At 47.8% G+C, this 288,358-nt stretch overlaps 7 protein-coding genes across 12 annotated transcripts in view; 3 read left to right on the top strand and 4 right to left on the bottom strand.

Annotated features, from left to right (window-relative positions):
* Window positions 1-40,311: 40,311 nt before the first annotated feature.
* Window positions 40,312-43,611, top strand: LOC144159577 (uncharacterized). The gene is made up of 2 exons (XM_077691155.1): window positions 40,312-40,614; window positions 43,199-43,611. The coding sequence occupies exons 1-2, from the start codon at window positions 40,546-40,548 to the stop codon at window positions 43,475-43,477; spliced, it is 348 nt and encodes a 115-aa protein (XP_077547281.1). The 5' UTR covers window positions 40,312-40,545; the 3' UTR covers window positions 43,478-43,611.
* A 2,151-nt stretch (window positions 43,612-45,762) lies between these two features.
* LOC144159575 (RNA-binding protein 5-A-like) lies at window positions 45,763-76,414 on the bottom strand. Of its 5 annotated transcripts, XM_077691150.1 has the most exons (23): window positions 76,223-76,414; window positions 75,907-76,051; window positions 75,702-75,834; window positions 75,265-75,600; window positions 73,176-73,245; window positions 71,380-71,453; window positions 67,546-67,662; window positions 66,598-66,658; window positions 65,814-65,873; window positions 64,855-65,082; window positions 64,515-64,554; window positions 63,194-63,251; window positions 63,066-63,092; window positions 61,853-61,948; window positions 56,859-56,909; window positions 54,362-54,698; window positions 51,400-51,527; window positions 50,463-50,676; window positions 49,462-49,652; window positions 48,768-48,821; window positions 48,271-48,377; window positions 46,648-46,777; window positions 45,763-45,985 (listed from the first exon to the last, which is right to left on the bottom strand). In XM_077691150.1, exons 2-23 carry the CDS (start codon window positions 76,014-76,016, stop codon window positions 45,860-45,862), a joined length of 2,748 nt encoding a protein of 915 aa, XP_077547276.1. In that variant the 5' UTR covers window positions 76,017-76,051; window positions 76,223-76,414; the 3' UTR covers window positions 45,763-45,859. The 5 variants fall into 5 exon arrangements, with proteins under 5 accessions (XP_077547276.1, XP_077547277.1, XP_077547278.1 ...); XM_077691151.1 differs by having other exon boundaries at window positions 75,907-76,414; XM_077691152.1 differs by lacking the exon at window positions 56,859-56,909 and having other exon boundaries at window positions 76,223-76,413.
* Window positions 76,415-76,621: 207 nt separating this feature from the next.
* 140up (RPII140-upstream gene protein) lies at window positions 76,622-86,551 on the top strand. The gene is made up of 7 exons (XM_077691149.1): window positions 76,622-77,060; window positions 77,574-77,733; window positions 79,280-79,368; window positions 80,791-80,858; window positions 81,609-81,687; window positions 83,612-83,713; window positions 86,006-86,551. Exons 1-7 carry the CDS (start codon window positions 76,918-76,920, stop codon window positions 86,076-86,078), a joined length of 714 nt encoding a protein of 237 aa, XP_077547275.1. The 5' UTR covers window positions 76,622-76,917; the 3' UTR covers window positions 86,079-86,551.
* Window positions 86,097-103,927, bottom strand: Twf (twinfilin actin binding protein). 2 transcript variants are annotated; one of them, XM_077691148.1, is made up of 8 exons: window positions 103,611-103,925; window positions 103,191-103,268; window positions 103,026-103,076; window positions 101,642-101,769; window positions 98,183-98,518; window positions 92,267-92,417; window positions 91,118-91,239; window positions 86,097-89,964 (listed from the first exon to the last, which is right to left on the bottom strand). In XM_077691148.1, the coding sequence occupies exons 1-8, from the start codon at window positions 103,633-103,635 to the stop codon at window positions 89,812-89,814; spliced, it is 1,044 nt and encodes a 347-aa protein (XP_077547274.1). In that variant the 5' UTR covers window positions 103,636-103,925; the 3' UTR covers window positions 86,097-89,811. The 2 variants fall into 2 exon arrangements, with proteins under 2 accessions (XP_077547274.1, XP_077547273.1); XM_077691147.1 differs by having other exon boundaries at window positions 103,026-103,268; window positions 103,611-103,927.
* Window positions 103,928-110,066: 6,139 nt separating this feature from the next.
* On the bottom strand, window positions 110,067-148,094 carry LOC144159572 (uncharacterized). Its single transcript, XM_077691146.1, has 8 exons — window positions 147,948-148,094; window positions 133,891-133,941; window positions 132,779-133,795; window positions 124,606-124,789; window positions 121,978-122,040; window positions 119,396-119,683; window positions 115,372-115,562; window positions 110,067-114,665 (listed from the first exon to the last, which is right to left on the bottom strand). Exons 2-8 carry the CDS (start codon window positions 133,896-133,898, stop codon window positions 114,035-114,037), a joined length of 2,382 nt encoding a protein of 793 aa, XP_077547272.1. The 5' UTR covers window positions 133,899-133,941; window positions 147,948-148,094; the 3' UTR covers window positions 110,067-114,034.
* A 5,957-nt stretch (window positions 148,095-154,051) lies between these two features.
* Window positions 154,052-177,335, bottom strand: LOC144160141 (endothelin-converting enzyme 2-like). Its single transcript, XM_077691741.1, has 10 exons — window positions 177,177-177,335; window positions 176,736-177,050; window positions 173,867-174,046; window positions 172,589-172,846; window positions 172,239-172,407; window positions 167,628-167,905; window positions 165,066-165,353; window positions 161,388-161,495; window positions 157,682-157,917; window positions 154,052-154,187 (listed from the first exon to the last, which is right to left on the bottom strand). Exons 1-10 carry the CDS (start codon window positions 177,333-177,335, stop codon window positions 154,052-154,054), a joined length of 2,127 nt encoding a protein of 708 aa, XP_077547867.1.
* A 97,753-nt stretch (window positions 177,336-275,088) lies between these two features.
* The window catches only part of LOC144159571 (salivary peroxidase/catechol oxidase-like), a 39,444-nt gene continuing 26,174 nt past the window's right edge, over window positions 275,089-288,358 (top strand). Inside the window, exons 1-3 of the mRNA XM_077691145.1 lie at window positions 275,089-275,226; window positions 286,202-286,356; window positions 287,485-287,626. Coding sequence (XP_077547271.1) covers window positions 275,219-275,226; window positions 286,202-286,356; window positions 287,485-287,626 — 305 coding nt within the window. The 5' untranslated portion in view covers window positions 275,089-275,218. The remainder of the gene's footprint in view (window positions 275,227-286,201; window positions 286,357-287,484; window positions 287,627-288,358) is intronic.

Raw genomic sequence — 288,358 nt, 5'->3', positions numbered from 1 at the left:
TGCGGGCGTCTTCGTCTTTTGTCCTTGTCGATTGTATTGGTACGTACCGAATTCCCCAGCTTACCTCTTTATTCCTCTACAGTAGAATCTCGATAAACTGAAATCGCTTAAATGAAATTGCCGCTTAAACGGAACAGTAGCGTCTAAGTTGGTTGGTTTTGTATTCAGATAACGTAAAAAAAAAGCTACCGGTAATCGGAACTAAAATTTCCGCGTCGCCGTGTAAACGGAACCCGAAATGAAACTTCTTGTGAAACCAATTGGCATGAAAATCAGCTTTTTACGTTTCCGGCTGTTTCGTTATTGTTTTTTGCCTTCTTCCGTGTTTTTTTTTAACCTCGTTGGCCTCGTAAGCCTCGCCTCTCGTTAGTGGCCAGCCGTGTTTGCGCAACGAATGCAACATCTCAGTTCTTGTTCAAGTCGTTCGGTCTCAATTCAAGACGCCGAGGTTACAGGGCTCAGCTCCTGCCGCCTAATTCGTGCCATCGTGGTGCTATTAGCACTGCATTACTGCGTTGCCGTCTTCTAAATTCAGTGGCTCGTAAGCACTCGGGAAGTTGAGGCCTCTAGCCTCCGGGCTCAAAAATAATTAATGCATTTTGTAGTGCACAGCGACTCATTGTTGCCAAATCAACTTTGTGAATGCTGAACCTAACCTCTTGTAGTATTCTTGCTTCCTGAAAAACTATCAGCGACATTCACCTCCTAGTGCTTGGAGTTCCATGACAAGGTAAAGAGTTTGTACGCGCATAAATTTGCCCTTTAACACATCTATCTCAGTAAACGGAACTCCTGTTACACGGAACTAATTTTTGTCGGTCCCCTGAAGTTCTGTTTATCTAGAGTCTATTGTATATCATTTGGCGATAATTTTACATGCGACGGATGGCAAAAACGAAACGCCATGTACCGCGTACAATCGAATGTAGGTCGACCTATACACGTGTTACAGCGAAGCGTTCTATGTCACACTGTTCCGTCAGCGAACGCCGAAAACGCACTGCAGGAAATCCAATTAGTTGATGGTGATGAAAACTCAAAACGTTTTGAGAACATCATTCGTGTCCACCCAGCTTTCCTTTAGGGTATCAAGAAAAGAAAATGGACGCGTATCTGCTCCTTTCGTTGCAAATGCCGACGAAAGACGATAGTCGACTGGCGCCCCTGCCAAGTAAATGCCTCCCTTCTCTTTCCCACTCCCCTCTAATGCTGCTCCTCTTCCGTCTCGCTCCTCCCAGGATAACACGCTAGAGGTTTGCTCAAGTCAATTTAAATTTACCGCGTGCCACTGCTCCAAGTCGGGTGCCTCGATGCCAGCGCTGCCATACGGCGGAGACGCGCGTGAATTGAGGCACCCTACTACAACATTTATAGAACCGCGTTTCCCTAATCCCCGAGCGTTCCAAGCGGAACGTGGATATCATCTAGTGGAACCTTTCGTTGCTGTTGCCGTTTGATTTCTTAAATGCCGCCAGGTAGCGCTGAAAACAGCAGGCGACGGTTTTCTGCAGTTGATGTAGTATTTCATTTGCTATCGCAAAAACCAAGCATCCATGATTTTTTATCAAAGGAGCGCTGCAAATACCACTCATGTATTGATTTGCTGTCTTATATTTGCGACGTAATCTCGTGTTCTTGTTCAACAATGTTGACAAGTACCAACATTGACACCGGAGTTGGACGTTTAGATTTGGCTGTGAGTATAAAAGACCATTGCTCAGCTTTCGTTTCCCTTTGGCCGTGTGGCTGGATCGAGTAACAGACAGACAGAAAGACAGACACACAGACAAACAGACAGACAGACAGACAGAGAGACCAAAATTCCTGCGTTTAAGTAGCCCAAGAAAGACTATCGTCCTTAAAAATGTCAAAGACCTTTTCTAAAAGAAAAATGATGGAGCGTAAATTTTACAATCAATCAATCATACTTCATTCACGTTTTTTTTTTGGTACAGGGGTCGCAAAAAAACTGAGGGGGCTAGAAAAAACCAGTCCAAACGACCGCTTGACAAGCCTCGCCACGGCTCTGACTCACAGGTCATTGGCATTGCACTACAAACTCGAACAATAAAATAAGAACAGCTGGTAACTTCATAACAACAGTTACCCACGTAAATAAAAATTGACACTTCTACATACGAATGAAAACGTTATAGGACTATGCAAAAGTTCGTATATAACAGTTCATGTACAAAAGTTCATGAACAAAAGTTCATATACGAACCGTATACAAATGTTTATATAGAAAATATGATCCTAAATTAATTTTTTTTAAGGGCAGAACATAACCTTATGTGAAGTTCTTCGTGCTTAGACCATTCAGGCGGTTCGGCAAAATGTATTTCAACATAGCAAAACCATGGTTTGCTCTGCATTGCGGCAGTCTAAAAGTAGGGGTTGTTCTGTTCGCATACGTTGTTTAATAGGGAAGAAACAATGCAATTTTATTGAGGAATTGATCCAGCTTTCGTATTGTTTTTTAAGAAATTCTCAAATTTGTAGTTAAACGTTGTGTTTGCGGAGAGAGCTTTCATATATAGTGGAGCAATCGAAGCGCCTTATGATACGTTAGCAAAGGCACGGGGGTCTTCTTCTGCAGAATTTGAAGTTATTTAATATTAGTTATAGTGCTTTTCCCCAAACAAGAACACAGTATCTTAAATAGGAGTAAAAGAAGGCATAGTAAAGGGCTAGTTTATTTTTAACGGGTAGAGTATACCTGCTGCGCCATAGAATGCCGACGAATCTATAGAAAGCACAATACACGTTTTACCAATATGGAAGTCCCAATACAGTTTTGGCGTAAAGACGATGCCTAGTGATATAAATGAATCAACGTACTGAATAACGGTATCAGACATAGTATTGGCGTACCTTATGCGTGAAATATTATACCCTTATTTTTCTCTTTGTTGGTGCTTAACGAATTTACGTGGGACCACAAGACTACCTTTGTTTGCGGTGGTGGTTAGGTGTAATATCGTTCGAGGAGAAAAATAGGCTGGTGTCGTCCGCATAAATAACTTATTTTGCCAGCTCGATTATGTTACATACGTCATTTATATAGACTTTGAACAACAAAGGCTCCAGTACACTGACCTGGGGTATACCATATCTGATTTGAGCGTGATCAGAAGAGCAGTAGTTAATAGTGGCGCATTGGAATTGAGAGCCTGGATATGATTTAATAAGATTAAGAGCATGCTCACAAACACCATATTGTTCGAGTTTATCAAAAAAGAACGCCGTCATTCAGCGTATTAAACGGTTTGCTAAAGCCGACAAATACGCCCAGAGTTTGCAGGCGTAGTTCAAAATTGTTCACTATGTATTCTTTCGGGTCCAGTAAGGCGTGTTCGGTTGATCTGTCATCAGTAAACCCACACTGACAGTCGTTTATTACACAATGTTTTCGAAAAAGAGTTTTGGAGACGGCGATGAAGTATTCTTTCCAAGCGTTTGTATAAAAAATTTACACCATCTTCCCGCGAGAGGAACCATGGGGTAGATGCGACGCATCGGGGGTTGCCGTTGCGTTTCCTTTATGTTAGCGATGTCAGCGTGTGGATTGCTGTTGTTGTGTATCCTATTTACGCAGCATGTTCACCCCCGATGCGTAGCATCTACCCCATGGTTCCCCTCGCCGGAAGATGGTGTAACCGAGCGCAAGCTGCGCGCTAACGCACAGCTGGCACGGCGACGGGAGCGAGCGCAGCCGAGCGCAAGCTGCGCGCTGACCGCGCTGACGCACAGATGGCGCTGCGGTGAGAGCGGCGGAGCGCGCAGCTGCCGCGGCGAGGAGAATGGGGGAGGGATGCGGACTACGTCACGACAACGCGGCACAAGGCGAGTTAAAGAGATGCGTTGCATCTAAAAATGGGAGGATAGAACGAACTCAAGAAAAGCTGAGTGATACGATGAACGCTTTTGGCTCAGTTAGGTGATTTGGTTCGGGTCACTCAGCATTTCTTGGGTTCGTAGCGTGGTCGTAGGCTTTGGACTTTGACTTTGATTCAGTTTGCATGGGGGAAAGCTTCGGCTCAACCAGCTTTTTAGTTAACAAAGGACCTGTGATTTTTATATAAATTCCACAAGATTAGAAACATTTATTAAAGCATTCACGGCCTACAAGTGTAAACGGATTCGGCAACGCTCAAGCGAACCAGTCCTACCTACCACAGCTGAGTGGACAAGCGCTTAAACTTTGAAAAACGAAAGCGAACGAAACAAAAACGACGGCAACGCAAGACGAGAACGCTCAAACAACTTATTTATTGCGAGACGTGACGCAGATATATATACAGTTGGCGTAAAAAAATAAAAAAATATCCCGGGCCATCTCCACTAACGTGAAACCTGGGGAGGGGCGAAGCATGCAGTGTATGAGGGTATTCTTGGTTCCTTGGCGTTTTTGCAAACGGAGATGAAACCGTTTGGGGGGGGGAGGGGGGGTACAGGTATACAGCTTTGCTGTAAACGTCTCTCGTCTTTGAAGCACGAAGTTCTCTATCACGAGGCGTAAACGAGTGTCTCTGTGGTTTTATAGTATGTGTTACGTTCTAGCGCGAGGCGTAAAGAGTTTCCCGGTGTTTTAGTACCGTGACTACACCAGACGAATGACGACAACGACGACAACGACGACGACGACGACAGGAGACGCCAACAGCCCCAGCTCCTAAGGGCTTCGCCCCTAAAAGTAAAGTTGATACACCTCTCGTCCACGTTCGTTTTTCAAGTTTTCAGCGCTTATCCCACATTCACTCAGTTATGCAGCACCAAGTAGCCCCCACTGATGCGTTATTCCCACCTACCTGTCACCGCGAAATCCATCACTGCTGAGACGCAAAAGCCTCCGCCCCCCGCCCTCCTTTTTTTTTTTTTTTTTGCTCTCCTTCCACCTTCGCCAGGGTTTTGCATAAAGCATCGTATCGCCTATGAACGACCAAGCGCACGAGACGAGTTCATCGGCGGAAACGCCACATTCAACACAATTTTAAAACGTGTTGCCGACTTCTTAGGTTAGGTTAGGTATAACTTTATTGATGCCTGCAAAACGACGGTTTTTACGCGCCTCGACGTGGGCCTGGCGTCGCCCTAGGGTTTGCTGTTACTCTGCAGAGCGCCAACGCATCCCGTTGCCAGGTCGCCTAATCTGTGCTTTTCGAGCGCAACCAGGGCCTGTCGGACGGCCCAAAGTTTAATAAAGCCTTTCGTTGTTCAGGACTTTGTCGAGAGTCTAGGAAGGGTTCCTGCAGAGTGGGTTGCAATCTTACTGGGAGAAGTCTGATAGTTAATACTCGTGTTCGGCCCAGAGTCAAGAAATTAAGGCATACACATCGGTATCTAGATGCGGTTGCTCACCGAGATCATCGTACGCGCTGCCCACCTTTTTCCAGCCCACATTTTCAACAGTTCTCACCAATGAAGGCGTTGCCTGCCACGCCAAGGAGCGCCGTCTAGAAAAGGAGAAGCGTGCGTTCGTTCACCCCTTAAATGAGCAGGCATTGTGTCACTGGGGCTGAACGCAGACACACCTCCTTCGGGGTTCACATGCGCAAGGTTGAATCACTGAGCACATGCGCCTTTTTTTCCAGAAATCGGCGACATCGTTACGGATGTCGTTACCGAGCGTGAGCAGAGGGAGAAGGCGGGGAGAAAGCACGTGTTGCATGAGTGGGTCGACGGCGAGCAAAACACACACGAGGGCGGTCTGAGATATCGGGGTTTTTTTCTCTTCGCGGCGTAAACGGCTTCAAGGTGAACGCACCAACGCGCCCGGAGGTCGCACCGACGCTGTTCGCGGCGGCTTCGATGGTGACCTGGAGCTGTCGACATATTGCAGCCCCAGCCGCATTCGTCTATAGCTCCGGAAAAGAAAACTGCGTGCGCGGAATGCGGGTCTCGTGTTGGCAGGTACATCATGGGCAAACACAATCAATCAATCAATCAATCAATCAATCAATCAATCAATGAATCAATCAATCAATCAATCAATCAATCAATCAATCAATCAATCAATCAATCGATCGATCGATCAATCAATCAATCAATAATCAATCAATCAGTCAGTCAATCAAGGCGAGTCATATGCAGCTGCAAGTTAAACAGGTGTACGTTCTCCCGGTTATACCCGCCCAACCCGAGTCTTAACGGGGAAAAAAAAACGCGGTTCCAGACCAACTCAATCGTGGAGAGAGAAAGGGAACGGAACTATTGAATAATAATTATAATTCCCTCAGTGGCTAAAACGTTGCGCTGCTGAGCCCAAGGACGCGGGTTCGATTCCCGACCGCGGCAGCCTCTTTTCAGATGGAGGCAATAAGAAAAAAACGCCCGTGTGTCGAGATTTCGGCGCCGGTTAAACACCCCCACGTGGTCAAAACTAATCCGGAGGCCTCCACCCCCACCGCGCGCCGCATAGCCCATGCGCAGCTCCGATGCGTCAAACCCCCAAATTTTTAAATAATTCTAATTTACAGGTAACGGATTATTCCAAATTGAAGTTGCTCGGCTTGAAAGTCCAGGCACGTGTGTGGCTATAAGCGCTATAAGGAAGCTTCTTTCTGCGTGACAAGAATAAAAGCAAAAGATTAAGGCGCACTTTAGTAATCAGTGTGTGCTGAAGTGGTGTATATTTGATGAGGAGCTTTGCCACTTCGCCCGAACTCTTAGGTTCGATTCCCGTTGACGGTGGCCGTGTGCCTCTCCGAACCGCAATGTATCTTTAATCTTTATCTCGTTCCTGCAAAATTAAAGACGGCCTGCAGTAATTATAAAGTTTTCGTTGTGGCTCTTTACGACATAAAAACGGGCGTTACGCTTTACGCAGTGAGCGCATCCGATGAAGGTTATATACGACGCTAATTGCCACGTTTTGCAGTAAGCTTTTCTACTCGCCTATTTGAAGTATCGGCCACGAGGCCACGCACTATATAGCGACAGACCTCAACATTGCTCCTCCAGGAACATTTATCTTTGGTGATTGATTGCGAAACTATTATCCCAAAAGACTGAGCGTGCTTAGACTAGGACACTTTCGCCTCTGTGACACATTTTCAGTGCGCGCTGGATACGAATCGCTGCAGTTATAGGTGCACAGAACTAAATAGTGGGGTTCATTCCCGTGTTTTCTTCTGTCCTTGCTGTTATCAGGATAGCAGCAACCAGGAAAATCATTTTCTGTATTTTTCACAGGTGAACGTCTTGTTGAGCATCTCGAACGGCAGCGTAGTGGACAAAGACACGAGGTAAAGAAGACGACAGGACGACGCTGTCGTGTCTGTGTCCACTACGCTGCCGTTCGAGATGCAGGGACTCACCTGTCAACATCCCTATAGGACTTACTGCTCCATGACCCACGGGCTTCCCTTACAAAAATGCTTTTTTACATTCTGTAGACGTTCTGTTGACATCCTACCAACTTTATTGCTATCCTACGTACTCTTACATTCTATTGACAGTCGTCTGTAAAAAGTCTACTGAATGTATGTTGACACCCGTCTGTTGACTGTTGTATGTAGAAAGTCTACTTAATTCACGTTGACATTTGTCTGTTGACGGTTGTATATAGAAAGTCTACCTCATTTTTGTTGACATTTGTCTGTTGACGAGCTTCTGTAGGATGACCACTACAAGTGTTTTGACACGCTTTGTCTCAAGTTGAATTTAACGCAAACATCTTTTTCCTTCGTCCTGGAGTCCGATTTCAATTAATTCATATTGGTTTTTGCTAAATACCAGGACAGGTTCACAATATTTGGGGACAAACTATTTACTTGACTTTAACCAAATTACGTTACTTTGTTTGAATCAGGTTTTAAACACACACACACACAAACACACGCGCGCCCGAGCGCCTGCACGCACGCACGCACGCACGTACGCACACAGACACACATACTCTCTCTCTCTCTCACACACACACACACACACGTATCTTTCTCTCTCCCTCTCTCTCTGCATGTATCTTCACACTTGTGCAGCCCGAGAAAAAAAAAAGTAGCAAAAGGGAGCAACTTTCACTGTTCGTACCTCGAGCCGTGCAGTTTCTCCCTCGGAACAACCAGTTCGTCCCTCAGCCGCACGGGTTGGTACTTCACGACCCGCTCGCTTTCACTCTTCACGGTGATCAACATGACTATTCAGCGGTTCCGAACAAGCGCCAGCCAGCGGCATCAACCACGCGCAACCGCTCGTCACTGTGTTTTGATTTGCGCAAGCTAAGTGCCATGCATGGTTGAAAGGAACGAATTATGCCAGTAAATATTTCGCGACAGACTACTGGACGTGTCTCCAACAACGGCGATAATCTAAAATCGCCTGCTATGCCCACCTAATACGGCCGGCGCAGATGTTTTGGTCGCTCTCGGCCAACCGCCAGCGGCGCCCCTCCCTCTTTGCGTACCTCCGGGAGAAACGCGTCAATCACCGGAGGCAGCCGAAACGCGGCGCGCAACCCATTCCAGATTTCCGTTTTGTTTAGTTACAGCTTGCAACAATAAAGTAAACATGAAGATATGTGCAATTGCTTACGTTCCAGTGTTTCGCGGTATTATATTTTGGAAATAATAACGCGTAGTTTTGTAAACATGCAATGAGAGGCGCGCCTCACCGCGACATCGGCATCCCGCGGCTGGCGGGTATATATACATGAAGTGCACTGCTAGCATTTGTGCGGTGTCGGTGTCGGTGTCCTTCTTGCAAGCGCTTGTGGTTTTTCGGATGTAGTACGTTTGTGAGCTGGGGTGTTTGTTGTGTTGTGTTTCCGAAAGTGCGCGTGTGGATGTGTGGCTCCGCAAAATGTGAACCCTCGCAGACGAGGTTCCCGAGGCCTAATCTGTTTCTGCTTTCTTTTTTTTTTTTTTTTTTTTTGCTCCCACTAAACGATCTTTTAAAGGGCAATAATGACGACGTTCTATTAAGCTGTATTGACACCACGGTCTAGGAATGGCCGGCTTTTCTCACTGCATCACGTTTCGAATATCCTGTCAGAAACGCTTCGGTTAGCAACAGCGATTGAGTATAAAGTCTACAAAAAACTTTCTGTAGAAAGTCTACAGAAACGTTTCAGTTCAAACACGGTGGCCAATGGTTGACAAAAAGTTGGTAGGCTGTTGCTAGGAAGTCTATAAACAGTAAGTAGACAGTCTACTCAATGTTGGTAGCTTTTGTCGACTTTTGTCAACAAACATTGAACTCAATGTTGGTAAAAATTTTTATGAGGGTTACAAGACATCATGCACCAATACCAAAAGCTTTACAAATGCATACCAATGTTCACAACGACCTAGTTTGCTTATTAGATGCGGAGCATCTCATGCTCGAAGCTGTGTCCCTCCCTCCCTTGTCATCCACTGTCCTCACTCTACTGCGCATGCGCGTCTCTTCAGCCCCGTCAGCGTTCGGGCTGACGTCAGCGCAGTCCACTATAAATAAAAGAAATAGGCGGCGCCCGGTTTCGATCCCACGACTCTCTGGCCGCAACGGGAGGCACGTGGCGCTCTTCCCACTGCGCTACAAACCGAGACGGGAGCATGTGCTACGAACGCGCCTTATGTCCTTCACTCATTCAAACTACGTCAAGAAGCTACTGATACAACGAAGGAACGCGAAGCTGAACGTCAACGGAAACGACGAACTGAAAACTAATGGGAACTTCAGTCGCCCCCATGGCTGCTTCGCATACTGCTCAGGGTTCCCCTACGTGAAGATGGTGTAATTTTTTTAGAGATATGTCACTTCTGTTCTGAAATAAACAAAATAAAACTCCCCCAAATGCCGATCATTTTGCAGAACGTCTTGTTAGCAGGGGTGAGGCACGGAGAGGCAATCTCGCATCTCCAACTCAGCTACCGTGTGTGCGTAATATGAAGGGTTGACGCTGCCCACTTAGGGGATTGGCAAGGATAGGCATCTTCGTGAGGCTAATGCACCAGCCTTACAATACCATGATTTGGAAACAAAGAAATTTTGGATGAAGGAAAGAGCGTACGATCAAATATGACAAATGGTGGAAGGTCGCATGATACGAGAGTTTGGAAGAAAGAGCAAATCCTTTTTTGTACAGCTCGAAAAAAATCCTGGGCCACCTCTACTAATGTGAAACCTGGGGAGGGGTGAAGCATGCAGTGTATAAGTGTATTCTTGGCGCCTTGGGATTTTTGCCAACGGAGATGAAACCGTTGGGGGTAGAATTATGCAGCTTTGCTGTAAAAGTATCTTATCTTTGAAGCACGAAGCTCTCCAGCGCGAGGGGTAAACGAGTGTCTTGGTGCTTTTTTTTTTAGTACGTGTTACGAAGCATTCCAGCGCGAGGCCAAAACGACTGTCCCGCTGTTTCTTTTTTTTTTTTCATTACGCGTTACGTTTTAGCGCGAGGCGTAAATGACCTTCCTGGTGTTTTAGTACCGTGACTACATGAGACGACGATTACGATGACGACGACAGGAGACGCCAACAGCCTCAGGCCCTAAGGGGCTACGCTCCTAATAAACTCTGGAAGAGCAGCTAGCAGTCTAGGCGCCTGGTCTTTGAAACGCATGCGTTGACGGCTGTAACCACGTGTTTCAGCTGATTTGCGGTACTGAAAGATCAAAACTACGCACGCATGTAATATTACAATAGCAGTGTTTATAGCACTGTCAATGGTGCATGAAAGCTCGTGGAGGCGCGGTCTCACGACCGCAACTGGTTCGCCCCCAGGCCATTCGCAACGCACAGGCGCGCTCTTCGGCGGCCAGGGACACACAACTGGTATCCACTTGTTTACAAGTTCAGCGGCCCGTTGAACGCACGTGCTCCGTATTTCGTCGGACCTTGCCGCATCAAGGGAAGGCTGCGCGCCGTTTGTTGTCACTCCGCCGGGTCGTTTCCGGTCGTGCAGGGAGGCCTGGGGTCGGGTGGTCGAAGCCTAACGGCAGCGAAGACGATGTCCCAACAACGCACAAAATGCTCGCGTGTCCTCCAACCCCGAAGCCGCTTCGCTCGGAGCACGTCAAGACGTTATCTAGCTGTCCTCCTTGTATTTGACCGTCTGAAAGGTGGGGCAGCTTAGAAGGTAACTAAGGTATAAGCTTGGGCGTGTTGGTATAGCATTCTCGGAACAGTGCAAAGGGACGAGGACGAGGCGTATACACGGGACACAGCGCAGACTAACAACAGATATTTATTGCACAAAATTACTTAAATGCAGAATTCTGTCGCAACAAAAGAGAAAGAGGGAAGATGAAAGAAACACAGAAATTTCAAGCCATCACTGCAGCTCACGTGCTGTCACCAGATAAAAAGGCAATTTCTTTGTCGGTTAACAACACCGAAGGGTAGCTGACACACTTGTCTTTGTTATAATATATCTCGTACGCTTCAACGATCTAATTGTCTAATTGATTGTAGGGTTTAACGCGCCGACGCAACGCAGGCGATGAGGCGCGCCGTAGTGGAGGGCTCCGGATTAATTTTGACCACCTGGGGATCTTTAACGTGCGCCGAAATCTCGTACACACGGGCGTTTTTGTTTTTCGCCTCCATCAGAAAAGCGGCCGCCGCGGCCGGGAATCGAACCCGCGACCTCGTGCTCAGCAGCACAACGCCTTAGCCACTGAGCCACCGCGGCGGGTTGCTTCAACGATCTCCCGTGTCAATTGATTGTTACCTTTATAGAGTATGGAGCATTTTTTTTTTTTTTGAGGTCAGGCTAACAACCACAATCTTTACCATGTGCGCCTAGATGTCCGGTATATCCCTTTTTCACGTTATTGCGATGCTCGCGCAATCTGTCATTGACACATCTTCCAGTCTGCCCGATGTACTTTTTCTTGCGTTTGTTCAGCGGTATCGAATTCCCTCTTTCTCTTTTGTTGCGACAGAATTCTGTATTTAAGTAATTTTGTGCAATAAACATCTGTTGTTAGTCTGCGCTGTGTCCCGTCTACGCCTCGTCCTCGTCCCTTTGCGCTGTTCCGAGAAAGCTGAGAAGGGTCGCGCATGCGTCAGTCTCGACGACACCAGGTGAACCACTGTCAGACACGGCTTGTTGTATACAAGGTTTTGTTTCCCCAGCTGTTCATCTTGGCCCCGTATTTCCGTGGGGTGGGAATGACCGCAGGACAAGCGATCCGTTTTAGTGGATCGACTTCGAAGTGTAGCATCAGGCCATGACGGTCGTCGGGCAGCAGTCATTGTGAGCAGCAATGATAAAGCGAAGCTTCAGTGCCTCGCTAATGGAGTCCGAGTCGCAGCAAACGCATTACGGGAAAGCCAACTTTACACAAGCGCCCCATGGAAAAAAAAAAAAAAAACGCTACCCATGGTCGGAGTCTAACCTGGGTGGGTTTCGCGCGTTATGAAGCCTACGTTTATCCGAATGCGCCATTACGACACAGTCGAAGCAGTTTGGTTTTTTTAAGCGAAGCTTTCTTTGCCTTACTAATGGCGACCCCGCAGAACAACAGCCAACTTTCTCTGACGATGGTGAAGTGAAAGATGGTTGAAACGCGCAGCTTTCTCTGGTCGAAGGCGAATGTCTGCAAAGTCCAAAGGCGAAGCCCAAATCCAAATCGTTACGCGGAATATGCCCTTTAAAAGATAAGTTTACACAAAGGCATATCAAGCGTAAGTGCACAGTCAACACTTTATCCCTGACCAATGCCCCCGAGTGGGCACGTTCCAAACACTTCTAGGGCATCATCATCATCATCATCATCAAAGTCCAAACTCAGACGACAACGAACGAATCCTTGGCGAGATTAAACATTGATTCGACTCGGTTTGCGGCGGAATAAAGCTTCGCGTTTTAGCCATCTTTGCCGTTAGACGAAGGGGCTTTGATTTGTCTCTGAGGGGCCCACGGTTATTGCGAAACATGTCCCGTACGATGTTCTGCTCTTTGTGCCTCCCAAACTTTTAATAATATAGCGGGAGTGACGACCGATCGGCATGTCAGCGCCTTGTCACGGTGTTCACCAGCAAAATAGGTGAGGGTTCGCGAACACGCATAGAACTATCTGTTGTGGGACCGTCGTCTGCTCCGCTGTTCTTCTCAGGGCAACACACCCCTTGTTTTTCTTATCTTGCAAGGTCGTTTCGCTACCGCCAAAGGTATCTAAGCAGCTTGGGGCACAAAGTCATTCAGATGCAGTGTCAGGGGGTGTACCACTCTCAACGAAACAGCGTAGCAGACGACACTCGTACAGCAGATAACCGTATGCGCGCGCGTGTACTCTCGCCTATTTCGGTGCTGAACACCGTGATAGGGCGCTGACATGCCGTTTGGTCGTCGCTCCCGCAATGTTATTAAAAATTTGGGAGGCTGTACATGTCATTTCACAGTTAGTAAACTGCTTTACAAGCGAAAGGCGAGTTTCATATCTTTAAGTGGCAACTAGCTGCCTGCCTCGCAATGCTTTGCTTTTGTTTGATTTCTTTTGTTTATGCGCGCAGGCTCCCTCGTTGATGTTTGAACAGGGATGTAGATTACGCCTGATGCTATCTTCTTCTGTTCAGGTTTTGTGGAGGAGGGCAAAGAGGGAAAACTATTGCAACTTGCCCTTTGTTATGTTTACATCTCGTCCTGAAAGTTATTTCCCTCCCGCATGATTAGCGACCGGTTCCAGCGCCAAAGCTCTTAAAAGGGGCTGAGGGTGATAAGTTTGCGGTATGATAACTTGAGCCGTATGTAATAACTTTCTGCTCCTTAGGGTATTTCAATAAATAAGTAAATAAATAAATAAATTGTACTGGAGATAGTAGTCTCCGACACGACGACATACCTTGCGGATGTGCGCCATTCTCCCCTGTGCAACCGACGGGGTATGTGCCGGAGGAAGGACTACTATGCGCCGCATGGTGATGGCAGGCGCAAGGTGCTGGGCGAGAGAAGAAGAGGCACGGTCAGCATTGCGTGGCTCGCTCTAAGAGAACGCACCGAGACAAAACCAACGTTTTCCCACACAAATCCAGACTGTCTCTCATGCTCCCAGAGAGATATAACGAAGAATGCCACAAATGCAAATTAAGAACAGACTTTTTCCACCCAGTCTGGAACTGCCCTATAATTTGGCAACAGAACACCCACCAAACCTCTAGAGAGTCCTGGGATTTAGCACTGTGCAGCTCGGACCTTTCGACACAGCGTGAGCTGCTAGAGAGCCAGGCTGGGAGCCTTTGCTACTGGAGTCCTGGAAATAGGACTTCACCCATAACTCTTTCCACATTCCCTTCTCCCTATTTTCAAATAAAGTTTACTCTCTCTCTCTCTCTTTCCCTCTCTCGGTCTCCGCTGCCTTGCCCGTCTCTGGTCTCTGTTTCTCTTTCCAAGCGTCTTGCTGGTCCCCAGCTATAATCTCCCTTATAAAATGAATAAATAAACACGTCTACCAAAGATATGCGCCACTTGCCCACCGGCTATATCGCCCAGCGGCTGACGGGCAGCCTGAATAACAATCTCACCTTGTGAAACCAGGGGAAAACGAAGTGACAAAAAAAAACAGCAATGGGTGCATACCGTCCTCCTATTTTTGTTTCGCGTCGTGCTTAGTTAGCAGTTTATGGGCTTCGTATTTTGAATAAGAAAGGGCAACGATTGTGCCACACCTATTCTGTTCTGATGACGTTACCCCGGACCGCTTACATTTTAATGCATTGGCGACTGGAATTGTTGATAACTGCCTCTTATTTCCCAGGGCAAAGTGCTGATGCTCATGTTTTTTGAATTCGACGAAAGACGGCGATGGCGGTCGCATGATGTATCATGTACAGCCACAAGTGGACGTTTACGGACCACGAAAATGGCAATCTTGGGTTAGTTCTATTCATGTAGCAGCCCACCAACTGTGGTATGCATGTCAGATGTTGTGTAATTACTTAAATATTGCAAAAATACCGCACGTAATATCCAGGGCTGCCGAGCGGCAGATATTTCGCACAAAATTGCAGCTCTCGTGGTCCGTAAACTTTTACCCTCGACGGTACGTACTATACCCTGCAGCTAATGACGCTTGGAGCCATCCAGAAGTATGAATTGGCGCTGATCCTCCTGAGGCAAACTTGAGAGCAGGAGGCCTGTATAAGGTTTACAAGCTTTACGGGGCGGTAATTTGACTAGGTTCCAAACGTTGGCGACAAGAAAAAATACAGAAAAATAAAACAATTACAACTTTCTTTCGTTTTGGAAATGAATTTCACGATATGTGCAGATTTGGCCGCACAGTCGAAACTTGACTGAGTTGCATTCAGGACTGCGAACACCGCGTTCTGTGCGATCGTGACTTCTGGGACGTGACTTCTGCGCAGCTGACGCCATTTGAGTCCTATTTGGCATTGTACTGATTAGTGTCACTAGATAAGGTGTAACAGTACCGCCACTGGGGTATGCAAGTCAGCTGTGGCGGCCATTTTGGTGTTTATCCGTGTTGCGAGATTGCCGCTTCTGCGCACTCACCGCTAACTTCTGCCGGGTCGTTTGTTGACAACACTGCCGAAGATGCAGCAAAACATCTTCTTCGGACACACTTCTGCTGCTGAAATGCTGCTACACGCGTTATCTTTGATTCGCGGTCGAAATGACGTCAGTAGCGCGCAGCCGTAGAGCAGGGAAAACAAGCTTAGTCTACCTCAGTTAACCGACTGAAAATGTACAAGAAACAAAATGGCGTCGCCCGTGAACCGTCGCAGTATAAACAAATGTCACGTGATCCGGACTGCCCAATGATCATGACGGCGGCACGGAACAATATGAGAAAAGAGTGCCGATACTAGTGACACTAGTACTGATCTTGCACAGCTGTATCGTACGTTTCGTGCTGTTCAAGTCCGCCTAGTGCCCGTCGATCAAACCCCCTATCACCTAATTGTCGGCCCCGTCTCAGAGTCCGTTTAAAGCCACTCAGTGCCCTTGATTAGCTCTAAACACACTCTGCCTCCCGGAACCACACGTGGAGTCACGTATCGATGCGATAAAGCGTACGTATCTTGCACGCGTTAGTGGAAGTCGACCGGGAAAAGTTGTTCACAGTTAAAGCGGATAAGAAGGCTGGTGCAGACAGGCACGTAGGCACGCGCATTGCACTCTTGAGCATCAGCAGACCGTTCTCTTGGTAACAGAACGGGCCTTCATGGGTGTTGAAACATCAAGCAAGCAGAGGTCACGAGGCGAGGCACGCGACTCTGAATCCTTGTTGTTGAAGTACGCATACTCATACAGTTTCATACTGATATACTTGTATTAGGGCTGGACGTCGGTTGAAATTTTTACTCGATTAATCGGTTGGGTTTAACAGGTTAATTGATCGATTAATTGATCGACAGGTTAATTGACCATAGCCACAGCCCGCGGCCTACCCGAATAGGATGGTCACCTATTGCTCCACTTTTTAACCCAACTCCCTTCCCCTCTTTTCTTAATAAACGTGTTCAACAACACTCATATTTGCTTCACCGATACGATTCAACCAACCACCGTTAACGAATCATGCATTGATTTGACCTTAGCAAAGAATATCTCTTTGAAGTAATAAAGTGTCTGGTTAAGGGCATTTCACTTGTGTCAGGTTTCACTCTTTTAGAGCTACGTGTGTGAATTCAAGGGACTTCGCATGGGTAATCGTTGTGGGTGTCGTGTACAGCATCGCTTTTCAACCACCTTCACAAGGTGGATTGGCGCGCATTTTTTTCTTACGCAATCACTTGGCGCTTAAACCAACTCCTGGCATCGAGCTCTCTGACTTCCCCTGTTTCTGGCTGGTTCTCTAATCCACCAATCGTACCCCTTATTGTTACTCCCATCATTCTTTTTTCCGTGGATCATTCGGCTCCCCAAAAATTCCTTTGGAAATCCTTAGTAAGACCCCAAATGTTTCTGCCCCATTGGTCATCACCGGAAGTATACACATTGACTATTTACCACTCTGTTGAGTCGCCGGGGATGAGTACCTCTCTTTTTTTTTTTTTTCAGAATACTTGCCGAGCGCAGCCCAGTCCATAGTTATTCTGCGTTTAACTTCTTTTTCTTGGTTTTCATCAGCACTTAAAACCTGGTCAAGGTAGTTACATTCGTCTACCGGTTGCGCTATTTCATTAAAGAAACTGAGGGTGAGTTTCTCTGCATGTCTTGTAAGCACTACTGTTGATTTCTGGGTATTTATCTTTAACTTTAACTTTAATCTTTAACGTTAAACGTGAGTTGAGAGTATCAGCTTACATCGCCACTTGCTGAGGTCTATACTAAAAATCCCATTTATTTTTTAGCTCTCTATTTATCATTCTAATGGCATAATGTTGTTTTATGTCAGTGTACATACTGTACAAATACAATACTGCTCACTGAGCGCACACGACATGTTTCTGTAGTAATACTTTCTGACGTAATATTTATTGCCTCGTTTCTTTTAAGAAAGCCATATTTTTCCCTTACTCCAAAGTTTGGAGTAGCCAGCTTTTTGTCTGTTTGGAGCTAACCTCTAAAAAAATCAACTTTTTTTTTCTCTTTCGTGCAAAATAAGGCGAATAGTAACGTCTTCGTCAAATTTTACGCATTGCTTCACAAGGTTCCATGGGACAGTATTCTTGTTACGCTTCCTTCTTCACTCTTAATAAAAAAAGGTCGTAAAAAGGTAGTAATGGCCGTATTTACTAACTCCTTACGAACCTTACTACCCCGTAGTTTTGTACGTATGCTCTGCCACTAACAGCTGCATCTTTAGTAAATTAACTGAGTGTAGGAAGCAGTATGCACTAGATTAAGGTCGTGCTTATGACTAGGTTGTGCATGGACAGTTAGTAAACGCATGTAGCTCAGAAGAGTGCTATCGCTGGGACTTTACTAGGGGGGGTAGTGGTGCTTACTGCCTGCTTCGGTTAGTAATTCTGACAAGTGCTACTTTTACTACCTCCAGTTACTAAGTACCTAGTGTATACTGGGACAAGTAACTTGTTAGCATTCCATTAGTGAATGCCCCGAACTTTTTTTTAAGAGTGTTGAGTAATCCTCAAAGCATTTTTTTTTGTCTCAAGAAAATAAAGGGGTGGTGCAACACGCGCAAGTGTGGTTTAGCATGTCAGGGTCGGCAAACCGCTCGTGCGCAGCCTTGTTGCCTGTGTAACGCAACTGCTCCGCCGATTGCGTTACACACGCAACACGTATCGAGCAAAGCACCCCTTTCGTAACTTCGCATTCCGGTTAGGCTATCGTTCTGGGACACAGTACGACTCGTGCAAGCCTTTGTTATCTCCCGGATAACGTACGCAACCCCTTACACAGTCCTATCCAAGGCAGAACTCGAAAAAGTAAACATAATCATCCGAAAAGCCTATAAGCAAGCTTTGGGATTACCCACGAGTACCTCCACAGCCCGCCTGCTCAGTCTCGGCCTTCACAACACTGCCGAAGAACTTATCGAGGCCCACCTCGCAAGCCACAAACTGCGATTAGGCTCCTCCACTGCGGGGCGACTGTTGGCTACATATGAATGGCAGGCTCAGGAGAAACAGCAACCGCAGACGCTTCCACCAGAAATCAGAAAGAATGACTACGTCGCCAACCTCCCAAAGAATATGCACCCAGACCATCATGAGGGGAGGAGAAAAGCCAGAGCAGCGGCCCTCGACAAGCGGTATTCCAAAGACTCCTCAGCAGTGTACACTGATGCCGCCCCATACCAGCGTTACCGAGGAGCAGCGGTTGCAGTGGTCACCTCAAGGGATCAACCCCTCACCAGTCTCACAATCAAGACCGGTTCTATCCAGGAAACGGAAGAAGTGGCGATTGCCTTGGCCATAACAGAAACCACCGCGATTACGATAATCACCGATTGTCAAGCGGCATGCAGAAGCTACGCGGCTGGGGCAGTTTCTTCAACTGCACTGCGCCTCCTGAGCAAAACCCCTCCCTCTCGCACGGTCAAAATCGTCTGGACCCCTGCCCACTCCGATCTCCCGGGCAACGACACAGCCCATGCATTGGCCCGCGCTCTCACTAACCGGGCCCCAGAGGAGGAGCAGAGTCCAACGCCGATTGAGACCTTCCAGGAAATAACAGAATATTATAGATTAGGTAGAAGGACCTTACCCCCCGCCCAACGCAGTTTGTCTAAAATGCAGGAAAAGACATTAAGACGAATACAAACGAACACGTTCCCAAATCCAGTTCGATTAAATCATCTATTCCCCACACAATACTCCCCGGAGTGTGCTTTTTGCGGCAATTCAGGCACCCTCTACCACATCGTCTGGGAGTGCGACCGAAACCCCGACCTTCCCCCCATTCCCAACTCTTCCCGTGAGCAGTGGGAGAGCATGTTGTCCAGCTCGAGCCTCGACGACCAGGTGATCTTGGTTGACAGAGCGGGCAGAGCCAGGACAGCCCATGGACTTCCGGACTAGGAAGCCACCCCACAATTTATTTGCTCATTAAAGTTTCTTCTCTCTCTCTCTCGTTCTGGTCAATGGCCGGATACTTACGAAGTTCCACTTCACTTTCCTTTCCTTCTTTTTCTTTTAAAAGCCAAGCATGCCCGCTTGAAGAGATTGGCCAAAATGCCCCCTCCCTCAAAAAAAAAAAAAAAAAAACTCCAGCGTTCGCCGTAATCGAGGCAACACTTGCTCGGAAAGGGAAAGTCATGTCATAGCGTACGCCCCTCCAAGGTGATATCCAATGATTACCACTCTCACAAAAATGAAAGAGGCTCACACTTATAGCAGCAATGATGGAGTAAAGGTCGTTGCGGCAGCGATGAAGCAGAGCGGCTGCAACCGTGGACTTAAACCGTCGTGATGGTCGTGAATGTTGCGTACAGCTTCGCTACCTTCAAGTCTTACGCTTTAGTGTGAGCTTCCTCCATTTTTTCTCTTTTTCTTGTCTCTCCCTCGTTCTTACTCTCACTCTGCCTCCCTTTGACTCAGCGGTAGCAGGGAATAACAGACCTAAACGGAGTTGAAAGGACGAACGCGGAGGCCTCGGCAAAGCCGTTGTACTTATTACAAAGATTTAAAGGAAAAGCTGCTCCAAAATAAAAAGGCCATAGAATGCCTAAGCTGTGGCTGACAACGCCAGTTATTTACGTATTTAGGTTTTGTATACTGCAGAAGTCAAATCCGTAGTCCCTGACAAGAGTGCCGCATAATTGTGCGACGGACGTTACAACGATTGTTATGTTTTCCTCGTCAGTAAATAATTTGTGTCACCGTGTGCAAAGGCCAGGTGAAGAGAAACAACTGCACGAAACAGGCCTTGAACATGAAACCGTTCTCTCCGCAACCTCCGCCACGGTAGCGCGAAAAGTAGTTGTGTAGGGTTTTATGAGACACACATCTATTGCTCAATTGCGCAGAAGAGCAGTGAGAGCTTGCAGTATGGATGCAGGCGTGCCTTGAAACACTTCTCGACGAAGCACTCCTCGGCCTCGTCCACATATACTCATCGTCAAAGCAGTGGACACGGATGTCATCAGTGACTCTGGGATTGGAAAATACCGCAATCCGCATCGCGATTGTTTTTAACATCCTGACCAGCGTTCCGACGCATCGGGACATTTCATGGCTAATTTTCTCGAAAGTTCCTAGTAATATGCATAGTTAGCTTAAGCTGTTAGTGGGGAGTGCAACAAAAATCAGCCTTTTCGTTCAGTGTCACGCTTTGAGACAGGGTTCATCGCACATCAGGTGTAATTACATGGGCTGCGACTTTTGACGAGAAGTTGCGTAAAACCTTCCAAATTTCTGCTTAGTACTCATTGCGGAACTCTCCTTATGGTACAGTCAAGGTAAGAGCTCGCAGTACGCAAAATACTACTCTAATAAACGGTTCTACTAGGTTCATGAGCGATAGAGGTCATGTCCGAAGATGCTGGGCATAGGGAGTAGAAGCAGGTGACAGGTTGTGGTGATGGTGGAAACATTTATTGAGCTGTTCCGTGAGAGTGGTTCAGGGATCCATGATACAACCGGGCGGTCTTCGCTGTGGACGCCGGGAGAGTGGAGTAGAGCAGAATAGTTTATTAAATGCGATGGCGTGAGGCCTGGTTGGGGAGGGAAGGTTGAGAGGGGTTAAGTGTGGCCCACTATGGAAGCCTCGCATGCAGGCGAAACTCCGTAGTAAGCTAAGTGTCTTTTTGGCGCCAGTTCTTGGTCGTATCCAGTCTTCGTAGGAAATAGCGGACACGGGCCGATGGCTGTCGCAAATCGACTCGAGACCCTCGCACTCCCAAAAGAAGCGACGCACCTCAGGAGTCACTTCCCCGGAACATCTGCGGCAATTAATTAGCGGAAGCTGGGCCTCAAGTTGACCGCTGGTCGTCAGGTTCTCCCACAGCGCAGAGAAAGTAGACTACTTGTAGAACCGCAAGTACGTAGCCGACCGTTTTTTTCGGACTCCAAAAATTTGGACACACTGGATAATCCGCGCTTACCCGACGAACAGCCAGTTGTCCCATAGGAGTAATGTATATGAACCACGGATATTTCGGCCAAAGTAAAGCCAAAAGTTCGATTTTTCGGAGAAAAGTTTCCGCGGCAGTGCCCCGGTGCGACTATAGGACGACGCCATTTTGAATGCCAACCACCTGGCTAGCTCCGAATTGGATGGGGATTGGCTTGACTCCCGCCGGGGTTCCAAACATTGATCTTTCGCGACATTTCGAGAGTTTGCTGCAGGGGACAGCGACATAGTGTTGTGCGCGGAGCTAACGGACGACGAGATCGTGCGCAAAGTGACCGCGCGGCCTCAAAGCGACTCTGACTTCGACGAAGACACTCCCGACCGCCCGCAACCGTCAACGCAAGATATTGCCAACGCTTTGGCGGTGTTGTCCAATTTTTATGAAAAAAAAACGCGTCGCTTGCAGAGGTGCAAGCAGACGTTCTCACACGAAGGAGGAATTTAAGTCAACAAACCATTCGCGACTTCTTCAGTCCTGGATAAATGAAATAAAGTTAGTTTTTGCGACTCGCGGATTTTTCCGACTGCTCTTTTATTCGGCCTATTTTTCGTTCCTCTCCAGGTCCGAAAAATGGGTCGGTTACTGTAGTATAGTTAACGGCAACACGACCGTGTGCCGTTTGGCCTTGTCGCTATCATTGTCGTCAAGAGCGCCAGCCGACGTGTTGGTCAAGCACCACACGTACGTATAAACACGCAGCAACTGACGGTCGGTTATTAGTGTGTGCATTTCTCTGTTGGCCGAGGCGGGGATTGGCCTCGTCCGCTGCGCAACAACGCATCGCGCCACGAGGAGGCGAAAGAGCGCGTTTGTGTCCGGCGCGGAGTCGGAGGCCGGGGCGTCGCGACCGGGCAACGAACCCCGTCGGCGGAGTCGCGCAATGCGAACGCGGCGGCCCACACGCCGCCTTCACCGAAGCAGGCCAGGCCGGTGCGAGGCCAAGGACGACATCGACTGAGACCACGAGGGAACAACAACGCCGGCCGGCCGCCGCCGCCGCCAATGAAAGCAGGACACGAAGGATTCCGCAATGTTTTAACGCGTGCTCGCCGACGGAAGGACGGAGCTGTGGACGTGCACGTATGCCGCTGGGCGACTCTACAGGAGTTTCTAGGCTTTTTACCGCAGCTTTGACCCTTTTATGTCTGGCTGGTTTTTCGAACCAGCTAGTGCCTACTATCAAAGACAAATCGATAAGTGCTAGCTAAACGCGGGTGCTGCCATGATTGCTGCGCTTTCGGCGGCCAAGCATCTTGTACGGGTGGGACGGCACTGATGGGATCACAGAGTTTCTTGATGTGATGCGACACTTACAGCCCCCTCCCGCCAAAAATGTTGTGCTACAGGCAGCTGCAAAATAGATAACTAAAACCGCGTCCCTCAAACTTTTGCCCGCGATAGCACTACTTTATGGCGATCCTTACCGGTACGACCCTGCAGCTTGCGCGGATTGAACATAATTCACGTTCCCGCGTTCCTGCTGTTCATCGGGCCATCTAGGGCCATCTGGTCGCAGTCCGCAACCCTCAGTGGTAGTCTCCCGCTCCCGCGCACTGTCATAGTATCGCATAATTACCCGATGTGATCCCAGTAATTGCATATCAATAGCGTTGGTTCATTGGTCGATTGATTTATTCATTAATTCACTTGGTAATAGATACTACAGCCACAGAACTTGCCCACAATGAAACTCCAGGAATGGATGGGTAGTACGAAGACATGGCTTCCTTCGTGCTCTTATCATTTTTATTGCTTCCTTTTTGCGAAAAGGTCCCCAGATGGCGAAAACGTCTGCGGTCTGCGGTACGCAGGCGGTGAAACCGCTATAACCCAGCTATAACCCAGCGCTATAACCGGCGTTATAACCCAGCGCTCCCCGTGCTCACCCCGGCGGCCGCGTCGGCGGGACCCTGCCGTCGGCTTTGTCGTCTGCTTTAGCGACGGTGTTGGGCCTGTTTTGGCGCAGCTTCGCGTCCATTGCGCGCTTATCTCGTATGGCTTGATGAATTGTTCGACAGCACCTCCGGACCAACCCGGACCCGACGAAATGAAGTGGTCGTTCGGCAAAGATACGTTAAGGATTGGTTTGCAGCGCGAGAAAACAAAATGCAGAGACCACATGCAGGCATCTGGCCAGTAAAAAAACGCCACCTTTTGCGCACTGCTCGTCACGAATGGGACTGCGTTTTCTAAATTGCTGAATACCAATTCGGTTGTGTTTTAAGAGGTATTAAAAAAACGAATGGAGCAACTGGTTCTGATAAATGGCGATTGTAAAAGTTCCCTCAGCTTTTTCGCAATTCTCAAACTTACTAAACTAACTATAGTTTACATCGGTATAAATGGGAATCACAAAGCTCACATGCCGAATTGCTTCGGTGCCTGCGCTTGTGTGGCGCGGTGTGTATCCCCAAGCTAGCACATCAGGATGGCTAGGTTCCGCTGTCTCACCCATTCGAAAGGCGCTCCTCTCCGTTTCCTTGCGGCCGACGCGCGGCCGGTCTACAGCGGCGGCATCCGCCGCTCGAGCCCGGCCGTGGGCGACGCTGCTGCGTTCGGGACGGCCACTTGTGCGAGAGCCACTTGTGTGAATTCAAGTGACGTCGCAAGTGGAATTCTTGTGGGGGTCGTTCACAACATCGCTTTCCAACCACCCCCACAGCGTGGATTGGAGCCATTTTTTTTTTTTTTTTGTCCAGCGCACTTCAATAAACTTCGGTTGATTGAAAAAAAGTTTTCCCGTTAAATTGGGATGACGTGTATGTCATCTCCCCAGTGTAATTTATTTATCTCCAACTGCAAATCTTTATCTGCAACTGCAAACAGCAAATCTAGCTCCGACTCGTATTCCGTTTTAGATTTCGCCTTGCCGTTATCTATGGCTGTGATCTATGGGACTCACCCGGTCACATTCCTATGGGAGTTAATACTGCATGACCCAAGGGCTTAAAAATCGTTGCGCATAATACTAAAGGTTTTACATGTCCACAGCAATGATCCTAAAGGCCTAGTCTGCTTCTTTTAAGAAATATACAGCATATCTTTACCGAAATGAAAAAGAAACAAGAAAGGCATTTTAGTTTATCTAATTTTCATCAGATGGGGCTAGCAGTCTACCATGACAGAGTTTAATTTTTGTTTTTATTTCAGTACGGAAGTGACATATTTCTAAAATAAACGAACTAGGCCGTTGTGCACGTTTCTATGTATTTGGAAAACTTTTCTATTAGAGCACGATGGCTTTCGAGCCGATAAGTCACGAAGTAGAAAGTCTCACAGGAATGCTAACAGGTGAGTCCCCCTTGATTGGCCTATTTTCTGCCTCTTCACCGCCGATACTCCAAGCGCTTTTTACTAATATCTAGGGCAGGTCAGTTAATGCTTCCCTCAACGGCAAAATCCAGTGCCCTAGAAAGGGGGACGGCCGCTCTCCCTCACTGGTCTGGGTGGATACTTCGGCGTTCCATTACTGTGTGCTTGATTGTTTTAGATGCGGAGCATCTCATGCTCAGGTCTGTGTTCCTCCCTCCCTCGTTGTCGTTGTCCGCCGTCCGCACTCTACTGCGCATGCGCGTCTCTTCAGCCCCGTCAGCATTTGGGCTGACGTCAGCACAGTCCACTATAAAAAGAAATAGTTAGGCGGCGCCCGGTTTCGATCCCACCGCAACGGCAGGTATACGTGGCGCTCTTCCCACTGCGCTACAAACCGAGCCGGGAGCAAGTGCTACGAACGCGCCTTATGCCCTTCACTCATTCAAACTACGTCAAGAAGCTACTGATACAACGAAGGCACGCGAAGCTGAACGTTAACGGAAACGACGAACTGAAAACTAATGGGAACTTCAGTCGACCCCATGGCTGCTTCGCATACTACTCAAGGAAGATGGTGTAATTTTATTTGTGTCTTCTACATTCCACACCGCATATATATGCTTCCTTCTGCATGGGGAGAGTATTTGCACACATAAAGTGTGCGGTGTGCTCCCCGTCAACAGAGTGAACCTGCAGAAAACTGTCGTTTAATTCAACCGCTCCCCAAAGCGTATTTAGGCCTTCAAACAGCGCGGCTATGCTCACGAACTTAGCCAACTCGCCGTTTGAATGCACGATCAATGCAGTTGTCCAAAGTAATCTGCGGTTTATAGAAACGCTTCAGATGGTACCTTCCAACAAAGCGCCACCAGCTGCTTCAGACAAAGGCACGTGCCCTTTCAGTATCCCCCACCACCACCGGCGCTTTTGTCCTTGCTGCTATCTCCGGCTATAAAATCCCGTCGTCATAGTATGGTCTGTGGTCCGATATAAGTTCCAACAGTGCTCATACTGTAGTGACGGCTTATATGCGGAGTTTCTAATCTTATCTTTACGCTGCTGCGCGTCCCTTATCAGCAGCGTGGGAGAGAGAGAGAGAGAGAGAGAGAGAGAGAGAGAGAGAGAGAGAGAGAGAGAGAGAGAGAGAGAGAAGGAACTTTATTTGAGCCAAAACTTGTAGAAGGAAGGGGGTGACAGGGAGGAAGTCACCTAGCCTTCCCCGTTAGATGGCGGCCATGAGCCCGTGGACCCTAGCGGCATCTTCCGCCAGCTGGACGAGTAGTTGTTGTACGTCGGGGTGAGAGCTGAGCAAGGCGGCCTCCCATTGCTCCTGAGTCCTGATGTTTAATGCTCTATTAGGGGAACGAGGTTTCTGTGGGCATGCCCATATGATGTGTTGTAGGGTGGCTTTGTCTGCACACCACTTGCATCTGTAGGAATTAAGGAATTAAGCCGTAACCCGGAGTAGCTTTGGAGGATGGTAAACACCGCGGTGAGTTGTAAACATTGTCAACGCACATTTCCAGAATAACGTATACATGCATAGAATGCGTGTAGGTTATGTTCTGAGTTTTTCTGGTTCCTTCACAAGCATTTTTCGACGAGAATGACGCATCCTACCCACTGACTTGTTGACGTCAGTTATGACGACGCTGGTGCAAGTCCGCACGGCTAAATTTAGCAGATTGTTAGTATGTCTATCGCGAACAAACTGCGCGCACATGAGCAAAAAGTATTTGATGTTAACCATCACTGGGTGAATATCAACATTTTGAAGGCTGAAATGGTGCTGCAGCGAATACTTGACGAGTGTCTGAGGAGGAGGAGGAGGAGGAGGTGAAGGATAAGGTGAAGGAAGAGCAGAAGAAGAAGATGACGAAGGAGGGGGAGGTGGATTTAAATCGCTGTTCTTATTGCTGTTCTTTTTCTGTGGAAATGAGATTTCACCGGTGAAAACGCACAAAAGCATTAGCCAGATACAGCAACCAGCCAATTGTTCCCTTCCCATACGTATTATAAGTGGACAGTAATTACGGGTTTAAGGGCGAAACTCAGATTGAATACTTTATGCTGCTCGTTTTTTTTATTTTATTTTATTTTTTTTGAATATATAATCTAGCCCGCTTGCCAAAACTGTCGAAGTGCGCATATTTTATTTGCGTTATCCATTACCGAGTTACCATGAGATACACTAGAGTTCCAATATATCAACTGAAATATGAGACGTAAGAACAACGCATCACTTATGCGTATGGAGACTTCCAAACAGCAGAACGGCATTGGAATGTAAGCTTACTACGGGAGAAATTATGCGAAAAAAAGAAGAAAAACAGTCATTCGCAGATACCTGAGCAAATTGCCGTAATCCATCGTGGATGGGCAAAAAGCGTCGTATGTATGCTTTATTGCAGCAGCTGTTTACATATAGTTCTCGATTTCAGTTGCGTTGGCGACATACCTTCGTGTCTCATCGCTCCAAGCTTCGCGTCAAACGTATACCGTGCTTCTATCAAGTGCTTCTATAGTTTTGCAACAACTGACGCTCAACTAGCACGATTCTGCCGCTGATATCACAAGAAAAATATTTTTCCTGCTTTTTTTTTCTTCTGTCGCAGTCGGTGGTATGCGGGCGGAAAAACAACTGTCACGTAACCGGTGGTGTTGCTGCAAGCTAGCAGACACAGCTTGCAGTTAGGCGCCCTGCCTTTTGCAATCCTAGGGCTTAAGTGGACGTCTATCGCACCGTAAACTCGCTGAACTATTTGTTCTGCGTGCTTGCTAAAGCTTTCTTGCTCAAGTTCAGGTATACGGACTAAAGAAGAAACTCGTCAGATATTCATGCATGTTTTCCGGCTCATAGCTGTGGAAAAAAAAAAAAAATGTCACCTTTTTGCCACATAGGGACCGGGCGGCCGTTGTATGGCACCACCATCGTTTCAGCGAACAGCGCCGCCCGTGACGAACCGCTCGTCAGTGGAATGCCGGTGGCGGTCAGCGCAGCGTAGTTGTGCATGGTTTTATTTCGTTGTTAAGCGGTGCGGCTTGCAAAGCGAACGTAACCTCGCGTGCATTTTTCAGAACGGTAAACCTTGAGTGTGGATGTGATGTTTACAAGGCATTCCATGCCATGGGCTCGGCATGCCATAGGCCCATACTCAGTATTTACAAATAGCAGACGACGCTCAATGCGCCAAGCTGGAAGTCAAGCTGGAAGTGAGAGTCCGTTGCTTCATGCAATTTTTTCATGCCTGCATGCAGTTTCGCGAATCGAGGAGTATATTGCCGCTAAATGCTCCCACAAAGCCGGTGTGTGCAACCGATCTAGGAATGCTGCGGCGCTGGCCTTTCGCAGTTGATGACGAAACGGCGCCGACGTCGTGCACAAGCGAAAGACAAAGTTGGAGGGTGTCTTCGAAGATTTACCTCAAAACAGAAATTGTGACGCTTCCGTATCTTCATTACCTACGGCTGAAACGTGTTTAATTTCACAGAAATGCTCTTACTACAGTCATTGGGAATCATTGATAGAATAAATACCGCATGATAGTAGAATGTTATTGCCTGTCGTGGAGAAGCATTGCTTTACAAGAATTGCAATGGTTGCTGGCTAGTTGGTAAATGGTTTTTCAAAAACCTATTCCTGCGTGGCTGAAGGACGTAAGACAAGAGGGTGCCCAAAACCTGTACTCAGCTTCACAACTGAATGCTGCGGTCGGTTTACAAGCTGCTACCTACGCTTGAAAAATCATGCACACCTCCGTCTAACGACGATGATGGTTTATCGCAAAGCTCTATCGTATGGGTTTCCTTGGTTGCCTTCTGGATTTAAACTTTGATTATTTAAGCGTCGAATTTGACCAGCACGCAGTTTGGACTTATGATCGCAGCGTCTTTGACTTTGACCATTTCCCATTCGATTTCGCACGAAGAAAGCTTTGTGTTCAACCACCATAATCATTAGACCGAGGGCTAGATGATTTTGCTGTTTAATTTTGAACTTCCATGCTCCCTCTCCAAATCTAAACTTTTTCCAGGGTGTCGGAAATGTGTCTGTGGTGGAGGACTCGGGCTCATGCACCTATATTTGAGGCAACTAATCGCGCGTTCTTGGTGTCTTCACCAGGCATTACACGATTTTTATAGGTACTCTGTAAAGAATACTTAAGCATTAAAAAACACCGGCTGACGTTAACACTGTCACATTTTTTAACTATCAGTGCCAGCCTTTATTCCACGCAGGGGGTAAAACGGGAAGGGGAGGAGGGATGGTTTGTAGCTTGGGCTGTTGAGTTGGTGAATAACTTTGGCTCTTGATAAAATGACCACCACAAACGTGGGATTTCCACTTCGGCTTTCAGGCTCCCATGCTGTCACAGTGTCGCTCACCAAAACCGAAGGTACAAAGATCACGGTTACAGAAAGTGTAAACTACCGCAACATTTCTACACGGTAATCCATCTCGTATGCAGGTGCCTTTCTATTTAAAGCACCCGTATCGAGGTATCCCAGCGCTAAGGCTGGCGTGGAAACCGTAGTCATTGAAACCAGTGAAGATAATTTAAAGTGGTAGAAAAGAATTCTAATATTGCTAATAGTTGTATTCCTACTCAGATCGCGCGCAGCCAGCCGCAGAGCGCTGCAAAAAGCGCTCGTGTCAATGTAGCCCTTCCCCAACCTTACAAGCATCCAATAATTTTGCGTAGCCGTGAGTGCATTTAAGAAGAAAATAATACTAATAATAGTAGTTTTATTCGTACTCAGAACGGGTGGAGCCAAGCGCAGATCGCTGCAAAAAGCGCTCATGCCATTGCAGCCGATACCCAACTTTAGACGCGTCCGACAAGTTTACGTAGTCATTACTGCATCTAAGAACTCAACACATCTGTTTAGACTTCGTTTCATCTCACATGTCTGCTCACAACGCCACCAAAACATACAAAGCAACGAAGCAAACACGACAAAAACAACAGGAGGATGTGTAGTCCAATGCACCGGCTCATTCCACTGACGAGGGGAGCGCCGAGTGGTGGCGCCACCCGTCCAGCTGCCCGGTCCCTATAGTAAGTTAACTGTTACGATTACCGTATTTTCGCGCGTACAACCCGCCCCTGCATATAATCCACACAACCACTTTCAGCCCGCCGGAAAAGAAAAAAAGAATCCTCACGCATTGCCCGCATATTTAATACAGGAAAGGATGCACCAAAGCTACTGCTCAAGCAACACATCACATACTACGTAGACAAAAAAAGCGTACATTTAGCAAGTAGAATACACTGACTGCAAGGCGAACGTCACAATTCACAAGCAAAATTCTGTTAGAGTGCGCTCGTCCTTGTTTTTTCTTCGTCGTCCTTGTAGGTATTTGCGCAATCACTGCCATGGAAGGCTTAGTCCGTGTTACTGCGTAGGAGCTTCACGGCACAACTCGCATTGCCGTGAAGCTGCACTAAAGAAAAAACCCCGTGTATTATTCGCACCCCTACTTTGCCACTGAAACTTTTGCTTTGGTGCGGGTTATACGCGCGAAAATACGGTACTTGTACGCGCTCTGCAAACGGGCAGACTACAGCTGGAAATAAAATCTCGGCATTGGCACGGCTTCTAGAAGAACGCTTTCGAGCATTTCGACATTCGTTTTTCTTTTCTTTTTCTTTTTTTTTACACACGCGGAAACGGGCACCTGTCCAAAAACGGCCCCATCAAAGTCGTTAGGCATGTTTTTTAACTGGGCTCGACGCCAGCCGACCGAGCCACACGGCTAAGAGGCCCAGGCGTCCAACTTGTACGCAAATGCACGCCGCGAGCAAAGAGCTGCTGCAGATGCCCGGATGAAACGTCCCCCGTTAACGACCCCGCCGAGAGCCTAATTATATGGTTAACAACAGCGGACAAAGTTATCTGCATAGATGCGAAGTACTTTCGCGACGCTTTTACTTTGGCCAGAGTCCGTCAATGCTTTTCTTTGGCTCTTATGAAAAAAGGAAAGTGAAGTCCGGGGGTGTTAAAGATTAGCCCGAGTGCATAAGCGTCCACTTGCATGGATCGAAATCTGGAGTGCGCGTTGGCAGCTCCGGGGAAAACAGGTTGGCCCGGACGGGACGAACAGACGGGAGGTCATGGAACTGAACTAAGCGGAATGATTAGACGAGAACAATAGGGGGTCAACGATTAGATTAGGCTACATTCATTGCCGCGTCGTGGTTAACGTCCCATTATAAGCTGCGGGAATTCTCAATTCCGTAAAATAAGCTGCTCTGATGGACGCATTTTCCGTGACGAGAGCGCGAGTGACGGGAAGTAGCCTATACGTGTATACGCACGTTTAAGTACGCCAAAAATACCCCCCTCATTTTCAATTAACAGGTCTGCGGAACCTTCTCGCATGCGAGAGCTTTAATTACGTCACAAATTGGGCGCAAATCGCACCGCCTTCAGCGTAGAGCTCGTTGTGTGCTTCCCATTGGCTCTCAAAGTCTTAGTGGTGTCCCAGTGAACATTTCGGGGCTGTGATCACCGTGAATGCTAGGTTGGCTGTGAACGTGCCATGATCGCTTGTGGTCGCTCCGCGGTTTCCTCAACTGTGCTCAAATTTAAAGCGAACCTTCCTACAGCGCGTTTTTACCACTGCTTTCATATTTAACCTGACCTTGTGATCTCATGACCACGTGTAGTCGCTCCGCGGTTGCCTGAACTCTGCTAAAATTGAAAGCGAACATTTCTCCAGTGCGTTCGAACTGTGTTTTAACACTTCTTTTATTTTTACCTCGAACTACTGAACTCTGTCTACAGACCTCGTGTTTTTTTTTCTTTTTTTTTCTTTTTTTTCATTTGGGTCATTATTAACCTGACGTAGCATGTTAGGCTATCTGCTGGACAGACCTCGTAAGCATCATTAAACTGCGCTCTCTCTCTCTCTCTCTCTCTCTCTCTCTCTCTCTCTCTCTCTCTCTCTCTCTCTCTCTCTCTCTCTCTCTCTCTCTCGCTCTCGCTCTCTCTCTCTCTCTCCATTGGCTGCGGCGCGTTCCATAACGCGCGCCTCAAAAATAAAACACAAAGAGGAGAGAGCGCGTTGCGACGCAACGCCTGGGCATGTGCAAAGCCACGTTGGAAAGGGGAGAGGGCGACGGCTGTTCCCCTGCCCCAGTTCATTTCCCACAAAGTAGGAAATCGTCGCGACGCACCGAAGCGTACGAAGCGGCCCGCTGGCGCGAAAGAAATTTACCAGCCCTTCCCAAAGAAAGAGAAGCGCGAATGCTTTCTCATATCAAAACATTGTCAGAACCTCCACTAAAAGTGCGCCCAACCTTAGCTGAAAGTGCGTCCAATCGACCGTCAAATCTTCACGGACCCAAATCGCAAACGATCAAGAACGAACACATACGACGATTGTTCGCGCACTAAGCAAACACATCTACGAACGATCTAAATGTCTACCGATACGTGGTTTATGAGATAAGGGTAAAATATTGTACTCCTCCTTCATGATAGACGCGTTGATTGTCTTGTCTAGAACCGTCCATTTTTCGCGATTTTGAGGTAACCGTCTTGACACAATCGGTCCCCGGTTTCGCGCACGCGCCGTGTGTCCGGAGATCTTATCAGAGCTTTTCGGTTGACCAACCCGTCTGTGGGGAAATACATTAGTTTTTGGACAGGACGCCATCAGTCCCACAAAGAAAACTTTAATAGACAACGCCGTTACGCTAAACTCAGCCCACACACTCAGCGACAAGTAATGTTCCGGCATTCACACGTCATTGGAATTACTGAGGTGCCCCACAATTTTTTTTTTTTTTTTTTGCTGCGGTGATGATGATATGAGCTAGGGTCTGGTTTGAGTTGAATACACAATGGCGCGGCAAGTCCGTGCGTAGACAGCCGGCTTCGACCGTGCGAGTGCACATTGTTCGATGGAGCGGTTTGTTGTCCTCCACTTCGAGTGCATGCTCAAACACAGATTTACCTGCATAAAAGTATATCGCCACTTGTAGCGGTATACAATGAATGACTGTTGACGATGGCGTATCTGTACGCTTCATTCGGGAGCACACGACCACTTATCGCCGCTTCTGTTAAGGAACCGAAAGTTGCGAGGATGTCGCGTATATGAGAACGCGAACGCGCGAGCGTTCATTTTGGCCAGGTACCCGCCGCGGTGGCTAAGGCGTTGCGCTGCTGAGCACAAGGTCGCGGGTTCGATTCCTGGCCGCGGCGGCCGCTTTTCTGATGGAGGCGAAAAGCAAAAACGCCCGTGTGTACGAGATTTCGGCGCACGATAAAGATCCCCAGGCGGTCAAAATTAACCCGGAGCCCTCCACTACGGCGCCCCTCATCGCCTGCGTTGCGTCGGCGCGTTAAACCCTACAATCAATCAATCAATCAATCAATCATTTTGGCCACGATCTACGACGGGTCTTGTGTCGAGGTTTTGGAGCGTCGCGAATCCCGGTGAGAGAGGTCACGCGCTTCTCGGACATACCTCTTGAAAACGACTTTCGCAGACGACAGCTACTAATGTGCTAGAGCAATATTCTAGTGTACCAGAATGTTATGCTATAGCTGAGTTCGCGCTATCTAGAGACAACAAACGCTTTCGCATTCATATATATTTTCGTTCAACGTAGCCCATTAGGAAACCGCCCAGGCGGGTTCTTTCTTTGTGGCCATCCGTTTTGCACTGTCGGCAACAATCCGGTCCCCGAAGAAGGACGCCTCCCGGCTTGTACGGTGGGTCCCGCGGTACGCGCTTTGAGAAACTTCTACAGCCCTCCCCCCGTGTCGAATGAATCTTCAACTGCCCTCCCCTAAGCCGAAAGAGCGCGGTCTCTCTTTTCCTAAGCTGGGGCGTCATTGTCCGCCTGCAACAACAGCTCTGGGCTGTTCTTCCAGAAAAGGACTACAGCGGTACTTTTAAGCCACGACGGCTAACAAGGGAAACCAGACACTAACGACGCGGAAGGCGAACTGCGGCTGCCTGCTGTCCGCGGCGCTTCGGTTTCAGAGTTCTAGGAATCCTCACCGCGGCCAAGGCAAAGAAGGGTTAGGTTCTTCGAAAGACTACTTCAAAGCCGCACCGCACGGCTCCCTTCGCAGTGGCCCACCCACGCGGAACCCGAAAACGACGCAGCGGGATGACCAGGGACACGCTCCCTACTCTTTTTTTTTTTCTACTTCAATTATCTTTGACGTTTTCTTTACACAGAATGTTGTGAACGATGGGGACCTAGCTCCCATTGAAGGCAGCCGAAACGGCGGGCCATTACGGCCTATTTCAGGTCGTTCGCTGCCGGGTGGGTACTGGGCGGCGTCTTGGCAGCGCGCTGTACTGATGTGAGAGCTTACAACTGCTCGGGGGTTCAAAAGACGCCGTTTAGGCTTAGCCTACCACAGGGACTGCTTCACAGTTCGATTCAAACTGAATGTTTTTTTTTTTTAACTTTGAAAACCTTGAGAGAGAGGGGTATGATATATAACTGTGAAAGAAGGGATGCAGGAACAGCGCGAGAACGTTTCTTGGCTCCTGGATACGGAGTCAAGAAATGATGTGTAGACGATCAATGGTGCGGATGTTGAGGCGAGAGAGGTCATTGAACTCTGGAAAGACCAACAGGTTACCGGTAAAAGCGCAAAGGCTCATGGGTATGATCGTCTGCTCCTGCCACTTGCGGTTCGAGATCTCGCCTGGCCTACCACGCCGGCGGCTTTCAGGCGTGTGTGTGCGTGTTGTTTATTTGTCACAGAGTGCTCACCTTCAGACGAGCCCCTAGTAGGATTCATCGTTGTTATTCATTGAATGCGCGACGCATGAGCGTTTTTTTTTTTTTTGTTCTGGTGGAAACAGATAAACAACAAAACACGCTCGCATGAAAGCCGCTGGCGTACGGGAGCTCGCTGGTACCGCAAGTTGCGGGGCTGCGCGGGAGCAGTAGAGTTTTAGTATAGCGTTTTAGCTGTGGTGTTAACGTTTGCGCGCCGCAATCGCAAACGGATAGCGCCTCGTTACGCGACGGTTAGCGTGCCCGCTAACGCTATCGGCGCGCTAAAGTGGTGCTTTCCGCTATACTAAAACTCTCTAATTTACCCATGAACTTTTGCGCTTTTTACCGGTCACCTGTAAGAGCTGAAAGAGAGAGAGAGAAAAAAAAAACAGAATTAACTGAGAAACACATATGGGATCGCTAAAATCGAAACGCAGACCCGGTGCTGTGCAAGAAAGCCCCTCTCGCTCTCAAATCAGGTGACAAGCAACGCGTTGGTCAAATACGTCGAGGAAGTTTAAGCAAAGCACAAAAATCAATTTCGCGGGCTGCAAAACTGTAAAGCATTGCGTATTAGACGGTAAATTTCGTGAGTGAAATTATCTTGGTAACTAAGCCAAATTTTTCATGTAAAAAAAAAAAGAAAAGAAACGAAGCCCAAGCGTCAGACGGTTCCCTTCATCTTTTTCGCTCCCTACTTCCATTTCGCAATAGCGCTGTTTATCACACTCGAAAAAAAAAAATGTCCATATTATGAGCATGCGAGTATTAGAACAGAATTTTTGTCGTTCTTGTTTACAATTTAATGCTTTTCGAAAGATCTTCATTTCGTGCACGCACGATTAACCTTGGATAAACGTCCGAAGGTTTAAAATAAACTGGGGGTTTCAGGCACCGAAGCAATTGGGCTATGAAGCGCGCCGTTATCAAGTGCTCCGGATTAATTTGGACCACCAATCTCGACACACGGACATTTTCCCTTTTCGCCTCCACCAGAAAAGCAGACACCGCGGCCGGGATTGAAACCGAGTCCTTAAGCTCAGCAGCACAACGCCACTGAACAACCGCGGAGTGTGACAAAAGGTTTCTGCGAACGATTTTTGTTCCCTTTGCAGAAATATATAGCCCCGAAAAGAATATTCTTGGCTTTCTACATGCTTCAAAATAACACCTTTTCCTAGCCAAAATTCCAAAATTCTGGTGGAAAGCAAAGAACGGCGAGCAATACAGGTTGATGAAAATATCCCCGTTGAGGGCGCATTCGCACTCAGCCTATTAATTCGATATTTGTATGGGCAACACCGATAAAATTCCGAATCAACAGATCCAAAGAGTCCAAAGATCCCAAATTGGACGTCCCGACTCGCCGGATATTTCTCACGCGTGACTATTGTATCTCCTGACCTTTTGCATCTCATGACCAAAGCATTCTCGCGACGCTGGACTAAAAACTGCGCTACCACGCAAGACCTTCACAGTAGAGGGCAGCGCAATGAACGGGCCGAAGCGAAGACGAGACAAACATAAGGACTAAAGACCGGCGACAGCCTGTCCACAAACCGAAACTATAATATAACACACTACGCGGGAACAAACCATGTCTACTACGCTGCCTTCATCTCGCCTCCCATTTCCCATTTCCTCTCCTCCTTCCTCACGCGGTTGGGAATGGAAGGGGGTGGGAGTGTCAAACAGAGAGAGAGAGAGAGAGAGAGAAGGGGGGAGGGGGGGAGGGAGGGGGAGCTATTTGGAGATTTGGTGTCATTAAGCCTTCCCTCAGAGCGCGTGGAAGATGCTTATCTCCAGAAAGGCAAAGCCCACCTAAGTGCACAACTGCGACGGAAGATGTACGGATGTAGGCGTCGTAAGGCGCAAACCTCTGAAACGCAAATTGTGGGAGCGCCGCCATCTTTGCGTACACAGGAAGCGGCTTGCGCTACGGCGCACGTGCATTCGTTCCGACAAAACAGGAAGCCCACGGCGGCGGCGGCGGCGGCGGCGGCGGCTTGCTATGTCTGTCGCCAGTTCACACGGAACACGCCCCTTTTGTCCTCTTACCGCAGACAAAGGCAGTCGGCTTCTCTTTCGATTGCGCTGAAGCCATTTTGCGCTTTTCTCCTCCGCAGTGTTTATCTCTCTGCGCCTGTCCCGCACACGTGACGGTCGTTGTAAACTGCAGAGGCCACGTGGTGACGTTCAGCCTCTGCGCGTGCATGTGCGTGCGGATGCCTCTAAATGATGGCAGCTCGGGAGTAACACCTTCGTCTTCGCCTCGGCCCTCGTGTTACCAGCATGCCCTAGGCGGCGAAGCACGCCGCCATATTTTGCGAAGAAAATGTTTACAGGATTCCTGGATTGCAAGGCTGGAAATAGTGGTTGTGAGACGCCGCTCACCCAAGCCAAGCCCATTAAAGGGACCCTGCAACACTTTCGGTAAACGCTTTCACTCTTTCGTTCGCGTGTGGAAGCACTGCGAAAGCTACAGTTATCGCCAGCACGGAGCGGCACTGCGTGATTTGTTCGCCGCACCAGATACGCATACTATTTCTGCTTTGTTCTTGTGGCTTTATTTTTAAAGTTGCTATCGAAAAGCGTTCACTGCTGCAACTGAAGGAAAACTGGCTAACAGCCGCTACATGGCCTCAGTGACGTAATTCGGGCCGTCAAAGAAAGTCAAGACGGGGAAAGAGAGAAAAATATTTTGAGCGAGTTTCAAAGTTATCTGATGGGCATAGAACAGTAATTTTTGGCTGAGGTACTTTGCGAGCCCATAATCTAAGTACTAGGTGTGTTGGGTGACTACGCTCTGCAAACATTTAGGATTTCAAAAAAAAAAAAAAGTTGAGAAAAGTGCTGCGGGGTCCCTTTAATCTTCTCAACCAGCACCATCTTGTCACTTTTCCTTCATATGGGCTCTGGTAGATACTGCGTACATTTTTCTTCGTCCTCATCTTGTTTTCGCTAATGAACTGCATTCGATAAGACTTCTTTTACCGTAATGACTTTCGGTGAAACCACCGCAATAAAACGTCGTTCATTTGTACACCTAAACCTGGATGTAACGAAGTTGACACGAAAAAAATCGCAATTTTTCGTCACGTGCAGGTCTCGAGTTGAGGCTCTCGTGACAAACGAAATTGAAACGCTGGACACCAGTGAAGGTTAACATCAGTCAAGGAGACATCAGTCAGGGATTAATTTCAGAGTGAAATTAACTGCGAGGTTTGCGCCTGCTGCTTTCGCACGAGCTTAGGCACTACACAGCGTTCCAAAGAAGCGCTGTCTCCTACCCCTGTATTCACACACGTAACACTTTTCCATTTTGACACTTTTCGGTGCCTCAACGAGTTTCAAGAACCGAACTTATATACTGAAAGGGCGCCTTTTTGCGAACTTGAGGCTGGCTCTTTTCCACGCTCAAAATTGTTGACTGTAACGGTCGGCAGTGTTTTTTTCTTCCTCGCCGACGGAGACGGCATTTAAAATTGCGTGCTTGTCTTGAAAAGACAAAACTTTTTTTGTTTTCTGACTGCAGAACTCATCACCGACGAATCGACACCACAGGTAGCAGTGGAGACGCGCGACTACACGCCGACAGGCAGGCCTAGCACCACCAAAGTCTCGAACCGACACCGCACTAACACATGGAAACGCACGGTTTGCGGTGCGGGCGAAACTCGCTAAATTAGTGCATTTCCCAGCCGTTTTTTTTTTGAAGACAAAGTGCAAAAAACACTTTCATTAGCGCAGCGGATTCGTCACATCATCATCACTATCATCATCAGCCTACTCAGGTCCACTTCAGGACGAAGGCCTCTCCCACTGATCTCCAAGCGCTCCTGCACTGCACTTCTCGACTCCACAGTTCAGCCCGAGTTTCTTTATTTCATCCCTCCATCAAGTTAATGGCGTTCCCCTTCTTCTAGAACCATCTCTTGGTATCCACTCTGTTACTTTAATTGTCCCCCGGTTGTCGGTTGGTCTCCCGCATAGCCAGCTCAAGTCAATTTGTTTACTTTATTTGAACTATGATATGGTCAACTCTAGTTTGTTCTCTGATCCAGGTATAGCTCGTTTCCTGTCCTAGCATTATTCGTTCTAAGGCCAGTTGAGCTGACCTAAGTTTGATTTCTAGTTGTTTAGTAAGACGCCACGTTTCAGCTCCGCATGTCATCACCGGCAGTATACGCACTGGTTGTAGATTTTTCTTTTGAGTGACAGAGGGAGCGTACTTTTGGTTGTTTGGGAGTGCTTGCGGAGTGCTCCTCAACCCGTACCTATTCTGCGCCGGATTCGTTGCACAGAGGTCGCCAATACGTGGAGTTCAATGGGGCTGGCAATGAGGAATTGAAAAACTTCGTCAAATGCAGGAATTCGTAACCCAAAAGTTCGTTACATCCAGGTTTAACTCTAATGCTATGCGACTACCATGTGGAAAGCCGAAACAAAGTTGGTACTCAACGTTACGAAGTCGTTACCCAGGTAGAAAACAACATTTGTCGACCAGCCGCTGGACAAACAGCTGGCTCTGATCAAGACGCTGTGCGCCCATTTTTCATGCCTGTTCAACGGTCAACCTCATATTCAAAAAGTTGTACACCTTCACAAGTTGGCCCTCTTGAGGAGAATAATCTATGTCGGATCGAGACATACAAAAGATCTAAAATTGAAATTTTAGATCTTTTGACTACAATGGAATCTTTTAACTGTGTGCCTGATATATCGTTAGACCTCTCTGAATCGGCTGCCACGATTTTATTGAATCTTTTTATTCGTTGAATTATGTGGTTATGTTCATCTTCAACAGTACGGCAGCTTAGGCTCAAGTGCACAAAGCTTCGCGCCGAGTTGGTGCGCCGTATTGCCGGCTAGAGGAGACACTTCTGTTGCGTGGTTCCAGTTCAGCAGTTCTGACCATTGGCTAGTTGCCACCGGTTCTTGCGTTGTCCCTGGCGGTAGGCCTTAACGTCGGCGTGCTGTTTGTTGTTTGGAGTGCCTGTTTTTTTTTTTTTTTTTTTGCATTAATTGTAACATATGGATGAAAAGGGAGTAAACATCTGGTTGCACGGCTTGTGCCAATCCTCTCTCCCCGTCGGCAGATTCAATACTGGCACCGACCCACAAGTTCCAAACTTGTGTTCCAAACAAGTTCCCTTGTCCACCTGATCCGTCCTGTACACCCCGAAGCAAGCCGTGTAGTGTCCTAAAAAAAAAACAACAAAAAAATCCGCTTTGAAGGTCGCTTCCAGTGGTGAGTGGCGCCGAAGAACTTGCGAGCTGCCGCCACCGAAAGGCTCTTTCACCCACCGTGGTCGAAGATTGAACCGGTTACATCACGCATTACAAAACTAAGGGGGCACGACACGTTGGGCAACTTTCCCCTTTCCCCACGTGCCGCGCCTGGGACCTTGACCGGTTAAGGCACAACTTCCGCGCCCCATTTCCGAAACCGAGCGCGTATCGGCGCCGGCGCGAGAGCCAAAACAAACAAGCACCGCTTCCGGTCCAGTGTGTTTTTCGCCGCTTGAACTTGGGTGGAGTTGCTGCTAGCCACATTGCGGCTGCGAATAATTAGCAGAAAAAGAGTGACATCTGAGGCGCGGAAGGTCAGCCAGATGTGCTCGTTTCCGTGGCGTCTCTGCTATCAGAGGCGTGTACAGCTCACAAAGGACAGCCGACAAGCGGGCGGGCGGGGAGTGGAGAGAGAGAGAGAGACAGAGAGAGAGAGAGAGAGAGAGAGAGAGAGAGCGGGAAAAAAGAGAAGGGTGGCGCTGGCTGGAAGAAAAGGGAGAGGCGGCGGCAGCAGACGAGGCGCGCTTGCGACGGCCTCGTCGGCAGACGACCAGTCACCGCTGCCAGATACGAGTGTGCTGGTCGGCCAGCGACGACTGTTACGTAACAGACAGCAAACTGCCGTTGCGTTTTAGAAGGCTACTCTGGCTCAGTCAGTGTGCGCGTACACGCTGCCGACGTCGGACCGGCGAACGCCCTGCTCGTTCGGAGGGTTCACGCGAACCGACTCGGTCGCACCGCTACGAGCAGCTATGGCTCCGGAATCTGTCGTCTGCAGCACTTGCGAAGCTCCGAGTGAAGAAGACGAGACGCCAAAAACGGTGAGTGTGTTTAGGGTGTTTCGTTTAGTGCGCCGCGGCGCGTTTAGCGCGACTACGCTTCGGACTGTCGTGAGTCACCGCCGTCGCCGCCGTGCGCCAAACCAAATGACAGCCGGCGTAGGTTGCGGATGCGGCTAGCGCAGTAAAGCCGGGACGGAAGAATTGGCGCTTTTGCAACCCCTTTTCGCCCTGCCAGACCTAGGCAGACACAGAAACCGAACATTAACCACTCAATGCTCGGTTTTGTGGAAGAAAGACTCCGATTTCTTTGCCTGTCAGTCCAGAGGCGGTGGCCGCGTACGTACTGTACCTTTGCTGCGGCTCACAACATACGCGTCCTGCGCAGTTTCGTTGGGACTGGTTGCATAAGGTCCGGAAGCCGTTTCGGTTACGGTACCACTTCGATCACGCACGTTGAACCTTCGATTTCTATTTGGCTATCATCTTTCTCAAGACGGGCGGGTGGGGCCAGATTTCGTCCTTTCTGTCGGAAGGAACCGGTCCCACTCCTCAAGCCCTTCGTGAAGCGAGTGAACTGGGTTGAGGAGTGCCGGCGAAGGAGTTGCAACATCTCCAGCGTGCGCGCAGAAACTCGTTCGGCCCGTCGTACGGAGATGGGCGGGCTGTCACGACGCTGACAGCGATTTACGAGAAGCGAATGACGAGAGACATGCCGGTGGAATTGTGCTGCCAACGTTTAGTATTGCGTAGGTGCCGCGGCCCGACGAATTGGTGGGCCGCGCCGTGACTTCGTGCGGAACTGAGTGGTAACGGCGTTCTTCAGGCGCTGCGTCGTGTCCGCTGACACGCCCGAATTTGTAGAAATTCAATTACGGGCAGTGTGTGAAACGTCTTGTTGAAGGATCGACCCAAATTGATCGACACATCATCCTACACTAGGCGCAGACTAGTTCTACCGGGACGTCTAATCTGAAAGCTGCCTCATGCCAATCTGTGCAGTGTAGCATAGTTGCTTGAAGTGTGAACAGTAGTATTATATAGTCAAATTGGGCGCAAAATTGTGTTCCAAGATAAGACACCGTGGGGCTGAAAGGAATAATACGACCATGAGCGTCCGCCGTAGGAGTGATCGGATCCGTCTGGTGCCTAGCAAGACGCGAATGCGTTTTCTTGAATGAATTGCATTACTCTTTCTGAGCGCTGCTTTAATCAGCGGCAGGTTACTTGTGCTTCACTGGTCGTGTCCCATTAACCTGCTGTTTACTCGGTGGTTTCGCGCAATCCTCGGCCTAGGCACACTTTCCGATCCTCGGCCTGAGCATGGTTTCGCCCAGTTCGTTAAATCCTTGGTTTATTGTGCTGCCGCGCTCCAAGGGGGATCGCTGTTGGCTTGTAGAAAACGGGTTAGTTGGCGCAGGTCCACGATTCCCAAGCGCCTGTTTGTCTTTGCGCGTTGCACCATATTTTCATGCAAAATGTGGCGCTACAGTTGCGGTTTATACAGCGGTTACGTATCCAGCAAGCGACAAGAAATGATAGGCCGCGTGAATCAGACTTGGGGCATTACATTTGTGCTTCGTAGTACTCATCCAATACACGTGACTTGCAACTAACTTCAAACGAGAGCAATCGTGTTGCACTGGCCGGGTGCAATAACCGTTGGCACGAGTTTCGTGAAAGCAGCGATTGCTGAATGCCGGCCGCGTGTCGCCTTGGAAAAACACCTGTTTATGCCAGCCCACCTTACCGACGAACAAGCCGATAACGTTACCTTCGGAGAATTGCCACGATAGAGCACGATGAATGTTTTTGCTGCGCGAAGAGCCTTGTTTTTTTTCCCCTGGCGTTATGGAATGATATTCACCGGTTCACGCCGTACGACTAGGCGTTGCGGCACCCAGAAATAGACTCCTACCTTCATATATGCTTTTACTGCTGGTGTCACCATTTCGTACGGTACATGCGAGTTGTGTGTCGCAGTTCTCGGGGTGGCCCGTACAACGTTCGTCCGCGGTAATCGCAGCCACACGTACCGTGATAGACGACGCCAAGTAGCCTTCGTGATGCTTAACACTGCCAATTCGGCGTAGATTCTCAGAAAGATAGCTAGCTCGAAGTGGAGAATAAAAAAAAGCCGTTTTATTTTCTATGAGTGATATGCGCAAACGCGCCTTTACTACCGCGTGCACTTCGGTAGCTTCGGAATAACCCAAAGCCTGCCCAACCCGCGCGTTCCCTCAAGATATCGCGATGAAGAGATAACGGACAATTTTTTATCAGAAAGAGAGCCTGCTGCGTTTCTTTTCCGTGAATCGTTGGCACCCTTGCCTTGCGCGGAACAGTCTACGCACTGCGGGGTTTCATGCATATCGTTGACTCGCCCCTGACGCACTCTATTTGAAGCAAGACCGTAGCGTAGACTCGCGCCTTCGCGTTCTTGGTCATGCCGTCCGCGTACGCCGGACGACAATCTCGTTAGAGATGGTTATCTTTAGTTTTCGTACTGTGCTACGCTGCCTCAGAGGCGCGCTTTTTGAAATCTTCTTACTTTGCCTGCCAAATTATAGCTGTTTTTTTTTGTACTCGTAATTGACCCCTGGTTTTTTCTGCTGCCGTTTCGCAGATTGAAGACAGCGATGAAGAGGACGACGCCCTGCTGTCCTGCTGCGACCTGCCCTCCAAGGACTGCTCGGACAGCTTGGACGCCGCCAAGCCGTCCCGCATCGTGGACCTGTTTGACAGTGCCAGCGAGTGCGTTTACGGCCTGTTCTTCGGCGGCTACCGCAGCCTCTTCATGGACAGCTACCAGTTTGAGGACTTTGTCTTCTACTCTCTCTGGATGCTCTGCCTCCACTTCTGCATCAACGAAAAGGTGCCAAATGACACCCGGCACTATACCTGAAAGGGTGCACTTTTGCACCTGGTCTGGAAAAGGTGTCACATTGGTGTCACTCGGGCCTGCCTCCCAACGATGCCAAAGATGACTCCGTTTGAGGTGTGATGGGACACCTGTGATGCGGAGTCAACCCTTCAGCTTCTAGACAGTGTGGATTTGACTGTGGAACTACCTGCCACTGAAACAGTGCTGCTTTGCCGACACCGTTCGCCGTGCATTGAAGGCAATGCTGATGCCGAATGAGAACTTTGTGAGCCAGTGAAACACACATGCCACCAGTAATAACACTTGTTTTAAAGTGTTGTGTTAACAGCCGATCTCTGTTGGAAAGGAACGCTGCTTAACCAGTGTTACATTGAGTGGGCAAAGCAGTGTATTTTGGCACACTATCGATACAAACACTCCTGCTTAGAAATCTGTGCAGTCAGTCAAACCATTTAAACTGCTTGCTGTAGAAATGCTTTACTGCCAATTTTGAGTGTTGTGAGTGGGACAGGGATGTATGTACAAAGTGATGCCATCTGGCCCGGTTCTAGGTTTTCGTTGTGCTGTGAGCTGCACAAATGTGCGCTTGTGTATGCCAGTGAAGCAGCACAAAAAATAAACTTTTCGTAAGCTAAATATGCGTGTGGTGTTGGTAGCCATATATACTAATGTGCCCACACTTTCAGAATCCAACTTTTGTTGAGAACAGTACGGTGGACGTTAACTGCAAGGCCAAGAACAAGAGGACCGTCTTTTGCTACTTTCGAAGCAACCTGACAAGTTTAAGCCCCATAACTAGGAACAAAGTGCAAAAATTTAGTGCTGCAGATGACTATCGCAGAATATTGACAAGAGCTATTAAACTCTTGTCAGTATGCTTGTCTTATCTGCCCAATCAACTATATACAGCATTACAATGCTTCAAAAACTAAAATTTTAAGCGAAGGCTTGTTAAGTCATTTACATATATCCCAAAGCACCAACTCCCAAATCCTACATTGCTTTTTTTTTTTTACAGCAAAGCTGTATATAACTATCCTCAGGCGGTTGGTCGTGTTCATCAGTTTACGTGCCTTGTTGACTCAAAAAAAATTTTCTAATGTAGGTAGCTTAACAAAACTGTTCTGAAATTGGCCAAGACTACTATCGTTGTACAGAGTAAAAGTTAATTACTGTCAATACATGATCTATAGACGGAGTTGGTTGCAGAAAACTGTTGCAACTCGTTTTATCTCCACTATCACGAAAGAACTCGTACAATTATTTGCCACGAAACCAGAGGCTCATCTACTTTTCATGAATACACGGTTCACGGTCAAGTTGCAAATATTACGGAATTCCTGTACACTTGTTTGTCCCTTACAACAGAACTCTAGCCCTTCCAATCGGTATTCTCAATCTCAAGTTACAAACCACCATTTTGTGCACTTGGACTGCGGTCAGCTCTGCTGGTCATCCTTCTTCAGAATGGAAGGGCACTGAATTTCGGCTTCATTATGCTTTCCCCCGTCACGCCACACTTCTGCAAAATTTCATCTAGCAGAAAAATTCCCTCGCAACACCCCCTTCTTCGTGGATTTCATTCCAGCAGTCTGGGATTGGTAACTGGAGCACTAGATGTATTAGAGTTGAACCTCATTATAATGTAGTAGTATCGGGACAGCAAATTAGTTCGTTATATCTGATATTTGTTGTAACAGTAGAGGTAAAAATCTCCTCCAACAAATCGAAAATCTGGCTCACAAAAATACTATGCAGAAATGTATTTTTTAGGCTTTGCATCCACTATAAACAAGGTAACCCTAACCTTTCTCCTTGTTGCATTTCAACCTCAATGAACTGGAACACGAGCACGTGAAACTACCACAGAAAGTTCACTTGACAAGACAGGCCTGCGTCCTTATTTATTTGATGAAGGATGCGATCTTCATCTGGTGGCCACCTCGCAGCACTGAGCAGCATAAAGTTTTCCACAGTGTCCACGAACGAAAGGGCCTTTATACTTCTGGAGTTTCGGAAGACTGGAATTTTTTCCTAGTAGCTTCTCGGACTCCTGGTCAAATATTTCTCCATTATATCTGATATCGCGCACCGCTCTCACAGTTTCAGTTTTGTTACGAAAGAATAAGTGTCATTGAAATAAGGCGTGACCAATCGAAGTTTCTATTTAGTCCGCTACAGCCGATAATTCGCTACATCAGTGTTTTACGAGGTTCAACTGTATAATATGGCTAACAGTTGTCGGCACGAAGGACTTGCAGTTCACATCACTCCCCCACTTTGCCACCACAAAGACTGGACAGCAGTTCTGGAGCCTTCTTTTATTGGCACAGAATCCCTCCCGCCCACTACTACATACACATATAATACATTGACTGCCTGCCCAGGCAGGCAGGCAGCCAGTTAGCTGAGCTCGTTGTAGCGTGCAGCCATGGCCTTTTTTACAGATTCCTTGTACGTGTTGGCAGCGGTTGCTCCGTAGGTGGCCCCCCTCACACCCAAACCGGCACTGGCCACTCTTCTCTGAACCTGTTGAGGCGAGGAGAGAAGGGGACCAAGTTCTTGCAGCACACAAAGAAACTTCCGGTATCGGAATGAATGCGTTCGCACATCAGTTCACTGCTTATGACTGATAAGAACAGTTGGGCTCTCCTGTCGCTTGACAGCCTTCCGATTGGCGGCTGAGGTGCGTTGGGCCTGATCGGACTTATGTAATAACGCTTCAAAAGCCAACTCTTCATACCCACTGCCAAGGGGAAAGATTGGGAACAACAAGTTCCGATAGGGTTCTGAACTATTCAAGAACCTTAAGCATGGCTAGCAATATTGCTTCAGCTATGAAAGCTCTGCCATGATTGTGACATTACTGCAAAATGAGAACACAGGTGCTGTTGCTGCATTTGCCGCAAATGTAATTACACCATATGCCTGGTCTAACCCTATTTTTCGAACACTGAACATTAACGTAAGTCTCTGGACATCACACAGAAACAGGTAAGAACACAGAAGAGTGTACATGTTAACGGAAGACATCACGTGCGTAAAAAATGTCAAGCTCAGCTACGAGAATCGGAAAGCTCTGGCCCCACATGCCGCGCCCAACGAAGCATGCAAACAGCGGTCACAACAGCAGCAACAGACGTGCGAGGGGGAGGGTGGCGGCCAGCCCAGTGGTGGGGGAGGAGACGTACCTCGACGATGTTGGTGGTGCCCGCGTTGGTTTTGCCCAAGCCCTGCCCCTCCGACCAGCCCATGGCCTTGAGCATCTTGTTGCCTATATTGTCCTCGCCGATGCCTTGCTTTGTGGGCTCCTCATAGCTCCTTGGGGGGGCACCACAAGAGAGAGAACCCCGCGTCCGAGTTAGTTCCCTTGTGCCACGCGCACTCTGGCGAGGCCATTCAGAAAGTGAACGTAGTTATTCCTGTGGTAACCAGGAGCCACTCTATGCCCCGTTCAGTGCGGCTGGAGAAATTAGACGGCGTATGCTACAAGACACACTTAGACTAATCATTTGGACCTTCCCGCAAAGGCTAGCATGACTTTCCTATTTTGTCAACAAGCCGTCATGCGATGCGTCATGTGGCGACATATACGCCAAATTACCACTTCTGCGCGTGTTTTATGCAGAAAGTGCAACTTCAATGAATGCTGACAATTACAGATACACATTTCTGATGAGCTGCTTATAGAAGAAACTTCTAAATCGTCGAAGACCAAGGGATCTATACTGGTCCACATTGTCATTCCATAATGAAATCGCTGACAAAGCATATTTTGGTGGGCCTTTCGTTCTTCCTTGCCCATGCCTTTTTTTTTTTTGAAAGGAGCACCGACACTACATTTCCCTTCGTTGCCTCCGTCAGTTACTGGCCCAGCAATCCTGAATCAGCAATTTGAATGCCCGAGCATAGGGGAATTAATCTGAACGCAATGAAAATTATCGTCAGTTGCAGTTTCTGTAGCTTCATGCCCGGGGGGCTAGCACGAGAGAAGTATGGCACCCCATCACCATTTTGTGCGGATGTCAAACACTGCGGAGGCGTTGTTGGGCTGCCACACACCGCCAAAGGTCGTTGCGGCATGTGCCCCGCAACAGTGTCGGCCTCAGCACTCCAATCATCACTCTTTCCAGGTAGGGCCTGACCTATTGAGCTAACAGCAGGGAGTGTGCCTACGGCGGCGGTTTCAAAGCATTCAGAACACCCAAAGGTCTTCAGGACTGGGCTGCCTTATGTGTTTAGGCCTACCATTGGCGGTGGACTTTCAATGGCCACTTTCACTAGCAGCATGGATGACAACTTTTACTGCGATTCTTGGCCACGTGTGAAACTTTGTCTTTGCCAAGAGTTTCATTCCAGCGAGCAGTAAAACCTGTAGCTGCAGCTATTTGCATTAGTTTGCGATGGCTGCCAGTGCCATGCGAACTAATTGAGCGAACTAAGTAGCCATGTCGCCGCTTGCCAAACCACGCAAGTGAAGTGACATCATGAGTTCCTGCCATGCGCCGAGATCCCTCGGCTGTGTCACTTTGTTTTCCTTCATACGGGGGAGGGAATTCACATTGACGCCAACTTTGTGTGTACCGCTTCCCGAGCCATTTCGTCGGCACGATAAATAAGATGAAATTAAAATAAGCTGTTCATACCTCAGCCAGGATGTACTGGCGAGTAAAGGAAGCAAACTGCGTAGCAATATTATCCCCCCGAAAATTGGTACCGGCACCCTTTAAAGCCTACTACAAAGCAAACAGCAAACACCCCGTCAAGAGGGAGCGAGGCTTGGGCGAGAGCAGCAGCAGAAGAGCACAACTCACTGGACGGCGGGCGTAGGCCTCGCCACCTTCTCCCGCAGGGTGCCACCCTGCGGCGGCTCTGGCTGGCCATACTTGAGCCGGCGCTCCCGTGCTCTGTCCCTGTAGGCCTGCAACAACAGTCCACCACCCCAGGAGGAGGAGCTCGCACGGTGTCCTCCACCAACGGCCGATACAACCCCCCTTCCCCTTTTCCAAGTCGAGGATGACACAGGGTTTCTCGACAGCTTTCATCACTACAGGTTTCTTTCTGTATCCTTTTTTGCTTGCGAGGCAATGATCCGTCGTCAACAACAACAACGTGGAACTTTCTACGACATGGCACTGCATGCGCCACTTTGTCACATGTCTGCGGAAACAAGGCTGCCGCAACAAGCCTAAGCGCACGCAACGCAGGCACCACTATCGTGCACCCCCCTCCATCACTGGACTGGCCGGACAGACACAGAAACACACCAGTAAGAAAGGGTGGGGGAGGGGGATTCGCGAAAAGCACTTGCCTGGCCGTCCGCACCACCGCCTCCTTTGGAGAGGCGAAGCGTCTCGAGGTTTTGCTGCACAGAAAAGGAAGTCGCTTGAGGACACCAGTTTGACTCTGTACAGCCTTTTTTGCACACACCAAAGGCACTCGACGCTAACAATGAGAGTGCATAGTACGGATACAGTGCAACCATTTGGAGCACCTACTACTACTTGAGCAGGCTACTAGTAAACCCCAGGCTCCACCCTTTCAAAAGGGGTGCACTGCACTGTGTAGTGCCCCGGCAGATCCCGGCAAGGTGAACATTCAGACACATTCTCCGCTGCCACGCTGCACACAAACACCTATAAGTACCACAGGGCACCCTGTTAAGACCCGTGCGAAAGTCTTCCCTCCCCCCTTTTTGCCACCACTCAAAGCAACCACATACGAATTGTGCAGGAGTGAGTACACCCTGTGACATTTCCTGTCATCACCAAGCACTGATCAGAGACATACACCCAGAGCTTTCCTCCCAAGCTCTCATGGCCTCCCAATCCCTAGAAACCTTCGAACTTAGACCACACCCAAAACATTTTGTGCAGCATCTTTTTGGCCTTGCTAGCAAGCCTGTAAACACATCATGCTGTGAATTTGTTTATAAATGTTAAAAACCCGCTTAAATAGGGAACCTTTGCATGCAGAAACGCGATTTCAAGCTGCCTGCCGTGTACCTTGTGGAGTCCCGACAGTTGGACGTGCTTTGTGAGGACTTCCTTGGAGGGGAACTGTCGCTTGCACAGCAGGCAGGCCAGCTTGGTCCAGTCGAGGAAGCGGCTCTCGTCCCCTTCCGCCTCAGAGTCCGAATCCGAGCCGCCCCCGTACTCCGGCACGAGCATCATCTCCCGCGCCCCGGCCCCGGCCACTGCGGACCACAAGGAGACCATTACTGTAGCTCCAATCCAATCCAACACAATCCAATCCAACACAAACCACATGCTCTATGCCTCAACCAAAGCCAAGGATGATGCCTTCATCCCAAACCGCCCCTCAATCGTTCAGAGGTCAGCAAATTTATCAGCGAGGTGCAACCTACGTCGTTGATGTACAATTATTACACCAACCTGGTTTCACCTTTCCGACTTCAGAAAGCTTACCAACATCATCATCAATAGCCTACATAGGTCCACTGCAGGACTGACCTCCTCTGACCTCTGAGGAGGTCAGACTGACCTCTCCCAGACTGACCTCTCCCAAACACTGACCTCCAACCACTCCTGTCCTGTGGCCCCCCCAGTTTGTCCTTCACCCCCAAATTACCCCCAATTTGGTTCCTCTACCGAGTTATTTAGTTATTGGCCTTCCCCTTCTTCTAGTCCAGTCTCTTGGTATCCACTCTGTTACCCTGCTGGTCCATCTGTCGTCATTTCGTCTCACTACATGGCCTGCCCAATTCCTTTTCTCTTTATTTGAACTATGACACCATCTGCTCAAGATTGTTTTCTGAACCAGGAGGCTTGCTTCCTGTCCCTAAGTGATTCTTTGTTTCATGGCCCTTTGGGCCAACCTAAGCCTAGTTCGGAATTAAAATTATGTCTGCCGCTTTATTTCGAAATTCCTCGTGGTTAACCTACTACCCAAAAAAGGCTGGCTTTCATTAAAGCTAGAGGACAGGCATGCCACAAAGAGGGGTTGTCTGCCCCTTAAAATGAAAGGGCATGAGCCCACTGCCCACCTGCGGCCAGGGGGCTTTCGGGAACGCTGGGCTGCAGCAAGTTGCCGCCGAAGGCGATCCGGTCGACCGTGGTCTGGTGCTTCTCGAGGATGGCGAAGCCCGCGTCGGCCGCCGCCGACTGCCGCTCGTCGGCCAGGCTCTGCGCTGAGGTCACCAAGCCCTGCTTGGCGTTCTCCTTCTTCTGGTTGAGTGTCTTGGCCCAGCGCTCCATGTCCTGCACGTGGCAGCAACAGCGGGGACAGGTGACCCTACAGCAACTATACACAGGTACAACTTAAAAACTACAACGGAAATTGCCCTTGCGCATTATTACTGCAGCCGGTTGTTCCTCTGCATGACGCAAAGAATGCGTGCGTTACTGTGATTTTTTGCACTTGATATGCTTATAAACTACTGCAACGATGACAAACTAGGTGAGAAAAAGAAGCTCCTTTAAAAAATGTGCGTGCGTTGACATCCTCGTTCATCTCTTGGGCGAAGTGATACACTACATGAGATATTGCCGTTTTAAACTTTCACCCAACGTTACACTGGTATGCCGTTCAATCCATTTATTGATTCCTTTATGGCAAAAGAAAACAAAAGCTTGGAAATATTTGATTTGTGCCAGTGATAGGTTAAGCCTGTACATTCAGAGGACTCTGAAGTGAATTTGTCGATTATTTATGGTTGGCTGAACGCAGAAGAACTCAAGTCAAGTACCTACCGGAAATAACGCAAGCCCTAAACTCAAAACGACACATTTATCATTTTTCAAATGAAGAGCAACAGCCCACTCAGTGGCAGCAAAGTAACATTTTTGTAATACTCAACGCAAGTCAAGAAATCATCAACTGCATGTCTAGAAGAGGCTGCCTACGGCGATGGAAGGAACCACAAGCAGTGACCACTCAGACACCCATCTTGGTGTGGATGCCATAAAAATAACAATGCTTGCCTTGGCGATCTTCTTGGCAATCTTGACCTTGTCCTCCTTGTCCTTGGCCTTGCCACCCTTGTTCTTGTCGTTGGCATCGGCAGCCTCAGCCGTTGCTGCCGCTGCCGCGCCGGCTGTGGCAGCAGCCGCTGCAGGCACGCAAAACACACCGGGGCATTCTTGCGACCATCACGCAATGGGCAAACAGAATGACAAACAAAGGCGAAAGGGAACACCGGATCTCACAACTGCTTGCTGCCACAGCTAAAGGTGGGCTGCACTGATGGTGTTTGCAACACAAGAACTCGACTTCGATCCCCCCAAACAATACTCCAATATCTTTTTTCTCAGAAAAATTGCCCAGCGGCTTGCTTAAAGGGAAGCTGAAGCGCTTTCCAAAAAAATTGAGTTAGATTAACAGTTATATAGTTTATTGCGCGCTGATTCCGAATATCACATTGAAATTTATCGTCCATGAGTCCAAGTGGCATTTATCTTGCAAAAAGCGCGGCCTTGTTTGAAAGACGCGCGCTTTTCGTCTTTTGACGCCCCTGATTGGTTGCGCCTGTCATGACGTCAAAGGAGGACACCCTTCGGCCGCGCGGGTTGTCGGAAGCATTGCGAACGACCGCACGGTTGCCTTTGCGGCAATTTAGCTTGCAGTTTAATTTTCGCACATGACTGGAAGTTTGTTTTATAATTTCCCGTGCTGTTGGTTCAATTATCTTGGAGCTTCAATTTGCTTTACACGACAGAGAACCCCAAAGCAGTGACTGTGACGTCGACTAGTGGGTTCCATCAAAATATTTTTGAATTAGGCAACCAGCATAGGGGGGTTTTATACCTTATGGTAATATTAGGTACTGCCTTAACTGTTTCTTATTATACACAAAACCATTTATGCCGAAGATTAATGGGCGTTTTATAAACAATCTACCAGCGAAAAGCACGCACGGGCACTGCGCGAAAAAATAGCGTTCATGCGCTGTAAACGTATATGCGAGACACATCTTGCCGATACACGCATAAACCAACACGCAGACTCTGCTTCCGCATTTCCTTTGTTCGTTGTCGCCCACCCCAGCCTTGTTACTCATCCCCGCACACAGACCCGCACGAGCGCGCCATTTCGGCAGCGGCGCTACGGCGCCTCCGCGATTGCTAGCTGCACTTCGATGAGTGGCGTCTTACTGCTTCACATGCATTTATTCTGAAAACACTGCAGCATACTAGTGCCTGCTCAGCATTATTGGCTGTAGTAGGGCTTGATTTTCGCTTGTGCGTTGCGCATTCTGCTACAATATTACGGCCACCTCGTTATAATTAACAGACCAGTCGGACAAGGCAGTTACGTTGTAGTTACGTTACTTTAGGTAACAATCACCAAACATTTGTGATAATGAATCGTTGGCCTGTTTCAGCATTTCTAGATTTAAGCATTTGCAGCGCTAGTCGGACAGAGGCCGTATATTTTCTCTTCGCTCCTAATATTTTAGTATCATCATTATATATATCACCGACTATCACTGGAGCACACTTGAGGTTCAGTGACAACAAGTGCTTGCCAGGTTATAATATGCAGCCACACGGAATCTTGGGCAAAAAATGAGGCCCCCGCAGTCAACACAAATTATGGCACGGTGGTGGTTCGGAGTGGTCTTTTTTTTTTAATTCCAGACAAACATCACTTTATCGTGACATGTATACTTGTAAAATAAGTAATCTGGTTGTCTTGGTGCTTTTACTTTGTAGGAATACTGTTTACCTCTTAGCCAGGAGAGAACTTCTATCAGGATTGGCCCCTTGTTTTAGTTTCGCCAAAAAATTGTTTTTTTGAACACTGTCCTGAGCCCATAGGGAAAGAAAACCGACGCGTTTAACGAAACAAGTATTTCCTGAACAAATGTGACTTGGTTTCTGGAATGGAACGAAACATCCCCGGCCAAAGTACAGCATTATGCCCCATCCTTCCTAAATCTAGAATCTAATGTGAACATTCACGTCCGTCGCATCAAAAAAAAAAAAAAAAAAAAAAGAGCCGCATTGGAGCGGTTTACAAAGTATTTAACGTAGTGTAGTATATTCTCTGTCATCAAGCACAGCCACCTCGGCTGTCGCTTCCGTATGTTATCAAGCATCCCGGCGTGGCATTATTCTGCTTAGGAATACGGCATGATAACGTATGCCTCGTTTGGCGTTCGTGCATACTTTTTGAACACGAAAATTGTACAAATGAGTGCTATCAACCACAACAACAACAAGTATCATTCACAAGGAAACACGGCGATAAGAGCATGGCCGATGCGGCCGATCCGGCCGGAAGTCCAGGTATGACGTTTTTCAGCCGGTTTTCGCCCGCGCTCCTCGGTCTTCCGGCATCGCGCGGCGAGTGGGGGGCGGGGCATCGGGCCACTTTTGTTTGCTCATTGCGCCGCTTCTATTGTATGTATTGCGAAAATATTTCGTACACATGAACTATTCAATGTGTACTTGCTGCTAGTCAACTTTTCTTTTAATTCTAAAACCGCTTCACCTTCCCTTTAAGTAAGACGCTATTGCATTGCCCTTGGTGACTATGAGGACTGTGAACAATCACCTAGATAATAACTGCTCCACAGATTATACAAGCTATCTTACTTCAAGACACATCAATGCGATACTACTGGCCGTGAGACAGAACCCTGTCACATTGCGCTGCTCAGTGGTGCCTCAGTGGTAAGTTATCAATTCATGATAGAACATCGCAAGCTTGACAGCAGGAAGAAAAGACAACAACATAAGCACTGGCATTGCTGTCCTCTCTTTGTCCCATCGAGCTTCCGATGTTCTATAATTATGAATGGACACCAACTAGACCCATTCTTGACCACTTTGCACGTTACCGTCAACCCCTCATGAGTCACTGCTGAATGTACGTGGCTCAAGACGGAGGTTGTTCGGCGTCAAAAGGGGACAACAAAACTGCAGTAGCGGCCTCCCTCACCTGCAGCCTGATCCCCGGTTGTGGCAACAGCTGCGGCAGCAACGGTGGTTGCAGCGGTGGTGGTAGTTGCAGCAGTGGTGGCCGCCGCCGCAGTGGTGGTGGCCGCGGTGGTCGACGTGGGTGCCGGCAGGTACGTCTGCTTCTCGTTGTTCCAGTACATGTACTGCTGGGCCTCCGGGTTGTAGTAGTAGTGCGAGTTGGCGTCGTAGTACAGGCCTGTTGAGGCGTCGTAGTAGTATCCTGACTTCTCGTCGTAGCGGTATGTGGAGACGTCCGGGATCGGGTAGCGCGGGTAGCTCACGCCATCCACAACCACCGTGCCCAGGCTGGACACAGTCTGCAGGAAGGCACCACCGGCCAACATGCGGTCAAAAAAAAAAAAAAAAAAAAAAAAAAAAAAAAAAAGCAGCGGAAAATACTGAATTTAAGACGGATGATTGATACAGTACAGCCTCAAGCGCAGGAAATCCTCCAAGCCAGCAAAATCAAACGCTGCGGGCACTTGCTACACTCATTATGAATGCCGTCATTGCCTGGAAAGGCTGAACTTCGTTCAACGTTCAACACTACAGCGCTACCATGCTGCCTCAAGAGAGATGGCTGAAGGCAACAGCAGCTTCCCATTACAAACAAACAAGTTTTCTGTCCATTTGAAAAAAAAATTAAAGCCATTCCACTCAACGTGAAAGCTGTCGAATTGTAGAGTAGTGATTCACCAAAATGGGCGGTAGTGCCGTTATCTGCTCACTGCTACCACCCATCACGCTCTTCGCCGCCCTGTCTCACTCTTCTCTTGATGAATGGAACGGAGGTTTGCCCAATGCAATTCAAATTTCCCGCCTTAGCAGTGCTCGCGCGCCCTGCCTGAAACTGCACCAGCAGGAGCTCGTTTTTTTTTTTTTTTTTTGTGCTTGCTTTACCTCCACCACGTGCCGGCGCTGCCGGCACCTTACGGCCCAGTTTGGGATGCGCCATTTTTTTCTTGCACTGCCACTTTTTTTTCACTTAGTATCACAAAAACCAACCCAACGAGCGTTCCTAACTAAATGAACGTGGGCGCTGCCAGTTAATTATGTATATTCTGCCTTAAATGTACCTGCAATTTTCTTTGCTGACAAGTGCCAGCGGTTCACGAGTTTCGAACGGTTATGACTATATAAACCGCTTGGTTTTTGCAGATTCTGTGGCATGCTGCTACGCCAGTACGCCGGGCTCTACTTGGGTCCGTCATTTCGCTGCGCTGCCTGATTCCAGAAGTCGAGCGTTACGCGTTGCAGTGAGCTACGACAACAAGGCGAGCCCCTAAAGTGCTCTGCACTTAAAAGCCAGCTTATAACCCGATATAAGCAGTTACTGCATGATGCAGGATGAGCGCATTTGCAAAGCAGCTCACAATGCAATCTATCCCTGCGAGCAAACAATGCAGATGTATTGCGCTGAGCAGATGCGATGGCACATGCGAAACTGCTTACAAGTGCAGCTTGCATGCATTGCAGCGTTGATAAAGTAATGGCCCCATAAATCAAGACTCCCTTCTACTAAGACTAGCATGTGAGTCAGATGTTAAATCAGCATGGCCCAGAGCATAAGCTCATATGTGCGCGCATTACCAACTTGATGCAGGTACCAGTGCTAACGCGAGTAAAGGTACTGCCAATATTACAGTGTCCAATGTAATGCAGGCACCACAAAAAGGCTGGTTTTTCTGTCTCCTCCAAGCCACTAAACGCTCCAAAGTGACCCATCCCGGCGACCGGTTGTCAGACCTCCGGGTCTTCCTAAGCAGCATGGATGTAGCAGGGTTCAGGGTACTTCAAGCAACAGATGCACTCGCTTGCATTTAATTGAGCACTTTTACTGGGTCACTGAGCTCATCTATATTTCCAATGGCACTATTTTGACGGTGGTCGCCACTTAAAAGAGAATGCGTACAGCTCCGCAACCCACTATTCTGACAACAGCTGCGACACATGCCAGCGCTACCACTTGCTACGTTGCTTTGTGACGGTGGTTGCTACGATATGATTTCAGCCATTTCCAGTGTTTGGCACATAACTTGAGTCATAACGGTCACAGGTCCTCACAAGGGCACTCCTCCCAAAAATCAAGTGGCAGTTACACACTTAGCGTCACGCCACTGTTCCACAGCAGATAAATGCCACATTCAAGAACAAACTACGCAAGGCTGCAAGGCAGGCATTCCGTAAGCCAGGCCGCAAGAGTCACACGAAGCCATCCAAGTCATCGAGGGAAGGTTTGCGGCCAGCTCAGAGTGTCAATAACACTCCTTCCAAACAAACGAAAACCTTTGTACATTCAGTTCAAAGCAAGCCCTCGTACTTTTCTGGTACACGACAGCCACAACAGCAGCCTGAGCAGCCACACAGCCTGAGCGACTCTTTGGTCACCAAACAAACATGCTCGCTGGCGCATGTGTCTGCATGGTAGGTAGCGGGAAGGGGAGGGGTAGGGGAGACACAGTGGAGGACCCACTTACAGCACCAGCCTCGGGGGCAGGGACAGCCTGATCATGTGCTGCTCCGTGATCCTAGGGGGCAGGAGAGGGAGTGGACACGTACAGGGGCGAGTCACACACGTTCCTACCAACGCTACACCCTACCCGCCAATCCCCTGACCGGGGTTTTTTTCCCCCCCAGTGCGCAAATGCAACGCACCCACACCAGAACACACCCTGCTCTCAGAGGCAGCGACAGGCCAAGATGCTTGACAAGTAGAGTACAGATAATCGCTTGATGGAAATTTTTGCCTGACAGCTGGAAAGTGCCGTTATAGCAGGTGGAGGGGCATGCTGCATTGCACGGAGGTAAACACGAGCTCTGCAGGTTTTACAGCAAAGCTGTATACCTCTACCCCTCACCGGTTTCATCGCCGTGGGCAAAAATGACCTCCGTGGGCAAAAACAAGGCCTAAGACGCCGAGCACGTGCTTCAGGCCAATCAGGCAAACAGCCTTGGTACTGCACTTCTTTTTCCTACCCATCCACTACAGACATACAAGCCAAAGTGGGGTGCGCATCGTAGGCATCAGGGCAAGCTGAAATCACGTGGGCACATGTTAATTTTGGAAACAGCAAGGCCTCCCGTCTGGCCCTTTTTATGACTTTTTGGTCTTCTAACAAACGATTACTTCAGCTCGTTCCAAAAAAAAAAAAAAGATCACAGGATGAAACCCAAGCTGGCAAAGAAAGAAGAAAAAAAAAGTGACGAACCGTGGCGGTGCGCTGAAAAATAAAGGACATACAAAAACAATGCCCAACTGGGTTAATTCTGCCTTACAAGGAATCTGTCAGAACAAATAATGTGACTACACTAATTATCCTCCCTCAAAAATGTATACCGTATTTACTCGAATCTACACATGCACCTTTTTTCCGGAAAATAGGTATCAAAACCACATGCGCGTTACAATCGCGTATGACTCAAAACTGCGGCGCTGTATTGCCATCGACATTTCAAGATGGCCGCTTTGACTTCTAAATGCATAGTATGGTCCCTAGAAATATGTGCTAGTCTGCCGTCCGCCGGCCGCGAAGGGGGCTCCTCCGTGATGCATGCAGCGGCGGCGCTGCAGTCAATCGGAGCGCGGTGGCCGGCCGGCGCGATGGGCAGCGGCGGACGGCGCTCTGCCGTGCCGCTGCTGCCTTCGTATTTCTGCCCTGTTTCTGGGCGGGTTCAACCCATTTTAATTGCCCCTTTTCGAACCCTATCCGCTTCTGTCGACAAACCAGATTAGCCAAATAAGTTAATTCTTACCAGTACGAAGAGTTTTAACCGAAGCGTGAAGTGGCAGGAGTACGTTTTCGCGTATTATGAAGGATCGAGTTTCCTAAAAACCGCGGAATGGTGTCGCTACGCTATTTCGATTTCGACACATACTCGGGAGCTTCGAGAACACTGCCGGCACGGCATCGTTTTCCAGCTTAGAAACATCATGCGGGACTTCAGCTACAGCTATACAGCTACAGGAACTTCAGCTACAACCGTCTTTCTTTGCAAGTTTCCCAAGATGTTGTCACGTGTACATGTACGTAAATAAAGCAGCTCGAACCGGTGCCTTCTGACCTTTCACATCGTTGATCTGGAGGCCCTTAAGCGTGCGTCTTCGCGGCCCCCTCAGTTACGTCCAGTCAACTGGGAATCTGTTAAATGTAAATTCCGAATAAAAAAACAAGACGTGTGCACACGCATACGAAGTTTAATCACCTTCAGTCATCAGATACAGTGATTTCTCCATAACTCGAACTCGGATATCTCGAAATACCGGTTAAGTCGAAACCTTTGTTTGCCGTGCATATAACTGCCATAGGCGACATTTTCCACCCTTTGTCTCGAAACGTCCATTCGGGGATCACGGATATCTCGAAATGTTGACAAAGAGGACGCAATGCAACACCCGCTGCAGGCAGCTGATAAGCTCTCGGTTAAAGGTTAGCTCCCATTACCCGCCGAACACCGTCGCGAACGGCCAATTTGCGCGGGGTACGCACTGTGCGCGGCCGATGTCCCGTTAGCGGAGTGCTGTCCGACGCCTACATTGTTGATATAGCTGGGGAAGACGCTTCTGATCATGTGGACGACGACGGGTCTCAAGAAGTGCCAAAAACGGCAGGAACAAGAAAAACATTAGCTTTGCCTGCTTCACAGCAAGATAGAATATAGCGTTGGCGACCAACAGTTGATGCGGCATTGAAAAGCTCGAAAACAGTTTTTTGGGACCAGATGCGAAGGCGAAACAGGCGTGCATCACGCAGTTCTTTTTCCGCAATACCTAAAAAAAAATTTTTTTTTCTGCAAATTATTTTGCCTGTATTCCGGAAGCGTCCCTGTGCATTGGAGCGTTTGTTACCAGGACTAGCTATTATTCCAGTGATCTGGCCATACGTTTTTCGCATTTCGCTTAAAACACTCCGCTTACCTCGAAATTTTCAAAAATTTGGGTACTATGAAACCTCTTTTGCGTGCCTGTAATTTTCGTGAATACCACGATTTGAAACATTCGCCAGCATTGGGTACGTGAAACTGATTTTTAATAACACCCGGCTGCAAATCAGTAACTTCGCTTGCATTCCTCATTGCACAGGTTCTTTTTGGTCACCCACACACTCGGAGGGAATTGCGAGACGCACGCGGGGAAAGCAAAACGGGAGAATATTTGTGTTATGGCCAATCATTATAATCGCGGCTGTTTGAAACCAAGGAGTAAAAATATTGAGGTTGATTTATACTGTCATGACCATATATACCTTGCTTTATCCCCCCTCCCCCCGCACTCTGCCCAAAGTATATAGGAACAAGTTTTTGCTGGCAAAACATTTTACTCAAGCTTTCGCTTTTCTTTTTGTCAGCCTACCAGCCGTCTGCGTGCTTGTCACCGTCAATGACGTTCGGGAATGACCCGGTAGTTTCTATGTGGAACAAACGCAGCTTCTGGTGCCGCAGGGAGCTCTTTTTGAACGGGATTCACTGTCTGAACATTGATGGTTGAGCGCGAAGCTTTCTTGTGAGGGATTCCTTGTCGTCTGAGTTTTGAATTTGACTCATTGAGCTTTCACTTTGACTCGAACGCATTTTGGACTTATGATCGCGTCGGATTTGACATCGACCCTTTGCCATTTGATTTCACGCGAAGAAAGCTTCGTGTTCAACCATCGTTGCGGAGTGGAGGAGTGGATAATTTTTCTGGCTGCACTCCTCTCCAAATCCAAACTGCTTTGACCATGTTGGAAATGCGCATTGAGATAGACGTCGGCTTCTTCAAAACGCGATGGAGCCAGCTTCGATTCTGACAACGGGAAGCGTTTTTTTTCCTCTCATTTTACTCACAAATATCACCGTCATTAGAGACAGTTGGCTTTCCTGCAATGCTTTTTCGAGGCGACATACGGCACCAGTGAGACATAGAAAGCTTCACTTTAATAATGGTTCAAGCGGTGGTAGTGAAACGGCTATGCTGGTTGTTGCGGTTTCATCCTTCGGTCTCACTCGCGAAATTCAGCGGCCGCAAAGAGGCTCCAATTCGCGAAAAACTTGGGGCGAGAAACTAAAAGGTCTTATAGTACTATCGTACCTTCAATTGTGAGCTGATGTACCTCGTACCATTCGATTTCACCGCTCTAAGTGGCCGACAAACCCCGATGCGCGCTCGCGCTCCGCTGCAGTAGCGCGCGGCACAGGCCGGCCGCTCTCGCTCCGGCCGCTCGGGCGCTCCGATTGCTCGCAGCGCCCTCTGCGCAGCGCTGTGCGTGCATCAGCGGCGCGGACACGCCTTCCCATAGAGAAAGCGCGCGGACGGCAGACTAGCACAATTTCTAGGGACCATATGCATAGCCAGCGCTTCGTAGTCGACGCATGTTTGCCTTTGTTGTCCGCGTAGTCTTTTTTTTTTTTTGCGTTCCTCTGCTCTTTTCGCCATGGAATTTCCCACTGCGAAGACACGGCAGGCTCACCGCGATGCTGCGTTCAAGAAGACAGTAATCTTGTGTGCCAAAAGCGATGAAAATCAGGCCATGTCACGTGCGTTCAGTGTTCGGGACACTTGCGTGTGGGACTGGCGCAAACAGAAAGAGGAAATTTTTGCAAACAAGGCGACACGGAAAGGGTTTAGCGGACCAAAGAGGGGCTGATATCCCCAAATAGAAGATTCGCTGGCAAAGTATGTGCAGCAGCAGCAGCAGCAGGCGGCTCAGAGACCCGCAACGACCGAGCTGCCAAGGCAGCGACAGCGCTGCCTCGGACCGTCGTCGTGGTGATTGTCTTGCTACCAATAACCAGCACATTTCATTTCGTGCCACCTTTAGAATAAACCTTGCTTGTTGCAAGTGAGAAAAAGTTGCATTTTTGTGTCCAATTACAACCGAGGGCGTAACGTCTTTTTTCTTCTTCGGACCACAAAAAACCGGTGCGCGTTAGATCCGAGTAAATACGGTATACGGGATATACGTTCCGTATACTCCATAAATACCGTATACAGCGGTATATAATAACCCTGTACCGTATACCCTCTATGTATACTGATTTAGCGGTGCTATTCCTGTGGACGTGCTTTCTCTTCAGTCGTGCTATTTATTACTTCATTATGCTGTACCAACCAGTCAGTCAATGCACTTAAAGTACATACCAGTAGCCTAATAAGCACGATTCACACGAGACCTGCCCAACACCTCAGCTCAACCGACCATGTGGCTGTATTTGGCCACCAAGAAGCAAAGGTGTATCGGGCGGACAAAAGTTGGGGTGGAGGAGCTTTCCGGAATTTAAACAGGCAAACTTTTCTCCGGAGCCAGGCATAGTACACATCATGCTCCGTGATACGGACAAGCTTGCAACAGTTGATGGAGGAGGCACCGACCAGCTGTTTAAACTCCAAAGCCAGCAAGAGAACGGGCATTCCAGAGAAGCGAGAAAGCGGGGTGAGGGGAAAGGAGGGGGACGGAAAGGGTAGGCCGCAAGGGGAGGAGGGCAGATGGATTACCTGGCCTGCCGTGGCCACGATGCCGGTTTCGGGGGGATGGGGGCCGTACGTCACCGGGGCGGCTGCCACATTTGCTGCTTGCACAGCACCCAGCGCCTACGCATCCACACACACTCAGCACACTGGGCGCCACCGCTGCTACGGGCAACACTGCTACACTGCTAAGTCGGCACACTTCAGCGAGGACGTTTCTTTGAAGGCTACTTCGTCCAGCATACAAGAATGTCCGTGACGTTACGCAAGAGCCAACACTAGCCACGGTCTCTGCAATCGACTGCAGCACTGCTCTACCTGTTGGACAATGGAGTACAAAAATCCAACACACTCCTACTGAAGAACACTACTTACACTCCCGGCGAAAGTACACCACACAGACAACAGGTAACGGTTTAAAACAAATCAGGAGGGTCATATTAAGGGGGCGCATGGGTCTTTGATCAAACACTTTATTTTTGCAGTTGTGATGAAGAAAATTTGGGGTTATATGCAGTGCTTCACTCTGTTCGTAGATATAAAATTTGTTTTTGTATAAAACAGATATGTTCAAATTTATTAGGGTTTTTATATTTGATATCTTGACAGCCTTCGTAAAAGCACTGCTGGAGTGATGCAGCTGAACAAGGTACCAGTGAACTGTGCACAAATAAAGGAGTGCTATAAGACTAACAGTGTCATTCTATCTGGTCTATAGCAGAAGGTACGGCCATTTGGAGTTTGGACCTGGAAGGCAAAACCAGTTTCCCACGTTTCAGGCCCAAACTCCAAATGGCCGTAACTTCTGCTACAGACCAGATAGAATGATGATGTTAGTCTTACAGCACTCCTTTATTTGTGCACAGTTCACTGGTACCTTGTTCAGCTGCAACCCTCCAGCAGTGCTTTTACGAAGGCTGTCAAGATATCAAATATAAAAACCCTAATAAATTTAAACATAGTTGTTTTATACAAAAACAAATTTTATATCCACGAACAGAATGAAGAACTGCATATAACCCCAAATTTTCTTCATCATAACTGCAAAAATAAACTTTTTTGGTTTAAAACCAGTGTGCCGCCCCTCAAAGGTGTCAAGACAGACTTCAAAATACGTCGGGTAGATTAGAATATGTCTAGGCTACACAATGCTCCATCACAAGGAGCAAAGCTTATCACAGTCCTGCACCAATCTGCACCTACAGAAAGGAATTTCATAGATGTGCAGGCGAGAACTCACCTGCGGAGCCACGCCAGGAGTTGACGGCTGGAAAAATGAGAATGGCGCAAAGTTAGGACTAACGTTCGGCACTCTGCCCCCTCTCAGAGAAGTCCCCCGAAATGTAAAACCTGATACGGATGACCAACCTGATTTGTCCACTGCGCTGCTGCCAGTGCTGCACTTGCAACGCTTGAGGTGGTAGCACTGCAAGAGGCGTGGGAAAGGAGAGGATTGAGGACAACAATGAGATTGGAAATAGAAGGTCAAATTGCTTAGAAAGGGACTCAAGGAAACAGGCATTAAAAGAAAGGCTGGCACGTCTTCACACATCAACACATCCCCAAAGCTATACCCAGTGCTCAAATGAGGACTTCGAAGAAACTGCTCTCACTTCCATGCGTCCCACACAATTTTATCACTCAGCTTTTTCTGCACATTTCTCTGATCTCAAATCCCTTCAAGCAGTCATTTTTAACAGTAACGATAATTAGCAAACCGTAATTTTTCGTGTCCGCAATTAAAAATACCAAGAAATTGCCGATCGCACGCACATGAGGGCGGGCATCGCGGCGACTGCCCAGCAGTTAACAAAACAAAAGAATGCATAGCGCTCATGTGTGCGTGCCTCGCGATGACTGCCTAGCGTCCCCTCCGTACGTTTGTCAAGCCAAGCATACTTTGGGAGATTGGCCAGGATTGGCCAAAAAGAAACTCCGGCGTTTGCCGTAATCGTGGTAACACTTGCTCGGGACAAGAAAGACACGTCATAGTGTACGCAATGGAGTATACGTTGTTGCGGCAGCGAAGAAGGAGCAAATCAGCTGCAATCATGGACCTAAACCTTCGCGATAGTCGTGAACGCTGCGTATAGCTTCACTACCTTTAGTTAGTGGGAGCTTCCTTTTCTCTCTCTCTCTCTCTTTTTTTTTTGCGGGTACCTGCCACAGATGTCATGAGTGACCACTTGGATCACCACCGTCTAGTACTTGGTGCCAATCCTAATCACGAGTGATCTGTCTGGCGGACCATCCACTTGTTCGTTGTAATTTTTTTATGCCCTTTTGTTACACACTTCCATTTGCATCACAAGGTATTTTTGCATCCACTTGCTACCTTCCCATTTGCACTGGCTTTGCGCCGTGTTTTTGACGAACATGCCTTTGTTTTAGTCTGTGTATTACACATTCACGCTGGCTTGTGGTCAATAATGTTGTCTGCTAAACAGCAAGGGCAGGAGAAGTTGCGACAATATACGACTGCTTTCTGCCAAAATCAAGCTGCCAGTGTACATTTCTTTTGCAGTTAATTCACTAGTTAATACACTACTCTGGTTAATACACTGGTACAATAGTAATACACTTGTGGAAGTTGCCGTGATGCAGAAACCGCTTAGGAAAAAAAAAAAAAAAAATGGAAAAAGAAGAGAGAAATGCCTACGCCACCGCACAAAGATATCAAATGACTCACCTAGAAGTGATCCGTGGCTTTCGGGCATAGGCCACAAGCACTGCACGAAATGTGAAACAGGTCAGGCACATACCTTGCTGGGAACTCCAAAAAAAAAGGCTCAGAGGAGAACCTAATCTCATTGTTTAGTCGCATAAGCACAGCGGCAAATGTCGCAGCCTGCCTTCCGACTCCCCGTGCACCAAGGCACTGCGTAGAGCAGGCTTAACAGAGTGTACTTTTTAACATGCACTTGCCCCTACAAGGACTCGTGGTCCGATAGCAGACAGCTACCCCCAAGCTAGGAACTTTCTCGCAAGAACTCGGATGCGGCGGCGCTGAGCCCCAGAAAGACACTCACCCTGCCGTCCGTCAATGTAGAACTGCCCGCCCAGGCCTAAGAGCAAATCGTCCAGCTGGGCGGCCTCGGCGACCGTGTGCAGCTCGACGTAGCAGAACCCCCGGGAGGTGCCCGTGGTGGGGTCCCGGGCCACCTTGAGGCTCTTGATGGGCGAGTTGGTTGTCTGGCCCAGTACTGCGAGCACCCGCTCCTCCGTCGTGCCCACGTCCAGGTTTCGCAGAAGAAGAGCTAAAGCAGGGAGGGGGGATAGGGCATTCCCGGTTACACAAGTCACACTCTGACTGGAAATTTGGTGAACAGAATGGGTGGGGAAGTGAGATTTGCTTCTTTTCTTTCTTGCTCAGGGCATGCAACTGGGCTGGAAGCTATGGGGCCCATCAAAGAGGATGGGCTAAAGACCTTTGAAAGGTTTGCTCCAGGCTGAAAAAGACAAACACTCCGTGTGCTTGAATATCCATTCGAACAGTTTGACAGTTTGGTTTCGTTGTATTTGCTGTACTCGGCGCTTGACCAACAGCAAGGTTCAAAACACCAATTGGCCTACTCAACCCTTTTACAGCTTTAAACATGCACAATATGGGAGCAGGACCCCAATTACTGCACTGGTTACAAGGGACTCAAGCACAAAGCACAAGGAGATAGATAATGGTAGATAATGGCGTATAATGAGCCGAAGCTAGAACTGGGCTATGAGGAGCTAATTTGGACCATCCGGGGATCTCTAATGTGCGCCAGAACTTCGACATGCATGGACATTTCCACTTTCTACCATTATCTGAAAAGTGGCTGCCACAGCCAGGAATCGAACCTGCGTTATTGGGCTCAGCAGCACAACAACAAAGCACAAGCAAAAAAAATTTAGTGAACAAAACTCGACTTCCAAGGACACTTAGGAAAAACTCGTGCTTCAGAAGTCCTTCTCATTCCCCTAAAAGTCTGGAATCGGGCCGGCAACTTACTGTTAGTTGGCACAGAGCTGATTTCGTCGTATCCGTCCCCAGTGCCAGGAGCCTCTGCCTCTGCAACAAAGACAATGTCAGTGTTGCTTGCAAGAAGCAGGGTGGTGGCGCTACAGCACTCACTACGCGACAGGACTTTGGTTTTTGAAGGAATCACCAGTAATGAAAAAAAAAAACAAAAACAGTTTTCTCAGACTACCAGCTTATTTGGGTTCATGCAACAAACCTCCTATACCCAAAGTCCATATCCCAACCTCCCAAATAACCTTCCACATCTGAAAAGCTCTTCATTTCGCAGTGGCTTGCCATACTGAAAACCAGGTTTGATATTGCAAGGATGTAAGGGCTGTACGCTTCCCTGGTAAAGTGCACCTGCGTGCTATGAAGTGTTCCACGGCACATGACTACGCGTGTTAGTTGAGTCAGTCAATGTCGAAGTGCTACAGTACTCATAGGTCACCGAGCCAACGTGGGCATTAAATTTCACCGCAATGTAGAAAGTCGTCTCCGTGCAGGACTTTGCACACACAAATACCACAAACAGTTTAGGCCATCCCACATTCAGGTACAGCTCACCAGTTACTCTGATGAAAAATAAACCACGTGCTAAAAACATGCTCCAGGCGAAACCAAGTGGAAATGTGGCTAAGCGCCACCTCAGAAGTGCCGACAGACACAGAAGACGGGTAATGAAGAAAAACCCGCTTCTTTCACACTTTCCACAGGGAAGGAAGAGTACACCCCCGAGAGACATGCCCTGCCGCCTTACCGCACGCACACTCACCTTCTCGGGTTGCGCTACACTTGAAGCAGTTGTCCCTACGTCTGAAGTTATTCACACCACACTGGAAAAAGGAAGAAGGCCCGGCGTTGCACGGCAAGCTCGTGTGGTGCGCAAGGCCACCTCAGCAAAGGACATCTCTCCCTCTTTTTCTCCCTCTCTCCGAAGTTGAGAGACGCCTCAGCTAGGTTCCAAGCCGATGGTGCAGTCGTGGCAAGCCCCGCACAAGACCCCAAACCTCTGCAGCATATCCTAAATGAAGCAGCTTGCTGGTTCAGTTAGCTGGCTGCCCAACCCTAGTAGTTAATGTCACATTAGGTTATCACAAAGCACGGTTAGTGCGTGCTTGTATTCTCAGTTTGTTCATTCAGTCACCTCTGTGTGGCTCATGATCCAAGGCCAAATGTCCACAAAGCCGTCTTTTAGTGGCTTTGTGCACAGTCACAGACAATTGAACCACAAACACGAAAATGTAAACAGGCAGTGTCCAAAATTTAACACTTCGTGGAGGACATAAGAGGTGTGCTTCCAAGCCTGATGGCACCTAGGCACTTGCCACTACATATCTCCTGCCGCCATGTACAGGGAATGCTGACGATGATAATGGATTTCAGTGCCTGTCTATTTGCTTCCTTGGCTGCGGCTGCATTCCTCCACTCCCTTACTTGACCTGCGGTATGCTGGAGTAGATTCGCTTATCACTACTGCGAAGTTTCAAAATGTGCTACAGAACACCTTTGTTACGGAATGCTTTAAAGCCGCATGGTCGTGCAACCGTTCTGCCGTTACAGACGCTGACGTCCTGAATGGGATGTCAGGGTCGTCAGTTTCGTATTATTACTTTTCATCACACTATTTGCAATGCTTCCAGGTTTATAGTCTAGGGTTAGCACTTCATTTCGCAACTACCCTCCAAGAAGGCGCCTTCCGACAAACAGCAACGCAACGCACCTTGCTGCAGTTCCAGTCCGAGCGGCCCAGGTGTCGATCCAGGCTGCCGTTGCCCAGTCCGTCCTTGGAGTAGCTGTAGTGCAAGGTGCAGCGATAATCACCCAGCTGGATGACCCCCTGCAACGAAGCAGACAGGCAAGGACCGAGGGGGAGGTTAGCCGTATGGGGTTGTGGCGCGCTCTCGCTCTCTCTCCCAGTCAGACCTCCCGACACAGTGAGTGGCAGCAGCCGACGCCCGCGGTGGTGCAGTAGGGACCGAACACCCGGTCAGAGGGGGACCCCTTGGAGGAGAGGGTGGCGCCTCGGCTCTTGGTTCAGTCTCCAGCAACCAACGTTCCGCCGCCCGCCATCATCGCCTTCCTGGCCTGCCGTTGTCGACCGACCCCTTGGATTGCACCCGACACTGCTCTGAACCAGTTCGCGGCAGTCCTGTGAATACTGGGCTACCAAAAACAGGCACCCGCTGCACAGGCGATGCTGAGAGGACTGCGAAAGTCGTAGCGCGCTAACAACTACAGCAGTTCAAACTGACCGGTGCGAATGTGCTGAACTTTGCTGCCGGAACTGGTTCAAACAGTTCAGGTGAATCCAATGAGTCGTATGTTCCGGTCCGAGCTGATGCTTAGCGCGATGCTACATCAGTACAAGTGCCTAAAGGGCACAATTAGACATCTGGCGCCAAAGCAAGAAGTTTTCCTTCGAGGACAGGGAGGCACCCGGTTAGGAATGATATTGCACATACTGCGAGTTCCCTCTGCATCAAGGGACGCCTAACCCGTCATTTGACATCCCACTTAGAATGCCCACATAAGTTAGCAAATGTCATTTTAGCACACAGCATGCAGTTGCAAGCACTGACAAGGCTGCCAATCGCTGCCAGTGACCACGACGTCAGCATCAGCTCGGACTAGACAGCAGCAGTGTGGGTGTGTTTTGAATCGCTGTGCTATCCAGTCGTTCTACTACTTCAAGTGAATACCATAAAAGCGTGCGAATCCATTTTAAAAGGTGCGGGCAGTTTTCTTAGTATAGCAAACACTGAGACTAACACGAAACACACTGGGGCTCTTTGATTTGCAGTCTTGGACTCACCGTGGTTAGTCCACGGAGGGAATATATATGACAAACGGATGATGGATTGCTTCTCAGGGAGTTTGAAGCAAGTCGGGGACTGATAATTAAAGAGCCCTACTGTGTTTACTATCCTTGTTTAGCTTGCATAAGGGTATAAAAAAAATGGCGTCGTTCAGCTGCATCTTTTCTTCCTCACTACATAAACACCTTTTTTTTTTCTAAGAAAAACCAAGCTCTCAAGGTGACTTTTTTGTAATGTTATTGGCCGAAGTGAGCACATGGTTTGTAAAGCAATGTACCTAGTGTGAGGCAGTTGTGTAGTGATGTGTGTCACATTGCAGCAAAATTATTGAGGCTTCAAGCATATTCCGAAGCGTGTGAAAGAGCAGTTGAGCACTTGTTTCCCACTATTCTAACGTCAAAATAAATAAGCTTCTCTTTTTTGCAGTTTTTTTTTTTCACCCGATGAACCTCTTTCCCTACATCAGACACACGCAGCAACGAGCCAAAATTATAATTTTTTTTTGTATCCACTGTCCACACCTACTGCCAATACCACAAAAGGGAATTGCGCTTATTAGAGCCCATTTCGTTATTTAACATGTAAGAGAAATGTTTAAATTCAAATATGCACTTAGAACATTGGTATTATTTAAAAAGCATATTCATGGCAAGATAGGATCAGCTCTTTGAAAAGCTAATACAACTTTTTTTCTTACAAGCTGCTACTATGGCTGACATATTTTCTCGAAGCAACAGTAGCCCGTTAATCCCAACACTTCACTATCCAAATGCCTGCATGCGTTAAATTTTCAGGGTTGCAAACTTGTCAAACACCTCCGAGATGCACTGGAAAGAGTTCTCCAACACGTCAACAACACTGTGTCCAATTCTTCGTGGTGCCAGCAGACTTTCACGCCATTCCGACGGCCGTCTGCTGCACCCAATACTTGAACGAAGGCTGGCTCAAACAGAGACAAGACATTTATACAAGTGCAAACCTATCTGCCCCCTTCTTTTGCTCCATTTCCGCGTCCAAAGGTGCAGCCCCAAGTGAAATTGAAATTGTTCACTTCCAGCCAACAGCACCAGCCACTCGGGAGCCAAACAGAGCTCCTCCAGTGCATCTCAACGTAAGGTAACATCCCTCCAAGACATTACTGCTTCAACACAGCCCCATTGTTAAGGCACATGAAGACACTTGCAAGCTCAGGAGTTGGTTTCTTTCTACACCACCCTGCCACAAAACCCCCAGTGCAGAGTGCATCGTGGCGGCTCTTCCAGCTGCTTCCATGAAACACTCTGCTCATAAAGTGTCATGGTCAGTTTGTGCATACTGTGGCTGCTGCGCCATCGTTCAACTATGAAGAGAGTTTTGGGATGGGAGACAAGGCAGCATGGGCCGCTGTTTTTACTATGCCGCACCGCAAAATGGGCGAGGGAAGTACGCGCTTTCGAGCTAGGCTGCAGCGGCCACAGTGGGTGCGTGTGTGTGTGTGTGAACAGACAGCCAGGAAGGCTCCGGCTTTCCAATGCAATGCGTACGCAGCTGCAACGCTACAAAAACAATGCTTGCGAGGGCCCATGATTGATGCAGCAATTGGCGCGTACTGATTGGGTAGAGGTGCACTGATTGTGACCCGAATCTTAGAGGCCGTCTGAATTAAGGTTACATTGCAATGCGGGCATGCAGAACCTAACCCCTTTTAAGGGCCCTATTTTTCAGCCTTCCTATCCCCGAGCTTGCAGACCATACGTCAAGAGTAGTGAACACGTGTCACGTCACTACCAAGACTTATTCCACCAGACCTGCTTTTAAGTTCGCTGCATCGATCAAGAGCCAATCCGGGAACGGGCATGCCAGAAGTAGTGCCCAGTGCTTCGACTTCACGTACAGCAGGTGCGATTACTGCAGCCAGAATCCTGTTACCTGACTTTAAGCAGACCGTACTCATCAGTCTGTTCACGTTTAGTTAGGCTGAAGGAACGTACCAGTACAGGCACTGGCTGGCACACGCTCTGGCAATACCTGTGCAACACTGCCTAGAGTAAGCAGCTGTGCTTCTTTCCCGCTAAGACTAGAGCAGTCCATAAGTTTAAAATTTTTTTTTAAAGTCCAGGCAAGCACGCAGGTATTCTCGGGAAAAAAAAAAAAAAAAAAAGAAATACAAGCACACATTGGGCTTTCCTAAAAAATTATGAGATGCACAGGTCATTTCTGAACAAATCTGAGCAGCATCAGGAAATTTATGAAAAAAAAAAAAAAAAATGCACCATGGCATTTTCAAAACAATCGAGATGTATCAGGTCATTTCTGAAAAAATCTGAGCTGTATCGGGACATTTCTGAAAAAATCCACGATGCATCGGGGCATTTCTAAAAATTTGAGATGCATCACAGCATTTCCAAAAAAAATCCGAGATGCATCAGGGCATTTCTGAAAAAATTTAACATTACATTGGGGCATTTTACTTGACTGCTACTGTAGCACGACTGCGCAATCTCACTCAGATGCCAGAGCATTCGGGCCAACTTTTGCCAATGCTGGTACAACCATTGCTAACAAACGCTGGGCGGACCGCCCCTTGTGGCACGCCCGTGCCCGGCACAAGTGCGGCACACAGTTAGGCCCTGTGGTTCCCGGCACCGACACAGAGAAACCGGGAGGGTACAGGTGGTGGGTGCCAAGGAGGAGGAGAAGTTGGCCGCGCTCTGTCCAAGAAGAGGCAGCCGCCGAGTGGCACAACGAGGGGACGACACCTTTGTAAGTTCCTTCCATCGAACCGCTTCGGAGAGATAGCGAAACTCCACAAATGCAAACCCCATGGAGGCACCTACAAAGGGGTGGTCACAAAGCCAAGGGAGCGCACCGTTAGTATGGTCCACAGGCCGCCCCCATCCACACACGCCAGTTGCCCCCCGCCAAACACAACAAACCCCCAGCAGACGACGCAGGCGCCTCCAACCCGGAGAAGAAGAAGATTCGCGTGCGCGCGTTTGGTCCTCCTTCCTCCCAGAGACGCCGACAAGAAGCTACAACCGTCTCCTCGCCACCATCCGAGTCGGCAGACAGCAGGGCAGGCACAGTCGACCGGCAGGCGTGAATATTTAACGCACGCAAACACAGCTTCCTAATAGGTGGTATCCATTGAAAAGTTTAGCTGTCGATTTTTCCTTGCTTGGCAACACTGGAAACGGCCACAGCTTGTGCCACGGCACCCGCACGCCACAGAAGAAAAAACACAGGCGTGCGTCGTCTGCTCCGTTCTAATCCAATTCTCAACGGTGGTGTCAAAAAAGATGTTATTAATCGCGCTCACATTCAACTCGGGGCATTACTTCACGTTCGGTGGGGTAGAGTTCTGAATGTCCAACACATCGTGCGATTAGCACGGACAAGTACCGCCATCCCGCAAAGCTCAACGTAACCAGTGACGGCGCACTCACATGGTTGCCTGCACACGTGCTTCACCAGTGAATACAAGCTATACATTTAGCACTATGCAATTCAAGCTTCGTTGTTCTGCTCCAACACTCCACTCCACAAAAGCAGAATTCTTCCAGGAAAGCTACACGTTACTTGAACACTCCTTTAACTTAATCTTAGTAATTTCAACTAACTCATGTAGACAATGTGTAATAAATCCTTAGGTCGTTGGGACGTCAATCCTGTCTGACGGGAACAGAAGCCCAGAGAGTTTGTGTGCAGTACCACAATTCAGCATTATGTTTATCTAGAATTATGCCGTGGCCAAGCTATGACTGCCAAGGACGGACTCTAGTCAGTAAAGTTACCCGTGCAAATCGACGCTAAACATCCACGCGTGCCGGTTTTAGGCTGGCATGTGCACTCACTGTGAAACTTACCGTGGAAACTACATGACGCTGATACCGTGAATACATTCATGCTCAGCACTGAATACGCCACTACGAACAGCGCAACACTCGCATACTTTCTTCATTCAATCTCAGTTCTCAATGTTTCGAGTTTATTTGCAAATAGCCAAAGTAAACTTCAATGCCTGCCAAAAAACAAAAACTACAGCCCAACATACTAGTTAAATACACAAGTAACTGCAATGCTTTTGGGTACGACACAGAGAAATGCTTCACGTCACAAGGATTAGTTGCCATGACAAACTTTGCATTACTTTCTATATACTTTCTTCCAGTTTACTTAATCAAGCAGTTAATTTCGCACAAACATGATACGTCAAAATTATATGTGAGCAGTAAAAGCATTTGTAGAATTTTCTTTTGTCTCATTAAAGAAGAAAGAAAAAGCCCAGGAGTTAGTTCTGTGACAATTGAAGTACAAATAGGGCTGTACATTAACTGCAGTGAGCTGTGAAATAAGATTACAAAATTTAAGAAAATTCCCAGCACTCGCGCAATTCAGCGATAAAACACATCTGAGCCCTTCACCAGAATGCAGGCCATTCGTGGTCGATATGCGAGTCTGAGTTACAATGCGTTCCCCCATGGCAAAAGAGCAACATATTAACTACCCTGATAAGCATGCAACGTGTAGAAAAGAAAACAAAAGAGATGCCCACCTGTGCCCTTGCGCTTCATGAGCCTGATGTCCTTTGGCTCAAGGCCATAGCGAACCACTTCGTTTCGCAGCTGCGGAGGAAACGAGCACGGAACACCAAATTGCTGAATCTCTAAGATGCTGCCGCGCGAACTGCACAAGAGCAAACAGGCAGATATAAAGATATAATAAGGGCCTCCTATTTGCGGTTGTGCAGTTCGCGAAGCAGTGATTTAAAGCTCAGTAGTATCAAACACTGGTTGCCGTTTAAGCTAGTAACCGTTTCAATCCTTCAGCCAGTTATACTCATATTACTGGGAGGATACTGGGCACAGCCATAAGACTGGTGCCAATTTAATGAAAATATTTTCACTTCAAACAAAAAAATTTGTTCTCCCTGAGGAGGCAAACATGCCAAGCAAACAGGCCATTCTGAATAACAAACACGCAAAAGAACAAAGGCATTGTTTTGGGAGCACTTTATTTTTTCCAAGCACCCAACTTGCATCTGCAAGCAACGACAACTGCATTTTTTTTTTTGCTAAAGCCAGATCTGGTGTTCCCCAGGGCGAAATACTTAGCCCCTCACTTTTCCTTGTCAACATCAACCGTGTTTTTATATAGTAAGATCCCGCAATGACTATTTGGAACATTTTGTGACAATTCACACCTGCAAGCAATCACAACTGTGTCTACTGAAAGAAGATCTGGTATTCCGCAGGGCAACAACCTTAGCCCCTTACCTTTCCTTCCTTGTAAGCATCAACCATGCTCTTAACTATGTCTTGATTTTCTTCAACTGGTTAATGCCATTAAACAATTCTAGTGGGAACCTTGTGCCATCTACTTACACCTGTTCAGGGAGGGCAAATTATTCCCAAATTAAAGCACAGTGGAGCTAACACTGTCATGTAAACACATTATTTGGTCCACCCACTCACCTTAGACTTACGTGACAGTACTTTAAAGAGACAGCCATGCTGACTAACTTGACTTTTTTTTCAACATAAACATGCACCTGCTGCCATTACATCACAAAAATGTGTAAGAACCAATCACTTGGGCACCCGTTTTCTTTACCGCCCAAAATGAAGCTTTTTTTTATCAATCAATTTTATTTGACAATTTTGCACTGAATTGTCAAAGTGAAGCACTGATTTATACCACTCACTTTGACGGCACCAACTATGGATACAATGATACTATGCGCAAATGAAAACAACAAAAATTACTGGTAACTGAATTTTAGGAACTGATGTGCCTAATTTTCCCATCCTAGCATGGCACTTTTTACAGCTACTTTTCAGAAGTACTGCCTCCATTTTCTTTCTTGTGTGTGCACAATTGTCCTAATCTAAATTCCAGTACTCCCTATTAATTTTTTGTTGTTAAGATTCCTATTTTTCAGTTTCTGTATAGTTAGTTATGTAGCTTGCGTTGTTTGTACTTAAATAATGTTTTGTTTCAGAGTCTGTTTTAGGGCCATGATGAATAAACACACAAGTGTTTGCTCTCCTCAAGCAGCGTTTGTTCAATATGTTCATAAAAAAACGAAAACATCAATTTTGAATCAATAAAATGCGAACAAAGACATAACAGGAATACGAAATCTGCAAGCCGACTTTTCTGCACAAGAAAAGCTTTCGGTTTAAGTTCTCTTAATGAAACAGGTATTTAATGTATTGACACAAAAAATGTATTTTCATAACTGCAGTTTTTATTCAATGTTTTTTGTTTTATTAACACCTGTTCAGCTCCATTGTTGTAATTCAATACATGCCAATCAAACAACTTTCACCTGCACTGCAAACAAACTTGTGGTAGCTTTGTGCAGCACAGGTTCCAACTTATCCTACGGTTAAACAACAAAAATTTTTAATTATTATACCCACACCTATACTTTTTTTTTAAAGCTCTGCCCTGCTACTCAGAAGCACTGCAGAATCAGCGTCAAGCTTTATGCAAGTAAACAGTGCTAGTTAACTGACTTGGTGCAACTGAATTCTCACTACAACCCAATTAGTGAATCCTTGGCCCCCGCTAATATGGTCATCTTTCCGTTTTTTTCTATCAAAAGCGCCACGCCACGTCAGCGCAGTCCGACGCCTCACCTCGGGGTCCGTGGTGTCTAGCGGCATGCCGCGAACCATGATGGTGTTGTTTGGTATCTCGTCGCGGCGATCCAGCACCCGATCGCGGTCTCGATCCCGGTCCCTGTCGCGGTCCCGGTCTCGGCCGCCCCGATCTCGGTCCCAGGAGTGGTCGCGGTACGGCCTGTCCCTGTCGCGCTCACGCTCCCGACGCCGCAACCGCTCCCGCTCGGCATCGTCCGCGTAGTCGACGTCCCGTTCCCTCCGCCGGTAGCGGTCCGGGTGATCCTCGATGTCGCGGTAGTCCACGTCGCGCGCGGCCATGTCTCGGGCTGCGAGCTCGCGGCCCATCGGAGACTGTGGCGGGGTAGGGGAGGGGAGAAACGTGCGACCCGAGGTGTTAGCATCGCTGTGCTTCGGCAACGGCCCTAAGCGGCCCCGAAGGAACCGGCACACACGGCAACATCGAAGTCACGCCGATCGTAGTAGTCGCGGTCCAGCCGGTCGCGATCCAGCCGGTCCCGGTCCCGACCGCGGTCGCTGCCGCGGTAATCCCGGTCTCTGCCCCGACTTCGCTCGCTTCTTCTGTCCCTGCAATGAGTTCAAAAACAACATGAACGCGTTCCAACACAAATTATCGCATGCGCTGATCAAACAACCCACCTGTCGCGTTCTCGCTGTCGCTCCTCTCGGGGAGGCGGCAGAGGCAGCGCGGTGCCGTCGTAATCGCCAGGCTCCATCTCGCCGTACTCGCGGAGGAACTCAATGCTCATCGCTGCGGCGGACTCGTGAGCTCCTCCTTAAAGCACTGAAGATGACGGGCCAGGTTTGAGACGATATCATACTGAGATCCGCAAACCACAGGGAACAGAACCCAGCATCGACACCGATGACGCGCCCAACGTTCGTGCGCCCGCCTTCTAGCTAAACCAGCGCCGCTCAGGTCCTTGGTTGCAGAACCCACACCAGCGAGCCTCACCTTGTTGGAAATGCAGTCTCCCTCCCCTGTTCTTGTGCGCCCTTGCTTCAACGAGTGAGAGATGCTGTTTAAAAGCAAGCACGACTGTTTTCAAACGTTGGCGAACGTTTTCCACGCAGGCCACAGGACATCACCAAAATGGCGACCGTGATGCGCAAGCGAGCGAGCTGAAGCAGGAGGCGCACGCGAGCCGAGACTAGCCAAGCAATTGTTCGCGCATTATCTCTATGGTTCGCGCTGTGAATATTTTAAAAACAAGTGGATAAAAATAGCATAAAGCTATTAAACAGAGAGCAAAAAAAAAAAAGAATAAAGAAGATTTGTTTAGCGATTACAGCCTTTTTGTTGGAAATTGTTGGTTACAGATGGATCTCAACTCAAAGCTCAAGGCGCGCTATTTTGCGGTCACTTTTTTGGCTTTTTTGCCGGTAGCACATGGAGAAGGCGAAACTGGCGAAACTCGAAAGAAGCAGTCGCAGGGCAGTGGTTCAGAATAACTTATTTTAAGTGGCTAAAGTTTGTGCACCCAATCGGTGCTGCGCACTGGATTTTATTACGCGTAAATTTGCTCAATGTCGCTGGAACGTTACGTCGCAAAAGGTGCTACCATTGTCGGAGTCGGTGCCATCTGAACTCGCTGCAACTGGGTATTCAAATTTAACTCTACGCCGCCGACGGACAATTACGCCGTCGCGATGCCCTTCGAGGACAACTCGAAGATCAGCGAAGCCCCTCAAGGCCTCCGGAGCGAGATGTTCCGGCCGGAGAGTCACGAGGAAAGCTGGATTTTGAAGAACGAAACCGGAGCGGACCGTCTGAAAATGATGTTTGATATCAGGTACGTCGTAGAAACCCAGAAACCGGTCCATAATGTGTGAGAGTCACAGAATGCTTCATAGCCTCTACGGGTACACCCTTTAGACTTTAAACCCAACATTTTGATTTGATGCTAAATTACGACTTTCGCTGAGCTTCGATTTGCCTATGCGCCACTGTTCCAGCTAGGTTGAAGCATTGGGCCAGGCTGAGCTTTTGTCGGCCCAAGAATTGTCTCTTTGAATAACTGCCATTCGTTCTAGCAAAATTTTACCTCCCTGCGTCTCTACTGCGAAAAAGAAACAATTTGTCGACAGCACTCTAGGCGTCTATAGAAATCTCTACTTACGGGGTGACTGCAAACACTCTTCAAGCACAAGGTTTCGGCACTGTTGTGGAGTTTACTTTTTAACCGCAGGGTTCTGTTTTGGTGGTTTTCCTGCATTTGCGAATTTACCACGAAGCCGTGTATGTAAAGGCGACAACAAGTGGAAGATGCGAAAGTCTTTTTTCCTGGGCCTCCTTTTCCTTGCAGCTGTGGTTTCGGACCAGAGCTGACGTTGGTGAGGGCTGGCTTCACGATCGGAGGTCTCACGGGGCTCCTCGTCGGCGGGTTAAACTACGCCAAGTTGGCCAAAATGAACTACATCCGCAAGAACCAGGGCACCCCTTTCCTCAATCCAAAACAAGCCGCGGTGAGTTTGGAAATGAAGACTGCCTGCACTGGCACGTTCGCGCGTCTTCTACTCGAGTGTCACGTGTGTGTGAAGTATTGTGAGTACTTGACATAGGGTCTATTCGATTCAGCCTGCACCTCTTGAACCAGTTCACGGCGGTGCAAAGCGGGTTCCGCCATCGGCGGAACAGGACCTGCACATTTTTCGTCTGCTTCTGCACCTCCTCGGCAGGGAGTGCAGGCAAAGCCATGAACCCGTCCTGCACCCGTCGGCACCACCGGTGAATCGAACAGCGCGGTTCAGGTGCCGCAAGCTGCACCGCTGAAACGAACGGTGAAGTGCGGCACCGCCTGAACTGGTTCACGAGGTGCAGGTGAAACGAATAGACCCATAGCCATGTAAAACTCCGGTGAGCACAAACAAATGGAGGGATGAAATGAAGTTGTACAGGAGACATGATGCGTGTAGGGTAGACAAGAGGGAGGCAACATGAGTATCATATGAATACTGTGAGCATCAATCTGTACGATGCGCTAGTGCCCACTTCGATGAGACGTGGACAAGTGCCCTTGTACTGTTTGGGCCAATTGTTGTTCTGGTTGATCCTGATAATTAATCGCGCATACCCAATCAGGGGATCGGCCAATCAACAGAGGATGGTTAAAATGAATGGAGTTCTTATCAAATCACGAGACGCCTAGGAAAGATAATTTAGATCTATTGGTTTTGAAAAAAAAGAAACCTGGAAAATCAAAGCGAGGATGACCAATCTCAATCTTAAAGACAATCGTTTTGAATTTTCAATGTAGCGCAGGAGGGCAGAGCATAGATCCCGGCAGCAGAACCCCGTTTCGGATGCCCCGAACGATAGTATAGCCGGCCCTGCTAGGGATATCCCCAAACTGTAAAGCGGCACCTCCAGGGACTGACGTCTCAGTCGGGAAAAACGTCGGCTTCGTCTGCTTCTCACGACAATTATTGTCATCATGCCGTACCCCATCTCTTCCTCATACCCATCCTCATCATCATTTCTGGTGCTGGAGTGTTGGGTTGCCACTCAGAATAAACGCGCCGTTTCTACTGCCTCTGCGACGTCTCTTCTGGGTGATGGCTGCCCGTGACGTTTCCCTGAATACCAACAAACAACCATGTTGAGAACACAATGGATCGGAGGCAGAGCGATCGGACGAGGGCATTTGCACGTCGTGCGTGAAATAGGCTGTTATTGGAGTACGAGAGAATTCAAAAAGTTGAGCATAGCTGGGAGAGGCTTGTGCTTATTCTTTGTACTTTATGGTAATGCTGGGCATAGCTTAAGCTATATGATTTTTAATTCTGCACCTTTTAGACGTCCACTTGGTTTTATTTTGTCTAGTTGTAGTGTTCCCTTGTTGTTGATGTGTGAGAGTGGTTGGATGTTTACAGACAACAAAGTTAAAATTTTAGGGCTAAGTGGTACTAGGACATCTTTTGCCGACTGCGAGGACTTGTGTTTGAGTCTTCCTTTGTCCACGTGTTGTGTACACGACTCAATATTACTGCCCGTTTATCCTTTTTTTACTAGCGCGAGATGCACGACACAATGTTCCTGGAATTCGCAAGAGGTGGCTTCAAGCTGGGCTGGAGAATGGCAGTTTTCTCGACACTTTACATGTGAGTTGAAACAGAAGTCTGGAAGGTTACACATTGGCAAAGCAGGGATACAACAGGTGGTAGCAAATCGTGCGTGGTCGGTGTTTTTAGTTTAAAGGGGCCGTGCAGACAAAACACAACTTTAATTCATTCGAAAGATTGCCTCGTTAGAATCATACTGATACCACTGTTAACGCACACTTCGCTCAAATAAACTACATAATTAAGGAAAAAGGGAATGGCCATGTGACCGACTAGCTCATTTCCCGCAACACAACCTGTGATGTCATATGTGGCAGCTCTGCGATTGGCTGAGGCCGGCAAAAGCAAACCGCAAATTAGACAGGGCTTACAAGCTTGCCAAACAAACTATTTGTGCTTAAAGGCACATTATTTTTGTAGCAGTAAGAATGGTGGGGTAAACAGTGGAAGTTAAGAAAGTACGCATAAACATATAAGTACCGATGCGTACTACTGCTGTTGGTACTGCGCGCACTATGCATGTTTTAGCTGCACAGCACTGCGGCACTTTGGGATTGTCTTGGGCGACACTGGCCGATTGGCGTAAGCGACGGTGTCTTACGTCCCCATGCTAGCCGAGCGAACACCATTTTTCACGAAATGATTATTTTCTACCTTAGTTTAACAAAAACAAGCCGGGTACAAATACGGTCAAAAACAAAGCAAAAGCAGAAAATGGCCCTTCGCAATATGGTGGCACCATCTAGGTTGACTAACGGTAAACGAGGCTTCACAATTGGCTGCAGAGCGGTTCTTGTGATCTAATTGCAGACGTCGTGAAAACACACGATTTGGCGGGAGAATCAAAATTTTAACCTAAATTGATTAATTTCTTAGCGAATAAAGCATCGTTTGCTTTCTGGACAAGTGTGGGGGCACTATAAAACACAAAATCTTTCGAATAAAACAAACTTGTATTTTATCTGCATGGCTCCTTTAAGCAAGGTGGTGGTGTTCTACAAGCTATTGCACCAGACTTTCTTAGAATTTAAATAACAGTATTGTTTTCTGGACTGTTCGTATAGTTTAGGAATTATCGGCTAATTTTTTTCTGCCATCTCACTGTGCAGTCTGGTTTGCATACCATAATTCGTGTTTTCGTTGACAAGATGGGAACCGTCTTACGTGACATGTAACGTGATTGTCTGAAACATTTTGATGCTGATTATGAAACAGTAACCTCTATCTTTTTTGTTCGCTTTGATTTTCTGACTTATTGTTAATATTCCAATAGGGCCACTTGCTCTTGACTTTGAATTTTTGCCCATGTTTGATGCTTTGAAGAACACTGTATTGAAATAAGTGGGCAACACTTTTACCAATGCTTCATCGTTACGATTTTGTTTTTAAACTGGTAATTTGCTGCATGAACAAACGATTGCATGTCCAAAGTTAAGCTTACAATACTTTCTGTTCTTCTAGGACTGGCGTCACAGCAGGTTTCACCTACAGAAACAAGTTTGGCATCGCAGAGCACGTTGCGTCGGGAGGTGAGATAACATGAGATAAAACTTGCGGGAAGCTTTAATAACTTCAGGTAATTTTTTTTTGCTTGAATGCAACAAAAGCACTCGCTGTGAAGGTATACTAGCTTGCTTTGGTCGCTGACGTCTTGTCTGAAGTCCCTGGAAATCAATTACGGTAATCTCGCGTGAAGGCCTGGTTTGGATTTGTGTGGTTTCGTGTGGCTTTTATGTTCGTGTGCCTTTTTTCAAAGACTGATGAGGTTGTTCAGTGAAACTGCCCTAGACCACACTGAGTTCATTAGAAGATAAAAAGTACTACTTTATGTGCAATGTTTGACTACTTGTAGAATGCCTAGTTATTCTATTTTTACCTTCAAGCTATGCGGTAACTCAGATCAGAAAAACATTTTTGGACGCACTTCGAACCCAATACAAAAAAAAAAAATCCTTTACATTACCAAATGTACATTAAACAAACAATGAAGTATTATTTCTTTGTATAAACGTAATCGACAGTCTGTGCAGCTGTTGAGGACATGGCCTTGAGCTAATCAGTATGTTTTAAGAAAAAGAGGAACAGCGCAATGACTATAGACCAAAAAGATGTTGGAAACAGGCCTGGCGCTGTTCTCAAATTCTTGTGGTGGGTTTCAGGTGTCTCTAATTTCAGCGAAGTTTTGGGTATCACCACAGCAGTTTAGTTAGAGGTTCTGAAGCATGAAGAAGTCTTTTTCCTCGTGCCTGTCTTTCCTAACTTGCTCTCATTTTCCACAGCACTCGCAGGCTTCCTGTTCAAAGTCAACATGGGAATCCGGGGGTCCCTTGTAGGAATGGGCCTTGGAGGCCTCTTGGGGTAGGTACCTAAGTAGTACTTGCGTCACCTAAAGGGGGGACACTGCTTTCAAAACAGTTCCTTCTAATTTCTAAGTAAACTCTGTGAAACTTGCCAGTCTTGCCGCTTTTTTTTCTACTGATTTCAAATATGTCATTATTTTTTGAGTCAGTCAATTAGTTCCCAAGATAATAAGTCATTTTTGGAGGAACAATAGACCAGCCAGTATTAGTCATAGAAATGTAATCTTTATATTTTCCAAGGTTATGAACCCTGGTGAGTGCAATAAGAGAATCGGTTTCTTGATGCACCGCTTGGAACTCATTTTACAGCTCATCGAACTTTGGTGGCACCAGTGGCAAGGAACCATTTCAATGCCCATTTCAAACACCAAAGTTCAATGGTGTTCAATGGTGTTTCATAAGCTGAGGGCGCATGCGTGTTCCAGTCCAGTCAATGTACGTCAGTTTTCTCGATCTGGGCCGCGGCGCTTTGTTTCTCTTGAATGTGGCACCCGGCGGCGCCGTGCGCGGTGCACCGAGCGAGCGGCACGATTTCTGGCAGCGGCCGATAGCGTGTGGCATGCGCTTACATGCACTGCACAACGGCGCCGTTCATCTTTGCAACATGTCGTCGGACGCTCCTTTTATCGCCGTCTCACTGACTACAGAAAACTGGCGTTCAAGCAAGTCTGTAATAAAGAACCAGTGATGGTTGTTATGTGACGCACATGCAGTTGATATCAAGCACTGAAAACAACTGAGATGGTTTATTCGCTTCAAAAATTGGCGATACAGCGAAAGGTTTACTACAAGCCGATTAGGCGTGTGCAAACTTGCCGTCATTGTCTATTGCTTCACGAATGCGTGGGGAAAGTGATTCGTAAAGAGGCTTTACAATTTCTGGATGGGAGCGAAGGCATTCCCATTCCTCTGCAATTGCTTCCCGCAGTTCATCAGCCGTGCTGCCACAGTCATTTCTTTTGGCGAGGTGCACTTTCATTCCCAAGACATTCTCGATCGGGTTCAGGTCTGCTCCGCACGGAGGCCACCTCAGCCGAAGCCGCGCATGGTCCTCCAGGAGAACGCTCACCGCTCGTGCCATGTGGACAGGGCTTTGGCCTTGTTGGAAAAGGAAACGCCCGTCCACGAATGGGTCATCCAGGACGTAGGGCAGAAGAGTCGTAGTTATGGCGTCGCAGTGCTTGGGAGCATTGAAAATCTTTATCGTGGACTTGCTTAGCGCCAGTTTTCTGTGCAGCCAATAAGATAGCAATAAAAGGAGCGCCCGACAACATATCGCAAAGATGGGCGGCGCCGTTGTGCCCGTAAGCGCATGCCACACGCTATCGGCCGCTGCCAAAAAATCGTGCTGCTCGCTCGGATCGCTGCACACCGCGCCGCCAGGTGCCCCATTCAAAAGAAACGAAGTGCCGTGGCCGAGATTGAGAAAACTGACGTTCATTGACTGGACTGGAACATGCATGCGCCCTCAGCTATCTCGACAGCAGGCGCTCGGCTAGAAGGCGTCGCGCCGATAGTTCTCGCGCACCGCTCCCATGGTCCAATTTATTTTGTGACCGACAGCACCTGTGGTACTGTTTCAAATGCCAACTTTTCGGAGTAAAAACTGCGCAAACTAAGAAAAAAGTGATACCTAAAAAAGCTTTTTTGGACAATTTGTTGATCCCAAAGACCCATGTGCCCCCTTAATTTTAAACCCAAGCAAAAATTAAGTCAGCTATATTGTGGGCTTCCTTGCATGCAGGCTTCACAAAATTGCATGTACGACGGGCGTATTTGCGGTATTTGGAAAATTAGTGTTGGTGAAAATGGATGTTTTATGCGCAGCCAGACGTCATCTCTGCATTGTGAGCTGCTGGCTCGGCCCTTTCCCCGAGTAAAGTCTTACAATCCTGTTTACGTAAGCGCTGTCACTTTTGCAGATTGATCTCTGGAGCAGTCCTATGTACAGCCACAAAGTTCTCCGGAATGACCGTGCCAGAATTTCGCTACTGGTCGCACCAATACTGGATGCAGGAATACAGGTGGGAGTGGTCATATATGCCGTTCATTGGTCCTTTGTCTTTAGCGCTGTGAATCTTCATTCATCGGAGGTAGGGCACTTATACGAGCACAGCAAAATTAATTTGGAGTAATTAAACTGCATTAGCCATTAGTGCTGCTCTGCTGCAATGGCATAACATGACCCAGTACCGTATTTATCCGAATACAAGGCGAGGGTTTTTTCCATAATCTGTAGTCTCAAAGTCATACCCCACCTGATATTCGAAGCTCAGTTTATATGTATGGCGATTTTTTTTTTACTCTCCAAACTGCATTCTTGCCTTATAATCGTGACCGCCTTATAATCGAATAAATACGGTATTGCCTAAATGATTTGCTTAATTGTCAACAAATGGTGCTCTATGTCAAGAAACATAGCAGCGAGCGAGAAGGTTTGTTTTGAGCGATTAGGTTTTTTGTTACATCAATAAAATCCTGTCTAAAATGTGCTGACTTGCTAAAATACTAGCCTAGGATAGAACTAAGTCACATTTCTTGTTACTGTGAAAGACAGTTTATTTGCTGCGCTTATACTACAGAGATGTAACAACTGGCACATGTTCTTGAGATGTTGACTTTTAAAAGTGCCATACGTGCATCTTTGTTCCGTTTCCCCAATTCTACAGCAACGAAATATTTTGTTCTGCCGTCAGCCAAGCTTTACATCATTTTTGTTCATCCTGTAGTACGATTGAAAATACGGGACTGTTTTCACGATGATGAAAGAAATACTGCTTTACCGTTGTGTCCACTTGGAATTAAACTTTCATCATTACGGCATGTACGATAAAAGAAGCAATTTTGTCATATGAAGCATTCGCGCAAAGACCTCAAAGCATGTTTGACAGAAGACAATCGAGGTTTGAGAAGCTGAGGTTATCTAGCCACCACAATTCCTGTTTTTCCTGGCGTAAAAAATGGTAGCACTTTTGGGACAACGAATAGAAATGTGCAGTGTATTCCCCAGCATGTTTCAGAAATGGGCACCTGAATATGCTGATTATAAAGAACACTGGCTAGGCTTGTGCTTGTATTAACAACGTTTTAACCTTACCTGTGAAGGAAAAGAGGGCAGTTGGCTTGCGGCGTGCCGTTTGCTAGTAAGAAACAGAGAGGCCAGGAATAAACCTACAAGTTTTGAGGCCGGCTTGTTTAACCAGCTGTTTACATCTGCCCTATTGTCATAGCTAAAAAAATAACTAATACCTAAAAGAAATGATCTTATGCCTGCTTTGTGTGTTTATAACACATCCACTGTTACAATGACCTATAGTCGTTAATTCGTTGAAGGCAGGCAAATGTTGTGCTAACTGTGGGTATTTTTTTTTTCTGCCACAACACACTGGCTTTTTTTTTTTAAGCAGGGAACTATATGGCTTTTGAAACAACAATCAACTGAAAAGTGGGTTTTAAAAAGAAGCTCTGAAAGCCAATTTGTAATTTTATTAGGAGAGAAATTCAGATTGTATAAAGTAGCTTGATGTTTAATAGTGCACACACAAAGATAGAAAAATTACATTAGCAATGTAAAGAGGCACACTGGTCTTAAACCAAAAATGTTTATTTTTACATTCTGATTGCAGATATAGAATTTGTTTTTGTGTAAAACGACTAGATTCAAATTTATTCGGATTTTTATACTTGATTTTTTGACAGCTTTAGTAAAAAAAAAGGCTGTTGGAAAGGATACAGCTGAACAAGGTACCAGTGAACTGTGCGCAACTCAAGGAGTGGAATAAGACTAACAGTGTCATTCTGTCTGGCCTGTAGCAGAAGTTACGGCCGATTCAAGTTTGGTCTTAGAAGGTGGGAACCAAAAAAACCGGTTTTGCCTTGCAAGCCCAAACTTCAAACGGTCATAACTTCTGCTACAGGTCTTATTGCACTCCTTGATTTGTGCACAGTTCACTGGTACCTTGTTCAGCTGTATCCTTCTAACAGTTCTTTTACAAAAGCCGTCAAAATATCAAATATAAAAACCCAAATAAATTTGGACATACTGTTCGTTTTATACAAAAACAAATTTTATATCTACAAACAGAATGAAGACCTGCATATGTCCTCCAATTTTTATTGTTCCTGTTAAAATAGGTGTACCCCCTTAATATGTTAAGCTAAACGATTGAATTTAAAGTCGGTTGTTGTTCTCACTGCCCATGTCGCATGTCCGACGAGATTCCCATGTACTGAAAAAAAATCACTACCGTAGTTTTTTAAACTGTTACTGTTCCACTCAATGACGTTTCTTCAATGCTTTGTTTTGACCTTTGCAGCGAGAAAAAGGCCGTGTGGGAAAAGGAGCAGACAGCCAAGCTCTCGTCTAAAAGAGAAGGCGTCGCTAGTTAGGAAGAGAAGAGTCAAAGGCCCCTGTTTAGTTCATCTTTATTAATTAAAAAACGCGCGATCACAATCACTAGTGCCTTGATTGCACTTGCACTTCACAAGCCCCTAGGTTCCTTCTTTGCCCTACAAATACGGTTCAAACTTTCTCCACAGCAAGGTGCATCTGCCTAAACATCACCAGTGGTGCTTTGACTTGTTTGCGCCCAAATGTCAGTAGCCAACAGGTTCATTGTTGCCGTGTAAGAAGTTCAGTTTCAAGAAGACATTGTTTTTGGAGCTGGGCTGTCGAGCCGGAATGCTTGTCTACGAGATCACATACTTTTTTTAGTTTTTTTTCACTCTTGTTTCGATGTACTTAGAAGCTGAAAGAGAGGAGCTGTTATGGTGAGTGTAGTTTAAGCAGACGTGTATAAAAGAGCAATACATGGCAGCCGTACTCGTGTCTTCTACGTTCTTTGTGACCGAGAGAAGAAAAATGCAACTGCACACACAGCGATATGTCTGCAGACCTCGCCTATGACGGGGTGTAACGTTAATGCTCACAGAGTGTTTTGTTTGCTGAAAGCAAAATTATTTTGCCTTTTTCATTTTTTCTGCATGCACACTTCTAGCTGAGGAGCTCACCACTGGGAGATAAAAGGTGGAAATCTTTCCAGCTTTGTAGTAGTCGGATATAAAAAGCAAGATCAGTTGCGCGGCAGTTAATTTTGTTTGCCAGATTCCCAGCGTGTTCACCCCCTAGTGTTAAGTAGGCTTGAACTCTTTCGACCAACTGCAAAGACTACACTTGTTAGTGTATATTCGAAGCAGCACACATCCACACGCAAAATGGCTAAGGGCTGGTTAAAAGAAAAAAACACTCGTTTTAAATTGACACAGCAAGTGGGCTTGACACATCACGATTGACGCTCACAACACTTTTCTAAAGTGAACTCAATGGCCAAAGCAGCATTCACACAGCTGGATCAAGAACAAGCTCTTCAGCCCTTGTAAGCAAACGTGGGCTTTGAACAAAGTTGAAGCAACAGCAGCGAAGTGAGCGATAAAACACAGCTGTCCTACGACATTTTGTGTACGACAGAAACCATTTCACACATTCTGTTCCATCTACACTATTGTTCTTGTTAGCTGGCACAAACTGCAATTTTGCATGTTCTTCAGGTGGCAGTGAGTTGTCAAAATCTACAAGAGGAAAAGACCAAGGCACTGTCTGGGTGGCAGCAGCTTGAGACATAGCCGACGCCTCAGAATCCGTCTAGCCTTATCTCCCTGACAGATTGCTAACTTTGAACTCCCTCACGCCGCCTGAAACAGAGTTACTGGATATAGGCAGTTGCGAAACTCCCCATAGGCCCCATGTATCGAAAGCCGGTCTTCGGTTGCCCCCCTGCGCCAGGGCAAGCACGGGGCAAGTTGACTAGCCTGTCGTCTGTCGGCAGGACGTTGAAGCAGTACTCAAGTGCTTGCGGCTGCTGCCGTAAGTCACAAAAAGAAAAGCCGCAAAAACACGAGTAAATTTTACGTAATTATTGTGTTTTAATTTAAAAAGCAATCTTTATTTTACAGAAGAATTTTGAATAATAATAGTTTAGCGAAGTTCCGTTTTTATCTCCTAGGTGCCGCGCGCGTCGCCTTGCCCCTTAGTTTCCACGGAGTGGGGGGGCTAGCGCCGCCCGGATTCTGAAGTGGAGTTTCGCAACTGTCTATATTGAGTAACTCTGGCCTGAAATGATTAGGTGCTCCGAGTGTGCTTTGTTAGTGAGCATTGGAAGTGAGTGGTGGCTGCTTGCTTGATCTAGGGCCATTGCTTGGATTTCCAACTGAACTTCAATCCGACTCAAGCCGATCCAAACGAGAGTAGCAATTCCACAACATTCTTTGAGTCTGTAGCTGCACTCATTTATATTCAGAGTGCAGCGTAAAGCGATTGCCAATTAGACTGGCAAAAGTGAATCCAACGGGTAAAGGGCAGATTTCACCTTTTTTTTCGATGCTATCCTGCTGCTCTTTTTGGGGAGGAAAGATATTTGCGGGCCCCACAGCCTATATACAAAGCTTTGCAGGACACAGAAGAAACAGTGCCATCGTAAATGGACATTCTTTTTACAGAAACTTAGCTAGAAAGTGTCCGCAGGATCGTGTAGTATTTCTATTGCCTGGGTTTGCATGGCACTGAATATGGACTGTTTTAAGTGCGCAAGGAAAGTATGCCTGTCTGAAACGAGTTTTCTTTTGCATTCATTCAAAGTTTTCTGTGTTTGTATACATAGTCATGCTTGGTAGGCACATGACTTGGGTGTGGCACGATAGCAGGGCCAAGCAACTGTATTGCGTGTAAGCCCATTTCGAAGGCCTCGAATTGCAGTAACCAGTAATCTCCAGGATTGCAAAGTTATTTTATTTTTGTTATCACCTATCTCAGATGCATGTAACCGGCACTTTGCCCATAGAATACTGTATCCGGACATTTATGGCTTTTATGTTCCTTGTGAATGACGAAACACCGGAGTTCTTCAATATATGAAAGTGCAAAAAATACCGTTTGCACTCACACGTTAAGTGATTGCCCTTATCCGCCCTTTCACCCCCCCCCCCCCCCTTTTCTGGGGAATACAGACTTGCCTGCCATCTGTCAACAGTAATTTAAACCAGCAAATGAGACACCGCAATGGTCAACAGACTCGAATGGCTACTAAGGGTTCATAATATAACCTGCTCTTTATGGCCAAGAGAAGTCTACCTGTATAAAAACCTGCAGGAGTGTTTAACTAGCTGTTGCATTTCACACTTTTTCACCGGTAGACTTCCAAAAGACAATGACCAAACCATTATCAAAAAGAAAAATGGGAAGGGGGGAGGGATTGAATTCTGATATGAAGTTTTGCAACTGGCACGTTGTTGAAGAACTCCTGCCAAACTAGGAAACAGTCCGAAACTTTGGCTTCGCTTTGGCCCTCTGCATATCGTATTCGTTCTTGTTGCATACATTGCTAAAAGAATAGAGGAGTTTTTAATACTAAGTAGCACTCGCCGCAAGAATTTCTAAGGGGTCGTCCAGATTTGTACAGATATCCGAGTTAATGCACACACACTAACACTAGGCGGAGAAAAACCGATGATTTTACGTTACAGCAGTTGGTTTTATAAAGGCCCCTCGAAGAACTTTACTCATGATAGCTTGAAACAAGTTTTGGCAGGGTCTTTTCAATACTGTAATCTTGGAAATGACTGCAATGACTAAAGACAAAAGATAAGCGAAGCCTCGCGCTTTTGTGTATACTCTGTTTTACAACTTCGTGCACAGAAAGGCTTGACGACGCTGCATAGAAAAGAACTGCCTCGAAGCGACTGTGCTATCTCTTGCTTTCGAAGGCATACTCCACAGAGAGGGACAATGTTCATCGACAAATCTACCCATTCATTGGTTGCTGCCAACTCCAACCTTTCCTCTACTGCACCAGGTTCGTGAAACACAGCAACACTGTAAGAAAATTGACGGCATCGAGAGAAGCAACACACCGAAACAAGGCGCTGTCATTGCAGGTGGACAGTGTAATGTTGAAGCCAGAGAGAAGGGCGCAAGAATTTTGTCGCAAGTGCAAAAACTTTGAGCCACAAAGGGGGTGCAGAATTTGCACACCCGCACCGATTTCACCGGGGCAGCAAGTCGTCGTGTCCACCCTGTCTTTCTGACGTCGCACGGAAGGAAGGAGTCCATAAATACGGGGCGGCGGCGTCAATTTTCCGGCTGGGTCCGAATGAGGCGTCGGGCGCCGCGGTTGGTCGGACCCTTGGGCTTGGCAAATTTCTGCTTGCAGATGTTCTGCTTGGGGTGCAGCTGGTCGACCAGGAAGGCCTCGTTCAGCTCGCTCGGTTCGTCTATCTCCACCTGGGTTTGAAAGACCGTGCGCATGCGAATCTTCGTGCAAAAACTAAGTCTCCATTTGAGAAACAAACGGAATATGCATGCACATATGAACACGTGGAACATTTCATCATCTAAAAAAAATGAAAAACTGTGCGGTTAAGGGGGGACACTACTCTTAAAACAGCTTTCTTTAATTTTTCAAGTAAACTCTGTGAAACTTGCCAGCCTTGCTGTTTGTTTCTCACTGATTTCAAATATTTCATTATTTTTTCAGTTGGTCAATTAGTTTGCAAGATAATTAGAGATAATTAGCCATTTTTGGTGGAACAATAGACAAAACAGTGTTGGTCACAGAACTGTAATCTCTATGCTCCAATACTATGAACCCTGGTGAATTCAATAATCGAAGCGGTTTTTTGATGCACTGCTTGGAACTAATTCTACAGCTCATCAAACTTTGGTGGCACCAGTGGCAAGGAACAATTTTGAACACTCATTTCAAACAGCAAAGTTTAATGAGCTGTAAAATTAGTTCCAATCAGTGCATCAAAAAACCGCTTCGATTATTGCATTCATCAGTGGGCATCACACGCTTTAAACATTTTTTCACACGTGTGTAAAGTCGGTCCCCTTTCTCTTCCTAGCTGGAAAAAAAAAAAGCAATTAAGAGCCACACAGCTGTAGGGCAAAGCTTGACTGCCGAGTTGATTGCTTGTTGTAACAGCTTGACTGCCAAAAGCTCTCGTCTAGCTTGACCCCTGGACCCCTTTTGGACCCCTGAAGTTCACACAACGGCATGCAACTTCCAGAAAGAATACTTTTATTTTCTGTTTTGTGATTTTCTAAATTTGCCCAGCTAGAACAGGGATGGTGAAAGAACGCAATGACGGCTGCGTGGCACGGGCATCATCACGGTTCGGCACACACTGCGGCGAGGGTACACTTCAGAGCAAAACTCTCGAGCTACTGGTGTCTTCCCTCTTTCGGGTTTTGCAATCACTGCTGCAGGTTATACGTACCAAGTACAACCGGCGCCCGTACGTTCATCTATCTATGTATACGTACACTGCGTAGTTTGGTACGACAGATACACCAGATTTGATACGACAGATACGTACACCCTCCTAGTTTGATACGACCTGCGCTGTCGTCGGAGAAAGTGAAAGCAGCTCACCTTTTTGGTGATGGGCACCCCGACCTGCGTCTCGATGGTCTCCACCAGGGGCAGCTTGCAGCTGGAGTAGAGCATGCGCTCCTTCACGGGGCACTCGCTGCCGGCTATCGAGTAGATGAACACTGCACGCGGAAACAGGGAGCAGTGAGCACTTGCATCTCCCAAGTCTCCTAGTAGCTAGGAAAAAGCTAATCAAGCATAAACGATGCACTGAACATCGTATAGACATTTTTTCATTACAGCGTCAACTGCCAGTGCAGGGAACTGCTGCGTTTGTGATGTATAGCACGCACACGTTTTCGACTGATGCATGTCCCAGCGTAGACGCACACAAATGTAGAGCAGCACACAATAATTGAAGAGCTCAGATCTTGTCAAACGAGTAATCGTATGCAATTATAATTGGTAAACAATTTCAATCAATAAACGAACGACTCCGGGTGACACTGCCCTTGATTGGGGGTGGGATGTTCAAAGGGCAGCGACGTTACCTTTCACAAAGGGCATCCTAAGTACACAAATGCAATGTGGCGCTGTTTGCGGCGTGCAATGCCCCAAGTGCTGGGGGAAAAAGTTAAAGCCGTTCCACTCAACGTGAAAGCTGTCGGAAGTGCAGCGCAGTGATTCACCATAATGGGCTCTAGCGCCGTTATCCGCTCACCGCTACCACCCAATGCAATTTGAATTTCCCACCTTCGCAGTGCTCGTGTGCCCCTTGCCTGAAATTGCACCAGCAGGAGTTCTGTTCTTTTTGTGCTTGCTTTTCCTCCTGCACGTGCCAGCAATGCACTGCCATTTTCTTTCGCTTACTACCGTAAAAACCAACCCAACAAGCATTCCTAACTAAATGAACGCGCGCGCTGCCGGTTAATTACGTGTATTTTGCCTCAAATGTGCCTGCAGTTCTCTTTGTGCTAAATAACCGGGAGGTGTATGATGTATGACAAGTGCCAGTGGTTTGCAAGTTTTGAATGCTTATGACTATATAAACCGCTTGGTTTTCGTAATCTCTGGGTTACACCGCGACTACAGTCGCTACGACGGAATGCCATGTGGCTCTACTTGGGTCTAGCGAGCGAGCTACGACGACAAGGCGAGCCCTAAAGTGCTCTGCACTTAAAAACCGTAAGCAGGGTCCAGTGCTCTCACCGATGCTCTTGAATTTCTCGCCCTGGTGCTTGTGGGGGAAGAGGAAGAGGTGGTAGCGCGGGTGGTCGCGGGGGATCCGCTCCGACAGCGACTCCACCGTGATGTTCTCGCGAACCTCCAGATTGATCTCTTCCCTCGCCGCATCTATGCTCTGGGAAGAAGACAGAGAGCGAGGAGGAGGTTTCACTTACGAGTAACATGCGACATTCCCTTACTGGGATCTGCACCTAATCTCGCTGCACGGGTTTGCACAATGCCAACAAAGAAAGAAGTACTACTATGCACTGAAGAGAAAGAGCCTCGCATAATGTTGAGTCTCTGCTCATTATTCATAATGCCTCTTCTGTTCTACTTGAACTGCGCTTATTTTAACCCTCATTGATTTCGTCTCGCGTAGGGACGTTTTGCAAGCGAGCACTTCTTTGACAAGGTTTGAGGCATCCACGAAATCTCAGATGGCATGTTTACATGCAATACAAAGGGCTCTTTTAGTGCACAGTGATTTCCAAGTAAGGAGACAGTGGTTGCATTGTTTACAACAGAAGGGGAGGTGGCTACCAACTCTCCCTACTTCTAGTCCCGTTTCTCGGTATAGTTACTCTGCTTCCCTCGTAATCCAGCGGTTGCCAGTTCTCCAAATTACATATCCCGCCAAACTTCACCTCTCTCTCTCTTGTTCTTTGGCTGGGATATTGTCCACCTGAGTTTGCTCCCAAATCCAAGATACTCTCTTTTTTTCGAAACAAAGCGACAGCGCATCTGATGGGATGGGAAGAGACGTAATTTTACTGGATTGGGATGCCAAGTTTATGCAAGTGGGCCAAACCCAGCACAACAAAAAAGAAAAATGAGCGGGGAGAAAAAGTAGCAAATACCGCAAAAAAGAAATTAATTTCTAAAAATGCACAGCAAGGGGTAGCAGGACTCGCGTGTCAATTTGACAGATAAAAGAGTCTTCTCTTTTTCAAGAGGCATTACACTAGCAACACTAACACAATCTTCGCCGCAACATACAATGCAAAAGCACACGTACACTACTAGGCGCAAGTGTTTGTCTACTTCCTTTCCCGTCTCGTACGATGCACTATCGCTTTCTTTCAAAGTTATGTATCACAAAGCCCAAGTTTCAACTCTAGTAGATTCCTACCAAGTGCTGCTTCTCTCATTCTCATATAGCAGCAACTCTCAACCACCAGTGTGCCATGGACCCCTTCCAGTTTTGCAAACCATATGGGGGACTCTATGATGGACTATGTCGATCCGCGTCATGATACCAAGCAATTTCAACTTGCAGCTTATTAAGTCGCCCACACATTTTTTCAATGCCTGCCTTTTGTGTCTGATTTATGCTGGTTCTTGTTATACGGGGGTGGAAGTGGGTTTGTGCCTTTTAGAGCAGCTTTGGAGCAGTAAAAGGCTAGTTTTGGAGCAGCTTTTGAAGCGCTAAAAGGTGAACTAAAAGGTGAATCTCAGAGTAGTGCAAGTCTGTTTGGGAGCAGGTTTCAGATTTCTTCCTGAGCCAAACATCATTTGTTTGCAAGTTCTTGTTCCTGGCAAACAAAAAAAAAAGTTCAAATGGATTTTATTCACTACTTGATCAATAAGCCGAACACTTTTTCAACAAACTGAAAAAATTATACATTCTCAGAATTAAAGCACCACAGCTGACAGAGCAGTGACTAAGATGAGAAAATAACTGAAGATCAGTGATGCTTCAACTAGTTACACTACACTAGACTTCAGATGAGTAAGAAAGAATCAAACCCAGTTCCAGGACCCGATGTGAAAATTGCTGAAACGGCAAAGCTGTAGTTCTCTAAATGTCATCGGCAGGAGGATCCCTCCCTCTTTCTCCACTAGTGGGAAGGGGAGGAACCCGGCCCTGCAAGACCACTGCTTCCTTTACGAGAAGGCGGGAACCTGCCCCTACCCATGTGTGACGCTCGACCTACAGCAGACGGACGAAAAGGCTCGACCTACAACAGCTCCACTGCTAAAATAAATGTTCCTATCATTGCAACAGGATTAGAGCCATATGAGAAACAACTGAGCAGACAAGAAATAAGCGAAATGGTCTCTCTTGTATTTAAGATTAAAGCTTTACCTCCAATCTACACCTAACAAGACTCTAGAGATACGAAAAAAGATAAACTAAGACAGGAAGAAATTAAGAGGAAAAGAAACTAAGACAACTCAAGAGATAATTTGAAGTACACCTGACTATATCCCACAGAAACTAAAAATGAATGTTCACATGCTAAGTGAAAAATACCGTACAGCTGCGTGGTGTTTATCCAAATAACAAACATAACTTCATTTTTTTTTTCAGATAAAACAGCGGGCTTACTGGAGGGACAACCCCCCCCCCCCCCCCAAAAAAAAACACAGCTGTACAGCTACACACACCTACCACGATAATTACTTGCAGATAGCTGCTAGCTTACAAAAATCTCCCTTTCGCTTGTGCCACGGCTGCGTCTGTTATCTCTACTGGTTCAACACGGAAGGGCGGCATTTAACCTTTGGAATAATAGCAAGCGCACTTGCGATAAGATAAAAAGCCAAAGTCTCACTGAACGATAGAGCTATTTTATTCTTTGCTTTTGAAAATAAGTGGGGCGACTGCACAACACAGAAATTTGGGCTAGTTGGTGATATGACTTCGACATCGTAAAAAATGCAACAAGACTGGGACACGATAAGAGACAGCTACCGTATTTTTGTGCGTATAACCCGCCCCTGCATATAATCCGCACCCCCACTTTCAGCCCGCCGGAAAAGGAAAAAAAAAATCCTCGCGTGTTGCCCACACATTTGATACAGGAAAGTCTGCACTAAAGCTACTGCTCAAGCAACACATCACATACTATGTAGACAGAAAAAGCATAAATTTAGCAAGAAGAATACATTGATTGCAAGCCAAAAGTCATAATTCAGTAATAAAATCCAGTTGTTAGAGTGCGCTCGTCCTTGTTTTTCTTTCTTGTATGCTTTTCACAATCGCTGCAATGGAAGGCTCAGTCAGTGTTACTGTGTAGGAGCTTCACGGCACAACTTCAATTGCTGTGAAGCTGCACCAAAGGAAAAACCCCACATTTTATCTGCACCCCTACTTGCACCACTGAAATTTTCACATTTTTGGTGCGGGTTATACATGCGAAAATACGATACACAGGACGAGCGCTCGTCCTGTGTAACTGGATCCTCTTGTGTCCCACTCTTGTTGCTGTGTAATTGTATCCTCGTGTCCCACTCTTGTCGCGCTTTTTAACAATGTCAAAGGGACGAGTGCAACAACTGCTCTTGACAATGCGTGCTTCACAGCGCTGCGCGCTGTTCGGTGAAGCTGCATTTAGGGGCACAGTTTGTACACTGCACGCAACTCAAGTTCACTACCAAGTCCCGTGAAACCGTGTCGCCACTAGGAGACCAGGAAGTTGTGGCGTTAGTTACTCGGAGCGTTAGTTCTTTATAGAGTCCGCCGAAGCGCACCACATCTTAAATGATAGCTGAATAAGTCCCTACTGCCCACTGCGCAATGGACTTACACTGAACAGCATCCCACAGTTTCCTCACATTTTGCAGCACCGCTTCAGAGTGGCATTGGCGCAATACTGCCTTCTGCAGCAGGATGGCGCAGGAAAAGGGGATTGGCGCAGCGTGGCGCAAATGGCACAGCACTTCCACCCGTCAAAACAGTTTGCTCTTGCAGCTCAAGATAACGTTTTTCCACATAGCTGGCGTGTTGTGCAGAAAGCCGATGTTAAAATGTGCCACGTGGAGAAATTAAACATACAAGTCATGCAGCGCATCCACCTTTTCGCATTGTCAAAAAAAAGTGTAGAGGAGGGGGGACGGGAGGCCTTTCCAAAGCCCTGAAATTCCCTCGCAGACCTCATTTGAGAACCGCTGTTATGTGAACCAACCTGCATTAACGCTTCCTCTTTGCCCAAAGAAAGAAGAAAACGTGGCACAAACAAGACGTGGACGTAGGGGAAAAGATACGACAGATACAGGCGCGATACAGATGCACGTTTTCTTCTTTCAATTAGCTCGGCAACAAATTTTGTTAAATATTTTTGCCCAGTTTTTAAAGTCAGGCGGGCTATCGCTTCAAGCAGTTGCACTAGCATTTACAAGTAGACAGAGGTAAAGCTAAATAAAAATGGTTAAGAACCTGCATTGAAACAGTGCAAGACTCCTTGTTTACAGGGTTTACGTCTGCTTGCCAGATGCAGTCCTCTTTGACAGTGAAGTTCTCTGCGTCGCTGCATCGTTCGACGCGCAGAAAATGTGCCTCCTTTCTCTCATTTGAGCCAATTAAAAAATCCAGAGCCGTCAATACGGCGAAGTTCAGCTTGCCGGATTATATTGTTCCCCATGGCGAATGCCTGTCTACTAGGCGGCAGCGGCACACTTATCCCGGCAGCGCGGCCAATGGCAGTGCCTCCTGGGCGGAGCTGCGCACCTTCTTAAAAGGGCCATGCAGACAAAACACAAGGTTGGTTCATTTGAAAGACTGCCTCGTTACAATCATACTGACAACACTTTTGACGCACATTTCACTTAAAACAGCTACACAATTAGGGAAAAAATGGAATGGCCACGTGATCCACCAGCTCATTTCCTGCAACAGAACCTATGATTTCATACGCGTCAGCTCTGCCGTGGGCAAAAGCAAACGCAACTTAGGCACGGTTTATAAGCTTGTCGAACGAGCTATTTGCGATTGAATGCAATGCATATTCACTGTACAGCAGTAAGGATGGTGCGGTAAACAGTGGAAGTTTCGAAAAATATCGATGTGCACTGCTGTTGGTACTGTGTGCACTACGCTAGTTTTGGCTGCACAGCAGTTTGCCGCTTTGGAGTTGTCTTACACGACACTGGCTGATTGGTGTAAGTGAAATTACCTTACGTGACCCTGTTCGTCAGTACCTTATATTTCAGGAACCGATTACTTTCTACCGCAAAAAAAACAAGCCAGGTACAAACACGGCCAAAAACAAAGCAACGGCGGATGAGAGTCTACAGCTCTAGAGTTCCTGCATATAGCTCCCGCAGGGAGCTAAGAGTTGCGCGACCTTTTTCCACGCGCCGCCGTGATTGCGACACTCCGGTTATCCATGCCGCGCAGAGAAGCCCCCACTATGGCTGCGCCGCAGCCGCCGACGCGGGCGGCACCGCAGGAATCCAGCGTAGCCGCCGTAAGGCGCCGCCGACCGAAGCGCCCCCACCGCGCGTCGGCCGCCGTCGGAAGCGTGGCGGCGAGGCTCCTTCACTCGCGGCGGGCGGCTTTCCCGCAGCAATCCGGATAACAAAGATGGCGGTCGGTCGCGCAACTCTTAGCTCCCTGCGGGAGCTATATACAGGAACTCTATACGGCTCTGTATGGCAGCACCATCTGGGAAGACTGACGGCAAGCAACGCTGCAGAGCCTAATGACACACTAGAAGTTCGGATGAATACCCGCGAATTGAATTACGAAAATTGCGCTGAATAGACAAATAGAGGAAGAAATACAGACAATGCGCAACTCACAACTCAATGCGCAACTCAGTTGTGAGTTGCGCATTGTCTGTCTTTCTTCCTCTGTTTGTCTATTCAGCGCAATTTTCGTAATTCATAATGCACCAACTAGCCTAACAGCCCATTTTAATGAATACCCGCCCCTGTGACTTTATGGCAGACGTCACCAAAACACATTATTTGGCTGGAGAATCAAAATGTTAAACTGAAATGGTTAACTTCTCAGTGAATACGGCATCGTTTGCTGTCAGACAAGCGCTCAAGGCACTAAAAAACACAAAATCTTTCGAATAAAACAAGCTCTTATTTTCTCTGCACGGCCGCTTTAAGGTGTCGTGCGCTTCCCAGAGCATTCGCCCGAAACAAATGCCGGTGGGCAGACCTCACCAGCTGGACATAGGAGATGGAGGCGCTCTTGAGGTCGAAGAGGGCGGCGACTGCGTCGTCCGAGATGGGGAACTGGAGGCCGCGCAGCGTCTGGTGCCGCACGTCCATGCCCGTGGCGGCGGCCTCCCCCAGGCGGATGTGACGGAGCTCCTTCTCGGCCTGGGTGAGGGGCGCGGGCGACGTCTCATGCTCCCCCGAGGCCAGCACCACCTTGCGCACGCCGTGCAGCCGCATCTCGTCCCGCGTCGTGCCGAACAGCTCGTGCGTGATGTTGCCCCCGCCAAACTCCTTCTTCAGCGTCGCCTTGGTCGACGCGTACAGCATCTTCTGGCGCACCTGGGCAGCAGCGGGATGCGAGGGGAGGCGCTCTATCAAACGGCTACTGACGACGAATATGGGTTTTCATGGCGCAAGACCAACCAAATGCACTCCAACTAACTGAACTGAAACTGCACTCGCACCTGGAAACGCACAGTAGTTTGCAGCACACACACACACACACACACACACACACACACACAAAAAAAGACATGTAGTTTACTCTTGCTACCAGGTGTAGCGTCATGCTGCACAAGCAAAACCACAAGTGGATACTATGTTAGCCACGGGATGGCACCAGCCACTTTGTTCATCATCGTCATCATGATAAATTTTGTTTTTAGGCGATTCTAGACATTTTAGTTGCTGCTGGCTCCTTACAGTAGTGCTAGTATTCATGAAATTAGTTCATTTCTCTGGCCGATTTTTTAGTAAAAGCGCAAAAAATGACGGCTCATAAGTAAGCCGACTTCGTTATATCAAGGTTACCCACCACAACGTTTTGTTACATAAAGGCCACAAACACATGAGCTTCGATGGGGTGGCAACGGGGAATTCAAAAATTTCGCTAAATCCAGGAATGCGTCACATAGAGGCTTGTTATATCCAGGTTTAACTGTATACACATAATATGCGAGACTAAGCTGGTCACTCTATAAATATAAAATAAGGAATTGCAAATAAAATAAGTTGATGCTTTCAACCATGGAATGCATCAACTGAACAAAAAGTGCCAATCACAAGGCACACTTGCAAACACAGCCAGTGGGGGATAGCTAGCTCAACTTGCAAAAAACAAGGAGACCACCTGCATTCCTTATTATTAAGTTGCATACAGCATGTGACTTGTGGCTACAGGGCATGACACTTGACACCTCAAAGGTTTCTCACTAGCATATTGGTCAAGTAGTGGTGTCATTCCTTCTTCTCTGTATTTCACACTTCTTCCTTTCACGCCATTTTTTTTAAATTTCCGTAACAAATGCAAGCTGAACCAGCCACCAAAGTGGTAACTTCGGAAAGAACCCTCACGTATCGTAAAGGGGGACAATCAAACGAGCACTGTGTACGCAGTACACTTTGCCTTCGTGCATACTCAGCAAAACCATGATTCCTATTGCTCATACGACACTTCCAACTTAGGCAGGCCTAACTTCAACTACACACTTAAAGCCACACTGCAGGAGAAAACAATGCAATCGCACATGGTTTGTTAAAAAAAAAAATGCAGGCCAATCCACCCTGTGAAGGTGGTCGGAGAGCGAAGCTGTACACAACACCCACAACGATTACCCATGCGACGTCACCTGCATTCATGCACGTGGCTCTACAAAGAGTGAAACCAGAGACAAGTGAAGTGCAATTAACTACACCCTCTATTACTTTAAAGAGATATTCTTTGCTAAGATCAAGTCAATGCATGATCTATGAATGGTGCTTGGTTGAGTTGTATTGGCAAAGCACATGAGCGGAAACGCTTTTCATACAAAATGAAACGAAACTCAAATCCGGTGTTAGACGATTGCACTTCTCCTCTGTCCTGCCGCCGCTGCCAGAGGTGACGAGATCGGCGGCACAGAGGGAGAAGAAGTGCGATGTCATGCATTGGTGTGATCTTCTTTTATTTTTTATAACTCCTAGCGCATGTGAAAGGCACACACACCGCCGCTACACGTGCCGTGGGCAGAGAGCACAGTGGCACAAGAGGTCGCATGATGCCATCACGCGGCATTCAGCGAGAACGCAGGGGGTAAACCCGAAGATATGCTCGGTGGGTGCACTGTCTGTCTCCCCCGTCGCCATGCAGGCTTGTAGCTCAATTGGTAAGACAATGGGCTCTCGCTCCATTTCTCTATTCATTCCAGGTTCGATTCCTGGCAGTGCCAGTAACTTCTCTTAGTTTTTCGCGGGAGTTTTCTGTTGACGCCAATGGTCGCGACAGAACCTTTGGGGGGTAGAGATACAAAGCTTTGCTTTAAAGGGACAGACAACCGATTTTTGTCGAGTATATATTCTCTATCCCAAATGAAAGGGCATCACTTAAAGCACCTTGACGAGAAACGGTTTTGCTGATAACGCCCTAGAACTTTTTAAACAGAATTTTTTTATCTACGAGCCGTATGTGTCCCTCCCAAAACTAATGCTGGCAACCATGACATAGAGTAGCTCGGCAACATACTTTTATTTGTATGCGAAATAAAAAACGATATTTAAAAACTTGTTTCCAGCTAAAAAAGTTTGAATGGCAGGCTTTCCTGCTCCTTTTTGTGTTTTTTTTAAAGCAACGATCTATTTTGCACGAACGCGCCATCTGTTGGGATAGACGATAGGTAGAATCTGGCCGCACGTTGTGGAGGCGGGAAGTTCGATTCTCCCCGGGCGCGACGTTTCTTTCTTTTTTTTTTTATGCTGCCGTTGGCGTATTTGGAAACTGAAATCAAATATTTTGGCAGAACAAACGCCCCTGACTCAGGCAGAATCGTCAAAGCTCCTTCGCTGGGTCTGTTTACTGAACGCTGCCGTTGATTCTGGGCATGGAGGCTCAGTTAGCCACACTGAGAGGCATGCTGAGAGGCACCCAGCGACGGCGGGCGGCATGTCTTTAAAAATTTCAGAATAATGTTTAGAAATACATATGCAATTTAACCTTGTACAAATACTTGTTTTAAAATGTTTTAAATACGCAAATAAACGTTTCAGCAGTTACAGTAGCTGCTAGGTTTGCAGGTCACGTGACAGGGACACATATTGTAGTGTCAAGTTTCGACACTACGAACCGCCACCCTTCCGATTTCAGGAAGTTTGCTGCCAAATTAAAATTATTTCCGCCAGTTTGTTTAGAAATTGCTTGTGGTTATCGGGCTATATAAAACGCTGGCTTTCATATGAGCTAGAGAACATATACGCGACAAAAATCGGTTGTCCGTCCCTTTAAAAGAAAACATGGCTTGCCTCAGCCTACCACGAAACAATAAGGCCATGCATACACTGAAAGCATCACGCCGAGTTTTGGCAAGGAATGAATGACATTTCTTGGTTTGAGGGAAGATCAGTGGAAGATCAGGATGGAGGAGATCTCAAAGCTTTTTACCAAGCGGCCTGGTGATGCTTCCAGCACAAAATATACATGATGCAACGTACAGGCGAGTCATCGGGTGACCAGCTGATGAAGACCCAGTCGTATCCGTTCGGGCAGGTGGTGTCCAAGCGGTAGAAGAGGTAGCATGGCTGACCCCGCTCCAGCAGTGGCAGCACCAGGGAGTCATAGTCTGCGCAAAAACATGGGTAACATATGTCACAGTGGAACTACGAAAGGACACAGTTGCTGCGTCTGGGTTAGGATGACTTGGGAAATGCTTCGCTCGTCAATGCGGTTGGCTATAAAGTAGAAACACGCTCATGTAAAAAGCCACTGGATGTTCCACTAATGTTTATACTGAGGCGATGTCTTAGCTCTACGTGGTACCAAAGCTTTTGTGCTAAGCAAACATTAGGAAAAAGGAAAACAAAAGGAACAGCTACAACTGAATGCATGTGTGGCATTCCAGCAAATATTTAGACTTACTTTATGCTTTGATACACAGCTGACAAAGTTTGCAAAAGGTCAATAGCTACTTTGTTTCACGGAACATGACAATACCTTGCCAGAAGCATAAGGAAAACAAACTGGAGTGACCATGAGTGAGTTCCACTGTGTTAATTCTCCGACTTTAGTGCAAGCAAAATTACATAGGAATCTTTCACCCATGTATTTATACACATATCACCACATCATAGCCCAAACCTTATCTACAGTGTGTGACATTTACATTGAACTTTAACCAACGGCGTCTTTTTTAACCTCCATTCGTACCCTTTTTCTGCTTAGTTTTTTTTTTTTATCCAAAACATCAAGGAAAGGAATGCGTTAGGAGACCTAAGAAATGGGTTCAAACCGAAAACATGGTGCCTCTGAACACCATCACAAGGCCAGCAGGCAAATTTTGACACAATATTTTTGTCCCAAATATAGACTATGGCTGCATGTGCAAGGGAACAATACAACCTCCAAGAGTAATCAAACAGTGGAATAAAAACGAAATTTGAGGGATGGAGTTCTCGGTTTTGTCTGTTTCAAAAACATCCATTTCATGGTGTGACATTGTTTCCGTCGCCAGGCTTCTGACATTGACAAAAACCAACTCCCCTGCTTGTCACATCTTTGTGAAGGTGTGACATGACATCGCATTCGTCACATCTGTGTCCTCTACCTTCAGCCAACCAGACATGGGTCAAAGTGGGCTTTTTGAAATTCTCAAAGCACAGAATTCCACCCCAGTACTACGGCGCTATCAAATGAAAACAAAGGATTCACAAAAAGTAGGAGATCATCTAGCCTAGTAATAAGCAGAGCTTGCTCTGTCACTTGCTTAGTGCTCAAACTCACTTCAGGCAATCGTGACATTTGCACTGATAAGGGCTGCACATTAGTTTCTCAAATGCCGTGGCCCCAATGTGCGCCCCCAAAATGCGACGACATACATACCTCTTTCCCAATTATCTTTCGGCGGCTTCTCATCGACAAGCGTTAACTGCTCTGTAAGAGAAAAGCCAGAAATATCACTCGCGAACACAAATTGCGAGATAATTAACAAAATCAAAGCATCCACGGTCGTGCAAACACGCGTGTTGCAACAATAGCAGCACTTGCCGTCAACGATTGCGACTTTCAAAACACGAACGCTGCCTTCTCGGCATTTACCGAAGAATTTTCTCAACTCCGCGTTGGCTGAAACGAAAATGGAAAAAGAAATATTAGCCGGAAATACGAACAGACGCCGATCACGCATCACGGACAGCAGTCACTGGTGAAATGACGCGACAATACGGTACTAACTAGCAAACACTGTGACAACACCACAACGTCCAGATGAGAAGCTGTTGGCAAATGTCAACAAGCCAGAGTTTATTAATGATGCCTCGGTGTTGCCTTCGACGCAGTACAAAGCAAGACCGCAATACGGCACGATATCAACCGCGGCACAAAAGGGGTTAATGCCGTCTCGACGTAACACCGGCCCCTGTGGCGAGCAACCAGCTCATTCAAAGACGCACAAAACAACGACCTTACCTTGTATTCCGGTTTGGTGAGACATACTGCTGGCGTGCTAGCGAAGCCGGATTTTTTTGTTATCAACACACCCCGGCGGATACTTGAAGCCCGCCCTCGAGGTCGGCAGCACGTTTCAAATTTGCACACAGGTCAGATGAGGCGCACACAAAGCTACTGACGCTTCATACGGCGACAGCAAGGCGTCAACTAATTACTTCCGCAGTCGTTGCGCAGCGCAGCACTATGACACGGCGCCTAAGCCCCCGATCACGACCAACCGTGCGTAGCCCGACCCCGACCACTGCCCACCTAGCAGGTAAAAGCTACCGCTACCGCGCTCTCGGCTAACCAACACCGCTGTCCTTTGCTATCATCGTCATCACGTAACTTAAACGCGCGAACTACAAAGTTTAGGACCTCCGAGCCGGTTTGTGTCAACGTTTATAGTATTATAAACGTTGGTTTGTGTGGATTGAATGATAGGCAGTAGTAGTAGTAGTAGGAGTAGTCAACGGCGTAGCCAGTAAACAAAAACAAGAAGGGAAGATATTCTGCGCCCCAACAAAGCTTCAGTCATCTTTGGGCTTTTTATGTTTTTACAGACATTTTTATGTTTACGTTATAGCACTACATCGATTCGGTATATCGATCGGGTGGTTTTCTAATACCTTGCCACCCTTCCCCCCGTCTACGCTCCTGGTGGTAGTAGTAGTAGAAAACGTTTATTTGAGCCGCAGAAATGGGAGTGGTTCCCTAGTCCAGGAATCCATGAGAGGAGCAGGAAGCCTTCGCTCTGCAGATAAGGGCATCTGGGATTCAAACGCTCCTAACGTTCGAGTTTGTAAACCGCCATTGCCCACCTTGAAGCCGGTATCCTTTGTGACCGTCACTGCGGTACGGAGCTGGTAACTTTCTAGCCATTTAACACAGATGTCAGCGTGTGCTTTGAAACTCCTGATAAGTGGGTGTTGACGAACGACGACGGGTCACAAAAGATACCGGTGAAAGTGATACTGACAGCTTCGCCGGATTCCAAATAGGCGACCATTTCGATGGCTGTTGGATCCAATGGCCAAGGGAGAGAGAGGAAGAAAGGTTTAATAAACGTTGAAGTATAGGCTAGCAAATGAAAGGCAGGATAAAATTAAACTAAATCGGAACGGAGTAGAGAAAAATCAATAACACGAGAAAAATTTAGTGCCCTTCCACTTTGTGAGAAAGAATGACCTGCGAAGCTGGACGCCATCAACGGAGTTCACGAAACAAGACACGTTTGTTTGTAATTCACGACTGAGCACACTTCCGCGCCAATTCCCTGAATGAAATTTGGAAAGACGCGAGCGCTATCCCGGCGGACAAACGTAGAGCCCTCTCTTTCCCTACCGCGTCATAGGCCTTACCGTTTGCGTAACACGCCTACCCAATCCACTCTACCACTGAGGACACCAGACCGGTCGGATTGGGATGTTTGACGGCCACGTTTAAACCTCAAGTCAACACAGCGGACATGTCATCAGTAAGGGCCTGAAACCTTTAGCTGCGCGTGCCCCTCCCCCTCCCCTTCACTGCCAACCCGTGCACGGATTAACCGGCAACCGGTCATGAGCGGGTGCTTAGCAGTGAAAGACACCGTCGGACATGTCGGACAACGAGTGATATTGGCGTACGTCGGCGTTCCAACCGGGCCAGTTGCTGGTCATCCGGGAAGGATTCGCAGCTACTCGACCAGCTGGAACTTGAGGCGGCAATGGCGGCGGCTTTCCGTTGTTTTCGCCCCCATTCACGCTTCTGTTCGGAATGATGCTTATTCAGTTTCCGCTCTTCTTCCTCCAAGCGAACGACTTGCGCCCGTCCCATAGCGAGTTAACACCTCGAAGGCCTCGACCACTGATCTCCACTAGAGTTGCCTCGACCTTTATTCTAGCGGACATACACGTGGATGTCCCTATCGCTGCCCATCGTAGGCATCTTATTTACTGTGCAACACACCATCCAAGACAACTAAACTGAAGTGGGATGCACATATAAACAGCACATACACAAAAGCATATCGCCAGCTAGGGTTCCTGCTTCGAAAACTTGCATTGGCGCCTTCTAATGTAAAACTGACAGCATATAGATCTCTCATAAGCCCGATCCTCGAGTACGCCAGCATTGTTTGGAACCCCCATCAAAAATATCTTTCCAACAAATTAGAAAACGTCCAACACAAGGCCCTTCGCTTTATCTATTCGAAGTATTCGAGGCATGACAGTGACACTGAGCCGCAGGCGGGCATGCTTACGGACCCTTGCAGCCCGCCGCCGTGTCCGTTCCTTAAAGTTTCTTTTTCTTTTATATCACAACGGTTTAAACATAGATAAAGACAACTATATAAAGCCTCCTAACCATCACTCCCTTCGTACCAACCATAATAAGTGCATCACACCATTCATGTCACGCTGTGACGCTTTTAAATATTCATTCTTCCCGACAGCAGTGGAAGAGTGGAACAAACTGCCACGTGAATGCGTTAACCTTTCCTCTGCAGATTAATTTGTTCGAAATGTAGAAAGATTGTTTTATGAAGAGTAAAAGTTTCCCTTTTTTTTGTTTGTGAGCGCTTCCGAACACACTGATCACTGTAACACCTGCTGATGCCACGATTATGTTTTGTGACCTGGCCATGATTTTGTACAATAGCTTTCATCTTCCAAGTTTTATTTTCACCAGCATCTTGTGATTCTGTTTCATTCGGTATGTGCGATATTGCTTGGTTTGTACCCGCGTGTGTATATTTGCACGCCCACCCTGTATGAGCCTGAGAAAGGCTCACAATATTAAATAAATAAATGAAATAATAAATAAAGAAACCACTCTATAGCGGAGGACATTTTCTCTCACCACCACAACGGATGTCACCGGTAGCGGCATTAAGCCCTAATGTGCGTGCATGCACCCCCTTCACCTCCAGTCCGTGCGTGCCTAAACCAGCAACCGGGGATGGGCGCATAATTAGGCGTGACATACACCGGCGAAGGGAGAGAGAAAGACTGTATATGCGGCCAGACTAAGATCTATTATTATTCTTCCGCCAGAAGAACTATGAACAGCTGGTCAGCGAGGGCCACCAACGTGACAATGTCGCTCGAAATGGCTTTCAAGCTAAAGAAGAATTATGTGCGCACGCCGGCGCTCCAACGGGGCAAGTTGCTTTCAACCGGCATGGACCCGCAGTTGGTGGGCGAGGTGTAATTTGAGGCTGCAACGGCCGCGGCTTATCTGTCTATTCTCGACGGCCGCGGGGGCGGCAGTTTTTGGGCGTTTTTACACCCATTAGAGCTGATGTTGATTCTCCGCAATCATCTGATAACGGCGCTACGGCAGCTGCAAGCCGACTCCGCAACTTATGAACGAGGCATCGGTGGTGGCAAGGGGAGTAATTGTTTTGATAACTGTCGTAAAAGAGGGGTCGGCAGTGGCGAGGAGGACCCATAGAGCGGCGCAGAGTAAATTGGCTTCACCGGAATGAAAACGGGGGGGGGGGGGGGGGGGGGTGCGACATATACTGCCTCGCGTTAAAGTGATCTCCATGGGGCCCCAGGGAAGAAGTCCAATCCCGCTCATAGCGCAATTTTAAGCTCACCTCTCGTTTTCAGAAATTGAACTTACACTGATCTTTCGCGCTACTTATTTTTTCAGCCCCTTGATTTCTTTCAGAAAACAAACTTGCGCCACTCAAGGCCACCTTTTCTGCTTCCTTATCGGCCCGAAAAGTGGAACGGATGGGATGATCTTAAAATTCTGGTGTTTCACATCCACGCGCAAAACAGAAAGCGACTGATCTTGCTGTTTTTTTTTTTTACATTTTTGGACAAAGATGACCGTTCTAAATAAAACAGCGTTGCGTTGAAGATAAAATATCTAAAACGTGTTTTTAGTTGTATGCTGTAAGATGCTTGTAAGACGCGCTCCGCATAACCTGTCACGAACAACGTAGCTTGCAATCACCACCTTCGAGTGCACTGCGGATTTTGCGGAAATCACGCATAGCGCGCTAATATCAAGATGACGCAGAGAAAGACCATCACGCAGCGAATTCCATTTCCCTTTGATTTTCATTCATCTAAGGCCAATGTATGTGAAATGGAAGAAACCAAGGCCAAATACCAAACGAACCTTTCCAAGTAATTGCCGGACGTTTGAACGCGAAGAAAACACGACTGTCAGACAGCTGCCCTGTTTATTCTCGGGTGCGCATGCGCGTGCAGATTTTTATGTTACGGATTGTAACGGCTTAGTGAATGTGAATGGATGAATGCGAACGGTTCTCAAGTTCGTATTACGTGCGTGTGACCCGCGATGTCGTTCCGCAGTGCTGATCACAAACCTGGGGCGGTATTCTCGTATTTGTCCGTTTTGTGTCCGTTCCAAAAGTGTCCATTTTGAGCAAGCCCCGATTGGCTAAAAGCGGAAAGCTAAAAGCGAATAATAAACGCATAAAAGATAATTTAAAATAGGCTTATTCGTTAAAACTGTATTTACAAGAACAGTTGCGCAAAAGTCAACCCAAAGCCCGCCGACAAATTGAAGCACGTCACAATAAAACTGACGAAAAACGGACGTTTCCAAACCAAAAACACGAGAATACCGCCCCTGAAGACGTTGCGCTTGCAGCAACTGCACCGATTCGGGGCGAATTGGCATTATTATTCTTTTGCCTTTGAGTCTTTCTAGATGCGACGCTGAGATGAGCATCTCTTGCCGGCGGCCCTGTCCTGCGTCCGTCGTCGTCGTCGTAGGCGTCCGCGTCCGCACAGCTGCGTCTCTCCTCCGCTCACCCCCTCTCCTCTCTCCGAAAGCGAACACTCTCGCCCAACATCTGCGGGCGCGTGGCGCAGCGCACTCTCACTCCGCCGGTGGGCAGCGCTGCGCGCGGCGCAAGCGCGCTGTGCGCATGGGCAGCGCCCTCTCTCTCCGCGGTCTCCTCTCCTCCGGCCGGTCTCTCAGTCGACGGTCGTCCGCGCTACGCTCTCTCTCTCTCTCTCTCTCTCTCTCTCTCTCTCTCTCTCTCTCTCTCTCTCTCTCTCTCTCTCTCATTACCCGACCATTGCTCACGCAATTCGAGTAATCGACCCAACGGAAACGCACAATGGAACCCCCTTCAGCGTCGCATCACACCAGGGTTCCCGCGAGGGGAGGTGGGCGTACTCTCTGCCGCTAGGCATAGCTGCGTAGTCATCGCCAAGCAAAGAGGACATTTAACGAGGACGTAGTCACCCATCTCTTGCTTCTGTAATTAGCATGTTCATATTCATCACCCACCGCGGTGGCGAAGTGGCTACGGCGTTGAGCCCAAGGTCGTGAGTTCGACCCCAGCCACGGTGGCTGATTTTGTAGCGTGAGCTACACTGGCCGAGGTTGAGCAGTTTCGCGTGGCTTTTGGAGAGCCATGCTGCGCATGCGCGAGGAGCAGTGGCGTCACATGGCGCACAGAACGTTGCTCGCTGCCCGCCGTCTCTAACACACCCCACGCGCCCAGCGTTTTCGCAGACCTCCGTTCTGCATGTGGCGGCCCGGTCCACTTGATGATCATGCGAGGGGTGGCCGGGTGTGCAACCGATGGCTCGTGCGTCGCAGCAACACCGGCGTGCGCCTGTGGAACCAGCTTAGCTCTGGAGCGATTGGTGGCGCTGCGCCGGAGCCGCTTGATAAATAAATATACATGTGTCGCATCATGCGCATACCGTGTGTGTGTCATTGAAGCAGCAGTAAGCATGATAATCAAGCTAATCCTAGACAACCAGAAAAGCTAAGAATAACCTGCTGACACTTCGTATATCCTGGAATAGCCGAGCTAAGCCACTGCTAATTTTTTTATGTGAAGGCGGGAAGCGAAAACGCCCGTGTGTCAAGGTTTGGGCGCGCGTCAAAGATTACCACACAGGTGGTCAAAATCACTCCGGATCCTTCACTATGCGGCACGCCTCACAGACCAGGCCTAGCTCCAGCATACGTACGACCGCAAAATTTGAAAATTTCAGTTTGGCAATTACTCGTGTACCCCTCAGCACATGTGCGTAACCAACGCTACTAAGTCGAGGGCCACAACAGAATCAGTCTCCCAGGGTCGCCGAGCTGTGGTGGTGGTGGGGGCGCATGCTTGTCGCACAGCCCGAATGACTGTGGTTCCTTCCCAGACCCAAATTTACCCAGGTTTATTTCAAACTGATTATCTCATTTTTAATTCTTTGAACAACCCACCGTTAGGTGTGTCGTCTGTAAGCTAGGGACGCTAAATTTTTGGCCTATTGAGTTAACTGTTACTTTCACATAAAAAAAAAACGAAGCGGGAAATGCGTATTGAAAAAATTAGTTCGGCCAGCTATAGTACGATTGGGCGCAAAACTGCACGGAAGTTCATGAAACTGCACCGACAGCAAAACTGACCCGAGGTGAAAGTGGCAGCCGAATCAATGTAAAAAGGCGAACTCGACCGATACAACACGCTTTATTGCATTTTCTGTGGCCACTCGCTTCACAAAACATATTTTAGCGGCCACGTATGTACAGCGCCCATCGTGGGAATTGACGGAAGCGCGCCAGCTGATATGTCGTGAAAGGAGAGGAGAAATTTAGGAGCTTTGGCGTGGACATCTTGTTCCTGGCATGCTGGGGACCGACGAGTGAAAACAACACGGCGAAACGGGGTGTGTGTGTGTGAAGGTGATAGCTTTCTCGGTCCGAACAAAATGGTCTAAAAACATTTAGAAAACCCTTGTTATATCGAAATCCTCGATCGGGACCAAAAACTGGCTTCGTTATAAGCTGCATTTCATTAAAAGCGTGTGTTCGTTGATCTCTGGTATAACAAAGGTTTGCTATATCTTTACGGGAAAGTTCAGTGCGTATACGCGGTATTGACGACTCGTCCTAATTTTCTTTGAAGTGCCCGCCGATTCGTACATTAACCCAGGTGAAATATCCCTCCTAATTCCCATCCACTAACCACCAAGTGGCACTTTCAAACGTAAAACGCACCGAGACTACCTTTATGAAAATGAATTTTTCGTTTCTGTTTACTTTGTGTCTCCTGCATGTTGACTGTGCGGCCTTTCTTTTGACTTTTCCTTTGTGTTACCTCTAGGACATAAGCAGGCTGTGTACTTTTTATAGACTGCTGGACAAACAGCCATGAAGTTTTACCTTTATATGTACTATGGTAAAAACGAAGCTTAAATTTCTATACGAAGATTTTATTTCGGACGAGAAGTATAAAACTTTAAAACTGACTTGCTTTCTTCTCTTTCTGAGTTCCGCAATGCTATTGCCCATGTGTGTACTCAAGGCAAAATGAAGTCAAAAGACTTTGGCCTATTTCCCATGTGTTGCCTTTAGGACATTGGGTGGAAGATAGAACTTGAATTTGCTGTCTTCACCCAGCGTTTGCCAAAATGTCTCGAACTTACGGCTTTTAGCAAGGAGTGTGTGTTTAGGCTATTTCAGCGTTCAACGGCTCTGTAAACTGAATCGAAAAAAGAAAGCATAAAAATGGCAGTGTATTTTGATATTTTGTGTTCCTGTTGTTACTGTGTTGGGATGATTTAGGTTTAGGATTGATTGCCAACAGAGGTTACGGGACTTTTTTTTCTGAATCAGGTAACAGGGGCTTTGTTAAAGGGAACTCTCTGCTTCGTCACCAAACGAAATATGTACAGTTTCACTGCTACACAATGACTTCGGCACGTGACAACAACGTTGAGAGGAGGTGCGAGGAATCACAGAAGCACAAACTCTTCTTTTTCTTCCGTTCTCCACATGGCGGGTGTAACGGATCCGAAACTTCATCGCGATTCTTTTATGTACATGTAAGGGCTGTACACTGTACGGTCATCGAGTCGAGTATAGCCATGCAAACATGTGAGGAGGGGTCTGTAAAGCCGAACTCCCATGTCCGCATGCCACCATGTTCATGGACGCACGAACAGTGCTTCCCATTGAAGACCGCGTGCACGGGCCGTATACCGAACACTCCAGCCCATACCGCTTCGCAAATAACCTCGCCACGCGCACCGAAGTGACATAACCGACACAGTTCGGGTCAGCGCCCTGACCAAACCTATGGGCCGTGGGCATACAAGCTTAATTAAAGTGTAAATAATAACAGGCAGTTTGAATTCTTCCTCGGTAAAGTATCATCCATCAGCATCATCGTCGTCATCATCATATCTACGCCCACTGCAGGGCAAAGGCCCCTCCCATGGATCTCCAAGTATCCCGGTCCTCTGCTTACTGCGACCACTTTATCCCCGCAAACTTCTTTTGATCTCGTCTGCCCACCTAACTTTCTTGCCTTCTCGCTTGCCTTCTCTATAGGGATCCACTCTGTTACCCTTAATGACCAGCGGTTATCTTGCCTTCGCATTACATGCCCTGTCCACGCCCATTTCTTCTTCTTAATTTCTACTAACATATGTCCTTAACACGCGTTTGTTCCCTGGCCCACTCCGCTTTCTTCTTGTCCCTTAATGTTACACCTATCACCTTCCGTTCCCTTGCTCGCTGAGTCGTCCTCCATGTAAGTTGAACCCTTTTAGTGAGCTTCCAAGTTTCTGCCCCGTAGGTGAGTACCGCGGTAAGATGCAGCTGTCATACACTTTCTTCTTCAGGGCCAATGGTCGGTCGTTAAAGTATATGAATCCACAACTGCGTTTCAAATATGCCTGAATCGCTTAGTGCCCCGGCGATTTTCTTCGTTCGTCGACGTCGCCTGACACAACGGAGTGTCACTGAAGCGTTCCTATGTATACAACCACGGCTTACCCGTCACTCGAACCCTCACGCTCCGACGGTTCGCAGCCATCCGCGCTGAACGATAACAGGTGCCGTGTATATCTTTGTTTCGTTTCTCGAGGACACTCCGACGCCTTCCGTGAGCTCCTACACGCTCTGTGTGCGCCTTCGGGCTTCGCCGAGCTTGCAGCGTCACCCCGATCGAAGGCGGCTAGCAACAGCCTGGCCAGCCACTGCTTGTGCTCGACTGGTGGGAGTGCAGCACTGAGCAACACCGAAGAACACCAGTTGAGTGGTCACGTGTCTCGCAAATCTCACTTTTGAGTCAGCCGTGGGCGCGGTTCTTGAAGCTCTTTGTTACAGCACCGAGTAGCGTCAAACACGGAAGAGAACGCTGGTGCCATCTGGTGTACGGCAGCCAACGTGCACCTATAGAAGTGCGCTCATTTATGCGAGGGGGCGTACCATCGCCTTAAAAAAGAATATTATGCTAGATTAACAAACACATTGTAGTGACATTGATTTTTGTACTGGTGAAATATGAATATTAAATTTGAATTCACCGTGGAAATGAGGCAGGGGTGAGCAACGTGTAATTTTGAACGAAGCTTAAACAAGTCGGCACTGAACAGTTAGTCACATAGCGAAGGATTTTACATTGCACATCACCCAACAGTTAAGTCACAAAGCGAAGGTTTTTACATTGCACATCACCCAACAGTTAAGTCACAAAGCGAAGGTTTTTACATTGCACATCACCCGGCTTAGTCATGATGATATGTCCCACACAGCCGTCTGTTTTTAGAAGCGTCAGATAGTCTTGAAATGTCGACGGCGTTGGTAGCCGCGGAGACTGAGTCGGAGGCTCTGAGTCTGTTAATCCGGAGGGTACCACAGAGTCGCCAAGTAAGCACAAAGCGTCCGCGCTTGAAGCCTTCGCTGACGCTGGGGAAGACAGCTGAAGCATCGACGGGTGCTCGTTTCATGGACAGTGCACCCTGAAGTAACTCCCTCACGGATAACTCGAATACTCTTTAATCCTTTTGCGCCTTGCAGCGTCCGCACAATTGAGGAATAGTCGCCGTAACGCCTCGGAGCTCCGTTTTTCCATCACTTCGTCATGCTTGACGAGTCCGTCGACACACGGCGAGGGCAGCGGACGATTGAAAACGGCAAAGCTCTGTACACAGCGAGGACCGACGTGCCGAAACGTGGGTACTGCGGTAGAACGTAAAATGGACGTGTTGGCCACGATGCCCTCGTCGATGCCTCAGCAACAATAGCATACCATATATGCAGATAGGGACCCATCGATGACACATGGAGGCCCCCGGTCTGGAAAGGCTCGAAGGTACTCGAGGAACATGCTCCTGTCCTCTACGAAAGGAAAAGCAGCACTGGTCTTGATCTGAAGGGACGTTCGAGATGTCCACTGCGTTCACTGAAGCGGTAACAGAGCGGTTGGTTGTTGTTCAGCATGATGAAGCAAGCGCCGTTTGCAATTCGTCACAAAGTCGACTTACACACGATTCTGTTGTGAATCCAAACACAGCTGTTTGTTCAGCATGGCTGTTCGCCGTTGTTCGTCAGCGCAGCAGTAGCCGCAGGTTGCATTCCGGGCGAGAAACTGCTCCTGTAACGATTTGCCGCGTCGACAGCGGCTCATGTCCTTAGAACGCCGAAGAGGCCGGTGGCGGGAGCGACTGCAGATTCCTGTGCCATTCCTCCCGGGACGTACACGACTTGACCGGCAGGAAGGAGTCAACAGCGTGGTCGACGGTGCAGCAGTGGCAGTCTTCGCGCCTCAGCGGTTCGTATCCGCTGAGCGAGAACCGCGAAGCGCTGAGCGCGTACCGCTGCAGAGCCGCCCTCCTCCAGGGTCTCCGTGCCGCGCAGCAGGGACAGTTCTTATTCTGCAGCTTGTCCAGCGAGTGGCCCTCGCTGCGTCGCAGGTCCGGGGACAGGTCGACGTAGACGGCCGAGTCCGGGGTGACGTCTTGACTGGCGTCCGCTCCGCATCCGCCTGTCCGGTGGGTCACGCTCAGGTCCAGCCTCAGGGTCTGGGGCGGTCGCAGGGGGCCGCCCGCTCCCCAGGCGAGGTCAAAGCTGTGCGCTGCGCTCTCGGAGCTGCACGTGCTGCTCCCCAGCCGCCGGAAGGAGGCGTTGACGCTGCTGTGGCCGTGCGACCAGGGCGACCCATCGACGGTGCCCGGAGCTGTGGAGCCCGCGAGAGCACGGTGCGAGTCGTCGTCCTCGTCGCTACTGGTGACCTCGCGGCTGCCGCCCGCGGCCGAGCAGAACCTGCGCGCGCAAGAACGACCTGTTGGTATACGGCTGGAATATCTGTCAAGTCACTGGTTCTAGCGTCCTTTAACTTACATTATTCTGTTTATACCACGGTTTTGTTTTGCAAAGCGTCGCTCGCTCCATAAGACGACATTTTATGGGCGAAGTCCCTTAAGGGCTCGGGCTTTCGGCGTCTCCTGTCGTCGTCGTCGTCTCATGTAGTCACGGTACTAAAACACCCGGACACGCGTTTTCCAACACCTCGCACTGGAACGTTCCGTGCTTCAAAGAGACGCTACTGTTACACCAAAGCTGTATATCTCTACCCCCCAACAGTTTTATCTCCATGGGCCAAAACGCCAAGGCGCTAAGAATACACTTATATACTGCACGCTTCGCCCGTCCGCAGGTTTTACGTTGCAGTTTAATATCCGTGGGCGAAAATGCCAAGGGACCAAAAATACACGTATACACTGCATGCGTCGCTCCTCCTCACAGGTTTCACGTTAGTGGAGATGGCCAGGGATTTTCGTCTTTTCGGGGTTGTCCTGGATGACCATCAACCATTCAAAACCAGTTTAGCAAGTTCTTTTTCAAGCATACACAAAAGGTCCACACAAGGACAGCTGATAAACGCGCGATCTCCTAATTTTACAATGACGACAAAGCTGCCGCAAGGCTTAGAGCTCAGCACTTGGAAGCAGCCGGTACGCGCACGCACCTCGAAGTGGACACGCTGCTGGAGACGCACTGGTCGTGGAACAGAAGGGCCGTCCTCTGCAGCGTGGAGTGGCCCAGGAGACCCGCCTTGGCGGGCGACTGGGCGTCGCAGAGGGCCGCTGCTTCTCCTTGGTCTCCACCACCGGAGCGGGTTCCGCCAGGGGGTCTCCCAAATGTGTCCGTGGCGAAGCACTGCGCAAAAGCGACGCAGGCGATCAACGAATTCGGCTGTTAGCTTTAGCTTTCATACACTCCCGTTCCACGTAGAGCGGATCTAGACTAACATTATAGGCTGAATAGCTACACATAAGACTGAATGCTAACTTTATTTGAAGTAAAAGTATCCGCTAGGGACGACTAACATTGCGACGAAGTTTAATTGCGTTGTTGATGTTAGGTGGTGGTGGTTGTGCTTTGGGGGAAAGGGAAAATGAAATGAAGTCTGCTGGGGATATTTTTGAGCTGGAGTTCACCTGCATACGATCCAGTGCGGCGGAGGGGAAGTAGAGGGGAGTGAAAGGATAGAGTAGAGAGAGATAGAGAAAGAGATAAAGAAAGATGAAAGAATAAGATGTTACTAATGTAGCACTCACTGACCGACGGTTTAATTTCTGCAAAATGTCTTAGAAGGATCAGGCAATTGAGTGTTTTAGAATAGGTAGTACTGATGTCGCTGGCTCTCAGACTGGATGATCTTTGTTATGGACCACCAGTTTTCTAGACCACGCATGGTGGGAAAGTCGGCTGAAGGTTTGAGGTTACATGTACTCATGACTGGCCGACGGAAGCGATCGAATCGACTTTGTGTGCATAATACCGGCACCACTCTTTGAAGGAGAAGTCAGTTTTATTGTTTTGACTTGGTCAGTGACCGCAATTTTATTATGAAGGAGAAGTCCATGTGCCTCGACTAAGAATGAGCAACACACGGAGCAAGTGGCTGTCGTTGATTGCGTCCTGTTATGAATGGTGAATTAGTCCGTTGTGGCGGACTAAATGAAGTTCGAGCGACAACTGACTTTGAACACCGGAACTGTTTAAGCTTGAGCTCTGTCCGTGCGGATCGTTAACAGAAAACTCCGCTCGGCGAAGCGGAGTAGGGGGAAAATGCCAGGCCGAGAAGTGCGAGGGAAAGTGGCGAGGAGGCAAGGAGCCGACGAGAAGGTGTGGGGAGTAGAACGCTTTAGTTGGGAGTGCACTCCTTAAAAAAATGAAGGAACCTCACACTAACGTGTAAGACTTGAAGGTAGCGAAGCCGGACGCGACCTTCACGACCATCGCGAAGGTTTAAGTTCACGATTGCAGCCAATTTGCTTCTTTTTCACTGCCGCCACGACCTTCACTCCGTCATTGTTGCTACAAGTGCGAGCTTCCTTCATTCTTTTTGGAAATGACAATCATTGGACATCGCTTTGGAGGGGCGTATGATATATGACGTATATTTCAAATTCCGAGCAAGTGTTGCCACGATTACGGCGGACGCTGGTGTTTTTTTGACCAATCTTGGCGAATCTCCCTAAGTGGGTATGCTTGGCATGGCAAACGTGCGCCGGGAACGCTGGGCGGTCGTTGTAAGGCACGCACGCACGAGCCCTCGGCATTTTTTTTTTTTTTTTGGTTTTGCTAACAGCCGAGCAGTCGCCGCGAGACCCGCGCTTACGTGCGCGCGCTCGGTAACTTCTTGTCATCTTTAACTGCGGACACAAGAACTTGCGATTTGCTGAGCAGCTTCGCTGGTAAAAACGCTTTCTGTTGTCGCAATCGAACGTCGGCCCCTCGCGCTATAAAATCGGCGCCTGACCGACTGTGCTATCATCGCCTTTTCGTTTTTATTACCTGTTGCCGACATTGCACTCGACATCACACAGCCAAGCAATATTGACTGATTAAACATCGCATTCGGGGCACACAGCATTTCCGTTGGGTTCATAGCGCGGGCGTTGGCTTCGGACTTTAGCTGATTTGAAGTGGACTTTGGCTTCGAACATTGACAATTTAGATTTTGTACTTTAGGAGGGTGGATTGTGGACTTTGATTTGACTCAGTTTTTGTGAGCAAAGAAACCATATTTCTCTTAAGAAAGGGACAGACCTAAGAGCCAAGTTAGAACTAGTCAAGACCGACAGTCTCACTGTCTCTTCAGACTTCGCATCTCAAATGCGAAGGTGTCCGAATATTTTGGTTCAAGGCCTCCAGACGTTGCACTTGTTCGATTCCCGGCAGCGGCGGCCGCTTTTCTGACGGAGACGAAAAGCGAAAACGCCCGCGTGTTCGAGATTTCGGCGCACGTTAAAGATCCTCAGGGGGTAAAAAATTATTCCGGAGCCCTCCACTACGGCGCGCCTCATCGCCGGTGTAGCGTCGAAGCGTTAACCCCCCAAATAAATAAATAAATAAATAAATAAATAAATAAATAAATAAATAAATAAATAAATAAATAAATAAATAAATAAATAAATAAATAAATAAATAAATAAATAAATAAATAAATAAATAAATAAATAAATAAATAAATAAACCAACCAACTAACCAACCAACCAACCAACCAATCAACCAACCAACCAACCAATCAAACGTTACACTTGTAACTGCGGCTGGAAAAGCCTGAAACATAGTGGTCTGCTTAGTCCGCACAGTTCTAGGGTAGTAATTTAGGCATAAAGTGGAGCGAATGATCACGAGTTGAAAATCAATTCGAAAAACTAAAAGATGCATGCTGATCCGAGCCGCTCTCCCACTCCTCCCCTTCTAGGTCCCGTTTTTAGCACGCTTCCTGTATTATTTTTTCGCGACGTGAACCAGCCTGCTCTAGTGCGGTCGTTCACACGCTTAGCTGGAACATAAGATTCGACTTTAGCGTAGAATATTCGAAAAATTCTGCTGAAAAACTGTTCAACCGAATTTGGAGGACTTAAGTGCCCCGAAAACGTCATAGAAATGTAGCAGTTGCGGCTCAATTACTTTACGCTAAGACAGGAGGAGGCGATGAGTAGGAAAGGCGTTGCTCCAGCTAAGACGGTGGACGGCTGTACTCAGCTGGTGTCGACTGCTATCCGATTTCACGCTGTAATAAGCACACCTTTGAAAGAGTAGGAACTCGGCTGACTAGCACACTTCGAGAGGCGAAATCGCCAATTTTTCCCTTACCAAACAAGTGATGTTGAAATGGATTGGGCATTACCGCTTGCTATAGATGGAGAGTAGATGGATAAATTTTATCCTTTCGCGAAGTAAATAAGGTCACGTAAAGGGAACCGGGAAAAAGCTGAAGGACAACTTGACTGACTCCAGTTTTCCGGTGCGACAGGCGGAAAGCGGCAATGGCCGATATAGACACAAATATCAGCATAAAAAACGCGTGGTTTATACAGTATATACAATGTAACTATGAACAGTACTAGAAAACACAGTAAACAGGCTTCAGAAAGTTAAACCTTGAAAGACAACAACTAAAGAAGAAAAAATATTGTTTACCGTATTTTCGAGCGTATAAGCCGCACCAAAAATGCGTAAATTTCAGTGGCAAAGTAGGGGTGGGGTTTTTCCTTGAATGCAGCTTCATGGCAATGCGCGTTCTGCCGTGAAGCTCCTATGCAGTAACACTAACTAAGCCTTCCATGGCAGCAATTGTGCAAAACCTACAAGGAAGAAAATCAAGTACGAGCGCACTCTAACAACTAAATTTTATTAGTAAATTGTGACTTTCGCCTTGCAGTCAGTGTATTCTATTGATAAATACACGCTTTTTCGGTCTATATACTATGTGATGTGTTGCTTGAGCAGTAGCTTTGGTGCAGCCTTTCCTGTATCAAATGTGTGGGCAATACGTGAAGATTTTTTTTTCCGGCGGGCTGAAAGGGGGGGGGGGGGTGCCGATTATATGCACGGGTGGGTTATACGCGCGGAAATACCGTATCCTCGTATCAATATTAGGACGTTCCAAAGGAACAGTAGAAATTGTAGAATAGCGATTGGCCCAACAGTGCTAGAAGACCGAGCATTGAGCAAGGAAGTGGAAACGCACCGGCGTGGTCAGGAGAGTGGCCACTGTCGCCGAAGACGTGTGGCAAAGCACCGCGGGCCTAGTCGCCGCGAATGCCAGCGATAATTCAGCGCCGCACTTGGCCGTCTCCGAAGAGAGGGCGTAGATAAACCACAGCCAGGCTGGCTGCGCGGGCTCGCCGGTGCGGTAGGCCGCGTATCCCTGAGTCACGGCCAGCACCAGGCACAGCAGAGTGGCCACCAGGGCGACCGTGAGTGTGCTTCGGGCCAGGGGCCGCGGAAGTCGCCTGGGGACTTCGGCCGCGTCGTCCTGCGAGAGGCACGCGCAAAGGTCAAAGGTAAATGCCAAGGTCAAAGGTAAAGAAACAAACGCTTGCTTCTTGCACTCCCGCAAGTTGAGAATGCCATAGGTTTTGGTTGACTTTATCTTCGTGGTGTAAAGTGGCAGGCACATGGGCGGGAAAAAATGGCGCGTATCTGTTCCTTTCGTCGCGAATGTCGACGCAAGACGATAGTCGACTGGCGCCCCTGCCAAGTGAATGTCTCCTCTTTCCCGCTCAGCCTTCATGCTGTTCCTCTCCCGTATCGCACCTCTCATGATAGCACGCTGGAGGTTTGCTGAAGTCAATTTAAATTTGCCGCGTTCCACTGCTCCAAGTCGGGTGCCTCGATGCCAGCGCTGTTGTACGGCGGAAACTGCGCGTGAATCGAGGCACCCTACTACAACGTTTACAGAACCACGCTGCCCTACTCCACGTGCGTCTCAAGCGGAATGTTGAAACTATCTAGTGAAAATTTTCGTTACTGTTGCCGTTGGATTTCGTGAATGCCGCCAGGATCCATAGAAGCGCGGGCGACGGTTTTCTTTAGTTCATGTAGTATTTCATTTGCTATCACTAAAACCAATCATCCATAAATTTTTTATAAAAGGACACTGCAAGTATTACTTATGTATTGATTTTCTGCTTTATATTTGTGTAATGTCTTCATCTTCCTCAACAGTGTTGACAAGTAGGAACACTGACAACGGCCTTAGACGTTTAGATTTGGCTGTGGGTATGTGAGACTATTGCGCAGCTTCTGTTTTACTTTGGCCGGGTTGCTGAATCGAGTCACAGACACAGACAGGCAGACAGGCAGACAGACAGACAGGCAGACAGATAGACCAAAATTTCTGCGTTAAGTAGCTCAAGAACGACTACCGTCTTTAAAGTATTCGGTTTGCGAGGGGACTAACCACCCCCCTGACCGTTCCGTGCAGCCGTTCGCAAAAATGTGAGACATGCAATGCGAATGCACCTGCGGCGCGTCTTCCTGTCCAGGGGAGGCAGTGAATAGACGTGTCACGCCTCCACCTCATGTTTTGCCGCGCGTGACGTCATCAATGACGTTCCTGCAGTCTGTGCTGCCACTGGCCGCGGCCACCGGCCAGCTAATATTAAGCATGCCTGACTCCAGAGCCCCATCCGGGCGCCTCGTGGCTTCCGGCCCGGTTCCCGGAGCGGGCAAACGCGTGAGGAGACTCGTCGCGCTCCGCGCATGTGTTTCATTTTAACACGAAAGTGTTTTATTCCAGGATACACAAAGATTTCACTGACGTCATATCCGTGTGACGCCAGTACAAGGAAGCAAGTGGCCTGTAAAGGGTGCACCCCTGCACACAGGGTCTTCTTGCGGGAAAGCAACATTTAGTACTAAAGAGTAGGCTACACTTACGATTGTTCGTTTTCGGGTTTTATATTCTAACACGAAAGTGTTTTATGCTTCACTGACTTCATACTTCAGATTTCACTGACGTCATATCCGTCACGGAAATGACGCCAGTGCACCTTTACCGAAGCGACCCACCAACGGGTCATCGCTCACCAAGCACACCCACAAAACAGCCGCCGACCCGCAAATCGTGCTCAGCTGCAGATTTCGCTGCACATTTCCCTTTCGTGTTTTACCGATTCGTATGACAGAGAAATCAACCACATGTTTTGATGGTGCATCTACTTGGCAAATGCATGGTCAATGAAGACACTTCTGTAAACAGTGAATTAATTTGAAGTGAGAAGCCCAAGAGTAACGCAGACTCAACCTTCGTTAGTGCGATAATGTAGGTTTTTAAATTTCGATTGTCAGCTTTCACTTTTTATCCAATCTTCATGTCTTGATGGAGGAGAGTTTAGTATTGCTACTTGGAGACCCCCACCCAAGCCCAATGCTAAAATCCTCATATTATAGGGATTCGTGTTCAATGTAAGAATGTGCGCTGTTACTTGTGGTCTGAGTGGCCGATAAGTGAGGTTTGTTTTCAGTTCATTTGCAGAGCATTCGTCCAAGGTTGTTCGCACACAGAACGTGTTACTACCTATTAGTATGGCATTGCACGAGTACATGCGTGTTCCTCCGCAATCCCACAAAGAGTACGCAGCCTGACAATCTTGATGTACGCGGTGTGCTTTCAAGGATCGCTCTTTAAGAGCTAGACCGTGTCGATATGTGCCCCTGAGCAATCACATACTTAATGCAATGACGTTGACGGCAGAAAGAATATTTGGCTGGTCGTATTTCGGGGCATTCATTTGCCGTAATGAAGTTGTGCGGGCGTGAACGTACCTGCATTTTTGCCAGTGCCGAGCACAGCAGGGAATCTTGTGACTTCAGTGCCGCTCTGCGTAGCTGAAACAAGGAGCAGGAGTTACTCGACGCAACTCCACCGAACTCGGCCGAACTCGACCCACCTGCACCGAACTCAACACTCCGTTCACTCACTCACTCACTCACTCACCCACTCACCCACTCACCCACTCACCCACTCACCCACTCACCCACTCACCCACTCACCCACTCACCCACTCACCCACTCACCCACTCACTCACTCACTCACTCACTCACTCACTCACTCACTCACTCACTCACTCACTCACTCACTCACTCACTCACTCACTCACTCACTCACTCACTCACTCACTCACTCACTCACTCACTCACTCACTCACTCACTCACTCACTCACTCACTCACTCACTCACTCACTCACTCACTCACTCACTCACTCACTCACTCACTCACTCACTCACTCACTCACTCACTCACTCACTCACTCACTCACTCACTCACTCACTCACTCACTCACTCACTCACTCACTCACTCACTCACTCACTCACTCACTCACTCACTCACTCACTCACTCACTCACTCACTCACTCACTCACTCACTCACTCACTCACTCACTCACTCACTCACTCACTCACTCACTCACTCACTCACTCACTCACTCACTCACTCACTCACTCACTCACTCACTCACTCACTCACTCACTCACTCACTCACTCACTCACTCACTCACTCACTCACTCACTCACTCACTCACTCACTCACTCACTCACTCACTCACTCACTCACTCACTCACTCACTCACTCACTCACTCACTCACTCACTCACTCACTCACTCACTCACTCACTCACTCACTCACTCACTCACTCACTCACTCACTCACTCACTCACTCACTCACTCACTCACTCACTCACTCACTCACTCACTCACTCACTCACTCACTCACTCACTCAGATTATTTTCAGCCTACGAACTGCACGATGTTGAAGTACAGAATATGCTTAAGGCCAAACTTTGCAGTACAGAAGGTCTGTGTTCCAAAAAACGAGGACATATAATACAGCGCAAGCGAAAGCTCAGTTTTGTTTTCGCTCATTGGAACGTCGGGAATACAATTGCTGGCAACCGCGCTCTTCGAATGCCAGATTTAATTAATTAAGCGCGGATAACTTAGAGGACGGGCTAACCTTTGACGGCAAGGCCAGCGGAACCGTGGCGTTGAATCCTCAAAAGAAACGTGTATGTGATTTTTGTTTCTTTGGCGGAAATCTAAAGAGCTGCTGTCTCGGATAAGCAGAAAGGGAAGAGCGGGCAGACGTAGGTGGTGCGGGAAGTGGGAGGGGGAGGTGCGGGCTCGTGTTGCAATTCCAGCCTTTAATTAATTCAGCCGTGATACTTCCAACGACAGGCGGTAGATCGATCGGAACTGCGGCGTTGAATCCTCCAAAAACGTCTCTTGCCTGACGCGATTTGGTTCCAACATACAGTAGACTCTCGATAAACGGAACTTCAAGGAACCGAAAAAATTAGTTCCGTTTAACAGGAGTTCCGTTTACTGAGATAGATGTGCGAAATATCAAATTTATGTGCGTACACACTCAATGCCATTTCATGGAACTCTAAGCACTAGAAGGTGAATGTAGCTAATAGTTTTTCTGAAAGCGAGAAAACTACAAGAGGTTTAGGCACAGCATCCACAAAGCTGATTTAGCAACAATGAGTCGCTCTGCACTACAAAATACATCAATTATTTTTGTTTGAGTCCTTGCAACTGCATCTTCACGAAGGCTAGATGCCTCAACCTAGCGAGTGCTTACGAGCCACCGAATTTAGAAGACGGCAACGCGGTAATGAAGCGCGAATAGCACCACAATGGCACAAACGAGGCGGCAGAAGCTGAGCCCTGTAACCTCGGCGTCTTGAATCGAGACCGAACGACTGGAACAAGAACAGCGATGTTGCATTCGTTACGCTAACACGGCTGACTACTAACGAGACGAGGCTTACGAGTACATGAAAGTTCATGCGTACGAATTACTGCGTTTATGTGTGCACTGTGATCGTTCTGTGAATTTTACACCTATGCTTCGTATAATGCATAGGAAATGTAGTAATCACTTTGCTTTGTGCCATTTCTCTATTACCATTGTACTATTATGCTTAAATTTGTGAACAGACGTGTTATTATGTACGCTGTAACCTCTGTCAGGCCACGTTCGCCTTTAGTCTCAGCCTCCCCGTGGTTTTGCCAAGAAATAAAAATCAAATACTCAAATACTCAAACAAGGCTAAAAAAACATGGAGGGAGAACAAAACAAACAAAAACAAAACAGCCGGAATCGTAAAAAGCTGAATCTCATGCCAGTGGGTTTCACAAGAAGTTCCATTTCTGGTTCCGTTTACACGGTGACGCAGAAATTTAAGTTCCGACTACCGAGAGTTTTTTTTTTTTTTACGTTATCTGAATACAAAACCAACCAACTTACAGGATACTGTTCCGCTTAAGCGGCAATTCCGTTTAAGCGATTTCCGTTTATCGAGATTCTACTGTACTCCTGTTTCGGGGATTGAGAAAGGGGTGAACGGGCAGAAAGAGGTCGTGGGATGGGAGCGGAGACTCACCCAGGGAAAAGCGAAGAGCGCGGCGAATATTCCCAGACAGGCCGCGGCCAGCGACGTCAGCCGTGCCAGCTTGAGCAGCTCCGCGTCGACGAGGGGTCCGCCCGCCTGCCACTCGGCCACGATGGGAAGCAGCAGAAGCACGACGCCCATCACGTTGGCGGCCACGGCACGCACAAGCATCGGCCTGCAGCGGACGCCGAGGACGCGGTGGCGTCAACGTGAGCTGCGTCTTTGAATGCCCCCGAAACTCTTGTGGAGGACTGGCGCTGCTACGGGAAGGGTATATGCGCTTCCTAGTCAGCACAGCCTTCCGTCATCTGAGCTTGCTAGGGGGGCTATGTCACACTGGAAACTTACCTAAAGCACATGAAACCACCCGAAATAAAATAAATAACAGCCAAAATGGGCTTAAAATGATGACACAACGCAATTCTAAAAAAATAACGTACGTAAATGCTCACGGCAGCTAGCCCTGCCAGCCCTTTGCTGGCACGTATGGAGAGCCGAAACCAACCTAAAGCGGACAAAATTACCAGAATTAAAAAAAATGTGAACCGACCCAACAGGAAACAATCTGCGGTGTTTAGAAATATTCAACAGAAATAGCTGAAGACAACCTAAAAGGGGCAGAACCACAAAAACGTACTTTAAAAAACAGTAGCTAAAACTGACCTAGGCGTAATGTAACTAAAAGAAGGGGAACAGCGCAAATTTGACAGACACGAGAAGAAGGAGACGACACGCACAGCGCTGACTTACAACAGTTTATTCTTTACCGCTCGGGCACATATATACCACCACGGTTCAAAATACAAGGAAAAGCAAGACTAACACGATAGTGTCTCTTATCACCATTGCTCGTCACACATCACCATTCGCTCTGCGCCACAAAAACACGTGCTGCACTAACCTGGGGTCAAAAAATCGAATTCTTTTTGGGAGAGGGTCAGAGAGGGCATGCTTACGCATTTATCTTTTAGGCGAGCGATTTCGGCAGCTTCAATTATTTCTCTGGTGGTTTTATGCTTATTTTTTGCTATGACCTTTGTTTCAGAAAAAATAGGGCTGCATCCGCTAACGCTACAGTCCCTACAGTGGAGGCCCAGGTGGCCCCTGACTGCCTTGGTTACTTTGTAGTGGTGCTCTTTCAGCCTTTCATTTAAGCACCTTCCTGTTTGCCCTATATATTGTTTACCACAGGACAGCGGAACTGAATATACTACACCTTCTATGCAGTCTACAAACCGATTTTCATGCTTTGTTGAGCAAGACTGCATTGTTCTTGCTGTTTTGTTGACTCTTGAGCACATGCCTGATAATTTATTGGGGGCGGAAAATACTACTTCCACGTTAGCGCGTTTGCCTATTTTTTTTCAAGTTATGTGCAATTCGATGCAAGTAGGGAATCACAGTTATCTTTTTGCTTCTGTTTTGATCTGATACTGGTAGGCTGTCCTGCGTGTTTCTTTTTAATTTTTGTAGGAACGCTTCCGCTACGGTTGATAGCAACTGTTTCGGGTACCCCACTATCTGAAGTCTGTCCAACTGCCTAATAAAACTGTCAGGCATACAGTGAATACATGATTTGTTTAAGGCGTTTTTAAGCACGTGGTAACTATGACATTTTTTTAAGCACGTGGTAACTACCTTAAATCACATTTATAATGCATAAATTACGTGCGTAATAAAAATAGCAATCTTCAATTATGACATACCATTAAAAAACGAAAAAAAAGTGCCAAAAGTATTCAAACTTGGGTTTCGATTTTTGCTACTCATGTGCAGATCCACTACACTACGAGACCAAACGTCTCTTAGCGGTCAAATTGAGTGCCACAAGCACGTGAATACAGCTTCAAACCCTTCCCTAGATGGGGCCGCGTGTCACTTGGCTGTGTTGACTAGAAAACGCCCATACGCCTACGGGAACGCTTTCGGCTGTTCGTGCTGTCCGTGCCAGTATTATCACCACGCGTGGACTTCCCTTTGAAGGGCGCTTCCAAGGAGACACTCTTGTACCGCGGTGAAGGCAGCAAAAGGGCGTTACTGACGGGGAAGACACGCGGGCTGGTAATAACTACCACCGCCCCCATAACCATAATTCGGCATCACCACCATCGTCAGAATCAATATAAACATTATCACAATCAAATCGTTCTTTTAAAGCGAAGCTTCATTTGACCTTCCTCCCGGTTTTACGGGGGCTGCTGTTGCTACTGCTGCTTTCTTGCTGAATTCGGCGCTGGGTTTCATTTTCACCAAGTAACCCTGGCCTCCGCGCAAGGAGCTAGCGGTAGAGGTGAAGCCCCGGGGGCAGTTACGCGAGATAACGTTGACCTCCCCGTACCGTGCCCAAGTGGTCAGACGCGGATATGACTTGCGGGAAGGGGGGGGGGGGGGGCGGAAGCCCCAGTTCTTGTGGGTATCACGTTCCTTGCGCATGCAGTGGGTGGCGTCCTCGCCAGGAAGTTTGAGACGTGGAATGGTTCTCGTTACATTTCGTATTTCTCGAGGCACTTCGTTCACCGTTCTGAACAATCGGCAACTATGGAAAGAACAATAACACTCCAAGAAAATCGCACAACTCAAGTTAATTCAAGTATATGTCTACATGTTCCCCTAAAGGTAGAAATTAAAAACAATTACAAACAAAAATATATTAATACGTAATTTTGACTTAGTAGTGTAACTGATGAAAGTTCATGCGTGCGAATTACTGCGTTTATGTGTACATTGTGATCCCTTTGTGAATTTGAGACCTATGCCTTGTACAATACATAAGAAGTGCGGTAATGACTTTACTTTGTGCTATTTCTCCATTACGATTGTGCTATCATGCTGAAATTTGTGAACAGACGTGTTGTTATGTACGCTGTAAATCGGGTGGCTCAGGCCTCTGTCAGGCCACGTTCGCCTTTAGTCTCAGCCTCCCCTTGGTTTTTGCCAAGAAATAAAAATCAAATCAAATCAAATCAAATTTCAACCCAGGTATGCCACGATGAAAGCTTCACGTTAAATTGATTCCAACCTATAGGGGGGGGGGGGGGGGTGCACCTTTTTCTTTTTTTGAACGGAGCTTCACATCAAACACACCTATGCTGCTGCGGGGGTAGCGAAACAGAGCGGCCAGCAAGGGATCCTTTACAGCATTGGATATTACATGATAATCTATGATAATATTGTCCGGTCAAATATAAGGACGCGGGTTGGATTCCTAGCCACGGCGGCTGCTTTTCTGATGGAGGCAAAAAGCGAAAACGCCCGTGTGTTCGAGATTTAGGTGTACGTTAAAGGGACCCTGCAACACTTTTTTCAACTTTTTTTTTGTAATCTTAAATGCTTGCAGAACGCAGCCACCCAACACACCCAGTACTTAGATTAGGGAGTCGCAAAATACCTCAGCCGAGAATTACTGCTCTATGCCCATCAGATAACTTGGAAACTCGCTCAAAAGACAGTTCTCTCTTTCCTGGTCTTGACGTTCTTCGACCGCCAGAATTACGTCACTAAGGCCATGTAGCGGCTGTTGGCCGGTTTTTCTTTAGTTGCCGCAATGAACGCTTTCGATAGCAACTTCAAAAATAAATCCACAAAAACAAAGCAGAAACGGAAGGCGTATTTGCTACGACGAGCAAATCACGCAGTGGCGCTCCGTGCTGGCGATAACTATAGCTTTCGCAGTGCTTTCAGAAGCGAAGGAAAGAGTGAAAGCGTTCATTGAAAGTGTTTCATGGTCCCTTTAAGGATCCCAGGCGATCAAAATTAATCTGGAGCCCTGCTCAACGGCGCGCCTCATCGCCTGTGTAGCGTCGGCGCGTTAAACCTCATAATCAATCGAATCAAATCAAATCAATCCGGTGGAATCTGTAAAGTGCGCCAGCGTTGAGTAATACTATTACGTTTGTGAAACTGCCTGCCACTTTTCTTAGAACCTGCAACCCTCTTAGGGTGTGGTTAATAAACGCGCTCACTGCTTGGAATACAGTCAAACCCGTTTATAGCGAACTGCAATGTGCACCGCGATTAGTTCGATATATCCAATAGTTCGATATAGCCAAACGAGCCTATAACGAGCTCATTATTATCAGTTCGCAATCCTCGAAAGCCCCCGCCGCTCTCCCCCGTTCCCTACACCGCCATCTCTGCATGCAGAAACGAACACAGTAAAGTAGCCATTACCAAGCCCAAAATAATCCATTTATTGCCAGCAATAAAGCTACTTTCCGCATTAACTGCCTACTTTGCAAAAAAAAAAAAAAGCTGTTATTTTTGTTTTCACTTTCGTTTTGGCAGCTTCAACTAGCATAGCATTGCCTACACGAAACATAATTTGCACCAGTATGAGTCCACGTCTTCGAAATTCGAAGAAGCATTGGCGGAGCACATCGACTGCCGAAAGCGCTTCATTATAAGCGTCGGACGACTTTCACTCGCGACATCATGGGAACGTTGGCGAGCTCTTCCCACAGTTCACCGATGCTGCTGTCTTGGTCCGGACTCACTGACTGGGCGGGTTCCGTTGTGAGTCTCGCGCGTCGGAAGAAGTTACGGAAAGTGTCGGGCGTCACGTCGCTCCGTGCGTGGGGAAATGCTTCAGTCGCGGCGCCTTGCTCCGTGGCCGCGGCCAATCCACATATCAATCGCCGCCGCGAGACCATGCATTTCGTCGGCCATTCTAGGCGAGAAGAGTTCGATATATCGGATGTGAACTTCGTTATAAGGGATATGTTTCCCATGGATTTCCGTAACTGAATTATTTTTGTTCGATATATTGCATAATTCGCTCTATCCTGGTTCGTTATAGCCGGGTTTGACTGTAAATGACGACTACAAAATGTGTGAACAAAATATTGAGATAGCATTAAACTCGTTCAAAAAGTCCTTCCTGGTATCCCTTGTCGTGGCCTTGGTTGTAAACGCGACGGTCGCGCTGGCGCCATTGGCCGGCTTGAAGTGACAAAAGTTTACACGCGATAACTACTGTAAGAGCAACGTAACAACAGCAAGGAAGAGCCCATATACGCATCTGCCGTCTCCTGATTTAGTTTTTGGTGGCGATGTCACAAGATATGCGGCTACATTGTGATATACCACATTTTCGCGCGTATAGCAAAAATTTCGGTGGCAAAGTAGGCGTGCGGGTAATACGCGAGGTTGTTGCTTTAGTGCAGCTTCACGGCAATGCGCCTTGTGCCGTGAAGCTCCTACGCAGTAACACAATAAGACTTCCAAGGCACTAGTCTGCAAGCGGATTGCCGAGGCATGGAGGGCGATTCCAGGTGAGATAATGCAAAAAAAGCTTCAAAAAATGGGGCATCACAAACAACATGGATGGACCTGAAAATTACCTTGTGTACAACAGTGAGGACTGCGGCTCAGGTGATAGCTTTAACTAGAGCAATGACACTGACTGAATTGTGACTTCGCCTTGCAGCCAGTGTATTCCATTTGCTACATATACTCTTTTTCTGCCTACATCGTATATGATGTGTTGCTTGAGCAATAGCTTTGCTGCAGCCTTTAAATGTGCGGCCAATACGCGAGTTTTTTTTTTCTTTTCCGGCGGGCTGAAAGTGGGGAGGGGGGAGGCGGATTATATGCAAGGGAGGGTTATACACGCCAAAATACGGTATTCGCTGTTCAATTCGACTATTTACCTAATAACTATGCACCGCACATGTGTGGCCAAAGTGGCGAGGCAGTTTGTATGAGAGGTGAACACATGGATATTCTCCTGCGTAAAAGTAGCATGTTTTATATCACAAATTACGTGAACATTTCTAAAATATGCCCAGACTGGAGCAAAAAATCTCCGAAAAATAACGAAATATCGGCGTAGATATTTGGTGTTCAAAAGTCACGAAGAAGTCGCTGCCAAATGTTCGTAAGACTTTGTAAATTTCGGAAAACACATCAACATTTTTAGATGTGAATATATTTCTGCGGTATTTATTACGTCATGGTCGCGGATGTTCAGAGTACGAGGCTCTACTGCTGTATTTTGGAAACGTTTTAAATTTCGGACATAAGCAGAGGCAATATCGGATGGTAATGTTATTGATTTCGAATGATTCAGGAAACTTTTGTTTATGTGTGGAATTTTATAATGTTGTATGAACATATGTACGTCATAGGTGGTGTTGATTCTGATTTTGTGGAGAAAAAACAGGGAGTGTTTATCAGGAGATGTTTACGTTCAAGAAGGCGGGACTTTCTGTGACCCATATTTCTCCAAAGCAGAACATCTTACATTTATTTGGGGCAACTGGAAATTCAAAGTTTAAATTGACCTTCAGTACAACGTCCCGTACACCGCGAGATATAGCAGTTAGAAGCATAGTTGGGGAAATTCTCATGTACGTATCTTACACTCCGCTCCATGCCTAAAACGCACAGCTTCGACAATGCGCGCGCGATGTTCTCTCTACAGCGAATAGGAGGAGGATATACGACTATGCGACTATCATCGTACTGCTAGCATGTACTCCATGAAGCTTTCTCCTTGCCTCTTCTTTTGTTACGTAGGAAATTGTCTCTCCTCAGCTTATTTCATAAAATTTGTTATCACAACACGAATCTTAAACATCAACTCCTTTCCGCACCCGCACACTTATCCGCGCGTACTGATTACGCAAACAAAGTTAACGTCCTTTTTGCCCCCACAAATTCATTTTATCACTGTTTTCTTGTAAAGACGTCTAAAGAATGGAATGACCTGCCATCCTCGATTGCCACCCTTGCTAATTTTGAAGAGACGCTTACAAGATCTCCGAAAACAGTGAATTATTTGGTACAAGCCGATGGGTCAAAATTAAATGCGATCAGTTGTAAGGTGAACGATATCACACTTGAGAGCAAGGGTTAGAAAAACACGTTTCACAAAAACTGTGTTTTTGCTACGGGAACTTTCTTCACAAGGTAATCCTTTGAAGCGCTGTTGAGAACCGGCTTTACACTCAGAAGTAACTACCAAGTAACGCAGCAGTTTAACGAATATATGGTGCTGTTTCTGTTATAGCAAATTATAAAGCTGCCGCATTGGCGAATGTTTATTTATTGATTTTCATTTATGAGTACTGCAGTCACTTTTAAGTATTACAGAATTGTGGATTATTGACGTCGCTTTTTTTGTCGTTGATAACGATAATCAGAAACAGTACTGGTTACTTTTAAAGAGGATGGGATTGCTTTGCTGCACACAAAATCGACGTAACTGCGAGTGTAGTGCAGCCCTTGCGGATGGAGGCAGGGGCAAATGTTGTGCCTATTATCACGGCAACCGTGAGAATAACCGTCAGAAATTTCTCACGGAAGTCGCCTCTCATTGGCTAAGAACGCTACCGGGAGATTCCATGGGATAAATATTTCCTAAAAAGGCGTGGTTTTAGCTTCCCCGTTAGCGCTGTGGTATAGCACTGGCTTTTGACCGAGAAGGCTCAGGTTCGAGTCCGACATTGCGACTTTTTTATTTTTTAGCTTTTGGAGTTTTTCGGTCATCGTACTTTTGTTAAGAATTTTTTACCCCAGTTTTTACTACATCAAGAGATCGACGCACAGAACGTCTAGAATAGGTTGGATTACGTTTAATATAGGTTGTGTTCTATGTCGTTGGGAGGGTTAGATTAGGTTTGTTGCAGCTGGGCTGGATTTGGGAGGTTATGGTGCACTCAGTCAGGTTACGTAAGGTTTGGTGAGGTTATGTTATGTTAGGTTACGTTGGGACGTATTATTGTTCGGCGAATTTTAAGACAGCCAGCTTTTATGGAAACCGCCGTGAGATTAGACGCAGCCCAGGGGTAAGTGTACTAAAATTGCGGCCCTGGGGAACACAAACGTCACACTCAAGTGCCGCTTAGATACAAAATCACTTTAGCCTTATAACCTGACAAGGGAGAGAGAAATGAAGAAAATGGGCGAAATAAATTCAGTGGAGAAACCACAATCTATTTCTGCAGCGGGTTCGTCACCCCTCTTCATTCGTCTCGTTACCCCCTGGACTTTTTTTCTCATTTGTGTAACTATATATTAGCGTGGAAGTTATTTGGTAATTATTGTTAGGAAGCAGCATTCAATTCTGATTGAATGCACCCGGAGGAGAAACACACCTGCCGACTTTATCTCTGCCAACTTCGAGTGTTGTGCCACGAAGCGCGTGGAAGGCAGAACTGCTCACCTGCACAGGGCCAGCCAGAAGAGAGCCAGGGCAAAGAAGAGGCTCGCCGTGGAGACCGCCAGGAGGATCCGCTTGAAGGGAGGCTCCGGCACCAGCAGGAGTGAGGCCGCGCGCGAGATGGCCGACGTGACCACGAACGTCATCACCTTGACCGCCCACGCCGACCCCAACAGCGGCTGCACGGACCCGCACAGCGTCCCGACGCCCACGAGCCCGCCAAGGGCGACGGCCGAATACACGCCGCCCATGACGTAGGTCTGGAGATAGTGTTCATCGCGCGCCTCCCACAGGAGAGGGTCCGGGCTCATCCATACGGACGATGATGATGATGATGGCGGTAGTGCCGGCGACGAAGACGCGTTCCGTCTGTCCGCATTGTTTTTCCGGTGTCCCTTGCGCAGTTTTCGACGAGGCTGCTTGGTCGTTTTGGAAGCGTCGGCCCGCTGCACGGTTGGATTCTCCGTTGTGCTTTCTTCGGTCGTCCCGTTGCGGAGTTGGTCCGGATGTTCGGTAGTTCGAGGAATTCCGTTCTCAGGATTGGATCCTGGTGGCGCTGTGGAGTCCTCAATTTGAGATGCGTTCCCTCGTTCATCGGCGTCGCTGATGTTTGGCGTAGAAGTGAAGTCTGCGCCTGGTCTTCCGTGCGCAGGAGAACTACCGTTCACCGTCTGCGTGTCTTCTAGTTTGTTGTCCCGGATGGTGATAGCTATCGCTGTCGCCGAGTCTGCCGAGGATGTCGTCCTTCTGTCGCTGGTTTGGGTGCAACCATCTTTCGAGCAGCTGGTGGCTGTAACAAATGTCGTTGACACTGGTGTAGTGAAGAAAGCTTGAGAGTCGGCTGTCGGAGAAACACTCGGAAATGGCGGTGCGGAGCCATAGGAGGGCTTGGCTTGAACTATTAGCATCAGCGCAATATGAGTGAAACTTGCGGCGATGAAACATTTCCTTTTTGTCGTGCGTTGAGTGGAGAAAGTCGAAGCCATCGACGCTGGTGATGAACACGGGAAGCAGGTAAGCCTAGAAAAGCGTCAGGTAAGAAACATAATATCAAGAATTAAAACACAAAAAAGGGTGGTAACATTTCTAGTAAACGTGTGGTTAAGTGCACTTACAAGTTCATATGAAAGGTGGTGCTCCAGGCGTGTCTTAGCTTCAGAAGAAACCTGGGAACAAACGATATAAAATAATCATTATGTTTCTAACGCACGCGAGCACGCTCGCACCACAAAAAAAAAACAAAAAAAAAAACACAAAGAAGGGTTGTTCAGACCAAACTTTTAACGTAACTTCAAACTTTGACATGTTTTAGAACTTCCACGCAAACAAAATCGTAACGGCCAGGTCATTACTGCACACGGAAGACAACCCAGTTACTTTTTTTGACTGGGTTTAATGTATCGGAAGCACGCTGACGCCAATATTCGTTTGTTTTTGCGAAAAAAAAGAAAACCTTCGCCTCTAAGACGGCCCCTCCTGACCGTAACTTACTGTCAGGAAGTCCAGAACTGGGGCTGATTGAAAGGGCCCACATTTTGAGGCTAAAAGCTTTTCTCTGTCCTTCGCTTACAAAAACACCGAATAAGTTACGCCCTAGATAACCCAGAGTAGCGCGTTTCGATCGTCTTTACGCAGCCGATGAAATGTACGTGTTTTCCTTGGATATTATTACCCTGCTTATTTATCGAAAGCTCTCATTGATGCGAATAAAAAATAAATCACCACAAACAGCAGAGCGCTGTCCTCTGCGACAAACGCGCAATACTTTTAGTGAGTTCGCAAGTTCTGCACTTCATACTGTCACTCCATCTGCCCCAATTTGCTTCCAGCGTCAGGTCGCAATGTCTTGTTCCTTTCACTCTTTTTGTGACCTTTCTCACACAGCCTATGACCATACACATGATTTGCTCTCTGTGTTGCTCGAAGCCGTACGTAATTGTGGCGCAACCTTCTCCCATCATAACAAGCCTTGTCTGTTCTTTATCCAACCTCATGACGTCATCACGATACTCATTTACGACAACCAGCTTCTTGTCTTCCTTTCCCCACCTCCAAACCGTCTTACTGATTTGCAGCCAGCTACACCCCTGTGCTCCTCTCCATCATTCTCCCGTCCTAATAGTTCATCTCGTCCTCCCCCATTTTTACACTCAGATAAAGGGGCCCCACAACAACGATTTCACCCTTTCCTTTGCGTCCGGAAGCATGGTCAAAGCTGTAGTTACCAACTGTACGGAGCGGCACTGCGTGATTGGCTCGTCGCAGCCGAACTATCCGCATTCCGCTTCAGCTTTCTTTTGTGGCGTTTATTGCTGCAACAGAAACTAAATGGCCAATAGCCGCTACATTGCTGTAGTGACGTAATTCCACCGCTCAAAAAACGCCGGGACCCGGTAAAAAGAGAATATTTTGAGCAAGTTTTCAAGTGACCTGATTTTTGATCAATAATTTTTGGCTGAGTTACTTTGTGATCCCCTATTTTAAATACTGGATGCGCTGGTTGACTACCTTCTGCAAGCATTTAAGATTTAGAAAAAAGTTGAAAAAAGTGTTGCAGGGCCCGTTTAACCTCGCTTACAGGGTGGTTTGTTGTCGGGCGCAAACACTCGAATTCTTTTTTTTTTACGGTTTCGACTAATATGAAATATCACCTTGTATGACAACGTTTTCTATAGTAAAATTACAATTACAGGTGCATAATCTAACGCGTGTCTCCGCTATTATGAAAGTAATTTTGGATGACCCGAAAGTTTAGGAGGGCCACTAGATGGGAATTTGAAGTGTTCTGCTGTAAATTGTTTCTGAAACCATTATCATTCAGAAAATCCCGCATGATCCATCCTCAAAGACTGCCAGTGCGATGCTGTTAGCATTCTTCTTGCTGTCTGACAGATTTGCGTTGACGTCAATTTGTCCCACGCGGCACATTTACCTTATGTACCAGACACCTCCGGTAGATTGCGACATTGTCCTTCACTAAGACTGGACCGAGACGCATTGGGCCAGCCGTGGCTGGAAGACTTGCCTCCATAACGTGTTCCGGATCCAACTAGACCCCAGAAACCGAAAATCACGAGTGCGCAAAGCGTGCCGCAAGAACCGCCGATCGAGTGGTGAAGAGTAGCCATCTGCTTTAATGATAATATGATTTAGAGTAGATGCCTAAGAACGCAGGTTGCGAATATTTTGAGCAACCATAGGCACATCACTGTTCATGTCCATGGTGGCAAGGAGGCCGTTGATTGGTGTACCCCATTCCTGTGTAAGCGTTTGTCCGAAACTAGACTGGCCTGTAAGGTTTTCCTGTGCTTCTGTTTTAAAAAAAGCAATTATCTCATACAAGGAGCGTCATTTATATTCATTTTGTTAAAAGAAGCAACAAAAACTTTTCAACAAAAGTTAAACAATTTGAAGTCCGAGTATCTTTCAATTTACAGGGAGTGCTAGCTCGCACTTGATCCGATCACAGCTACAACTTCTTTTGTGCCCCCTACTTTCTGCACATCACAACAGGTGTGCTTAAAACATGGAGATCTGAGGTCTTCACATAAACTAAAAAGCGGGAAATATGAGTGTGAGATGCTATAAGACTTGCTGAACTCTTACGCAAAATTTCTGGCGCTCCGCTATATAAGCATTGTCATAGTGGGTTCTGAGCACGGACTAGAGCAAAACGCGCCGATAGCTAAATTATTTATAAAGCCGCTTGAATATCTCCATCTAGACTTCGGAATGTCTGGGTTGGTTGCGTAAACATCCCGCAACCGAATCATTATCACAATGACTTCAAGAAAAACAATTTTTATAGTGTGTGTATTTGAGCTGCCTTTGCTACCATCGACGGAACCACAACTAATTAACGGAGTATTTTAAACAACGAAGATGGGCTCACATTATTATTGCACGAACTATTTCATCACTTTTAACGCCCCTGTAGAGCGTGCTTCACCGCAGCAAGACACTTTCCGCAAGGAAGCCGACTTGCTAAATACGCTGAGCATACATGCAGTAATGAGCTCTGAGGATGCCGCGTAAGCAAACGGGCTTCCTCAAGGCAGCAACTTTTCTTGTTGTTAGTTTCTGACGCAACAGTGCATTTGAATTCGCTCCTTTGAGTTCAGCAGCGGTCTTAGTGCCGAGGCTTTGAAGCTCTCTTTTTTGTCGAATACGTTCCACAACAGGAATATTGTTTGCTAAGCGCACGAGAATAAGTCACATAAGTGCTTGTGTGTGCATTCTATACAGTTGAAGTTTCGAACGCTGTATCATCGTCAAAAATAAGTGTGACGTCACCTCACAAAAGAGAAGTAATGCGGGAAAGCTTCACGAAGCCAAAACTCTCAAGCACCATATACATTATATATACAACGCCGGTACCAAAACAGAGCATTGAAATTATTTCTCCTGCTGGAACATTGTGAATAACATTCTTTTTTATTATTCAATTGCAAATTAATCAAACTCTCCTGTCTGGTTCGATATGTAAAGGCGTGGTTTTCGATTAACAAGAGTCAAGCCGTTCAAGCCACGTCAGCTCTTCTAAATATTTAATTAAGCAATAGGGATAAGCGCTCAAGGAAGATAAGTAAAATTTCTGAGCATTTTTAGCGGTAAAAATGAAGCCCTTCACATTAATTAAAAATAAGGACAGCTTGGTGCTGAAGTTCTATGACGTCACGTCAGAGGCAAACAGGCTATAGCGGTGGGCGAACGTTTATTTCTAGTCTTGTTTCACAAGATTTCCAGACATTGCAAGGGGCCTGCCTTAAGGTAATTCTGTGTAAGGAGAAAGGCAGCGAGAAGGGGACCGGCGCACGGTACAGGTATCGATTAGTTGAAAGACGCCACTAATGAAGAGGCCCGTTACAAACGACCATGGCTTAAAAAAAAAAAGAAAAAGAAAACAAGGCTTTGGGCGCAAGGTTGCCTAGGCGTGTGTAGCCACCGTGGACGGCTTGGCGTTAACTTTCTGCGTCCGCAATTTCTGCAAGGCATGTAAATACTTCCGGTCCCGAGCGGCCTCATCACGCTCGGCTGCCTCAAGCGGGAAGTAATGTAATAAATCACACCCAGCGCTAACCGCGGCCATAAATGTGCCATCCCGGTGAATGATGAACGGCCTTCTGGCCAACCCCTGCTATTGCTGTTTGAATTCCCCGCGCTGCAGTAATAACATTAAAAAAAAACCAAACCTCCACCCCCCCGTTCGCGAAAAGGAAACATCTTGGCCTTCATGAAACGAGAGTAACTGGATTCTTAATGGTAACGATATCAATCATACGTGATGTTTTGCGGCGTTTGAGAGCACTCCAAGTATGAGACACGTGGTAGTAAAGAAGTCCGCGATGCTTTTTATGGTGGGTCGTTATGTGGGCTACTCAATGCACTCTGGCTCTCTAGAGCTAAGTAATGTAATGGGGTCGAGTAGGGCGCGGAATGGGAAGAGTGGGAAATACATTCGTTTTAGGAGTTTAGGACCGTTGGAAAAACGTCGTAATATACCTTTGACAATTATTAATGATATGAAAATGGCAGCTACGGTGATCAACAACAGTACTACTACTACTACTACTACTACTACTACTGGTGGTGATGGCAATAATGCACACCATCATAATCATCGTGATAATAAATACTCTCCGTTCGCCGCCTCATGCGTACTGCTGGCTTACGAGCTCATGTTATTACGGTTAAAGACGAGTCATTTGTCCAGTGAGGTACATTCATAACTGAACTTGCAGATGTTTTTTATAGGTGCATCACGAACGCATAACGGGAAGGATGTGTAAATCAGCGCGAAGACGGATTCAGTGTTTGGTAAGGACAGAGCTTCATAGTTTCGTGCCAAGGTTAGGCTGGTCGGTTATAGAACTAACGCGAATACGCTCATGCAACTAATGAACAACAACAACAACAAAATGGCCGCCATCCCGTCTTGCGAAAGCGGATGTCGAGCGAAGCTGTTGTAAATCACTACACATGCTGATTTGGGAGGGTATAAAATGTTCCTCGTATAGTCTTGGCGGGCTTGTCGCTTGCGCTCGGCTTCTCTGGTGGCCAAGCCTGACGCATGCGATCGCCCTCGAATGACGTCAACCCCCTCTCCTTTCGAAAGCAGCTGCAACCTAATCTTTTCCCGGAACACATAGGGCGGTCTCTTTGTTCACAGGGGCCGTATCATCCAGCGTGCGGTTTGGACGCTTGTGTTGTGATTTTTTAACGAATACTGAACTCTATGCTGTATGCCTGATTGCAAAGAAAGATGGCGCTGAGCTTCTCTGACGGCAAATGCTGGGGCCTGCCTAGCTTCACGCATGCGCTCGGTGTCTTGGGCGAGCGCTGCTGTGTCCTGTCTGGGTTTTTTGTTTACGACACGAAATTTTCCGACCAACGGGAGGCTAACTTTCGCTGTAAAATTGTGGTGTTTTGTCGTCGCTCTGTGCAGTCCATGTGCAGTTCGCAGTTCGCTAAATTTTTATTGGTATAGCCGGGTCTTAACTTGGCATACGCTTTCACACACACAAAAAAAAGCGTAAGAGGCCGCAAAACTTGCTTTGGGACGAAAACGATGATGGTACACAACGAAAACACGTGTTAGGTTGTTGTTTTTAGAACGGTAGACGCACCAAAGCAAAAAAAAGTAAACCTTCACGATGGAGTGTCCAAAACAGAGGGAGTGTTTCACGTAATCCTGTTGTTTAACCTCAGGACCATGCGAAAGCAGATTCCCTTTCCAGGCTAGCTGGAGAAAGAGGAGAGGAGAGCAGACGATGTCTCCGAAGCCGCTGCATTTGCGTGTACAATTCTCTTTCCCCCGCCCACGAACGTGGTCTCTCGGCGCAACCACCGGGCGCTCTCCGTATAGGAGGTGTGAATATTTCATCCGGCTGCCCGGCTAACTTATGCCACGTATAGCCGGCCGAAATAGCGTCTCGCGGCCACGCGGCCCTTCCTCCTTCAAGGAGATCCTCGGGATTATGGTCGAGGCCAATTTTCCGGAGGACGGACCTTTTTCCCTCCTACCGCTCCTGAATTATTGAGGGACTCCCCGGGAGGGCGGAGGAGGCGAAAGGAGCCCTACTTAAACTTTAAGGTACTCGTGGATGGACATCCGCTTCGCTGCTCGCTTCGCCGCCCGAGAGATCAACGGTGGCGGACGTATTACTAAGGCACCGGGAACGAGGCTACGGCTCCTGCGCTCGCTTCAGTTTCGTGTTTAATGCGTAACGCGCCGTGTGTGTGTGTGTGTGTATAGGGACGGAATTCTGCGGGACGTGAAGCGAGGCCGTAAACGTATATACGGCGTGAGATGAGACAACTGCGGGAGTTGTGAGGTTCTGTTTTTAACCTTTCCAAAGCCCTCGCATCTCAACTTAAAAAAAAAGAAAGTTGAACGAGTTCGGTACGCCGAGTGTTTAAGCGGATTGCATAGGATCTCCTTATTTATTTTTTGTCGTCTGAGAATAAGGGGCTTAGCTCGCGTGTTTTGCAGGTGTATGTTGACGTTTGGAAAGATTACAAATAGCGAAGAAGGCGGAGGAAAGACGAGGTCTAAAGGTGGGCTTTAGAAGTTTGCATGTGCGTTTGGGTGGCTTATGCGTAGAGCGGATAAAAAAACCTGAACCTGTGCACCTGACTGGGCAATGAATCTTGTAATCTATCTTTCTGTCTCCGCCCTTAAAAGAGTTCGAGCTTGATTTTCGTGTCGTATTATTTTTGCTTGCTTGTTTGATAACAGGTAATCGTGCTGTTGCCGTAGATTTTACCGGTGGTTATAACAACGGCGAGAAAGCATACACGCGTCATGCAGTCTTTGTTGTCGGACCACTGAAAATAGGGTTTCTGCCACATATTATAGTTGAAGGCCATTTTATAGTTATAGACGGTCAGTACTCTGTGACAATTAAACGAGGAAAAAATGCCTAGCGTCGCGAATGCCTCTGCTACACGGCCGTTTTAAAGGCCTTCTGAAGGCTTTCAAACCAATTTTCTATTGAGTTCCTTATTGTAAATACATAGGCCTAACTTGTCAGTGAGGGTTCAACTGTCCATCGAGAGTTGCGGTGTATCCCAGTCATACGTCATAGAAAGACGTCTTGTAGACGCTGTACCCACGTTAAGATGTAATGTAGGTTTATCCCATTCATACGTCATAGAAAGACGTCTTGTAGACGCTGTACCCACGTTAAGATGTAATGTAGGTTTTTTTCCCCTTCAGAAATGAACTCTCAGAAGGTGCTCATTTTGATAAAATGGCATTCACTTGAAGCTTCCTGGCAGAGAATTACGATAGTCTTACATAGTGGCATTCTTTGTTGGTGATACCTTATCACATAGGCGCAGATAGCAGGCAAAAACTTGCCACCTAAGGTTAGTAAATGGTTGAGCACAAATACGTTTGTTCGTTGATAGCGCAGCAATAATTTTTTTTATGGCTGCACAAAAACGTAAATTAGTACTGCTCAAAGAACGATGCTCAGTGCCTATCAACTTCATAGATCACCTGCAGAGTAAATTCATCAAACCTTTCTCTGTGCCTAACCCACCACGCATGTGTGTACATGACGTGGCAAAACCGTCAAGAGCCCTAAAATCCGAGTGCTGCATCTCTTTTTTTTTTGCCTTTGGCGGAATTCAAGCAAAAGATACCTCACGTTTCTTATATTTCTCGCAAATCTTCCAGTGACAGCAGCAGCAATAATGTCTGCCTGAAAATGAGCAGCACTGGGGCCCGAAACTTTAATTCTAACACCAATGACCACGTAACTATCATCTGAGGTGGTATCATTGCAGTATATAGCTGCAACCTTAGCTTTCTGAAACCGCTGCTTTTTTCAATGTGTTTTTCGTTACATTTAATGTCGCCCAGCGGTGTGATCTCAGGAACAAAGGATGAACACCGACAAACGTGTAAGTGTATAGTTTTTGGCTACTGTCGGGTGCAACTCCGTTACAAGCACACCAGATGCTTCTTCAGGTGTATGGAGATTACTCGATGTCACGCAAACGTAATTTTGAATATTTTAAGCGGCTCAAAGTTGGCACGGAATGTGTAAGGTGCCTTAGGCAGCGGGGAGCCTGTAACGCGCAAGACTGAGGCCCACGTTAAGCGGGTAAATTCGTTGATGAGTAACGATCGATTTTTTTACGACTCTTCGAATTATTGCCGTTGAATTGGGCAAGAAAAAATTGCAGACGATTACTCTACGCCCTAATGGAAAATTTGTGTGCAGCGCGAACTGAATTCTTCTCTGTCACGGCGCATAGCTTCTGCGTCGGAGGAAGTGATCGCGTGATCAGCGAACGCAGGACGACGCGCTCTTCTGGCGTTTTTTCATAGCGCTTCGCCGCCACCGAGCATGTTGTAAATCGGGTTTGAACATCCCGCGCAAATGTCACGTGGTTCGGATAAGCCACGCAACGGGGAGGAGAGAGAGAGTCGCTTTATTGAAAGAGAAAGGAGCAACGGGGAGGACGCCGAATGACCTATGTACGTGCATCACTCCGCGCTTACTGAGCTTCTGTAACGCCGCCTCAACATACCGCCCTCCCCCTCACACTTTCGCTACACTTTCCTTCTCCGCTTTCCTTCTGCCTTCGGTGTTTCCTTCCTTCGTTCGCTTGGTTACGAGGCCGACAAAGCCGCCAAACTAAAGTAGGGGACGTTTAAGTGCCGCGCCATAAAACAAAATTTAGGAGCCAATTCAGTACGCGAAGGTGAATAGCTAGCAAAGCTGTGTAAAAATACAACAAACCCTCGGCTGCCATTTATTTCGGAGAGGAGGAAGAAATTCCAGCAAATGGGAAGATATACATGTACAGAAAAAAAAAGACGGATCTCCTAATCTTCATGACAGACATGCCGTAAAACGCACCCAAAACTAACATGACACAATTCATGCGCTCGCACTTTGCATGGGAGACGTGCAGTCAACATACTCCGGTGGGAGTCATCGCTGCGTTTAATGTGTATTTCTCTAAATAATGGTGCGTGGGGCATTTATTATTTCTTGGCCGATGCCCCACACGGGTATATTGCGTAAGAGAATATATACCAAGGGATGCTTTATTTACTTATCTGTTTTTTTTTTGATGAACGGACGCGAAAAATTCTGTCATCCATTCTAATGGCGTCAAGACTGCCAGTGATGATTAGAAAGAGTGCTTCTAGCCGAACCACGCTTGCTTCGTAGAGTCATCCCCACCGGTAATGTGACATTGATGTTTGCGTGCGTCATATACACTGAACACTAGAAATGTCAGTAGAGGCGTCCGTAGCCACCAAGGTAGGAGGTGGTAATAACTCAGAAGTCACAGTGATGCTGACTGCTTTCAAGGAATGCTTGCTTGGGGGGTAGTTGGTACATCTAAAATGGGAAAACACTGCCTTTTGCGTAGCTTAGGGTTACAAAGGCGAAAACCTGGAGCAAACATACGATACATGCACTCAGGAGCGCAATAACAACCTACTTTTTTACGAGCTTTTCGGAAAGCTCTCTTCCAAGCCATGCTTCGGCCAGCCATCCATGCTTCTCCCGAAGAAAGACATACGGCTGGTGTGTGAGAGGAGGGGGCAGCGCGTGCAAGGAGCGCTGGGCACTTAATTAAACGTGGTAGGGGTGTGGCGGTGGAACTTATCAGGGGCTGATCAAGACCTCGTTCCCTCCTATCTAGGTTTTTGTGATGTATCCTCCAACGTTTTTGAAAGACTCGGAAGATAAAGTAAGTTGTTATTTGCACTGCGTGAGCGTGTATCGTGTTTGCTCCGGATTTCTGTCTTTGTAAACCTGATTGATTGATTGATTGATTGATTGATTGATTGATTGATTGATTGATTGATTGATTGATTGATTGATTGATTGATTGATTGATTGTATGGTTTAACACGCCGACACAACGCAGGCGATGAGGCGCGCCGTAGTGGAGGGTTCCGGATAAATTTTGACCACCTGGGGATCCTTAACGTGCGCCGAAATTTCGTACACACGGGCGTTTTTGCTTTTCGCCTCCATCAGAAAAGCGGCCGGCGCGGCCTCTTTGTAAACCTAATCAGCGCAGTGTTTTCGCAGATGACCATACTCTTCGGTCCAAGAGATATATCGTCCACAGCGAGCTTTTGCCACGGGTCAGGACGATCCCATCAGCAAGTCTACGAAGAGATCCCCCTGTGTTTACCTCTCTCAATGCGAAAGAAGATACTAGAATTCTCACAGAACAAAATCACGGCTGCTTCACCATGGTAGTGTACTTGTTCACAACGCCTTAGCATTCAGCGGTTTCCAGCCTAGAAGACCATTACGGTACCAGAGCAACCTTCCTACCACCTGGTGTTGCTCCGTGTGTCTTTTTTGCTCCCTAGTCTCGAGGGGATCATCAGGGTACCCGTTTTGAAGGAGTGGACGCCATCAAGAAGACAGCAACGATGGAGCTGAGGGGTCTCCCAGAGGAATCGTTCTACAAGCGCACATAAGCATGGAAGAGAAAAATGGAATTGTGGATTGCTCCCGCGAGGGATCGCTTTGAAGGGGAGACACTGGAGATTCGTGCTCAGAATTAAAATGAACGCGTTGTTTCACTGGAACAGCTTCGTTTTAGACAAGCTTGACGGGTGGTGTCAGCCTTGGACCGAGAACAGTACAATCCCTCCTAAAGGGACACTTAGTAAACATGTAGACAACTGCTTAAACTACTCAACTTCAACACCAGGTTACAGCTTAGAGCACGTACCCTATATTGGGAGTTTTCTTTTTGCGTATAGTGTCAGCGCATTTCTTGTCGACAAATGGCAGTTGAAAAGTTCCGGGGCTCTTTCGAATTTCGCTCGCTGATTTGGTTATGTGGGCTCCGATATAAACTTCTGCTAAACAGCGCAGTAGGTGGTTAGGTGAAGTTGTACTACTTAATGGTGGTATACTAATTTAAGTTCGATAAATTGACTTCAGTATTCTCTTTGGGTGGGTAGCGGAAAGTCGGTACCAATGTTGCGCCTCCGAAGTCGGCGCATTTTGTAGCTTACAAATGTGTTTTTATTTATTTATTTATTTATTTATTTATTTATTTATTTATTTATTTATTTATTTATTTATTTATTTATTTATTTATTTATTCCATTTGTATCGTATTGATTACATGAATGACCTCGCCAGAGAAGCAACTGCATCTGAGTTATACATACTACTCTTAATTACTGCGCTCCTATTATAAAATCAGGCTCAAATAATTTTTTAGTAACAAGCGTAAGGTATATCCTCTTCTCTGCTTTTTTTTTCACCAGCAGTGTAGTTGTTTCTGTCCCTCTACGGTCTCGCTGTTGGGTTACTCTATAACCTCAAATCCTCTAGGGATTCCGGGGACGACGCATATTCCCTTCGTAGAAATGTTAACGGATACAACTACATGACAACAAAATGTCTCTAACCATTTCTGTTTCCTTTTTGAAGACCACACATGCAACTGTTATGAGACCGTTTTTTCTTCTAGTTGTGGCCTTACGCATCTCAAGGTGCTGACATTTCGCATTATCACGGGCGTCTTTGTCGCCTCGATCAGGAAAACAGCTTTCGGGGCCAGGCGTTTAACCTGCGTCTCACCCTTACCGGCTGAGCCACAACGGCTGGTAATGAAATTGACTTTATTGTGTGGAATGTCGCTTAAACTGTCATGAAGTGCAGCACGCATGCGCGTGATCGCTCTGCCAGTAACAGAGGGTGTAGCCGCAGGCGCCAAGTTCAAACCTAACTTTGTTGCGAATCTGGATCATACAAATGTTTACAATCCAACGATATTTACTGTGTTATTCGACTCATTGCTCGAATCTTCATTGTTCGAATTCGACTCTTCCTAATCTTGGCGACTTTAGAAAAATCTGCGGTAACTTTAAGAATAGCCACAGAGCAAACTGCAGGGATGTGGTAGAGCAGCCGATTTGGCGTGTGAAAAAAAAAGAAAACAAAAACAAAAACAGAAGCAAAACAGTGGCAAAATTCAACACCCTTTGGATGAGAAGGCTTCCGCTAGACGATGTTATAGGGCAATTGGGGACAAGAAGCAAATAAATAAATAAATAAATAAATAAATAAATAAATAAATAAATAAATAAATAAATAAATAAATAAATAAATAAATAAATAAATAAATAAATAAATAAATAAATAAATAAATAAATAAATAAATAAATAAATAAAAATAGGACAGCCTTCCTGCAAGCAAAAATCAAGTTCGCATCTATAGCGCGGTGAGAGCAGCCTTCATCATTTTCAACACGTACCGTTAAGGGTCCCGTGTCGCAGAAAGACCGGCGTAATCAGCGGCGCTGACCGTTAGCGAAAAATCCCGTGGCGCCCCCTTGCGTTCCACGCTTAAAGGCAAATATTAAGCGTCCTTCATTTTTATGTTGGCGTTATTGAAGTCGTTTTTTGCGTTTATAACATCCGGCGGCAGCGTTTATACGTCCTGAAACCTGTGACTCATCTCAGGAAGGCAAGTCGGGAGTCATATGCGGCTACACGTTCTGCCCGAGCAGTTTTCAGCGGCGTAGGTGTCCTTAAAAAAAGAAAAGAAAAGAAAAGAAAAGAAAAAAACTTCGTGCCATCGTTCCTCATATAACCGCGTTCTCTCAATAAAACGAACCTTTCAATGCATTGCTTGTGCCCTCGTTTCATCAAAAGGCACTGCAGGAAAGCCAACTTTACACAATGAGGAGCGCCTCAAGAAAAACAACAACAACAACAACAACAACAACAACAACAAAAAAAAAACGCTTCCCGTCATCGCAATGGAAACTGGGTCCGCCGCGTTATGAAGATGTATGCGATTGCACCATCCTGACACTGTCGAAGCAGTTTGGATTTTGGACCCTGACTTTGACTCAACTTGCATGCGAGATAGGTTCGCGTTTTACTCATCTTTCTTTTAAAAAAAAGTGGCTTTGATTTATGCTGACGACAGGACACCGATCACGGGAGAGCTCGCGTCACCATGTCTCGCGCTCCCGTCGTAAAATCGCACTCCCTTTCACTCAACGGCGTAAACCAAGAAGCTCTCATCGGTAACGCAAACTAAAACATTCTTCAATAATCAAGTCTCCTGTTGCATCCCCGGGAGAAAATCCAGGCCTTAATCAGATCATTAGGCATAGCCCCGAGATAACGTATTGACCAACGAATGCCGCAGTCAGCGGCTCCCGGGACTGTAGACGCGTGGTTGCAATCTTCGCTCAATACGCCATTGGCGAAGAGGGATGGGAGAGGAGGGGGGGGGGGCACATCCGACCGAATGCGATGCCTACGGGGTGGGCGCAATGATTTCGATGTCACTGGACCCCGTCTGGGCAGTCGGCACGCCGACAGACACTAGTTTGTTTCATTGCGTACCCCGGCGAGGCGTTAGTACGTTCTCCGAGAGTCTGCACAGAATATCTTTATTGCATCTTCGAAAAGAAAAAAAAATGGGTTAATTAATTCCACAAACACCCGCGAATGTGGGACACTTCATCACGGCATTTATAAACGGCCAGGGCAAACGGGGTTTCCGCATTCCGTCGGTAAGCACAGGAACCGTTGCCGCTCAACTGTTTCCCTTGCCATTCGCTCCGCAGGTATCGCAAGCGTGAGCGCGAGGAATAATTGCGCTGTCAGTTAGAGCGAGGCAAGCCGCTCTCTGTTCTACTTGGAACTTTTACAGCACACCACCCAGCGTGTTCACTTGCAATCGCGAAAAGCTTTCCTCAAGGACAAACCAACTGGCGACAATCTGCGTCCGAACGATAGACCTTCGACGACATTTCCGGCTGGGAAACTCGGAGACATGCCTCCAACGCGAAGCTGCCTAATAGCCAATGCAGAGTGTCCCTACACATCACCGCGATATCACTGAGTAGGACACGGCAGCGTTTAACCACCGCTTACCCTTTCCCGAAGGACGGACAGACCGGGTTTTGTGCTCAGCCGATCCCGCACGACATGTCAGCTGCCTTGCTTCGCAGTGACGGACCTCCAACTAACCTCTGAGTTGCCACCCGTGCCAGAGTAGACATTCACGATGAGCCGTTCGCTCCATACATGCGTGTGTCTAGCGCGCGGAACCCCGTGTTTACGGGGCACACTCAAAGTACTGCGCAGTTGCGCGTAGCGCAGCGTTTGAGCTCCACCAGCATGCGGAATCGACCGCTCACCTGCGGCGGGTGGACGGACGGCGGCGACGGAGACCAGGGCTCTCTCTCGGGGTGCTGCTGGCCGGGACGCGGGCTTCGTGCGGGGGCTCCGCTCTTCGATTGGGGCTCGACACCCAGCACGCAGCCGCCCCGCGGCGGAGCGCGAACCCCGGGCGCCAGCGCCGCCTTGAGCGGGAGCCGCGAAACGAGCTCGCCTGGGAAGCGCGCTGTGAGGCGAGGACGCCGTGGAAACCGAGTTTGGGGGGTGAAAATTGCGCTGAATTGGGGCGGTTTAGAAAGAGAGAGGGAGAGAAAGGCACTTACCTTGCGCACGCCACGAGCCGTTTTAGGCAGCTTGCGCTAATTAGCTCGAAAGCAGCCCCGCATTCCTGTGCTAGACACTTTACGGTTCGTGTTTACCGCATGTCCCTCCACAAGGGCTGGCACGAGGAATGGCACGCTCGCACGAAATTTCCACAACCGGAGGTGAAAAGATGGGATAAGTGCTTTCGTGAAAGTTTCATTACAAAAAACAAAAAAAAAAGTTTGGAGAGACGCCCTACTAATTCTGTAATTGATTATCTCCGAGTGCTCTAAAAGAAAAAAAATACTGTGGTTGATTACTTTGTCATAGGAATCGGTTAAACACAAAAGTGAAATGTGCGACGAAATCTGCAGCTGAGCATGATTTGCGGGTCGGTGGCTGTCTTGTGGGTGTGCTTAGCGAGTGACGTCCTACTTGCGGAGCGCTTCGGCGAAGGTGTACTGGCGTCATTTCCGAGACGGATTTGACGCCAATGAAATCTCGGTGTATTCCGACATAAAACACTTTCGTGTTAAAATATAAAACCCGAAAACGAACAACCCTAAGTGAAACGTACTCTTTAGTATTAAAGATTGCTTACCCACAAGAAGCCGCTGTGTGCAGGGGTGCACCCTTTACAGGCCGCTTGCTTTGTTGTACAGGCGTCATTTCCGTTACGGATATCACATCTGTGAAATCTTGGTGGATCCATGAATAAAACACTTTCGGGGTAAAAAAGTCGAATTCTGGAGTTCTACCCGCCGCAGTGGCTCAGTGGCTAAGGCGTTGTGCTGCTGAGCACGAGGTCGCGGGTTCGATTCCCGGCAGTTGCGGCCGCTTCTCTGATGGAGGCGAAAAGCAAAAACGCCCGTGGGCCGTGTGTAGGAGATTTCGGCGCATGTTAAAGATCGCCAGGTGGTCAAAATTAATCCGGAGCCCTCCACAACGGCGCGCCTCATCACCTGCGTTGCGTCGATGCGTTAAACCCTACAATCAATCAATCAATTTTGGAGTTTTATGTGGTGGATCTGTGCCTTGGCTACGACGTGCTCCGTAGAGGGGAGCTCACGAATAATTTAGACTACCTGGGAATAGTTTAGGAACGCTGAAATTTCGACGCATGGGCGTCTTTGTTTCTCGCGTTCACTGGAAAAACGGCCGCCGAAGCCGGGATGACGCACGCCTCCGCGTGTTCAGCAGCACAGCGTTTTAGCCTCCCAGCCACAGCAGCGGGTGATGACAATGAAGCAAATGCGGAAGGATGTTGTATTTGCGTTTTGCTTTAAAGAGATAGGAACTTAAAGCTACTAACAACTCTACTGTTATTCTACTACGCTTTTATGCTATGCAGTGAAAGAAGCAAGCCAGGGACGAGAAGTCACATCATCCTTCTTATCCATACAGAGAACCAAATCGAGTCAAATCACATTTTATTAATTTTGCGCAAGCTACAAGCACATGTAGGGGAGAAGAGATGATGTTTTTTTGATAATAACTGGAAGAGGCTCCAAGATTGCATCACGGTAACCATAGAGTTTCATACTAATATATTAGTATGAAACTCTATGACGGTAACAACGAAATGAAAGCGAAGGTTAATTAAAACAAACGTCTAAACAACAACAAACAAACAACAACAAACGTCTAAACTATATTGCATCACGGTAATCATAGAGTTTCATACTAATATATTAGTATGAAACTCTATGACGGTAACAACGAAATGAAAGCGAAGGTTAATTAAAACAAACGTCTAAACAGCAACAAACAACAACAACAAACGTCTAAACTATATATTAGTATGAAACTCTATGACGGTAACAACGAAATGAAAGCGAAGGTTAATTAGTATGAAACTCTAATTAGTATGAAACTCTATGACGGTAACAACGAAATGAAAGCGAAGGTTAATTAAAACAAACGTCTAAACAACAAGCGAAGAAATTGCCACTTAACTTTCTTTTAACAGGATGAGCGCGTTGGTACTTACCTCCAAGTCGTATTACATTTTTAAGTGGAGACGATGCTTTTGAAAGCTTGTATTAAGTTAGCTACAGCTGATTGCAGCAGTTTTTCGCATTTTTCTCTTCCGAGCTCCTTTCGGTCGGTCTCCTGGGAAAACTGGCCCAATTTTCTTCCCCCCAGTGTGACGTATTTCCACCAGGCACTTAGAGCTCAGAGAACACAGCCGGAGCGGCTCCCAGGGAGCGCGCGAGTTTTCGTACGATTTCGTTCGCCAACGGATTCAACAAGTTCAGCATTCTCAGGGATTTCTCGCAGGCGCGGTGAAATCGATAGGACTGCCTGTGTTCGAACTTGCTATATATACACATAAACCCGGAGCACGTTTTCCCGGTCGGTCGATAACCGCCTCATTAGGTTCGTGCGCTGAGCAGACTCCTCTAATATGCCGACGCCGCAGCCGCATAGCAAGAACAATGCGCCGAATCAAGCATCGCAATAATGCTGGCTTCTTGTATGGGCTAATTACAAGCAGCCGACCTAATTACAAGGCGCTTTTCCGCGAAAAAAAAACGGCCGCGGGGTTGTACGTGTGAGAATAATTACGCTTTCGGGTAATCTCTCGCACAAACAAGAGGAAATAAAAGTGAGAGCGCTCTTTGCTTGGGGACTTGTATACCCAGCCTGACTGAGTTCTCAGGGACGTTCAAGCAGATCGTAATTGAAATTTTCACGCCTTCCGCTGTTTTTCATGTGAAGATTCTATGTTTTACACGAATCCTATGCTGGGCCCCGTCATTCGCTGACTTCGCAATGTTGGTCACGCTTAGTTGTCGTTCTGGGGCGCTGTGCTGAAGCCGACGTGCGGCGATTTCTTAGAGAGCACCATTTGAATCAGCGGTTTTGCAGGAAAGTAAAATAATAAAAAAATACATTGAAGAGAATAATTTAACATTGCGGTTATTTCTAGACCCGAGGAAAACATTTGATTCAGTAATCCACGCAATATTTTTAAATAAATGATTCAAACATGGAATTAGAGCAGTAGCCAACAAAATTACGCACACCTCCCCTCGCGGGAACCCTGGTGTGATGCGACGCTGAGGGGGGTTCAAGCGCAAGCGGAGAGCAACCGTCGACCGAAAGGCCGCCGGAGAGCGGCACACCGGTTATATGCGCAGCGCGCCCGGAGAGGATACCGCGGAGAGAGAGAGAGAGTGCCGCGGCTATGTCGCAACACAATCCAACACAATCCACTTTCATCCAATCCCATCCAAATCCCATCCAAGCCTATCCAAGTCAAGCCAAGCCAAGCCAATCCAATCGAATCCAATCCAATGCCCCTCGCGAGAGAGTGTTCGCTATCGGAGAGGAGAGGGGGAGAGTGGCTGCGGACAACAACAACGGACGCACGCAGGAAGGACAGGGCCGCCGACAAGAGATGCTCTCAGCATCGCATCTAAAATTGATAGAAAGTTACTTAAACACCCGAAAACAGTGTGTACTCCTTGGAGAGGCTAGGTCAGCTAGATTTTTACAATTCAGCGTGGTGTTGTCAAAATTGGGACCCTTACTTTTCTGGCTTATATTAATGACATCCCTTCCGTTCCGCATTCCCCCGAGCTAAAAATGTATGCAGATGCCACTAATGCTTTTTTCACATAAAAAAAATCTAATTGACCCATAAAAAAAACGTTAACCAGTGTCTTTCATGACTTTCCTTGCGGCTTGGACAAAATGAACTGCAACTATATCTGCATATACAAAGTATGTAATATTTCTACCAATAAACAAACCAATGATAACCGAGCCAACGGTAAAGTTTGAAGGGAGCACAATCTGCAGGACAAGGCAGCGAAAATTTCTGGGGTTATGGTTCAACGAAAATCTAACTTGGAACCCTCACATTATGAAATTAAGCTATGAGAGAGAGAGAGAGAGAGAGAGAGAGAGAGAGAGAGAGAGAGAGAGAGAGAGAGAGAGAGAGAGAGAGAGAAACAACTTTATTACGAGCATCGTAATGTGGGGTGGGGTCCCCTGTCCAGGACTCCATTGGAGACCCCTGCTGCACCGGGCTTTTCCACCAGCCGAAGCTGGGGCTCGAGACCGGAGCTGCTCACGGTAAGGGTGCGCCACTCTAGGAATCTTGTGGTTTGCCGAACAGTCCCACACCATGTGGTACAGGGCGCCCGGGACAGCGCAGCATTCGTAATGCTGCGTAGGCTGAAGCAAGTGGAGTTTGGTCGGATGAAGAAAGGTATTTTTTTGCGGAGCCGGAGACAGGGCTCCTGCCCCTTAGTTGGGAATTCATGGCCGGAAGGATAGGCCATCCATTGGTACTTATAGTGCTCTGTTACCTCTCGATACGTAGCCAAAGGATACGAAGTCTCTACCCAAGACCATCGGGTCGCCTGGTGGGATAGATCTTGGACGATGTTGTGGGCAGTCAGGGAACTGGCCCGAAGAGTTGGACTGTTGTACCGAATCGCGCAGGTCATTCTACCATGGTTAAAAAGACAGCTGTATAACACATTTTTTAATTCAAAGTTATGCTATGAGGCACTTGTATGGGGGAACTACAGCTGGTCAAAATCAGGGGTCTAGGTCTTGTTCATGGTGCCAAACAAGCGTTTGTCCTTGTGCTGGTTGAGCTGTCCCACGCGTGCGCGGAAACCTATCTGCGCTATTAGGCGTAGAAAAGCCTTGTTACAATGCCGACGTAGCGTTGTCTACAAAATATATCTGTCGTGTTGCAGGCACTATATCGAACGTTCGCTTTAAGAGCACACGAACAAGTTCAGTTCATGTGCCACCGACGGCCAACTGGCCGCCAATTGTAAAAGATGTATCACGGGAAACCTGTGTTCTTCTGTGTACGACCAGGCTATTGTTTTGCATTTTCACCACTGTGGTCCGACAAGCGAAATTGTGGAAGCGGCAGAGATAGCAAGGTCCGGTGACCGATGCGTCAGCAGGACGTCTGTGGCTTTATCAAAACTTGAGCTGTATTTCTTGTCATAGGCGGCACGTCACTGTTTTTCTTCATCTTTCGTTTTGATGTTTTTATTTCTCTCTTCTTGCTAGCGAGATGTGTTTATATGCGCTGGTTCTGCAATAAACCACTTGTCGAAAGCTAGCGCTTGTCCTGTCCTCGCCTCGTCCTCCGTTTATTACTGCGCTTGTTTTCAAAGTGGCTATGAACCGACACGCCCAAACGTTTTCCCTTCTCAACTCAATCGTCTCTGAAAAACACGAATCAGGTTCACAGACATTTATTGGAACTCACATAAGTAGAATTCAAGGAACATAGACATAATTCTGCTAAACTCCGACAGGAAAGCAGGCTGTTTGCGGTGGTCAACGAGTTCAGACGTCTGCTCACAAACACACTTTACTCAAGTCGATCGGTAGAAAAAACACGAATCAGGTCATCACACATTTATTGGAACTCACATAAGGGGAATTCGACGCACGCAAAAATAATAACGAACGATCACCTAAAATCCGGAGGAAAGTAGCTGTTTGCGCTGGCCAATGAGTTCAAGATGTCAGTTCACAAATATACTCGTTCAAATCAATCGCCTGTAAAAAAAACACGAATCAGGCCATCACACATTTATTGGAAGCCGCATTAGGGTAAAACGAGATGCTAAAAATAACGAACTATATCCGCTAAGATCATACAAGAAATCAGTCCCGGAACTTCGTAGCAGCGCCAAGATAGCACCACACCAATGTTCTCCAGGTTAGCGCGGCAGCACGCACGACTGTTTCGAAGAGCAGCGCAGCGCCTTCTAGGAGAGCGGAGTGTCGTGCAATAACGTGCAGAGGTTGTTCGCCAGACATATACGTCGCAGCACTAGAAGCCCGAGCAAGTCTCCTTGGGCGCCATGGGAGCGCCCTCAGCGCAGCCGAAGGCTTCGGCGAAGGCGACCACGTGCTGCGCGGCGGCATTGCACACCCAACTGCCGGGCACACGCTGTTCGGTCTTGTTCCTGCGGTGCGAAGAAAAAAACCACCACGCCGGAACGCACGCCGATCAACGAACGCCCGCGCAGCTCCCCTGCCGTGGTTTGAACCGTGGCGACACCGACCGGAGCGGGCGGAAACTAATGGCAAACTGTTCGCATGGCGACGCAGTGAAACATCCCTCTCGCGAGGGGCACGATCAAATGCAGAGCATTTCCGGGGGCGCACGTCGTTAAGTAGTTTGCGTTACGTTAATGTTGTTGCACTTGTGGCAACTGCTGACGAGAGAGCGCTCGTCAGCAGTAATTTGAATGAGTCAACGATATAAGGCGCGTTCGTAGCGTCCCATTCTGTGTCGGCTTTGTGGCGCAGTGAGTAGAGCACCATGTACATTGCGTTCCGCCCGCAGGGTCGAGGGATCGAAACGGGCGCCGGATAGTATTTTTTTATATAGTGTAGGGGGAGGGGTGCGGACTACGACTACCGACGCCTACGGACGTCAACAAGGGTGACATCGTGAGTTACTGAAATGCTCTGCATTTAAAAAAAATGGGCCAAGGGAAAGCCTGTCCGGCTTGGTCTAGCAAAGACTATGCACATAGTATTAAATCGGATCTTTCTATGCCTCACTGATGGCATTCGATGTCGCACCAAAACGCAAGGCACAAAAGCCAACTTTACAGTGTATTTCAAAAAATGATGATGATGATGATAAGCGAAGGCGCATCAAGCGTTTAAGTAAAAAAAAACTGTGGTTGATTCCTCTGTCATGGGAATCGGTAATACACGAAAGTGACCCGCCGTGGTGGCTCAGTGACTAAGGCGTTGTGCTTCTGAGCACGAGGTCGTGGGTTCGATTCCCGGCCATGGCGGCCGCTTTTCCGATGGAGGCGGAAAGCAAGAACGCCCGTGTGTACGAGATTTCGGCGCACGTTAAAGATACCCAGGTGGTCAAAATTAACCCGGAGACCTCCGCTACGGCGCGCCTCGTCGCCTGCGTTGCGTGGCGTGTTAAACCCTTCAATCAATGAATCAATCAATCAATCAGTCAATCAGTCAATCAGTCAATCAGTCAATCAATCAGTCGATCAGTCAATCAGTCAATCAGTCAATCAGTCAATCAATCAGTCGATCAGTCAATCAGTCAATCAACCAATCAATCAAAACACGAAAGTTAAATGTGCGGTGAAATTTGAAGCTGAGCATGATTTGCGGGTCGGCGGCTGTCTTGTGGGTGTGCTTGGCGAGCGACGATCTGCTGGCGCGTCGCTGCGGCAAAGGTGTACTGGCGTCGTTTCCGCGACAGATATGACGTGAGTGAAATGTTGGTGTACCCCGATTAAGATTCATGGTGAAAAACCAGCGCAAGGAACACAGGGACAAAAAGAAGAGTGGACGACGGACAGCGCTGACTTACTTGGTGTACCCCGACATAATAAACTTCGTGTTAAAATATAAAACCCGAAAACAAAACACCCTAAGTACGCTTTAGTCCTAAAGGTCGCTTCCCCGCAAGAAGACCATGTGTGCAGGGGCACACCCTTTACAGGCCGCTTGCTTCGTTGTACTGGCGTCACTTCCGTGAAGGATATGACGTCAGTGAAATCTTCCTGTAACCCGGAATAAAACACGTTCGTGTTAAAAAACGCGTCCCGTGGTCCGAAGTGAACCTTGGTCTCTAGCGTTATAAGGCGACCGTGGCGGGATGGCGTCATACCGACACGGTCGAAGAAGTTTGGTTTGGACTTTGGCATTCACTCATGTTGCGTGGGACAAAGCTTCTCGTTTCAACCGTGTTTCTCTTAACCCTGTGATGCCCAAAACTTTGTTAGGATTGTGGAAACATTTTAATGATCTAAAAGAACCTCCGACACATCTGTGATCTAAAAGAACTTCCGACATCACAAATATGAAGAAACAGATTTGGTTCATTAGTACGGTCACTGGGAAACACTGGGTACTGGCTACCCACATATCAGTTGAACAAGAAAGCTACCTTGATCAGGGTGGTTTACAGTTAAAGTGAATACAATAACGTAAAGTTTGTATTCCTATCGTTTGCATTAACAACGTAGTTGCACAATTTCGCTTACCCGTCACTAGCCCATTGAACCGCCGTGCTCGATGCGAGTTGACACTCATAAACTAGACTTATTATTTTTAGCACGCAAAGTGCGAGGAAAAAAACCCACAAATTGCGAGGTAAAATATTGTTTGAGTTGTTGCTCTTGAGCAACATTAAACAACAAAGGGTTAACAAAGGGGCTTTGACATTTCCGTTAACGTTTGCCTTTGAGGTTTCGCAGCCTGCCGTCTTGCTATATCTACTGGATGATAGAATTGAGCGTGTCGCTTGCTTTAAACCACACGAAAGGATGGCCCAGCCGGCGCGCAATCCATGGTGAGACTCAGCGACCAAGCGCAGGCGAAGCAGCCGGTAAACCCTCGCCTAGTCACGTGGTACCGGAGCGGCGAGGCTCCGAGCGAGCACAGCTGCGCTCTCCGCAGCGGATCACCTTACGTGACGTCACGCGTCACGTCACGGAGCGACAGAATGAATGACCTTGCGAGACGTGGCGTAATAGAGCTTCCGCCCTAAAAACGCGCCTTGTCTGTGGACAAGTTTGGAATGAACCAGTTAAAGCCGCGAATGGTGGCCCCCGAAAACTTTCCGTAAAAATGCACGTTATGGATTCGGTCATCAATTTTTTTTAAATTGCGCTCGTTCCAGGCAAGGGTGATCCTTCCCTGGACTAGTCTACTACCAGAACCCACCGCGGTGGTTCAGTGGCTAAGGCGTTGTGTTGCTCAGCACGGGGTCGTGCGTTCGACTCCCGGTCGCGGCGGCCGCTTTTCTGATGGAGGCGAAAAAAGCAAAAACGCCCGTGTGTACGAGATTTCGGTGCATGTTAAGGATCCCAAGGTGGCCAAAATTAATGCGGAGCCCTCCACTACGGCGTGCCTCATCACCTGCGTTGCGTCGGCGCGTTAAACCCCACAATCAATAAGAACTGGAACTCGAAATCAAGAGATTATTGGTTACATCGAATAGTGCCAAAACTCCCACGAAATGATTTTACAGTGTACTGGGCATTTAATGTCACATTATCACTGGTATCGAAGCAGCGTTGAAGTTATCTTCGACACACACGATTCCGACGGTATGTCTTCAGTGCATGTCCATAACAGAGTATCTACTGCAAACATTGCTGGCGGTAAGTTAACACAGCCGAAGTGCTTAGCAAAATATATAATAGAAGCACTCACAACCAACTGCTTTTATTAACAATCACAAAGCTTATACGAATGGCCTATGAGAAAAGAGGCAGCGCCATCACGGTCGATAGCGCACTAATACAGCCTTGTTCCTATACGTACGGCGAAGGCGACTCATTTACCGCGAGTGGTCTTATCTGCAGACGTAAACAAAATTGTGCGCGCTGCATTCTGCCGAGCAACCACATCCTGTACAGAGTATCTATAGCCGCGCTTTCAGGAGTGAAAGAGCGCGCGTGTATACCCTCGGGTCGGCTGCGCCGACGGTCGCTCGCAGAATGCCCGGCAGAAGCGGACGAAGAAGCGCTGGCCCATGGAGAGCGAGGAGGCCGTGTGGCCGGCTGCCCAGGTGGACGCCGTGGGCCGGTTGAGCAGGGCGACGTCGTGCGCGACCTGCAGGCCCAGCATCGCCGTGCCCAGCTCGTCCCAGATGACCGCGTCCGGGAACGCCATGCCACCGGCGTTCGCAGACAGGTACACCTGGGCGCGAATGAATGAATGAATGAATGAATACAGAAATGAGGCTAAAAGTCTCGTGGGTGGGGTTGGGGGGAAGGGATTGGGAAATGCGTCACAAATCAGTTGTAATAAATATAACAATGTTATTGCTCAAGTGTCCTCATCCAAGTAGGTGTCTCCCGAGATCCCATTGGCGCCACAAACACTCAGGCCTTCCCCAGTGGGCGGGGGTGTCCGGCAAAGTTCTTGGTGGCATATTATGGTTGGTGTGGTGGCAAGATGGAAGCGCCCCGGTTTTAATTTGAAACTGGATGACTGAAAGGGTATACCTGTCAGGCATTAGACCACTATATAACATTTTTGGGGCGAAAAAAAGGCGCGGATGGGAATAAGCTTGCGCGAAGTAGCGTCTCGAACCGTGGGATGCAATTCGAATCATTCTCTTTTTCTGCACAGCCATGCAACGTACACAAAATGAGCTCTGTTCCTGAGACCAGGCCATACGGCGACTACTCCAGGAGGTCTCCTTTCAAGGCTGGTGGGGCATTCTGAAAACTAGTGTCACTAGATAAGGTTACAGAGTATCGGCACTCTTTTCTCCTATTGTTCCGTGCCGCCGCCGTGATCATTGGTCAGTTCGCATCACGTGACATTTGTTTACACTGCGACGATTCATGGGCACCGCCATTTTGTTGCTTATGCGTTTTATGTCGGTCAACTGTGGTATTCTCAGCTTGTCAGCCCTGCTCTGCGGCTGCGCACGACTGCCGTCGTTCCGAACGTGATTCAAAGATAACGCGCTTCGCAGCACTTCAGCCGCGGAAATGTGTCCGAAGATGCAGTGCTGCGGCGTCTTCGGCAGGGTTGTTTACAAATGACCTCGTCAAAGTGAGCGGTGAGGCCGCAGAAGTGGCAGTCTGGCAACACTGATAAGCACCAAAATGGCCGCCGTTGCTCACTTGCGTGCCTCAGTGACGGTACTCTGTAGCTTATCTAGTGACACTAATGAAAACTAATAAACAATGTTTCATTCATGACAGCCACGTGTTTTCAAGCGGAATGTGGAGCGGAGTCGTGGTCGCTCTCAATATGCATTGTGCCATTCCACCTGTTTCCTACGTTGCGAAGGAGGAGATTGATCAGGCTTGAGTATGTGTGCGTGGGAACGCGCGCGCGCGCGCGCGCGCATCTGTGTAAACCACCTTCCATAAAATTCCACGTTATTCCCAATCCCTTCCAGGGAAGAATTTATTGTCACGGGATCTTGCCTTTCGCCCAAGCGCTGGGCGACGGAGCCGAGATTAACCGGTTGATAAGCTGTGGCCTCGCCCTCCTCTCCGGGTATGTAACCTCCACTGCGCTAAGCCGGCACGTAGTATTATAGCACAGGAAAGGGAGGGCGCTCGGAGGTGGCTCTGGCGCGCTTATTCTGGGACCGCGGCTTTTGAGTCTGTACTCGCGAATACAACTTGTGCAGTTCCGATTGATTGATTGTAGGGTTTAACGCACCGACGCAACACAGGCGATGAGGCGCGCCGTAGTGGAGGGCTCCGGATTATTTTTGACCACCTGGGGATCTTTAACGTGCGCCGAAATCTCGTACACACGGGCGTTTTTTCTTTACGCCTCCATCAGAAAAGCGGCCGCCGCGGCCGGGAATCGAACCCGTGACCTCGTACTCAGCAGCGCAACGCCTTAGCCACTGAGCCACCGCGGCGAGTTTGTGCAGTTCGGAAATGTATTTACGCCGTTTCCGCATCACAGTATTTTGCTAAGACTGAGAATCCACAGCCTTCGGGAAAGCAAGCAAGCAAGCAAGCAAGCAAGCGAGCAAGTAAGCTAACAGACAAACAGAGACAAAATAAGTAAATACAGAAATAGGTGCATGATGGAATAAATAAATAAATAAATAAATAAATAAATAAATAAATAAATAAATAAATAAATAAATAAATAAATAAATAAATAAATAAATAAATAAATAAATAAATAAATAAATATTCCTGTGATGAATATGGAATTACCCATATAAACAAACATACAGACGCAGACAGACAGATAGGCAGTTAAATAAATAAGTAAATAAAGAAATGGGTGCATGATTGAATAAATGACTGAATAAATAATCCCCTGATAGATTTGTACTTCGCCGAAGGATTCCATTTATCCATTGTAGCCAAAAGATATTATTACTAAGTAATCAGTCGAATGATAAGTTAAACGTTGCTTCAATAGCAGCTGGTACACTATAATTTGGTTGGTTCTAGCGAGAGGCCCCGGTAGGGCCTTGCAGTTTAATTTGTGCTGTGTTTAAACCATAGCACTTCGGGAGGGCGGATATTTCCTTCTCGTGGACTTTGATGGATGCAATCACATTCCAACAAAATGTGCCGGATCGTTTCGCCTTCCTTGGCGGAGACCACGCGTGCTCCATCATTTCGGGCATACTTCCCCACAAAGCTCTTCGTTCCCTAGCAACCTACTTTAGGCTCAAAAAGCACACCACTGCCCGTGGAGTTATCGCAGAGATTTTCTGTTCTGACATCAAAATTTCTCTGCCCTGTACATTTCAAACGACGCTTTCAATTTCGTTCTTTTTTCGTTCACTTATTCGTTTGTCAGCTTTGCCTCCTTTTTGGTTATCTTGGCTGTTTTTGCGTCTTTACGGTTCCGCCCTTATTTCATCGCCAGTTTTCAGTATTGTTTCGCACTGCGTGTCCACGCTGTTCGTCTAGAGGTACCTAAATTATTTTGTTTAGCCACTTAGATCCACTGTTCTTAACCTCACTTCAAAACATATGTTCTTAACCTGAGCTTCTCGAACTTCGACAATGCCTGGTGCGCGTCTTCGTGTAGTGCTTCGTTCGCTGTTTTTCTATGCACGGCTAGAGGAGAACGGTACACGTCCCTTTTGTTTACCTCTAGTCGTAATACCTAACCTGATTAAGCAGAGTATGTGTTCTTAAATGTGGGGCCCGGAATTATTATGCCTCTTTCAAATTATGCTCGCTACTTTGTACCTGTCATACCCCTCTCCCTAAGCTCTCCGGTTCCTTGCATCTGCGGTTCGTTTTCCTACAATTTTAAGTGGTTCCTCTTGAGAACCTGGGTAGTTTTTCTCTTAATTTGTCCAGACTCCGAAATATTTGTACTCGTTGCCTCTGGGTGTTTCGTCATGCTGGAGTTGTGGAAAACGTATTTCTGATTTTTTTTTTTTCAGTGCTAAACTTTAACCCGAAGTTTTTGGCGTCCCGACCATAGATATGTATGAGCAGCTGCAGATCCCTCTGTGGTTATTAACTGAAAGAACAACGCCGCCTTTGTAGAGCATTCTTAGAATTCACTATTATATACCTGTGTTCAGCTAACACCGAACTTTCTTCCAGTTTTCCTTCTAACCGGCCATGCAAAACATAGGCAGGTCAGTCTCTGTTTCTGGTATAGTAAACTATCGCGCAAGCAATGTCCAGCGACCGGCGCACCCTGCGTACCTGTCGCAGGCAGAGCACGTACTGCCACATGCGCTGTCGCGTCTTCTCCGTCCACCACTCACGCATGGCGCCAGTCTCGTCCACGTGACTGCCACGCTCCCCCAACGCCTGCATGCGCGGAAAAAATCATTTTATGCTTCTTTTATGGCGAAGCTCCCTATCGCTGGGATCCAACAGGTCGTCTCCATCTTTAGCCCTCTTTGCCTTTGTTGGCCTTGCGACATTAAACACCAACCATCATCATCAGGTCGTCTCCAATTTTCACGGCAAGAAAAATGACTGACATTACTATGCTACATAATGCCAACTTTGCGCGCAGCGCCAACTGCAGTCTTCTCGGTCAAAGCGCATATCTGCTGCGCCTCAGCAAGTGATCGCGTGCTCAGCGGACGCACGGTGGCGCGTGCGCTGCTGCGCTATTATCTCGCAGCGCATCGCCGCCACCGAGTACGTTGTTGGTAAATGTGTTCGAACCTCTCACGCAAATGTCACGTGGTTCGGATGAGAAGCGAAAGGAGGAGTGTCTGGCGAAAGTATGAGGGTAGGGCACAACTAGGTGGTGATGCATGGCGAAAGTGTGAGTAGGAGGCAGTGAGAGAGATGTCAGCAGCGCGTGCCGCCCGTCCCTCCCACTTTAGCCAGGTGCCCCTCTCCGTTTTCTTTCTGCCTTCGGTGCCTCGTTCGCTCACTCGGTTACGCGAATATTAAGTGCGAATGCACTTCTTAAGCGACCCTGAATCACGCGTCCACCGCCGTCCGTCCATCCGCACCACATACCCACTTAGGGCGATTGGCCAAGAAGAGTTTTTAAGTGCGAAAGCGACCCCACCACATACCCACTTAGGGCGATTGGCCAAGAAGAGTTCCTTCGCTACCCATTCGGCATATCTTCGTGATACTAACCACTTCCTACGGGAAATTAACAACATAAAAATCCCTGATGGCGCCTTCCTTGTAACTATAGATGTAACTTCTATGTACACAAATATACCTCACCGAGATGGGATTGAAGCCCTGGTTGAATCCTATAGCATACATCGGGATCACGAGGCGCCAAGCCCACAAGTCATTGAAACTTTGACCAGGCTAGTGTGGAATTAAATAGCTTTTAATTCCACAATCAGTATTATGTTAAGCGACCCTGAATCACGCGTCCACCGCCGTCCGTCCGTCCGCACCACATACCCACTTAGGGCGATTGGCCAAGAAGAGTTTTTAAGTGCGAAAGCGACCCCACCACATACCCACTTAGGGCGATTGGCCAAGAAGAGTTCCTTCGCATCACCCGTGCATTCGCACTTCCCCATCCTCCCCTTCGGGGAAATGCGGGTGAATATTGATGCCGCTTCAGCCAAACACCGGTACAGGGCGCAGCAGCGTACTCGGGACCCCCATTTGATACATGGCTTATATTGCCCCTAGAAGATGTCTTATTAGCAGTGCATTTGTGTTTACAGGTGAAGCCGGCTTTGGAGAAACCGTTGTAAGCTTGATTTTTGTAATCTGGCTTTCCGACATTGAGTGTTGCACAGAGAAGCATAGCCATCCACGGAGAGAGATCTGTCCCCCCTGACACTTTCTAATGCCGCGCGCTCTTCGGCCGGCCACCAGTGCGGCGCAAAAAGCCTGCGCTGTGATTGGTCTACCCGCGCTGTAATAAAACGTCATTGTCTTTACCCACCAATCGTGTGTGTCCTTAGTCTATGACGTAGAAATCGCGCTACTCTCCGTATAATTCAGAACATAGCAAATTCTCAATACAGCTGAACCCCTACAGGGAATTCTACCAAAGTACCAGCTTCTTTGGATCCCCATTTTCACAAGGTGGAAGGGCTCTGTTTTTTTTTACACATGGCTTCGGCAATCCAAATTGGTGTACACTTGCTGAAACCTTCGGCGCTGGGAGATGGGTCGCCTTGGCGGCCTAATGCAGCAGCCGCAGCAATGCTTGGTTGTTGGTACCGTCGGACAAACCTTCAGTCGTTAGGCATATGGCCTGGAGAACTATGGAACGCAAATTTTCTTCACACAGTGAGACGTTGACGCCAAGGAGCACTGTGTTCGTTCTTCAATAAGTTCTTCAATAAGTTCTTCAATAAGTTCTTCAAAAGCAACATTACCTGGCTCAATGCACCCTCCGACATTTATGGTTGTTGCATTATTGCATTGAAGATTACTAAAGATAACTGCACGGCTATGGTGTTGCATGAGTTTATCATTGCAAATTGCTTACTGGGAAATTTTGTTGCATGAAAGGTTGGCCGAAACGCTAGCTAAGTTCTGTTTGTGGTTTTACACTTGCGTAGTTTTACGGCTGCACATTTTCCCTGGCAATCCCAGCGTCAATGAGCAATCTGGAATTAATTAAATGCCAAACTGCTTTTTGAAACTTGGGTAGAAATAGTTAGGCAATTTGACCAATCCAATTCAATCCAATCCGGTACTCTCGACCCTCCGTCACTGGCCTCCAGCGTGGACACCCGTCAACGCTTAGGAGAATTGCTACTCCCTCCTCTACAGGGATGGCTAAGACCGACGAACCACGACCGGATTACAAAAAAAAAAAATTGCTTCGCGAGTAACCTACAAACGTTTCACGTTAATAGAACTATTCTTCGTAAGTGCGCATACACGGAACGACACATTGTCACAACCACTCTAGCGGCCTGCTCTTTACTAAAGAGAGAATGCTACGTTTATCCCTAACATGAAGGTATATAAAGATGAGCGGGATGAAGATGGACATCATAAGAAGCAGTGCCTGTCATGCCGCTAATAACGTTTTATGAATGCAGAATTCAAACTTGAAATGCAACCGAAACGTCTTTTCGGGTTTTTATGAACATTCATGGTCGGTGCCAGTTTTAATTGCCATAGTGCAACCTTGCACATAAATTCTCGAATTTGAGCTCATATTACCACAAATACAATGAATGGTAATAGTGCTTCAAGCGCAGGGGCCGAACAATACCGCAGAATACGGGGAGGAACAGGCGCAATACGAAATGGTGGAACGCTCACCCTGACCGTCTGTTTCTTCATCTCCCAGCTTAGTTTCGTACTGCGGGTCTGTGGAACATGTTATACCTGAGGCTGACCATTCTATGACTGCATATAAAGGGCTGAGTGATGTCAATGATGTCCGCTGCATCTTCTTTGAACCCGTTTAGTGAGCCTGCGACTCAGCGGGCAATGGAACGGAAGATGATAGGTGTAACATTAAGGGACAAGCAGAGGGCGGAGTGGGTCAGGGAACAAACGCGTGTTAAGGACATATTACTAGAAATTAAGAAGAAGAAATGGGCGTGGGCAGGGCATGTAATGCGAAGGCAAGGTAACCGTTGGTCATTGAGGGTAACAGAGTGGATCCCTAGAGAAGGTAATCGTGGCAGGGGGCGGTAGAAAGATTTAGATGGGCCGATGAGATCAAGAAGTTTGCGGGGTAAATTGGTCGCAGTTAGCACAGGACCGGGATAATTGGAGATCCATGGAAGAGGCCTTTGCCCTGCAGTGGGCGTAGACAGGCTGATGATGACGTTCGTAGGGAACCAGGCAGGATATAGTGATTTCTGTGATTCGCATCCCTTGAACAATCTTCGGATGGAATGGTGAAAGCGAGCTCTATCGCTAGCTGACGGGGACAACGCTGGAGCCCCGTCCGGGCGTACAACCCCGCACCTGTAGTATCTGCTGGGCCGCCATGGCACCCAGCGTGGCCAGGTCGAGGAAAGGGATTCCCGAGGCGAACGGGGGCCTGAGCTGCGCCGACGGCACGCACAGCTCGTGGTCGCGGCTCAACCGGATGCGCGGGCTCTGCTGCCGCGTCAGCAGCCACGCGCGCTCTGGGGAGCGCCGCGTCCGCTGCAGGAACGCCAGCGCCGTCAGGGTGTGTGCCAGGAAGCCTCCCGCTCCGCCGCCGCCGAGCCCCATGCCCGGGAGGTCGCGCGGTCGACCGTCGCCCAAACCCTGCGCAGCGACGAGCGAAGCGTGTGGGAACGAGCGTTTGAGTGAGAAGCCTTCTACGAGCCCGTGAAGCGATTCACGGCGAGTGCCGTCGGTCATTCGAACCTGCACTCACACCACGGAGATGTGTTAATGCGTCGATTTATCGGTGGTTGTTGTATATCGCTGCAAACAAATGTGGTTTCTTTTTGCGTTCTTATTATTGCTATTTTCCACCTTGTAATGGTGTCACAATTAGAAATGTGAATTACCGTTGTTCTTTTTCCTGTATAATTTTCGTTTTTCTTTTTTGCTGCTCTGTTGTGGAATACCTTGTGCTGCCTTCGATGTATTTTATTATTTGTTTTTCGCTAATACTGTTTGCTGCTTCAAATAGATTTCTTATATTCACTAATATAGGAGGTCCCGATTCAGTCTCTGACTATGGGACCTCTTTCTGTAAACAAAAATTTTGTAATTTATCAATTGCGTAATAAAATCCTTTCTGACTTCTTCTGAATTATCTGGTTATCTGGCCGCATTAGACGTGCGATTTCAGTATGACCCCCTTTTATGCCACTTTACATCATTACTCTCTACGTAGTCATTACCGCTATGTGAGCATTGCTCTGCATCAACTTTCAATTCTAGCTCGATTTTAATTTATTTTGATGAATTATAGCGCCATTGTTTGGGCCGAAACCACTCTGAAAAATATCCGAAAACGTTTTTACTGCAAGAAAGAGCGTTACCCATAGCATGTATTCTTCCGTACCTTGCTCGCACCAGAGAAATGTTTAAGAACAATAATGTCATAAGGATATACAATTTCTATCGGTATAAGCTTTCCCGTTCTTTTAAATAGCTAAACAAAAAGGACAAGCCCATAAAAGAGCCATCGAATTTAAGTAACCACCCACTGTTATAATACCCGTCACACTGAATTATGGAAGGTCTCCAGGTGTCGTACAAACGATGGGTACAAATACTGGTCGTACAAATACTGTCTCCTTACTATGCTAAATGATTTGTGTAATGCTAACATTGACCTAACCAACATTTCATTCAGAAATTCGGGCGGAATTTTAGTTGAGATGGAAATGTAGTCATTTTGTTGTATCTTTCATATTGTTTCACATTGCCCATTTCTGGTGCTTATTGTCAACATGACTATTGCCCTGTTTGCCGAAACTGCCCAAGGGTAATCAGGGACTGTCAAGCTGTTCGAAGCTTTTTTCCTGATTACCTTGCGTAATGTTTATTACGCAAAAAACAAAATGAAACTGATTGTGGGGTTTAGCGCACCGAAGCTGCAACTTGGCTATGAGGAGCGCCGTAGTGGAGGGCTCCGGATTAATTTTGACCGTCTGTGGATCTTTAACGTGCGCCTAAATCCAACTCTATACCCAGTACCGCAACGAAGCGCTAATAGAAAGCTGCGTTAAAGCCTATCCCGAACAAAACTTGTTGAGCTAGTTGGGTCATGTTTTTGGAAAGAATAAAAGGGGTGCTAAGCAGGCGAAGACGAAGTAGAAAAACACAATCACAGGGTTTAAAGGCGCAAGAAAAACGCGGACACTAGAAGAGAAAAAACAACCAAGACAAACGAAGCGCCAAGACAAAAACCAAGACAAAAAACACCACATGCGTGGCGCCTGTATGCGGTGTGTGTGTCTACTTCGTCTTCGTCTGCTTAGCGCCCCTTTTGTTTTGAATGCGACGGCATCTCATTCACTCGCCTTGTCCCTCCATACGGCGTTGTCGTTGTCCGTCCACACCCCTCCCCCATTCTCCTCGCCGCGCCAGCCGCGCTCTCCGCCGCTCACCCCCTCTCCTCTCCGATAGCGAACACTCTCTCGCGAGGGGCATTGGATTGGATTCGATTGGATTGGCTTGGCTTGGCTTGGCTTGGATTTGGATTGAATTGGATTGGATTGGATTGGATTGGATTGGATTGGGTTAAAGTGGATTGTGTTGGATTGTGTTGCGTCATAGCCGCGCCACGTTGCGTCATAGCCGCGGCAGGGGGTTCACGGCACGTTTCACGCGATGGGAGAATCAACCTAACGGAAACAACAACGGAACCCCCTATGCGTCGCATCTACACAGGGGTTCCCGCGAGGGGAGGTGGGAGTAATTTTTCCAACTAGCCCGAAATACACAGGGCAAGGTGCATTGGTGTTAAACAGCCCTATAAGCAGCCTTGGGGCCCTTTTTAGATTCCTGGACGGAGTCTGTCGACAGCGTAAGCTCCGTGTGAATGTTTGCAGACTGACAGCTCCACGGAATAGCACGTGCCTGAGTCCGCGGGAAGACGGCGCGGACAGCGGCCACCTTGCGGTCGGCCGTGGCGCGGCTCTCTTCGTCGAGCACGTCGGAGAGTCGCAGGCGCTCGCGCAACTTGATCTTGATCTCGTGCACGAGGCCCTGGGCCCGCGCCGCGAGCCGCTGGTCGGCGATGGCCTCCGAGTAGAGCACGCTCCACACGGGCTCCAGAACGCGCCGGCCGAGCCGCAGGCAGTGCTCCTCGCCGCCCACCAACGCGGCCACCGAGGCGCCGCCCGGCCGCCGAAGCGCTGGGAGGAAACGGCGTAGTTACAGTGTACTTCTAGAAGGTAAGGTGTGTCGCATAGCGTTAATACTACTGAGTGTCGTGCGGGGGAAAAACCAATGGAGAGAGCGGGTCCCTTTTGCGATGACAGTATTGTGTGTAAACCCTCCACCCTATCCCTCTATTCCTATGTACTCTTTCCTCCCTATCCCACCTCCCCTACATCAGCAGGCGTTCCCGTGTCCGCCCCTAGGCGAGCCAATTTGGGCCTGCTGGTGAACCTTCCTTTCTAAAGAGAAATAAATACATACATACATAAATACATACATACATACATACATACATACATACATACATACATACATACATACATACATACATACATACATACATACATACATACATACATACATACATACATACATTGTATGTAGCGCAGGCGTTCCCCAGGGAACCGTTGCAGCCAGCACCACCTATAAGATTTTAAATGAAACTAAACAGTTCTTGGCGGGTTTTATGAAGAAAGACTATGTAGGGCAATAAATAAGGATTAATTTAACAAAAAAAACTTTTGAAACCAACTGGTAAGCAGCGGCCGCCAAGGGCTCTGCTCACAACAGGAGCTCCTCAGCAGAATTTTTCGTCCCAAAAGGGCCCCCCCCCCCCCCTAATTGGCCCCGGACGACATATTTCTCTCTTCTAGTACACTAGATCCGTCCAAACAAACAAGGCTGTGTTTAGAGGGTCGTCAGACAATACATAAGAACTCCGCTATATCAACGTCCACCGGCGTTTTGTAATAAATAAATAAATAAAAAGTCGCGTCCGGCACTACATCGCTGTACATGACTTCGTAAGGTAACCTAGACCAATCCAACTTAAGCTAACATAACATGACGTAACGGACACAAAGAAATCATAACACCGAAACTAAACTGAGCCATGAAAATTGATAACTCCATTTAAATGTGTGCGAAAAAAAAAACAATCTAGGCAATAGCCGGTCTCGAACCACCGTCATTGGCATAAATGAACTATGACAGAACCACTTTACCACAGCTACGCACACTTGGAGTGGTGTCTTAATTCTTACAAATCAGTCTTAAGAATTCGAATGTCGTCGGACGGCACTCTAGCTATTCCTGTAATCAATCAATCAATCAATCAATCAATCAATCAATCAATCAATCAATCAATCAATCAATCAATCAATCAATCAATCAATCAATCAATCAATCAATCAATCAATCAATCAATCAATCAATCAATCAATCAATCCGTTAGTCCTCCCTCCCTCCCTCTCTCTAATTAAGCGTGTCTGAATGGTAGCCTTCAAACTTCAGCACTGCGTTCGAAGTTTTCTCCTAACGTCCTGTGTTGCTTCGTTCAAGCTGAAGCTCCCAGTCGATATGAACCGACTCGCCCAACACCAAGCAATTCCACAGAGTGGGAAGCAAGTTCTTTCAGGGAGGCGTTCTGGAATTATATAGACGTAGCGTGACAATGGACACAGGACAAGAAAAGAGACGAAGACGAGCACTTGTCTTCCCTTGCCCTGTATCGTCTGCAAGAATGCATCACTAACAAGCCCAACTTCACACATTCATAGATATTGGAACATAGGGAGGGTAGTATAGCTTGGTAGTACTCCCTGCTGGGCTAGTCGGTATGTAGTTCCCGTGGTGTATAAACACGTACAGCGAAAACAAAATAGGCAGGATAAGCGCTGTTCTGCTTGTCCTGTCTACATTTTGTTCGCAGTCCGTGTTTTTCACCGCGCACCATACCATGGGAATAGGGAGCGCGCTTGCTCCGTTAGTTTCTGTCACCGTAAAACGCTTCAGATGAGGGTGATAACTTTATTTCGTCCAAAAACTGGGGGAGAGGGGGAAGGGGAAAAGGGAGTTCCTTCTCGGTGTTCCCACCCCTCAGGTGGCTCTTCAGAGCCCTTGCACGTGAGCGGCGTTCTCGGCCAGCCGGGCGAGCAGTAACTTCCAGGTCACGTTCTGATCTAAACGTTATTTCGAACCCTTATTAATTTCGGGGCCCGTCACGTAAAGAGAGCGGTCTCCGGTGCGAGATACGCTATTCAATTTAGAAATATTGGTTGGACATCGCGTCATTTTGAGCAGCATGGCCGCTTGAGGATTGGTTCATTTTTTGCGCGCGAGTCAGGGCGAAACTTGACAGCTTTGCTCAGCGTTATTTGCGTTATATGTTGTGGTGCATGGTAAGTGAAATTCGGAATTTCAGCAGTTTGAAATTAAACTAATGCGAGGTCCACCGCCTTACTTTCGTAGTCCAGAAGAACCACCTTGTAAGATGGTCGCATTCGACGACGGTTAGTGCGGTCACCAACCGAGTTTTACGATTGTAACGGCGTAGGATGATATACAGGCGGCTATAGGGAGAAGCACATTTATGAAATAGGAGTGGATAAGGATAGAAAAATTGGAGTAGGGAACGCCTTAACGGTTCATCTTAACAGCGCAACAGAAACATGGACTTAAGCTGAGGCACACAGGACAAGTGGTGACTTCCAACTGAACTTTTATTGCAAAAACCGATCACATTTATAAACGCGCATGCACACACTTACGATGAAAACAGTCGGCCCGATAAGTGATTGATAGCAACTGTGCCATAATCACGAGATACACAAACAAAACAAAAAAACATGATTACCCCTCACTCCCACGCACTATGCACGTGCTGTGTCCCTTTGAGATAGCTAGCTATGTTACGTCGTTTCTCCCGTGTAAATCAATTTACTTGGTGGACAGGGCTATAGAAAGCACGGCGACACAATCTTCGCCTAGCCTTGCGATTTCCGAAGCCACCGCAATTTCCCTTGTCAACTGGGCACAATGGCGCTGAATGAGCTGGCATTCGTCAAATTTCCAAATACCCTTTGTGGCGGTACCCTTGCAATCTCGCCAATGTATGCCTAAGTTCCATTTCACACTTTGGTAGACATTGCTGTTATGTTTTCTGAGCCTTGTGTCCAGACACGCGCCCGCCTGGACCACGTACTTTTTGCCGCATGACAACGGAACCTTGTAGACTACCAACGTTGTGCATGCGACAAACTTTGTTTTGTGCTCAGTGGAGCACTTGTGGGGCGGCTTTTACGGGAGGTACATCTTTTTAACGGCGAAGCCGTTCAGCGAATCGTAATTTTTTGTGTCCGCAGTTAAAAATACCAAGAAATTGCCTAGCGCACGCACGTGAAGGCGAGCGTCGCGGCGGCCGCCCGGCAGTTAACAAAACCAAGAAAAGGCCTAGCGCTGGTGTGTGTGTGTGTGCCTCGCGACGACCGCCCAGCGTCCCCGGCGAATGTTTTTCAAGGCAAGCATACCAACTTATGGAGATTGGCCAAGGTTGGCTAAAAAAAAAATCTCCAGTGTTCGTCGTAACTGTAAAAACGCTCTCTCGGAACGGGAAAAACACATCATAGCTTACGCCCCTCCAAGGTACTGTCCAGTAATTATCACTCCTACCCCTCCCCCCCCAAAAAAAAAACAAAAAAAAATGAAAAGCTCGCACTTAAAGCAAACATGGTGGAGTAAAGGTCGTAGCGGCAGCGAAGACGAAGCAAATGGGCTGCAATCGTGAACCTATACCGTTGTGATGGTCCTGAAGGTTGCGTACAGCTTCTGTGCCTTGAAGTCTTTTGCGAGGGGCTGAAAAAACTAGTACATCCGCGGCATTCCTTATTCTCTTTAGCCTGTGGGCCACAATGACAGCCCTGTGGCGTAGAATGCGTCACCGTGGCTTCTATAGCCCTGCCCATCAAGGAACTTCATTATTTACACGGAAGAAACGATGTAACACAGCCATCTCAAAAGACACAACACGTGGATAGTGCGACAGGGGTAATCATTTTTCTGTGTTTTTTTGTTTTTGTATCTCGCGTTTATGGCACAGTTTCTATCAATTACTTGTTGGGCCGACTGTTTTCATCGTAAGTCTGTGTATGCGCGTTCATAAATATGACCCATTTCTGCAATAAAAGTTCAGTTTGAAGTCACCACTTGTCCTGTGTGCCTCAGCTTAAGTCCTTGTTTCTGTTGCGCTGTATTGTTAGAATGGATTGCCAACTTGCCCAATAATGCACTCTTCTTTACGATCAACCTAATCGCCGCCTTCGTCTCAGTATGTATGCCGATGACTCCTTGCACCATCTCCGACCTCGCACTCCATCGCAGGAATGGGGTGCAAGCCGTTATTGTATCCAGTCCACATCTTTCCCTTTCACCCCGGGTTTTCTTTCCTCAAGCATCCACTCTGTTTTCTTTCTGCGGTTACTTCCCATATCCCGCGCCAACTGGTAGTCAACACTTTGTCGACGTGGATACCTCGGTCGACGTGGAATCCGATGACCGAGGCGAGCGAGTGCACGAGCAAGAAAGGCATGACCAGCTCGCGGTAGCGTGGCTTCAGCAGCACTCCCAGCACCGAACGGACCGCCGCCACGTCCCGAACCAGCACGCCCGGCTCTTCCGTCGGACGGACCCAAGCGGAGTACTGCAAACAGCAGAGGAAGCAGTTCAGTTCCCTGGGGAACGCCGTGCATCGCTGGCGTGCATTTAACGCACTGTGGCCCGTTTATCCGCACGCTAGAGCGAGCGAACAACGTCAGCTTCCTGTCTCGAGGGCTGCGTTTTAAGGGGGGTTTACTACATCAGGATTTGGACTGCATACGAACCAGAGTCGCGGCCGCGATCCATATGTGCGCGGGGACGGCTGGGGCCAAGAGTGCGAGAATCTCCGGAGAGCGTAGGGCGTTTCGCGGTGACGCGACGCGCGAGCGCTGCGAGAGCATGTCCCGCAGAACGGCCGTCATCTCGGTCAGGTCCTCGGCTGCCAGGCGAGTCCTCATGTAGATGGCGCACCACGAGAGCAACTTGGCGCCTGCCGCGGAGGAAACACGATCGCCGGGCAGCGGCGGTCGTGATGTCTCCACCTGGAAGGCGGCAAGAGGTCCATGACCGTTGAAGAGGAAGATTGGCGAACCTCTGCTCTAGTATAAGTACTATTCGGGACAACGGAACGTTACATGTCTCCTTGAATACCCGATGCCCCCACTGGAACCGTTCACTTATATGAAAATGTTAGTGCCGTAAAAGCTTGTGAATTCGAACTCGGGTAATTCGAACTTCCGGTTAATTCGAAATCACGGCCTGGTCCCGGCACAGCCCTGCATATTTCATTGGGGAAAAAGCTCCAGATAATTCGAGCTCGTCGGGATCCAGAACGGTTAATTCGAACTGTGATAGCCTGGTTTTAATCGCTACTCGCAGAAGTCGGTCCAGGGTGATTACAAAGCGTTGCAAATCCAAACCAATCCAAATTTACTAGAGGTGCAAAACAACGAAACAGGAAAACAACATCGTGGCGCGCGCTACATTCCTGCAACAGCTTATTTCGCTTCTACAGAGGGCACCGCGCCATGTGCGCCAGTGTTCCGCCGCATGTCATTATTATTTACAAAACATTATTTACGAACTCACCTGCTACAAACGTGTAGTAGCGCCTAATTAGTGATAACGAGTCCAGAGGTGGTTTCTTTGTCTTCTGCCCGCGCAGCGTACAACGATTTCCAATCATTCTAGCGCCCGCCCGCTAATTCGAACTCCGCTTAATCCGAATAATTTTATGTTCTCCTTCGAGTTTCAATTAACGAGCTTTTACTGTATTTCCAAAGAAAGCTTTGCTTTTGAAACAGCTACCAAAAGGGTCAACGTGAGTGGACTAGTCTAGAAGCCGGTCGTGAAATTTGAAACGGTCTGTGGCACATACGTACTTTATTCTTAGCTAACAATGTTGTGATTAATTTCAAGTTCCCCAGGCGACCGTCTTTCGACACTTTTGAAGCTGCCGCTATTTCGACGGCAGTCGATAGCGACACTAACGCCACCGCCCATCTGGTATAATCACATCGTGACGCAGGCCCGAATAAATACTTGGCGGGTTCAGCACGCACCTGCAGCTGCGTCCTGTTGGCGACCGTTCGGAGTTTCACGCGCAGCACGGGCGCCATGCCGAATCGCAGCGAGAGCAGAAGCAGCAGCCGAACCACGCCCTCGTCCGTCGCCTCGGGCATCAGGATGCCCCAGGAGCCGTTCATCGCCACGAGCAGCCGCAGGACCTCGGCCCGGAAGTCCTGCGCGTCGCGCGCGGTGGCGCCGTTAAAGATACCCTGCAACAATTTTTTCGACTTTTTTTGAAAATACTAGATGCTTGCAGAACGTAGTCACCCAACACACCCACTACTTAGATTAGGGGGTCGCAAAGTACCTCAGACAAAAATTACTGCTCTATGCCCATCAGATAACTTGGAAACTCGCTCAAAAGATTTTTCTCTCATTCCCCGGTCTTGACGTTCTTCGACGGCTCGAATTGAGTCACTGAGGCCATGTAGCGGCTGTTGGCCCGTTTCCCTTCAGTTGCAGCAATGAACGCTTTTCGATAGCAACAACAACAACAAAAAAAGACACCAAAACACAGCAGAAATAGAAGGTGTACCTGGTGCGACGAGTAAATCACGCAGTGCCACTCTGTTCGGACGATAACTATAGCTCTCGTAGTTGTTCCAGACGCGAAGGAAAGAGGGAAAGTGCTTATCGAAAGTGTTGCAGGGTCCCTTCAAAGGAGTACTGACACGAAGTTGCCAAGCTGAGAGAACTATGTAAAAAGTTTCATTTGTATATGCAGATACCGCCCACGAAGTGTCAACCGTAAGCGTTCAGTATAACATATTTTAAACCAATTTTTATTTTTGCACGCTCCAGAAAGCTGAGAACTGATATCCTAGAGGGAAATCTGTCGCTGCAGTCGCGGGCCGCCGTGGGCGGCGCCATTGCCGCTAGCGACGTTCCTCGCCTACTTAGCTTAGCTAGCCATATGGCTTCTTTTCTGTCTCGAAGCCAAATTCAACGAAAAATTAACTTTTTTTTGTTCATCGTGCATAAATCTTCTACGTAATCACTGACAAATTGATCTTTTTGGAGGTTCAATTTTGTAATAACAAAACAAAGTTCATGATCCTTCTACAGAAATATTGTTGCTTTTTTGCAGTCGGAGCCGACTTTTCAGCCTGTTCATGAGCCATGCCAAGGACAAGTGGAACGTGCCTGCCCGGTACATGACGGAACACTCGCCGAAGCGCGGCTCCCCTAGACAGCGGAGCCATAGTATACGAAAATCTATGGCGCGCGCTGCTCAGCCTTGTGTACCACGTCGTAGTTTTGGGACAGGCGGCGTGCAGCCCGGGCGCGTGCGAGCACAACCGGCCAGGACAGGCTTGCTCGCTTTAGTGCGTGCGTACAGACCGGCCGTACAGACCGGCGTACACGTCGTCGAAACCGAAACTGACACGAATGAACACAGCTGTAAATAATTGTTTACGCTGCGGTCGACCCTCTAATGTGTTATTCTATGATTGCTCGACCGGCATACACCAATAGCAGCAAAGAAAAGCCGCAACAAGAAAAATTCGTGTCATTACAGACAGTACGGTACACTCAGGAGTTAAGGTACCAGCAGCCTGGAAAAACTCCAACATAGCGTTGATTCCCAAGAAAATCTTAAGAACTACGGACCCATCAGCCTTCCATCGGTTGTATACAAGCTGTTTACAAAGGGAGTAGTCAACCGCATCAACGACAGCCTCGATTTCCAACAACACAGGGAACAGGCTCGGTTTAGAAAAGGCTACTCTACAATGGACCTCATCCATGACATCAACCAATAGAAAAATTCGCAGAGTATAATAAGCCGCTTCACATGACACTTATAGACTACGAAAAAGCGTTTGATTCAGTAAACACCACCGCAGTGATGGACGCCTTAACGAACCAAGCAATAGAGGAGACCTACCTGAGATTCCTAGACGGAAGATATGAGGGATGCACGGGCATGATAATCCTTCGCAACCAAAGCGAAAAAATCCCGATTTGAAAGGGAGTGCGACAAGGATATGCCATCTCACCAAAAACTGTTCACAGCGTGTTTGGAGAGTGTATTTAGGACGCTTTACTGGGAAAACGTAGGCTTACGGATAAACGGCGAATACTTGAGCCATTTGAGGTTTGCAGACGACATTGTATTGCTTAGTAAATGTGCTGAACAACTCCAAAAAATGATTGAAGAACTACACTCACAGAGTTTCGCTGTGGGGCTTAAGATAAGCATAAATAAATCTAAAGTAATGATAAATAAACATGCTGAACGCGTTCTCTTCAGCATGGGTAACGAAACACTGCAACACGTAGAAAAATATGACGACCTTAGCCGGATGGTCAGTGCTGAGAGACAGAAATCTGGGGCAGAATAGGATTTGGTTGGGGTTCACTCGGCAAAAATGAAAATTAGGCTACTTTTATCTCTAAAAGAAAGGTATTCAATCAATACATCCTGCCGGTGATGACATACGGAGAGGAAAGTTGGCGCCTTACTAAACAACTAGAAGGCAAACTTGGATGCGCCCAACGTGCCATGAAGCGAATGATAGGATTAACGCTTAGGGAAGGAAACCAGCAACCTGGATTAGGGTGCAAACTGGAGTAGATGATATCATAGCTGAAATTAAGAAAAATAAATGGACGTGGGCTGGTTGTGTAGTAAGACGAACCGCCAACAGGTGTACCACAAGGACAACAGAATGGGTACCGAGAGGCGGAACTAGAAGAAGAGAATGTCGATTAACTTGATGGAGAGACGAAATAAGAAATTCGGAGGCAAAGAATGAATTCGGGCAGCGCAGGACAAGACAGGGTGGGGGTTAATGGGCGAGGACGTCCTGCAGTGGACCTAAATTGGCTGTTTTTGATGATGAAGACGACTCCACTCGCCTTCTCTGGCGCCGCCAAGAGCTGGAGGCAGCTGTTGTGGTACCGCTTCACGGCCTCGACCGCGTACTCGGGGCCCAGCGCGCTCGTGGGCGGTCTCGCCTGGTCCTCTGAGAGCGCCGCACGCTGCACGAGCCGCTCCCAGGACAGGGTCACGTCCTCGACGAAGGTGCGAGCACCGAGCGGCGAGCTCCAGTTGTGGCACACGTACTCGTACAGGTCCCGGCACGGGTCCAGCCGCCTGCCGCCCGGAGGGGAGCGGCCTTCCATGACGCCGTCGTGAGGACCCGCCACCAGCAGGGGGCCCACGGGGTGACCCTGCGGAGTAACGCGACTGGTTGGTACTCGTTGAAGGGAGGAATGGGTCACGGGGTTTGTTACGTCCACCTGCCCCAAGGTGTACTCTATACTGACGAGGAGTGGGAGGCCCCGTCATACGTGTACCTGGTATCCTCTGCGCAGCGAACACCAGACGACAAAGCCGGTGGCAAGCAGAAGCACTGCAGCCAAGCCGAACCCGAAGAGCCTCGGTGAGACGAAGAAAAGGGTCCTCTGACGATCGCCGACCGGGAACGGCAGCCATTCCGACAGGGAGGACCACATCACCGGTAACACCCCGTTCCCTTGTCTTCTTCTTGTTCTTCTTTGGCTCACGCGCTTCTGCGTCTCGCGATTAGGTCTTCACGGGATCACAGCTTCTTTGTCGTCGCTTTCGTAGCTGTTCGGTCTGCTCATGTCAGCGCGAACGTCGACGGGGTTGTCTTCTAACTTGTGAGCCGGAGGCAATCTACCAGTTTGAGAGATAAAACTGGGTGATTTTTTTATGCCGCTTTTAACACAACCGGACGCGAGGACAGCCAGGACTTCCGTCTGTGCGGTTGTCCTGAGACTATCGCACATTTGCTTAGCGCTTGTCCAAGGTACTCTAGTGAGCGCAAGAGCCTTGAGGCAGCATTACTATGCTTGGACACTCGTCCTCTGTCCTAACATAATATTTTAGGCCCATGGGCCGACATCAGGAAAGAAAGCCTAGGCGTTACAACACGGCTTATATTTTTTAGTGACTGCTCTCTGAATTCTCGGGTTGCGACAAAATTTAACAGACTGCGAAATAATGTCTCAATTTTTTTTATGGACGATAATCGTGTGCTGAAAAATAAACTGCGATCATCTGATTCCGCGCCCGGATGTATGTGAGATGTTTATTGATTTTACTGCTTGTACATAGTTTGTTTGCAGATTTCTATGACATTTCTCATACCTTCCATATTCATTGATGTCTCTTTTTGTCCCCAGTAGCCTCCCCAAAGAGGGAAGTAGCAGGCACAACATCAGTTTCTCAGGCCGACCTTTTCTCCTTTTCAATAAACATTTACTCTCTCCCTCTCAGGAAACCACCCAGTCTTATCTGTAAATAAAAACTGACTTGACTTAACTTGACTTGACGTGCACATGCGGGGCCTCTAGTAGAATCCAGGCACGGGACAGCGCGCCCGCTTCCGGAACTCTATTGGGCAACGTCCACCCAGACTGTTCGATCACGTAGTCAATTGCAGGAGACCAATAGTGAAACGATTGCACGGCTGTCCAGCTGTCCCGGCAACGGGCTGCTTGTATTCCGCAAGGTTCCTGTTGTTGAGACAGGTGAAGCAAATATTGGCCCAGTTGACCCATCTTACATTAAAAGAAAACGTGTGTGACTTACGTGTTAATGAGCTGTGCAAAATTCCACGAACACGGATGAACTATGGTCGCCAGATGCTGTCTTATTAATTGCCTTTTTGTCTGACCATCACCTAGATTCGTTAGTGCGCAAATGATATGGCACATGAATTTACTGCCTGCACTGTCGCTCTGAATGTTTTCTTGGTGCCCAAGTGATTTGTAGCGCGCTTGCGCTTGCGGTGTCGCCTTATTTGTGCATGTCTCTGTATTTCACTGCAACATGTTCATCTTTTGGGATTGAGCTCATTTTTGGGGGGCTGTGTTTTCTCTGCGTTTTTCCCGTGATATATAGCTTTATAGCGTTTTGATTTGGTGAAATTGTAACTGGCGGTATGTGTTCTTTTATCTTTTGCTTGTTTGATTTTGGTGCACAGATGAAACTTGAAGACTATAAGTAATTTTTACCTGTACGATCGATTTTTTAGCATATACTGCTATGTCTGAATATATTGACTGTATGTCATTGGTAAAGGGGCGCAGTCCTTGTCAAGCCTTAGTGAATTTTTGTCTGTGTTTCCTTCAGTGTCATTTCAATACTGGAAATAAAATAATGATATGTTAATTTGCTATTTTGTGGTATCGATGGGGAATTGCACCAAAATCCTTTCTTTTGTGCCAGAGTCACTTACTTGTATCGTAGACGTTCAGGCAGCCTGGTTTTGGTGATGAAGGGGCGCGCGCCCTCACCTCTTTGGCTTATCCCCCAAAGGGGTATGTTTCAGGAACGAAGAAATATTAACAACAAAGAATGCAACTATGGAAGCATGTTCCATGGCTGCATCCAGTTATCTGCCTGTGACGAGTAAATCGGCGAAAGGCCTTACTTAAAACCCACACTTAGAGATGGGAGAGAGACGGGTCCTTATATTTTGTGGTTTTGCTGATTCTTGACTCACTTTTTCCTAAGCTGGAGCCGAATGTTAACGTCCATTTGCGCCCTTCCATTTTTACTTGAATGCAATGAAAAATAAGGAAGGTCAGTATGTGGTTTTCAGTAACAATCGCGTGTCACTCTTGTAAAAAAAAAAAAGCTTCTGTTTATTATCATACTCGGAATTCATAATGAGTGTCGGTCCATGCTGAGATCGTTCTCCCTTTTAGCCCTTTAAACAAAAGGCGTATGCCACGCATACAACCTGCAACACTAAACAGATGCGTCTCATTCGTTCCCATAAGAATGCATAGGGTTCACCGAGATATGGCTAATATCCCTTCTTCTGTGTCTTCCAGTGTTTTGAAACACATGCGCATCGTATACAAAACAGCGTTCACCCGTTTACCATTTACGTACAAACGCGCCAGACGTGGCAGGGTCCGCGAACGCGCCTTCAGTCTACCGATGCTAGAAAATCGGAGCACCTGCGCCGTCTCCTCTGCAAGTCTCCTCTCCCCAGAGGACACGCATGTTTTCTCTGTGCGTTTGTAAACACAGCCTCCCCGCCTTTAGACACTTAAAGCGCGTCGGAAACGATGCAGGCTCGCTTTGGCCGTAGTTGTCGTTACCGGTGAAGCTCGCCGTATTTTATGCGGGGCGGGCGCTGTGTTTCGTTTCGACGGCCGCCCATTGTGTCACCGACATTGTCGGCGCCCAGGGGCTCCGGCAACTGCCAGCTCCAATTCAGCCGGATAGCACGCAGCCGCGGCGTCGGAGCGTGCCTCGGGTGCCAGAGCGGGAAAAACAAAACGAGAAAGTGGGATGCGATGCGGGAATGAATAACGCTTGCCGAATAAGTTGCGAAGACACGCAAAAAAAAAGGAGGGGGTGATGAGGTATAGGAATGCGAGTGAGCTCGCTGCTACCTCGTACGCCAACCCTGCGCGGTCGGTCCCGGCGTGTGTCGTTGTTCTCCCCTGGGAGACGGGAGCGCCATGCATGGGCTTTGCATGACAAGTTACGTGCAGTGCGAGCCAAACCACAATCTGCGAAAATCTAAAAACAGGCAAGTGAGAACTTGTCGGGTCTGTCGGGCAATATCTAAAGTGAGGAGCACGCGATGTGCTTAGGGCTGAAGGTTTCTGAAGAAAACCAAAACAAGAGAAAAGCGAGTGATGTGGTGTGTAAGCGCCGCGTCTTCTTGCAAAATTATGATGGGGAAACGCTGTCTATGAGGCGCACTGTTGGAATAGATTTATTCACATGATGAACGGAGTGGTAGACTCTTTTAGGTCTTTTTGAATGAAGTTGTAGCGGCAGATACTTTCTTGCGGTTGATTACGGAGGTATCTTATTCTTCGCTGGAGCTGCAAGTTATTGGTCTCTGGGACCTTTCATCATAGACAAAAGCGGGGTCCGCATAGTAGTGACGCACGCACGGTGGGAAGAGGTGGCGACTGTCGAGATGGAATGGGGCGGCAACTCTGCATTTTCGCGCGTACTTCCCAATTCACGTGGAACAGCTGGTCAAGACACCTTTGCGAATAATAATCGTCATTTACAGTGCCGGGTATTTAGCATTCAAGGTAATTCAGCTGGCATTTTCGCGGGAGAGTGTATCGCTTTGACTGCGTTGGGAAAGAGATGTATGTCCTGAAACACGCGTTAAAGAAATCAAACTTCATGAGAAAGATGATTAATACGCGAAGTTTTCTCTCATACAACCAGGGTCCAAGTCAAAGTCCAAAATTCAATCTGCTTCGACCGTGCCGGAATGACGCAATCGGATAGACGTCGGCTTCATAACGCGGGGGTTCGATCCCGACCCCGGAAGCGTTTTTTTTTTCATTAGGTGCTTCATATAGCTTTGCGGAAACACATTGTGTAAGGTGGCTTTCCTGTAGTGCGTTTTTGGCGTGACGACTTGGATTTGGATTTGATTGATTGATGACAGGGTTTAACGCGCCGACGCATTGCACGTGATGAGGCGCGCCGTAGTGGAGGGCTCCGGATTAATTTTGACCACGTGGGGATCTTTAATCTGCGCCGAAACCTCGTACACACGGGTGTTTTAGATGCGAAGCATCTCATGCTCGGGGCGGTGTCCCTCCCTCCCTCATTGTCGTTGTCGTTGTCCGCCGTCCGCACTCTACTGTGCATGTGCGCCTCTTCAGCCCCGTTAGCGTGTGGGCTGACGTCAGCGCAGTCCACTATAAAAAGAAATAGTTAGGCGGCGCCCGGCTTCGATCCCAGGACTCTCTGGCCGCAACGGGAGGTACGTGGCGCTCTTCCCACTGCGCTACAAACCGAGGCGGGAGCATGTGCTACGAACGCGCCTTATGTCCTTCACTCATTCAAACTACGTCAAGATCCTGCTGATACAACGAAGGCACGCGAAGCTGAACGTTAACGGAAACGACGAACTGAAAACTAATGGGAACTTCAGTCGACCCCATGGCTGCTTCGCATACTACTCAGGGTTCCCCAACGGGAAGATGGTGTAATTTTTTATTTTCGCCTCCATCAGAAAAGCGGCCGCCGCGGCCGGGAATCGAACCGCGTCCTAGTGCTCAGCAGCACAACGCCTTAGCCCCTTAGCCACCGCGGCGGGTACGATTTGGATTTTGGACTTTGACTTTGGACTTGGAAGAGATTGACTATCGGCCAGAGAAAGATTTGCGTTTTAACCATCTTTCACTTTACCCTCGATCGTTGCCATCGTAAGTCGGAAGTTGGCTTTCGAGCAGTGCATTTTGCGTCAGTCCGTGACGCATACAAATATTTGCTTTAAAAACGGCTTGAGCTGACACGAGAGACGTCCCAGAAGAGACGGCCCGGTGATCTATTCACAGTATGGACTACATGGCGGCCATGACGGCGCCCCGCCAGGCTGCGTGCTGCCCAATCCGTCCCCACTGTTTGCAACGTCGTCGATTTTCCTTCTCGTTGCAATATACTAAGGGTTCATGGGCTTGCAAAATAGACACAGCAGCCTGTCAGCATAAGGCAGTCCATCCATTAACGATGAAGTGTTGAAATGGGACTTGTCTAGTTAGCTCTGGCTTCTCCGTCTCTTGCTCCTGCTTTGCTTAATCCCATTTTTTCCGACTGAGATTACGGAGTGACCAACACGATAACCATCACCGATACTCTCGCCTAGGCGGAAGGATTTGCTGCAGTAACTATCGGGGGCGGAGCATAGCTCCTATCCGGTTGATCCGCTCGCTTCTCTACGTCATTACGTCATGCCGCTGTTCCTGTGAGTGATAATAATGACGTTAGGGCTCTAATTTATACACAACGGGTTCATACTTTCGTTCCTGGGAAGGGCAGCACATTAAAACTAACAACACCGGGCCGTCGGGAGACGTCCCAGTATTGCGAGAGCGGAAAACAATTCTTGTGCGGCCTGTTTAAAATGCTTCACTGCAAACATACCCTTAATGAGGGAAAGCCAACTAAATGGAGGTGCGTTCTAGGGAGCAGAATAAAAACCGGATCTACGGAAATATTCCACAAAAACACTATCCGCCGCTGCTGCTTGTAAGCGCAACACTTCAACGTTACATGCTATCTCAAGTGATTAGCGTTGAGGCTTAATCGGAAGCAAGGGCCTGTTGCCCTTAGTCGCTGTCAATGATAGCTGCAGTTATCCTAAACGACGACCACAACGACGCGCAAACTTAGGCTACTATCACGTGGCGCTCATCATTGCGTTGAAAGGCCTTTCTATCAGCCGCAATTACAGCGCATAACCGCCGCCACCCGCCATCTGTGAAGCGCCTTCTGAGTGCCGTGATGGCCAACACAAGCAAGCACCGTTAAGATTGAAAAAACAGAGCGCGACTTCGACAACGACACAAATGAAGAACGACGGGACAAGCGCTTGTCCAGTCGTTCTTCCTTTGTGTCGTTGTCGAATTTGCGCTCTATTTTTCAATCTCAATGCACAAACGTGCCCAACAGCTGTGTTTAATGAAGCACCGTTAACTTCGCATGGCGACCCCCGGCACGCACCCGCCTAAACAATGTATTGCGAGGAAACCCTGCGCTGCTGCTTTCACCACCTGCATCCGTTAGTGCGTCCGTAGTGGCAGACATGAAAGTTTACGCTGCCTCCCGTTTAGCCTGTCAGGGTCGACCGTGGGAATGCGCCGTTAAAAGCCTTCAAGAATCGGAGCAGACGGCGACCATCATCTGAAATGGACGTGAAGAAATTGTAGTTACCTACAGTAGTGATCCCAGCTTCCTAAACGCCGGTTTATCCACTGTGGCGCCATTATATCTGCTATGATAAATGTCTGAGTGCTAAGCCCCCCGCCCATCGCCGAAATATTCATTGGGCTGTTGCCCCTGTCAACCGCACTCCGGAAACTCGACAACCAGCCATTAACTGCGCAGACTATTTTGTGTCACAGGCGTTTCCCATCACAGTCCCAAAATGGCACGAAAGCATTACTTCGTTTCTTAAAGGACACAGACTTGTCTGAACGATTGTAGAGACATTGGGTACCATTGTTCATTCGCCATTTGGTTAGTTTACCTGTTCAGTTTAGGCTTTATTATCGACCATTGTTTTGTTTTTGTAGTTACCTTTAATTTTTCTTTTCTTGCTCTCCAAGCTATATTTCCTGTCTTTTAAATGTCCTTTCTTTATCTTTAAATCCCTCCTTCCCCACTTCCCATGCGTAGGGTAGCCAACCGGACTGTAACCTGGTTAACCTCCCTCCTTTCATGCACTGTATTATCCTTCCTTCCTTCCTTGGGCTGCGACTATATCAGCCTCGGTGTAGCGGGAGCAGCCAGCGGGGCTCTAAGTAATTCGATGCAACGAGATGTCCCGCTGCGCGATATTCTGTGACCAGTAGTTTAGCGTATACTTCACGAAGTGGCTCGAAACACCCGGAAGCCCTCCCAATAACGCTTCATTCCAAACAAAAAGAAAGTTGATGGGGGTTATACAGCCATTACACAAATCGATATCAATGTACTGCCCTTCCCACAAACGAAAAGATGAGCCCATTGTGTAAAAATTAGAGCCCTTACATAATTATTATTATTCACAGGAGCAGCCGCAGGACGTAACGACGAAGTGAAGCGACATGATCAATCGAGTAGGCGTTACACCCCGCACCCTGTAGCTACTACTACAGCGAATCCTTCTGCCTAGGTGAGATCATCGGCGATGGTTATCGTGTTGGTCACTCCGTAATCTCAGTCGGGAAAAAGGGGATTAAGCAAAGCAGGAGTAAGATACGGAGAAGCCAGAGCTAACTAGACAAGTCCCATTTCAACACTTAATCGTTAATTGATAGGCTGTCTTATGCTGACAGGCTGCTGTCTCCATGTTGCAAGCCCATGAACCTTAATATGGTAACGAGAAGGAATATCGATGACGTTGCAAACAACGACGAAGGAGTGGGCGACATGTGGCTTGGCGGGGTGCCGTCATGGCCGCCTTATAGAAACTGTAAACAGATCACTTATCATCCTTAAAGCGGCCATGAAGACAAAATAGAAGTTTATTTTATTTGAAAGATTTCATGTTCTATAGTGCCCCCCGGGGCTTGTCTGGAAGCAAACGGTGTTTTATTCACTGCTAAATTAACCAGTTTAAGCTAAGATTTTGATTCTCGCGCCAAAAAGTGTCGACAAATATGGTCACGTAACACGCCGTTGCTTGCGCCAATCGGCCAGTGTCGTCGGAGACAACCCCAGAGCCCCACAGTGCTGTGCATCTAAACGAAGCATAGTGCGCGCAGTACCCACAGCAGTACGCATCGGTACTTCTATGTTTACGTGTGCTTTGGTAAATTCCACTGTTTGTCCCATCATTCTCACTTATATAAAAACAATGTGCTTTACATTTAAGCACAAATAGCTCGTTAGGCAAGCTTATATATCAGCTCTGACTAATTTGCGTTTGCTTTTGCCGGCCCCCGCTAATCGCACAGCTGGGAATATGACATCATAAATGTTCTGTTACGGGAAATGGGCTAGTGGGTCGCATGGCAATACCCTGTTGCCCTAATTATATGGCTTATTTGAGTGAAGTCTACGTTAAAAGTAGTGTCAGTATGATTCCAACGAGGCAATCTTTTGAGTGAAGCAAACTTGCATTTTGTCTTCATGACCCCTTTAACCATCGTTCACCCCATCTACTGTGCCGCCACGTAGCAGTATTGACGTGTGCGTCGATTTTAAAACGGCCTGCAGTCTCCTTCTGATATCTTAGGGAGCCACGCACGGATGCAAGAATTTCTTGAGGCACCTAAATCGGCTTAGGAGCTGTGAAGGGGCGACACTGTGTGCGACACTTATCAACGAGTTCTTTACTGCGACATCGTATTTTCGTCTCTCTCTTCGCTTTCGTTTCTTCGTCTTTTGGCAATAATTACTTCGATGGGCAGAGGGTAACACACACAATTTCCCCAGAATCAGAGTTCTCTGCGGCTGGCGTCCATCGGTTCCACTCACGTGCCACCATGTTAAACTGTCCCACGACACGCACGCACTGGTGTACGCACTAGGCTCATACTGTAGAAATCCGGGTTCAATTCTCATGCGAATTTAAATTTAGGGCGCAGCCCTTTGGCACCCGTTCGTGGGCTGAGCCGCGTCGCCGTCGTCGTGACAGAGCGAACGATGGCTGGACCGACGAGTGAAAGAAAGAGCGAGCGATAGAAGAAAGCAAAGAAGGAGAGTGTCGCGAAATTGGGAGGGGAGGGCGGTTCGCCGTAGCGGCGCGAGCCAGCGCTCTCCGAAAGTGTGCGGTGGGGGAGGGGAGGGGGCAGTATGCTGTAGCCGCACGAGGCGCTCGACGACGCGACCATTGGCGAAAACGTGAGGGGGGGCGCGCGCGTGACTATGACGTGCGTTCGCTTAAGACGCAGTTCGTGGTCCTTCCTGAGACGCACTTCGCGCCGCCGACGTAGAGAATCATCATCGCTGCCGTCGGGAAAACGCACGAGTGAGTGCTGCCTCAGCGCACTGCTGCTGCGCCCCAATATCGCATTAGGGAGTCGCCAGCCAATTTTTTTATTTACATTTTTACAGCAGCGGTCATTTTCTGTGCCGGGCAACAACAATAGCGGCGGGTTTTCGCACAGTGGGTCATTTAAGGCCTTCATCTTCAAAACGCAATGAATGAATGAATGAATGAATGAATGAATGAATGAATGAATGAATGAATGAATGAATGAATGAGCTGTTCGCCGTATCAGCATCCTCCAATTCACTGCACCGAACCCCTGGGGACGCAGGAGGAGCCGTGGCAAGAACCCGACGGCGATGACACACCGTCAGCCACGACTCCGCCCATAATGGCGCCGGCCGTAACGCAGTAACTGTTACATTTGAGCTAGGGAGACATTTGCGTGCCTTCCACCTCTCTTTTTTTCACTCACACCCCTCCACCGATCCCCTTCATTCCCCTCCGTGCGGGTCCCCACCGGCGTCATTGAAAAGCGGCTGCGCCATCACGACAAAAAACGACGCTGCGCTACCTGGATGACGACGACGATGCTCGAAGAAGCAGCAGCGAAGCTCTTCTTTCCCTTTCGGCCAAATTCGTCGGGCCATTAGCGAGCTCGTCTTGAGCGTTATTTGCACGTCTTTCGATCAAGGGTGCTCGGAAGCTGGGATTTGCATGATCGCTCGATTGCCTAATGCGAAAGCAGCGCTGAAACGGGCCTTTTCGTCTAAATGGCGTTGAGAAGATGTTGAGAGGAGGAAAAGGATGAGGAAGAGGCGCGGGAGCACGGATGTGGCACGTTACCGCATAGCAGCCGGCCGCGCCAACGGCCTAAGCCGCGCCGGGGCGTCGAAAGAAATTTGCCCCCGGCCGCAGTGACGACTGCTGCCGGGCCGTCGCTGTCGTAGGGCAGGACCACTGGCGGATCGAAATTCCGCGGTCGACGTTGCGTTGCTCCCCGCTCTAAAAGAACACCCCCAAGTTAAGGAAGTTATCGCCGGAAGGTCGTCACAGGTCAACGATCGGTCACCACCAACGTTAATACGTCCGTCTTATTAAACGAAAACTGAAACACGACTTAGGTTGCAAGTCCCGTGGCAAGAAGTAAGCAAAACCGGATTGACAACGTCTTGGCCCTGTTTTGTCTGGGTAGTGTGCTGTCCTAACGCATGCTGCGACAGCTGATCTTCATACGCTCGCAAGAAACACGCAGTGTTCACGTCGACCCGTGTAGGTGGGGGAAAAATAAAATTAAGCAGAGAGAAAAGAAGGCGATAAAAATTCAAGAAAGAAACGAAGACACCGAAAGTGCGAGCTGCTGCCGAAGGGACCGAGGCTGGCGTTAGGGGCGGCCCAAGTTCCTCCGAAGCGTGCATGCGTAATGGAATGCGTTGGCTGCAGGTGGAGCTTCGGAAGCTCGGGCACTGGGACGCCGGTTAGACGTCGTTTGAGGCGAACGAGTTCCATTGGAAAACAGTTTAGGGAGGTATTTAGCCGGGGCGCTAAGAGCCGCCTCGACGGCATCAGGCCTTGTGTTTTGAGGCTTTGTTTTTGTTGCTGTAGCACGCGGTGTAGAATTACCGAAAGAGGACGATCTACAAGCATTTGTTTTTGTCTTTTGTATCCCGCGGATGTTCTCAGCTGCAGTAGATTTTCGCGAAGCGTGACTCAGTCGATTGGAAACTAAGTGTTTCTTCAGCCGATAATTCCGAGAGGACTGTAGCTTTTTAAGGCATGTTTCGGGTGTATACTGTTGCGAATGTTCTCTCGCTCAGGCAAATTCAAACAGGCACTTTCGTACACTCCGTAAGAATGCATTTATTGTTCGCTACACAGTACGCAGCCGAATGCAAATTCTGCAGTCAATTAGGTACGCTCCGCCATATCATTGTGGGCTTCAAGGAAAACCCCGACCTACCACCCCTTACAAGTGCCCTTTCCCCTGAGAAGTGGGAGATAGTGCTGTCTAGCGGTCGCCAGGAGGACCAAGCACTCCTAGTAACCCGGGCCACGACGGCGTGGTCAACACATGGCTTCCTGAACTGAAGATCCATTCCTACCTTTAGAGATCAATAAACGTTTCATCTCTCTCTCTCTCTCTCTCTCTCTCTCTCTCTCTCTCTCTCTCTCTCTCTCTCTCTCTCTCTCTCTCTCTCTCTCTCTCTCTCTCTCTCTCTCTCTCTCTCTCTCTCTCTCTCTCTCTCTCTCTCTCTCTCTCTCTCTCTCTCTCTCTCAATTATTAAGCGGCATTGTTTCATATTTTATTCGTTCCCTATTATTTATTAAAATTTACTATGGACGAAAGGAAGTGGTGTGAGCTTTAGGATATGAATGTAAATAGAACATGACTTAAAACTGAAGCACGAAGACACATTTACTTATACCAAGAAGAAAAAGGGCGCATTGTTATAACGAGAAAACCAAACACTACGCCGAGGCTTTTGCTCTTGAGCGTATCCCGTGAAAGGCGCGCCAACACATATCGTTAAAGTTCAGCCCATCTCTGACTAATATAATTTAAATTAATCCGTCGAAAGTTTGAGCAGATTTTATTTTAAGAAGCGACCTAGAGCTATAAACCTAAGATACTTGGATTCCGTCGTTGTAACTAAGCTGGTTTCTAATTAAATGTCTCGTAACGTTTCTTAGTGAGAACCAAGGTATTTTTTTCTATTTATAAAAATAAAGTAAAACTTTGAGATATACGCACCGAAGCTGGCAATCAGCGCCGATCGAATCCGCGCCCTCGCGGTGAGCAGCGCAACAGTTCATCTTCTCACCCACCATTACAGGTGTCCGGTGAAGTAAGCACAGGAGATCTCTTCGGCATAATGACTTTCAGCTAGGCAATATCGAATAGTGATGATGATATCGTAATGAATTCGAAACTGCGTGTTCAGTAGCATGTAAGTTTGAACGGAGAGCGCTTTAAATTCACGATAGACAAACTTACAATATTGAAATTAACAGAACAGGTGAAGCGCGGACAAACAAATGAATCTTTAATAATTATTTTAAATGATTATAATAAACAGTTAGTTTGACTAAATGTTTGACCACATACTAACATGCTCTGAAGCTATATCTTATGCTGAAGATACTGCAATAATTTTCACAGAGAAAACAATAGCTCATGCGGAAGATCTCGCTAATGTCGAATTAACTAGCATTTCACATTGGTCCAAGGGTAATAAACTAACAATTAAGGGAACCAAAACAAAATATATGGTTTTTACATCGAAACGGAGGTCTGCAACTGATGCATCCCCCAAAATATTCGTAGAGAACTTCGAACTGAAACAAGTAGACTGCCTGAAATACCTTGGCGTCACACTAGAGTCGTAATTGAATTGAAAAGCCCCCATTAAAAGCGTTGGTTCGAAACTTTCCTCCATATGCTTCGCATTACTGAGAATTACAACCTATTGTAGTTGTTCTGTGTTAAAACCAATTTATTTTACCCTGTTCCACTGTCTCCTGACTTACTGTTGCGAATCATGGGCATTTCTATTCAGAACACATCTCGAACCTCTGGTTTGACTGCAGAAGCGTGCTTTACGCACCATACCTTCTGGCCCTGGTGCGCATCAAGTGTCCCGCTATTTCGTGACCTACAGATTCTTCCTTTGGCGCTCACAGCTGAGATGAAAGTTGAAATCCTAATAAATAAGGTGATACACAATAACCACCGAACGTCAGTCGACCTGTTTACAATTCCCACCAAGAATACATGCCATGGAAACCACGGGAACTTTAACCTACCAATCACTAGAAATAACCGCGCCCAAAGACCTATGAAATACTACGGATAAAATATATGGAACACAATTCCACTGGAGATTAAGGTATCTAGCAATGTAACAACGTATGGGTACGAGCTAGTTGGTACTCCATCTAAACACCGTAGAGCGCAGTAGGCAAGACAAAGGACGAAGGTGACACGGACGAGCGCTACTTACAACTGAATTTTATTAACAACACGAAAACATATGCCTGCATGACGAGGTGGATTCGCAACCTTTCGTGGTCATATGAGCGTGATAATCTTTCCTATTTATATGTTTTCGTGTTGCTAATAAAATTCAGTTGTAAGTAGCGCTCGTCCGTGTCACCTTCGTCCTTTGTCTTGCGTATACTGCGCTCTACGGTGTTTAGAGGTATCTAGCAATTTTTGTGTTTACTGCAAAAAGATTTTTTCTATGTAAACTTTAAAAACTGATTGCTTTTCCTCTATGCGTATCTGCGAACTGTCATGCCAAGTATCTCCCATCATTGCAGTGTACCGCTTGCAATTCAGGGCTGTGCTTTTATGTATATGTATCCAGTTTGCGATGTGTATACTGATACAGAGAATATGCATGTGTGTACACATATACTAACATATTCACGTGAAATTTCATGTGTACATCGGTAAATTCATGCATAAGTGTAATTACATAGAAGTGTGCATTGTGTATATGTCTATATGGGTGTGAAATGAAAGTATGTGTACGTATGTGTATCTGTACTTATATGACGATGTGTATTTACTCGATATAAATTTACTCGCGTAAAGTTTGTGTTTACATTTTTTCCTGTCAACGCATTTGTATATGGGCCTCCACTAGCTTCAGCTATTTGCCCAACACTCTTGTGCCTATTTTTATGCACAATTTCGACAAAGTAAACAAACTCAGATATTTTTTTAGCCCTTTGTTTTTGTCACTCGAGTGCATTAGGCCTATGTTGCACAAGTCTATGTTACGTTGTTTCATGTATATTGCAGAATTTTCTAACAGCAATTTTCCCAATTCTTTATTAAGTACGAAATTCTGAATATCGCATGCGTAAATCCTCCCAAGCGTAGCCGTAAGAGATTTATCTAACGCATTGTACAGGTAAAGCAAACACATTGGAGCACTTCAGAATTGTTTTTTTAAATTCAAGATGAATATCTCGGAAACTGAGATTATTTTACATGTGTTTCAAGCGGAGGAATCGCTAGTTTATTAGCTCTATTTTTTGTGCACCGTCGTTCCCAAGAGAGCAACCGTAGGCGATTTATATCTCACCAAGTACGCTCCACGAAACGAGATGCAAGGCGCATTTTTCAACCCTAATCAGATATTTCCCGCCGAGAATCGTGCCACAGTGACTCGACCGGAGCAATTTTCTGTTGTGATTTCCGAGTGTTTTTACTTTGGCGGGCAAAGATTCGCCAGCAGCTCCAACGGCGCCCTCCCGCATCTTCGCACGGAGCGTTTGAGACGGAGCGATTGTAGTGCGGTGCGCATTTGGTTCGCGGAGCGACATTAAATTTGTTCCCGCCCCGGTGTTGCCCCAAACAACGAAAACAGCTGCGCGTACGGAGGTAGCGAAGCTCACGGCGGCAACAAAGTTTTTCGCCCTCCACAAAGCAGCGTGCGTTCGTCTCCCCCCAAAAGGCGTGGCGGGCTTCACGGCACAATTTATATTTATGAGGGGAAGCCGTCTTACAAGGAGACGACGCGGGCGGGGGAGACCGCGTCGTTGTAGCGCGCGGCCGTTTTGTCTGGGGCACTGAAAAGCGCCCCCTGCTAGAAATCAGCCCGAATGTTTCCTTTTTGTCTTCCCTCCGTTTTTTTTTTGTTAATAATAAACCGGGTGTTGTTTTTGTTTTTGTAGTCTTTTTTTGAAGTTTCAAAACATTCGGGATGCGTCGTAAACAGTTTTCTCGGAGATTGGAGGCACGGCGTGCGGCACGTCTCGAGTGCGACTGCTGCCAGAGCGGAAAGGTCGAGCTGGAGAGCACGGCCCGAAGAAACTCAAAGGAGGAGGAAAAGCCTGAACAAAAGGAGGAGTGTACACAAAGAAATGTGGCTCCTTTGTGAGAAAGTGCCTCGAAAATGCAAATGCACGTCGGGAAGCGCTGAGGATGAATTAATTGTGTCGCTTTTCTAGGAAGTTACTTGGGAGAATTTTCTGCGGCTGTGCGGCTGCTGGGAGCACGATAATCGCGGCTGCATGCCCAAGTGCGCCGTCGAAAATTTTGAATTCTGTAATGCACGAAAAGAGCTTTCTTTCTGCGTGAAAAGTAGCGTGTGGAAATTTTTTCCTGAGTTGTTTTTTAATCAAATATGTGTGTGTGCGTGTGTGTGCGTGTGTGTGCGTGTGTGCGTGTGTGTGTGTGTGTGCGTGTGCTTGTGTGCGTGTGTGCATCTGTGCGTGCGTGCGTGTGTGCGTGTGCGCGTGTTTGTGTGTGTGCGTGTGTGCGTGTGTGCATGTGTGTGTATGTGTGCGTGTGCGTGTGTGCGTGTGTGTGTGTGCATGTGTGCGTGTGTGTGCATGTGTGCGTGTGTGCGTGTGTGCATGTGCGTGTGCTTGTGTGCGTGTGTGCATCTGTGCGTGCGTGCGTGTGTGCGTGTGCGCGTGTTTGTGTGTGTGCGTGTGTGCGTGTGTGCATGTGTTCGTGTGTGCGTGTGTGTGCGTGTTTGTGCGTGTGTGCGTGCGTTTGTGTTTGTGTGTGCCTGTGAGTGCGTGTGTGCGTGTGCGTGTGCGTATGTGTGTGTGCGTGTGTGTGCGCGCGCATGCGTGCATGTGCGTATGTGCGTGAGTGTGTGCGCGTGTGCGTGCGTCCTATAAAAGCTTTATGAAGGTTAAAGACCTTCCCTTTCAGTTGTTAGGCCGGCGCGGAGGCAACTTGGTTTGGCTGAAAATGCCTTGAAATATATTTTTGTTTTAGTTTTTTTATTTATTTGCTTTATTGGCTCTAATATTACTCCCGTCATTTTCGCTGGAAAAAACTCATGCGGATGCCTGTGCGGCAGCCCTTATAGGGCTGAAATAAAAAAGAAAGATTTTTCAGCCGCAAGAAAAGAAATCCGCACAGACTTTCGTGTTTCACGTATCTGCATTGCATTCAAAGTTATCTGTTATGAATGAACTGTTTCGTTCCTCAGTTACATTTTCCCAGTTCTTTCCATTTCAGGCGAAGCAACTAAAGCAGTGAACCGGACAGCGGTGGAAATAACAAAAAAGCACAAAAAGAAAGCACATGTCTCTACGCCTCCACGCGTGCGGAAGTGGCCGTCCGCGCGAGGAACCTTCTGCGCCAGCTGGCGCCTGCTCTTAACGTGTGAGTCGTGGCGTGTTTATATGTGTGTTCTTACACGTGTAGTTACGTGTGTGTTTTTACTTGACTGCCCGGACTGTCTCGCGTGCAAAACGTGTCGGCCGCTAGCGGCCGTTGGTGTGTAGCTCATATAAAAGCGGAGGTAGTGAGCAGATTGAGTGCATGAGTGCTGGGCAGCGCTCGACTGCTGTTATGCAGTCTGAGCGAATACTCATGTCGGAATCTTTCTTGCAACCGTGTTTCCTGTAGCTTCGTTACGCTCTTCAGTTCGTCAGGACTATCTTCGGCTCCTCGCCATCCAAACAGACGCAACTCGCATGCGAGAAGTTCACCAGTCAGCCTGCCACGACGCAGGTCGTAAAAAGAGGAGCCGTGGCAACACTCCATATAAAAAAAATTAATGTCCTGCCACTCTGTGAAGAAGGATGACCTTAGAAGCTGGAAGCAGTCCACGGAGTGCGCGAAACAAAACACGTTTTCTTGGAGTTTGCGATTGAGGCTACTTGCAAGCCAATTAGCCGGATGAAACTTGGGAGGACCCGGGCTCTATTCTAGCGGACAAGCATGGAGATGTCCATTTCTCCACCCCATCGTAGGCGTCTTTCTGTCCGTGTAACACACCAACACAGACCGAAACCGCATGATTACGGAGGAGAGCTAACAGCGCACATTGAGCCGTGAGACTACCACGTTTAAATCTCCCACCACCACAACGGGCATGTAGTCGGTAGCGGCATAAAACCCAGCTGTGCGTGCATGCACCCCTCCTTCCTCCCCCAACCACTGCACGCATAAACCGGCAGCCAGGGACGGGCGCATTCTTGGGCGTGAAATACACGGGCGAAAATGTCGCGTCGAAAGCCTTTCAAGCTGAACAAGAACTATGTGCTCACACCGACGTTCCAAGCGGGCAAGTTGCTCTTCTTCCGGGAGGGATTCGCAGCTACTCGGCGAGGTGGAAATTGAGGCGGCAACGGCGCCGGCTACATGTTCCGCGGCGGCGGCGGCTTTCAGCCTTTTTTACTTCAATTCGCGCTTCTGTTGATTCTCCGCAATCATCTGATAACCGCGGTACCGCCGTTGTCAGCCTATTGCGCAACTGGTGAAAGAGGCATCGGTGGGGTCTACGGGAATAACAATTGTCATAACAGTTGTGAAAGAGGGGTCGGTGGTGGCGAGGAGGAGTGCCGAAGTCATGCCGAGTAAAGCGGCTTCACCGGAATGAAAACGGAGGGGGGGGGGGGGGGTAGACATATACTGCTTCGCTTTAAAAAAATTACGATTCCTTCCTAAAGAAAGGTGACAGAAGCGCCAAAGCTAAATGTGAATCCAAACCTCGCTGAAAGTGTGTCTGATCGATCGCCACACCTTCAAAGCCCCACATCGCAAACGAAAAGCGAACCCATGCGACGATTTCTCGCGCACTAAGTAAACGCATCTGCGAATGATCTAAATGTACACCGATATACGTGGTTTGTGAGATAAATGTGTCACTGTATCGTACTTATTCCTAATGGTCGATGCGTTTATTTTCTCATCTGGATCCGTTCCTATTTCGTCATTTTCAAGTAGCCGTATTGACACAATAGAAGCCCAGTTTCATGCACGCGTCGTGTGTCCAGACATCTTATGAGAGCATTTCGGTCGACAAACTGGTCTACGAGGAAATGCATTAGTTTACTGACACGACACCATCGTTCCCACCAAGAAAGCTTTCGGTTTAAAATTTGTTAAATGACCGCGTTCTGTGTTGTAAGGATAGTCGCCAAATACGCTGTATGATTTCTTTGACTGTGTCTCACTTACGCTTTGCATTGAATAGAAACGAACCTCGAGGTGACGTCCGCTCGACATCCTCCCCCGTCTTTCTGAGACACGATTTTATGCCTCAGAAAAAAATCATTCAGGCCTACGTACAACCTGCTGAGAACTAACCTTATAACAGCTGCGCCGCGCTCTAAGGTGACACCGTGTTCCCGCGTGCGCGCTTAAACGTAAAATCTGTCGGAGGAAACGTACACCCAACTCCCACATTATGGAGGGTCAACGCATATAGCCGGCCTACTAAGCGGTATTTAATGGTTGCCTTTTCCTCCGTACGTTGTTGGTTACAGTGTGACAGAATAAAACAGGGCTAATAATCAGGCAAAAAGCTACATCCTCGCGAAAGCGAAAAGAAGAGTTAACTGGAGCGAGAATCACTTACAATGTCTGAAAAAAGAATGTAACATTTCTTCTTTTCAGGATGGAGCGATACCCTCTCAAGCGCACTCGCCTCGCTTTTTCGAGCCAAGGGAATTCGTTCCATTGTGAGGCTAATCACCACACGATGGGGGCAGCAGCATCCGCGTTACGTTCTCTACCCTCTTCTTCTCCATTACCGAGCCCTGAATTCAGGAGGCGCCGAAGCATCAGCTTATAACCCCTGGGGCGCTAATTTCTTTCAGCGGGCGCCGGTTTGCATAAGAACGGAGGTCGACAGCCGAGGTCCCCGTGTCAGCGCTACCTTCCCGCAACCCAGGGGGTCTCTTTATCAGCCAGGCGACAGGTGCGTCAAGCATAACGGGGCGCCTTTAGTGTTGATATTGTTGTTCGTCCGGCTGACTGAGCGAGCCGGGCTCTCTGGGTGAGGGGATATAATTAAGCCCGCAGCGCCTTTTACCCCGCGCCCTCTCTCTCTTTCTCGCTGCCGCTTTTTTTAGGCCCGGGTAGCGAGTCTAATTTCTCGCGTGAACGAGTTGCCCGTATTTGCTCAGCGTACCTGTGGGGGTACGGTAATAAGTCGGGCAATAACAACAGCAATTTGTGTTTGTAGCGGCAGAAAAGCGGTTGGGGCTTTTGCTTCTTGTGACGTTGATGAAGAGTGGAAACAAAACACTTTTGTTGTGAGCCTTGGCAGTTTGCCCCTGGTAGCTACAAATTTTGTTAGAACGATGCCTCTTGCTATTCGCGAGCTCAAGTGAAAAGAGGCCGGTTCCATTGATCTTATTGTTTATATTCGTGCTGCTTTTGCCAAGCATCTTCCAACCAAAGAGGGAACGAGACTACGAGAGCACTGCGTAACAATGGTCGAAAAGTCTGTAGCGCTGATAAATTTTACTACAGCTGTTTTTGTTATGTGCTTTAGGGAGGCTTGTCCGGTCAAGTATGTGCAAAGTTATCACCCCACGAGCGCGGTATTCAGAAAAATGTGTGCAGAAAAATACTTGCTAGCACAGGATTTGAAATCCCAGCAGCTTAGGCGAGGCTTAGGCACGCATGTAGGCAGCACGCACGTACGCGCGGAATGAGTGCCTCCATCCCTTAAGGTACCCAGGATTCAGGTCGCGTGTAGTAATCATGGGTGTTTTACAACATCATTCCCGCGCGTAAAACATACTTAAGCCTGAAAAGGTGTTATCTGCTGTGATAGCTCTTGAGGCATTAGAACGTTTTGGCTCAGATGAACGAAATGCCCTGTTGGGCTAGTTACTTGAAAGTATAGCTGTACAAAGAACTAGACCTGCCAAGACAAAAAATTGGCCGCGTATCTGCTTCTTTCGTTGCAAATGTCGACGACGCCTTTTTGTAATTTCTTCAAGGAAGCCGGTGCCTGGCAAATTCGAGTAAATACGCATATGGAGTGTGCAGCCAATGATTCTTCACGTAGTGACACCACTGCGGCTGCGTTGAGCTTGTAAGGTCGGAAGGAGCAAGGCCACACGCAGAGGAACCGTTACGAGAATGGGTGAATGAAAATGGTATCAGAATTGTTCACCAAACGATTGTTTGCTTGAAGGATTTTTAATTATCAATAACTAATACATAATTATCAATTATTAATTAATAATTGTTCGAACAAATAAATTTTTGATTGATTGATTGATTGATTGATTGATTGATTGATTGATTGATTGATTGATTGATTGATTGATTGATTGATTGATTGATTGATTGATTGATTGATTGATTGATTGATTGATTGATTGAACGATTGTTCCAACAGGACTTCGCTCACCAATTTATCGGGTTAAGTCCAGGGATAAAGACCGAGGGACAGTGCTATGTTCCGGCAGCTCGTATGCATAATGGCGTTTTGAATAACGCCGGTACGTGGTAGGCAAGATCACCTTTGTCGCGTCCACAGAGGGAGTGTATAGGCTATATAGCTATAGGCTATAAAATAAAAAAAAAAGGCAATTAAAGTGACGTCTTCTCCAGCATGGGCACTTAGCTTACACTTCCACTCGACTTTCACGCCAAATCTGGCAGTCTCTTCTCGTTTGGAACTGAGGACGCCCACGCGTAGATAATTAAACTATTCTAAATTGACTCGCCTGAATTTAAATGTTGTCTAAGCAGGTGGAAACGTGGACCTGTGCATAGAAAACTGCCATGGTGAAACTCGGAGGCAGTCGCGCCCCTTAGTGACGAATTTCACGGATTCGAGTCGGAGTGTCATATCGCGCATACCACAGGTATAAAGGCAAGTTATTTTAACCCACGGGGTTTTTTAATACGCTTATAATGCGTATATCTTATTTCAGATTCTTCTCTCGCGTCTTTCTGAGCGGCGAAGAAAACACTAGCCGACGTTTTCTACAATAAAACTGCATTAAAATGCCGAAGGAACGACAGAAGTGAAGATAAGAAATGCACTTTTCAATTATAAACTGTCTGGCACTACGGGTATCAGGACGTTAAAAATGAAAATCACACCGCGCTCTGCGCGCCATGATTGTATGAAGTCTCTACCGTGGGAGCTATTCTAACTTTATCGAACAAAAAAAAAATAGAGGCAGTTCACTTCAAAGGAACAGTTCATAATTAAGGACTCTGTAGAAATTCCAGAGAGGCCCCTGGGCCGCTTCGCAAATACGAAATTCCTCTTTTCTTGTAAACTTTTCGTTCCCGCTTTTTTTCTGATTTGAATGCGTGGATGACGTCTTTCTGTTCCGTGATGCCGACGACAATTTTTTTTATCTCCTCACCGTCTTCACTGGCACGTATTGAAATAACCTGAAAGCAGCCTCCCTAACTGTTGAAAGTAAAAATAACTCCGAGTACGTCGGGGAATTCTTCGCTAAAGCAGCATGTGTCGTGTATAAATACATACCGGGAATACCTAATGCTTTCGTCTGCATACAAAAAGTGGGAAAGCTTGAAACGAAGTCGGCGCCAGCACGTGCTAGACAGGCAGGAGAAAGTCTTTGTGCGGGCAAGAAAACTACTTTTACAGGAAAAGTAAAACAATTGCGATGACGGTGGCGGGGAATCTCAACAGAAAATATCACGTTTGTTTTTGGTTCCTCGAAACCGTCACCTTTCTAATTTATTTTAAATATCGTATCCTTTTCTTTCTATATACGTATACACTTCTGAAAGTCGTGAATTTCTGTCAGAACTTTGATAAAAGCCACTCCGACATTTTGCGGCAGAAGATTTTTTGGCGCTTATTTCAAAAGAGCGAAAAGCGAGGTGCGCCACTTGACGCCTAGCAGAGCATGAATATTAAAGTAGCACACGAAAAAAAAAAAAAAAGGAGAGTAACGCGTACGCAGTGAATTTTAATCTGGTCTCGGGCGAAAGTAGAATAACAACAAGGAAAGATTAAACCGGCTCGCCGTAAGGGGACTCCACTTTTTGGAGCGCCAAATTGCAGACGACCAGAAAATAGGAACGAACGTACGCCTCAATTAGGCGAAATGCACCACTGAAAAGAAAAAAGAACAGGTACGCGAAAGAAAAGAAAAGTTAGATAAAAGTAGTGAATAAATCAACATAGAAAACAATTTCTGCCGCGCAGGCGTAGGCTACGAGTTGTTTTTAATAAAAAATATTTTTCTGGCAGCTTTACAAGAAAATAGCACCACCCATTTTTATTTATTTTTCATTTTCAGTTTGGGGGAACCTTGTCCGGAGAGATCAGGGTGCAAACGAAGCTGAAAGTAAAATATAAACACTCCAATGCGACGAACGCGGAGCGAAAGAAAATTACGACAGAAAAGTGAGTTCAAACAAAATTAAAATTAAAAAAAAATGTGAAGAGATAAGGAGGGGCCCCAACGAAGCCGATTAAGGGAAGCCAAAATTTCCTCCAGTTCGCCCCTCACTCCCCAAAAAGATGCATTTAGGACCCAAAAACTAAAGCAGAAACAAGGAAGTGACTGCATTAAAGAGCCCCAAAACTAAAAAAAATAGTTTTAAATTGTGCTGTACAAAAGTATCCTCTAAATCCTACCGATTAAACGCTGAAATGTCAAAACAACTAAAAGTAAAGATAGAGAAAACGTAGCGTTTCGGGAAACAGGAGAGGCCGCTGACTCTTATCGTCTGCGTTTCCCTTTTCTAGCAGAGTTGGATCGTCTGCTCTCAGCATCGTCGAGTAGCGCCAACGCCCACTAGATAAGAAGGCCCATTGAAAGACGCCAATCTCGTTGTTCCAGCCAGATGATTCTGCTTCATCACATGCACTTTGAAACACTGCCTGCTGACGTTCGTAGCCTCTGACGTAATTACAGTCGCTTCCTCGGTGTTACGTCTCATGGCTTTCTGTTACCCTGCGGGTGTTGACTTTAGAATCGATCGGAGACGGACGCGGTGCAGGAATAAAGGTCGGAGCAGGATATACGCGTACAGTAAACTCCGCGTATAGGACGTACGCGTTCACGCACAGTACGCGGGGAAGATGAAACTGGCGCGGCCGTCAGACGCCAGCTGTCTGCCGTGTTCGCGCCCGCGCACGGCACGCTGAATCGACCTGGAGATGTTCCACGTGCACAACGGGATATGGATTCAGGCGTTCTTCTGCCAGCTCTGTCCGATGGAGCGAGAAATACACACGACCTGTGAGCGTCTTATGGAGACAGACAGACAGACAGACAGACAGACAGACAGACAGACAGACAGACAGACAGACAGACAGACAGACAGACAGACAGACAGACAGACAGACAGACGGGTGGGCGGGTGGACGGACGGACAGACAGACAGGTGAAGCACAAAAACTACATGCCCCATATCATCCACATGAAGAGGGGGGGGGGGGGTAGTTCTCTCCGGATATTTTCTAGTGAACACGATTGTCGAAACGAACTCCGGTGTAATGCAGCCAGGGCAGTAATCTTACTGTGCCAGGAGCACCACAGCGGGTTTATAGGTAACAACTAACTAAAAAAATGTATGGACACAGGAATCCTTTCAAAAAACAGAGCGAGTCTGTAGAGGAACAGATCTAGAAATCCAATTAGGGGCCAATGCCAGGCAGCACCCGCAGCCCAATAACCATGCGCAGCTCCCGGAAATTGAAGCGTTGGGCGAGTAATACATGCTTGGCGTTTCGCAACGCCTGTCCAACCAAACAAAGACATCCCGAAGCGATGTCAGTTCTTAGCACCTGGTGCCCTGAGAATGCAGATCTGGGGCGGTATTCTCGTAACTGTCCCTTGTGCAAATGTCCCTTTTGAGTCCCTTCCATCGTGACGTACTTCCGGTTAAGCAGTGGGAGTTGGCAGTAGGTTTGTTGCGCTTGCGTTACGTCACTTCCGGTTGTTTGCTTTTAGCCAATCAGAGCTCGCCAAAAGGGACACTTTTGAAAGGGACGCAAAAGGGACAAAACTCGAGAATACCACCCCTGCCCAGAAGTGACATAAATTCTGTGCCTACCCCCCCTCCCATTTCCCCGGGCCCAGCCTATATCTCTCAGCCGATAACGCCTGCGATCCGTAAGCATTATCTAGAAAGGGCAAAGGCCACAGTGCTTCCTTCTCTTCCAACGACAAACGCCATGCCAGTAGAGAGTTTTCAGTGTTGCAGTTGGTCGCTATCTCTGGTTGCTGCTATCTCAGACGGAAGCCAACGGGAGCATGTGATTAGATCACCATCGTGACGTCTATGGTCATTTTCTGCAGTCCTTTCATCGAGCCGGTATTGACCTCTGCCCACCCCGAGCTTCATTCAGCCTATGGCCGTCTCCGTGTTTGCGGGCAGAAAAGCAGCGAGCTGGTGAATTTTTCTGAGTTACGTGTTCAGCTTCAGAGAATTTGAAGACTAAATTTGTTTCCCCATTCTGGGAAGCCAACATGGCGTCCAAGAAACTTTTTTTTTACGCTAAAAAAAGTTCCTTGTCACCGTGCGCTACATAACAGATTGACAAGTTTTCTGGCCGGCATTGTAGTTTACAGAATCATGTGCCTGAACTCCGGTGCATTGTGGGTAGCCCAATTGTTTCTAATTATTGGTAGTAGTACCTGGGGCACATAGGTGTAAATATCCGTTCAGAACAAAGGATACTCTTTAATGTTTAGCCCGAGAGCACTGGAATCCTTATGAGCAAAAAGCTAATCGAGTGTCTGTAGCATTCTTTGTGAATCGCATGGCGGGTAAGATGCGAAGACGACGTTACAGTTTTGATGTTTCAAACACCTTGCTGCATTTTAAATTGCGGAACACTTTAAGGGCTCCCCCGCCTGTCGTTGTAGCCCGGCTTCACGCACCCAAACAGAGGCTTCGAAAAGAAAACCGCTTCTCCTGGTGGGTATCGAACCAGGGTCAAAGTGTTGGTGGTGACCTTCGCGCTGCGTCGTTGCCGCGGACGCTGCCATTGCTAGGCCGCGAATAAGTACACAATAATATAAAATAAGAAAACACAACCAATTACCGCATCAATGACGACAAATTATTGAAAGCTCAATCCACTGTCTGCCTAATGGCCTTTTCAAGGGATGCAGCGCCTTCCCTTGGCTACTTTCGGTGTCAACGCCAGGCTGATACTGACACTAGTCAAGAGAGGGCGCCACGTACAGCCCCTCTTGGCGGGAGAGTAGGGACAACGCCGCGTGTATCAGGAAATACTATACACGTAGCGTTGATAGGATAGTCCTATAAATGCAATCTGCGAACAACCAGTCTTTCCCGCAATGGACTTCCTACAGATGGCGCGGATCGAGCGAAAGCGAGGGCTTGCTCGCGTATGGCAGCACGCCGAATGGTTTAAACCGTGCCTACTGTCGTTGCTAAATGTACGAAAATTGCAAACAACAACGTGAACGCAATCCACTGACAAGGCTAAAACAAGGGAAACACTGACAACTCCCCGCTACGCACTTCCCACAGCTTTGACATTGAGTGGAACTGCTTTAATTTTTTTCCCCTTACGTAGGCATTCATGGTTCTGGTGTAATTATTTCCGGAGTAAAATGGGCCGAAATGCTTATCGCAGCAAGAACGAAATAATTCCTGATGTGGTAACAACGCTTAAACTGCTCCAGGGAACGGCTAAGGAAGGACATGTCCTGGAAAATACCGACAAACCAAACCAGCAGAAAAATCCAGGCTTAGTAGAAGCCTGCGCTGAAAAACGTCGTACTAGCTACCACCCGGAATCATCGTCACATCTGGGAAGCGTTATACATTAAAGGGACACTGAAGTGAATTTGTCAAGCTCCCGTTTTTGCTTGCACTGTGTAGACTGGCTCAAATTAGCACACTTTTCATCGTTTATCCGGTTGACAAATCGGTAATTATTTTACAAAGCGCGAAAGAAAAAAAACTACCATGCGCGGTTTGTGGCGGCCGCACAAACTAAGCTGTGACGTTTGGAGGAGGGGGCGCCGTGATTGGACGATGCCCAAGGTTAGCAATCAAACAAGTTTCGGTTTCGGTTTCGGTCTGTAAAACAACATGTTTGACATTCCATGGCGTCGTTGGATTGGCATTCTCAATATCCCAGTTATCGTAGTACCGCGCTTCTGCCATGTTGTCGGCTGTAAAATGCATAAGATAAGCCTCCCAGGACGGCTTGGAATCGTAGCATTCACTATCTGAGGCCTACGCAGTGCATGAACGCCCTCCACGTCCCCGCAGACGCTCAAATGCGTGCGCTTTTCCCCATATTTGGAGCTTGCCTCGCTCATGCCTGTATCGTAAAAAGCGTGTTCGCACCAGGCCAAGGGTCTGTTGATTCTGGCCTGTGCCCACTGCCCGCAAGCAGTCGGTGCTTATGGCAACAGCACACCAACGAGAACTCGCTAGCGCGGCAGTGCCAGCCTGCGCGAGTTCTGTGGACTAGTTCGTGGAGCGATGAGCGTTGCGGCCCAAAAAAAGGTGAACTCAGTATAGAAAACATCGGCGAAAACCAAAAAAGTTGACTCATAAAAAAAAAAAAGCATGTACCCGCGGCGATTCGAACTTCTGACTGGCAAAACACTCCCGATGACATGCCTAGCACCCCTGACGACTAGGCCACAGGGGGACTTTTTTTTTTTTTGACTTAAACAATAACTTTATTTACACATAAATATACACGTCATGCCGAGTGTTACACATGGTTCCGGAGCAGCTCTGACAGTGGATGTGTCGGTTACATGTTTGGGGGGTAAGATGACAACGAACGTAAAACCAGGAGAAGAAAAAAAAGGGCAAAGAGACACGAAAACAAAAATACAAGGACAATGAGAACAGCAACAGAGGCTCTACAAAAACAAAGGTTGAAGGAATTGTGTGCGTCCTATTGGCTGGCGCTATCTCTCCTGTTTTTCAAAAGAGGACTTGGTCAACGTAGATACGCTGGCCCGTTAAACGCTCCAGCCCCCCCCCCCCCCCCTTTTTTTTTTAATGGCTTAGGCGTTTCCCTGCCTGCGCCTTTCCTCATTTTTGTTGTAGCGCTTCAGCGCATGGCTGCCTCGGCCGAGCTTCCTTCGCAGTTCCAGGTCGCAGTCAGATGTGCCCAATGCGCTGACCGTCCATTGGACCTCCCGCAGAAAGTGTCGCCATGCGGGTTGTGGGTGGAGGGCGCACTCCACTGCTTCTACCCTCGCTTTACAGAGGGCGTGAAGTTCGATGGCTAGGACACAATCACGGAAAGCGGGGTGCTCTGTGTCCACGCACAGGAACTTGAGGCCCGGCCAAGTGACGTTCCACGACGTTCTGAAGCACGATTGTATTTCGTGCCAGAAATACATCGCCGTGTTGCAGTCAAGGAATGCATGTTCTGCGGTTTCCGGTTTGCCACACAGGAGGCATCCGGCGCCCCAGGGGAGGAAGAAGCCCCGCTCCTGCTGACGTGCCATGACTGGCAACACTGCCGCGTGGAAACGGAAGAAAAAATCTTTTGTTCCGACTGGGATGGGGGATTGCCTGACCCGCTTGAGCACATCGCCTCCACCCTGAGGGACCGGTGGCTGACGGTACAGGGGTGGTGGCAGTGTCTGAGCAACTAGGTCCCAGTATAACTTTCGCGGCTTCACAGCGAGCAGGTATTCCCAAGAAAAACACGTCTGAAGTGAAGCCACCGCGCTGGCTATCTCCCTGTAGAACCCGGTGATGCGAGAGCCATGATCGACAGGCGCTGATGTGGCAAGCCACGGCCGCAAGTGAAAGGAGCCTAGGCATTGGATGGCCGCCTGAAGAAACGGATCGACCTGGTCGCGGAAGAAAAGGAAGCGCTGGACTACGAGCTTGAGTTCTGCGTTTATCAGTCCAATTCCACCCCCCTCCACGCTCCAGAAGAGATTGGTGCGGCGCATGGGCTCGTATTGCGACCGCCAAACGAACACTGCCCACGACCGGTGTAGCCTCTGTATCGAGCTGGCATCGATGGTGGTAATGCGCGCTGCGTACAGAATTGCGGGGTAGGCTACCATGTTGCACAAGAGGGACCTTGCGTAAATGGATATGTTACAGTTCCTCCAGGGGTGAAGCTTCCATTCGGCCGCGTCAACTTTTGATTTCCATCGAGGCGCCACCGCCTGGCCCACTCCGATCTTTACCCCTAGATATGTCTCAACGCGGTCCGACCAACGCATGTTGAAGCCCTTGCGCGGCTTTCTTTCCCAGCACCCCAACCAGGCTCCCTCGGATTTTTCAAGGTTGAGCTCTGCACCGGAGAAACTGCAGAACTGATGTGCCAGTCGGAGTACTTCTCCGGCTTGTACAGCTGTTGTGCAGATAAGGGCAACGTCGTCGGCATGGGGCGCTGTCAAAACAGCACACGACGAAAGGGCACGCGACAGAAGAGCACCGACATAACAGCACGGCGTCAAAAGGGCACCCGACAAAACAGCACGCGACAAAACAGCACGGCGTCAAAAGCGCACGCGACGGAACAGCACGTTGACAAAACAGCACAGCGTCAAAACAGCACAGTTTCGTCGCGTGCTGTTCTGTCGGTATACCCGTCGGCATATGCCAACACTCGGAGTTCCCGTCCGCCCATAACGAGTCCTTGACGCAGCAACCATGCGACACAGCGGCTCCAGGTAAAGAGCAAAAAGTAGTGGAGACATTGGACAGCCTTGGCGGACAGAGTTTTGTACCGTGATGGGGGTTCCTACTTGCCCATTAACGATTATGCTCGTCGTGATTTGAGTGTAGCATATCTGGATCCTCTCCATCATGGTGTCTCCTACTCCGCAGTGCCTGAGGAGTGTGAACAGGAAAGGCCGTTGTACCCTGTCGAATGCCTTCCTAAGGTCGAGCTGTAGCACAGCCAGTGGTGCTAACCCTAGCTCTCCCGCCTTACAAGCGGTCCTCATCCAGTGCAGGTTGGAATTTATTGTTCGCCCTTTGAAGCCGCAAGTCTGCTGTGGGCCCACCACCGTACTAAGGGCCGTTTCGAATCGATGAGCCAGTATCCGAGCCAGGATTTGGTAGTCTGACGACAAAAGGGAAATCGGGTGGAAATCGGATGTGCTTGGAATTGGACCGGATTGTGGTGTTTTCGGCAGGAGGACCAGGTGGCTATTTTGCATGGAAGGAGGAAGTAGCTTTTTGTGCATTGTGTCCTCGAAAACTGAGGCGAGTACCGGACTTAATACTTTTTGAAAAGTCGTGTAAAATTCTGAGACAATCCCGTCTGGACCTGGGGACTTGTTTCTGGGTAGCTGTTTAATTACGGATTCTACCTCCGCTGCAGTTATTGGAGAGTTAATTAATTCTCTCAAATCCTCCGATACCTTTGTGAGCTCGCTAAGGACTTCCTCGGGGACGGGGTCCAATCCGGTCTGCAAATTAAACAGGCTGGAGTAAAAGTCCTCAAAGGCGCTTGCCACTTCACGCGGTCCCCGCGCGAGCTGCCCTTGGTGTTGGACCTCGGTGATGTTTTTCCGGGTAGCGTTCTCTCTCTCGAGCGTGCGGAAGATTTTCGAGGGCTGTGCCTCCTGCTCAACTCTTTCCTCTCTGCTGCGGACCAAGGCACCCCAGTAGCGATGTTCCAGTTCATTAAAAAGCTCTTTTTTAGTTACGCGGATGTCCTCGCGAAATTCCCTAGGCCTCTCTTCATCCGCCTCGATGAGGTCTCGGAGCGGTTTTGGGTAGCTCTACCACGCGCGGCCTCTCGCCTGCCTATGGTGGTTGCAACTTCTTTGATTTTAGTTTTGAAAGATTCCCACTCGCTAGCCCCTATCGTGCGGGATCCCAAGCATTTTATTTCTTCCGGCACGCGTTCTACGAATTCCGGGTTTTGCATGATCGATGCGTTCATTATCCAACGGGGATTTAGTTTGCCATGGTTTTGGTTTACATCGTACCTAATTTCACATGTCACTAAGCCGTGGTCAGACAGTGGGACGGGTGTCACGGCGTAGTGTTGTATTCGTGAAAGTAAGTCTCCTGAGACATAAACCGGTCCAGCCGGGCCTGAGACGCACCACTCCATCTGGTGTATCCTGGGCGGTCCACTTCCGTCCCGTGGCCGCGTCGGTCAGGTCACAGTCACGAACTACTGACTTTAAAATTCGCGACGAGGCATCGATGCTGCTGCACCCACCCGCTCTATCACTTTTTTCCGTCACACAATTAAAGTCACCACCGAATATCACGGTGCATGGGACATTCAAAAGAGGGCGGGTGGCGGTGAAGAGCTCACTTCGTGATGGTGGGTCATTGGGAGCGTACATGCACAGGAAACGGCTGAGTTCCCCTCCCACAAATGCGTCCACTAGGCTGAAACGGCCATCTTTGCCCAATTCGCAGTCGACGATTTTGACCGAATCGTTTTTCCTAACGAGAATGGCTGCGCCGCCTGCTCGGGTCTCGGTCAGGGTGTGAAAGCACCAGAACTGATTGCCGAACAGGCGTACAAAATTTTTTGCATCGTCTGGGTTTCCGATTTTTGTTTCCTGAAGAAAGGCTACATCAATTTTTTCCTGATTCAGAAGTTCTAATAGCCAAAGTCTCCGTTTTGCGGAGACAAGGCTGACTACGTTAAGCGTGGCTAGTTTTAAAAAGGTTTGGGGGAGGCTCATTGTGGGAAAGGCGCTCCCCTCGACTGCTTTTATCTCGGTCCCTCGGGGTTCCTTGACCCGCTTTCTCCCTGGCCGGTGTTGTTTCCAGCCCTGCCGCGTGCCTTTCGGCGCGTCACAGTTGGGCTTTCAGGTTCTTTGCTGTCTTCCTGGGAGTCCACGGCGCCGGGACCCTCCGGTGGAGGGGGGGTTGGTTTGATTGTGTCGCTGGCGGCGATGGACAAGATAAGGTATATAATGTATAACCAGTTTACACTTTTATTTAGTTTTAGTATTTCAAGCAGCTTAGGTGACTATTTGTTGTATTGCGCTCGTGCAGTAAGCGTCCCCCGAGTTTCCACAATAGCTCACGTCTAGCAATTGCATTTCGTAGACGGGAAAGCGTTCGCAGATGCGTAGTCGTGCTCCTGACCGCTCTGCTTGTTCGCCCAGCGCAAAAAAGTGCTTCCCGCGCCCTAGTTTTACGCTGTACGGTAAAAATATCAGTTGATTTTATTTCCTTAGTACCTATATTGACTTCGCTGACTCTTCTCCCCCTTCAAGAGGCCTTATATTTTCCTACTGGCATACCAGTCAGCGATGCGTCGCATGTGCGCTTGTGCAGCGGGTGCAGCGCTTGTGTGAAGCGACCTTGACTTGGAGCTAGATACAGTGTACAAACTAACGAAGTAAATAAAGGCGCATTCTTCCATTCCCTAGATACACTGTACAAACTAACGAAGTAAATAAAGGCGCATTCTTCCATTCCCAAACGTGTTGTGGCTTAGTTTCAACTGATCGAGCGAATTGCGACGACCCGTTGGCGGCCGGCGGACTAAACGGTGGGCCGACTGACTCGGTCGCGGAAGGTCGGCGAGTCGTGCAGTAGCGCAGCCAATTGTCAGCTCCTCTCCTGCTGACGTCACACGAAAACGCCACAGAAAATGGGCGAGCGTAAAGAGAGGAGGACAGCATTTTCGAATTGATTTTTCTACTGAATAAATTCGCGTAAACGTGCACAGAGTGGTCGAAACAGGGCCCAGGGACTCCGGACTACAGTTTGCGCTCGTAATCCCGCATTGTTTACAAATCACTTCAGTGTCCCTTTAAGGCATAAGCCGTGTATGCTTCATTGCAATGTGCCCTTGAAAGAAATTGTAGCCAGGAATCGCGCAGTTTCATTACAAGGTACCGTGTTGCCCGGAAACGCAGTCAGGACTGTACAGGAAATATCACGTGATGTAAGGAAGGCCAGAAGGGAACCAAGGCATGCGCAGCCGCGTACAAGATGTGATTAGGATTATCAATGTTGATTAATGTTTGATTGTATGGATTAAGGTAAGAATTGAGGTGGAAATAAGGAAATCTACGAGGATTAGGGTATGGATTAAGATGGATTAAGAGAGATTAAGATGGATTTTTTTATTGCCTTCGAGCTCACCGCATTAAATATACGCCAGCAGACATAACAAAGGTACAACCGGCATTGCACGCCGATATTTTCATAAAAGATATTTTACTATAAGTGGAGATACGGCAACGTCGTTTCACTTCCATAAATTTCAACCTAAGATCGGAGAGTAACAGTGTCACTTCGAAGGCAGAGAGAAAAGCGGGCAAAGATGACGCCCGAACAATCAAAGGTTGAACGGTCTATACGCTTCCACGAGCGACGGCGTTCAACCGGTCATGTTTGCACAAGCATCAATGCACCGGACTGCAATCAAGGCTCCCGCGCACCAAGTACGTACACGAGACACGCGTTCACGGGTGCCATGAGTTCTCCCAGCGGCGTGCAGCGGGGGCGAAGTTGGGCCACCCTGAACGGACAGATCCCCCCCGTATAAAAGAGCCGAGCGGGAAAGGCTTCAGGCGCGTTCGCTTATTGTTTGCTGTTATTGTTTTTCCCTTATTTCTTTCTCTTCTACCTCCGGTTTTTTTCCGTGCGCTCAGCACAGCAGCTGATCTCCTATATAGGGCTTTTAGGTAATAAAGATGGCCGGCTTTAGCAGCGAAGAGCAAGAGAAACAAAGCAAATAATCTCAAAGGGAGCAGCGCAAAACTGTGTGCGAAAGGTTCAATGCGGGGGCGCGAGCGGCGTGGTCGGCGGGCTGCGTATAGAACGGCTGTCAGCGCTCAAATCAAGAGCGATGAGCCGGATTTCGGCCCGCAATGCAGTGCGGAAGCCGCTTGGTAGCCGCTGGACACGCCCGCTGCGGCGCAGCCGGACTACCGCCTGGATCGGCTATGGATGGCTATGGATTCCTCGAGCTCGGCGGACCTCCGTCACGTCTGCGAGCTGCGGCGGTGGGGCCCTAATCGCTGAAAAGTGTTTTCCGCCTGCAGGCTCGTGTAAGGCCCAGGCAACCAAGCCCGCATGCGCGCAAAGCCTTTTGTGAGGGAAGGCAGAGTGGTGATGGCTTGTTGGGCGCTTTCCTCCTGGGATTGATTCTTATGCAAAAACGGGGAGGCGGGCATGTTCTGTGTGGGTGAGAACGCGCAGCTCAGTGGGTATGCAACACAGCGCTGTAATGCGAAGCGGCTTGCCGCGGTGAGCGGGTTGTTGGCGAAGTTTGAATACATTGCAGCCCCGTGCGGGAATTGGCGGACGTAAACATTCGTGAGTGATTACTTGCGGTAATCGGAAGTTGGGTTATGCTCTGTTGGGGTGGATTTAAGACGCGAGCGTAGATCTTTCATAAATTACACAATTTTGAGACTCTGCGATTCTTTGTTTAGAAAGAGTTGTAAGATTTTCATGATAATTATTCCCGGTGGATGAATTTATAGTGCAGCGCTCGTTTTAAAGCATTATGGTGGTCGCCGCCCTCGTAATCATCATCATCATCATCATCATCATCAACAACAACAACAACAACAACAACATATTTATGGCCGCAGCAGGGCGAAGGCTTCTCCTATGGTCTTTCAGCTGCTCCTATCCTGTCCTGCACTGCCCGAGTTGATTCCTTGCCACTGAATTTCCTAACCACGTCCCACCATCAAGTTACCGGTATTCCTACTTCCTCTAGGCCCGTCTATATACCATTCCGCCAACCTGGTGGTCAACTGGTTGTCTGTTCGCCGCTCTACACGTCCACCCCAACTCCATGTCCACGTCTTCCTCTTGATTTGGTCTAGGATATCGTCCACCCAAGTTGGTTCACTCGTCCCAGACGGTCATTTCTTATCCCTAGCCATTACCCCTATCACTTTTATTTTCATCGCTCGTTGGTAGACCTAAGTTTGTTTCAAGGTTTTTGTTGAGTGTGTAAGTTTATGCCCCATGCGTCATCACTGGGAGCACGCATTGGTTTTATACGTTTCCTTTTGGTCGCAGGCGTAGCTTACACCCCCTTATTTTAGAATGTTTGAATGTACGTTTAAGGTGTTCACATTTATATCCTTAACATGAAACATATACAACGCGCAACGCGTGTTCGTTGAGTTGTCAACTTACCCCGAGTCCCGTCGGTGTGAGGCTATTTCTTTCGCCTCTCACTCTCGATGCCGATGTGTCACCTGACGAATTATCCTTTGCTGGTGCCTTTCGATAAAACATTTTTTTCTGCGCTTTAACTCAAGCATCAGCACGCGCCATGGACGCATAGCATGGACCGTGCTTGCTTGATCATCTAGTAAAAGAAAACAACGCAATATACAACCAATCGTTAAGCACGCGTGAAATTTTAGGTGTTGTTGTCATACGTAGTTGCCTCCGGTGCTTTGTTAGAGCACGCAAATATATTACTCTGGCTGTGGCCAGCCGTATTTCAACTGCAGCATTGACTGAACCTTAGCAATACAACTATTCTGCCCACCAGGGTGTGATCATAAAACCTTTCTCAATAGTTTGAAATCCAGTTCATGAGGGCTTACTGCGTGAAGGAATTAATATGGGAGCGCCTTCGTGGCGACACAAGCTAAAAAGAAACCGTACCCCGCGAAGAGACGTTCGAAGTGCCGATCGTGGACAAGCCACAACGTGTAGTGTTTTTCTTAGTGCGGAAAGTACGTCTATGATACCTTTATTTTTCCCATTTCAAGGTAAAGCTGTTCCCTCTGAGGCAGTGATTTTAACTACAAAATAACGGGATCACAAAAGCAATGCTTCAGATTGGCAAGAATTGTGAGGGCGCCACGTGCATTCGTCTAGAGTGCCCCAGTGAGAATCGCACCCCGTATGGAATAAAGAGTAAACTAGGGCGTTTACTCATTCTGGTATCTGCACACCGGGTGTGCAGATACCAGCGCAAGCGCCAATAGTTGTTCTGTAAGAACGAACATCAAACGTACGTAGCGGATGGAAGATGCCATAAGGACAACGCCTGCTTCTACTTCTGCATTCCCTCCGCTTACCTGACGCACAAGGTGCACGGCGGCCTGAAAGTAGCGGCAATCAACGAACACCGATGCGCACTTTAATTTCTCTCCCGTGCTCGCCAACATTAAAACTAATCTTCAACATCTGGCCTCAGATGGTACGGCGATAGAAAGCCCCCTCTCAACAGCTATATCAGCCCCTCTACCACCCCCCTGCTCGCCGGCATCATCACTAGACCACCGCCGCTGTGCTGTGGAAAGAAGTTTCTCAAATCCACAAACTACGCACACACGCAAGCGCAGGGTCTCAAGACGGGAACGCGCGCACCGGTAATGGGTTGGCGCAAAAAGCCGTTAGTCTCCTCCGGACTCGCAATAAGAGGGCCGCGCGAACATCTCGTGGGAGACGGTGGGCTCAGCCGTCTGTCTCTGGTGCGCTGCGGAGAAACATGCTCTTCCGCGAAGGGGGAAGGCCTTGCCAACACTTGCCCGAACGGCTTCGCAATCAGCGTGAATGCCTTGCGGTGAAGCTGCCACCCCGCCGCGGCGCGCGCGTCGACGACAGGAAATGAAAGGGGCGCCGGAGAAGCGGCGAGACGCTGGCGGGGATTTCGTTTCTGGCAGCCGGAATCCCGCGCTCTTAACACGTTCGACAGAAGTCGGGGACAGGTCTGTGTTTCGGGAGACCGGTGCGCGTTCCGTGCCAATGCGGCTAAACGCAGGAAGCAGGGAGAGCCGGAGTCTACGAAGTGTAATCTCGACAGACGTCTTGAGGGGAAACGTGGCTGAGTAGTTGTTTTTACGCGCCGCAGCTCACACACTTCGAAAAGAGCTGGATGAGATTTACTCGGGTCGAGCTAACTTCCGTTGGACTCCACGCGGGTGTCGCACTCCACTCACACACTCCCGGTGCCAGCGTGTATGTAGATTTGGTTCAGTTCCGGTGACGCGTATACTTGGCGGCACCAAAAATGCGTTTTTCTAGAGAAAGACAGAGTTGATCGATCATGGAACTACTTGAGCAATTATCCACAGATGAGACGTTCCGCAGTTGTTATCGTAGATAGAATTTTCAGTTCCGTTCATCACGGAGCGCACAAACGGGAGGCAATAAATGAATCGCAATTGGCTCAATTTTGCCAAAATCACGCAGTATTTATATGCTTGGCCTAAGCAAAAGAGAAAGGGACAAAAACCACGAGAGCACGGATTTTTCTTTATACTTCCAGCCCCCTCTAAAACACAGTTATGGCGCATAAATAAATGATCCCCTCGTGGGACAAAATACAAAGAAATTGTTAGAGGTGGGGGGGGGGGTGTCATGTAAGTTTTTTTTTCTTATGATGTCAAAATGCGGGATCACCCCTTCTCGTTGAGTTGCGAACACATGTGCGCGGGTATGTATTTTTACGCCTCTGCCAATGGGAATTGGAGAATCGGCCACGAGACTCTTATACGGCTGCTTTCATCCTCATTGGCCATCTACAGCCTGCCTGGGAATGTTGCTAGGCCGTCACAGCCACTGGGAATCTTGAATAAAGCTCTCTGGGTACACGCAGCCAATGGGAATTTTGACGACAATTTTTGCCCACGGTACTCCGGGGACACCGATCTTTTTGCCCAACTACGCCAAGTAATGCGTTAGTTCTGCTCATTATTATATCAAAAAATAAAACTGTCGGAAGTGCAGAGCAGTGATTTGCCATAATGGGCTGCACCGCCGTTACCCGCTCACTGCTGGCACCCAATGCGTTTCAAATTTCCAGCCTTCGCAGTGCTCGCGCGCCTCCTGCCTGAAACTGCGCCAGCGGGAGTTCTGTTCTTTTTGTGCTTGATTTTCCTCCAGCACGTGCCGGCGTTGCACTGCCACTTTTGTTGGCTTAATCATAAAACCCAACCCAACGATCCTCCGTAACTAAATGAACGCCGCGGGCGCTGCCGATTAATTACGTATATTTTGCCTCAAATGTACCTGCAGTTTTCTTTGCGCTAAATAACGGGGAGATGTATGACAAGCGCCAGCGATTCACGAGTTTCGAGCGCTTATGACTATATAAACCGCTTGGTTTTCGAAGCCTCTAGGTTACGCCGCGACGACAACCGCTACGACGGAACGCCGTGGGGCACTTGGGTCCATCGAGCGAGCTACGACGACAAGGCGAGCCCCAAAGTGCTCTGCACTTAAAAGAAACAAACAGGGCCGGGCGCCTTAGGAAACACTGCATTCATGGTACATAGAACGTAACGGTGAGTGCAATCAAAGTTTGACCTCGTAATCCCGGCTAAAAGGCACACCTGCCATCTGCTACCATGCAAGAACCGAACCGTTTGTCAGCTAGCGCCACCAATAGTTGTAAGTGATTCGAAGTGAAGGAGGAGAAAAATAAAAAAAAAAAATGAATCGGGGATTCTATTGAACTCATCTGAGAGTTCAACTTCACACAACCCAGTCCGGGGGAATGGTATTGGGACAGTGAAAGGTATTGCAACAGCAGTGGCCACAAATGGGTGCCTTATACCCCTGCACACAGGCACTTTCAATCGTGATCGAGCCCGATTCCGCTCGAACTCAGTCCCGGTTTCCCAAGCGCGATTGAGGTTTCCAAGCGCTATTGCACGAAAGCGGTGACCCTCGTCGCCGCTGACTAATGGCACAGAAGTTCACAACTTCAACTAACGCCAGAAATTGTATCAAATAACTTTAAGCCAAATAAGCGTGAGGTAATATTCATATAGTTACGTATAGCTACGACCGCGCAAAGTTAGCAAACCGTGAAGTTACCGCGTAGTACATTTTTGGCATCATCTGGCGTACGTGAGTGAAACCGGTGCGACTTCTCATTCGGGATTGAAACGTGCCGTGTAGCAGCGGCGGCGCGTCGAGCGCGCTTCGCTTCAATCCGGATTGAAAGTGCCTGCATGAGAAGGGTAATATACACATGTACACACACGCTTGGCTTCTCTTAACCATGTGACAGGCTTAAACTATCTCTCGGTGGAGCTGTTGTGGATGCGTACACAATATCTGCTTCCTTTAGCACCGGCTGGCAATCGCGCGTGTTAAAATACAAGAGCGGATGCGATCGCGTATGTTTGTCTATTCTGCACACTTTCCAGTCCGTCTTATTTGTGGCGTACGATATCAGAACATGGTATTTAACAACGCCGGCGTAACAGCCAGCATAGCTGGGCGCATGCTTTGAGCCACGCCCCGATTTGGCAACTTTCAATGACGAAGCGGCCTTCCCGCAAACGGCTGCGCCTATAACGCCGCCAATTTGCGTGGGACGAAAAACACCACTTAAATTCCATACCGACTGACTATATTTTTTCAAATCTTGTGCCATGCGTTGCGCATAAAGAATAACGGCCGGTTTTTTTCACCTTGGTTTCTCCCTTTCCTATACGCCTCCGCCCACTTGATTCACCTCTAGCAACAACTCCAGAAAACTGCTTTAGGAAAACCTGCCAACTCTAGCCTTCCTAACAGCATACCTCTGAAACTCTCAACCACGGTATATGAGGGCAGGGCGTACTTAAAACGGACCGTAGAATAGAAAAGCACACTCCGTTCTTCACCACCCTCTAATTCCCTGAACTCAGCAGCGGTTTCTCGGAGCTATAGAACTCGTTGGACTTGCAACTATACTGAAGCAGCGAAAGGAACGCCTCGCAAAACAAAAACAACAAAAAAAAAAGACCGCGCATCTGCCCCCTTCGTTGTAAATGTAGACTCAAGACGATAGTCGACTGGCGCCCCTGGCCAGTAAATGCATCCCTTCTCTTTCCCGCTCACCACAAATGTTGTTCCTCTCCCGTCTCGTTCCTCCCAAAATTATATGCTAGAGGTTTGCTCAAGTCAATTTAAATTTACCGCCTTCCACTGCTCCAAGTCGGGTGTTTCGATGCCAGCGCTTCCGTGCGGCGGAGACGCGCGTGAATCGAGGCACCAGACTACAACGTTTACAGAACCAGGTTGCCCCACTCCACGAGTGTTCCATGCGGAATGCTAAACCAATCTACTGGAACCTTCCGTTGCTGTTGCCGTTTGATGTTTTTGAAGCCCGCCTGGTAACGAGGGCAACCGCAGGAGACGCGTTTTTGCAGTTGATGTAGCATTTTAATTGCTTTCGTAAAACGAAAGCATCCGTCAATTTTCTAATAAAGAAACACTGCAAATATCCCTAATGTATGGATTTCCTGCCTTATATTTGCGTAATGTCCTGTTCTTGTTCAACAATGTTGATAAGTATGAACATTAACACCGGGCTTAGACGTTTAGATATGGCAGTGAGTATATAAGGCTATTGCGCAGCATCTGTTTTACTTTGGCCGGCTGGCTGAATCGAGTGACAGACAAACAGACAGACAGACAGACAGACAGACAGACCAAAATTTTTCCCTTCAAGTAGCCCAAGAAAGGCTATCGTCTTTAAAAAAGGGAGCGTGTCCAAGCTTGCTTGTGCTGTGACTTCGCCGCGCTTTACCAGCGAATTCTACCGATTACATGTCTTCGGAGCGGCTGAACCTGGGTTCACTGCGCTTCTGCGGCAGCCACGCTGGGACGCAGTGTGACGACGGCAACACGATAGTACGTCGCTTATATATACCCAGAAAGATCTTGTGTAACAGTCGCTGCGCTGGTGGTTGATAGAGCCTTATTAAAACAACATCGCTAAAAACAAGGCAGGTGCTCGTGCACGTTCGAGGCCTGCCATTTAAGAATTGCAATCTGTCGTTACTACTGTGAGCAACTTAAGGCTGGTCACCACTCAGAGGGTTGCAACAGCGCGATCAGACGGGACACAAGAGTGGAAACAACAATAGCAGCACTTTGGTTACCGCTCATTAGTTTCAAGTTTCTCGGTTTCTTTATAATTCGAGACACGAACACGGAGTGGAAACAAAAATGCAGACGTCGCTTTCCTTATTGGACCTATCTTTGGAGCGCACATTATCACATTACAAATGCCAGTTGAAGCGCGCCGTCCCGAAACTCAGTGCAAAATAAGGTATACCTTCTGCAATGGCGCTGCTTTTTATCTCGCCTAGTGGACATTTATTTGCGTAAAGCACGTCCGAGTTGTGTGTTTAGCCTCCTGCCACAATCCTGCACGTAGTACTGGCGCCTGTAGACGGGCGTGCTCGGGTTGTTTAAATATTTCGGGGCTCCACTTAAATACCTTGGGGGAAAGCGGAGGGGGAAAAGCCTCTGCTTGAGCAAATTTAGAGACACCTGAGCTGGGAAAAGATTCCTTCTTTGCGAATTTGTATGTGGGCTTTCCACGTACTATCAGTCTAGAACGTAACAAGCGCCAATGTGAGCACCAAAAAGTCCTACTGGTGCGGTTGTCAGCCAGGTCATTCTTTACGCTCTCTTCACCTTTCTCTCTCTCCCTCGAACGGTGCCTGAATGATGATAAATTCTTTTACTAGGAAGGGGATGACCGAAAACGCGTTCAAATACAATTCAAGTAAAGAAAAAGAAATGGACTCGGGCTGGCCATATAGTGAGACGAGCCGACAATCAGTGAGCAATTAGGGTAAGGATGGATCTAGAAGAAGGGGATGGCGAGTAACCTGATGGAGGGATGAATTACGGAACTTAAGTGGTAAACTGTGGACTCGAGCAGCGCAGGACACGAGCGGCTGGAAGGCAATGGGAGAAGCCTTCGCCCTGCAGTGGTCCTGAGTAGGCTGACGATGATGATGACTTAGCATTAGTGTATTTCTTCTTGAATTTGAGTTGCTATATTCTGTGAAAATGTACAACTGACATATGCCCTTCCTGCCTGATCTGATGTAGGCGAAAAGCGAAAACGCCCGTGTGTACGAGATTTCGGCGCACGCTAAAGATCCCCAGGTGGTTAAAATTAACCCGGAGCCCTCCACTACGGCGCGCCTCATCACCTGCGTTGCGTCGGCGCGTTAAACCCAACAATCAATCAATCTTCCTGCCTGAACCACGTGCGGTGCGCAGTATGCGTTAAAGGGACCCTGCAACACTCTTCGTGTACCGTAATATCACCGTAATCATCATCAACGTAAGACTTGCGGATCTTAAAATGGCGCAGCACAGTATGTGGTGCCAACGACTGAGCACAACGAATAACCCGCTCTTCTTCTACAGAAGCGGAGAAGCAGTGTGCGGCAGCACTTTGGAAGAATCATTGACTAGCGTGACGGACCGAAGGGGAGCTTAGCCTCGACATTTGAGTTGAATGCACAGTCCCCTTATGGGCGATGTGTGAGCTCTCACTAGCGTCAGTGTCGAGGTGCGCCATTGTTTAGCATACCGTATGTATTCGAATATAAGATGAAGTTTTTTTTTTTCAAAATCTTGTCTATTCGAAGCTTACAATATATATATATATATATATATATATATATATATATATATATATATATATATATATATATATATATATATATATATATATATATATATATATATATATATATATATATATATATATATATATATATATATATATATATATATATATAAAGCCTAGCGAGGGTCTCGGTTCTGGCAGCCTTGATGCCTAGGTAGCATAAGAGGGCTTCCCGCCAGTTACCCGCTCATGACAGGCTGTAGACGTTCTAGTCACGCCCCGGGGGTTCAAAAGAAGGTCCCCTTTTCCCCGTGCAGTCAGAGTGGCGCTGGCTACCACCCTCAAGCGTCAGATACACTTCTAGTAAATATAAATAGCCCAGAAAGTGAAGGAGAAAACAGTCGCCCAGATAACCGAATTGGTAGGGCATTCGAGATCTGATCGAAAGGCGTGGGTTCGGTCCCCACTCTGGGCGCGTGTTTTTCTTTCTTTCGTTCTTCCGTATATTAAAAAAATGTTAACTTCATTAACCGTAAAAAAAAGAGCCTAACCATGCCCCTATGCCTCCTTTGGTGTAGCAGACTGCCGACCTATCTTTCTGTATTCCTTAACGAGCCCCTTATTTTCCTTAATATATTCTGCGAAAGCCTAGCGAGGGTCTCGGTTCTGGCAGCCTTGATGCCTAGGTAGCATAAGAGGGCTTCCCGCCAGTTACCCGCTCATGACAGGCTGTAGACGTTCTAGTCACGCCCCGGGGGTTCAAAAGAAGGTCCCCTTTTCCCCGTGCAGTCAGAGTGGCGCTGGCTACCACCCTCAAGCGTCAGATACACTTCTAGTAAATATAAATAGACTAGAAAGTGAAGGGGAACACAGTCGCCCAGATAGCCGAATTGGTAAGGCATTCGAGATCTAATCGAAAGGCGTGGGTTCGGTCCCCACTCTGGGCGCGTGTTTTTCTTTCTTTCTTTCTTCCGTATATTAAAAAATGTTAACTTCATTAACCGTAGTAAAAAAAAAGAGCCTAACCACGCCCCTATGCCTCCTTTGATGTAGCAGACTGCCGACCTATCTTTCTGTATTTCCTCAACGAGCCCCTCATTTTCCTTAATATATTCTGCGAAAGCCTAGCGAGGGTCTCGGTTCTGGCAGCCTTGATGCCTAGGTAGCATAAGAGGGCTTCCCGCCAGTTACCCGCTCATGACAGGCTGTAGACGTTCTAGTCACGCCCCGGGGGTTCAAAAGAAGGTCCCCTTTTCCCCGTGCAGTCAGAGTGGCGCTGGCTACCACCCTCAAGCGTCAGATACACTTCTAGTAAATATAAATAGCCTAGAAAGTGAAGGGGAACACAGTCGCCCAGATAGCCGAATTGGTAAGGCATTCGAGATCTAATCGAAAGGCGTGGGTTCGGTCCCCACTCTGGGCGCGTGTTTTTCTTTCTTTCTTTCTTCCGTATATTAAAAAAAATGTTAACTTCATTAACCGTAGTAAAAAAAAAGAGCCTAACCACGCCCCTATGCCTCCTTTGGTGTAGCAGACTGCCGACCTATCTTTCTGTATATATATATATATATATATATATATATATATATATATATATAAGAGAAGAAAAACTTCGAACAAGGTAAAACCACGATTGTGGCCTACGTTTCAGCAAAGAGAACTTGCTTTCTTTGCTGAAACGTAGGCCACACTCGCACACTCGTGCTTACCTTGTTCGAAGTTTTTCTTGTCTTGTGTTCTCTACCATCTTATATATATATATATATATATATATATATATATATATATATATATATATATATATATATATATATATATATATATATATATATATATATATATATATATTGCTACAGAAAGGTCATGAACGTAGGAATTTTTAAATAAAAGAAAAGTAATGGAAATATTTAAGTCCAAAAGAATCAACCGTGGTGTTAAACCTACGACCGAATCGGTGATTTTTTCTCGGATTTGATTTCTTTCCTCTCCTATCACACAGAAAACCACGTTACCCTAATTCTCTTTTTAAAGCCGTTTAGATCTTCTGCATCCGAATTACCATGATATTAAGAACTACAATTCTTTTGATTGTCCGTGGACAGTTCGTGAGACAGCGTAAACGCTCGAGTCATTGCCACGGATGGTAAAAAAAATTACAGCCGTTCCACTCAATGTGAAAGCCGTCAGAAGTTCAGAGCAGTGATTAGCCATAATGGGCTGTGGCGCCGTTATCCGCTCACTGCTACCACCCAATGCAAATCGAATTTCCCGCTTTCTTAGTGCTCGCGTGCCCCCTGCCTGAAAGTGAGCCCGCGGGAGTTCTGTTCTTTTTGTGCTTGCTTTTCCTCTCGCACGTGCCGGCGTTGCACTGCCACTTTTTTCGCTTACTATCGTAAAAAAAAAAGAAAAAACCAACCCAACGAGCATTCCTAACTAAATGAACGTGTACTCTGACGGTTAATTACGTGTATTTTGCCTCAAATGTGCCTAGTTTTTTTTTTACGTTAAACAACGGGGAGATGTATGACAAGTGCCAGCGGTTCACGAATTTCGAATGCTTATGACTACACTGAAACCTCGCGATAACGTCACGGGATATAACAAAATAGTTGGTATAACGAAGTAAATAAAATTCCCCTTAAAATCTCCATAGACAAACATGCATTATATACCTCGTTGTAACAAAGTAAAATTGACCACACAATGGATATAAAGAACTATATTACACTGCTCTTCTACGAGGATCCGGAGAACCAGAAGAATCTCGTGAACCGGGCGAAGACGGCCGCCACCGCCAGAGGTTTCCTGGACTGAAAAGACCTACCACCTCGGACCGGCAAGGATCAAGTCCTGGCTAGTCTTTTTAGGAAATAAAGGTTTATCTCTCTCTCTCTCTCTCTCTCTCTCTCTCTCTCTCTCTCTCTCTCTCTCTCTCTCTCTCTCTCTCTCTCTCTCTCTCTCTCTCTCTCCCCCACCCCCAAATAAAAAAGAAAGTAAACCGACCACGGTGCGTGAAGTATTTCGCAGATGTGGACACTCTTTCGGCGTGGCGCTCTTAAAACTCCCGCGTCGACCTCACGGCCATGCGCAGACACTCCATGCGCGGCCGAGCGACGCTTCCTCGTCGCTTAGCTACGTCCGAGCAAGAGGGCGGTGCCGTCGGTGTTGTTGCCCAGATGACTTTTTTTGCGATTGATGTAAACGCCGATGCCTAAGCGGCAATTATGGAGGTGCCGACCACACCATGCTGTTGCCGCAGATGCCACCGGACAAACCGACGCAAGCGACGACGAAGGCGCCGTGGTCTCCCACGCATGCACACGTTCGGCGTGCCTACGTTGTCTCGGGCCCTCTATACGGTTAATCTTTCAACGTCGTTTCTTCAGCGCCCATGGCGAGTGCGAAAACAACATCAGCGCGGTTGCCATCGCTGATAAGGAAGTCTTTCGCACGCGATTTCTGAAACACAGGACCAACACGAACTTTTTCAGCTATGTCTAGCGGACAATGAAATAGGCAGTGCGTGCATTGAGGCAGCACAATAATTGTCTTCTCTTCAGCTTCCGTCGCATGCGTGGTCTCGAAGCGGCCCAGCGAGCGGTAAACTGTTATAATTGATATAACGATGTAAAGGATATAACGAAATATTTACGGCTCCTCTTCAATTTCGCTACAACGTGGTCTGAGTGTATATAAACCGCTTGGCTTTCGAAGCCTCTGGGTTACGCCGCGACGACAGCCGCTACGACGGAACGCCGTGTGGCTCTACCTGGGTCCACCGAGCGAGCTACGACGAGAAAGCGAGCCCCTAAAGTGATCTGCACTTAAAAGAAGGTCCCCTTCCCCCCAAAGTTGTCGGAGTAGCGGTGGCTATATAGCACCCCCCCCCTCCCCACTGAAAGCCGGAAACACCGGGAAACACTGACAAGCACTGACATAAACGGAGGTGAAATCAGCCGCTCCTGTAGCTCACTTGTTTGGGCATAGGACCCGTTATTCAAGGATTGTTGGTGGGGATCCCATCGAAGGGCCCGTTTTTCTCCATTTCCTTTCTGTACGGCCGTATCAAAAAATTTTATTTGCAAGCAAGAAAGAACGAATTACTTCCCACATGCCCTCATGGCTCTTCGTGGCCGTTGGCAGAAAAAAAAATCCTCCGTCGCATGCCCCCGCGCGAGGGACACGAGTAAATGCAGAGCATTGGGGTCGTTTACGTGGCGTAGGGTTGGTGGTGGTAGTTGGGTTTGAGAGAGAGAGAGAGAGAGAGAGAGAGAGAGAGAGAGAGAGAGAGAGAGAGAGAGAGAGAGAGAGAGAGAGAGAGAGAGAGAGAGAGAGAGACGTAAATAGGTAACGTCAACTTGTTATTTATTGCCATCACTTGCACCCCCTCCAATCGGTGGGACGTTTAGTGTTTGGGGGGTTGGTGCTATCACGCGTACACCACGCAGCTATCACGCCTCTAGCACGCCGCTGAGTCGCCAACGCACGCCGCTGACGACGTAGTTTGAATGAGTCAAGTATATAAAGCGCGTTCGTAGCCTTTGATTCTGTGTCGTTTTGTGGCGCAGTGGGTAGAGCACCATGTACCTTGCGTTCCGCCCGCAGGGTCGTGGGATCGAAACCAGGCGCCGGTAACTGTTATTTCTTTTTCTTTTTATAGTGTAGGGGGAGGCTGGCTGCTGCGGACGCCGACGCACGGGTGACATCGTGAGTTATACAAATGCTCTGCATTTAAAAAGAGCGAAATCTAGAACTTAAATACCACACTTTCATCAACGCGTTGCAGTGTACCGGCCTACCATTCGCAATTTACTAAAAGTAGACTTCTCGGTCTCAGCCTGCCTCGTATAAGGCTGTCAACGATGAAAAACGCTCTCAATAAAGTTTTAGGACACTCGAGACCGCTTCGCTGAATGCGCAAAACGATCGTGCGACGCCATACCCATCCGAATAGACTAAATCACTCCCGGCGCAGCGAATCTTCACTGCACAATCGAGACCTGTCCGGGAAGTGTGTATTGACGTCGGTAAAAACGGTGCGTCCCGCTGCAGTATTAGGAAATGTCCGCGGTCCGGCAGCAGCTGCAGACAAAGATACGGGATAGCGGGAGGCCCATCAATAGAAGAATCGAACCGGGGCACATCGGACGCAGCGCAGAGGCGGTTCGCTCGAAATAAAACGGCGCCAATTCGCAGCCACTCAATCGCCAGGTCGTCCGCGTGAGGGCAGCGGCGTCGCCTTCGCTTGGGCCTGGAGGAACGGCGGCAGCGGAACGCTTAAAACCCAGAGGGATCGTCACAGCTAGATTCGCCGAGTCGTAAAATGCCGCCGAACGACGCTGCCGCGCCGAAGTATAGCGGCAGCTCGTTGCGAGGCCTATACCGATGAAAGACGGTCTCGCCAATTGCGTTTTCGTTTACGCGAACTATGTTGCGTGCAGTGGGTGGTTGAAGCAGACTCCCGTGAAGTGAACGCATTGGAGGCGGAGGAAATGCGAGCCAGAGGCAGCTCTGTCCTCCTCGTTGTCGCTAAAGATGACACGTATGAAGAGGTTAAGCTAACGGCCTCTAGTTATCGTCAAGAGCGGTGAATTTGCGCGGTACCACTCTTAACAACAATCAAGCATGCTATAAAACGTTGCTGGGATCCCAACGGCTGTCACCAGCCCGCGGCGGTGGCTCACTCGCTAAGGCGTTGTGCTGCTAAGCCTAAGGACGCAGGTTCGATTCCCAGCCGTGGCGGCCGCTTCTTCGATGTAGGCCAAACGTTCAAAAAAGCAGGTCCACTCGGCGTGAGAACTGTCAAGTGCGGCGCAGTGATTCACTAAAGGGGCTTTGGCACCCTCCCTTGACTAGTTTCCGTGTCAGCCCGGAATTGATACCGAAAATAGTCAAGAGAGGCCGCCGCAGCCCGTGAAAGCCTATGAAGAGACATTGGACTACGTTTTCATTAATTTGGTGTGATTAATGCGCTAATTCATTATATTTTTCTTAATTTATATTATTGTGCACTTATTCGCGGCCTAGCAATGTCGCGGCCTAGCAATGCCAGCCTCCGTGTAACGGCGCAGCGAAAAAAAAGCACCCCCTATACTTTGAATATGAGTAACGTGTCCGTGTGTGGCGCAGTGGGGTCCACATCGGCTTCGTAACGTGAGGACCCAGGTTCGATTCCGACCAGGCGAAGCGGTGATCTTTTCAAAGCCTCTGTTTGGGTGCGTGACGGCACGTGACTGCAGTGGCGAGATAACATAACTCCGGACGAGCTTCGACGGCAAGCCGGGCCCCTAATGTGCTCCGCACTTAAAACGCCCGTGTGTTCGAGAATTCGGCGCACGTTTAAGATCCCGTGGTCACAATTACTCCGGAGGGGCCTCCACTACGGTGTGCTTCATAGCCTAGGTGTAGTTTCGGTGCCTTAAGCTCCCAAAATATGAATTTTCGGCGGTCGTTATCGAGTCTCCACGGCATATATGTGTACTACTCTTAATGTATAAACATTAAGGAGAGATCGGCGGCTTCACGAAATGTTTAAATCTTCACGCAGTATTGATGGAGTTGGCGTAGGGCTCGCGGAGCGCAAGACACGAACATTTCGCATGGTTAACATGTCTGTGTGATGAAAAGGTGCATTCACGCAAGACAAACCTAGCATGCTCTTATCTGTTGGCTGATGCAGCTTGGAATTATTGAAGCTGTATTTGCCATGCGACCTTTTACTCGAGGTCAACTTCTGTCGACGCTTTCGAGTGCCAGGTTCTAAACATAATTCATGCGCACTTTCGGTTGCGGGTCATTTTTAGATGCGAAGCATCTCATACTCGGGGCTGTGTCCCTCCCTCCCTTGTGGTCGTTATCCGCCGTCCGCACTTTACTGCGCATGCGCGTCTCTTCAGCTCCGTCAGCGTTTGGGCTGACGTCAGCGCAGTCCACTATAAAAAACTTCAACCTCCCCTTGCGGGAACCCCTGTGTAGATGCGACGCATAGGGGGTTCGTTGCAGCTTTGGACAGCGGAGGAACGGCGCTGGAACGATGGAGCGGAGCGGCGCAGGCACCGCGTTTTATAGCACGCATAACGGTGAGGGGACGCGCCGGCGCCAGTGCGTCTGCCGCGGCTATGACGCAACACAATACAACACAATCCACTTAAATCCAATCCAATCCAAATCCAATCCAATCCAAGCCAAGACAAGCCAAGCCAATCGAATACAATCCAATGCCCCTCGCGAGAGAGTGTTCGCTATCGGAGAGGAGAGGGGGTGAGCGGAGGAGAGCGCAGCTGGCGCGGCGAGGAGAATGGGGGAGGGGCGGACGCCGACGACAACCCCGGATGCAGGGACAAGGCGGGTGAATAAGATGCGTTGCATCTAAAAGAAATAGGCGGCGCCCGGCTTCGATCCCACGACTCTCTGGCCGCAACGGGAGGTACGTGGCGGTCTTCCCACTGCGCTACGAACGCAGTGCTACGCATGTGCTACGAACGCGCCTTATGTCCTTCACTCATTCAAACAACGTCAAGAAGCTGCTGATACAACGAAGGCACGCGAAGCTGAACGTCAACGGAAACGACGAACTGAAAACTAATGGGAACTTCAGTCGACCCCATGGCTGCTTCGCATACTACTCAGGGTTCCCCTACGGGAAGATGGTGTAATTTTTCTTCAAGGAAAAACTTCAGTAGCATTTGCAAGAAGCATATCCAAATGTACTTGTTGAGGTTTTCAGATAGTTGTTCAAAGCAGTTTCGGTTCCGTGCAAAAACATGCTTAGCTTCCAATGTGATCTTCGTCATTGCATTCGTAATACCAGAGTCCGTCAATGCTTTTGACGGACTCTGGTAATACCTTGGGAATCCGCATTCGGTGCTGATGCGTCCGCAGAATGCGTAGGATAAGCTTGCTAGCACAATTCAGGGCTAACCAGTATGGTAATCCAGTGTCGGTGTGCCTGGAGTTGGTGTTGGTGTTTTTGGCCCCGTTAATTTGCGCGCAGTTTGTTTGTTAAGACGCATCATTACCAACTCGCCCGACTTTCAACCCTTTTGAAGAAACTATTACTTTTTTTCCGCGCCACGCTTGGTGGCAGCACTAAGCTCTAATTAATTCAAGTATTTATAACCAGCATTGCATCTGCAACAGGCGGAAAACGGCATCATGTGGATTCCGAATTCCATTTAACTAAAATGTGCTCCTGTATTCATCGCACCGCAAGACGTCTTGGCCATCACCGAATTTGTTTTTATTATAAGTGCGAGGAAGCTGGACACCGCAATTTAGGTCTGAGATAAGACAGTAATTTCTTCTTGATTTGATTGTGGGGTTTAACGCGCCGACGCTTCACAGGCGATTATGCGCGTAGTGGAGGGCTCTGGATTTTGACCACATTGGGATCTTTCACGTGCGCCGAAATCTCGAACACACGGACGTTTTCGCTTTTCGTCTCCATCAGAAAAGCGGCCGCCGCGGCCGGGAATCGAACCCGTGTCCTCGTACTCAGCAGCGCAAAGTAATTTCTTCTTAAAAACTATGGCATCCGTTACACAGCCAGCTCAGTAGAAATTCATCGCCCAAGTGTCCGTCGGAAAAAAATGCGACTATAGTTGGTAAGCTAAAAAAACCTGTGATTGATTTCTCTGTCATAGGAATCGGTAAAACACGAAAGTGAAATGTTCAGCGAAATCTGCAGCTGAGCATGATTTGCGGGTAGGTGGCTGTCTTGTGGCTGTACTTGGCGAGCGACGTCCTGCTGGCGGCAAAGGTGTACTGGCGTCATTTCCGTGACGGATATGACATCAGTGAAATCTTTGTGTATCCCGGCATAAAACCCTTTCGTGTTGAAATTTAAAATCCGAAAACGAACAACCCTAAGTATAATGTACGCTTTAGTGCTAAAGGCTGCCTCCCCGCAAGCACACCCAGTGTGGAGGGGTGCACCCTTCACAGGCCGCTTGCTCCGGTGTACTGGCGTCACTTCCGTGACGGATATGACGTCAGCGAAATCTTTGTGTATCCAGGAATAAAACACTTTCCTGTTAAAAAACCTTACCACCCCCTCTTAAAGAAAGTTGATAGAAGCGCGAAAGCTAAACGTGCGTCTGACCTTCGCTGAAAGGGTGTCCAATCGATCGTCGAACCTTTGAAGTCTCTAATCGCAAACGGGGAACGAATCCATGCGACGATCTTTCGCACACAAAGTAAGCGCATCTACGAACGATCTCAATGTGTACCGATATGTTGTTTATGAGAGAAAGGTATACTATTGTACTCCTCTTTCATGATAGACGCGGGTGCTGCCTTACCGAGAAGCGTTCCTTTTTCGCGATTTTAAAGTAATCGCTTCGACAGAATGGAAGCCCGGTTTGAAGATATATGATCAGAGCTTTTCGGTTGACCAACCGGTTAATCGTGAAATGCATTAGTTTTTCGACGGGACGACATCGGTTCCACTAAAGAATCTTTCGCTTTAACAATCACTAAGAATAGTATTCATTCTCCCGGTCTCATGTAACAGAAAATCGGCATAATTTTACTAACCACCGGTAATTTCCCATCCCACTCCGCGCGTTTGGAAGCGTATATAACTATTGCGAAGGCCATACGCGAAGTCTACATGTTTCGAAACCACATTTTTCTGAATAATTCCCCATTTTTAACGTCTCTGCCATGTCGCCAGAAGCCCCTCACTAAGGCGCTCTCAGTGCGGGCTAGAGCACATGCGAGAGAAAGCGCAACTTGATGATCGTGCCATTCCTGCGAATGCCATCACCGATTATGCAACAATTTTGGCCCCGTGAGAACCAAATACATGGCAGCGCAGATCCAAAAACCCTTTGGTAAGTATTTTAGGTCTAGTACTCTCGGATTTTATTTGCCAGCTAAACCCAGGGCAGTGCAGGGATACCCCAGTGGAGTAACCAGTCGCCTCACTAAAACTCTCACGATTCCATGAAAGTGTTAAAGAGGTCATAATCCACTTTAGACATTACGCCAGACACGCAACCTGCAGAACGTTTACACGCCCGGTATCATTTTCATAATTTTTTTTTGTTCAAAGAAAGCCTTTTATAAAGAGAAAATGAAGGGAAAATAAAACATTGTTTAACTTCAAAGAACGAACTATTGGTAACCCTCCCAGTTTTGGACCGGAAGAACGTCGTTTTCACCAGCGAAGTTAATAAGTATTGAAACACTTTCAGTTATCACACTATACGACGTTCGGAGCGGCGCAATAAGGGAATTGTGAAGAAAAAGGGAGTAACGAGTGTTTTAAGTGCACGTTAGCACTCAAGTTTTACGACCAAACGGAACTAGTGACCCCTCTGCAATCGTACCGCGATGTTTCTTGGCCTCGGCTTTGGTTGGCCGCCGCCAGTCTTACAACGAACTGCCCACGAAGCCATAAGAACTGGGCGAAAAAAATGGCTAGTGGGTCAACACTGTTACGTCTGTTTTACTTCAGATCCAGGTTGACTGTTTGAAATTTGCGTTAGAATTGGCAGCATTGCTGTGAAGACGAAGTATACTTTTAAAGATCCCCAGATGGTCAAAGTTAATCCGGAGCCCTCCACTACGGCGCGCCTCATCGCCTGTGCAGCGTTGGCGCGTTAAGCCTCACAATCAATCAATCAATCAATCAATCAATCAATCAATCAATCAATCAATCAATCAATCAATCAATCAATCAATCAATCAATCAATCAATCAATCAATCAATCAATCAATATTTCAGTGAACTGAACGTATTTTGTTTTCATGACCCTGTGTAGGTAGAAAAGGTGCCGTAGCTAGCGAGCTAAGAGCGTAGCAGAAAAGCGCCTGAAAATAGTATACTGTAATAATACAGCACCCCCGCTGCGCCCGGTCGGGCAATCCAGTGGGAGCCCTTTACCAGATCAGGAAGCGGTGCACGGAACTAAGGGCGGAAGTGGGAGAGGGGAAGAGGCGGAAGGAAGAGGCGCACGGAAGCGCACGGAGGAAGCCGCGTGCTTCCAGCAATGAAAAGCGCTCCCCCGAGAATGATGATCGTAATAACAAAGGAGAAAGAAAAATTAAAACCTGCAATAAAAAAGGGAGGGTCGCTTCCCGACGGAAAACGAAGGAGGCCAATAAAGCAGGGCCGGAGCGATCCGAGCCAAGCCGAGCACGGCCGGTAATTCCGAAGCGGGTCGCAAAAGAGCGCCCGATGCCTTCCGTTGCCAACGTTGCCCGGACTCCGGATGAATCGTCCGTGCTCCGCGCTTCCCGGCCCGTACGTCCGCCGTTCCTCTTCCCGTAGGGCCGCCTGTTTCTCCAACATTGCCAGGGGCTCTCCCCCGAAGAGCACGCCCTGGGGACTGCACGGGGTCTTCCTGTAGATAACCCATTAAAGACAAAGGTGGACACCGGCCGGGTCACGCGACCTTAACGCTCCCTTTAAGGTGGAGTTATGTCTCACGTGCTGGCTGTGCGATACTGCAGAAGAAAGGTTTGTCAATGACCTCTGAAAAGCGCTTGTAACATGCGAAAATGGCCGAGGAAAGTTTCGCATGTTGGTATATGGAAACCGTGTGGTGGAAGCGGTATGGAAGCGGTATTTATGCCCAAGTTTTTGCCGGAGCCTCGAGCACGTAGGATGAGCAACCCAGGAAGGTCCACAGGGCTTGTGCAGTCTGCCTGAGCTGAGGCTATTCAGTTAGCTTCCTACATTGCTACGAGGGTTCGATTCCCGGCCGTGGCGGTCGCTTTTCTGATGGAGTCGAAAAGCGAAAACGTCCGTGTATTGGAGATTTGAGCGCTCGTTAAAGATCCCCAGGTGGTCGAAATCAATCCGGAGCCCTCCACTACAGCGCGCCTCATCGCCTCTGTAGCGTCGGCGCGTTAAACCTATCAATCAAGAAATCATTCCTCGACTTTATGGTCGGGTGCGCAGAGCTCGCACGTGTTCTGGAAGCGGCCGTACTAGCGCGAACGCATTGACAAGGCTCATTGCATTCCCATTGGCTGCAACGGGTTCCAAAGCGCATGCCTCAGAACATCGCCTCCTGTATTTTACAGGAGGCGATGCTCAGAAATGAAGCACAAAGAAAGCTAGTGAACTGATTGGCTACCACGCGCTTCACAACGCATGATTAATAAATAAAACACAAAGAAACGAAGTGCAATGGGAGCCTCAGAAAGAGCTTCGCACTCCGGATTTTCTCTCGCCCAGCCAAGGCGCTCTGCGCGTTGCGTTCAATTGGACACCCAGCGGCGCCGATTCGACAATAATGCTTTCGCATTCAGACGCATAAGTGCTTGGGTGTCAAGGATTTTTATTAACTGATGGCGTCGGAATTACGCCGCACGCGTTCGGATCCCACAAAGCGTTCAACACGGGTCAAATTGCTAACCAGAAAAAGACACCCCGTGGTTGGCGCGCGCTGAGCCGCAATCATATATACAACTTTGTTCAATTTGAAAAAAAAAAGAAAAAAAAAACTAGCTTTTGGTAACTCACTCAGCTTTACTCCAGCTACGAAAGACGTTTCCCATCCTAAAATGACGACAGGAATACCGCCGAAATATAACAAGAATTCCTGTCGTACGACGACAAAAAAACCTTTTTTTTGTGACAATGGAAGCCCTGTTGTTACGACAAAGCCATCTGTTGTTACGACACACATTTATGTCGTAACGATACACAGTCAATTACCTCAACGACAAACGTTTCTGTAGTCACAACAGAACTGCCTGTCGCTACGACAGCCACCGTGCTGTCCCGGTATAACCAGCTGCCAGAATCACGACACAAGAATACGGCAAGACGACTGCAAGACGAATACGGCAAGACGACAGTACTGCACGCAATAATACGACAAACTACAGGAAGTTTTCGTGTCGTCATTTTCTAATGGGTTCCAACTGAGAAAACGCAAGAAACATAAAAAAAAAAACTTTCAAATTTCGCGCTACTATGACGTGTTATGGGCAGGAGTGACATATTATGAGCCAGGACTAAAACATAGTTATAAGGGTGCTAACCACACGTTAGCATTCTAGTAATGCAATCAAACGAAACTAGAGGCCCCGGTGTAATCGCCCAGTCAAATTTCCTGGTGATGGCTTAGGTCGATGGCGGCGAATCGTACAAACAAGATTCTGTTACGTCATAGAGGCGTCAGCGGAAAGTGTCTGGGGACATGCCACTGCTTCATAGATTTTCGTTAATATCTCCAGTACGTGGTTGAAGTGCTTGATAAAATTTACATCATTGTCATCAGGAGAAAACAGACTTTTTAAGAATCAAACTTGTATTTTGTTTCCATGGGCTCTTTTAACGTAGAGTTTCATACTAATATAAGAGAGTTTTAGCTGACCGTTTTCGACGGTCCGCTCCCGTATCGGCGGCACGGTCAGCGCAACCGGAGCCAATGCCGTTCGCGGCCAAGCGCGCCACGCATGCGCAATGGCGCTCCCGCTTGCTATCGGAGCGGAGCGGACCGCGAAAAACGGTCAGCTAAAACTCTCCATATACTAGAGCAAAATCTGTTACTGCAGTCGCGGGCCGCCGTGGGCCGGGCCATTGCCGCAATAGCGGCAATGGCGCTATAGCGGCAGCATAGACTGTAATTATAGGACAGAATAGACCATAATTACGGCACAACAACTATTGCCTTCTTTTAGCTTTCGTTCTAATTGATTTCTGACGGTCAGAGAGGCCTCTTATACACAACTGGAGAATGCCGCATCAGGTAAGGACAAACATCTTTTTCACCTTCACTAAGCGTTAAGAAGGTTGCCAGTCTAAGATGGCAAGCGTGAGCGCTTAGCGTGATAATTCACCACGCCTAAAACAAGCGTGCAAAAAATATCTTGTACTCACGCTTCGCAAGCGTTACGAATCCCGCGAGTCACGCTTAAAAAGTGCGATTTTTCAGCGTGAAAACACGTCACGCTTGTAACAAGCGTGCAAAAAATCGTCGACACTCACGCTTGTTAAGCGTGAAAAAATTAAGAGTGTAGCGTCGTTCCTCGCCTACTTGGCTTAGCTAGCCATATGGCTTCTTTTTTGTCTCGAAGCCAAAATCAACAAAAATAGTAACATACTTTTTCTTGTTCATCGTGCATGGAGCTTCTACGTAATCGCTGACAGATTGGTCTTTTTGGAGGTTCAGTTTCGTGATAACAAAACAAATTTGATGAACCTTCTACGGTAATATTGTTGCGTTTTTGCAGCCATACCAACTTTTCAGCCTGTTCTTGAACCATGCCAAGGACAAGCGGAATGTGCCCGCCCGGTACATGACGGAACGCTCGCCAAAGCGCGGCTGCCCTAGACAGTGGAGCCAGATTTCCCTCTAGTGTATATTAGTATGAAACTCCATGCCTTAAAAGTCACAGCATGTAGACGTAGCTCAAAACGAGCACATGTTCGGTGACGTGGTTCCGGATACATTTTTGTACAGTTGGTATTTTAGTGTGCGAAGAATGTTACCGGCACATTTTTGTTACGCCTCTCACCGCCATCAGAAACACACAGCCGCAATAGGCCGTAACACCGTGTGCTGTAGCAGAACATTCTAATCGCCGAACCATTGCAGCAGTTCTGGTGTAATTAATACTATTATTTTCAAAGGTCTCCGCGTGGGAGAGCTACAAAGAGCGCAGAGGCACGGTCGTTTGAAACGGAATACGCGACGCTGACGCCGACGTACTGCCGGTCCAATCAACACCGTTTACTCGATTCGCGCTGAAGGAAAAATGGGGCCAGAAAGAATAAAAAAGAAGAATAAATAACAGTAGTAAGAAGCGGAACGTACAGAAACGCGCACAGAGCCTGTACGGAGAACAACGAACGGAATTCGGGGGGAAGAATTTCTGTTACGTCGCCAATAGGAAGGAGAGATACGTGGAAGAAGCTCTCTTCTCGAAGCAACCGCAGAATTATCGGCTTCAATAACCCGCCGGTCGGTTCGCTCCGGGGCTCTGAGAAGCGGAATAGCTTCTTCGCCCCGTAGAAGATAGCGAAGAGGCTCGTCGGCGACCTCTTTGCGGCGGGGAACGCGAGGTTTCCTTCCGTTCTCGCCACCGCGCAGCCCCGAGGAGCATGACTGGATCGCCGGCGACCGGGAAATTGGCGTCGCTCTGCCGAGGAAGACCACAACTGCGAAGGAAGAAGAAACAAAGAAGGAAAGGCAGTCGACAACGCAGAAACGTTTCTTGGGGTAACAGTGTGTTTTAGACCGGAAACGCGGAGCTCGGCGCTGTAGCTTCGCGAATCAATAAAGCCAGTCGTTGCAGATTTGAGAAGTGAGATGGCGTTTGTGAAAGCAAACTAAACCGTTGCTCTATGTTATTAAATATCTCGCCGGGATCCTCTTCTCTTGAACAAATTTGAAATAGGGCAAAGGCGCAAAAAAAACAACAACACGCATTTAAGTAGAAACAAGCACGACGACAAGGAACACGGTCAAAAGGAGAAACCATAAAGTACAACAAACAAAGCTCCCTGTCTGTGGTAGCTGTTTCTTCTTTCGTCCATGTTGTTTGTGCGCCTTGTCTGTCATACTTGTTTCTCCTTTTCTTAGTATTCTTTGTCTGCCATGCTTTTTTGTACTTTAATTCGTGTTTTTGGACCTTCACCCTAATTCAGCTATGTCGAACCAAATCACACTCCTTAAGCTTCCCCCCCCCCCCCCCCCCCCCTGAACAAGGTAGCAGGAGACGAAGCACACCAAGGTATACCGCGAGCCGTGTTCGTGCCTATTTTTCGTGTGGATCGACGTAGTGCGTTCTTCCGCTGCGGGGAAAAACATTGGATGAGATGGGAGGTAAGGGTCTTCTGAAATGCACTGAAAAGTATGCTTCGTGCACTGTAAAGTATGCACTGAAAAGTATGCTTCGAAGATACGGAAAAGAGAGGGGAGGAGAGGGCGAAACTTTCCATGTGCCTACAGTAAAAGTCCACGTTGTCTCGAGGGATAGTCACCACCCCCAATTTCGACGCCCCAAGACGCTATTCTCCTCAACTCGCAGTAAAAATTCCTGACGTTCAGAGTTAGTCTTGCTTTGCAATAGTAGGAGTGTCACGACCACATCACGTGGCTGTCAAGCTTAAGTTGGACGCGTCATACCTCACGAGATAAGTCCAGGCATCTATCGCTTAAACACGTGCGTTTGTAGCAGCAGTCACTGAGGCTGGTAGCTGTGAGATTTAACAATAAGAGACCAGAAATTCCCAAGGAGAGTGAGTTTCTGCAAAGGAAAGTTCGACATCCACCGCAATGCAGCCGTACGGCTACAAAGGAAAACCATACAGCTTTCTCAGAAACTTTACAGTTGAAGAACAATTCGTCCTGGTCCAGGAATCGAACCCGGGGCCACCGCTTAACCGGAGCATTCGCTCTACCAACTGAGCTAATCAGGAGGCTAGCCGTCTGTAGCTTTCCTTTGTAGCCGTCGTTTTCCTTTGTAGTGCTTTCCTTTGTAGTACTTTCCTTTATAGCCGCACGGCTGCATTCAGGTGGACGTCAAACATTCCTTTGCACAACTTCTGGTGAGTTGTTGGGAGCTGAGTCTGCGCATCGGCAATGACCGAGGAAGTAAACAACTCGTTGGCCGTCAAGCTAACACGGCAGTTGGATGTTTCCTTGGGTAGTGTAAAAAGTTCACGAGATGACGCATCGTAATCGTCATAATCATTTATGTCTACTGCTGAGTGGAGGCCTCTCCCGGCAATGGACGCTTGCAACAGAGTACTACAGTGCACCAAGGCTTCGAGATCGCGTTCTGGTGAGCAAAGCTTGTAGACGACTACATGAATAGAATTTATCTTTAGCGGTTGATTGCTCACAAAAATTATCATAAAATCATAATAATTATTACTTATTTAAAATTAATGTTATTGTCTCTGGTAGGGGCGCACACAGCTGTGTCACTGTCACGGTGAACAGCCGGCTCAGGGTCCCATTTTCCCGCCGAACGCCTCACCACCTCCACATACATGCCTGCAATTTAAGCGCAGCGCGAAGTCCTGCAATTCCGTCTTCTTTAATTCCGCATTTCCAATCAGGGCAGTCAGCCAGCCTCCCCAGGAGACACGCGGCAGCTAAGGCACGAGCGGCGCCTGAAAAACGAGCGGACGGGCATGACAAAGATGAGCCCCCTTCCCCAACCTTCCTCTCTGGGAACGCTCTCATGGCTCTCATGGCTCAAGAGGAGGCCCATTCATTGCGCGTCCGCGTTATTTCATCGCGGCCCCTGCCCCGTACACGGACACTGCGCAGTCATGATTCACCGTGCCCGCTCCGTCTCCCCTGTACGTGGCGCTGCGTCACAGCAGCAGCAACAGCAACACCTACGCGATAAGAAGGCCTAAAATGTTGTTCCCTCCCCTCTATCGAGAAGGGGAACACACCGAGAGCGTTGTAGTCTAGCTTGTGCCACTTTGGAGTGGCTTCACGAAACTTTGTTTTTGAATTCAGCGGAGTGACTTCTAAGTTGTGATTCGGGGCATTCGTGTCTGGGGGCGTTTTGTGGAAGCTGCTTACGCAGGCGGTGGATGCTGCAGGGACAATCGGCGCGCCCCGCCCGGTGCTTTCCCGAGAGGCGGCAGCGGCCGCTTTGTCTTGACCGCCTGATCTATGGGCGCCGCTCATTCCGGCAGCGGACTCAAAACGGCCGCCGCTTCGCTGCGTCCGAGCGGCAATCGGTGCTGCCCCTGTAGGCCGGCGTACGCAATGGCGCGCGGTTGTGCGGTGATGCATCGCTAGCTGCCGGCGAAGCGACGCGTTTGCCCGCTGTTTTCTCGGAGGAATCTGTCCTTCCTGGCGAGGTGGCAGACGGGGATGCCCCCTTAGGCTGTATACGGGCAGTTTTCGTAGTCGCAGTATGCGACGTCGGGGAGCTCATACGGAAGGACGTGCGATGTACATGTGAGGAGCTAACACTGGACGCTTTGTGTAGGCGATGGGTTCAAAGTTTACGCCTCAGTTATGCGTTTTTAATGCGTAAGCGTTCTAGGTCTGCTCTAGGAAAACCGCGCGTCCGTCAGTATACCATAACGTGAGGCGCTTACATTAATAAAATGCCCTTGGGCCTTAATTTTATGATGTAAGACTGTTTATATTGACCAAGGAAAAGTGTATTGTATTCCTAGCAATGCCCTTTTGCATACTAGTGAAGCCGACTTTAATTGGGTTGGTGAAACAGTTATACTCATTATACAATGATCTGACAATTGTAAAGTTTGGTTTTTCACATTGCCTTGGTGTGTTGCAGTAAAATCTGCTCACACAAAAGAGACGCTATCTGTGTTCAAAACAGCGCCGAAAAGAGGTAAAATAAAAGCAGAAGAAGAGCAAGGAAAGATGAAAATACAACTCGAAGTTTCACGACAGCCACAAAAAAGGGCCACGAAAGAAAGCTTGTAATACTACACTTACGCACCCTTGGAAAGTTTTTCATAGGAGTGCTCTAAAGATTTCGTCTTTCCTTTGTCGCTGTTTTTTTCCCTTAAGTACTTGTTTTTATTCTCACCTCGTATTATTGCGTCCTTGCCAAACGAGTAAGGTGTCGAGATATGCGTATGTTTCACTGACTTCAGTGACTTTACGATTTGAATTTGAATTTACTCTGTATTTCTTTTCCCCTCTTTCTTCATTCCTTCCGTTTCGACTTGGCGGTTCCACCGCTACTGCCAAAAATCTACTGTCGCTGCTGCACTCCCGGCGCACTGCCGCTATGTTTTTAAAAGCTCCCCATTGCGCCGATTTGCTGAATGCTCTTGTCGCATTCCACTACTGTCGCTTTTCTGCGGGATGTTCTATTACAGCGCTAAAAACATGGAGACCAGCGGCAACTCAACGGTTGCAAGCAGGCAACTTGATCTCAAACTTTTCTAACGCACCCGCTAAACAATAAGTGACCAATCTGTTTACCTTCATGTCGCTTTCACTACCTCCTTAGCCTGTAGCCTAATTAAACTTCTAAGCTATTCACAGCGGCCACCTAAAAGCAGTAATGTCACGGGGTATGGGGGCAATGTTATTCTTTGCCGGACGGCGACAGTTAGGCTTGTTAGGGTCAATAGTTTGATCCGCTTTTAAATCCGCACGGGAACGGGTTCGTCCTCGCGAGATTTCGCCGTAATTGAAGTCCAAAGCTCGCTACCGCATCACGGGGAATCGTTTCCGAAGCCAAGGGCCGTGAACATGGCGGCGTGGTGGGGAAGAGCGGCGTACTATTTCCCAGCCGGGCAGAGTTATCGCGACACCGAGAGGCACGTCGCTATCCCGTCTCACCAGAGCTTAACCGCGTATCTCTCGGGACGCACGTCGCTTCCAGGCCAGCGTCCGTCCGTCGTCCCAGCGGCCGACGCCAATCCGCGCAATACGCTCGCAAGATCCTCCAGGCAAGGAGAGCAAGGGCTACCAAGCTTCACCAAGATACTAAGGCCCTTGTTACTGTCCCCGTACCTTCACTCTTCTCTCGACGAACCATTGGTTGCCTCACAATCAGAATGCAGTGACGTCATTTAGTTAAGCCGGATAAAGCCTGCTTTAGACGTGCCTCTGTCGGGTGTTAGAGTATTGACGACGCCTTTTCATCGGCGTGGTGTTCATCTCTGTCCGTCCGTTTCTCCCCTAATCAAATAGCGGCGCGAGTCGGTGTAGGGGAGGCTGTCACTGGCGCTCAAGTGGGCCTGCCTTCTCGCCGGCCACTAGGTGCTGAGATGGCGTTTCGTCCGTGCTCCCGCATGCATTTCCCGAGTCATACATCCTCGCCGAATCTCGAGTCGCAATTTCGTCGCTGCGTCTACGTCGTTCAGGTTTTTCAGCCACACTGTATGCGGGCTGTGTGTTGATGCGCACGATTCGTGCTTGGTGTGAGTGAGTTGTGCAAATATGCGGGTGCTCTTTTTTTTTTTTTTTCGTCGATGCCCTTCATGTAAGCACGGAGTCCGCCTGTGTTTGCGCGTATACAATGTATTATGAGACGGCAGAGCTGAGTTAGATATAGGAATTTCCTGATGGACGCAGATGTTAAGTGCCCGTACGCGTACCCTGTTAGATGAGAACAGTACCTGCTCTAATCAAATCATAGATGTCATAAAATGCTCCAGAAAAAATTAGAGGACTTCAGAAGTTGCACGTTAGGTTCACTCATTCAAGTAAGAATCGTGTTTGCGTATTTGCAGCGTTCAAGCCTTCAAATACTTTACAGTATAAGGTATTTGAAGGCTTGATTGTAGGGTTTAACGCGCGACGCAACGCAGGCGATGAGGCGCGCCGTAGTGGGGGGCTCCGGATTAATTTTTACAACCTGGGGATCTTTAACATGCGCCGAAATCTCGTACATACGGGCGTTTCTGCTTTTCGCCTCCAGCAGAAAAACGGCCGCCGCGGCAGGGAATCGAACCCGCGACCTCGTGCTCAGCAGCTCAATGCCATAGCCACTGAGCGTATTGGAAGGCTTGAACACTGCAAATTCAAGGAATAAGCAGCACGCCCCAGTTTTTTTCTTCACACTAGTGTAATCGCTGTCGATACCAACAAGCCTATGTCCAAATCCCTGTGTAATTTACACTACAGTGCCGCTAAACAGACAACTCGGTTCACTTGTTGGTTTAATTCTTCTTGCATTGTTTAATATAGTTTGTCGAAGCTCAGGTGCCCCATGTTTTCAAGGGGTGTGGTTCGCTACCCCGCAAAACAAAACCCCGTGGCGAAACGTTGGTGACATCCTCCCAGTGCGTGTGTGTGTGTGTGTGTGTGTGTGTGTGTGTGTGTGTGTGTGTGTGTGTGTGTGTGTGTGTGTGTGTGTGTGTGTGTGTGTGTGTGTGTGTGTGTGCAGGGGGGGTGAAGGTTGAGAGACAGGGAAAGAGATAGATAGATAGATAGATAGATAGATAGATAGATAGATAGATAGATAGATAGATAGATAGATAGATAGATAGATAGATAGATAGATAGATAGATAGATAGATAGATAGATAGATAGATAGATAGATAGATAGATAGATAGATAGATAGATAGATAGATAGATAGATAGATAGAGTGTGGGAGAGAGAGAGCTATAGGGCTGTCTAATTAATAGAAGTGCATCAACACTGTTGTACCAAGGACGCCCCATTACAGAACGTGCTCCTCGCGTTGTGTATCCGCGATACAACGCTTTGTACTTCACTCTCTTCTGGCGATTAGTTTGCTGCTTTGCCGCGAGTTCGCGGTAGCCGGCTTCGAGCTACGTCCGGCGCCGAGCTATCCGTGGCGCTGACTGAAGAAGCATTGTGGAAGCATAACATCACGTCTCCCACACTGTCATTTAACGGGAAAACAGGCCTTGTATCTTTACCATGAACGCAAGGCCACTGAACAGAGGAGTCTTGACTGACATCAGAGACTCGCAATTCTGATGTTGTGTACTTTTATTACTTTAGGCAGCATCAAAACACAGTACATGGGGGAGCCAAGGCCCTATCTTTCTTCTTGCTATGCCGTTGGCGCCAAAAAGACGAGTCTTTCATGGCTGTCTCTGCTCCAGTGCAAATAACAAGACTAGCCAAGAAGGGTAAGAATTCTTGCGACGCCTGCGGGCGTGAAACGCCCCCTAGACCGCAAGGCAAAGGCAGCGAGCGAAGCTCCAAAGAGGGTGTTGGATGGTAAGACGTTGATACCTCATTGGCCGAAATAAGCAAAAACGACACTACGAAAAGTTTTTGGTGGTGACTTGCAACGCCAAACAAGGAAGCGACACAAAACAGGAGTTAGTAGGAAGTTTTATCGAGGGGTTCGAGCTGTAGCCGCCTGGCCTGCCAGCCGTATGGGTGAAGTCAGCAAAAGTAACATTGAGGAATGTCGATCACTGTCTAGACATAAAAAAAAGACATGGAAAGATGGCGCGATAGGAATTGCAGTTCTATGGTTTCGTCTCTTTTCTTCACTGAAATATTTCGCGAATGCCCGAACGGGATGACGCAAGCATCTATCTATCTATACTCGGTATATTTTTATGCGCGTGTTTACTTCATACCGAAAGCGCCCGGGCGTCAATGCACAGGACTCGACAGACAATGTTCTTGGCCCTGTGGATGCTGCGGAAACCTTGCCGCCGGGTATGAATGCCCGGGGCGTCTTAAGACGCGGCACGTGTGGACGCGTTGGGCAAGCGAGGCGCAGGTCATCCGTAGTCGGGTCACATCCCAAGCCTCTGTGCTATACTGGGCCTCTAGCACTGCCCTGGCGAGCACGCTTTCAGAAATGATGAGCTGCGAGCATACCCGTTTCATTTTTTTTTTTCATGTGCGATTAATCTTTGCTTGTGTGCGTCTAGCAGAAATTCCTTCAGTTCGAGGCACACCCTGTGTCGATTTTTTTTTGTGCGTGCTTGTGCGTGTGCGCTCGTGTACACAATCAGAAACGCACGCACAAAGAAATCCACACTGAGGGGATGCGCACGCACGCATGAACGCACGCACACGCACACGAACACGCGCAAGCACGCACGCACACAGCGCCGCGGTGTCGTAGCACCCAACGCGTTGTGCGGCTGCGACAAAAGACGCAAGTTCGATCACCACCACTGCGCCCGTCTTTCTAATGAAGGCGAAAGACTAAAACGTCCGTGTGTCGCAATTTCGGCACGCGTTAATGATCTGCAGGCGGTGTGAATTAATCCGCAGCCCTCCACTACGGCGCGTCTCATAGCCAACGTGTTGGAATTGCGAAATATTAGTAAAGGAAAAAAAAAAAAGAAGAAAAGTTTGCGTTCCCGATGGGATACTTGCGGACAACGCACCCCATGTTCTACTAATTAAGCTACAGGAGAGAGTGAACTGCCTTTCATTTTCTCGTTCGCCGTAGGTGGGCTGCACCACTTTGCCCCAGGGCTACCAATCAGCGTGACCAAATGTCCGATTTGCGCTGTTGGCCCATCGCGGCTTCAATTTTTTAGTGTAAGCGCATGCTAGGCCTAGTCATTTGCCAAATTCGCACATTTGGCCCATTTGTTTTTACGGACGGTTCATCTACACCTCATAGTAGTGCATCGGGCGTCTACGTTTCGTCTATCGGCCAAGCGCTGTCCTACCGCCTTGATCGTGCAACGTCATCCACGTCGGCCGAGCTTCATGCAATTAAGCAAGACCTACGCTACATTCTTCGTCAGTCATCAGCAGAATGGGCTATATTCGCAGGTTCTAAGACAGCGCTGCAAACCCTACGGCATGCCAGTTCCTTCAGCCTCCACGACCATGTATCCCGCGACATCACCTACCTGCACCATCCAGCCTACGTCGCTGGGCATCATGTGCCCTTGCAATGGATACCCGCACATTGTGGCGTTCTCGGCAACGAGAAAGCAGATGAGGCGGCTCGCGGGAGGGCTACAACTACGCAATGTAAGGAAAATTTTCTTTACAAAGCACGAGGCTGCAGCGCTAGCGAAGCAGCTTGCCTTAGAGGAACGAAACCGTCTCTGGTCTTTTCCCGAAACTCACCACCCTTTTCTGTATGACATAGACTCTGACCTGAGAATGAGGCTCCCAGAGCGAATCCCACGTCGACTTGAGACGCTCTACCATCGGCTGCGCCTCAACGCAGCACTTACGAACTCCTACCGACATCGCCTCGGTCAAACCACAAACCCTTACTGTGATAACTGTGGTTTGCCAGAAACTGCTGAACACGTTTTACTAGAGTGTCCGGCGTACAACGAGGAAAGAAACCACCTCGCCAAGAAGATGGAGTGCCTCAACAATGGACTTTTATCACTGAAAGCTCTTCTTGGACCATGGTCATCTCCATCATCTCAGCGAAAAGTGTTAGATGCACTGTTAGACTATTTACACGACATCGGCTTCGCACAGACACTAGTAGAACTCTACATCGTCATCCTGTGAGAACACCTAGACTTTTACGTGACCCACGGAACACTCCATGTTGCCTTCTTTTTTACCTCTTCTTTTTTCCCCTCTCTTTCGCCCTACTTCCTTTAGGGCCTTTACTTCCTCCACCCCATCCCCGCAGAGTAGCATGTAGGCGAATACATGCCTGCAGACCTCTCTGCTTTCTTCTAACAAAGAGCTCTCTCTCTCTCTCTCTCTCTCTCTCTCTCTCTCTCTCTCTCTCTCTCTCTCTCTCTCTCTCTCTCTCTCTCTCTCTCTCTCTCTCTCTCTCTCTCTCTCTCGCACATTTGGGCACTCTGATTGCTCGCCTTTGGGAAATGTGGTGAAGCCCACCCACGGCGATTTCTTAGAGCAGGAGTCGGCCACGTGCGGCCCCCGGGCCGCATGGTGCCCGCGGGGTAGTATTATGCCACCCCCGGCACGTCGTCTGAACACCCATCCCTCCCTCCCCCTGTCACTTCCTATATGAAGATCGACGCCGCAGTTTTGATTTCAAATGGGGCCAAAGCTCGTTACATTCGTGTTGAAAATAAACATGATCATGATTTATATTCCAGTTTTGTACACTATTTCCAATTTTTCGAAAATTTTCTCTTCGCCTGCATAGCCCCCCACCTCCCCCCCCCCTCCCCCTCGATCTGCCGTCCGGCCCGCACCGTGTCGACTTTATGCAACTCGGCCCACAGCCTCGCAAGGTTGCCGTCTCCTGCTCTAGAGTGTATGTATTGTACGCGTTTTCTGCCTTCAGAAGCAAGTAACCAGCCCTGTTCTGACAACTTCGTTTAGAGGGGCACCTATTTTTTAAACCCCGCCCGCGGCACTGCATCGTAAATAGGAACAGAAGCGTAAAAAGCGTGGGGGGGGGGGGGGTTCGGTGTCAGGGCACCCCCGAAATTTAATAAGTGGTGTATTACCCCGATCTGTCTCTTCCGTATCTCGGCCTTTTTTTTTCGTCCCCGCAGTTCACACTACGCATCGGTATATTAATATCTAAAAGCGAAATAAGAAAACGAAAATGAGATATTGTTTGCGGGCAGGCTATAGTTTCTTCTAGGTGTTTTTTTTTTTTTTTTCCGGTGGCGTATAACACTCCCCGAAGAATATTTCTGCCACTGCATATGAACGAGTGTAGTTACGCGTACTTGTGTATTTTACAGCACCAACTCGAGTGCGGCTTACGACCCCTTTCGAAAGTACTCTCGTCATTTATTTTTCCGGATACAGCCACAAAATTAGCTTCACAAGACGGCATAACAAATTTTAGGCATCCTAAAGGCATCTTCCAGTCTTTTTCTAAGACGCAAATGGCGACACACTGATGCGGGTGCCGGGCTCGTGTCCGGCGTATAGTTCGGCGAGTGCAAAGCATATACTGCTGGCTCCCCATCCCGGAAGTACGGTCAGAGACCTCCCGTTACTTCCTAGCTGCCACCACTCACGGCAGCATGAGGCCTTTCGGCTTCTCTTGGACCATTCGGCGACCACTTCCCTTGTTACGTGACTTTAAGGACCACGTCACGCATCGACAAACCCGGACGGGGCACTCGTCCAATCGCGCTGCACGTATTCCACCTTCTCACATTCTCTTTTGTCATCCAATGTGTCCCGCTTTTTGTTCGTATCCTCTTCTAAACCCTCGTTTTCGCGCCCAGTATTGACAAAGATGTCCTCTTCGCGAGATATCGGCAGTTCCAGATAGAGACGCCATTTCTATCTTTCTGAAGAAACCTTAGTAGGCGGGCGAATGCGTCCGAAGAAACCTGGAGGGGGTAGTCTCGTACAGTTTAAACCCGCATACAACGAAATCGACAAAAATTCGCAACTTTTCGTTACATGCAGGTTTTCAGTTAAGGCCTACGTGAATGAAGCAGAAACGAAACCAAATTGCTAGACATCAGTAATGGTGAACTCACCCTTAAAGGGTTTATTTCCCAGTGAAAAAAATTAGTACTGGCTTAGCTCGGCTATGCCAGGATATACGTAGCGTGAGGTAAGGTTCAGCTGGTTATTCTTAGCTTTCCTGGTTGCCTAGGATTAGCTTGATTATCATGCTTACTGCTGCTTCATTGACACACACACACGGTATACGCATTATGTAACACATGTATGTTTATCAAGCGGCTCCGGCGCAGCGTCACCAATCGCCCCAGAGTTAAGCTGGTTCCACAGGCGCACGCCGGTGTTGCTGCGACGCAGGAGCCATCGTTTCCACACCCGGAAACCCCTCGCATGATCATCAAGTGGACCTGGCCGCCACGTGCGGAACGGAGGTCGGCGAAGACGCTGGGCTCGTGGGGTATGTGTGTGAGAGACGCCGCGCAGCGAGCAATGTTCTGTGCGCCGTGTGACGTCACTGCTCCTCGCGCATGCGCAGCACGGCTCTCCAGGAGCCACAAAACTGTGTGATTTGCCCCTGCTGCTCTCCCGCGAACTTAGTCGCTACACGACACTCCAAAGAAGCGAGGCAACTTAACCCACAAACGTAACTTAAAGGAGCCGTGAAGACAAAATACAAGTTGGGTTTATTAGAAAGACTGCTTAGTCCCGATAACTATGATACCAATATCATCGCAATCTTCGAACAAATAACCGAGATATTGAAGAAAACGTGTGAAGCAGTCGCGACCCCCTAGCCAATTTCCCGCAACTTTTCTGCGGCGTCACGGAACCTTGTTTGTGCGATTGGCGGCCGCCTAACTGACCCGTCGCGACGACACATGACTGGACGTCTAAAATTTGGGCTTTGGCTCCATTTGACCGCATCACTTGAATGCTAACGTGCAGTTAACGCACTGAAAATTATGTTTTATTGTTGGCCCGTATGACGTCATTCTTGCTCATAACACGTCACCGTGGCGCAAAATTTGAAAATTTTTAAATACTTCTTGCTTTTTTCTTCGTTAAATAAAAACATTGCTTGTGGCTGTAATGAAGCTGAGTGAGATACTGAATCCTAGTTCTTTCAAATTAAACGAAGTTGTATTTTTCCTTCATGGTTACTTTAAATATCCCTTTTACCTTTTGACACGTTTCGATGCCTTACAAGGACCAAACGTATGCTGAAATGGCGCCTTTTCATGAACTTGGTGCTGTTTCCAGCACACAAAATTGTTGAGAGGGTGCCAGCTAAGATGATGTACCGGGCCGCGACGTTCTTCCCCCTCGCCAGCGGGGTTGGCAGTTAAAATTTCGAGCTCGTCTTGAAAGGAAAAACTTTTCGTTTTCTGGCAGAATAACTCATCACCGATAAACCGACATCGCAGATGGCAGTGGAGATGCGCCACTTTACGCCGATCGGCAGGCCTATAGCACCAAAACGACGCCGCACTCACACTGGAAAGGCGCGGTAGTTTGTGGTGCGGGCGAAGTTCGCTAAATGACTGCATTTCTCCAGCCGATCTTTCAGAAAAAGTGCAAAAAGCAATGACTTATCGGAGTGGCGAATTCGTTATATCGGGGTTAACAGTCGCGATGCCTTCGTTACATAGAGATCGCAAACACATGGGCTTCAATGGGGCTGGCAATGGGGAATTGAAAAACTTCGTTAAATCCAGGAATTCGTTACAAAGAGGTTCGTTACATCCAGGTTCAACTGTATATAGACTTCGCATCTCATATCAAAAGACGTCTATGCTGCTGCAGGGTATAATACTGTATTATACGCGGAGGCAATACAGTGCACCGGGAGATGTGAAGGCGGTGCTCCTCATGTGTGTGCTCCCGTAGACAAGATAACTTGTAGTCCAGTGGGATTCAGTTGTTGGTCTTTTGTTCACTGTTATAATATGGCGAAAGGTCGATATTCCTGGTTGCCCAGCTTTTATTTTATTAGAGTATACAGCCGTACTACCGCGTCGGAGGTGGTGAGTGGCTGAGGCGTTGTGCGCTGTTAAGCCCACGGTGACGGGCTCGATTCCCGGCCGCGGCGTCCTCTTTTCTGATGAAGGTGAAAAGCGAAGGCGCCCGCGTGTTCGAGATTTCGGCGCAGGTTAAAGATCCCCAGGTGGTCAAAATTAATACGGAGCCCTCCACTACGGCGCGCCTCATAGCTAAGTTGCAGCATCGACGCTTTAAAACCCATAATTCTTGAGTGGCTGAGGCGTTGAGCGTACTACACACGAGATCGTGGGTTGGACCCGCTGTCGGGGCGGCCATTTCCCCATGGATTCGCAAAAGATAAGCGCATATTTCATTTCATTTCATTTCATTTATTTGTTTCTTAAGGGCCCGAAGGCATTACATAAGGGGGGGCAAATACATATAGGGAAAACAACAACAACAAAAAAGAAATAGTGACTGACATGCATCAGTCAGCACAACCAACAACAACAGCAAGAAAAAGAAAAGCAGATCAGAGAAAAATAATACCAAATTACCAAATACACATGTTCAGTTATAAGAAGAAAAAATGGTAGCTCAAATAAACGTTTTTACCACCACCACCCCATAAAAAGAAAAGACAAGCAAGAGTAATTGTGCAGGTTCCAACTAGTAAGGATCTATATTATGAATCAACATTGATGTTCGGAGTGGTGATAACGGTCGTCCAATTTTTTTCCAAAAGATGCGCGGTCAGTGCAGGATGCTATATTGTCGGGTAGCGAATTCCAAAGGGTTATTGCATTGGGAAAGAATGAACTTCTGAATGCCGATGTTCGACCGGGTAAGTGTGCTATTGGCTGGGTGTTATTTAGGCGCGCTGACGTGCGGTGGGATGGTTTTAGTAATTCATGCCTGGGTTTTGGATGATAGTAGGCCCCATGAAGGAGGCATAAACGTGCGATATGACGGCGCGATAGAAGTGACGGAAGGAAAATGGAAGGGAAATGCATATGATTATGGATTCACTAGCGGGATTTACGATACCCAATAATTTAAGGAACCGACTATCTGGTCACGTTGTTTACCTGTTTCTCCAACTGCACGTGCTCGGTAGGTACATTTTTTCTATCTATTGCAGGCTCTGGGCGTGTATGTTGGTTGCTTAATCAGGTAATTAAAAAGGTCACTATCCCGGACTAGTAAAAAAGGGCGGTACTCTAGCAGAAGATCCCACTCGAAAACAATTGGGCAACTGATGTTACCGGGGTGTGGTTGTAAGTTACGGTGTCCACATCAGAAAGGACGGACCGCATAAATTATTCGTTTTTAGACGTAGCCGTTTGGCGTCGGGGTATGTTATTTCAAGTATTCCATGTTTTTTTCTGTGAACGCGCTGAAAGCACTTTTTTTTTGCTGATCCTAACGAAGCCTGAGCAGGTATTGCGGGTGTTTGTAATAATCGGAGCTCGTCGGACGTGATACAAATAGTAACAGCGTTACCCCTTCCGCTGCTCAGAGTGCGGTGAAACAGATGATACCTCGTGGAAATGAAGAAACCTAAATTGATTACCTTCTCTACGCGGATGTAATAGGTACTTTCTTTTAGATTCTTTCCGAATCACCTCTGTGTCAGCTTTTTATTTCGCTATCCAACTTTTATTTTGCATTCCACAGTGCGTTCTGTTCTCAGCAATCCGTCTTGCAATGCTTAGGGAGGGGAACCGTTGCGCCACGAACGCTTTCTTTTTCCTGGCCTCTTTCCTCTTTACGTGCGGTCGTTAATTAGAAAAGAATCCTGGATAAATGGTGGGGGGGGGGGAGCTTACGAGACGACCCGAATTCCTTTTAACACTTGTTATGAGCATGTGCGTTCATTTCACAACGGACCCAGGAAATCGCCGGCGTTTTTCACGGCGCCTTATTGACGCAAAATGTATACGCGTGCAAGCGAAGGAACGTCGGGAGTCAGTGTGACATCACACAATAAAAAAATTTGGACGAAACTCCCTATTGGGCAATCGCACATAGCGCGTAGTAAATCGTTTTCGCCACGCTTTCTATGAGTTATGTCGACCTGAAATGAAGATTTAAACAGTCGATAGCGGTATATAGTTTTTGTGTGGCTGACGCCGCTTGCAGCAGCGTGAGGCAGAGTCCATTTCTTCATCTTTTATTTTAAAGCGAAACTTTTTACCTATACACCCCAAGGGTTCTATCAAGACCGTTGGTGTCAACAGAAAACTCCCGCGAACAAATAAAAGAAGTTACAGGAACCGCCAGGAATCGAGCATGGAACAAATGGAGAAACAGTACAAGAACCCGTTGTCCTACCCATTGAATTACGAGCCCATGCGGAGACGGGGGAGACAAACGGTGCACTCACCGAGCACATCTGCGAGTTTACCACCTGCGTTCTCGCTGAATGCCACGTGATAGCGTCACGCGAACTCTCGCGCCGGTGCGCCTTGCGCATGCGCTAGGAGTTAGTAAAAATTAAAGGAAGCTCACACCAACGAACGGCATCGCACTTCTCCGCCTCTGCCGCAGATCTCGTCACCTACGTCGGCCGCGGCTGAGATGGAGGAGAAGTGAGATCGCCTAACACCAGGTTTGAGCTTTCTTTAGTTTTATCAAAAAATTGTTTCCACTCATGTGCTTCACCAATACAACTCAACCAACCACCATTCATGGATCATGCATTGATATAACTTTAGCAAAAAAAATATCTGAAGTAATAAAGGCTGAGGTTAAGTGCCTTTCACTTGTCTCTGGTTTGACTCTTTGTAAAGTAACGTGTGTGAATTCCAGCGACGTCGCACGGGTAATCGTTGTGGGTGTCGTTTACAGCTTCGCTTTCCAACCACCTTCACAGGGTGAATTCGCGCGAATTTATTTGTTCCACTTTAATCTCTGGTCTGGGCGACTCAGTTTTAAACCTGGATATTTTTTTTTTGTAAATACCAATTCGACTTGCACTTTTAGTTACACGAACTATGCTTTTTTCGTATATGTACTGGTGTTTTGTCGTATATCTATCGTATATCGAAGATTAGAATATGTTGCCGGAGTCTATAATTGGTTGTTCCTCGCTTACATCATTTGAACAGAACCTAAAACGGCAAACGCCTTTCGTTGTGTGTGTGCGTGTGTGCTTTGTGTTGGTCGCATGAGACTGCGATAGTTGTTTTTCAATTTCAAACCTTCAGCGCGGTGCAAAAGAGCTGCCTCAAATGCGTTATGTACTGTTCTACGCGTATGTATTGCATCGCATGTGTGTTTCATTTTCTTGTTATGTATAACTTCGAGCTGCTGCTCACAATATTACCGAGAAATTATCTCAAGACCTGTACTGCACTTTTTTTTACGCAAATAATTGTTTTGTACTTCCACCTTGTAACGGCCCACTTCTGGGCTAACAGTATTATTAAATGACGTGAAATGAATCTCCCCAGTACTATCCGTGCGCTCAGCAATACCCACAAGTACGAACCGTGTGCCCAATGATTGCAATTTGGAAACCTTTTTCTGTGTATGCTTCGGCTTTAGGACGCGTTATTATTGAAAGCACACAGATAGCATTAAAGGATTTTTCGCCGAAGGAAAACGCGCGGATGAAAATTTGGACCCAACACTACAAAACCCCGGGTTACTGGCGAAAGAATGCAACGCATTGAAAGTGTCCTTGCGCGGCACCGCAGCAATGAGCATATTTTATTCAAAGATAAAATCGTGTACGTGGGGATTCGCAATTGCCCTACTTATCACCTTGATCACAATGAGTTCTCTTTCAATCGCGTTGCGCGAAGGCCACCGGGTGCCATTATGATTGCAGAACACATACGTCAGCACAGCCTTTGCATTTGTATAAAAATTCTCCACCTCGCATTCCCTCTCTCTTTATGACCTTGTTAAGGGTACCACAGCAAAATCAGCACAAGTTATTTCGCGGTAATACAGTGGGTTTTGCATTTGATGCCCTAACTTTAAAATTATATAAGAATTTTCAGTGTTCCGCAGCGTTTGGAATGGCTGTGGATGACTATGTCTACTCGGGCAATGTAATAGTGCGCATTTGTATACCTAGAATCGTTAAAGAATTTGTCCAACAAAAACAGACGCAGCAGGTAGAATGTCTAAACAAAGCATAACGTATATGGTGTTCCGGAAAATAATAATTTAATGGTACTGAAGGTAAATCTTAGATGGGAATCAGCGTGAATAAAACGAACCCAAAAGGAAGAGGGAGTTACACGACACACTAATTCCCATCGAAGATGTACCAACTAGAACAGACAAGAGCCATTTTGAAGGTAAATGGTTAAGCAATATTATGCGTAGTTGTAGCAGAACTTGCTACACATATTTATAAGTCCATCAGATTCAAGCACATGTTCGATTTCATCAGGTATAATAAAAAAAATAACAAAATGCTGGACGCTCGAGCTTCACGAATTTTTTTAAGGTAGCGAAGCTGTACGCAACCTTTAAGACCATCACAATGGCTTGATGATGATGATGATGCCCTCAAAAATTTTGGGACGTACCCACAAGGGGGGATTGGCCAGGGCTAAATCGGTTGTTAAGTACGCGGGGACTTCAAAATACTAAGTTATTTCTGGAAAGAGGCTTTGAAAGGAAACTTAGTTATGAATAAAACCCGAATTACCCATTAATTAGCACCCTTCAGCAATTCAAACGACCTGAAGCAGAAAGAAAATTTTGAATGCAATTATATATATCCCTTTTTGCAAACCCCAAATTTGATGCGCCAATAGATAATATAAGCGGAATCAAAACAGTCAACCCCAAACGCTCAATTGGGCCCTTCAAAAGCAGTTGTCTAGCTGTTCAGATACGGCGGTAGTCGAGAAAAAAATGCTCGATTGTTTCAGGGACCTGGCACCGCACACATAGTTCCGCAGGTGAAAGTCCTGTTCTGAACAGATAGAAATTAAGCCTTGGAATCCTGCAGCGCAGCTCGGTGAAGGTCACCTCGCATTGCCGAGAACCACAGAAATGAACATTCCACCCAAACTTTAAATGTTGGTGCTCTTCAAATGATAAAAGAAAAAAAGAGTCTGAACGAGTAGCGTCTAAATGACAATATCGTCTTAATCTTGAAGATGCAAATAGAGCCAGATTAGGAATTACGAATTCAATGGGAGCTGTGACAGCGAGATTAGCTAAATGGTCCGCTAGCTCGTTGCCCCTGATGTCCGTATGGCCAGGGACCCAAGACAAGCGTACCTCCTTCACGTGCCTAGGAACAAAAACATAATAGTGCGCGGTAGAATGGAGAGTCGGAAGAGGAAGTTAATGCCGATATAACTGCCATCGAATCGAATAATATGATGATTTTTGAAACATGCTGCTGATGATTTTTGATGCATGCTTTTTTATACAAGCTCGTCAGCTCTACTCTCAGGCTCCCTCAGCCTAAAATAATTCGCCTGAAACCGAATTAAAACCACTGGCCTGACCTGAAATGTTGAGACTCAAAATGAGCTCTTGAGGTTGGCCACCTCCTGGTAACTGTGTTAGGTCACTGCCTTTTGTAGGTTTATTCATTGCATAATTCTGAACACGGCCTCTGCCTACACTTTGCTACGTGAAAACCGATCGCAGAGGCTTTCTAATATACCGTGCAAATAGTTCACCTGCTGTGTTTGTCGTGGTTGTCGTCGGTAGACTGACGCACTTGGGGAACACCGGCCCTACACTGAAGAGACTTTGCGAGTTTGAGTGTAGTTACACCTGAAGAGCCAAATGTCTTGACCTTTAACGGAAACGATGGGTCGAAAGGCAGTTCGCATGCATACCCGGACGCTGGTGGTGGATGAGCTTCCGGGTCTGGATGCGAACTGCCTTTCGACCCATCGCTTCCGTGACTGCGTAGTGCTCGCTAAGGCATAGGGCGAGTCCTGTGTAGTGGGCCATTACTAGTTCAGTGTATCACGACTAGCGGATGGAAATCACGCAGTTGAAGGGAGTTACGATTATATTGAGCCGGTGATCCAGTTATACTGATTGCAAAATTACTGGCTTTCTTTGCAAGAGCCTTTCGCCACCGCAAGTACCGGCTAATGCTGATTCTTAATTAAAAGAAATTGCAATAATCAGTGGTTGTTTGTGCGCGTTCGAACCACAGCACTTACTTCGTAGCAAGGGTTCCATATTTCCGAATCGTTGGGGGACACTTTGAGATGATTAACACATCTCGGTTTTTATCGGGCCAATGCGTAAAAAGCCGCGAATGGTCTGCGTAAGGGCTACTTAATTATTCTCAATCTTAACACACAAAAATAGGCTTAACCTATCATAAGTTGAAACGCCTACAGAACGGCCACAGAGCGGCCCTAATTACAAGCGGGTGCACATTACGGAATGTTGTAACAAGGTAACCAGCAAGCTTTCAGACAGCGCCGGCTTGTTTGTATTCCCCCCGTTGATTGCCAAGATGTTAATTGGACGCCTTAACCATATGTGACTTGAATTCGCCCATACATCAAAGACCAGTACCAACTCCACACAGACGTAGCCATTAGCTCCGTCAAGCAAACGGCTTCCTCTAACCGAGGCAGACGTCCTGAAACTAAACAAAATAAGGTCCATCCTGTACATCATGACCGCTCTACAAGGAAACTGCGGCGACACGTTACCGGCGAGGCATTTCATTCAAAGCCCAACCGAGAAGGGTTCGCGAGTCTCAATTACCATACATTATTCTCTTTGCGCACAGAAAAGGCCTCACCGAAACCTAGGCTAAATCACGGATCTTGGGGTGCATCTAAGCTCCCACCGAGCAAAGTGTGGGCCACTTTTTATTCTTCATTTGTCTCTCGTTTTTGCTACTTCGTAATTTCCCAGCCACGCAAGGCATCCGTTGCTCGAGGAGACCTTGTGGAGCGCCGGCCTTGATGCAAGACACGTCGGTCAGTTGGACGTGGCTAATTTCAAAGCCGCAGCAGCTTTCAAGGTAGCGCACTGCGACCACTGCTGATCTCATCGCAGCACCGTCTTTTTGGAGCTGCGGAATACTGCAGTGCACTTCCATGCGGTTCACGTGGAGCGCGCGACCATTTCAAAAGTCATGGTGAAACCTGCGCCATTAGCGCATGCCGATGGCGTGTTCGCACCGTTTATAAATGGTGCCGTCTCGGCGCAACTGTGTCGAATTCGGTAACCTAATGCGAAAGGTCTGTGAGAAATGCCCGCTTGCGCACTACTATTCCCCGGGAGACCACGCCACACCTTATAAAGTGACGCTAGTTTTATGTCACATAGATTGCCATAAAATCTATAGTGAAAGCTGAGACACTTCCGAATGTGCGCCGAGAGATGTGAGGGGAATGATACGGCGTTCCGGCTGGGGCGTTCCTCGGCATATTCAGCAGGGCTAGCTTTGCGACTGTTCTTCAGAAAAAATAGCGCTGAAACCTGACACGATGCAGTAATGAGGCAGACGTTGTTCTGGTAGTGTAATCGGGCAACGATATGACAAATACTTGTGGGTGGAAGAAACCCGTAGATATTTTTTTTTGCGTTGAAAGATGCGTTACTCGGGGGCAAACTAAGTTGGCTAGTTTCCAATATACAGTTACAAGTATATTTAGTTCTACGTCCGTACACCGCTCTCATTGTATTTCTCTTGTACGCCGTATTGTCGGTTGGTTTTGTGCCCAGGTTCCTATTTCACCAGTGAAAGTCGCTCTGTGGGTGTTAAAAAGACATATCTCTCACTCCCCCAGGAATTGCGTGTTTACTCTATCCACCTGCGTAACTCACTTTATGACCAAAATAAGAATGACTTCGCAGAATCGCCTGAACGAGTGTTCAAGTTCTCAATGTCTACGCCTCACCCCAACCTCCCCAACACCATAATTAGGAGTGAGGTTGGTCCGGAAGCATGGCTTAAACTTGAAGTCTTTCCTGTCGACCTGACCTCGACTTCACCTCCAAGTCGACTTTGAGCCCTAGAAATTTCAGCACATGGCATACAAAGAAGGCGAAAACGTTTGCTTTATGAAGGCCTAGCAAATCAGCCTAGGCTGTTTTGCCGCAAATGAACTCTTTTTGCTCTATATTTCGACATTGTTGATGTCCAGTGTCGCGTCTTCTCTTGTTTTTTTTAACCACCCTCTGAATTTTTGGCCTAATCAGTAATGAACGATCATCATCACACTGTGTTCACTTTTCTATGTCAAATTGATTTGTGTATAAATTTACGTTATATTTCTGCATATTTATTCTGACTGCTCATGTTTTAATTGTTTTCATGTACTTTCTAACAAGAGGCCCCCCCCCCCCCCCCCCCCCCCACACCCAGTAATAAAGTATGGGACTTCTTTGTGTATTCCTTAGCAATTTATGTACTGTATTATTTGCAAACTTCGAAATAAACTCCTACGTGGGCTTCGAAAACAAATAATTCAAGGAGAGCAAAACGACGAGACCGAACACAGCATACACGCAAAAGAGACGACATTCAATCTTCAACCGAACTTGAAGCTTAATTCTTACTTCAGCCGGACTTGAAGCTTAATTCGGGCTTGAATTGTGAAGGCCCAAAGGCTTTTTATTTAATCATCCTATAAGGCCACATCTATTCCTATGAAATAGGATATACCAAGCCCGTTTAAACTCTTCTTTACTGTTATACATTTATGCCCTGCTGGAAAGACATTTTTATGGGCACTATAAGCGATCCTATGAAAATAAAAATGCCCTGTGACCTCTTAGCAATATAAATTTGATAAGGTGAGAACCTGTGACGCATCAAGCATACAGACTGGCTTCCGAAACAAACGAACTAAACGTTCGCTCGATCCACGAGGTAACCCTCGCCCCCTTTACCACGTTACAATCTACAAGAGTCCAAAAGCAGGGGAAGTCGACACCTATCGTAACTAAAGGAGAGCGCGAAACAGACCGCGGTGGTCTCGAAGAGAGTTTGCGCCAAGTCCGATGGAACCTGCATACGGAAAGCGGAGCTAAAATAAGTCGTGCGCTGACGTCATTCGCGGGAGAGGGCTCGTCGTGGTCTTGAGCGTAGTACTATAACCTAACCTGTCCATCGTGGCTTTGATTCTGAACACGTTTCTGAACACACTTTTTCTAAGGCAATGCTTTACTAAGCCCGCGCAAAGCATGGTTTTCGAAACTCCTCATCACGTAAAAGTACGTTACTTTCGTTTGCTGCCAATCTCCACACTGTTGGTGACGACGGCTCGTTTGCTAACTGTATTTTTCTTTTGGTTTCCGTAAGCATACGACAGAGTTCTTCACCAGTGACTTATACTCAAACTAAAAAATATGTTGGCCGCGACACTAACATAATAAACAGGGATGAGTGCTTTCCTGAGCATCATAAACAGTTAATTGCGGCCAAAGGCACAACTTTATATCTGTTAAAAATATTAGAGAAAGAAAAGGTGGCCATTGCCAGGTGCCACCTAATATCACCATCATTGTAAAGTTCCATCCAACATTAAGATTCACCCACGTCCCGCGGTCCTCGCCTCGGTTCTTCAACAATATCTAAATGCGGCTATTGTAGCTGTACACCGAGGTTAAGTTCTTGGGCCGTCACTTTTCCTCGCCTACCATTGCGTGTCATCGTCAGTGCGTTTATTTGCGGCGAAGGTCTCATTTATCGTAAAATACGAATACTAACTAACATCAGGTGCTTGAGTCGTGCATTAATATCATATCCTATTGGTTCAGTACTTCGCAAGGGACACTCAGTACTAAGAAGTGAAAATAAATGCAAATTTCTCGCATCCCTCCTGATCCTCATGTGAGTAGTTAGTCACCCGTACAACCGCTCACCTTCCCTGCAAATGCGGAAATACCACACTGTCGTATTCGGCATACCACTGTGCAGTAGGAATTCATTTTCCGCGAAATCAAAGGCATAAAATTCGTACTGATAATATTTGTAGACTTCTCGAAGACGTTTGATCCTCTTGAACGGAAAGCGCTACTTAAGAAATTAGGTTACGCGGTATTCGCGGTAGGGCACTTGATGTTATTGAATCATACCTTGGCAACCACCAGCAGTATGTAAACATAACTCCTCTTCAACACAGTGAACCTGAATTGGCGTTCCACAAGGAAGCATATTGGGGCCCTATTTATTCAGCATTTTCAAAAACTAAATTGTGTGAATTAACTCTTCCGTAAAATTTATAATCTACGCGGACGACACAAGTTTGTTTTTAGCCGATGGAAACTGCACAGACCTGATTAGCCGAGGCAATCAAATTCTAGCGAAAGTATGTAAATGGGCCTCGTCAAATGGCGTAATAATAAACAGTGAAAAAACTAAAGATGTTATTTTCCGCGCTAAAAGAAAACAAATAATTCCAATAAACAACTTAAATCTAGATGGCTGTCCCATAGAAGCTGTGAAAAGTTTCGAAACTCTTGGCGTTATGTATGCAGGGCGTGTTCTCTGGGGTTTGAAAACAGACCGGGTAGCAATGAAGCGCTCTAGAGTATTATAACTGCCTTATCTAAATCGCGAGTTACTTCCCATTGGAACAAGATTTATTATATACCATTCATTATTTATACCGTGTATTAGCTATTGTTTTTTAGTATGACGTGTCACTACAATGTCAAACGTCTCTAAAACTTTCCCGACTACAGAGCAAAGTCAATACCATAATGCCAATATCACAATACCAATACCATACCACCAATACGAATACCACAATGAATCACTCCGTTGGTCCTTTACTGAAACAATCCGAATTAATCGACGTACAAAAGCTGTTCCACTATCGTCTCTGTAAAAGATGAATAAACGAGCGCCTCCATAAAAACAATACATTAGTTAACATTGCCAAGTTGACTAGAAATAATTCTATGTGCAGAGGAGAACTCTCGAACTCTGCTTTTTACACACCAGCCGGACGAACTATGGGACTAAGATGTTAAGCTCAATAATACCGAGATTACTCAACACTCTACATAAAAATGGCGTCGGCGTAGCAAATGTAACCACAAAGAACCCTCTAGCAATGTTTCTTTAGTGATGTTAACCTCACTGCGGGGGAGAGGCAGAAGCTCTGTATTAGCCGGCGTAAAAATCACCTCACTGCATTTTTCGTTACTTGCGTCCTCGAACGCAGGCTCGCACTTGCACTTAGATACGTGTTGAGCCACCTGCGAGGAGGTGTCTCCTCCTAAAGACCTTTTGGGTTCCAGCAACCTGACATTGATGCATCGGCTTGTCTGACCGATATACACATAACCACAAGGAAATGGTATAAGGTAGACAACACACTTTTTGCATGGAACAACGGTTTCGAGGAAACGGTTATATTATCTGGCGCACAGGGATAAGTTAACACGCGAGATTATTGAGGCATATAATATAAGAAAAAAAAGGGGTGTGGTGCCTTAGTGTGCCGTCGATTCATTTACATGAGAGTGAGTTTGGATTTTTGCATCGCTCTGTAACGTAAAATATATCACGCGCCTTCATCCACACAGCCTGTTTCATGTCTGTCATGTTTTATAAATGATACGCTGGATTGTGACGTATGTATGATGTCTGGTCACATGGGTTTGGGTTGTAGTATTTAAGTGTGTGTCTGTTCTAATAAAAATCAGTTGTGAGTCAGCGCTGTGGTTTGTCGTTTCTTTCACTAGTGTCCGTGTTTAAGTGCGCTTACCTTCAAGATGTCCCTTAATCAAATTGCTACATTTCAAATTTCCTGCGCGCTCCTAACTTGAATATGCATCGCCGATACGGGATCTCGGAGCCTAAGTGCTTAACCGTCAGCTGGAAATGATCCAGAACAACTCCGCAAGTTTCATTTATTCTGACTACCTACGAGCGGCCACCGTCTCCACCGTGAAAACTAGATTGCGTCGGGCGTCCGCGGCGTCGCGTTGCAAAATAGAACGTTTGTGCTTACTTCGGAAAATGTATTCCCGCAGCAGTGCTCGCATTCATGCATATTTTCCCGTTTAAATCGCGTTCACAAACCAGGCGTCATTTCATGCAACACTCCGGACTTCCTTAAGTCATTCGTACCACGTACCTCTAATGACCGCAACCATTTTCCTCCTGATATCACCGCAATTAGCAACCCGGATCCATTTCATACTGCATTGTGTAATGTAGCTTATCAGCCGTTTTTTTATCCTCTATAGCGTACATGGGATACCTTTAAATAATTTTGCATGGGTATTAAGCGCAGAATGTTCTGGTTGTAAGTTTATTCAAGGCATGCTTTAGAATAATGTATAGTTACGATTGACCGAGAGTTTTGTGCAAATTCAACGTCTCTAACTTGGGCAGCGCCTCGACCTTGCAAAGTAACGCTGCATTTATTTTTTCACCGCCATTTTTTTTCTTTGAGATGGTAAGTATTTTGCCTGCTTACCAAAAGAACTAACTGAAGTAATCGACTGTCGTCAAACGGATTCGTCCTCTTTCCGCTTGAGACGCTTTGCTTCGCGATCCGATTCCGCCTCAACGCTCTCGAATGGCTCCGATCTATCTCCTACCCGTTGTGCCGCTGCTCGTTTCTGCCGCCATGTGATGGGAGAGTTGACGCGACGATGGGGAACGTCGCTGCCTGACTGTTCGCTCGTTCGACTGCGTTCTTCCGCCCCTTGATTAGCGCTGTATAAGCGTAGGCGGCCATCTCTCCCTACTCACGGTATGGAACGCTTCCCAGACACGTTGGTTAGGAGCCATTTCATGGCTTCCATTAAATTCGTTCGCATTAAAAGAAAGCAGTAGCAGCGCCGATATCTTCCCGTGATGCCACGCCAACTCCAAAGCAGGCTCGATCTCCTGCACTACCTCATCTCGGATGAGTCCAAGGTGAAACCACCCATTAGTAGTTGGACACGTGCGTTGGCCGAATCTCGCGCTGTAATCTGAAACTGCGCACCACGGGCCATGCAGTGATTACCGCCCCGATATAAGCGAAGCATGCCGGAACCGGGCCGCTTCCAATCGGGCTTCCTTGTTATGCACAGCGCCGTATGGAGCCCGGCACAAGAGGTGCTTACACAACGCATTTAAATGGAGGGTAAGTAGGCGAAAGGGAGGGAGGAGTGTCCACGGAACAAGCCCACCAGCTTATTATACCGCCGAGGAAGCCGCTCGTTTGCTTCCCACACATCTACTTGCGCATTCTGCTGTGCAGCGCTCAGCAGTGAGCCAACGCTGCATGCTGTGCAACGTGGATTAAGGGTCGTCCTGGAATAGGAGCGTAGGAACTCGCCCGGAATTAAAACATTCCTGCAGTGGCCGCTTATACGCGGAGACGTGATTTCCCGAAGCATTCTGCGCACTTCTGTTGGTCAAGCAGCGTCAGAAGCTTTCAGATGCCGCGGTATTTCTTGGAGCAGGGTCTTCAGAACAAAATAAAATCCTCGTGTCGGATGTGTTTCCTTAGTGGGGGAAGGTGGAATTAGGCTTCTAAAGGAGTGGGGGTAAAAAAAAATAGCAGTGGCTTAGCTCGGCTATGCCAGGATATACTTAGCGTGAGCTAAGGTTCAGCTGGTTATTCTTAGCTTACCTGGTTGTCTAGGATTAGCTTGATTATCATGCTTACTGCTGCTTCAATGACCCAAACACGGTATACGCATTATGTGACACATGTAGGCTTATCAAGCGGCTCCGGCGCAGCGTCACCAATCGCCCCAGAGCTAAGCAGGGTTCCACAGGCGCACGCCGGTGTTGCTGCGACGCACGAGCCATCGGTTCCACACCCGGCCATCCCTCGCATGATCATCAAGTGGACCGGGCCGCCACGTGCGGAACGGAGGTCGGCGAAGACGCTGGGCGTGTGGGGTGTGCGAGAGACGCCGGGCAGCGAGCAACGTTCTGTGCGCCGTGTGGTGGCACTGCTCCTCGTGCATGCGCAGCACGGCTCTCCAGAAGCGCCGCGAAACTGCTCAACCTCTGCCAGTGTAGCTCACGCTACAAAAGAAAATGCAGGACCTATAACCACATTCACAACATAGTGAGTACCCAACGCTGATGGAAATAGTTCAGGTGGTTAGAGAGCAGTGGAAAACACGGAAATATGAATGGAGATACGAACAAACATGTGGTCTTTCTCGAAGGTCCTACGGAGGTTCACTTATTAAGTCTGTATAGTGTCAATGAAAGAAAGACAGTTCTGTTTTGTCCCTTTAAGAGTGATGGGTTGAACCCCCGCCCTCAGATTGTCCCACACAGACGCATAGATTTGTAGATAATTTCCGAGCGAAACTGCCATCCTCGTTTCCACGATTCTACTCCAAATTTTCAGCCCATAGTAGCAGTGGCGACCAGTACCTTCGGAATGAAGGCCATTGTAAGAAATCCCCATTACAAAAGTCCGTAAATACCAAACGTATAACCGCGAAAGTTGGTCCCCTGACGTTATTTGGGAAAAAAATAAACACGGAGAAGTGGGAAAGGGGCTGAAGCGTCACGAGTAGACGGCGACTAAACGAAATCCTCAAGAAGTGTGTCAAGGATTAAAGAGACTTATTTTTCCTCTCCTAGCTGGTCAATGAGAGCACAGGCCCCCGTCTCACGCCTGTTTCGCTCGACCAGACATCGGTTACGTCATGTTTCGATCGATAACACGCATGTTCTCAGCTCCGCTACCGGCACGCGCCTGGACTGCCGCAAGTTCCTCCGTCCGGTTGCGCGGCTCGGGCGAGAAAGACAGAAGCCGCACTCGGGGCTCCGACATCCGCGCGTTCAATCCTCTCGCTACTACTGCTGGAAACCGGACCACGCCGTTACCAAACGGGCGGCGTGTGTCGTTTCGCTTATTGCACGGATCATCGGAGTACGGTATTGCACGCCAGCGCCCCTTCCTCATTCAAGGCCGCGAAACTCTCCGCTCGTCTCGGAACTGCGCCGGAGGCGGCCGCTAAGAACGCCAAGGCCACCGCGGTGGTTCACTGACCGACGTCGCCGCTACAGCTGCTCCGAGGCTCAGCGACGTCGGAGGAGGAAATCTCTCTTTCAGGGTGGACTCTCCGTCGTGGTTACGACCCTGAGTTGTTTACGTTTCTCGAGCTCCTTCTTTCGGGGATCCGGGTCGGTGACTTCGAAGCTCTTACCGCAGCTTTCACGAAAGAGAGTCGCTTGTTCGAAAAGGTGACCTCACGGGTTGCGAGGGGTCAGGCAGCAACACCGGCAAGCGGGCACCCTTTTATCAGCCGCGCTTCAAGTGGGAGGCGCGTTGCGGTTTGTGTCTGCGTGCGTGCGGCATGACCGGAGGCTATAACCTCCGCCGGAGGTATATCCGTACGCACGCGTGGAATGCAAGCTGTGGTCTTTGCAACAAAGCGCGTACACGCGAAGGAACTGAGAAACTGCGCATAGAAAACGGATTCCGGGAAAGCGCTCTAGCCGCGGGCACGACTTAATGGCTACCAGGACCGAAACGACTCGGCACCGCACGTTGAAGGAGGGAGAGAAAATATTTGCGTCCACGAGGTCCGGAGAAAACCTTGAAGGAGGACCTGAACCCGTGGTGGTTGTTCGAGGTGATAATTGCGCCAGCGGTCGTCTTCCCTTGTTTTTCACGACGCCTTCGGTAGGTAGCTAAGAATTTGGGTGTGCACAAAACAACGGATGGTGTTTGTTGGCACATATGGTCAAATAATAGGTCTGGTCTTTTCTTCAGCGCAATACGCAGGAAAAAGATCACTGTAGAAGGCGGAGTTATGCTATTTAGAAAACATGCTTTTGAGAAGGGGGCAATACACGCTGCACCATGTTTTGTCTCCAAGTTTCTGCTCCGTAGGTTCAACTAAGAGGGTTCAATTTAAATTGAGGACGACACAGCGAGCAATGGAACGGAAGATGATAGGTGTAACATTAAGGGAGAAGAAGAGAGCGGAGTGGGTCAGGGAACAAACGCGTGTTAAGGACATATTAGTAGAAATTAAGAAGAAGAAATGTACCCGGGCAGGGCATGTACCCAGGCAGGGCAGGGCAATATAGCAGTTGGTCATTAAGTGCAACAGAGTGGATCCCTAGAGAAGGCAAACGTGGCCGGGGGCGGCAGAAATTTTGACGGGCAGATGAGATCAAGAAGCTCGCGGGGATGAATTGGTCGCAGTTAGCACAGGACGGGGATAATTGGAGATTAATGGAAGAGGCCTTTGCCCAGCAGTAGGCGTAGATAGGCTGGTGGTGACGGTGATGATGCTTTGTCGTTCTGCATCATTGCGTTGTGTACGGCATCTCTCGAAAGTCAAGTTATCTGGGCTCCCGAAGGATGAAGGAATGCTCACGTGGGTTTAGTACTGCCACTTTTCTCCTTAAAGAACTGCGGAAGAAAGACAGAGATGGCGGTGTTCAAAATTTTGGCGGCAAGATTAGGGATGAGAGGAATGGCACAAAACGGAAGGACTGACTCCTTAAGCCCTTTTCCAATCTTCCTGTGCAGGCTAGTCCGAATTTCACTGAAATGACTGGCTGGTTGGTTTTCTGGCCTCCCATAGCAAGCAGGTTATACTAAGTTATAGCAGCACGTGCAATTCCCCAAAGTAATGCCTAGTAATACCTAGTGATTTCGAGTCATTTAACTAAATTGTAAATATTTAAAAGTATTTTCAAGTCATTCCAAGTAAGTTCTGAAAATTCCAAACAATTGCAAGTAGTTCTGCAAGTAATTACCTCTTACCAAACAATGCTTGTCATTTAAAGAATGAAACTGGCGTTTTTTTTTTCCTCTTGGGTGGCGTACGGAACTCCCCAACAACTCACCGTAGGGGCCTAATGGAAGATAACACTACAAAACCTAATGCAACGTACGTGCAGGCCGATATAATGCAATTTTTTTTTGGCAGAGTAAACGTAAAACAGGCGGAATGGAGTACGAAGTATAATTCAAGTGTCTTCGGTGCACAGATGCTTTAAACGTGCTTAAGAAACTTGACCTGCGGCAACCGAACATTTCTTCGAAGTGTTGAATAGTTGTCTAATGTAGTTGGGGACAATGAGAAGATAGTAATATCCTGACTAAAAATGGTTAAAAAGATCAGAAGACCGCCCAAGTCCGTCTATACTCAACTAAACGCTGAGAGGGAGTAGTCCTTGATTAACCTGTGCGCTGCACCCTTTTCATGGCGGGCTGTTTGTCTTTACTCTTAATTGTAATCACAGTAGCGTAAACACGTAAACCGGAAGCCGACGAATGGAATTCTGCGATGCCAGGTCGTGCAAAAAGTTTTTCCCAGCAACAGGCGGCCTGCTGTAACTTTCAGAAGGGTCGTATTTCAGCGTTGGTACGTGATACACTATCGAACGGCTTAAAAGCACGAACTAAGTTCAGGGAAGCACTCCTGCACTCGCGCGAAAGGCTTTAATGGTGCGGATGTTGTAGGTGAGCATTTCCGGGCACACAGTTAAGTTTCAGTACCATTGTTTCTTTGCATAGTTGTAATCGTCGTCATATGCACTGAAGAAGAGGTCGTCGTCTTGTTCGCGGTGAGTGGTGGATGTAAAGTCATCTTCAACAATGTATAGACTTCAACCAGCTCAACTGGTGAAGCTTGCACAAAGTCGCGCAAGGCTTAAACCAGAGCGAAGCTGCAAGATTTCTTTATACGTGAGCACTGAAGGACACATCACGAGATCATACAAGTTTGAAATTGTTTATTTACATTTCCGTCGTTGCTTTGCGTTGTGCTTGTAGTAGCCCTCGTCATATGCATCCACATCGTCGTTTTCCTCATGCCAAGCATTAGATGCTCGGTTGCGCTCTACAACAGCGGTAAGTGAGTGAGTGAAAACTTTATTGCATAACAGCCAGTAATCCTCGAGGAGGAGGAGGAGAAAAGCGAAAGGAAAGGCCGAGAGGTTATCCAGGCTGAGAGCCCGGATTGCTACTCGGCACTGGGGAAGGGGTGTTCAGGGGATAAAAGAGATGGCAGGCGAAAAAGGGGGGAAAGGAGCGGGGTCGCGCACACACTTTAGTCCCTTCGTGGGCACTAGAGCCTCTCAGCTAAACCTGTGTCCTTCATAAAACGCAGAAGGGCTTTTGTTGCCTTCTGCGAAGTCGATTGTAGGGGTCTTTGTCCTAGAATAGTCTCTAGCTTGAACTGTTGATTGTCCAATCTTCTGAGCTCGGCTGCCAAAACGCGTTTTTCCGATGAATACTCGGGGCAACAACAAAGCACATGGTCGATTGTCTCTTCAACCTCGCAGGCGTCGCAGTGAGCACTACTGGCCATCCCGATGAGGAAGGAGTAGGCTTTCGTGAAGGCCACTCCCAACCACAGCCTACAAAGTAAAGTAGACTGTGATCGAGTCAGCCCACACGGAAGACGACGCTGGAGTAGAGGGTCCTGGTTGTGGAGGCGCGGGTGCACAAAGCCCGGTGTATTCCATTGAATAATGGAGGTCCTCCGCGCGAACTGACGAAGCAGCCTAGCGGCATCAGTCCTTGCAAGCGGAAGCAAGATGGTCCTTTCACTGTCATGGCCTGTCCGGGCAGCTGCATCAGCCGAGACATTGCCGGTGATTCCACAGTGACTTGGCAGCCACTGAAATACAATGTTATGGCCCTTTATGACAGCCTGGTGAAATAATTCCCGAATTTCTGTCACTAGTTGGTGCAAAGGACCGTAGCGCAGGGCTGCTCGGAAGCTTTGCAGGGCGCCTTTGGAGTCGGTAAAAATGGACCATTTTTGGGGAGAAGCTTCCATGATGTATTGAAGAGCTTCACGAATGGCTGCAAGTTCAGTAGCCGTCGAGCTCGTTACATGGGCGACACGGAATCGAATCTTGGTTGATTCTGATGGTATAACCACCGCACCTGCCGAACTCGAGGACGTCACAGAACGGTCTGTGTATACATGCTTCCGGTCATTGTGTTGTTCGTACAGTAACTGTATAGAAAACTGTCTGAGAGCCAGTGGTAGTAAGTCGGCCTTTTTTCCAATGCCCGGAACATGCAGACGAATGTCCGGTGTTGCCAGGCACCACAACGGGGAGGACGGTGTGACCGCAGGCGTGGAGTCTGACGGTACCTCAGCCCTGTGCGCTGCGACAATGGCTGCAAAGGAAGAGCGTGGTCGCCTCTGGGGAAGCTGCGCAAGGTGGTGACTTGGTAGCCTCGTGAGGAGCCTGATGTGTAGGCGTAGCGTCTCAGGGTCACATAAGTTGCTGTAGGATAGTCTTGGGCAATGTATAATGTGCCCACTGTTGAAGCACATCGCGGCAAACCAAGACACCTGCGGAGAGCCTGCGCTTGGATGCTTTGGATCACCCGGGCGTCGGCCAAGAGCCATTGGGCTCTAGCAGCGTCTTCGGTCAGGTAGATTTTTTTTTGGTAAAGCCACTGCGCGTGCTGAGGGCACTCGGCGGTCGCCGCGAGGCACGCGCTCACGAGCGCTCGGCATTTTTTAAAGACGATAGTCTTTCTTGGGCTACTTAAACCCAGAAATTTTGGTCTGTCTGTATGTCTGTCTGTCTGTCTGTCCGTCTGTCTGTCTGTGACTCGATTCAGCCACCCGGCCAAAGTAAAACAATGCCTGCGCAATAGTCTTATATAGTCACAGCTAAATCTACCCATCTAAGCCCGGTGTAATGTTCATACTTGTCAATATTGTTGAAGAAGAACAAGACATTACGCAAATAGAAGACAACAGATTAATAAAGAAGTGATATTTGCACTGTTCCTTTACAAAAAATCATACATGCTTGATTTCTGCGAAATTAAATACTTCATCAACTGCAGAAAAAAAATTCACTCCGCCGTCGCCTGCTGTCGCCCGCGCCACTATAGCTTCTGGCGCCATTTTAAGAAATCAACCGGCAACAGTTACGAAAGGTTCCACTAGATAGGTTCCACGTTCTTCTTGCAACGCACGTGGAGTAGGGAAACGTGGTTCTATAAACGTTGAAGTAAGGCGCCTCGATTCACGAGCGTCTTCTCCGTACGGCAGCGTTGGCATCGAGACACCTGCCTGGAGCAGTGGAACGCGGTAAATTTAAAATGCTTTAAGCAAACCTTTGGCATCTTTACCTTGGTAGGAGCGCGACGCAAGAGGAACAAAATGAGAGGTGATATGGAAGGCGAAAGAAGGCATTTACTCGATAGACTATCGTCTTTTGTCGACATTTGCAACGAAAGGAGCAGATACGCGGCCAATTTTTGGTATTTTCTCCTGCAGCATCAAACTTACGGCTTGTACAATAGCTCTGCTGTTAATACCCATTAGACATCTAAATCGTTTGGACACACTGGCACAACTTGGAGACAACTGCAGAGAATACGCCCCACGCTTTTCACCTACGACTGGAACTTGTGCTCGGGTATGCCAAACAGCATGTAGCACATTGTGTGGGAATGTAAGGGCGTCATGGAACTACGAGAGGTCCTCACAGTGACGCTGCAGCAGTGAAAGGTCCTGCTGACGAGCGATGTCCTGGAAAACCAGCGTGGCCTGGTGACCAGGACCAGTCAAGCTGCAGCTCGCCATGGACCATCCACCATGGATGACCGATAACCATCCCGCGGTCCTTTCTTCCTATGCAAAGGGAGTAATAAACGCTTCTTCCTCCTCCTAGGCAACCTTTTTTGATTGCACCAAAGGTACTGCCCGAAACGGGACAGTGGGATGGATAAGTTAGGAGCCACAGCCGTATGACAAAAACAGCGTGCAAAATCAGAAGTGTAAAAAATATAGATACAAAACATGCTTACTAAACCCCTCTTCGTCTATCCTTCATTAGAAGTCGATTCATGGGAGTTTGAATTAAAAGAATCTCTACGTCTTAGCTATACAACAGAACATAGCCGTGCAAGTTTTAACTCCCAGACGCACATACCTATGTACGGGACACATGCAATAGGCGTCATAAATAGCAATAAACTTTGGCATGCGACCTGTACAAGACCTTAATTAATTTTTAGCGCCTCTAGTGCGACACAAACACATTGAGTAACGCACGGCCTATGAACTTAAAAGCGACCATTAATATACAGTAAACACATATCCATGCTGGGAATAGCAGTCGCTCCCGAGTCGTGGGCAGTGTTTACGACTGTCCAACGTTAATTATAAGCGATTGTGCCGTTGAGAGCTGCAGCTCTGTGGCGGAGACATGAACGCAATGTTTTTTTACGCAGCCGTCTGTCAAGGACGATAGGCGTGGCCTTCTGGTCGGCAAGGTCGCTGCCCGACGATTGTAGTTGCGCTAACGATGAGAAAAATATGATCGATGTCTCCACCTGCCGGAGACTGTAAAGGTGCGCTTCACAGTGTGTAAGAAGGTCCGCTTTAAGCAACAAATCCGCTTTCCGTTCACTGTGATTTGTGATTCGGGTTTCAGAAGGAAAAAAACATAGGGGACCTGTGAGAAAGATTGAAAGACTTTACCGTCAGTGATGCCGTGGTATGTTAATGGAAAAGCTGACCTTAAGTAAGTTATCATCCGTAACGTGAGCGGCGATCAATTACATCACGCTTCTGCGGGGCCCATCGATTTGTCTTCATGATTTTATTACGCCCATTAATCACCCGAAAGCGCAGGCGAGTACGCCCCGCAACTTTGCTCATAATTGGAAAGCTGTAAGGAACACACAGGTGTGGGGAAAGTAAAAGCACAAGTGCAACCGGACTGCATGCTTTCCTCATATAGACTTGCCCTGCCACTGAATCACTCTTCTTACTTTCCTTGCTGTCTTTTACTTTCGGACCACCTCTCCTACCACTTTTTTTCTTTTCCTTCCTCTACAACTCCTTCCATTTGCGACGCGGCGAAATAACGAACAAAAAAAAACTGCAGCATTTTTTTTCAAAGACTAGTCTTTAAGGATCACGCGCATACTTCAACTATATACCTCTGCGTTTCAAAAGTAATCAGGGTAAATTACCTAACACAACACTCTAGAATGCTCTCTGCCCTACGACGTTCAGTACGGCTGCGTAACTAGTGACCCTACTGTTGGGGATAGTTAGCCTCAAGAGCTGGGAATTATAAACAAGCCGGCAAGCGTGCTAGTGGCAAAAAGAAAACACAGAAAATGTGCAAGAATAGATTGTTTCTGTATTTGATGACGAGGTAAGGTGTTACAAAACGGCCCCTTGCAGCAAAGCTTGTACACTCTTTTATTTGTGGAATTTTATTAACGAATGTGGCGCCGAAGTTGTCTGAAACGTGAGGAGGGATTAACTAAAGGTCACCGTTTCTGTCTCGTAGCGTATAGTCAGAAATGCTAGCTTGCAGTTGCAGCCAGAAATGTTGCTGACCACGTGTGTTCACTTCCGGGTTACTGACACACTGCAAAAAGAGAGGGATAAGGGATGAAGGGGGAGGGAGGGGGAGATCTTTGTGCTAGGAGGACGTCAGGGTTAGGGGATGGGGAAGGATGGAAGGGTACAGGGAGGGAGGGGAATTGGAAATACTGAGCATGGAAACGCAGTGGTTAAGGAAAAGTAGAAGGCTAATGACGAAATACGGAAAGAACAGTGGAGAATCAAAGACAGTCAAGGTAACCAGAAAAGAAGCACGGCAGGTAGAAACGTATAAACGGAGAGAAAAAAATGGAAGCTAGAAAGTCGTTCGAGATGTACAGGGCAGAGGAATTGGACATCAGAAAGGAAAATTTCCCCGATAATGCCTAGGGCAGTGCTTTGCTTTTTGAGGCAATAGAGCAGGTTGCTACAGAACTAAGAGCCTTTCGGGGAAGTATACAGAAAATAATTGCGTATTCGTGGTCTGCGGAGAAGAAACGGAAACTATGCGGCACATAGTGTTAGAATGCGAGGGTATCCGTCCAAATCTACATCAGGGACATATTCGGCGTACACAAGCCCTAGGATTTAAGGGTAGCACAGAGGGAGTTCACTTCAAGACTGTCGAAGCGACGAAAAGAAGATTAGAATACTGGTGAACGAAAAGCAGAGAGGGGAGTATTGCCTAGGGCAGCTACCACCTGCAAAAGAAAAAAAAAATAAGTGTTTTGTGCCTGCCCTATGAGCAGCGCTACTGCTAAACGAAGAGTATACAACATAGATATATTAATTTTTTCTTCGTAAGATGACACGTCATCACCCCGTTTCAAAGGGGATACCACTAGCAATCAATCAATCAATCAATCAATCAATCAATCAATCAATCAATCAATCAATCAATCAATCAATCAATCAATCAATCCATCAATCCATCAATCTATCTATCTATCTATCTATCTATCTATCTATCTATCTATCTATCTATCTATCTATCTATCTATCTATCTATCTATCTATCTATCTATCTGTCTGTCTGTCTGTCTATCTATCTATCTATCTATCTATCTATCTATCTATCTATCTATCTATCTATCTATCTATCTATCTATCTATCTATCTATCTATCTATCTATCTATCTATCTATCTATCTATCTATCTATCGGGGGAATGGGAGCGGGGTAGTTGAGGAGGAGAGGGGAACAGGAGGGAGAGGTAGGTGTAATGCGAAACAACGAGAGAGAGGGGTGGTGCCAGGATAGAGCAAGTGCATGAGATGTGGTAGGGCAGGGGTTGCGGAGATGGAAGGGGATGATGAGGAGGACGAGGGGCATGCGGAGGAAGCCGGAAATAGGAGGGTGGAGAGGGGGTGAACCGTCAGGGATTTTTCACTCACGAGTAGGACAGAAGGGAAGGGAAGTGGTGGAGGAGTAAGAGGAGGAATGGGGGAGGGATGAGGAGGGGCGTAACGGGACCTTGGCAGCAGTTACGCTACCATCCTTCGGCCTCAGTTTCAGCGAAGCAAGCTGATGCGCGGCGGCCATTTTTTTTTTGTACATTTCAGCGTTTGTCAGCCTGAATCCCCCGGTACAAAGTTTTCTGGAGCTATTTGCGCAACACTGCGAAGGTATCGCAGCGCGGGAACTTGGATGTTCTCACGATGTCGTATAACAGCGCTACATCTTATTCCCGAAAACTGAGAGAGGGGGTGGGGGAAGTTGTTTACGGCTGACGGCCGACTACACCCGCTTTATTCTCCATTGAGCTTTCGCTGACCGGATGGCCACACTTGTGTTCCAGCATCCATTGTTTTTATGAGACTTGCCCCAGTAAGGGGTAGCATGGCCGTGAGCATAAAATTTCCGACTCATGCGTTCTTCATTCGGCTGGGTAGAAGCACGCCAAACGCAATCTCAAAAAAAAAGAAAGAAAATTTTCAAAAACGCTCACGTGGGAATTATTCTTTTCTCTTTAAATTGTTTTCTTTCAATTGTTCAAGCATTCTTTCCAACTACTCTGTTAGACACCGTGCCCCTTTAAAATTGGCCTCAGTATACATGAATGCGTGAATGCATTGCCTAGGAGACATTCTCCCCCCGAACACCGCTGGTCTTTTACGAAAATATGAAGTCCCTAGGGGCTTCTAATAAATACCTTTGTAATACCCTACGGACCCCTAGAAAACGTTATGCACATATCCCCTTTACAGTCGACTGCACTACTATATACGCAAACGCATAACTGATGGTAAATTTACGGCTTACTTCATGAGTATTTCACTATGAAACCGCCTCCCTAGCCATCTAAAATCCCCTCGCACGTCAGCACAGTTCAGTAGAAGGGTGAAGCAATATTTCATTACACTCTTATTACAGACGGATAGATAACTTCACAGGATTCCTCCAATGTCCAATGTTTTTAAGTTCTTGAGTGATTCGTCATTGCTTCATTATGCTTGTTTGTACGAATTTTTTTGTGTAAGCTTTGAGTTGACAGTTAACCTCTGAATTATGCTCTAGGTATGTTGATGATTGTATTGTTCATTATGTGATATTACTCGTGTACAATGACCAAAGTAATTTGTCTATGAATTTTTTTTTCGTGCTAATCAGGTTCTCTTATTCAGTAATGTATAATGGTCGCTGCTTTCAAACGTAACAGTGTTTGATATCTCTTCGTGAGAGGTCCCCCGGACAGTTCTTGGAACTCCGGGACCTCCTCCTGTATTGCGTTTGAACAATAAACAAACAAAATATTTTGGAGCAATATAAGCAGTCGGATATCAGATTATAAAGGTTCTATGTCATTTATGGAATGCCTACACTAGATTCTTGTTATCGCCCGAGGTAATTTTTCCTGGGGCATTAAAAAAACTATCTTATATGAAAATATGAAGGTCCCAAAAATAGAACTGCAGTGGGACAATGGGTATTACGCGACAGGCGCAATTTCACGGGATGTCGCCAGAGAGTGCTTAAGCATTAAAAAACTCGGCGTAAACTACGTTAGGTGAACGTAAAGGACACCATGGCTGTCTAAATCGACTCCCCCACATCCAGTACAGCCATCCATATTGCCTAAATGTAGCCCAAATGTAGTTTCTTTTATGCAAGCATCTTTATAAATGCGTGCGTAGCTCGTCTTAGCGACTGAACAAAATACCTTTTCATGGGTTCTTTTATTATATTACGAGATGTACCCGTGGCTCCTGCTAAATGCGTACGTGAGCAACTCTGTAAGTCACAAAATCCACCCTCCTCAACGTTTTTTCCACTCGACATTCCCTTCGTGGGGGTGTGGCTCGTAGAGCCAAAAGCACAGCAGACTGCTAACGAGTTAGCCTGCTGTGCAAGTTTCTTGTGGACCCCGCCTATATATGCCACCGTTACACACGTTTTCGAGGAGGATTTTATCGTAGTCATCGCACCCTGTGTTTTGACCGACGCCTGGCTAAGGGGAACTAACTGTGAATTTCTTACGGGCGGGAAAAATTTGAACCATCTGTGGAGGTATCTTCGGCTCGTTTTATCGTCGCTTTCTCAAGGCAGCCGGCTACAGAAATACATTCCTGTCCGTACATGGATCTCTCGTTCAGGCTGGCCTGTTAGTCTTATTTTTTACAGCTTGAGCGCACTGATTGTTAAGACATCAACTAAAAAGGGGGAGCTACAGGAAGGGTAGATGGATGCAACTAGCGAAAAAAATCACTCTCCCTACAATTATCCCAAGTTAGAGGTACCGTTAGTCCAAAAAAAGCCTTAAACAGACAACTTTAGCCAGGACAATTCATTTGAAGTTCGACACATTTTCCTGAAAGAAAGTTCTGGTACTTCAAACACGTAAATGCTTCAACGAGCCGGGAGATCCAACGAGACGAATGGTCCAACAGTGGCTCTTTCGTCCCGGTGGATGTTTCATCTGGTTTGACATTCAGGCTCGACTGGACCGTCTATCTCGGTGTGTCTTTCGTCTTGGTGGACATTCATGCTGTATTAGACCTAAGGCCTCGGTGGATCTTTCATCTTGCTGATTACGTGACAGATTGTACCTTCCGTCTCGGTGGATCTTTCGTCTCGTTGGACACTCAGGCCACAAACGAGCTCATGCATAGCTAAAAATGGCTTAACCCTTCCACGAGCAGAGCATTTAAAGTTGCGCAGTAATAAAGTACTTTAATTGGCTAAAAACGTAAGTGCATTGTCGTCCAAGCGTGCCCGAATTCGCTCCTAAGAGGCTGTTTATCGAAATCAGAACAGCTTAACTCAGTTGGACTAGAGTAGTTGAAGTGTAAAGGCTGTTAACATGCTTAAGAATCTTCTGTCCCGCACCAACAGACACCAGTCTTTGATTGTGGCTAGATAGCCGGAGCCTGCCGTTTAGAATAAGGCCCCGCAGCCTATAGGCCCAGGCAGCGCAGCAAGGCCTGACCAGGGTGTGTGTGTGTATGTATGTATGTATGTATGTATGTATGTATGTATGTATGTATGTATGTATGTATGCATGCACGTATGCATGCACGTATGTATGTATGTATGCATGCACGTATGCATGCACGTATGCATGTATGTATGTATGTATGTATGTATGTATGTATGTATGTATGTATGTATGTATGTATGTATGTACGTACGTACGTATGTATGTATGTATGTATGTATGTATGTATGTATGTATGTATGTATGTATGTATGTATGTACGTATGTATGTATGTATGTATGTATGTATAGTATGTACGTATGCATGCATGCACGTATGCATGTATGTGTATGTATGTATGTATGTATGTATGTATGTATGTATGTATGTATGTATGTATGTATGTATGTATGTATGTATGTAAATATGTATGCATGCATGCATGCATCCATGTATGTATGTATGTATGTATGTATGTACGTACTTACGTTGCGCTATGCACCACTCGCTATCACGTCGCTATGCACCGCTCTACTCCGTCTGCCCTGTATGTACTTTCCGGCTGCCGCCTTGTCTCAACAAATACGACGAAGCTGTAATACACCGAGTACGCCTGAACGTCGTTTACACTCGCCTCTTCCGGTTCAAGCTTCAGCACATCTGGAGCTCAGATCTGGAGCTCTGCGATCTGGACACGTAATCATGGATTCGATGCACGCCTGTAGCGGCCATATTTCTGTGGGGACAAAATACAGAGAAAAAACCCCCGTACACAAAGTTTTTGCTCGCGTGCATGGTTATCTTAAAAATTCCGGCATTTACCTCTATCGCTAAGGCAAGCCGCGTCCGGATTACTGGTTTAAAATTGTCTACACCGCGTGTGCGAGGCCCGTACACGTGGCCGGCGGAGTAGTCTAAAGGAGAGAGAAGGACACTTTCTATTCCTGCATTGTTGCACCGCACGCCGCCGGCGTCCTCATGGCTGTCCCGCCAAGGTCGTGGAATCTGCCGCTGCACAGCGAGCACTTGCGGTGCGACCTCCCAACATTGTCTAGCATGCCAATGAAGCAGCCGGCCCGCTCGACGATGCAGATCACAGCGTGGGGTCCGCCCCATCCCTTTCCCGCGCAAAAATTGCTGCCTGAGGACCTAAACTTCTGGTGCGGAAAATCTGCATAGCGGTGACGCGTTCTAACGTTCCTTACACGCCGTTGTCCGAATCATCACGGCGTGAAATATTTTCGCCCGGCGACAGTTCAGTGCATGACGTGCGAGCATTGGAAAGTTTCAAGACCTGAAGCTTTCGAGTGAATTCTGCTTATTAAAAAAACAAAATGTCCCTGCCTGATCGCATTTCGTCGCTTGTGTCATCTTCCAAAGAAATGTGCGTTGCTGAAAGATCCCATTGCGCAAGGCCGACTGATCCTGTATGAAGACGCAGGAATAACAAAGTATCGAGGCTCTGCAAGCAGTTCCGGCAGCTTTCGGGATTGTGACTTAACACATACCCCGTCGCTACCATTCACTACACGAACGCGGTTTTTGCGTACACCTTTTGCAGATAATACAGCGAGACATTGTGGTCGAGGAAGAAAAGGCTACGGACTCCATGCCATGCAAGATGGGTGCGAAATACCGTTATCCGACGCCTTTTATTATGTAAAAGCGGAAATCTGAGAATCAGCCGGAATATCATTGTTGACAGCTAAAGTAGGCTTTCCTGGGGCTGCTTCCCCGTATTTTGCTCTGGCCAGAACTTTGCCGCGGCAGCCAAAGTGTTAAACACAAGAAAAACGAACCACTATACTCGGAGATTCAAGCCCGACCGCCGTTTCTGAGACCATGCTTTTGAAAGCAAAAGACACACGTGGGGACATGATTCACCAAATTATCTCTGCCCCGAAAGAGCAAGTCAAATGCCCAGCAGACGCACGCAGTCTGTCATATTGCGTTGGATTACCCTAATGAACATAGAGATTTCTAAAGAGCGAGATTTCTAAAGAGCGTCGCCCTGGTCCCCTTGACAAGAAGTGAATAAAGCGGGCTCAGTGTTCGAATATTTAAAGGCGTACCGGACAAACTTTCACTTACACGGGACCTCGACCGAAAACGGCAGTGCCGTGACTCGTATAAAGCTGCCGCGGTATGCCGGCGTCGAAACGGCGCCCGTACTTCCTGACAGGAGCGGCGGCAGTCAAGGCGTACACCGTTCATCAAGCAGACCACGGCCGGCCGGAACTCTTCTCAGCGAGGGCGCAGCGGTCCTCTCCCGTGGCGGAGAAGTCGGCCCTTCCTCCACGGAGGAAAGAGATCCGGCGTGGCCGCGTTTCCGACAGGAGTACGCGACGTCGACGTCGTCGAGGAGGCAGGTATCCCGCGGTCGATGACGTCCGCAGCGTCCAGGTGTGCGTGGCGCGTGGACGGAGGGGAGAGGTGCGCCCCCGGGCGGCGGCGGCGGGGCCTTGACAGTGGCTGGTCGCCAGCGAGGGTCAGGGTCATGGCTGGGAAGGGTGCTACTCCTCCCGGCCGCCGCAGCATCCCCGGTCTCTCTGCTCCAGTCTGGCCGCTGGCCTCCGCACAAGTCGCCGCTCCACCGGGACTGCACGCTCCAGCGTCCGCGCCACTACACGCGCTGCCATGAACAGGTGAGAAGCACGCGCATCGGACCCCTGCTGCGCTGGAAGCCACGTCTTGCTTCTGCACTTCGGCTGTGGCTCCGTTTCCAATTTTTTCTTATCTGTAACGACGGCGAAGGAGGCGGACAAGTCACGTCCTCAAGCGGATTCCGGGCCATCGAGGCCGGCTTGCAGCTGGAGCTGCTGTAGCCACAGCGCCGGCTTGCTGGGGACTTTAAAAAATATTGACAGGAAACCTATTTCTCGGAGACGGATACTTGGACTGATATTCAACGTTTCGGAATTTTAACTGTCCGTATCTGTACACACGTTCCCGCAACAGGGGGTTAGACTCACTGGGAAGTAGCTGAGCCACTTCGAGCGGTCTTCTTGGTTCTGTACCATGCCTGGGCGGCAACTTTTTTTGACAAGGACAGATACAAATGTCCATGCAGAGAACCTTATCTTCTCCTGAAATGACCTACGAGCACAAGAGAGGGTCGTTGAGGGATCGGGATAATATGGACACCGGTTGAATGAGCAGTCCTGCCGACAACTTTCTTCCTTCTTCTTTAATCTCCTTCCGCTTCGATTAAAGGCATATAAGGTACCTAGCGGGCAGGATACTTGCAGTAATTCGCTGGGCAATCATTTCACAGCGGGAAAGAACGAATGCGTTGTTTTGCGTTCCGGACCGACCCCTATCCGCTGCCTCCCTGGGTATTGCGGTGACTGCGATCACGCACACCAATCGTGCCTGCATGGCACAAGCCACATGTTACGCTCAGGGAAGGGATGACCGCTACGGGTGCGGCGGCAAACGTATTCCAATTCACAGTTGTGGGAATACACCAGTTGCGAAACACCCCCTCGGAATGTGACACCCAGATTCCCACCTCCTCGCCTGTCTTGGCAACTTTGTATCGGTGCTACGTTTGCCGGCGAAAAAAATTTACCAAATGCAACTGAATTTTTGCAGACTTTTCTACGCCTAATTACACTTCCTTGAACAACAGAAAGCCGCCATTTCGATTCTTTAAATGTTTTAAGTGATTCGTCCCATCCGTTGAATATCATGATTCATCATCTAATATGGCAGCTTAAAACGTAATCACTCGTAATTCCCGAATCACGGGGCAAATCAAAACTCACTATTGATGCATGGGCCATAGGGAGATTTTTGCTGGTATTATACATCTTTAGTAATACTTTTTGGGGTAATAGTTCTCATGTCATTGATTTTTCATAAGGTGGAATAAGTTGACCGACGAGAAGTATCTACCTGGAATTTCTCGCGCTAATTAAGCAGAGGGCAGTAGCGAATAAGTGTTTTATTAGAATCCACCCCCCTTTAAAATGTCCGTTATGTCAATAAGTTCACTTGATTATTCTATTACTTAAATTACTGGCACTATAGTCAACCAGAAGTTCGATTTATCATTTTATAAACAACAAGAACAGAAAAAAAAAGAACGCCCGTTTACAAAATGAAAACTGAGCGTTAGGAATCTTCGCGTTGATCAAACAGTGTCATTTTGTTAACTTGGTCAGAATTTTTTTTCATACGCACTAATATTAAGGTGGCTTGAGGTTCATTAAGAATGTAAAATATCGGCTTTTCTTTCAGCTACTCCACTAACGATACGCACGGTATCTTCAACCGCAATCTACACCAAGCCCACCTTAGTGCCATATCAGGTCAATAACACTCAAGTACTGGGCTTCTGGATCCCCTTCCAAAACTTTCACTGCAACAGTGTTTCGTACACAGCTCAAACAGCGCAACGTTCGTTGATCCCTTAAATCGGCCACTACATTTCCTTAACATAATAGGGGAAAGCCACCCAACGCAAGGAAACACACGTGCTTACATACGTAAGGCCGGGTCAGACTCAAACGTCTAGTCCCCGTCGTACGTTTGCACTTGCCCACAAAGCGCCGATAGCCATCAGCGAACGGGCCCCGCAGCGGTCGTCCACTTTCGTTTTCTTGCGCACGACGTAAGTGCGCTTCGCCGCAAGGCAGCGTCGCTCCTTGCCCGCCTCCGCCCCTAAATCTCCCGATAAATCTTTGCCCGTTGAGAGCCCGAGGTAGATAATGGTCATAAAACCTCCATTCTGCATACCGCAAAGCCCCCTCGTTCCCCGCCGTTTCTCTTTCATTTTCCTCTCGTGTCTGTCTGCCTTTCCAGGTCGGTATGGTGGTTGATAACATTCCACATTCAGTTCTCCCGCCCTCCCCTCCCACCACTGCCGGGGCTATTCTTAAGCACAGAGGAGCGCTAAATGGCGCATGCAGTATTCGCCATTCACCGTGAACAGCCATCACACGGGATCGAAGGCGAGGGGAAATGATAAAAAAAGATTCCCATTAAGGAAATCTCCCTGCCTCCCCTTACGCCATCATACCCGGCAAAATACGTGCGCGCGAGCAAGGAAGACTAATCTACCGGCTACTGGCCATGCTTATTCCCTTTTTCTCGGGTTTTTGTTTTTAATTCTTTGCGCGCACGGAGATACGGGACGTGTGCTACACTGGCCGGAGCAACGCCAGGAATGTTGAGCCGGCTAAGCGAAAACAAGGAATCGGAAGAGAGAGGGATGTGTTGGGAAAGGAAGAGTCCGGTGTTGCGTGTCGAAATTGCTCGGCGGTCCAGGATATCACTGGGGCAATAATTGCGATTGCAAAAGGGCGCATTAAAGCCGGAGAACTGTGCGGCTCCCGTTCCAACCGGGCTACATTCTTTTGACTCCAGACGCCGGCGTTTCGGTGCCTTCTTCCTGCGAACGGTTCTGGCTCGTCGGAAACACGCGCAACTTTATGCATATCTCGGCTTCTTTTTCTTATTTGTAGCTTGGGTGCTTGTTTTTGCGCGCAGTCTTATCTAACTAGCGGATAGCGTTTAGTTTATTAAATTTGCACCGGTCCCCTGAAAGCTTCGAAGCAGAACTTGACGGGTTTGGCAGTCGTGCAGATGACGTTCTTGCGTTTAGGATTAAAAGTAAGTTCATCAATCGGTGGCCGATATTTTTGCGCTAGCTTAGAAAAGGCTGTAGACTCGACTCCCAACCACAGAGATTGTATTTATAGTAATGACCGAGGAGCAATAAGTTTCAAAGCACGTTAAGAATTCATTGTCTAAAGAAGTCTGTAGACCACGTAACCAAACTGTCTTTTGACTCACGTGTAGCTTCAGCCTCACAGTCATGAAATCATTGTAATTGAGTGATTTATAAATGCGAAGCATTTACTTGCGATCGCACCTCTGTGGTTCTTCCTGTCCTTCGGACTGTTATGTTTAACAATGCGCCAAATATTGTCAGTTTGACTTCCTCATCCTCAGTGTATCCACCCTACATATATGAATGTGTCGCCTTGTGACCACAGTGTGCCAATTTAGTCGCTTGAACTTGAATGTTTGTTATTGCGCTTGCGTGCTCTCTCAGTTCGTTTCAATAGTGACATAGAAACCAGCAGCAAACCGACTAATTCTTCAGCGCCACTAATTAACAAAGTTCATTTAAAAAAAAAATAGCTACAGCGCGAATAGAAACAAGAACAGGGAAAGACAATTGGACGAGCGCTGAGAAGATTCCGATGAACTAAAAAATGAAGCTTAACTAATTGTAGTGTTGGGCGAGTTGGCGGTTCATTAAAAACAATGTAGTTCATTAATTAAGGCTCATTCGGCAGCAGATGGGTGCCAAAAGTAAGACTCATTAACTTACTGCCTTAAAGTTGTATCGTTTTGGTTTCTCTCATCTTTTTTCGTATATTTCCGCCATGAGTACGAAATCTCAGTAGCTTTAACGCGCGGCGGAAATTCGCGGATTTTTTTTATACCGAAAGAAATCAAAAGACAATTGGAAGTTGTTTTTAGTTTCCGGACGTACGCAGACATTTCTTGGCAGAAGACGACAAAAACAATTTGCACCTTGATGTATCAGTGGCGAAGGTAACAATAGCTCCGTTTGGGTCATTTAAACATCCCCAGAAGCAGTAGCAGTTAGACTGGCCGTTAATTACACATTAAAATAGAGTCATTATATTATCGCTTTGCAGTTGCATGTACTCCACTCCTGCGACTGTAACACGTTACATTTGTTGCTCCTGTACGGGTGTAAAAGGTACAGGGAGGCAAGAAATTTAATGTTTTTATGCATTGAGCGAACCGAGGCGGCAGACAGTAGCCTTTTCTTCATCGCACCGACTACCACTGTTTACACAGTCCAGTTTTCATCTCATGCCTAACTTCTCAAAACTAGTCCGTCACGCACTGCTTACTAAGTTCAAAATAAAAGCTGCGCCGATTTGTCCAACTGATTTCAAAAAAAGGGGGGAGTTCTGTAGTAAGCCAAGGAGAAAAGAGAACAGAACTGCGTAGAGCGGCGGAGTATGCAATGGCTTTCCAGGCGCCCCGCCTACGCACGCATGCGTTAGGCCTGCTCTAACACGGCCGTGCATACAAATGCAGCGCCAGCACATCTCAGCCGCGTTAATCCGGCAAGTGAAGGAAAAATTCGTAACACAGTGAAAGCCCCGCAGGACGAATTCAGAACAGGTTGTGCGCTGTAAGCCGTCCTCCAGAATCCTTTATCCACTGAAGGAGCCTTTTTTGTTCAATTTGTGCTGTGCTGTCCAGCTAGGAGGTGGTGTGGTGGTGTCGCAGCGAGTCGCATACCTGAAATGCCGACGTATACAACGAACGTCACCGCAACTGTAAAATTGTTCTTGTTTCCTTTGGCAGAAGCGATGTGGACGTTTTGGTAATTTCAAAGCAATTTTAAAAGTCGGAGGAGCGAGGGGACGTCCTTGCGGAATACCATCTTGTCTCACGCACTGGGGGTACTTGATAAGGAGTCGAATATGAAGCGACGTTGCTTGGTTTAAAAATTCGATTTCGATTGAGCTCGGCCACTGCTACCTTCAAGGTCAGATTCCTAGCGCTGAAAATGACAGCCGTGTCCAAACGACCGGTGAAACGCGCATTGCTATCTTGTGCAGGCCATGGGAAAAATTCCTTTATATTTCTTTCCCGTTCGGAGTCTCTCACAAGACAAATTTCTTTTCAACAGTTACGCTTGGAAGAAAGGTTGAAAATGTGCGCACATCCTATAAAAAACAGAACTAACAAACCAACTCAACAATGTCAAAATATTTTTCCGGATTTTTGCGCTTTATGGGGTTTTTTTTTTCGCTGTGTTCTGAGAACACATTTCCTCCTCCACCGGAACAGTTCCTCCTCCGCCGGAGAAATTCCTCCGGCTCTCCCTCTCTTTTAAGCTGCGTTCCATCACCGAAATCTCTAATGACGGAACAGCCAAATTGTCCGCATAAGACACTGAGGTTACACTGGAGGATGAGATCGAAGTAACTGTAAGGAAAATGCACACATTTTCGTGTAGCAGTTGTTATGACATCCTGCCTATCTGAGATGCCATAAGAACTCGAACTTGTACTGCCGGAACCAGGCGTTCTAATGACACGTCTCACCTCTCTGCACTTGTGAACATTTTATCCCTCACTCATTTAACTTTGTTCCTAAAATGTTGGCAATTTTGTTTACGTACACTTGCGGCCAACGCGAATCAGCACCTCTCATTAAATATCATTCATATGGTGAATTTGAAGGCTTGAGTGAACTTATATTATCAGAGTGAACAAAACATATGTGACAATTATTTTTAGTGTTGTATGAACGCAAGCTCACTAACACACACACACACACACACACACAGACACACGCGCGCACACACACACACACACACACACACACACACACACACACACACACACACACACACACACACACACACACACACACACACACATATATATATATATATATATATATATATATATATATATATATTTTTTTTTTTTTTCTTATTAAGGCTTACGTGCTGGCCTAAGTGATGTAGTTATACATAAATTATGTTACTTTCCTAGAAATTCGTAACCCACGTGCCTTTGATATCCGTAAGACATGCCTTGCGCTTATACCACTGCGTTGCGCTTATATCAATGGAAATACCCGCGGGTCTTCATATTTGCATATAGAAGTGCGCAAAGTGCTCCGTAAATACAAACTTCTTAGCAATGCACTTCTGCTTAACGGTAAAGCCGACTTTAAAAAGGCTTTGTGTATAACAGGTAATCCCACTGGTCTTGAATCGGTGGGCTTAACAACAAACTTCAGTGGCTTGATCATTTTGTAATAGACTTTTGTGTACTGCAGTGAAGTCAACTTATAAGAGAAAAACAATTTGATTTAAATACTGCGTTTAGAAAACACGAAATAAAAGCAGAACAATGAGAAGGGACCAAGAAAGACACTCATTTAAAGTTTAAACACATTAAATAGGCCACGTAAGAGAGTCTCAGACGATTCTGAAGAAGTGCGATGCACGCGGCACGCGCGCGCTAGGTCGACTACCTCTTGCAGTGTCTGCAGCAAGACGGCGTCAAACCGGGCGGCAGTACGAGGGTCCGACAAGCACAAAGACGCGAGAAAACGGGCCAACCACGACATCACAAATCAAACCAATTCCTTCCTTCCCGAACTCACTCCAGCAACCTCCTCAAGATTTGTTCGTGCTCCTTCAAACCTGCTTTACTTGGGTAAGGCAGCCGCTCGCGGCCACGCACGGAGAACTTGTTGCCGTAATCGTGGTGGATAATCTAATTATACCCCAAGACCGCTTCAAAGGCATCAAAGTTCAGCCTCGTGCTCTATATGGAACTACTTGACGTGAATCCAGCAGACTCACTGTACCGCCTGCCGAGATTCAAGACTGCCTTGAGCACAGTTTCCATCTTGGTGGATAATCCAATTAGCCCGTGGTCTGCCTCAGGAGTTCATCCTCTTCTATGCTCAGCCGAACTCTATGCGCGACTCAGCCGGACGGCCGCTACATCGACTGCGTCCAATTACATCACCGGGGGTGGGAGGGGTTCTACCGGAACTTGTTCGCGTCGCGACCCTTACAGCGACAGGTTCAAGGCGAAGGCCTGCGTTCGGTCGTATCCGTCGGCGACGCTGGGGCCGAAGAAGGAAACGAGCGTCCCCGCTTCTCCTCCGCGATCGAACATGTGTGTTCGGGGCCGTCATTACAGTGGGAACGCGGAGACGAGGAAGAGGAATCGGAGGAGGGGGCGGGTCACCAGAAAATGCGGCCGCGAGCAACGAAATCGCCAGTTGCCCAACGCTACAGCCGACCCGTCGGATATAGACGGCGGAGGAACGCCGTCACCTTCGAGATCATAGTAGACCGAGCAGGCCTAACTTCTCACCCCCGCACTGTTCAAATTTGGAACCGCAAACTGCGTAATGATAATTACAGGTCGCGTTTAAGGCCATTATTGACCCACACGGACGTCATTGGGTGTGATACTGCCGGCGGACATCATAAATGCCCGGGCATGTGCTAACATGGAAAGTGACCTTTCCTGGAGCACAGTGGAAACGCTTTCACTCATGCGTTCAGTCATTTATAACGAATCGGGCCTTGTATTAGGGTCTTTGTTTTTTATTCTCTTCGATTTATTCATCTCAGCTTCCCCGCAGCAACGGACACGCCGAATCCTTCTTTGGAACGGGTTCCGGTATTTTTCCCAGAAAACGGTGTGTCGTTTATCACCCGAACGTAAAAGGGTAATAACGTGCGCGGAAAATTTCTCCCTTGCATTCTTCCTTCCTTCTTTCGACATAGTAGCATGCCTGTGTAGTTGATTCGTTGTCTCCACCTCTTCTAACGTTTTTCTTTTTCTTTTCGTTCCGTTACGCCGCTTTCACGATTGTAGCCATCCACAGCGGTTTGATGAAAGGGTTTCGCCGCTGTGTAAACGGTTCCTCCCCCCGTAATCGAAGCAGCACGTGAAATAGCTTAGCGCGTGCGCATTGTACACTATGTGCAACAGGTCGGCCGTCTCATAACTCATCCCTCTAAAGATGCCGCTTCCTTTCTTAGCCGTCGTCTTCATGGAGGAGCGAGGCTTTTCCGCGAGGTCGGCCGAGAAAATGGTCCCCGTGACGTAACCGCGCGTAATTGTCCCGACATCGGCACAAGCGGCGCCGCTGCTTGTCTCAGAAAACGAGCGGTCTTCCCCATAAATCAGACGCGGTGGCGCGAGACACCCGTCAATTTAGCGGCGCGCTGTCCAGACGCGCGCAATTATACCGTCGGCCGACCTACCTGGTGGACCGTACGACGACGGCGGGAGAACCGTTCTCGCGGCGAGGAGGGTGACCCGATTGCGCATGCGACGACGAACGATCACGTGTCTTCACGTTTACCGTACACGACGTCGCCTTGGCGGTGGCGTAGCCCTGTAGCTCGTCGTCGGGGCGCCGGTAAACGCTTTTATCTTCCCGTTGTGCACGGAGGATAGCGTGCGCTCCTGCTCTTCAGGTTCCGGGTTCGCTTGCTAACCCGGGAGGAGCACTTATGATGGAAGAGAAATGCGAAAAAGTCAAAATGCTTGGGCTGATTTATTCGGTCTTCATTCAAGCTTTCTTCAATACTATTCTCTGCCAATATGCGTGCTCGTGTGTCCGAAAGAAACTGGAGCTTTGTTTATTCTTTTTATCAATATGGCATTGATCAATATCACTTTCATTGGGAAGGAAATGACCTATTTTTGGTGTAAATGGCAGTGGGGCTTCATCAATGACAGCAGTATATCACTTATACACGAATTTAGTGTTGAAGTGATGGGGAGTTTAAGGCAATCAGGCAAGCACGAATGAAGACAAACCCAGTTTATAAACGCCGACACGAGGTTTTTATATTTTCTGTTGGCGTCGTTGAAATGAATTTTGTACATAAGAGCAAGCGGAAACGTCAGTTTCTGGAGGGGACAGTGCAGTTGATGCGCCACTTCCATGCACAGTGATTTGTCGACTAGCATTATTGTTCGACCTGTACTCAGGATAACGTACTTTGAGCTGGACTGCTATCCTTTCCGAATGAAGACAAGAGCCCTTTCCCAATGATTGGTAAAAAAATCGCGGTTACAACCCTTGTTTCATTTCCTGGCGGTCTGTACCATGGTCTTCTTTGCGGCGGCTTCAGCTACGTCAACTTCCCGTGAGGTGGAAAATAAGCGCCTGCCTCGTTTGTCCTGCGACACGGAGGTGTACGAACGTGCCAACGGCCAAAATCCTTTCAACGTTTATTGGCGACAGGTGCAGGCATGCTCGCCTTGTATGGACACAAGCACACTCGTCCCTGCCGGAAAGAGTGAGAGAGAGAATGAACTTTAATTAAATCAAGGAAATGCTTCATAGAGGCGTGGAAAGCTCCGTGGAAAGGTGGATGTTAGGGGGGCCTAGGGTAGACTTGTCGCAGCCGCCTACTATGTGTCTGAGAGTCCCAGGTTCTCCAAAGAAGTGGTAAAGTGGAGAAAAGCGTGTCAGGTCAAAGAGTCACGTCTGGTGGGATGTGGGAAGGTGTTGACCTGCAGGGCACGCAATAATCTTTCCTGATCCCTCGGTAGCGATTTGTGTGGTGAAGAGTAGGTTTTACGGGGCAGCCTATAGTGCTGCGTGATTTCCTGGAAGGTGACAAGAGGTTGCATGCGCTCGGGCTCGGCTTCGGCTTCATCAGCGCTGGCTGGGCGGTTCAAATCTCGAGCCACGAGGTTGGCGATCTCGTTCCTGGGGATGCCGCTGTGAGCTGGTGCCCATACAATTTTGACTAGTCTCGTTGGTGGTCTCTGATTGATTAGTCGAAGTGTTGTGACGTGCAAGCAGGCGTGCCGCAACTTTGTCTGCCGGGGTATGACCTGGCTAACGAGGCAGCCCTAGATTTCGGCAACCAAGCTGACCTCAACGGAGACATCGGGCCAACGTTCACGGGGAGCAGAGGCATCCTGGTCACATACAGGGAGATTACTCACCACTACAGGCTGAGCCGCCTCAAGTACCCTGCACGTCACTCTTCCCTCCACAGATGACAGTCGGTTGCGTGGAGACGAATGCAGTCAAACAGCTTCCCCTACCCCGTTCTCTACAACCGATATTTCCCAGACACATATTCCGACAGATGCAAGTGGTGTGCAGAAAAAGCCGCCCTACCGCACATCATATGGGGATGCCCAAAGAAACCTCACCCACGTAATCGAGCATTAAACATCAGGACTCAAGAGGAATGGGATGCCGCCTTGCTTAGCTCTCACACCGACTCACAGCAATTACTCGTCCAACTGGCGGAAGATGCCGCTAGGGCCCACGTAGAACCACTTCATCAGGTTTCGGCACTCTTTTCTGTCATTGTTGTATGCCGCTGACAGAGGGCATTAGTAGAACCGCGTCATGTGACATTTGTTTATCCTGGAAGACCCACGGGCGCTGACATTTTGGTGCCTCTGTGTCACCGCGCGCGCGCTCTTCGATAAGTCGTGATTGTCGGAGCGCAGTGCGGCTGTATGACGCGTTGAGACCGAGTGAGTTTTTAAGCCTCCCAGTCAGAGTAGCGATGAAGTGCTGCTCTGTACCGGGCTGTTTCAGCCGGCGGGAAGGTGGAAAACGCCTGCATCGTTTCCCGCTGGGAAAACACCACAGTGGCCTAGCTTAACCTATACATACTTAAAAAGCTTAGCTTAATTAGTGGCTCTAACGTAACACAGAGCCACTAAATAAGCTACGCTAGTGTCACCGACCCTGACCGTAACGCATCGGCGCGCTGTCTCTAAGTCACCGAAAAGTAAACACAGCTGTCTTGGTTGCAAGGCAGCACCCGGACCAATTCCGCCCGTCAATGTCAGCCGCAGTAAGGCGCATAAAGCTGGCCGCCCTGGCGTCAGGCACCAAAACGGCCGCTGCCGTGCGTCAGTGGCGTTACTCTTAAGCGTAGCTTATTTAGTGGTTCTAGGCCCACGGGCTCATGCATGGTCGCCATCTAACGGGAAAGGCCAGGTGACTCTCGCCCTCTTCCTTATGCCAGTTTGGGCTTAAATAAAGTTCCTTCTCTCTCTTTCTCTCTCACCCCTTTTTGTGTCACAGGTGGCTCCTGCTGCTGCTGATAGCGGAGGTGGTGGTCGTGCGGTGGGTGCACACCAGCCGCTCGTCGGACGCACGCATGCTCAAGGACATGGCGCAGAAGGCCATGAAGAACCTCCACGCACAACAAAAGAGGGCCGTGCCACACCACCCCAAGGGTACGTGCACGCGGCTGTCCAGGCTAACTGGGCCACCGCTTTCGGCCTGTTTGTCCTACCTAAACTGCCCGTCTCCTCGTGTGGTGCTTAAGACTATCCTTCAAACTTGTAGAACTGCCTCGAGGCTTACAGTATCTACCGGGAAAGTACTTCCTCGAAAAATTCGTTTAGGCTGCCGAAACCTTCATTATTTTTCGCTGAGACAATCTGCGCGCGAGGCAACCTCTACAGTTTCCTTAACAGCCCGGTATCTCCCCTCTGAAAGGTCTCACACAACAAAATTGCGGCCGCAAGAATGAACAGATCTCATTCTAGCTCCACCAAAAACTTTGTTCGTCCGTCCATTCGTCTGAAAAGAGCACCTACGTGAAAAAATTCCCGGCCCATCTCCACTAACGTGAAACATGGGCAGGGGCGAAGCAGGCATGCAGTGTATAAGTGCATTCTTGGCATCTTGGCGTTTTTGCCAACGCAGACAAAACCATTGGGAGGGAGGGGTATACAGCTTTGCTGCAAAAGTCTTTTGACTTTGAAGCACGAAGCTCTCTAGCGCGAGGCGCAAACAAATTTCCCGGAGTTTTAGTACCGTGACTACATGAGACGAACGACGATTACGAGGACAGGAGATGCCAACAGCCCAAGCCCATTAGGGGCTTCGCTCCTAAAGCGGCAACCACATGGAGCAATTTGCTCGCGTGAAACGGACGTGGGAGAGGGCCAAATTCAAGAAAGAAAGAGCTAATTTGACCAATTAGCTAATTTTTAGCTAACAAACCAATCTGGCAGATTCTGTGTGACGGAGGAGGGGGGGGGGGTAAATTGCGCTCTCCAACGTTTTTTCCCGTAGCCGCCAGGAGACGCCGACTGCCTCCAGACGCGAGCAAGGCGCTCCATGTGGTTGCCGCTTTAAAGTCTCCTTAGCCCAACTTTCTACTTGTCCATTCACATCAAGCGCTCTTTCCAGCAAGTGTTCCGCCCGTTAGGCAATGCCGGCGTGAAGAGACTAAGCTGCTTCACCAAATGTCCTGAAACGAGTGTTCCTCGCCAACCCCATTAGCCCACACCCGTGTTCAACCACCTGCCAACCGCTCACCAGTCTCCTTCTGGCGTCTTGCTACGGGAACGCAGGCAACTCGTTGAAGGGCCACAAGGGAGGCTGCCCCAGGGCTTCCATGATGCACATGGTCAGTAGGGCGTCGACGGCCAAGTCGCGACGGAAGGCACGTGCGGCCAGACTCTTCGAGGAGACCACCAGGCTGCTCATACCACGGTGAGGGCGAACTCTCTTAACCCCTGGTTAGCGGGAAGCTTTCAACTTATTAGTGAGCCGGTTAATCGAAAAATAACAATATTTCTCTTCTAATGGTCGAAAGGCCCGCCGGTCATCGACCGCCCAGATACTTCCGGATTGAGAAGACGTCCCTTTGCAGGGGTCTGGAAATAAACGTTATGGGTCTAGCAATAATTTTTTAGTGAAAATAGTGTTTATTCCGTCTACTTCTCCGTTCTCCGTGCTAGCACAAAAAAATCAAAGGGGTCTGAGCATAAGGAGCGTTTTTTTTTAAGGAGCGAGACTCAAAAACATGTGTTTTTGAGTCTGGCGTGCGTTTTTGCTAAAAGCTTTGCACATGCGTGGTGGTCGGTTGATCATATAGAATGTATCATTCTTCTAATATACGTTCAATTGCTAGTCCAGCCAGTGTGTTGTCCTTTCTTTGCCTCGTGTCTTCGCGCTTTTTCTCTGGCTTTTTCAAAACGTTAAATGGCACCGCTGATACTTTTGCAATGCGAAGAATGGTTGGCAGAATGTGGGATGGGCGTGCCAGAAACGCTGTGTTGCGGATTTACAAAGCTGGAGCAAAGAGTTCCCATCTGGCTGGGCCTCAAGCTCGTGAGGGAGGTGGATGAGATGCTCACGCACTCTTAATGTTCAACCAATAAATATCCCATTATTTTTTATTATCGGCTTTGCGTTGTTTAACTCACAGTTTGTTACGAATAA

This window comes from Haemaphysalis longicornis, unplaced genomic scaffold (assembly GCF_048455015.1).
Source record: "Haemaphysalis longicornis isolate Haplotype H1 unplaced genomic scaffold, Haemaphysalis longicornis Haplotype H1 scaffold_10, whole genome shotgun sequence".
Lineage (NCBI taxonomy): Eukaryota > Metazoa > Arthropoda > Arachnida > Ixodida > Ixodidae > Haemaphysalis > Haemaphysalis longicornis.
Note: the sequence above shows the minus strand (reverse complement) of the source record. Positions and strands in the feature narration are given on the sequence as shown.

Excerpts from the sequence above, each read along its gene's own strand:
- LOC144159577 (XM_077691155.1), top strand. The coding sequence starts at position 40,546 with ATGGCTCCGGAATCTGTCGTCTGCAGCACTTGCGAAGCTCCGAGTGAA. Across the intron at positions 40,615-43,198 it reads AAGACGAGACGCCAAAAACG|ATTGAAGACAGCGATGAAGA; the intron begins GTGAGTGTGTTT and ends GCCGTTTCGCAG.
- LOC144159575 (XM_077691151.1), bottom strand. The coding sequence starts at position 76,016 with ATGAGCATTGAGTTCCTCCGCGAGTACGGCGAGATGGAGCCTGGCGAT. Across the intron at positions 67,663-71,379 it reads GATGGAAGGAACTTACAAAG|GGGGTCATCCAGCTGGGTGA; the intron begins GTGTCGTCCCCT and ends GCTTCGTTGCAG. Across the intron at positions 51,528-54,361 it reads AACCGGGGATCAGGCTGCAG|CGGCTGCTGCCACAGCCGGC; the intron begins GTGAGGGAGGCC and ends GCGTGCCTGCAG.
- 140up (XM_077691149.1), top strand. The coding sequence starts at position 76,918 with ATGCCCTTCGAGGACAACTCGAAGATCAGCGAAGCCCCTCAAGGCCTC. Across the intron at positions 79,369-80,790 it reads GTTTTCTCGACACTTTACAT|GACTGGCGTCACAGCAGGTT; the intron begins GTGAGTTGAAAC and ends CTGTTCTTCTAG. Across the intron at positions 80,859-81,608 it reads AGAGCACGTTGCGTCGGGAG|CACTCGCAGGCTTCCTGTTC; the intron begins GTGAGATAACAT and ends CATTTTCCACAG.
- Twf (XM_077691147.1), bottom strand. The coding sequence starts at position 103,635 with ATGTCTCACCAAACCGGAATACAAG. Across the intron at positions 98,519-101,641 it reads GGTCACCCGATGACTCGCCT|GTGCGCCAGAAGATGCTGTA; the intron begins GTACGTTGCATC and ends GCTGCTGCCCAG. Across the intron at positions 92,418-98,182 it reads CCATCTCCTATGTCCAGCTG|AGCATAGATGCGGCGAGGGA; the intron begins GTGAGGTCTGCC and ends TCTTCTTCCCAG.
- LOC144159572 (XM_077691146.1), bottom strand. Across the intron at positions 124,790-132,778 it reads TTCTGGCTGGCCCTGTGCAG|GCCGATGCTTGTGCGTGCCG; the intron begins GTGAGCAGTTCT and ends CGTCCGCTGCAG. Across the intron at positions 119,684-121,977 it reads CGGCACTGGCAAAAATGCAG|GACGACGCGGCCGAAGTCCC; the intron begins GTACGTTCACGC and ends TGCCTCTCGCAG.
- LOC144160141 (XM_077691741.1), bottom strand. The coding sequence starts at position 177,335 with ATGTGGTCCTCCCTGTCGGAATGGCTGCCGTTCCCGGTCGGCGATCGT. Across the intron at positions 177,051-177,176 it reads CGCTGCGCAGAGGATACCAG|GGTCACCCCGTGGGCCCCCT; the intron begins GTACACGTATGA and ends GTTACTCCGCAG. Across the intron at positions 172,408-172,588 it reads GGATCGCGGCCGCGACTCTG|TACTCCGCTTGGGTCCGTCC; the intron begins GTTCGTATGCAG and ends TGCTGTTTGCAG.